Source organism: Leptidea sinapis, chromosome 11 (assembly GCF_905404315.1).
Source record: "Leptidea sinapis chromosome 11, ilLepSina1.1, whole genome shotgun sequence".
Lineage (NCBI taxonomy): Eukaryota > Metazoa > Arthropoda > Insecta > Lepidoptera > Pieridae > Leptidea > Leptidea sinapis.
In genome coordinates this window covers 2,094,810-2,383,167 of record NC_066275.1, presented here as the reverse complement: position 1 = coordinate 2,383,167, position 288,358 = coordinate 2,094,810, and the positions used below count along the sequence as shown (strand labels likewise).

The window sequence follows — 288,358 nt, the reverse complement described above, 5'->3', positions numbered from 1 at the left end:
CAGGAGGTGTCGAACTGCAATGTTTTACTATGCGCTAAGTACGAAAGTCACGAGAAGAACTAAAAGACAGTCATGGCACCATTTTATCATTTTCTTCGAACTCTCAAAGCGAACACTATCAGTTATATAAAAAAAAAAATCCAAGAGCTATTAGAAGTTGTTTAATGTTTTCAATTGTTTTAAGTGAAAGTTTTATTATGATTTCTATAAGACATTTCATTATTTTTTAGATAACATATTTCATTGTATTAGTTCCTTCAACTCGATTTTTATTCTTAGCTTTCGAGTAAGATGTGACCCTATGCGACTACTTGTGTGATTTTCTTAATGCGCCTTATTAAGGGTTAAATAAGATTGCTAGTACTCAGATCACAGATTATTCCTGCTACATTCTAAGTGCGAGGTTGAGTTACGCAGCCCCGTTTTAACTACTTAACCACCATAATATTTATGATAAAATATATAAATGGACGGGGTTCACTAAGGGCCTTGATAAGCAGTGATAATTTTTTCTGATAAAAAGTGACGAGTGAGGTTTACGTTCACTCATGATACGTCTTATTCAATACAATGCAGTACTGTTCTGCATTCTTTAAATATTCAAAATAACCGAGATCTCGGTATTGCGGGATTGGAAGCCCTACTCTCTATCCCAGTAAATTCACTAGCTACGACAGCCTTAAAGCCAAACATAATAATGCTTGCAGATTACTACATGACGACAGGAAAAACGGAAATTAAAAGGCATTTTCTCGAAATTGATTCCTTTTGAATTATTTTCGATGTCAATTCAAATAATACCCTTAAATAGGTAATTAATCGCATAATTAAGTAAGTAGGTGCTATACTTCATACTACGTAGTTAACTCATAATACACAAACAAAATTTGAAAAACAAAATTTTATGAACGACTAGCTGACCCGGCAAACGTTGTTTTGCCATATAAAGTATAATTCACGCGATAGTTTTATAAGTAATAAAATATTGCCTATATTATAGCCTGTACATCATTTTGTTCTATTGTCAATAGTTTTTGCAGCGCACGCAAAAATAGGTTTTCGATTTTACACCTTGTGTTACAAAATAGCAATTTTATTACGGATCCCTAATTTTGAAAAACAAAAAAACTTAGCCTATAGCCTTCCTCGATAAATGGACTACCCAACACTGAAAGAATCATTCAAATTGGACCAGTAGTACCAGAGATAAGCGCGTTCAAACAAATAAACAAACAAACACTGCAGCTTTATAATATTAGTATAGATGCGGGATTCGAACCCACGACCTCCGGCGTTCCGAGCCGGTGCTCTAACCAACTGAGCTGACCGTTCGAGTACCGCCTCGTTATAAAATTCTATTTGCTTTGTTCAACTCTCAGGTTGTGGCTTTGTTCGGTTAGCTTAGTTGGTTAGAGCAGCGGCACGGAACGCCGGAGCTCGTGGGTTCGAATCCCGCATCGTTCATAAAATTTTGTTTTTCAAATTTTATTTGTGTATTTATCCTAGAAGTGAGGGTTATCACTTTAATAAAACATAACATATTGTTTAATTCATAATAAAATAATACTCACTGTAATAGTTTTAGCATAAATAAATATCTCAACTCGACGTAAAAGAAAAAACGGCATGGGATTGTAATAAAATTAATAAAGTCTTTGCTGTTACGTGTAAGTATTTAGTTTCAAGTATAACTAAATGTATTGTTGTAACCATAAACCATAAAAACACCACATGACGGGTTGTTTCGATTCGATTTTAATTGGTTAACGAGTTGTTATATTCCATAAACGACATTTATAATTAATGTACTATGAAGATGCTACTCTTCATCGATTATGATTCGATAAATAGCGATCGATTTTATAATTTCAATAAGTACTTTGAATTTAGTCCCAAACTGAATGTATAAATGTAACTTAAATTATCATATATATTATTGTCTGACACAACCATGGTACATGTATGATCAATCTCTTTTATTTTGTATATTAATCAAATAATATATTAGACGTCTAACGGCCGTTTTCAATAACCTACCTATCCTTAGTTTAACTTACAAGTTTACTTACATTTCAATAACCTATCGACAGATAGTATTGGACTACAACTAATTATATAATTATATTGGACATAAATATGGATAGATTACATCTTGTCATCAACGGTGATAGCAATATATCCGTTACTAGAGATACGTTATTGAAAACGGCCGTAAATGGTTATAATACTGTTAACTTATGATAGTGGGTTAATGCTGTCCATGCATTATTGTATCAGGAAATAGAAACAATTTTCGCTAATGAAGTTCTTTTGTTTTTACAGTCGACCGCACGAGGTCCTTTCAGTGGTAATACTCTTGTACAGTAAATGCTAACAAAGGTTAATAGATCTTAGTTAATTAATCTAACGGTGACGTAATGAAGCGACTTGAACTCTTCACGGCTATAAATCTCTTGCAAGCTAACTGCAGCCACTTAATTAGATAGATCCGGAACTGGTATCAAGGATGAAGGCAAAGATTAACATATAGTAAAGCAAATATTTATTTTGTGCCTACAAAAAATCTAAATATTTAATTATCTATTCGAATTCAAATATTATACTATATTCAAGGTAGGGTTCAAATACTACCACCACTCATTCGAAAATATATGCTTCAGATCTGAAAGAACGGGTACAATAAACTCAGCAGGCTTCTTCGGATTTTAAAATAAAACTTCAGCACAATAAAATTTATTTATTAAATAGCCTGAGGGTAGTATTTTGTACATTCTCCGCACCTCTGGGCCCCACGGGCCAAGTGTCTCGACACCAAACGGCACAAAGATGTATGACTCACTGAGACCAACATATTTGCGAGGCTTGCTGTGTTCGGCAGTCGAAGCAGCAGCCCTAGCACAAATTGACGTAACTTGGACATGAGAAGGAGCCAGAGTGTCGATGGAGGTCGCGTCCCACACCAGCGCCCTTCCCCGTGCTCAAGCCACCAGCGTCATTTCATCAGGACGCTTGCCATCGCGGCGGGTAATAACATTTGGCTGTAAAACAGCTGGAAAAAAAAATTAAATGAGCGATATTATACAACATCGCCAGCAGTAGTGAGCAAGATTTATCAAAAATAAATACAATATTATGATATTGTAACAGAAAGGTTTATGCTATGTAAGCCCTGCGGTTTCAGTTTGTGCATCGAAGCTGAGACTAGTGTGGCGAACTTATATGCATACCAGTTACAAAAATATGCCGTTGGCGAGGAAATTGTTGTCACCTTGAACACTATATTATGTATTCAAATTGAATTTTAACCTGAAAAGAACCTTTTTTTAAATAGATATAGGTAAATAATATCACTTCATTGAAATAAGAATGTTAATTTTAAAAGAGTTGACAAAAATAACACGTCATTTGTATCGCGACATTATGATAATCCACGGGATCAAAGTGCCAGAAGTATTGGTACCAATAAAATTTGAATACACTTCATAAATTCCATGTAAATAGCATATTGCCGCAAATAAAATAAAAACGCGATTAAGTCTGCAGCAACAAATATTTACGATTTTAATTTTATCACATCCAACTAAAATCTCATCTCAGAACAAAATTATATCGAAATACTGCGCGGAACACGCAATTTAATACTTGAACAGTAAAAGTTTTAAATTTACTCGTTCAAAGTTTCATCCAACATTCCGTATTGGTATAATAAGTGAAAATTTATTTATGACATCTCCAGTTTTATGGTCGAGTCGAGGAAATTCAATTGCATCTTTATGTTATTGTGGCAACCGTTGTGGTTTTTATATTATTCCGTATCTCCTGTTTACTTTACGATGCCACTTGTTTGTATTTACATAAGAGTGTTTTTGTTTCTTTTATTATACTTTTTGTGAGCGTTTTCGTATTTATGACGTACTATCTTTTTGGCGAATGTCTTCTTTATGCGGCGGGATGTTCGTTTGACAGAATTCTGTCGCATTCCTAATTTGAATGACAACAAAAAACATTTGTTTCCTGACATATAAGATCCGGTATTTCAAATTTCTCTCTCTCCGTGTTACACTAAAATATTCCAAAATTTTGTCTAATTTGGATAAAGTTTTGAATCTAATAAAAAGGTTTCAATCGCACAAGCTTAATCAGATTTTATCTACTTTTATGATGTATATTTAGCGATTTATGTTGAAGAATGAAAAAAATCCTACCTACGTATACTTATAAAAAGGGAAAACTTCTAGAACCCAATCGATAGGTACTTAAAAATATGTACGGATATGGTGGTATTTTTTATTATGAATGAGCTGTATTATTATATACTAAATAGGTGATGGTTATACCTGACATGTTTCCAAGGGAATCTTTAAAAGTATACTTCAAGACGTCTGTGTAAACGTTTCAAGGATTAACCACAGTCCCATTGTTAATATATTTTAAATCTCAAATTATTCATATTAAAGAACTACTTAAAACGTTGTGCGCTCAAGACAACAACAAAATTTCAACGATTTAAAACGAACGAAATGATTTAAGAAAAAATCAATTCCTTGTAACTACGTCCGATGCCAATTCGAGACTAGTAAATGAAATAAAATAGATCGAAAGAGAAATCCTTAGAAATAATACATCTGCTATAATTTATAATCTTTGATGGCACACAGGAAGTCCTTGGGGCTATAATTTGCCTTAAGTAGGTAACAACGGACGATATCAGTAACGTCATTATTATGTTAATTACCTTAACATATAACACTCACCGGATGAGCACTATATATAGTGTAAGCCACATTCTTATTGTGATAGTGTGACAGGGTCGGGCAGAGCTTTTGTTAGTATAATTGTCTCAATTGGCTGTGGAAGTGTCTCTGAAGAATTGAAAAGACGTGTTTCTCGCCAATTCTTCACTTTTTTGAACTTTTGATATGTAATAAAGTTTAAATAAAAACTAATATGGGGTAGTTTAGTTTAAGAGTGAATGGTTTTTCAACTGAAAACCTCGTCTATACTCAAGAGCCTCTCCAGAGCGGGGGTCATATTGACCAAATATTTATAGCTCCCTGTCACAAGGTGTCTTCTAAAGAGACTTGAAACTAGGAACAACTATGCTAGGGTAAAAGGAAAGTGGATTGTTCAAAATCTAATCTGATAGTTCACTGGACTTTCGTTTTCGAGACTTCTTACTCACTGGCAAGGCGGTACCCTGTGGTATAGTATTTGTTTTTATGTAATTAAGTATGTTAGTGTGTGATGTTCTGTGAAAGATAGAATACTTCTAGACCATCACATGACGAGGGCTTTTTCGTCTGTGTTTGAACCAAATGGTTTGCCTTTATCTTATATATAAAATTCTCGTGTCACAATGTTCGTTCCCGTACTCCTCCGAAACGGCTTGACCGATTCTCATGAAATTTTGTGAGCATATTGAGTAGGTCTGAGAATCGGCCAACATCTATTTTTCATACCCCTAAATGTTAAGGTTTTTTTTGAAATTTTTTTAGCATTAAAAATACATACAACTTCAAATTTTCACCCATCTACCATCAACAGTTACTTTTGTATCGCGATTTTAATATCGGCAATACAACGTTTGCTGTGTCAAATAGTTTTATATATATTTAATACTACATTATAGCGCCCACAAATGTGTGAAGGTTTCACATGTGTTTCAACCCTTCTTAAGGTTCAATTTTTAATTTAATTTATTATCTTTAATTCATTACAATACCCATGAGACGTATTTATTTATTTATTTTTTATGGCAGAAGAGGACAAACGAGCGTACCCGTACGCACCGGAAATTAAGTGATCACCTTTACGTATATCTGAGGAAGCCTATCATTACGACATATATGTGTGAGACATTAGGAACGTAATTTTAAAGCGCTTGGAAATTACCAAAGGAAATTTAATGAATCGGTAAAAATATATAGATCTTTACAACATTTAGCTATGTTAATCAAAACTCAGCATACTAACATGTATGGTCTGTCCGAATTGGTTGAGTCGCCAACGCAGCACCCAGATGAGGATAGCCACATACTTATTAGATCTTTTGCTAATGTGTAGTCACACATCCCGATAGTTATCAGGTCGCTGTCAACGCCCCTCTCAGAACTTCCGAGCATTACCTGATCAGGAGTGTAGTGCGTAGAGACGTTGCTTCATTGTGTGTCTTCTATCACATTTATCACAGAGAGTGTTCCGATGTGCTGTTTCACCTGATTCATGCCGTCCAATTCAACCTTCGAACAACACGCCACAAATAAGAATATCATCCCCACCATCTGAATGTGTGGCGTTCCTCCACAGTGTGGTTTTCAAGGAACTTTCTTCCACGTGCAACAAAGCTGTGGAATGAGCTTCCTTGTGCGGTGATTCTGGGACGATATGACATGGGCAACTTCGAAAAAGCGTACCTTAAAGACACCAGCTCGTTTATCCAAATTTTCCATAAAAAAATTAAAGAATATATTACATGACTTTGAAAATGGTTAGACAGTGTCAGCTCGGGTGAAACTTTTGAAGTGAATACACTCCAATAACGAAAAGTTATAAATCGACTTGTACAAATTGACTTTTTCTAATTTATACAATTAATCAAAGTGCTCTATTTGAATAGATTAGCTAAGTAAATTATTCACGAAAGTATCGATGACTTTAAAAGTTATCCAATCTGTTTTAAGTTTGACTTTCAATCAAAAGTTTGGCACATTTAGAATTATATTAGTGTTTTGTGTACAATAGTGCGCGATATTTGCTTTCAAAATTTTGATTATTTTTGTTTTGATTAAGAAAGTTACTACCAGATAACTGACTAATAGTTAGAGAACTTATTATTTACTAGCATCTACCCACGGCCTCGCTTATATTGTCGTCCTTAAGAAAATGTTGTATATCATTGAAGTGACTGTAATGTATAAATAAAAATAAATAACATACTACAGTGTCTGAACTTCTGAAGACGAAGGTTTTCTACCAGTGTGTTGCTAACTATGTGCCTGATGAGAAAGCTAATGTTCGCTCAGAGTGCAATGGAGAAGGCTATGCTCGGAGTTTCCCTTTTTTAATGACAATAAGGGACGAGACGAGTAGAACGTTCAGCTGATTGTAATTAATATGCTTAGCCCATTACAATATGATGCCACTCAGGATTCTTGTAAAACCAAAATAATTCTAAGCGGCAATACAATTGCGCTCGTCACCTTGAGGCGCCCTTCCGAGCGAAGCAGAATGATGGTTACACATAATTGCTTCATGACAGAAAAAGACGCCGTTGTGGTACCTATAATTTAGCCGGCATCCTGTGAAAAGGAGCCTCCCATTGGTAAAATCCCTCCCTGTGAGATGGAATGAGAAATGAGGAGATCCGTACGAGAACCAAAACCACTGACATTGCCCAAATGATTGATGGCAGTGTGCAGGGGACGTAGTTTTTTATAATTTTCTTTAATATGCAATGTAATTTATAGCTTAAAATATAATAACACATACTTAGACTTTAAAAAGCTTATCTGTGTGTATAGCCGCTTAAAATTAAATTACATAATATTTAAAAAAAAAAAGAACAATCATTTTCAATTACAGTTTTTACAACAAAGATCTTATTTTAAACAAAGTAATGTAGAAATCAATAAGAAGCAAATAAAAAATAATTATCAACTAAACGTTAAAAATAACAAATTAGTTATTATATTAATGAAGGATTTTTTAGTTCGACGGACAGATGGCCTTTGGGGCAGTAAAGTCCTCGAATGGTGGCCACGTACCGGAAGACGCAGTGTTGGTAGAACGCCACAAGATGGATGAGGGTAGCGCAGGTGCGATCATTGTGAAGGTTTTTGGGGGAAGCCTTTGTTTAGGAGAGGACCTTTTCCGGCTGATGTGATGATGTTTATGATGAATATAATGTATTTTCATATTATAAAATATGAAAATGTTGCAGCAATTTCATTATGTTACTTGCTGTGTATGTAAATTGCTGCAACATTAACGAAACTAATATCGAAGAGAGCAATGTTTCAAATTTCAAATAAAATATATTTAAAATAGCTCTATACAACACCTTCTAATTTAACAAAGGCTTCGAATATTAAATTATTAAAGGAACCCGTCCTTATCTGGTCGCTTCAACGGAATTTTCAATAACTGTTTATTAATTCATTATGTCCGTAGGAGGTATCTGTTGTGAATACTTAATTGAACTGAGAATCGCAAATAATTTGCGTTTCTTGTTGCATATTAAGTTTAGAGCTGAATAATGATTCATCCGGTTGACTGGTAATTAATTACTTAGGTTTAGTCTATTGTATCTTTTCAAATTAAAAACTATAGTCATAAGTGCTTAGCAAAATCATTTAGATGCGATCCATTATATCAACTTAACACTTTACTAAAAAAATGTTAAAAGGAGCTATTTCTTTATTATATTTCTCCTTACTTTTATGGCACTTAATTGGTAAATCAAGCCGGCACACATTTAAGCGCTCTACAAAGCGCAGGTCTGGTCGGGCGCACCCCAGTATCAGCTCGAACCATTTGACCGAGTGCAACGCACAACTGCTCGAATTGTCTGGGATCAAGTGCTCTGTGAATGGCTACCGTTGGGTAGGGATGTCGCCTTGAGTGTCTTCAACCGCATTTTTCATGGGGAGTGTTCCGAAGAGCTGTTTGTCCTGATTCCTGCCGCTTAATTCTATCTACGCACGACACGCCACAAATTAGGATAATATCCCTACCATATAAATGTGTGGGGTTCCTCCACGGTGCAGCTTGTGCGGTGTTTCCAGGACGATACGACATTGGTCCCTTCAAAAAAAGCGCGTACACCTCACTTAAAGGCCGGCAACGCTCCTGTGATTCCTCTGGTGTTGCAAGAGAGTGTGGGCGGCGGTGATCACTTAACACCAGGTGACCCGTACGCTCGTTTGTCCTCCTATTCCATAAAAAAAAAAGTAAGGCCTATTTACATAAGTACATTTAATAATTTCTTACGAAAATTTTAAGTAATACCTTCTTCTAACTAAGCCTTTAATTAAATGTAGAAAAAGCAACTTTTAGAAAAATTTAATTTTAAAGAACTTTTAGTTACTATCAAAAATTTAAAGATATAAGTAAAATATATACCTACATATTATACATTACTTTAATATGTATACAGGATAACCACAAACTAGATTAAAATTAATTGAAACAGTATATTCAGAAAGTAGCACATTTCAAGTAAGCTGTTTCAATTAGTGAATTCCACGTAAGTTTTACAGCAAAGTCGGTGAGATTAGAAAAATCTATGTGATCCCAACTTGGATAGAAACGCTGGAAGTATTTGGAACGAACTTATCTCGTGACAAGCTGCAGTTGAATTTATTTGAGAATTTTATTACAATTCTCGTGTTAAATTAATTTTGTAATTTGTTTGAATAGAAAAGAAGACTATCTACCTACTGATTTGCTTTTATATTTTATTTCCGTCTTATTTTTTTTCAGATAACAAAGCATAATTGCTATGGATAGATGATTTTTCTTAGTTAATACTTTTTAAGTACCGTCAAACAAAAAGCTGACATATACTTATCAATATAAAAGGCATAAATAGGCATAAAATGCATAAAAGGCCTTTATTTTCTCAAAATTGATTCCTTTAGAATTCTTTTTGATGTCATTTATAATATACTAGATACTACTACCGCTTTGGAAACAAATGGCGCTCTGAGAGAGAAGAAGCGGCGCAAAAAACTCTCCCAGGATTCTTTTTTTGCGCTTTTTTTAACCTTTCCGCATCAGCGCGCTCCGGATCTCGCTGTACACTATAGATCGGCAAGCTTCCGGCATTTTCGCGGCATTTTCCCCGTGTGTATTATTTTACGTGTAGTTATAAAATGCTTATAACTAGGGTGATTTGAGTGACTGTCACTGAAAGCTATTGAAACAAGCTATAAGACCATGTATAAATTATTCATATTGTCTTTCTTTTTTATTTCACAAAGACTTTTCATTCGAAAAAAAGTGTAAAAATAGGTATATTTTAAAATAAATATTGTTATTATTGTTAATTACTTGTTTTATTTATTTCCTTTTATGTTTTTGTAATGAATAGTATATGTTAATTATAAAATTAAGCTTAAATCTCCACAAAGAACGATCTTCGTGTAAAGTCTTGATAACGACCGCTCGCTGCGCCGGCCGGGAACAAGTGGACACATAAGTGCTTTGTCCGTAAAGCTATGACGTCGAATATTGGTGGCCTTGAATCGTAACGGATCGAAATGTGTTTGGGAATTCACTCGTTCATAACTGCGTAGGCAAATAAACCATCTTGTACACCTAATAAGGGTGAAAACTGGATGAGGTAAAAGAGTGCCCCGCGGCACAGCCGCTCTCATTGTTTTTTGAATTACCAGTGCCCGCGGGCACGGCTGATGCGGAAAGGTTAATAAAAATATAGAATATTGTACTGTCATTGCTATTGCTATAAAATAATCATAATCTAGTCCCAGGCTGTCCGATTAGATATTCAGCTGTGGAGTAGTAGGATTTACGACAGAGCCATTTTCTAATAAAACATTTAAATTTATTTATAGATAATGCCTCAACAGTGGCTGGGACTTTATTTTAAAATTGTTAACATTTACTCTTAAAGCTATTATGTATCTTATGAAGCCTACTTGAATTAGTTACAAGCAATCCCTTATTTCTAGTGCTATAATATATAAAGTCACTCCTTCTGTTTACGTACTATAGTAGTTATTATTTTCAAAGATGTTTAATATATTTTGAGGCATTTTAGCGCATTCACACGTGAGCTGTGATTTGTCCCATACTACACTCAAAAAGGTTAAAATCAAATCTTTTATATGGCTTATTTCTAAAATTACCCTCTCTAATAAATGCTTTATTATATGCATTTGTTTTGTTGTTTTAATTTAGACCCAGATTTAACAAACGTAATATTTGCAATGGGTTTTTTTTATTTATGCTGTAGTTGCTTTGATGACTATAATTTTCTTCGGACATAAAACTTTTTGGACTATAATGACGAGTTGGTATGTCTTTTAGATCATGTCTATATCTTTTAGTTATTACGAATGTATGAAAATGGTATATACATTTCAACACTTACCAGTGGGAGGCTTCTTTGCACAGGAAGCCGGCTAGATTATGGGTACCACAACGGCGCCTTTTTTCTGCCGTGAAGCAGTAATGTGTAAAAATTACTGTGTTTCGGTCTGAAGGGCGTCGTAGCTAAATTACTGGGAAAATGTGACTCAAGGTGATGAGCGCAATTATAGTGCCACTCAGAATTATTTCAAGAACCCCCAGCGTCACTGCTATGTAGTGGGTAGGGCGTATCAATTACCATCAGTTAAACGTCCTGCTCGTCTTGTCCCTTAGTTTCAAAGAAAAAAAACTTTGACACAAGATATTCTTTAAATTTGGTATTGTCACCGATAAGTTAACGTTAGTAATATTAATAAGTAAATAATGCTTAACTTTTTGCAGAAGCTATTTATAAAAGGACTTTTATATTTAATTTAAATTTCGTAGTAACAGATTGAACACCCGATTAGAATTGTCATCAAAACAAATATGAGACGTTAAAAAATTATCGGCAGTGGATAAGTTCTTAGTTATTAGAACAAAAATATAAATGACTTTATCGCAATACTCGAGCAAATAAATTTCCCCAACGGCCTTAAGTACTCGCCGACGCAGGTCCTTGTAAAACCATATTATTGACTAATTACAGCGTCTAGGGATGGTGTCCTTGTTGGCAATTTTAAAACAGTTTAGTTTATAATATAGCAAACCACATCAAATTTAAAAGTATTTAAAGTTACGTTATTCTGAAATATCTATATGTCATCTCTGGTCTGGCGCAACCCCGTTATCAGCTCGATCCATTTGACCAAGTGCAACGTAGAGCAGCTTGAATTATCGGGGACCCAGTGCTCTGTGAACGGCTGGATCACTTGGCATTTTGGCGTTGCGTAGATATGTCGCTTCATTGTGTGTCTTCAATCGCATTTATCACGGGGAGTGTTCCGTAGGACTGTTTAACCTGATTCCTGCCGCCGAATTCCACTTTCGCACGACACGCCATAAGTTAGGATATCATCCCCACCATCTGGATGTGTGATCCTCCACAGTGCAGTTCAAGAAGCTTTCTTTCACGTACTACGAAGCTGAATGAGCTTCCTTATGCGGTGTTTCCGGTACGATACGACATGGGTACCTTAAAAAGCGCGTACACCTTCCTTAAAGGCCAGCAACGCTCCTGTGATTCCTCTGGTGTTGCAAGAGATTGTGGGCGGCGGTGATCACTTAACACCAGGTGACACGTACGCTCGTTTGTCTTCCTATTCCATTAAATATATATAGGTATCTATGTAATGAAATCAATGACATTACATTAATTTGAATTTGCTGATCTTCGCTTTTCTATGTTGTGTGTGGAAGATGGTAGAGGGCGCGTCGAAGAAACGTGTGAACTATGATTAAATGGTGAATGACGCTTAGATTATTTTGTGAATTTTATTGTTATAAAAACTTATCGAAGGATACGATTAAGGAAGCGATATTCGTGAAGCTTAAATGTAGTTTTTTTGTATTTTCAGGTGAGATAGAAGTGTAATTGTCTTAACTTGATAATTGTAGTAAAATTGTAAAGGCGTGTTAAACAAAGCAAAACTTTGTATTTTCTGAGAAACCATTTGTAGTTTATTTTGAAGTTCCTCAATAATATATATAACATATATATTATTGTTATTGAGTAGAATCCTTATTGATCAACTATGTACAATTTGCAATTGCAATTTCAGATTAAAATGAAGATAAAATATTATAAAGTTTCACTTAGCTGATTTAATAGCTTAATATCATCACACTCATTTAAATTGTAGTTCCAAATTCACTGTTTAAAAAATAAGCCAAAAAATGTCAAATTCAGCTTTTGTATCTAAATATTTCCGATTCATGATGTGAAACATCGTAATGTTAGTAAATATAAATGTTCTTCCGTCTTAGACAATTCCAACAACCAATGGGAGAGGCTAATGTTTTCGTTGTAATTAGAATATTTTAGCAACGTTAATCAAGACAAAATTCACGTCGAAATACAAAGTCTCGTCAAGTCTTTTAGCGCTTCGTGCCAATTTGCGAGTTTGTGGTAAAAAGTTTCAGTTACCGATGAAAACAATTACGTCGAGTAGTAACGACTTACAAAAGCTTAACCTTAAGTATTCTGCAGCGCTTGAAGTTTCAATTGGATATTAAGTTTAGACTCAGTGATAGTTAGGAGCGTGTTTAAAACTAAACAATGTGCTTAAACACCAACCATGTTAAGGTTGTGGATTAGCTTCCAATACTACATAATGTGCTAATAAATTTAATGACAGATCTAATAACTTCATAAAAATTTTTTCCCACATCGATGAAAAGCTGTCTTTTAGTCGTTGGTACGAGGGACAAACGTGGCCGATTCTCTCCCTGCAAGACGACTTTTTTTCCTCGTACCACGGTCTAAAAGCTCGCTTTTCATTCAGGTAGGGAAAAAATCGTATACGCACCACGTGAGATAAGTAGGACAATGCGACCCACGATTGTCACTCACGCCTACGGCTCGGGTGTCAATATTCCGCGGGTGATAATGACCAACTTTTCTCCCTCGATACGTAATTTATCTATTAATTTCAATAATCTCATACTATAAGTAAAATTAATTAACTGTGACCTCTCCTGAAAATATTTCTGTTTTCTTGTCGTGGATGGAATATTCGTTCAATTTTAGTCAGTTGCTAAGCCACATAAGCTTATGAAGTTTGTCATTTGTTTAGTGTGTCATTTGTTTCAGTCATGCTAGGAATTCGGTTCGTAGGAATACACAAGTATATGTAATGAACACATAACACATCGCACACGCTCTTGTGCATATTTACTCCCTCGAGATCTCATTAACGCTCACAATTGAAATTACAAAGCGACGGAGTGACCATAAACAAGAGGAAATTCATTCTGGTTTAAAAATTTTTAGTTTTATTTAACACATTACTCTTATGTGTTGTCTAAAATCTTGAAGAGGAGCGCACCTTGGGAGAAAATTAGGTGATTCTCATCCGCGGAATGTTACAATCGCAGGTCGCGGCAATGTCCTACTTATCTCACGTGGTGCGTATACGATTTTTTTCTCACTTTCCAATTCTCTCCCGGTAAGACGACTTTTGTCCCTCGTACCAGGGACTAAAAGCAAACTTTTCATCAAGGTTGGGAAAAAAGTATTTTGTCTGTTTAGACTAGCAAGCATAGGTTACATTAGCGTTGAAGAAGACATAGGGCTAGCAGTTCATTTTTGAAAAGAAAGTATCTTAATATTGTAAGATAATACTGACATATTGAGTGGAACAGAGCAGTAAATTTATTGGTTAAAGTATTGACCGGGAACTCTTTGAGTTCACAGTCTCATTTTTTGGGGCAGTCAGGCATATTAATATGTTATATAAGTTATTTTAAGGTAACCATAATGTATTGAAAAAGTATTGCCATGTTGTGACTTTTATTATTAATAGTGTTTCATTAGTTATTTTTATGTTGAAATAATAATAATATAATATCAACAAAGGTGAACATACGTGACGTGACGGAGGGGTACGTACTAACAAAATAACAAGATAATGCTATATAAAAGAAACAACCTGTTCATAATTATTTTGCTATAATAAATAAAATAAGCCTTTATTGCTTTTTCTAGCAATAACATTTTTATATATATCCTTAACTAATTCCTTACGATTTTTATAACAGCTTGTCCTTTGACGTAGGCCTCCTCCAAAGACTTCCATCTTTCTCTCTCCCTCGCCATTCTCTTGCATTCTGGGCCAGCCACTCTTTTTAGAAAAATGGACAAAAATCATAACAGTGGTTTTCACGAGAATGGAAAATAAGTAAAGGGGTAAATAAAACGATGGGAGGATGATCTTAAAGGAGTGGCTGGTCCAGATTGGATGGAGGACAAAAAGAAAAAAAACTGTTCAAACGTTTGAAAAGCGATACAAGTGCCAGACCGAAGGTTTCAAAAAAAGTAATAGAGTTCGGTAGAGATATCTTTATCTAACCTAAAACCAAACTATTTACAAAGGAACCAGAGTTATGAGAGAAGTTTACCGGAAGAGACGCCAAATGACTGGTGCACATCTAATATAACCCTCTAAATATATAAGACTGTAATGGGTAGTATTTTGTTCCAATTAACATAAACCACAGCGTATGCGCTTTAACAATTAACATTGGAAAGATGTATATAGAAAAAAAGAACGCTACACGTAACAACAAAGATGAAGAGTGACTAAGAAATCAAAAAAAAAGGCAAAGAACAAATAATAATCGATACACTAACTCACGACGAAATAGAAGGTAACCCAACTCAGATTGTGGTCAAGTACTTTGTTACATTTGAGTAAGGATAGTAAAAAAATGTCTTCATATCAAAAATTAAACTACGAATCACGCTACCAACTAGATAGTAACAGAAATACATAAGGAAATAACTCAGCAACTTTAACGTATCTACAAATTGATAATTATAAAAAGCACTTTATATTATAAAAATAAACAATAAAATACCAAAAGTATACTAGTTATGTTCCTGGTCGGCCACAATAATTGGGTTGAATGCTTTATAAAGCGTTGACATAGTCTGTTAATTAACTACATTAAAAAGCTTTTCCGGTCACAGTTACACGCTTAAAATTTTAATCAAATATATTAATTGTAATTGAAAAAGTCAGGAATATTATTTATCATTTCATTATAATTGTATTAATACGTCTTTTTTATATGAGAGGGCAAATGTGTAATTGGAACACCAGATGGATAATAAAAGAATATCCCACTGCCTATTCACATCTGTTAATTAATCTGTGTCCTAAAGTTACATTTATTTTTTTGACTTACGTGTATTGTGTGTGGCTTTGAGTTATTTTTGTTGAATCACTTTATTTTTTAATTAAAATAATTTGTATAACGATAAAAAGTTTTCTATAAAAAATGTGTTTTTTTTAACTACTATTTATTTAACTTATGGTTCGAGCTAACACTAGACAACTACAATAAATATATTTTCTCTACTGTAACTCCATTTAGCACCGCTGGAAGTCATTTGTGTCGGTTATTATTTATGGTATAGAAGCACAAATTGATTGTAGGTTACCGAACCATGCTCTCACGACCACAAAACACTGTTACAAGAACGCTGATGTTTTAGCATACATTTAAAGAGCTAACATTAATGGTGAAAATAATAAGAACAAGAAATATATTTATTTACCATAGTGAGTGCCAATAACATAGAACTTGGGTTCTCTCTGCATCTTCTACCGCATTTATCACGGTGAGTACTCAGAGGAGCTGTTCGAGTTGATTCCAGCGGCCGAATTCCACCACCGGACATTACATGCTAAGTACCACCCGCATCACGTTGACGTTTGGCATTCAACAAACGCGCGTTTTGCAAGAAATTTCTTGCCTCGCACAGCCACTTTGAGGAATCAATTACCGGCTGTGGTTTTCCTGAATCGATACGACTTATGGACCTTCAAGAAAAGAGCATTCCTTAAAGACCGGCAACGCATCTCTTGACACCTGAAGTTGTGGATGTTCATGGGCGGTGGCCTCACCTCTCCCCATCCCTTGAGCCTCTTACCCGTTTGCTCTCTCTTATGTAAAAAAAAACTTGATAAATGTCATGAAGCTACTATATTAGTTCGTAAATGTGCTTTGACATATGGAGCATAACTGATTAGAAACTCTCAGCCCAATTTTTAATGTCGTATCTTTTATATATAGTAATTACAAAAGATAAAATCAATTCATAATGATCTAAAGCTTTACAAAAGTAAATTAACAAGTTTGAGATGAAACAAAATACGCTATATTTCGTAGCAGTCTCGCGGGTATTAGCAGACATATTCCACCGAAATGCTCGGGTTACGTAAGAACATAAATTTATCACTCGAACGGGAAAAACAGCAAAACCACGGAAACACTCGAAAAGGTCGTAGATTTTGTGACCTACTTAATGTATACTAATATACTGTTGTGCTGACAATGTTGGATTTATTATATAGAGATTTGAGATGAGCATGAGGGTTCAGTAATATTTTTTATTTTCGAATAAAAGTACAAGGTTTTTAATTTTCTACCTGCATTCTTTAGAAAAAAATGTTAAGTTTTAGTTATTTAATCAGCAAATTGTATCTAAAATTATGTAAACAATTTTAATAAAAAAATTGAGCCTAAAATACCGTTGATGCTTTCATTGCGAGAAATTTCTTTTTATCATACATGTAGGCAATTCATCACCTATATCAACAATTACGCGCTGTTAATTTTTTAGCTGATTAATTCCTCAGGCTATTTTATTAATCAATTTTATTGTATCGTTATTTTATTAAACAAAGCAGCCCACTGAGTATCTTGGGACCTTTTTTATCTCATGAAATATGTTTTCACAAGCACGACGCATTGAGAAATTAGGGCTTCCCCCTTCAAATCGTTAGAAAAGAAGAGACCCGCGCAATGACACCGCCACAAGCAATGATATTTACATGACAACGACGCAGTCTGCCACAGAATCTAATAAAATGTATTTTTTTTATAAAAATAAGGGATGAGACGAGCAGGACGTTCAGCTGATGGTAATTAATACGCCATGTTCATTACAATGCAGTGCCGCTCAGTATTCTTGAAGAACCCAAAAATTCTATGGCACTATAATTGCGCTTAATAACTACTAGAAATAGAGTAAAGGGAATAGGAATTACAAGTAAAGCGAATTTGAAAATCTAATAAGCTTTATATTCAAGTAAACTACTAAATATAATATTTATTATGTGATGACGCTACATCGGTTCATAAAGGAGTTTTGACATGGGGAGAAGAACCGATAAGAAACTTCCAGCCCAACTTTTAAATCATATAACAAAATAATCTATGTACAACACACATCCAACAAGTTGAGAAATCTTTAATAAATTGTACTTATGTTAAAATACTAAAATAACACTTACTAGCCTCATTTAGTATACACAAGGGCTGACGCTATTAGATTATTAATAGATATTTGAAGGGATAATCTTCTAACACGCTCGTCACCTTGAGACATAAGATGTAATATAATAAATATAATAATAATATATAATAAACAATAACAAATTACAAGTTTCCTTAATTAGTTGTAACCTACTTACTTGTCTCAACTCATAGTTATGTCAATGGGAAGTATCTATAGGTTTGATTCAACTGAATGTTTAAATAAAATTATTGAAAAGTAATTATATTTATTTAATTTAAATAACCAACGAATTATTGCCCCTCAATCTACGCCTGCCAACTGTTAAACAGGATATTGTATGCCAGAACCTACAAAGAGCGCATCGAAAGACACCCAAACACTCTGGCTCGGCCACGTATGGAAAACCACAACAAAACGTGACGCCTAAAACGCAAAATACCCCAAGATTTAATACAATCAGTTTAATACGATCACTTTAATACAATCAGTTTAATACAATCAGTTTTAATACAATCAGTTTAATACGATCAGTTAAATACAATCAGTTTAACACGATCAGTTTAATACAAAGCTACTGTTTTAACATTGAGGATGTGACACAGGTCACATACCCAGAGCGCCATCAATAGCACCTACCAATATACTGCTGAATGTCCCACAAATGAGACAGATTGTAGTAAATATAAAAAAAATAAAGGCTTACCGCTTACTTAAAAAAAAAATTAAATAAAGGCTTACCGACAAGTCTAATTTCTTTTACTTATATTATGCTTTGTTCAAGGTCTCAGGTTGTCGCTTCAGCATAAAAGATTTTATGACAATACGTCACTCCAATACTCGAACGGTTTGCTCGGTTGGAAAGAGCGCTCGTACGGAACGCGAGAGGTCGCGGGTTCGAGTCCCGCAAAGTTCATAAAATTTTGTTTTCAGTTTTATTTGTGTAATTAATCCTAGAAGTGAGTGTATCACTTTAACACATAACAAATTGTTTAGATTTGCAAGAGCGACTCTCAAGTCAATTTCCTAACATGCGAATATTGGGGTTTAGCAGGTTATCAACTGTAAAGTAGATCCTGTAAATGAAGCCACAACCTGAGATTTGAATATTAATACTACTAGATAGATAGAATGATGATACGTCACTCAAACGGTTGGCTCAGTTGAAAAAGAGCGGTCGCACGAAAAACGAGAGGTCGGGGTTTCGAGTCGCGCATCGTTCATAATTTTTTTTTTCAGTTTTATTTCTTATATATAATTCTTATATTATATCCAACATATAGTTATGCAGACCGTTGCATGCACTTATTATTGTAAGTAAAAATATAAGGGCTCAAAAATATATTTCTGAAATTGACAATTGTATTAAAATTTATATCTATATAATATTGAATTTATATGTGAGATGGATGATTTTGAGCTATAGTTATTTCCGGAAAATCAAACAAGTAGATTGATTATAAAATCGAGCATCTATATGCAAAAAAAATTATGAAAGAATTATGAAATTTTATTTTTTAATTAAAAGTAGCACAGAGTAGGGGTGGATACTTGGTAGAGTCGAGACAAGTAAGACGTTTATTTGAGGAGAGGTGATTTGAATTGTCCATGACAAATCAGTTCCGTTCAGCACCGCGATTGCTATCTACGTTCATGGTGTCAAGCCTTAAGAAGCCCAGAAATTTCTATAGTTAAATGTATCTCCAAGGCGCAATAATGTAGCGCAGATATAGTTATCTATATATATAAAAATGAATTGCTGTTCGTTAGTCTCGCTAAAACTCGAGAACGGCTGGACCGATTTGGCTAATTTTGGTCTTGAATTATTTGTGGAAGTCCAGAGAAGGCTCAAAAGGTGAATAAATAGGAAAATGCTGCTAAATTAAATAAAAACAACAAATTTGTTTTTCCTTTGATGTGTCCATACATAATTTCTATGAGGGAATTTATTGACGCACGGTTTGACAGTTCTGCTGTGAAACAATTTTATTACGACAGCAGCGTGCATATTTTACGAAGTAATATTTTGATGTTATTATTATTGACGAATTTATATAAAAACATTATTTTATTTATTATATACAGAACAACGTCTGTCGGGTCAGCTAGTAACTAATAGTTTTAGGATATTATATAATTTTTTTTAATAAGGATAAATTTTAGAAAAGTTGAGCCTAGATAACATTATTTGTAGGTTTTCGAACATAAATATATTATTGGAAACGATAAAAATAATAGTACCCATCTTAGTAACAAAGAGTTGCGAACTCACAAAGCTTTGTAATAAGTTTTTCGTGCGCGCTGATTCAATTTCCATGTTAATCCGATACGGAACAGACTCGCGATCCTTTGTCCGGTTTGTACCAGTTTTTGTTTCGTTGTGAATTTAATAAGGATGCAACGGAAGGCTTTAAAACCAATTTAGCTGGCTGCCATTGCATTTCTGATTTGGGAGATTCCTTTGACATTCGGTTCATAATACTAATGGTTTTAGAAAAATAATTAGAATGTATTTAGATTTGTTATTAAAAAGAAAACATATAAACTTTTTAGTAATTTTTTTTAATTATATAAATTAAATAATAATTATATATTTATTTATTTTATATATTACCTAAATAATTATCACTACATAGTATAAAACAAAGTTGCTTTCCGTTATTTGTCCCTTAGGTCTTTAAAACTACGCAATGAATTTTGATGCGGTTTTTTTAGTAGATAGAGTATTTCAAGAGGAAGGTTTATACTTATAATGCATAACATAGTAAAGAAAAACTGATTATTTAAGAGGTTTCTAATATGATGTCGTCAAATAACACATTTTTGCGCTTATATTGCTATAGCTCAACCCTACGAGATAGATGAAAATAATGTACTAAAGTATTGTACACCTTAATAAAGACTACGAAAAAAGACAAGGGTGATCAATGTCCATCTCTTAGGGATAACCCACAATAACTACTAATTTACGAGAAATAATGGTTTAGTTACGAAGCGATTTTAAGTAATACAGCATTTATATAATACTAAGAATATAATATAATATTGACACACTTTTAGACAAATTATCTTGCCACAAACTAGGCATAGCCTGTACTATGGGTGCAAGACGACGATATATTTAATACAATATACTTAATTAAACATACATAAATACATACAAACAATCATGACTCGGAAATAAACATCCATATTCATCATATAAATGAATGCACCTACCGGGTTTCGAACTCGGGGCCTCTAGCTTAGTAGTCAGGGTCACTAACCATTCGGCTACATGGGTCGTCATTAATCCTTATCCAATTAAGTAACTTAAATATATTTTGCATTTTATAAAGATGGCCCTTCACAGCATGTAATTTTAATGAAATTTTTCGAAGATATTGCACATTTCAAATGCAGAGACTTAGCGGTTGCGGCGGTACCGGCCGGGTACGCATTACAATGAGTATCATATACAAAATATGATTTAAGTTTTCTTTAGTATTAATTCCGCCAATATTTGTTTTTAAAACAATTCGACACGCCAGATTTTGACGAGACAACACGTCCTGAGGATGCCTCGTGTAGAGGCGAAACACGTGTCGAATTGTTTTAAAAACAAATATTGGCGGAATTAACACTAAAGAAAACTTAAATCATTTGTATAATTATGGATTTCCGCAAAGTAACGCCTAATTCAATAAATTTTATGAGTATCATAAACTATATAAGGTATTGCAGTCTACGAAAATTATTTTTATATGTTATCGTCGTTTATTGTTGAGATATAAATAACGGGCTCACTAGGAAATTCCATTATATATTTTATTTATTTTTTACTTTCGTTTCGTTCTGTTAAAAGTGCAAAATAAGTTGTATGTATTATCAAAACAATTATTTCTAATACATAATACTATTTATTATGAACAGTGGACTTCTACAGGTTAGAATTTATCGAGCGTAAATGATATATATCAAAAACTGGCGGGTTTATGATACAGAAAGCTAGCGTTGTTAATTATTGTGTTTACTGATAAAATAAGTGCACAAAAAATTCTATTACTTAAAAAACTGCATTTGCAAATATTTGCTAAGCGCACAATATTTGCTATTTCTTTAATGATATAGGGAGTAGGCACGAAGAAACACCCAAGAGCTTTAATACAGTTAAATAAGGGAGATAAGGGAATTTGCTGTTTCACGGTTACGCAGTGGCAATTTCATCGGTTTTTGATAGCTTCTTCAAACTAATATGTTTTCAAGGATGTTACGTATTAACTTCATTTAATAAAAATCGTGTCACGTTGTTTGTGCGCAATGAACTATTGAACCGATATTAATCAAAATATCACACACTATATGCTTTTTTTGATCCAATTTGGGAGATTAAAATAAAACTATTCTATAGTTTTATTTTAAATTTCAAATTTTATTTCTGTCTAAATAATTCCATGAGATAACTTTGACGTTAAGTTTGACATCATCAGCATCAATTCTGGTGTGACATTATTTCATTAAATTATTTTATATTAGTACTAGCTGACCCAGCAAACGTTGTATTGCCGATATTAAAATCGCGATACAAAAGTAACTGTTGATCGCAGATGAGTGAAAATTTGAAGTTGTATGTATTTTTTAATGTTGACTCATAATCAAACAAATAAAAAATATGTCAAAAAAATTAAAAAAAGAATTCGTGTGGACCACCCTTAACATTTAGGGGGATGAAAAATAGATGTTGTCCGATTCTCAGACCTACCCAATATGCACTCAAAATTTCATGAGATTTCATGAGAGTCAGATGAGTTCAATGTTTAACACCTTGACACGAGAATTATATATATTAGATTAGATCTTATGTAACATAATTAAAATTCAAAAATTATGTAACATAAGAACGTACTAAACGTTATACTTGCATGTGGTCGTTGCCTGTAAGTGCAATTACACTTAGACCTATTTAGAATAATATTCACTGTAATTAGTTAGTGATTGTTGTGTTAGTGATGCTAATAAATAAATAAAAGAACAGGGAAAAATTAATTACTTATTGGAATGATTGAACTTCTACGAATTCTTTTAAAAACTTATATGAAGAAAAGGGCGCTTCTACTCCTTCTAACGAATTTTGCATATCCTGTTGTCTTCCTAAACTTGTTATCCTATCTATAAAGCTGTCATGCTCTATTATAATTATTGTTTTGTTACACAGTTTGTTTACGAACTCGATCTCCAATCAGTCCTCCTACCAGTGGGAGGCTCCATTGCACAGGAAGCGGGCTAGATTATCGGTAGCACAACGGCACCTATTTCTGCCGTGAAACAGTAATGTGTAAACATTACTGTGTTTCGGTCTGAAGGGCGCCATAGCTAGTGAAGTTAATCGGCAAATAACTTAACATTTTATGTCTCAAGGTGACGAGCGCTATTGTAGAGCCGCTCAGAATTTTTGGGCTTTTCAAGAATCCTGAGCGGCACTGCATTGACATGGATAGGGCGTATCAATTACCATCAGCTGAACGTCCTGCTCGTCTAGTCCCTTATTTTGATAAAAAAAAATAAGAAGCCTAATTCCATCATGCCCACCATCGTAGGAGCCTGGGAGCAATAGTCCTGTATTTCTCTTTCGTAGTGTAAAAAATGGTGACGATATGCTTCTTTCAAACATTAAATAATTACGGGTCATAAATAGAGTGAAGCAAAAAAGCATAAATAGAGCAGCGCAGGTCTGGTTTTATATACAATTGCACTTTTATCTGGTGCAATCCCGTATCAGCTGAAACCATTGGACCTCATGCAACGAAGAGCTCATCCAATATTTGGTAATCCAGTGCTATGCGAACGGCAGGCAATACCAAACACACCCTGTATTTAACTCATGTGACGACACGTACTTCTAACCAATTCTAATAACATCAAATACGATACACATTATACAGAAAGGACACCGCAACTTCTTCGACGGTGAGATTTCTACTTTCAACCGCCGGTACTCGTCTTAACTTACCAGTAAGGCTAGGGTTACTATGGATGCGAGTTCTGACGAAAATTTGTTGTGACGAGTTCTGACGGATTCGTCAAAAGAAACAAACGCCTGGTATCCAATGACAGTGTTTACACTGGCAACGACGAACCCGTCAGAACATGCACGACGTCGTCAGAACCACTCGAGCGTTCAAACGAGTTTGATTTTTTCGCACGACCTGCGTCTGCGAATTTCGAGTGATTTGGTTTCCACCTTGGATAACGATAAATTGATCAGTCTTGTGTACGAGAACAGGTGTTAGTGGGATATGAGAGACAAAAATTATCACAACAGAGATATTTCTCGGCAAGAGTGGGAGAAAGTTGCTACAGAACAAACACTCTACATTTGGAACGCTCCTTTGTCGTCTCTTAGAAAATAACTCGTTGACATGCTCTGTCTTTCCACCATTAAACAATAATATTTTAAATAATGGACTTTCAAGAAAATCAAATTCATCAAATTCGTCCATCTTCGCTGGACGGCAGAAACGAACTGACTATCAGAATAACAGCACAGTGTAAACGCCTTGTTCTGACGAGGATTTCGGACGTACTCGTCAGAACAAATTTTCGTCAGAACTCGCATCCATAGTAACCCTAGCCTAAGTAAACTTTTTGACTAGCTACTACTACTACTGATACTGTAACCATTTCATTTATTTCAACTTACAAATAGTAAGTCTGTCACTTATTGAAGTCATACGAAAGAGAGATTTCAGGGAGGAATCTGCCTATCAATCAGAGTGTGATAATCAAAAAGTCAAGTGGGGTTGTAAATTATTGAAAAACATATTGTTAATGTTAACTCCCATCTACAAGACGAAATGTCACGTATTTTTTAAGGTTTTAAGTAATGTGACTAACATATACACAGGGGATTAAATTAATTTTATTCGTTTCATAAATAAGTATATTTACCCTATAAAAATGAATTGTCTTTTTATACAAGTGAGTAAAATTTTCAAAAGTAATTTCGAAAGGTTTTTTCTATTTTTTAAATATAATAGTTATTTCTTACATTGGTTTCTTTGCACAAAATACCGTATGCCAATCGCCTAGTACCTATTGATGTGCAGTAAATAGTTTTGACTACTACCCCTACTAACTTCGGTGCGAGCAATGTTTGATTATTTGAGTGGGGACATGATATATTATCACTAACTGATCCAGCGAACGTTGTATTGCCATATAAAGTAATAAAAAAATTAATCATTAACATTTTTAGGATATAAAAAATAGATGACGACCGATTCTCAGACCTACCAAATATATCGTAAATAAAATGTACCGTACTACAATAATCATTATATTCGATTGCCATCTTGCAACTCTATTGCGTATCTTTGGATGAAATAGAATAATATTAAAATCGCGATACAAAAATAGGTGTTAATCGTAGACGGGTGAAAATTTGAAGTTGTATGTATTTTTTTATTCTGAATCATAAAAATAGGTGTATTTAAAATAGATATTAGCCGATTCTTAGACCTACCCGATATATACACAAATTTTCAAACAAATTGGTTTAGCCGTTTCGGAGGAGTTAGGTCACAAACACCGGGACACGAGAACCTTATATATAAGTTGACTCAAATTTAATACTTGAAATAAATGTCGATTAAAAAAATTAACACGAATGTGGACATTGAAAAATAGCGAAACAGTTATACCGTTACATTTTATTATATTTCCTAATTGGAACAATAACTCAAAAACCTTTTAGAACAATATAAATTTTCCCATCGGCATTGAGTTCTCATTAGCAGAGACCTTTTAAAACGATGTAATTAAGCGAATGCCGTGATTTTTGTTGGATTTTCTTTATCATGTTCTTTTGCTCTCCAACTTGCAGCTGGCTGCAATGACTTTTATGGTAACGTAAACGTAATTATGTTAGAGGTTACTTTCCTTTGTGATACGTACCCACTTTTGCTATGTAACACAATTTACTGTGTTACTTATTAGTATCAAAAAATTTGTTTGAAGATTTTATTGAATGCAGATTTGTATCAGTAGCAACATATCCCACGTAATGGGGAGTGAGCGTGGCTACTACTGACCACTTTTCTTATGTCACATATCTTTATATATATAAATCCTGTGTCATGATGTTTGTTCCCAGTTAACACAAAAACGAAACGAAAATACGGAATGCTTCATGTAGTGCAGTTTAGTCCAACTTGAGAGAGAGGATAGTTTTTATTTAATAATAATAATAATAAACTTTATTGGCAACATAATTACACTGCTAAAATAGGTCATAAATTATAATATAATAACTTTAACAAACAAGTAATTTTAACGTAATATATTAGACTCAAATTATACGTTAAGCAAACTAAACTTATACTATAAATACAACTTAAAAATAATTAAAACAGACCTAGTAAAATTAAAATAAATAAAACAATTAGATTGAGGAGCAGTGCAATCACTTTAGTATTGCTAATCAGAGGCCATATGAATGGACATATTTTCTATGAGAGAATTTATTGTAGTACGGTTTGACAGTTCAATTGTGAAACAATTTCATTATAACAACAGGGAGCATATTTTATGAAATAGTTTTTGATGTTATGAAATATTTTTGACAAATTCATTTCATTAAAACACAGGGTTTTAATTATTATCTACAGAGCAACTTCTGTTGGGTCAGCTGTTTGTCGGTGCAGATCTAAAATAGAAACTACAGGTGCATGGTAACTAAAATAAGAAATAAAAAAAATTTGGATTCAAATAATATACAATAATAATATATCTAAATTTTATTTATCTATTATCTATTCACGGTCTGCTATATGTACATGCATATTATTTGCACACACTATAGCTGCGTCTCGTAACGGTGTCGCGAGTCCAGAAATTTTATCTCATCTAAAAATATGCGTACCGCGCTAAAAGTTTTCACTTCTCGTATTGGTAATCAAATAACTAGCACCCTCTAAATCTATCCCATCTACCTGTATTTTTATGTGGGTGTCGTTTGTCCTAATATTCAGCTCTGAGGAGATTCACAAAACTCCAACCATAACGTGGAACTCGTTCTTTACAGCCTTTACATTTATTAACCGTATGTACAGTTGTAACAACGTATTCTTTGAAATATTTTTGAAGTGAAAACTTGTTTAGTGGCACTTTTCTTGGGATGGATATCAAAATATGTTAAAGTCGCGTCAGGACACGTGACCTGATCGATAATCCGTAAGACAGTCGTTGGAATTATGAATGGAAATATGATGATGAAGGTTGATTTTTCTGAGAGATAAATTATTTAATGTAAAATGATTGTAACAGTTCCTTTATTTTATGTTATATAAATTGTAATTTTTTGTGTACGAAAGCGCAACAAATTAATATTATATTTACTTACATAAATGCTAGTACTGTTATACTGATAAGTTAAGCAATTCTGCGAAATTCAATTTTTCATTTCTACCGGCACTCTTGGAGTGCAACCCGTATTTTTTTAAAGAGCTAAGTGAGGGAACAAGCAGGTAGTCCATAGAAAAGTTTTGTTACATGATTAATCATTATTCTACAAAACTAAAAGCTCTATAATAATTGATATTAAAATATTGATGCATATATAAAATGTTTCGTGAGCACGACGTGGACCAATAACAAATTCAATTACTTTAGCCAATGACGTACTTTAAAATACCCAAAACAAACCAATTTTGATACTGGTTGCCTCACATTAATTGGATTGAAGGCTTCATAAAACGTCAACATAGTCTTTTAATTAAGTTCGTTTATCAAAAGGTTTTCCGTAACAGCGATGCACTTGCAAATGTAATCAATTGTTTAACAAATTTAATTAATTTTAAATACTCGACTATGGAGCACGTAATCGATTTTTTTATTCCATTTGATTCAGGTTTTCTTTAAACACGACATGTGTGAACTAGCATAGTGATAAAATCATAAAATTTTAATATGCTTTTTGAAGTATTTAGTAACTTATATGATATTTGTAATAACGACATAGAAAGTTATCATAGTTCAAAAATGAAGCAAGGAAGCTTTCTGCTCACTGAATGAATTCTGCTTTTAACAGATGCTTAACATCAAAGGACTTACATCTGTTTCAGTAAACCTCAGTTAAAAACGTAATAAAAAGTCACTGAACTATGCGCTGTGAAATAATTTTTAAATGAAATAAGATTACATTAAAAAATATAATAGACCCAGGGCTCTGTGAACAGCTGGATCACTTGGCGTTGCGTATATAAGTAGATTCATTGTGTCTTCTACCGCATTTATCACGGGGAGTGTTCCGAAGAGCTGTTTCAGCTGATTTTTGGCATCGAATTCCACCTTCACACAACTTGCCACAAATTTGGATATCATACCCACAATCTGGATGTGTGGCGGTCCTCCACAGTACGATTTTCAAAGAGCTTTCATTTACGTACTACAAAGCTGTGGAATGAGCATCTTTGTGCGGTGTTATACGCGACGACCCGGACGATACGAAATGGGTAGCTGCAAAAAAAGCGCGTACACCTTCCTTAAAGGCTGGCAACGCTCTTGTGATTCCTCTGATATTGCAAGAGAATGTGGGCGGCCGTGAACACTTAACACCAGGTCGCCCGTACGCTCGTTCGTCCTCCATTTCAATAAAAAAAATATAATACAAAAACCAAACAATCTTGATCAAAACGTAATGATAAGAATTGGTGGCTTAACCATGGTTAAAGATATTTTATCTTATTGTTTCAGTCCTAAGCCGGTAAGACTTCTGCTACTGGTATATTCTTGAAATAAAGATTTAGGGTTCCCATTGTCAAATAAACAACGATACCTTATATGCCAATCTGCGATCTATGTGTCAAAAAAAATTTTCACAGAAACGGGAAGAGGTGTCAGTTATCATTAATACTAACAATGGCAGTTTCTTACGTATCAAGTTTTCAAATATCTACCCTATCAATATATTTCACATTTTAAGGCTTATATACTTTATACGTCTATAGAGCCTCTTGCTGTTAGGCACCGCATGATAACAGGTTAGGCTTATTACTGAAGTGTGCATGACAATTGACAGCTACATCTTACACTCGCAATACGTCAGTAACTTTGTTTTAGTGTGCGTGCATTGCTGAAAATAGAAGCTCGCAGTTCGGCGGTATTTTTTTCACAGCTGTCTCAGTATAAAGGTTCTAAGGTATAATAACACAATTTGTGGTAAATGAAAGCCAAAAGGGTTATTAGGGTTAATAACTTTAAATTATCCTAGTACTACATAGTTCCGCGAGTACACTGTCCAAGTAGCCATATAGGTACACGTCATGTAGTGGCAAAATCATTATAATCTTAAGTGTCTTTTTGTTAAGTATCACCAGTGAAAGGCTCCTTTGCACAGGATGCCGGCTAGGTTATGGGTACCACAACAGCGCTTTTTTCTGCCATGAAGCAGTAATCTATATGCAATATTGTGTTTCGGTCTGAAGAGCGTCGTAGCTAGTGAAATTACTGGACAAATATTATTATATTAAATTACATCTTATGTCTCAAGGTGACGAGCGCAATTGTAGTTCCGCTCAAATTTTAGGGTTAATAAAGAATCCTGATTGGCACTGCATTGTAATGAGCAGGGCGTATCAATTACCATAAACTGAACGTCCTGTTCGTCTCGTCCCTTATTTTCATAAAAAAAAGTGTTTTTTGTATTCATGAAATGGATGCACGATATTTTTAACAGTAAATAACTGATAAATTCATTACGCAGATCTTCTTTTATTCAATAACTTTGCTTTTTATAATAAACAAGCTTCGTAAAGTGCTTCCCCGGGGACTGTTGAAATTTTTGAGATAAGATAGATATATGTAAAATGTCATGACGTTCGGTAATATAGTATAGAAAGCGTAACAATCAAACAAGCTTACATCAAAAAATACAAATAATTTACAATATCAGATATGATAAGGATAATATAAATAAATATTGTATTATCGAGCAGGTATTATTAACTATTGGTTTATTAACTTGGAAAACATTTAAGTTTTAACACTGCTGACTAAAAAGATGCCCTGTTTTAACTGATTTTCGCTCTCACAATTTCATATTACTATATATATGGCTTTATTTTCGGCGATAACAAGAAATTTCATTTATATTTGTCACATCTAGTAAATCTTATGCAATGTTCTCTCCAAATAGCATGATTGTATGACAAACGGCATTTCGCGCCGCCGTAACCAGGATGTTACGTACCGGATGTATGTTGTATGTACACAAGCATAAATACTTCCCAAGATGTATTTATTCTGTTACAAACAGTATTTACTTTTCAGATATTTTCGGCAGAAATTTGGAGTATAGTGGCCGTTTCAACGAGCTTTTATTTAACTTGCCATGTTAAGTAGTTCTTTATTATGAGTGGTTCAAATCTTGTAACTGTATTTAGAATCAGTTATGTTTGACTTAGATCCAGGTTTATTACCGTATAAAGCAACTCTCCCTTCGTAAATAATATGAGGGAGAAATTTTATAACGCATCTAATTATGAGAGCCGGTAAAATTTATGAACATGACTAGGTGCTCAAAGTTGCTGCTCACTAAGGAAGTCCTTGAAAACACCACATACATTTTTCGAGAATTTCTTATAATTATGTTTATTAAATGAAAGATTATATATCATATTTTAAACTTCTAGGGCAAAGCTGAACCTTCCGTAATCAGCAAGTGCCCCGCGCAGGGGTATGCCATAAATCACGATTTTGGCGCGTATTATTTTAAGTGTAATTATAGATTGCTTAAAATTAGGATGATATAAGAGAATATATAAAAAATCTATTGAAATAAGCTTTAAGACCATCCAAATAAACTATCTTATAAACAAAATGAGGGTAAGAACTCGATCTAGTACCAAAGGGCACTTCCCGATAGTGGAAGGAAATCTTTATTAATATAGTTTTTTGGTTTTGTTGCATTCACTTATTGGATTAATTATTAGATGTAGATATCTATAACATTACATTCAAAAACCACCATTATTAATTACCAGTGGGAGGCTCCTTTGCACAGGAAGCCGGCTAGATTATGGGTGCCACAACGGTGCATATTTCTGCCGTGAAGCATTAATGTGTAAGCATTACTGTGTTTCGGTCTGAAGGACGCCGTAGCTAGTGAAATTACTTTGCAAATGAGGCCTAACATCTTATTTCTCAAGGTGACGAGCGCAATTGTAGTGCCGCTCAGAATTTTTGGGTTTTTGAGAATCCTGAGCGGTACAGCATTGTAATGGGCATGGCGTATCAATTACCATCAGCTGAACGTCCTGCTCGTCTCATAAAAAAAAAGACATCGATCCCTCCTTTCCATAAAGAAAGACAATGTAACAAAAAATATTTTATATCTACACTACTGCCATTATTAACTGCTAAGTATATCACAAAATTATTCCCATAGTAGCATATATTTCGCTTACATAGCGACGCGGACGCTTAAATATAAAATTACTGCTTCGATGCAAGAATAATATCGTAAATTTTGATATTGTATATTGAAGTTTTATAGTCAAACTGTTGTTAATACTGCAAACACATTAATGCACACTGTACTACGTAAAATAAATCACATTGAACATAAAATATTCTTAGCTAAATCTATCTATATATATAAAAATGAGTTGCTGTTCGTTAGTCTCGGTAAAACTCGAGAACGGCTGGACCGATTTGGCAAATTTAGGTCTGGTGAAAAATGCTGCTAAATTAAATAAATACAACAAATTTGTTTTTCCTTTGATGTGTCCATACATAATTTCTATGAGAGAATTTATTGACGCACGGTTTGACAGTTCTGCTGTGAAACAATTTACGACAGCAGGGTGCATATTTTACGAAGTAATTTTTGATGTTATGATAATAATATTATTGACAAATTCATATAAAAACATTATTTTATGTATTATAAACAGAACAACGTCTGTTGGGTCAGCCAGTATTTTATAAAATTCTTAATTTTTAAGGGGTTATTGAAACTTAAATTTTACATCCAAATTTTTAAGACAACAGTCTCCCATTTTTTTAGATTTTAAATTTTAATATATTTCAATAAGGCCCTTATCCGATTTATTAAGGCCTGATATCTTATCCTGTTATAAGGCGGTATAATTTATGTATGTTTTTAGGGTGGAGGGGATCCTCAGCTGTTGGTCTGAGTGTTGGATGTTTTGTTGAGCTTGAAGATTGTATACTAAAATATTTAAATGAACTGTAATTCGCACTATACTAAATTCTTTACTTCCAATCCAGTCAAACACCTTAAATGAAAATAAGAGCCAAAATTACACCGAAATATTACAGACAATGTATTTGCACATAGGATAAGACTATGTAACGTGAACGAATTCACGACGAACGAATTAAGAACGAAACTCAACAAAGAGGCTGTGAGTTTTGAAATACCTACATCTGAAGTAAATTGAGAATGAATTCTATATCAAATATAATATCGTTATATAATTTATGAGTCCAGATGGATAGCGGCAAACTGTTAGCTTCTATTTTCAGCATACGCACGCACACTAAAATAAAATGAATGACGTGTGGCGAGTGTAAAACGTAGTTGTCATGCACACTAAGGTCATAGACTTGGCCTGTTGTCATGTGTTGTCTAACAGCAAGCGCTTAACCAGTGGGAGGCTCCTTTGCACAGGATGTCGGCTAGGTAATGGGTACCACAACGGCGCCTATTTCTGCCGTGAAGCAGTAATATGTAAACATTCCTTTGTTTCGGTCTGAAGGGCACCGTAGCTGGTGAAATTACTGGGCAAGTGAGACTTAACATAATATTATATCTCAAGGTGACGAGTGCAATTGTAGTGCCGCTCAGAATTTTTGGGTTTTTCAAGAATCCCGAGTGGCACTACATTGTAATAGGCAGGGCGTAATCTATTACCATAAGCTGAACGTCATGCTCGTCTCGTCCCTTTTTTTCATAAATAAAATATATTATCTAAGATAATATCATTAAAGATCAACAGTGATGATTATAAAGGCAGGCTTACAGTTTGATACAAAAATATTCTTATACGAGGCGTAATATTCTTTACGGCGATAAAATTATACGTCTGCCTCCAAGTTCAGTATTTATATACAGAGTAAGGAATGATTTACAGCCATGACCCACTGAAGTGGCTCTTGGGAACGTTTAGGAGAAATATGGTAATATGCTACTTCATATTTTCGCTTAGCTTTCCTTTGATATTTTGAAATGGAACAAATCAATTGTGATCTGAATAACTATGGTCAAATTTATGCAGCAATAACGAAATAAGTTTAGCTTTTGTCATAACAATAACAGTATTTATTGATGAGATATTAAGTTTTTTTATATAATAACGTTTCAAACGTAAAAGTTGTGATTTCACTCCTTATCCAATGACAGGATGAATGACCTATTATACTTGACCGGATGAGCACTGATTCGCACAGAAAACCAGAATGTGGCTTAGAGCAGCTCTGTTTTGCATAGATAAGTGTCGTGATACAAATGTATATATTTTAACCTGGATTGCGGCAAAGGACAAAACCGACAAAGGAAGGATCAGAGGACTGTAGACCTACTATCTCGCCTCCAGATACCAAAATCGTTGTCAAAATACAATTGTATTTAGTGGATGGAATTAATTATTATTATTATTATTATTATTATTATTATTATTATTATTATTATTATTATTATTATTATTATTATTATTATTATTATTATTATTATTATTATTATTATTATTATTATTATTATTATTATTATTATTATTATTATTATTATTATTATTATTATTATTATTATTATTATTATTATTATTATTATTATTATTATTATTATTATTATTATTATTATTATTATTATTATTATTATTATTATTATTATTATTATTATTATTATTATTATTATTATTATTATTATTATTATTATTATTATTATTATTATTATTATTATTATTATTATTATTATTATTATTATTATTATTATTATTATTATTATTATTATTATTATTATTATTATTATTATTATTATTATTATTATTATTATTATTATTATTATTATTATTATTATTATTATTATTATTATTATTATTATTATTATTATTATTATTATTATTATTATTATTATTATTATTATTATTATTATTAAATGAATTGTGACAGTAATCACGCCCATCATGTACGCGAAGCATCCTTATACAAACAATGAATTCAAGCTCTAAAGGTTGATGCATACAATATACGATAATTTATTTTTATACAATTTATTATTTATTACTTTTTGCAGATGATAATTTTGATACTTGATTCAGTAGCACCTTACAAACTTATTTGTTATGTATATAACAGCCATTGTAAAATACTCTATTTGAATGAAAAGAGTGGCCGTTGAGTTTCTTGTATGTTCTTCTCACGAGCTTAACTTTTTACGAACATATGGTAAGTTCAGTAATTTTAAAAGGAATATTTGTAGTGACGATTCCAAGCATTTAGTTTAAGGCTTATTTAATAAAGTTTATATAAAATAGGCTCTTTTTTTGATAAAATACATTTTTTTGTTACTTAAGGCGAGGTTTTCCCAACACTTTAGGTAAAAATTGCGCGAACGTTAGATTCGATAGGTACGCATGGACACGGGCGTCGGGCATGGCTGAGAACGAACCGAGCGATGCTGGTCAACAACCGCCGACCCAGAAGGACCGCGTAATATTTTTTAAAACTTACAGTTGTGCTAGAGTACGGAATTACTGTGATAATATTTATTATGCATTTTTGAAGTAAATCTTTTTTATCGACGTATGAGAGAAATGTTATATTACGCCCAAAATGATAAATTCAACATTATGGATATCGTATCCGAGATTCTCGATGGTGCAGAGAACTAATTTGGGATCATTTTTGAAATCCAAAATGGCCGCTGCGCAAAATTATGATTTCAACAATATGGGTATCGTATCCGAGGTTCTCGAGGGTGCAGAGAACGAATTTGGGATCATTTTTGAAATCCAAGATGGCCGCCGCACAAAATAATGATTTCAGCAATATGGATATCGTGTCCGAGTGGTTGAGACTTCCCAGTAAGTTGTCTTAGGACACTTATATTGGAAATATCTCGCAACTTCCTTAGCTGATATTTAATTCTCGATATACAATACAGGAATAAACAAAAATGATTCAAAAACTCTTTTTACTATAACCGCACAATTAATACAAATCTGAAAACGGAGTGTATGTATGTGTGTATGTGAGTGAGTGAGTGTGTGTGTGCATGTGGGTTTCAGTTAGGACCCGTAATTGGGTTCCATCTTTAGACTGCGTGTTTTTGTCATGTCAGTCTGATTGGAACAGAAAGTTTCAAGCCTTTGGGAATTCATTCATTAATGAAATAAGGGACGAAAAGAGCAGAACGTTTAGCTGATGGTTATTGATACGCCCTGCCCATTACAAGGCAATACCGCTCAAGATGATTGAAAAACCCAAAAATTCTAAACGGCACTATATACGCGTTCGTCAATTTGAGACATAGTCAAATCTCATTTGACCAGTAATATCACTAGCTTCGGCGCCCTTCAGACCGAAGCCACCGTTGTGGTACTCATAATATAGCCAGCGTCCGGTGCAATGGAGCCTCCCACTGGTAAAGTCGAGTCACTTACAGTAAACATAGTGTGACTGTTGAACTGTGTGGTATTTAAGAAAAATACAATAATTAATACATTAATATATGATATTATGTTTACTCGTGCGTTCCTTACTTTCAAAGGATTTAATACTCTCACCTGAACCTGAATAAAATGATATCACATTTGTATGCGCGGTGCTTCTCTAAATAAAAGGATTGGAGTTTATTCGGAAGCGCTGGGCGTAATACATACATAAGAAATTTTCGTAAACGAATACGTCATGAATGTCAAAAACATTTTTATCTTTGAACAGCGTGATTGACATTATCCGGTAGCTCTGCCCGGAGGCAATCTGTAAATTGTGTCGCTTTCCATATCAACTTATACATGTAAGCGATTCTCAGATCTATAACCAAGACTTAAGATCTACGTTACCCTATAAAATTATTCTCATTTAATTTAAAATTCCTTATTGCAAACTTGGCTTTAACTGTGCTGAAAATAAGGATAATTTTGCATTACATTCGATAAGTTCTTCTTTAATGTTTATTGAAACATTGAGTTTGAGACAACTCTCCAAATCCTGAAACTTAACCAATGACAGATTTATCAAGAGGTTTATTTGTTTTATTATTTCGATCTTGTTTTTGTTGGCACTCTTGTTAGATTTCATGCTTTGCAACAACTTTTGACGATAGGTTTGTTTTGTTAACGTCAATCAAATTATATATATATTTTATATATATTTTATTACTGTTTTAATAAACATTTACAAATATTACGTTTTATTTGTGATAATGATTGAAAATAACTAAATTTCCAGACAACAAGAGAAATTTTGGTTAACAGTTCTCATTATATCATCCATACTTATGCAATTATTAAAATACAGTTCAAACCGTACAGCTATCGCCTTATTTTGTATCTTCTACCGCATTTATCACGGGGAGTGTTCTGAAGAGCTGTTTTACCTGATTCCTGCTCCCGAATTCCACCTTCATACGACACGCCACAAATTAGGATATCAGCCCCACCACTGCAGTCCAATTTAGTATGGTGGTACTCCATAGTGTGGTTTTCAAGGAACTTTCTTACACGTACGAGTTGTGGAATGGGAAGCTCATTGTGCGGTGTCTCCGGGAATATCCGACGTGGGTACCTTAAGAAAAGTGCGTTCACCTCCTTTAAAGGCCGACAACGCTCCTGTGATTCCGCTGGTGTTGCAAGAGAATGTGGGCGGCGGTGATCACCTAACACCAGGTGACCCGTACGTTCGCTTGGCCTCATTTTCTATAAAAAATGAAGATATTATCGAAAGCAATTGCAATATCATTTTTTTTCTTAAATTATAGTTTTAAGCTTCAAGAGTTTCGGGAACATCATACGATATAGAGAAACCTTTTGTTTTATTACCTCTTGAAATATTAAGAATTCAAAAATAATTTAAAATGAATATTATTCATCTAGACCTAATTTGACAGCAATGTAAAATTTCAACATTGGCTATTTTGGCTATACAAATAACATTTTAAAATAATTTATATCTGAAATAAAAGTTAATAGCGTGTTAAAAAACTGTATCATTTTAATTCAAAACACATTAATTTTCTTTATAAGGTCTACAGAAGCATAAAATTAATAAAACTAATTTGAAAACGCAATCTTGCGCTAAAGAAATTTCTTTTTTGCCCGGATCAATGAAAAGAAAACAGCAACAATAAATAAGTAAAACTTAAAAGTTTTTGAATATTATCAAGTGAAAATTTATTGAATTAGGCGTTACTTTGCGGAAATCCATAATTATACAAATCATTTAAGTTTTCTTTAGTGTCAATTCCGCCAATATTTGTCTTCAAAACAATTCGACACGTGTTTCGCCTCTACATGAGGCATCCTCAGGACGTGTTGTCTCGCCAAAATCTGGCACGAAATCTGATCTCTCGAATTGTTTTGAAGACAAATATTGGCGGAATTGACACGAAAGAAAACTTAAATCATTTGTATTTTTAATTTCACCATTTAAAAAAAATTTGAATATATTTCGTTGTTTGATTTTCTGACTCCGTCAGTTCTCATTATTCAAAGTTGCTTACAAAGAACAACATATTTTATGTTTTCATCAAAAATTTAATTACGACATCTAAAGGTTTATAAATCTACAACGTGATAAATATCTATAATGTGATCTGTGTGTACAGCAATGCTTGAGTAACGGTGACCAATATTGAATTCGTATTGTAGTGTTGCAAGCTGTAATTAATAATGACACCCACATACTTGATCTGCTTGATTGGATCAGATCGATGTCAGGCTACCTAGGGATCTGTTCTCGAAGCCAGTGTGGGGCCACGAAAGTAGCGCCAAATGTTTATTATGATCCAACTATATTATAGTTGACTATTTAAACATGTATTTGACGTAAAGTTAGATTTGATGTTCCTTAAAACCACTTCTTTTTAATAAAAACAGGCATTATCATTTTATGGTATCAAAAAGGTTCGACACTTCTGCTTACACAGAATGACACGTTATCCCTTGCAGTTTGGTTATAAATTCAACTCTTTTTTATGACAATAAGGGACAAAACGTGCAGGACGTTCAGCATGTAACGCCCTGCCTATTACAATGCAGTGCCGCTCAGGATTCTTGAAAAACCCAAAAATTCTGTAGGGCACTACAACTGCGCTCGACACCTTGAGACATAAGATGTTAACTCTCATTTGCCCAGTAACTCCACGGTGTGACGATCATATACATAAACTGAAGATTGAAGCTCTGTTTTCATTGGCAGCTCTAAGGATGAATAGATTGAATGGTATTTCTTTCGTCGTCCTTCAAACATGTGCTTTTGACTTATATGACAGAAAGATTAGGATGCATTAGCATTTATTAAGTACAAGACTTTCAACATACTTAAAGAATTGCAGTGCGTTGTTGCTTTGATTTAAAGAAGCTGAAAGGCATCTTATCGAAGGAAGACCTAGAAGAAAAGTAAACTATTAAGTAAACGTGTTTTTTTTCATGAATTAAATGTATATGTAAACTTCTCTGTAAAAGTTTATGAAATACTTACTAGAATCGTGATACAATATCGTTCAATAAATAAAAGCTGGTATAGTAATGCTACTGGAAATCACTTCACAATAACTTCCATATGAATTCAAATACAAAACAGACGGAGCCTATGAACCAAATACGTGGTAAGCACTTATAGACGCCATAATGGACTTTGAATGTTTTGATTCCCAGGTAAAGACAAAACTCTTAGCAAGAAGTAATTACCAGAAAAATCGCAAAGGGGTACGAGTTCTATTTCGATAGTTGAAATATATTCGCTCTTTGATTAGTCTATGCTGCTGTCTAAAGATTCTAATTGACCGCAATGACTGGAGCTCAGTTAATCTATAATTAACAGGCTTAATAATAACTAAAATGAGTGAAACAAAAAAATAATGAAATTGATAATAGAAGAATGATAATGAAATATATTTCTACAAATGATTTAGGTTTTCTTAAGTGTTAATTCCGCCAATATTTGTTTTTAAAACAATTCGACACGTGTTTCGCCTCTACACGAGGCATCCTCAGGACGTGTTGTCTCGCCAAAATCTGGCACGAGACTGAATCAATGAGCCGGAAGCCGCTCTTTTATACTCTCGTCCCATGAAATGACGCGCTGTGATTGGTCGGCTGTTGTGACGTATTACCCCTGGAAGAGACACGTAACAAAGGTGATGGGACTAAATTTGTTTGTTCATTCAACAATGTAAACATGTTATTTTTGTGTTTTATTATTTCTAATTGCTCTAACACATTTAAGTGAAATCCTTTTTCACATATATGTAAAATATTAAAATTATTATTGTTTCTGAGTGAGTGACCTGTATCAATTAAATGTTTCGCGATGTGTGATTTTTCGGGATGATTATTCCTAAATACGGCAATATGTTCCTTTAATCTAATTTCGAAATTTCGACCTGTTTGACCTATATATACCCCGTTACAAGTGTCACAACTTAGTTTATATACGCCGGATTTTTCGGAATTATTTAATCGATCTTTGCCATTACATATTCGACTGACATTGTGATTCGTTCGGAAGGACACATTAATATTGTTTTTCCTAAATATTTTAGCTATTTTATCCGATATTGGACCAACTTATTTCAAACTACCCACATATTTGGTATTTGATTGTGGTAGGACGGGATAAAGTTCTGAATTAATTAGATGTTTTTGTTTATTTTTAATTATGTTGTTCACTAACTGTTTGTATAGCCGTTGGAAACCGCGATTTGGTACATTATATTAAGTTCTTTCGCGAAGCTGTCACGGGACAGTGGGACTGACATTAATCTGTGAACATAGCAGCGGAAAGCCGCTAGTTTATGTATAATATATTTCATTAGAGTACAATATGTTATATACAATATGTTATGTTATACAGCTATCCTTTTTGTCTAACAGCCCAGTTTTATAGAACCTAGGGTAGTTGACATAAACGTATAAACGATAACAGTGAAAAATACAACTCGCAATATTATTTATAACATGAGTTTGTTTGTTTGTTATTCTTTTACTCCATAACTATTTTAAAGCCAATCATGAAATAAAACATGCACCTCTGATAGGAAAGGACATAGATTATATTTTATACTGAAATTTTTATATTTCCCAGAATGCATCCATAATGAAATTGATGCGAACGAATGAATGACGTCATGATTGTATAGTAATATTATTACACTCCAGCTTTCATCCAGATGCTTCAAGTTTTATTTGAGTCATAAAAGGACGTACAGTCGAATTTTCGGTAGAATTTGTTTCAGTGAGTCATATTTTCGACTAAATTTACATGAAAAAATGTAATGTTACATACAGAGCCTACAGAATAAGCAACAGGCGGTATAGATTTATATTTTTAATATTAAGTCGTCATGTAATTTAATATCATTAAAGTGTGGCGATTTACGGTGGAAGGTAATATTAATATAGGATCCGTCTAGTGAATGACATTGGTCTGTGGCTTAGAAAATAACGAAATGTGACGCGAATCCTCCATAGACACTATTGAATACTGTATGTAATAACTTCTTTTATCAAGGCGCTTACTGTACGGTTCAATATTTCATACATTTCGAGCAAACTTTTTCTTTCATACATTTTGAAATATGCAACGTAGCTTCGTACTACATGCGCATTAGTGAGTTTATTTATTCATAGTACTATTTTTTTTTAAGTAATTTGACATTCTTATTATAAAATCCTACGGATTTCGCTCCAGTTGTTAAAACTTCAGAATACTTGTAGTAAATGTAATATAAAATATAATTAGTTATAAGATTTCCACAATACTCCACCATTTTATTTAGCTGTAATGATAAATTCAAGCAGTCTGCAGTTTTTAACCGACTTCAAAAAAGGAGGAGGTTCTCAATTCAACTGTATTTTTTTTATGTTTGTTACCTCAGAACTTTCGACTGGCTGAACCTATTTTTACCATTTTTTTTATTGATAGCTATATATAGTACTTCCTGTGTGGTCCCATTCCAATGTCAGTGTCAGCCAAGGTAAGTTTGTTACTATATACAAAGTTATGTACATGAGGAGGCGAGAGGCGGTAGCAGGGCCGCGGCGGGAGGACACCGATTCCAAAAATAACAATTATTGTAACTACATTATATTGCAATAATTTGATTGACTTTTAGGTAGTCTCATAACAACCATTTCTTTTCACTTAGAAGAACTCTAAGTTGTAGAAGAATACGCAATTATTTTTTTACTTTTCAGTGCAACGACATATACAAACTTCACTTACTTTGTCATCGCAATAACTAAATAAACAAAAGGTTACAATTTTGTCATATCCTGAGTCTTGACTATAGCTTTTAACATGAATAGATTTCAAGCTAAGGTTTTGTATACAGTAAGCCCAAATGAGATGTTCAGTCCTATTATAGAGCTTACTATAATAAGCAAGCGATAGCAAAGAAATAGTAGCTATAGAAATAGCTGTATTTGCAGTATTAATTTCTGGCAGTAGGGTCATGAAATCAACTTTTATAGCAGCGTTGCATTTGTGGTATTGTGTTAGGGTTTGGATGGTGAGAGTGTCAGTATTTTAAAGGACATATGGTACGATACTGATCAAGAGCGAATGTGGATTAGAAACTATTAGTTTTGTTGCAAGAAACATTGTCTTATTTTGCGGTTTTATTTTTAGTTACTACCCACTCAGGGTGATATATGTATAACACCAACATGTATTTGTAACAAACTTCTTCAGAGGAGGAAAGGTCAAAATAATGGTATATAATTTTAAGTGTTACATTGATTTTAATTATTATTAATAAAATTATATACTCCATGTTTATATATGCACGTTATATTACGTGCATATATTTCCAAGAAATTCCCTTGATGAGTAGTTATTTACAAATTTGATTTTTATTAAGTAAAACTTCTTTACGCACACTTGACTTGTAACTGGTATGATGAGAGATGTACGAGAAGTATCATCGGGCGAGGCAATATTCAGCATAGTTAACAAAATAGTTTTGATATTTTTTTGAACTTATTTAATTAATATTTTGTTTTACTACAGTCGTGTGGTCTAAAACACACTAGATTTTCTAAAGAGGCATATAATTATGTCCTTACATCCCAGCGTATTATATCACCTACAACCATAAACTCTCCTCCTTACGGCGAGACTAAATTTAAAATGTTCATGTGTGCTAGTTTTAGATATATTATGTTAGTGAATTAGTGACAAATATGGGCAAACAGCATCAGATTCATTTATACATTTTTTTAATTATCTTACAACATATTTTTTAATGATTATAATCTTCAGAAAACAGAGTGTTTACTGCGTATATAAAATGTAATATTAAGTATTTTAGTGCATAATAATATGTTGTACAAAAATAAACATAACGAAAGCAGTATTCAAGAATCAATAATAACATGTGTAATGTTTCTTTAGTTGGATTGTTGCTATATATAACAACATAGTCTAATACAGAACACGACCATTATATTTTTTATAAATATCCGTTAAAATACAGAACAATAGCGATAAAAACAGTAAAAATAAAACGCAGTTCAATTTGTCAGGAGACTAATGGACACTAAATTGGTTTAAAATGGTTTCATGGCCTTCATCAATTCCGTCTCTGTATCACACCTAAGTGTTTATGTAAGGACAGTTATCTCACGCATAGGGTTCGTCTATTACAGTGGTATACTAAGTTTATGACTACTTGGCTTAATAACTAATGTAAAAATATTCGATTTTTTTACTTGGCAACCATATTAAATTAAATAAATATTGACACACTTTTTACACAAATTATCTAGCCCTAAATTAAGCACATATAGCCTGTGTTATGGGTTGCAAGACAACGATATATTTAATACAACATACTTACTTAAACACATGTAAACATATATAAATACATTTAAACATCCATGACTCGGAAATAAACATCCATTTTCATCATACAAATGCTTGCACCTACCGATATTCGAACCCGGGACCTCTAGCTTAGTAGGTAGGATCGCTAACCGCTCGGCTATACAGGTCGTCTTACCATACCATAGTCTTGAATATGATGTCCTCCCAGACGTATCCGTCGACGGCGACACCCTTAGCTCGTCTTCGTCTGGGCTCTTGCATGAGCGCGAGCATGACTCGCAAAACCAAATTTTGTTTTGAAGGTCCTATTGCAAGAAGCGCAGTAAAGAGACCCACTTGAATTACGAGTATAGTTGTAGGAGGGCTTGGGTCGAATTTTTCGGATCAGGCGTTTGGCATCAAGGTCTTCAAGACGGGAACGCTCAAAGTTTTGTATACCCGTGTTGACAGCAGTTCGCCACTCCGACCTCTGCGTTGCAAGCTCCTCCCATGACTCACTAGACATGCCAATAGCAGTCAAGTGGCGTTTTAAGAGATGCCTGTAACGCAGAAACTGTCCTCCAGGCTTTCGTTTACCTGAGCTAAGCTCAGAGTAAAATACCTTTTTTGGTAATCTGGAAGACTCCATGCGTACAAGGTGTCCACACCAGCGTAGTTGGCCTTTCATTATCATACACTCCATTCCAGCGAGCTTAGCTCGACGTAGAACCTCCAAGATTGTCACACGATCCTGCCATCTCACCCGAAGAATCGCCCGAAGACACTTCATGTGGAAGGTATCAAGGCGTTTGATAGAGTCTCTTGCTGTTAGGGATGACAACAGGCTAGGTTCATTACTTAAGTAACCGTGACAAGATACCTACGTCATACACTTGCGATTTATATGTCACTTTGTTTTAGATTGCAGAAAATAAAATCTGTCATAATATATCTAAGACCATAAATTATCTTACTTAATCGTAATTACAATATTGTCTTTATTTTATAATAACTTTTTTATGCAAATAAGAGATGAGACGAGCAGGACGTTCAGCTGATGGTAATACAATGCAGTGCTGCTCAGGATTCTTGAAAAACGCAAGAATTCTAAGCAACACTACAATAATTATTGCTCTCGTCACCTTGAGACATAAGGTGTTAAGTCTCATTTGCCCAATAATTTCATTGGCTACGGTGCCCTTCGGACCGAAACACAATAACGCTTACACATTACTGCTTCACGGCAGAAATAAGCGCCCAAAATCTAGCCGGCATCCTTTGCTACTTTGCCTCCCTGGTAAACATGGTATATGTTATATAAAAATTATTATTGATGTGAAAATCTTTAGATATATTATTATTAGATGATCAAAGTATAGAATATGTACAATTTATCGTATTTTTAGTGGCCTTGCTGTACGTTGATTCAATCTTATGTAAATTTGCTGACATTTGACACTGATAGTGGATGGTGGGTGTGTTTGAATTAGCGTGGCATGTTTAATGCTATAATAGTCTTGGACAGTTCAAAATAACATCAGTAACGCATTTATACGTTCTGAAATATTTCGCCCAAAGTGTACTTGTTTTAAATAAATAACTGAACTTGTTTAACAAGTAGCAATAGGATTTTAAAACAAGGAGTTTTAATCCGAACATAAGAACTCATTGTTTTGGTTGGCCGTAAAGCTCAATAATTTTATAGCTATATTATATAAAATTCTCGGGTCCCGGTGTTTGTTACCAAACATCTCCGAAACGGCTAAACCGATTTGTATGAAATTTTGTATGCATATCGGGTAGGTCTGGGAATCGGCCAACATCTATTTTTCATACACATAAATGACCCACTCCTAAATATTTTTTTAATTTTTTTGACGATTTTTTTTTCTATGATATACAACTATTTTTGTAGCACAATTATATTCTGTTCTATCCACGGATCCGTAATAAGGTTGCAAGATGGCAATCGAATACAATAATTATTGTAGTAGATCTGAGAATCGGTTGCATATTTTCTATAGGCCAAATATTTCAATTATTGAATTTTTTTGATTACTTTATTAAAATCTAGTAAAGTAAGCTAGTAATTTATTAAAATTCGAAAATTACACGAATGAGGAAATAATCGAATGGACAGATAGATCATGAAAGTGAAAGAATATTATATAACTTGAATATACAGGATGGTTTTTTGAGAAGGGCGGTGATGGCCAAGTCGGAAATTATGAGACTTAGAGAAAAGTCGTGAAAGGAATCATGCCCTCGATTTATAAGAAAACAATAACTGCGTATTTAGTTTTTTAAAATATCTTGAATTTTTGACAGAAATCGACCCGAATGATTTCTATTAATATAATGTTATATATATATAGTGATAACGTGTAAATCCATGTACATGATTTTACAACAAGATCCCAGAAATTTTTCAAAACAAATATATTACTTTATTCAAATTGATAAAAACGTTTGCGTGGTAAAGGTTACTTTAACTTTCCTAATGATACCACAGATTGAGAATGGAGAGTAATATTGTACGATATAACACTGTAACCATATTATTATGAAAAAAAAAAGAGAAACCCGCTGAGTTGCTTTCGCCAGTTCTGAGGCCTGCTTTTTCGAATGGGTGATAGTTTTTGACATTCAATAAGTGATATCATATCCTATTTGTAATAAAAATATTTGACTTTGGATTGAAAAATTCCTGTTGCCATCTTTCTTCATTTATACACCAGTATCATTTAGTACACCAAAATGATACTTATTGTATGCAACTACTACATTTGTTTTAAAAATACCATACTAGTAGATTTAATATTTTGTATTTGTAAAAATAATTTTAATAATCTTTTACATATTTACTCATTCATTACATCATATAGATTATCAGATTTAGTTTTTTTTTAGAAAATAAATTATAATTGCTCATAAGAAAATGATCATCTTAAACTAAAAAAAAAACAACACAAACTGTTAACGTTATTCTTTCTCGAGATCGAGATGAAATCTATTTTGCTTTGTAAAGAAATACTTTCGTTTTTCGCATGTTAAAATTAGTGCCATCTGGTTTGTAGAAGCGGAACGAGCAAGCCGTGATACAAACCATTTTTGATGGGACTCATTGATAACATAAATATTATTAATACAAACATTTTAACTGAGATGACTTAATAATAATATGGCAGGTACTATTTATATACCTCATCTAACGTATCCCGGCGATCTTGACCAGATCGTCGGTCCATCTTGTGGGGAGCCTACCAACACTGCATCTTCCAGTATAGTATATCGAATTTCCCAAGTGTATCATTGTTGACAAGTGCTTTGAGATGTATTCCAATTCAAACTAATTTTCATAAAATTAATTTTTGGTGGCAATCTGAATTTGATTTTAAACACAATGGGCATAGTGAGAGTACGAACGAATCAAAACTAAAAAAAATATAATATGGTATTAAAAAAAAATCCAACCTTTTTATAATTTTTGAGGTAAAAAATAAAAAAATATTCTATATCTATATATATAAAACTGCAATTCACCACGTTAAATAAATTATGAATGACGTCTCGTCTCATTACTGATTTTACTCATTCAACTGTTTTTACACGCGATTCAGAATTGATTGGTAAATATACAGTAATTTGCTTTACATCTTATTTTATTATTGAAATGAAGTTTTTTATACAAGATAGTAGATGTGTTACTAAAGAAGAATAATCCAAATCTGTGATCGCGATTATTGCATGGGCCTTATTGTTTTTAAACGGAACCTTACCCATTTTCATAAGTCAAGCCTTATTTCTATGTAACAAAAAAATATAATTATTTTTCAAGGTACATACAGTCGTTAACAATTGATATACATAATATACGAGTAGATAAAATTATTATCGTCAATGAGACCCATTCAAGTTAAACAAAAGAAAAAATATTAAAAATAAACTTCCAAAAATTATTTTACATCTTACAAGTTTTCTTTAATGCAAACCGATTACAATGCACTAAATATTACGACGAGCTTGTCACATAAAATTATTAATTTATGTGTCCAGAACCGCACTGACAAACACACAAAATATTGTAATAATAATCTTTCGAACACTTAAAAACATGTTTTTTATGTTACATTTTAATTAGTGTAAGAGCCACACATACGTTTTCATTATAATATTTTGTAGAGAATTTGAGCATAGAAATAATAAAAAGCATCACCTATTAGCAATATTCATCTCTATAAACAAAGCCCCATTTACATAATCTGTTGTTAAGTTTTGTGAGTAAGTGAAAATACAACAAACAGACTTATATCCGCATTTATAACAGAAGTAATTTACACTAGAAACAAGGATTGTTTGAATTAGGTTACGCTGTACCTATATTGCAATATTGGGCTGGCGGATGTTGTCTTAGCCTAAGCCGAGCGCGGTCACTCGGGACTCGATATGAGGTTAGCGACTTTGCTCTGAAACTAAAACCAAAGTTTCGTTTCGAACGTGATTGCATTTGATATAAATTGTACATGTGTTGGTATTAATAATCTTGAATATAATAAGCACAACTGGCATCATGGCAGTGTTAAGTAATATTAGTATCTTATAATTTCCTATGAATGAGTAATTTCTTCAAACAAAACAAATCTTATAACTATATTCACAATACTATGACTACATAAAATTATCATTACGTGGAAGCGTACCAAGAATACTGGCAGCATTTCCGCGTTGGATAGCTAGGCTGATCCGTTGAACGAAATATTTGCCAGCGCTTGGGTTTCCAGTAGCCTTATTGAGGCGCGAAGATAGTACTTTGACAATTCTTCTTCATTCTTCTAGGCCCCACAGGCCATGACGTGTCTTGACACCAAACGGCACAAAGATGAATAAAGGCACAATAACTTACTAGAAATATATTGAAAATTATACTAGCCACACATAAATACCGATATTAAATAATAAATGGTTACAAGAAAAAATAAACGGTGAATGGAATGTATTTGAAAAATAACTCAGCTGTGATAACTTAAGCATGAATGATGTAACAGCTCAATAACCATTACCGTAATGCTTGAAGTTTCGATTGTCATATTCCGTGTTATCATTGATTTATGAGGCGTGACGTCATAGTCTACTACCGTGACACTTACGAGCTTTACCCGCGTAATTCAAAGAAGATTGATAAAAGTACAGTAACATGCGTTACAACGTATTTTATTGCTGAAATAAAGTGATTTTTTTAAAGATACCTGTATCGACAATAAATTAGAAAAATCCAATATTTGTCATCATGCCTATTATGATTGTCTCACAGAAGTATACTCAGATCGGTCCTAAAGTAGTACCCTGGTCTATTCCAATTGAATTTTACTTTTTGTACAATTTAAATATACCCGATAAACTCACGTATATCTTGTTGTACGAGGTCAAATGTTTCGAGCTGATGTTAAGGTGCATCAGACCAGAGAAATAGTCTTTGAGTTGCTGAACCTGTGTCTTATCCTCTAGAATGCGCGCTAGCTTGAATCATTTATGGACTTGATGGGTCCCAATCTTTTCTATGCAATTTGTGTCTGCCTTCTTAGATTTCAAGACTCAGCATTCCAATATTAGGCGAGGCAATAAGTGAGCTCAATATTTCCAGATGACGATACTAAGTGGATATCTTTCAAAAAAAGCGTGCAACACTCCTGTGATTTTATCAGCTGGTATGTACAGTACTCTTATCTGTTCTCGTTTGCTCTACCATAAAACACAAAATAACCCCAAATATCTTTCTTTGAGTATTTCGTCTGAAATTATGAATACTTAAATTTTCGTTTACAGCAAAAAGTAATTGAAAAACTTATGTATCAGAGCTATGGTTATGGTTGATAAAGCGGCTTTAATAAAGCTCAGGGTATTTTTGTTTCACTGCGACCAATGCCAACTATTGTGATGTTATCACTGTTAACTATAGCTCACTGCAAAGATCGATTCTTTTCATGAATCTTTTTATAATTGCAGTGAGCCGACGTATCTCAAGTGGTTGAAGAATTGGACCATATTCACAAACAGAGAGGATATATAACGGGGTTTCATCTGTGAGAGGCAGAAGATTATTAAAATACCATAAAAAACATAACTTGTAAAAAAACTAAGTCTCGCAATGTTGTTCTTGTACCGTAAAATTTGTGAGATCCATGTAATACCAAGTGGGTATATTTATTTAGTACCTACTTAGGAGTGAAAATATTTTATTTTTAGGATATTAATTAGTTCAGGATTCTAATTTTATCCGCAACGAGGTTATAGGGGGTCTAAAATGGCCTGAACTACCCCGAGAAAAGGATGGTACGGTCGTGCCGCCTGTTTTAGCTCGACTTGAAGGTTGCACTACACACACGCCGTACCCCAGACTAGACTAACATTATTAACAAATATTTCATAAAATTAACAAACATTTTACCAGTGGGAGGCTCCTTTGTACCGGATTCCGGCTACATTATGGGTACCTTCAACAGCTTCTATTTATGCCGTGAAGCAGTAATGTATAAACATTACGGTGTTTCTGTCTGAAGGGCTCCGTAACTAGTGAAAGTACTGAGCATATGAGACTTAACATCTTATGTCTCAAGGTGACGAACGCAGTTGTAGTGCCCCACAGAATTTTTGGGTTTTTCAATAATCCTGAGCAGCACTGCATCGTAATGGACAGGTCGTATCAATTACCATCAGCTGAACGTCCTGCTTGTCTCGTCGGTTATTTTCATATATAAAAAAAATGAGTACTATGCTTATCCGTTACTAGCAGCGTTAAGAACGAGTGGCATTTATTTTTCTATAACGTAAGCAAGCAATATACTACTGGTAATATATTTTCCATTTAAAACTATAAACTGTTGTAAACAACTGAAACAAATAGCTAACACTTTCCTAATAATATCCAGTTACCCGCAAAAGTTGTTACTCTTAATTCGCAAAAGTCACACGAGCTTAAATTGTGTCGTTTGACGCAAGTTTTCTAAAGTTCTAAAGCGGTGGTGTTGGTTTTGAGCACGTATCAGAAATACTGGCTTTAATATTGTTCCGGGAAGTGAGTATGTACGTATTTATAATATTATAAAGATAGCTGTATTTCACGTGGTTTTAAACTAAAAGTTAACAAAAAATATGAATTACTAACTGCGGTATTGATCATAGGCACATGACCTTATGTGACTAGTTTCGGACCATTCAGAGGTCCTTCATCAGGGGTGAGTGTGGTGGGTTCGCGATAACGTCCCACCTCTTACTCTCTCTATGGTACCGACACCGACAAAAACGAAGTAAAGCCGTATTAATAAATAATTTCATAATGACTCACGAAAGTTTTAATAAATTAATGATCTTATCTGATTTAAACACAAACGGATTATTTTATTGTTTAATTTCTTCTTAGTAAATCTACCTTATTAAATTTTTTTAATGGCTGCAGCTAGATTTAGGCTCTATATGCACGTCCTTGTTTTGAAAGTTGATATTAAATTGTTCTCAATCCTGTTGGTTACTTGATCTTTTTACGGAAATTACAAGTTAGAGACGCTAAAATATCTAACTTATTTTATGATTAGTGATAAGATATTACGAACAATGTTATAGGGTTTTCTACCGGGTGTCAACATGGTGACCTATTCAGTAGGTACCGATAGGTTTCGTTATATAGTATGTTTGAGATGAACATAACTTTTTGTAAATATTTTTTAAATAAATTCTATTATCTTGGAATAATGGACGTATAAACATTTTTATGATTAAAATTCATTGAACTATAATTAATTTTACGGAAAAGTATGTCAATAAAAACCTCACCTCTCCACAACTTTGTTTGTTGCTGTGAACTATGACGTCATAGTACACGCGCAACAAGCACACTGAAACGGCAGCGTTTAAAATGTTAGTTTTAGTTGACTAATTTTAAAATATTTTCAAAAAAATATTAATTAAATTAACATTAAATACTGTGCAAGAGAGATTGCTCAAAACGTTTTCGAAATAGAGTACAAGAAGACATCGGCATTTGCGGTTTGATGTAAGAAATATTAACAAAATCTTTGTAAATTTTACAAGTCGGATTAAGATTAATCTCGTCAATGTTCCCTCTTACACAATAGAGCAAGCCGAGCGTAAATTATCTAATCTAAAGTGATATATAAAACCTTGAGTTAAATCAAAGCGTAAACAAAATTAGCTGTTATTAAAACATTTGCTTATCTTACTGTTTTCTTCTTTAATTTCATTTATTTCATGTAATGATGTCATGTTAATTGAGTTTACTCGACAAAATATGTAACTTAAAGTACACACATCAAAAAAGTCTAAGCAACATGCATGATATTACAAATTTACCATTTATATTAATTAATTTCTTAGTCTTTATTCACTCAAAGTGCATAGATGCAAATCTCAGGTATCTCGGCATTTTGGCATTCATAGAAGTGTTATTTGTCGTCTTTGACAGCACTACAATAATACAAGGCAATCTGCTGAACAGCATTCAGGCCGTAAAAGGAGTACAACCACTCGGTTAGACCGGTACATACAAATGACTGCAAGACGCCAGCCGATTTTAACCGCTCGCGAGATAAGTTTAACGCTAAAAATTCAAGTGGTGTTGATGTTAGTCCCCAAGCTGTGCGAAATCGACTGCATGAGTACGGCCTACTAGCTCAACGCCCAATAAGGTTCCCACCGATACGTCACGGGAATCGCGCTCGTCGAAATGAATGGTGTAGAGAACGCAGAACATGGACCCAGGTTGCGATTCGGGTTAAGCCTGATACAAGAAGGGTGCGAGTGTACCGTCAGCCCGGAAATATTGAAAGGCTCAGGTGCATTCAGGAAGTTCATCCATACAGCGGCTCAACTCTCTCAAGAAAATGCGTTTTAATAATGCTTAAGCTCTTGCGCAATTTTTAAAAAATTATTAAAAATTATATCAGATGTCACAAAAATTGTATAAAGTGGATGGACAGAGGTAAAACATTAATACAACCTTAATACAGCTACTCGAATCAATCAATTTTTCGCGGTTTTTCATAATATTTTGGTTTTCTTTTATAACTTTTATGAAATCCTGACTTCCGTGAATCCTTTTTATCTTAATGAAAGATTAATAAACACAGAGACATCTATTATTGTGATTATTTGCTTTATTTGTTTCTTAATTAGGTAATAATTACGACTACTCAAAAGTAATGTAAAATACTAAAATATAGTAAAACAATTAATTTCATAGTAAGTAATACCGACATAAGTTTTGTAGGGTGATTTAAAAAAAAAAGTCGCTGAGTCAATTTAGTGCAGTTCTTTTAAATTTGTCAATTTTCTATTTATTTACAATAAAAATGTCTTTGAGATTCTCATACATAAAATGTGTTTCAAAACGTGATTAGCTGATTATTTCGTTAGATTCAATGACATCATTGTTAGATTAGTTAAATTTGGCAGTTTCAGAAATATCTGAGCCGGGTGACGATCCGTCTAAAATAGCACGTTTAAAAAAATCTATAAATTGAGGGCCATATACCTAATATTAAAAATTAAAAATTTAAATACGTATACATAAATATTTGCTGTTCATAATAAAATGTATAAATTACTAAGCTAATTCGTATTTCAAATTCCAAACCATTATCGTTTCGTACAATTAGGTCCTAATCCTCATTACTGTTAATTAGTAATAAGCCTGGTTTAAATAATTGTTAAGTTACGATCTTAATTATTCTATTATTATTAGCCTATGAAAGTGTAAATCTCAAATATCTGTAAATTAATAATAATTGAATGAGCCTGGCTAATATAATTATAAAGTTATAATACCATTGAATTATTAAATCATAGTTATGCAACGATTGTGTAATAAGGCGTATTAAAACACGAATGCTGGTTTATCACGCGAAGCCGAGGGTATTAATAATAGTAGCACATGAGTGTATTAATACCTTATTATCAACACTTGAATACAGACCTTATCTACACCCAATATGAATCCTCTATAAAGCCTTTGAAACAGTTAGCTTACTGCTAACATTAAGAAAGCCAGTCATAGTAACCATCCTCCAAACGAGTGTTGTTGTGAAAACGGATGGTGTAATGTTGCACTGAATTTCATTGCAACACTCGTTTGGATGATTTAATGGTTATTAGGACATTGGGTGTTTTATAATTGTTGTCAATACGCTTACTGTTTTAGAAACTTTAATAGAGGAAATAAAGCATGGATTTAGATAAAATTAATTATTTTAGATTTAACTGAGTATTAAATAATTATTATTACCCTCGATACACAATTAGTCCAAAAAATTGTCGACATGAACCCTCGCAATTAGAAGGTTTTATTTTAATCCGCAATAGCCAGTACGTCATAAATGGCATATTCATACCTGAACCACAGTAAATACATGTACCCTGAACCCTCATTATTGTTAATTATTTACTAGAAAGCCAATTAGTTTTTGTACTTATAAACTGACAAGTTCGAGACTCACTCACTGCACTGAGAGATTCGTACGTAAGATATAATATAGAAATAATTAAATTAAACGATATACCATAAAAATTATTACTTTATACACGTACGTACGTACACTTTGGTTCAACACTCCCATCGTATTTTTTAGGTTTCGTAGCCAAATGGCAAAAAACGGAACCCTTGTGGAATCGTCATGTCTGTCCGTGTATGTCACAGCCACTTTTTTCCAAAACAATAAAAACAATACTGTTGAGACTTGGTTAGTAAATGTATTCTGTGAACCGCATTAACATTTTCACACAAAAATAGAAAAAGAAACAATGAATTTTAGGGGTTACCAGGGGAACTGAATGTCGCTCGATATATCGACGCCAAGTATGCCAATGCAGGCTTTAGCAGTTAGAGGAGTGTTCTCGAATCGAGGGGATACGACAAAGGGAACACTTTTTAGTGGTGAACGCACAAACTTGTGTCTTTTTGGGGTTGAATTGGACTAAATTTTGTCGGCCCATTCCGAGACTTTGCAAAGCATAGTCTCGATTTCAGACACAAGTTTGTTCCGATTCTCGTCGTCGCTATCCCGGGACATGTTGGCACGGCCGGTGTAAGAAGCATACCCTGTGCTGTCGTCCGCATAGCAATGAATATTGCTGATTTGCAGCATATCATTGATATGCAGAAGAAACAGCGTAGGGGATAGCACGCAGCCTTGCGGGACAACAGCTTTTATGGGTTTTAAGTCGGAGCATGCACTGTTGATAACAACCTTGATGCTTCGATCAGCCAAAAAGCTAGTGACCCATTTGCACAACTTCTCGGGAAGCCCATAGGATGGCAGTTTCGCTATAAGCGCTTTATGCCACACCCAATCGAAGGCCTTCGCTATGTCCAAACTCACCGCCAACGCCTCTTCCTTCGACTCAACCGCTTGCGCCCATTTATGGGTGAGGTATGCAAGAAGATCACCAGCTGTGCGGGGTCGCAGGGTCAGGGTTGACGGAAACCGTACTGGCAGTCGCTGATCAGCTGGTGCCCCTCTAGGTATCCCAAGAGCTGGCGGTTGATGATCGACTCCATTACTTTGGAGAAAATGGAGGTAATGGCAATGGAACGGTAGTTGGACGGATCTGAGCGTACACCTTTCTTAGGGATCGGGTGCACTAAAGCCGCCTTCCATAATTTCGGGACTACGCCTGATGAGTAGGAGAGCCGGAAAAGACGGGTTAGGACCGGCGCCAGTTCCGGAGCACATGTAGCAGCACTATCGGGGGAATGCCATCGGGCCCGCTCGATTTGTGAATGTCCAAGGTGAGAAGCGCTTTAAGCACGGCGCCGTGCCTGATTTTTACCACCAGCATGTTTGACTAGCACCGCTGAATATGCGGTGGTGGTACACCTTGGTCATCCATAGTCGTGTTGGACGCGAAGAGGGAGCCCAGGAGATCAGCTTTCTCTTTCGCGTCATGGGCCAGCGAGTCATCATCCCTGTGCAGTGGCGGAATGGCTGGCTGGCAGAAGTTTCCTTGGACAGCCTTGGCGAGCGACCAGAATGCACGAGTTCCCGAGGGAAGGCGTGCAAGTCCCTTGCCAATTCTGCCAAAGTGCTTCGACTTCGCGTCAGCAATAACTCTTTTGAAGGACCTAGAGGCATGATTGAAGTGTTTTTTAAGTTTGCTGGAATTCACATCCTTAGATACCACCGCATTGACCCAAGCCTGATAGCACTCCTGCTTTCGGCGAGAGGCCATTTTGCAGGAGCGGTCAAACCATGGTTGCGACCTGCCACCGATAGGCACAGAGGACGATGGAATGAAGAGTTCCATACCTGAACTGATTGTCTTTTGTTTTCGGGTTCGTAGCAATATATCCAGCTTTCATCACCTGTGCCGATGTCAAATTCAGCATTTAAATCATCGCCATTGAACTTATCTAACATTTGGCAACACCAGTGCATGCGAAGATGTTTCTAGTCGTCGGTTAAAGTATGGGGAATCTATCTGGAACTAAATAATCATGTCGCCAAAATGTTCGTGTAATATTTTTTGAACTTGACTCATACCAATGCCTAAGCTTGCCCGTATCTGCTGATAGGTCACTCTCTTATCTTCCTCAATCATGCGTCATCATCACAGATTTTATCTTCAGTAGTCGCTGTTAAAGGACGTCCCTCACGTGGATTATTATTTAGATTGATACGTCCACGCTTAAACTCGTGAAACCAATTGTAAATAGTGGCACGAAATGGGGCTTCATTAAGAAATGCTAATCGCAGCCTACCATACCTTTGTTGGTGAGTAAGCCCACAACGAAAGTCATAGCAAATCATTGACCAAAAATTTACTCGCGTTATGTTTATTTTCACGTGTAACGAGAGTTTTAGATTTGCCGCCAATTCACAAAAACAAATGACAAATGAATGCAATATTTTTCAGTGTTACCCACGTATATTTATCGAAATTTCTGATTACATGTGATAGCTAAGTACACTGTATGTAGTGATTTACCTGCGAGTAAAAATTTTTACCTAAAGTGAACGTAAATGCATAATTATTTCGTTTGGTAGTTTAATACTTAAATATGTTTTGGTCTTTACAAACAGACAGATGAAGAACCAAGTAATGGTACTGGAGTTTCTATTAAAAGTAATAAACCCTTATCACATAAATATATTACATTTGTTGGAAAAGCTAAAAGTAAATACACATGATTTAAAAAAGTGTCCTTAACGTTATAAGCATCTTTATGAAAGTCGAGAACAAAGTATAATAATATCTTTCGAGGCCTGTCTCGATATCTTATAAGACTCATAACTTATGAAGCCTGCAGTAATCCAAAGAATACAATTACGTTTAAAATAAAAGTTATGTATGAAAACAATTTTGATTGCGTTCTTCAATACAAAGGCGGGCTTTGTCTCCCCTTATTCGTGTATTATGCTAAGATTAAAATTGCCTTTGTCTCAAATATGTTGTACATTTTTAAGATTTCTCAAGTGGCACTTATACTGAGAGTAAAGCTGGGAAATTGTGGAGTATTGTGACGGTAAAATGCAACATCTTAGTATTTAGCTCAGTGTATCTAAATAACTTAAAATATAACTGACCTATTTAAATAAACTTTCTTACTTTGCATTCATTTAATGGCTCAAAAAACTTCTAGATGTATTATTTTGAATTACCCTTGCAATTATTTTTTTTGTACTTTTTATCCGTGTATCTATTTGAAAGCCCTTAATATAGTTATTTATTTTTTTATTGGTTTGCAAACAACATGCATGTATTAAACTTTACTTAATAACTCTTTAATTAAGGTAGATCATGATTAACACATACTTCAATTAAATTGAAACACAAATGTGGAATACTACATTGAAAAACCATGTTATGTTATGTTACTATCACGACTTAGGCAAAAGGCAAATACCTGCATGTTTTAACTAATAAAAAAATATACGAAACAAACATAAGAAGTAAGACTATATCATAAATATGTTGACATAAAATGAACCAAAACTGACACGTCATGGTTCATAATACATAAATTATAAGCATATAAAGATAAGCTAAATCTCTCGCAGAGTTAAAAATAAGCGTCGAAAACCACAAAGACTAGTAGTAGTAACAAAATATTTCAAAGTAATTTTTACCAACCTTGCTATCTCATTTATTTGATAAGTTCCACTCATATCTATGGCAATACAATATTTTCATAACTCAAGCCTTAAATACCATAACCATGACACAAGGATAATTTAACGAAATAAAGACATGCATAGTATATAAGAAGAAAAAAGTCTTTTAATGACATTTTAATGAGCCATGAGCTCTTTGCTACTTTGAGAAAAAAAACTAAATCTGTATTCATTTTCTTTATTAGTTCTGATCCTTAGAGCGTATATCAAACTTACAATAGTGCCCTTTCTAAACTCACTTGTGTAAGCTTAGTTTTTATTTACCTACGTATCAATGTAGGTAATGTAATGGAATATTTGATTTTCACCCACTTAAGAACGGCGAATAGAATTGTATCTTCAATCACCGATGGCAACAAATAATTTATAACATAGCCTGTCCAATTTTTAATATTTTTATGCATATTTGTTTGTTTCTAACGTAATATTTAAACGTCTCTTTAAAACGTCTGTCCTATTATCAGGGTCAGCAGGTTGTATCTTTGTGTCAAAGAGCAAGGCGCGGGGTAATACAATACAATTAATACGTTCACCAAAAAGTCGTTTAATCGTTGCTACGAAATTATCATAGTTTTAAGACTAAAAAACTAAAAACAAATTGTATTAATAAAACTAGAAAACATGCTTTTTTATAGTAACTAAATGTAGAACCTTGATAGTTGCCAATGAGATAGAATACAGATTTTCATATCAATGCATAATAATTTACATAGATAGATAGCTATTTCCTATTTTATTTATGTATCCATCTTAGATCATTTATACGTCTTGGTAGACTATGACTATGAAAAATTTAGTTTAGAACTAACCACTATTTTGAGCAATGCACGCACACTAGCACAAAGTGACATACAAATCGCGTTTGTAAAACGAAGCTTGTCACGCACACTAAACTAATATTCCTGGCCTGTTTTTATCGGCTTTCTAACAGCAAGAGACTCTGGCTTGACGTATAATTTATCTAAGGAATCCATTTATTTATTAATTACTTGTTAGTTTTAAATAGTATATTACGCACATAGGAAGAAATGTAGGTCATTCTCACCCACGGAATATTGACAATCGCGGGTGGCAATGTCCTACTTATCCCACGTGGTGCGTATACGATTTTTCCCCCCCTGGCTGAAAAGCTCGATTTTAGTCCCTAATAAAGGGGCAAAAGTCGTCTTAACCGGAGAGAATCGGCCACTTTTGTCCCTCGTACCAGGGACTAAATGACAGCTTTTCATCGAGGTGGTAAAAAAACTATTTTTCTTAAAATTGTGATCTATTTTACGTTTATTAAATAACAGTAAACAGTTGCAAACACGGCAAGCACAAACAAGTAAGTTAGTCAGTTCATAATAAAACTTTCGTAATAATAATTTTCCACTAATTTCTCTCGGGCTCCAAGCCCGAAAGGTGGAAACAATAAAATACCACTAATGATCTCATCTCGGCATGATGTCTTAAAATTTTCAGAAGTTATGCTATGCAGCAGGAGAGCATGCACTGTGCTAAACACAAAGGAATTCCAATTATAACAAGAACCTACGAAATGTGGATGCGGCAAAAGTATGATTTTTGTAATATTACACCCAGCACACACTAAAGTTTTAATATAAGTTCCTCAGCGAACGAGCCTTGCTCGGATTTTTAAGAAGGTAAAAAACTAATAGGACATCTTGTTTCGGATCGGGGTCTTCTGCTTTCCGGTTCACCCAATGTCCCATCTGAGCTATTATAGTCTTATAAACTACCTGTATACTAAATTTCATTAAAAACGTTGAAGCCGTTTCCGATATTCAGGTTATATATACATATATTCATTATGATAATTATCAACTAACTGACTTGTAACTGAGTTGTAAGCTTCTAGTTATTATTTATACTATTTATCTGCTATTATTTGCTGCCAATGCTGTACGATATATAGTATATATATATAGTGTATATGGAAAAGAAAAAAAAATACATGATATATGTTATTGAAAAAGAACTAGTAAAATATTTTTTTTCAGGCTAATTGTTTCGGAGAGGTGGATAATTAAATAGAAGGAAAATAGAGGTAGCAAAGGCAGGTAATACGTTGAATGAATAGCTAGTATTTGTAAAGACAGAAAAAGTGTTAAAGCAGTGTGAAAAGAGAAGGTCCTGATTGAAAGCGATTGACAAGTGTTATACTCAGTGCTGGTAAGTGTTCATTGCTAAAGCATCGATTCGTCACATCACATTGTTTATATTAACATTGGAAAGTAGGTAAAGTTTTGAAGCAGAAACGTTCCAATGAGCATTCAGATGTTCTTTCTTTGTCAACTATTTATTATTAGTTCACAAATTAAATACTCATGTGCAAGTATAATCAGTTCGGGCTGCTACTTTGACTGCCGAAGACAGCAAGCATCGCAAATATGTCGGTCTCAGTGAGTCTTACATCTTTGTGCCGTTTGGTGTCGAGACACTTGGCCCATGGGGCGCGGAGAATGAACAAGTTCTATCTACGCGCCTCAATAGGGTCACTGGAAACCCAAGTGCTGACAGCTATTTCGGTCAACGGATCCAACGCGGAAATGATGCCAGTATTCTGGTACACTTTCCCTAACGATTGTTTAAATTTAATGTAATCGTAGTATTGTAAATATAATTAAAATATTTGTTTTGTTTGAATAGATATAGTTAACAAATTTTGTAAAATACTTCAATTATAAAATAATAAATATTAAATTAATTATAGTCAGCAAACACGGGCATCCATTTTGAATAGATTCATGTTGGCGCATGCCAGAGGCTTAATACAGGCGTTTTGCATGAAAATGTTGACATCACAGAAGCATTGGGTGAGTAAGCGGTGTCTAATGAAACTGTAAACTGCCTACGAGCTTCCCAAATTACGTATATTGTAGTAACAAACTAGTTAGAGTTGTAACCGCGCTAAATAATGATCTGTCCATTCGGGTTTAGATTATTGTTTCCTTTCCATAAACCCGATTGTACGTAACAAACGTATGAGATTAATGAAAAAACCGTTTGAAAAATACTTCAGGAAAATAAAGCCAATTTTATGATCAAAAGGGATGTACGTGTCATTTCGTGTAATTATAATACACATGTTAGTACCTAGTAAATAGCTGGAAAATTCTGACAATCTAAATAATATTATTGTATTGATTTAAAAATTCTTATTTGAAAAAATAATTGAATCAAAAAATGATCTTCTTATTATGTTAAGCTTTGCGTTATATTTCAGCATTTTATGATTTTTAAGTTTGTTTTAATTTAAGATCTACAAAAGATGCTCAAGTTGTATTTTTTGTAGTTTATTCTAAGATATCTATGTATTACCTGATGAAAAGTGTTTACCATCGCATATGTTCTCTTTCAGAATCAGATTAATTACAGGAATATTGGCGATAAGTGAGACCTTAACGCTTTTTTAAAGATAGAATTGCCCATTACAAGTCACACTTTAATATTGTGTGATAAAAAAAAACGGTTCAAATCTTTGAACCGAACTGAAATTTTTTATGTTTTTAGAATATCTATTCTAAAAACATAAAAAATTGTTAATTTGTTATATTTTTAGAGTAATAACCATCACTTCTCGTGGTCGGTCGAGGTCGCGGGTTCGAGTCCCGCATAGTTCATAAAATTTTGTTTTCAAATATTATTTGTGTATTAATCCTAGAAGTGAGGGTTATCACTTTAATAACATAACAAATTGTTTAGATTTGCAAGAGCGACATCTCAAGTTAATTTCCTTAAATGAAAATATTGGGGTTGAACAGGTAATCAACTGTAAAGTAGATTCTGTAGATGAAGCCACAATTTTTTGACGATACGTCACACGAACAGTTAGCTCAGTTGGAAGAGCACTCGCACGGAATGCGAGAGGTGGTGGGTTCGAGTCCCACATCGTTCATAAAAATTTTCATTGTTCATAAAAAGTTTAAAGATTATTCTTGAGTGAAAATTTCAAATGATATCATTCAGCCCCATGCTCAATACTAATCAAAGTTCATAGAATAGCAAAAAAATAATGGTTTATTGAACTGCAGTTAAATACCTAACTATGATTATGAATAATTAATTTACTATCCTATGATACAGTTAATTAAACATAATATACGAAAAATAGAATATGGTTTTTATTCAAACCAAACCATGAGCAAATGAATAAATTTTCTTTCTTAATATATCGCAAATCAACTGAAAGATAATTATACCTCAAGAGGTATTTCAAGATATATTAACGTTGTTAGAAAAAGGAAAACAGCAAAAAATTAAGAAATATGACGAAAGTGGAATAAATTCTAAATTTCTATGGCAGCTCTCCGTAAGCAATTAGCGATGTTCGACCAGGATACAAACTTACTAGATATGTCTACAAATAAAAGAAAATAATATGATGAATATTTTATATGTTTCAGTCAAATTTGACAGAATTAATATTTTTAAAGCAGTTGTCAACGGGAGAGTTAAAAAAACATACTTTTATTTGAATCCACGTATAAAATATTAGTATTTGTGCAAATCTAGATACATAAGGAGTCACATAATATTTTTTACACGTTAAGAATGAAGTTTGCTAAAAAAATTATCACGTCCGAGGTGGATAAGAGAGCCGAGAATGTCATGATCAGTATTCCGCGTCTTAAATAAACTTGAAATATTATTCACCTTTATAAAGAAACCTTTTCGTACATTCACATAATTAAGGAGTCATAAATTTAATTTTGTATAACCTGAACTCCGAATCACCTATGGGTATGATCAGTATTATGCTGTGTCAGTATTAATGATAAGTCTACCAGTATTTAATATGCAGAATATTTTTTTTTCTTTCTTTCTCAATAATTTTTATTAAAATAAAGTGTTAAGGCGGACTTTTTGTTAATGTTTAAAAATAACTGTGTTAACCGAAAAATAATTATTCTTCTACATGCATGATGACTGCATGATGCATGCAATAGGACATTCAGCTGATGGTAATTGATACCTCCTGCCCATTACAATGCAGTGCCGCTCAGGGTTCTTGAAAAGCCCAAAAATTCTGAGCGGAACTACACTTGCGCTCGTCACCTTGAGACATAAGATGTTAAATCTCATTTGCCCAGTAATTTCACTAGCTACGGCTCCTTTCAGACCGATACACAGTAAAGTTTACATATTACTGCTTCACGGAGAAATAGGCGTCGTTGTGGTACCCATTATCTAGCCGGCATCCTGTGCAAAGGAGCCTACTGATAAATTTTTACTGTGTAAATTAAATAGGGAACTAAATATAGTTGAAGGAATTATATTTGGAGTAATATAAAACATTAATCACAGCACAAGTGCTCTTAAGTAAAGCAGGCGTGCTTAATATATTTTGCAATATGAGCGTAAGAGCAGTTAAATAAGAAGTATAAGAGACCGTGTGTTGAATATATAAAGATTACTAGCTAACCCGAAAGACGTTGTTCTGTACATAATTAATAAAAATACTGTTTTTTTAAGACTTCGTCAATAATATTTCATAACATCAAGAGTTTATTTCGTAAAATATGCTCCCTGTTGTTATAATCGTCTAAGAGCTAGCAACGTTTTTGAGACAGAATTTCAGGTAGGTCAGTTTTTAGATATCCTATCTCTCTCACTCGTCCGGACGTCATATGGACTATCTGGCTGGCGGAAGTGGTTGCGTTCATCAGTTCCTACCTGCACAGGTAAAATATCGATTGTTTAAATCTTTTTAAGAAGTTTTTTTTCCAGACGCTAATTTCGAATTAAAAAAAATATTTCAAAATAATTCAGTATGGCTGAAATTTTTTTGTAATATTATTTAAGTATCTAAAAACTTAAAATGATGAAGAATTGCTGAATGAGACATTTAAGATCTTAGAAAAGTTAATTTGTAATATTTACGGAGCTCGTGATTCTTGGAACGTCATTGAAGTTCGGTTCAATCTGTTTTCAAACACTTATCAAACACTTAACTTGATAGTTTTTATTTCCATTTGGGACCCATGCCCAAATGGAAATAAAAACTATCCTATATCTCAAGTTGAGATAAACTTCACTCCATGAAGTAATCCCCATTAAAATCCGTTCATTAGTTTAGGACATTGGATATATATATTAAATCTTAAGATTATATTAATTTAAAATGTTTAATGAATTCAATTTTATAAATTAAATAGAATTCAGTTTTATTGACATAGGAGGGCGGACAAAAACAATGATAATAAGGTGCAATGACACAATCTTTCTCAGTATGTTATTATAATTTTCCATACAAGTATGGAAAATTCTACTACAAAGATAGAGTTAATCATGGCGGTTATTGTCATAAAAATTGTTGTTGCTGTAAAAATGTACAAGTTTCGTCTTCTTTTGTGTAAAATTAATAATTATGTGACTAACGGAAACGTAAATGTGCAACTCTAGTTATTCTAAATTCAAAAGTGCAGCCTCCACGAGCGAAGCATTGCAACGAATAACGTCCACTTCAAAACTCCGCACGACTTTGTTTTTTTACTTTTATTGAGTTGGACAAACGAGTATAGGAGTCACCTGATGGTAAGTGATCACCGCAGCCCATACTCTATTGTAACACCAGGGGAATCACAAGAGCGTTGTCGATCTTATAAAGCGTCGAACAAACGAAAATCGAAAACTAATTGGTACGTGGCGGGAGAGGATTGAACCGGAGGCTCCGTGGTGAGAGTCAACGAACGCAATAAGTTGAATATTGCGTCTCCAACGCTTTTTATAAATATATATTGACCCAATTCACTATTGTTTTGTAAATATATGCGCCTATTTCTGCCGTGAAACAATAATGTGAAAACATTATTTTGTTTAAGTCAGAAGGGCGCTGTAGCTAGTGAAATTACTGGGCAAATGTGACTTAAAATCTTATGTTTGAAGGAAACGAGCGTAAATGTAGTGCCGCTCAGAATTTTCAAGGTTTTTCAAGATTCCTGAGCGGCACTGCATTATAAGGGACAGGGCGTATCCTCCCCTATCTTCATAATAAAAAAATTACACATTTGATTTTATCAGTCAAGAAACATAGGAGTGACACCTAAGTTTGATAGCGTACTGCCGCGTTCTTGCAGTGAGAACACCAGTCAACACATGATGATGTGTTTCAATCACATCTAGCCATTCGCTTCGTATCTTCACAATACATTATCTGCAAATATGCTTAGATGCAACGTGTACGGCGAAAGAACTGCCGATAACTTCATACCTCGCTTGCTAAATGAGCTTCATTGAGCGGAAAAATTTAACAATTCAAAACATTAATTATAGATTAAAGGATTACCTATTAAAAAAATATATCAGCTAAGACAAAAAAACCTGCTAAGTTATATTTATTCGTTTTAAGTCGTACAACATTTTCACTGTTGTTAATTTAATTTATATCTTAAGTATTATTTACTTATATCTTTATTGTAACCTATGTGGTTTTTTAGATGCTAAGTCGACCTAGCTTGTATATCAGTAATATGATAACTGAATTTAAAAAAAACATCGCTGTTTGGAGGCACATTCTATGAGAGTGTAAATAAATATGAATATTACTCGTGTTTGTCCACGAGGCACCAGCCTACGCTATATTTTGGTGGTGTCCGTAAGCTACCAAACTAGACACCATACAGACAACAGAGTCATGACATGTCCGCCCTTTAGACCGAAACAGTAATGTTTACACATTACTGCTTCACAGCAGAAATAGGGGCCGTTGTGGTACCCATAATCTAGCCGGCATGTGCAAAGGAGCCTCCCACTGGTAATCACCGTGTTATCCCAGTGAAATATAGCCCTTAGATAGTTATGAAGTGCTAAGAACTTGTATAAAAATAATAATAAAACCCTTGAAATTTTCAAGTTCTAGTGAATTAAAAATGCAATTCGCATTTGGCGATGGTTTTTAAACCCATTTATTATTATGAATTGTTACACGATTTTTATTTGCTTCAGCTATATGTATGTTTGTTTGTAACTGACTCATTTTAAACAGCCAGCGATCGTTCAAACTTCGTAGATTTATCGAGGACCGATGACAATACATTAATTTGATAAAATTATTCGATTTTTCAATTTGCAAAATAAGGTTTATGCCAATTTATATAATTTTTTTCATCTATCGTCGTTAAGGTAGGAATTTAAGCGTGTTTTTCGGATTTTTTTATTTTTGATTGTGTTAAGTACCGTTAAAATATTTCAACTTAAATGTTAAGCCCCTGTGGCCTAATGGATAAGGCATCGGCCTCCTAAGCCGGGGATTGTGGGTTCGAGTCCCACCAGGGGTATTAATATTTTTATTTTTTATTCTCTTCCAGATACTTAAGTGCGAGAAACCGAGCAGACTATAATTAGGAAATGTTATTTTACGCATAATTTGCTTAGGCTATCCTTCGACTTAAATTATTCTTAATTTTCCTTTCTCACCTAACACTTACTTTGTGCGTACAGTATATAATTTATTTATCTTAATTTCTTTAGCTATACAACAAAAAATATGTCAATAAAATTTTATGGATAAGCGTGGGGATCACTTAATGGTTGTTCTTTTTATGAAAGATTTTCATTTGTGTTTTTTTTTATTTACTTATTTATGTGTCAGCCAGTGACATCCTTAATATTTCATTGATGTCAAATTAATAGCCTTAAGTATTTTTTGAGAAAATAAAATTATATTTTAATAATAATTTCTTCGTTAGGTTAGTACTTATGCTTTATAGAATCTAGTATCACTCGGGGGAATGTGCGATTCTACTACTCAGGTGATGAATTCGCTCTGTGAGTAAGATTGTACAATATCCAACAGCAAACAGCCACAGTCTCCTTTGCACAGAAACCCGGATAGAAGGTTGGTATCACAACGGCAGCTATATATTACGTGAAGCAGTTATGTGTAAGGTTTACTATAGTTTCAGTCTGAAGGGCGCCGTAGCTAGTGAAATTACTGGGCAAATAAATCAAGGTGCTGAGCCCAATTATAGTGTCGCTCAGAATTTTAGAGTTTTTCAAGAATCCTGAGTGGCACTGCATTGTAATAGGCAAAGTGTATCAATAACCATCAGCTGAACATCCTGCTCGTCTCGTCCCTTATTGTCATAAAAAGAGGCCTTAAGGCCTTAATTATATCAAATGCCTTACATTGGTCAAATTTAATGTAGTAGTAATTATTGATTGTGTTAGGGTTTTAATATTGTGAACCACAAAAATATTTGCATGCTGTCAAGACGAAACATGTGCCTGCTCTTAAATGTGTAACAACTTTACTTGTGAATGTTTCTCACACATAAAGAACTTTGATTTTGACTTTGCTTGCATGTATAAGATGAACTGAATCAAGTTAGAAGTACATAAAACATACCAACTGTTATTAAACAAAAGTATTATAATATAAAGGTATATTGGATATAAATATTTGAAGTAAGTTATAAGTATAAGTTAGAAACAGTGAAACTTTCTATTACTAAGAAAATAAAGTTTGTGTTTACCCGTCACCTTAAGTAGTTCTTGTTCTCATGCATGAAACCATCCAAGTAAGCATAAACTTAGTATACTACCGTAATAGACAAACACTCTCCTCATTACGGCGAGACTAAATTTAAAATGTTCATGTGCGATAGTTTTACAGATGTGTTAGTAAGTTAGTGAAGTGTGTAGTATTTTGCTTTTGGTCAATCCCTATGATGAATATTGATAAACGGCGTCATATTATTCACGTATACAGAATATTATTTTCAAACACATATTTTGATAAATTCATATAATCTTTAGAAAATAAAGTGCTTACTGCGCATATAAAATGTAATATTTAGTATTTTAGCGCATATGTTCTACGATAATAGACATCACGAAAGTAGTATTGAAGAATCAGTATTTACCTGTGAAATGTTTCATAAATTGGATTGTTAATATATGTAACAACGCAATTTAATACTGAACACGACGCCATTATATTTTTTAATTAATACTTATTAATATCTATATGAAAACCTTAAATTTAAATCGCGATCCAATTGGACAGGAGACTAATGGACACTAAATTGTTTCAAAACGGTTTCATGGTCGTCTATTCCGTCCGTATTTTATTTACGGAGAGTTATATCACTTTCACACAGGGTTCGTCTATTACGCTTGTATGTTAAGTTTATGCAAGTAAGACATAATAATATAAATTATTATAGTCAAGGCCAAACATCAATTATCAGACAAGCATTTTCTATTTTAGAATTTGAACTGATTTTTTATTTTTATTATATATGATTGCCGGGGTGATGGTATTTGGATGAAGCAAACATCTGCTAAAATCCACGACACCAGGGATCAAGATATGTCAAATTCTATTGTTACTTGTCAACTTGATTTAAACCGCTTTTGTTGAGTTGTTCTTGCTGACCGCACTTCCTAAAACTGTCGTTCAAGCCAGTTCCCGAGTTAAGTTGACGGACTTATGCTTAATGGGCACCATTTTACACTGCAGTGAGGCTTAAAAAAAATATCAAGCATAGAGTTTTTGTTTTTCAACAATTACAATGAAGTGATCTTTACGGTTTTTTCTTTAACAGTTACGGAAGCTTTAAAACCCTCACAATATGCACGTCCACTTTCATGGTGAAATACGTAAAATCTTAATGGCATATAATCCAAATAAAGGTGACATGAACAAATCCCGGTTGACCCAAGAGTCAAGCGCCCGGTCGTAAAAAGGGTGCTTCGAGCAATATATGGGTGTCCTACGTGAAGTGAACTAGCAATGAGTTTACTTAACTATTACTTACTATGCTAACCCGAAAATGAACTTTGACCTCTGTGTTTATAGGTGTACGAGATTAATAGGAATAGCGACATTCTTAGAAAATAACCTATTTCAGATTTTAACAAATGTCGCATTTTCATTTTAAATATTTTTTCTCAACGTCATAACTTTTTTGATCTTTATTTACTTATAGAAAATGTATTAATAAATAATGTACAAAACCAATGTTAATAAATTCTAGAAGCACATTATTATTTACCAGTGGGAGGCGCCTTTGTACAGAATGCCGGCGAGATTATGGGTACCACAACGACGCCAATTTCTGCCGTGAAACAGTAATGTGTAAACATTACTAAGTTTCGATCTGAAGAGCGCCGTAGCTAGTGAAATTACTGGGCAAATGAGACTTGACATCCTATGTCTCAAGGTGACGAACGCGGTTGTAGTTCCGCTTAAAGTTTTTGGGTTTTTCAAGAATCCTGAGCGGCACTGCATTGTAATGGGCAGGGCGTATCAATTATCATCAGCTGAACGTCCTACTCGTCTCGTCCCTTATTTTCATAAAAAAAATCATCTTAAGTGGGTCAATATACAGTACAAAGTGGACACATTTTTTCTTTGAAAAGTGATAAGTTTAAATTATTTAAACATAATTAATTTTTTTTTACATAAAAAAAAAACGATTAAAACGTGTGTAAATGTAACTATTTTTGGTCTTACATATTTGCGTAAAAGTTACAAGTTGCGTAAAAGTTAAAAGTAACTTATAAAAACTAATTAAAATTTCCCTTATATTTTGCTACAAAAAAAGCGTTGATAAATTTTTTTCTATGATAAGATACATAGACAATTAATGATCAGTTTCACCAAAAGGCAACATATTTGTCAACAAAAGAAAGCGCAATTAATTCTGCAGAGTCTCTTAAAATTACATAAACTTCGACCGTTACGCTTGCTCACAATTAAGTCATTATTAACTTTCCTATTTAAGAAGTTAGAAACGATAGTCGAATATAAAAGCAATATTTGGGCAGCTTAATAAATTTTAAATAAGACAAGAACAACTTAACTTTTGTGCGCTCTTTGAATAAGCAGTAAACATTAAGACTTACAATTTGCATAATTAAATTTATGGAATTATAGCGACAAAGAAACTTCGTAGTATAGATAAATTAATAAAAATAAGTAATGAAGTTAAAAACGATAGAGAAATCTTCATAGGAAACGTAATAGTAAACGTGAAGCAGTAATGTGTAAACATTACTGTGTTACTATTGTAATGAGCTCGGCGTATCTATGACCTTCAACTGGACGTCCTGCTCGTCTAGTCCCTTATTTTCATAAAATAGACCATTATGTAAATAATTTTATATTGTAATGATAAAAATGTTTATAAAGTACAATAGTTCATGCATAAAAACTTTTTTTTTAGATTATAACACATACATATAGAAATATAGACTTATGTTATACGTTACCCAGCTTAATAATCATTCAATTGTTAACACGAATCGAGAAATAATTAATAATGTTTAATTTAAGTGCGTGAAAATCATAAATTTTAAATAGTATTGAGTATTTTATTCCATCTGAATATCAGTACTTACACTATTAATTTAAATATTCTTATTTAAAAAAGGATTCTAAATCACTTATTGAAAGTCAAAAACTACCACCCATTTGGTAATTAATGCCTCAGACCTAAAAGTAACGGGCGCAATAACGCGGGCTTCTTCTTTTTTTGACGTAATTTCGATACAACAAAATTTATTAATTAAAATAGCAAGACTATTGTCGCTCCAGTCTCAATCTGTGTTATCATTAAATAAAGTCATTTATGTAATAGTAACCTTTACGACACAAACGTCTCTTAACAATTTCTTTGAAATTCATAATACATTTGTTCTCAACATTTTCTGGGATCATGTTTCAAAAGCATAATATAGATCGCCCCACAAAAGACTTTCTAACTCGACTTAGCCGAGTAGTAAGTCTTTGTAACTGTAAAAGTAACAATGTTTATTTCATTAAACTTTTCTCTGAACGATTCTTTTACAACCTAGGTCTGGTTGTAAATAGCGCAAATATACCTATTTTGCAGCACAAAGATGGTATTGATAGCGGCTGCACTGCCCCTTAATAATATACCTACCATATGACAAAGTATTATTAAAATAACTAAACTAAACAAAGCCGCCGTATCTACATAGATAAATACCGCGTTATTTAATTGTCTAATCTTTTAAACCGAGTATACTGCAGAACTACTAACTACTAGTACTACATTATATATTTTTTCTATAGGGTTAGAAAGATTTTGGGTTTCTATAGGGTTAGGAAGAAATTGACGTAGATAAGGACGAGAAATGGATATTAGACCAATAATAGACCCTTGTGATAGTAACTGAGAGGAGTCCCATGAGATCTCCTGCTATTCACATCGTCCTTCTGAATTATATTGTTTAAATATGAAATCAGAAGATCGAGCGCAGTTTCTATAAGATATAGTGACATAGCTTTATGACTAGTGTTGAATGTTGAACACAATCAAAGCTTTAGGCCTTAAGATAAATCAGAGGTGAAGTCCCGTGGTAAAGCCAAACTGTTTCTGTTGTTAAAATTATTTTTTGGGTTGGCAACACTGACTCAGGATTGGTGAGAATTTTATCCCGTCATAAATTTTGCTGTAATATTACTATATTTTAAAAGATCAGGAAACACGTCACGTGTATTGTATTAAACAATTATTAAAAAAATATTGCAAGATATGGCGCGACGTCATCAATTACTGAACTAATTACTTTTACAGAAATACCCATACAACATCAGTTTTTTTGTCATGTCCATATCTAAAAGTTTAAAATTATTTCTCCAGGGCATACAAAACTGAATTTGAGTTATTATTCGTTGCCTAGTCCATATACTTTTTTTAAAAATCTTATTACCGGAAAGTAGTGGAAAATAAATAAACCCTATTTTTAGCTGAAATTAACACTATTAAACACAACGCTTTGTTGACAAGCTGACTTTAAAGTCAAGCATCACATTATGCGTGAAATTCCCCAAAAAAAAATTACCGATGTGAATGAATTTAACGCAATTAGAACGCTTAGAATATCATTTTTATAAGTTTTTAGAAATTCCTGTATCCCCTAGCTGGGGCAGAGGGCATACACAGTGCATCTCCATCGTGATTGGTCCTGAACATCTCTCTTAATTTCACTCCAGGTCTTTCCGATGTCTTTCGCTTCATCACCAGGTTTGCTTTGGACGGCCACGTTTGCGTTTTCCTTGAGGGTTCCAGTCCAGTGCTTGCCTTGGTATAATTATTTATTTATTTATTGGAAAACAAACAGCTTAAGTTATATACACATTGTAACACATAATTTATATTACACCAGCCAATAAAGTTTACACTTAAATATAAACAAAGTAGGAGTGAATATAATACAAAATATAACGATTTTATATACAATTAAACATAAGGCGAAAAAAGTACACAAAAATACAAATGAAACAAAATTTATCAAATTTATCGGTTGGACATATTTTAAGAATGTATAAGATATTCTTTAATTTTTTTAGTAAAAGTTGGATAGCTGCTATGAAAAATGTCTAAGTGACTATATTTATTATTATAAGTGTTGCATGCTCTTATAATAAAACAATTGCTAGTATAATTAGTTCTACGAATAGGGATAAAGAATGTATCTATAGAACGTGTATAATGTTTTGGACAGTTAAGTTTAATGTTACTTTAAAATACGATTGGAATCAATTAAGTCATGTAATATTTTGAAAAGGAAAACTTGATCTCTGTATTCTCTACGCTGTTGTAAAGATGGTAATTAAATTGAGGAGTATTACAATTTTGAAACTTATAATTTAATTTTTTAATAAATTTATTTTGTACACTTTCTATAGCATCTATATATTTTGTATAACTTGGGTTCCAAGCAGTCGAGGCATATTCTAAATATGGTCTGACATAAGCATTATATAAAAGATTAAAAGTGTGAATATTTTTGAAGTCATTTCCCTGTCTGAATATAAAACCAAGCATTTTATAAGCTTTTGCTGTCATATTGTCTATATGATTTTCAAATAAGAGAGCCGAATCTAGCGTTACCCCAAGGTCTTTTATTTCTGACACCCTTTTAAGGGCTTCATTGTTTATTTTATATTTGAATAAAATTGGCTTTTTTTTCCTCGAAAATGTTATCATACAGCATTTGTCAACAATGAGGTATAAGTCATTAGCGGAACAATAGTTTCCTAACTCAATTAAATCGCTTTGTAGTTCAACACAGTCATGTTTTTCTTTTATTATTTTAAATATTTTGGTGTCATCCGCATAAAGTAGAATATTAGAATTTTGAAAAGATTGCAAAACATCATTAATAAATATGTTAAACAACAATGGGCCAAGGTGAGAGCCCTGAGGAACGCCAGATGTAACAGGGACAAAACTAGAAATAAATCCTTTAACAGCTACCGCTTGTGTTCTGTTACGGAGATACGACTCCAGCCATCTTAGAAGGTCTCCTTGAATACCGATACGCTCAAGTTTAAATAATAGTCGGGCATGCGAAATTTTATCGAACGCCTTTGAATAGTCGGTATAAATTGTGTCTACCTGGAATCCATTGTTTAAGGCATCCAATACTTTATCTAGAAATTCGCAAAGGTTAGTTTTCGTCGAGCGTTTATTTACAAATCCATGTTGCTGTGGAACAATTAGTGGTCGTAATAAAGGAAATAAAGTGTCATAGATTATTTTTTCAAATAATTTTGGGATGACCGATATCTTTGAAATCCCACGATAGTTTTTAATATTATGTCTGTCACCACTTTTAAAAATGGGGACAGTTAAAGACATTTTCCATATTGATGGTAAACTACCTGAATGTAAAGATTTCCTAAAGAGTATATCTAAAGGTATTGAAATTTGTCTACTACAAGCCTTCAGTAAAATTGGGTGTAAATGATCGGGACCACTTACTTTGGATGGGTCAAGTTTTAACAAGTACTTTTCTACCTTTTCACGTGTAATGTATATTGTTCTCGCAAAAGTTTGAGTATAGCTTAATGGTAAGTTATCATGGCTAAATTTAGTATTAGAATCGGATGTAAAAACGGAGCTAAAGAATGTGTTAAACATATTAGCTATCATTTGACCGTCTGATCCAGTATCATCATCATAGTACATACAGTCTGGAATACAATTACTACTTCGCTTAGATTTTACAAATGCCCAGAATTTTGTAGAATTGTTATAAATATTATTTTCGGCCTTATCAATAAATAAATCATAGCATTCTGCTTCTAAACGTTTTGTTTCACGGCGTAATTCCGAGAACCTATCATAGTCACTAGATCTTCCGTATATTTTCAATGTTTTATGAGCTTTCAGTTTTTTCTTAATTAACTTTATTAAAGATCTAGAGTACCACGACGGAAACTTATCATTTTCATGCACTAGTTTTGTAGGGACAATTCGATCTATGATATGGTTAAGTATAAAATTAAATTTTCCTACGGCACATGTTATATCTTCTGATGAGAGCTCTTCAACCCAGTCAATTTTTGTTACCCAGTTAATTCATCATTAACTGCATTGTAGTCGGCGTTGTGATAACAACGAACAACACGTGTCGGTGCTCGTAAGTACATGTCATTTTTTCACTCTCAACCTTCACCACTAAGGATGGATGATGACCGTCTTCTGGCAATGCTAATGGTTTTGTTCAATTGACCACACAAACAGAATTAGATAAAACAAGATCTAATAGTCTATTATTATTGTTGTAAATATTATTATACTGATTAAATCCTGGAAATGTCATAAATGCGAATAGCTGATTAACTAAATTATTATAAGAAGTGTTTACAATGGTAATATGTCCTCCGGGAACATGCAGCCATGTTGCATCCTTAACATTGAAGTCTCCTAATACTATGAATTTATCATTTGGGAATTTAATTACTATATCAGATAAATAGTCAAAAAATGTAGCTTGAGAGTTACTTAGTTGTGTGTTTTGTGGAAAATAACAGCAGAAAACCCTTAACTTTTTTTGGGTTGTATACTTTTCCAAAAGTAGGTCCAGAGAAGTAATGTCCGCATCAGGCAAACATGGAGGCACGTAAGAGTGACGCATGTCTACAGTAACACAACCACGACGTACAGCAATCAGTGTACCCCCACCCATAGTCACTCCTAGACGCTTGTAATCACGATCATTTCGGTATACACTATATCGCGAGTCAAAAAATTCTTCATTGAAAAATCCTTCTGACAACCATGTTTCGTTCAAACAAACTATATCATAATTCATATTCAAAAGATTCAAATGAAATTGTTTTGTTTTGGTGCGTAATCCCCTAACGTTTTGGTAAAATATGGTTAGAGCCATACTAAGTTAGAAGAAGCATTAATAAATAGTAATCATGAGTAATAATTCGATCCAAAATTAGTTCAAGAAAAATAAAAAAAATAAATTTAAAAACATACACCACAAAATTGTATAGCTATAAATAAAAGCACTTATAATAAATAATAAAATAACTAGCTTATAGAAACATTCCCTCAGCAACTACAATTAAAACAATAATATCTATAAATACTTTTAAAAGTCATTAATATCAAAGCAAAGACAAACATGTATGAGTTTAGTATGGTAGCACTTATGTGATTTTCTTTAAACATTCACTAGAACTTATATGTATAACCGGTGAGCTGCTAGTTTTCCGAACCATGATCGCACAGTTACGGACCCAGCAGTACATATGGTTGGGATCCCTCCGGAGTGTGTGGCCTATCCAGTTCCATTTGCGGCGTTTTATCTGTTGGTCTTCATGACGGCGTTGCTAAAGATGATCGTTGGAAAATTTGTCGGGTCAGTGAATACCGAGGATATTTCGAAGGAATCGGTTAACGAAAACATGAAGTTGATGAGAGATGGGCTTGGTGACATCTCACGTCTCACACCCATACGTTTTTATGTATTCATGTATAAATAAAAAATCTTTCATATAAAATGTTGTGCAAAATGGTAGTATAGAAAATAATAGCAGCTATTACGTATATTTTCAGGTTTTACGTTACTTTTAACTCTCACATTCAATTGGAACAATGCTTGTCAATTTGAAGAGTGAATAGAACCATTTACATTTTACTTGCGTCAATGTGAATGCGTACAGTTATTTTTTTAATATCACTTTCCTCGATTACTTTTGTTTTAGTCATATTCTCTACTGAATTCGTCAAAGTTAAAGGTAACTTTTATCTACCTACAAGTACTCCTACCAACATCAGGTAGCATTACATATTACGCGAACACGCGCTCGTAAAAAGCACACTTATGAAAGTAAAGAAAGTTTATTGAAATATAAGAATATTGTCAAATATTCGAACTAGTGGGCATTCAATGAATAGTGAAGAAATTTGAAAACTCTCGGAAACAATAAAATTATTAAAATATACGATATTGTCAAATATTAATACTAGTGGGCGTTCAATTTATTGAACTTTTCAAAGAGTTTTTAACTTTTTCTCACTATTTATAGTGAGAAAGTTAAAAACTCTTTGAAACAAAAAAATAAATACTGTCTGGTAAAGCTTGAATATTTATTAAATTTAAAAATTAATTCTAATATCTTTTGTTTTTGGATTTCCATTTGGAAGTCTGTTGTTTCCAGTTTATCGGAGCGTGTTGTCTATAATGGATATAATTAAGTTGCGTTTGGTTATTTAGTATCTGTGCTAGAAAAATTTAGGACTGAACATGTAAATCAAGATTTTCAGGATTCCTTGAGTGTACATGCTCCATCATATACTTAAATACAACTAGGTGCTTCGAATTTAAACAAGGAAGAACATTCTCCAAAGATGAACCTCTCTAGTGAAGCCCAATAATGGTAGCGAACAAAAAGTAATAAAATTTAAAAAAAAGTGTAGCGGATTGCCATGTCACAGTATGTATTATGGCCGAAGAAACAAATATTTCAACTAGTAGTATTTAAAGCATTATACACTATTAGTCCAGTTATTTAAGCTTAAATTAGGTAAGAATCTCGGAAGTCGAGGTACCCAGCTGTGAGTCTGTAAATATTTGTATTTTGAAACCCTAAAAGTAGTCTCGAAACCTACATATGGTAGGGTGTACGCAACTATTAAATTTCAAGGTCAAATGTCACAAAAATCGGTTTTTTGCGCTTTTTTTGTAAATATCTCATTTCCTATGGGTTTTTTGCTATTTGTATTTATTATCAATATTGTAGAATACATAATTTTCTACAAATTTTGTTTAAAAAAAATTTTATACGGTGAACCGTTTTCGAGATAGAGGGCGGAGAGCGCGCGGTCACAGCATCACTTCAGGTCAACCGGTGCCTCCGGTCGAAAACGCGCCATATATAGTTGATGAACTATCGATAAATCAATAATTATAGATACATGTAAATCGTCATTCTTGTCTCGGCCCCCGCGCCGAGCAGACTACTACACGCGCCTGTGCTCACGCCTTGCTACGCCGCCACGCTACGCCCAGTGCTACGCTACGCAGCTCCGCTACGTGTGGTACGAGGTATACTACGCCAAGTTCGACTGGTTACGTCGAATTCGTTCCGGCCCGCAGCTTGTTTACAGCAATTTTTATTGTAGTAAGTGAGTTGCGTGTCATCGCGGTTGAGCTGAAGGATACCTAACGGTGACAACTAACTCGGCTTACGTTGACCCGGTGCGTTTCTCAGGCCTCCTGACCTGAGTGAAACCGGACGACCCGATCCCATTGCACTTGGGCTTTCCCAAGGGTGACGGTTCGCGGCTATAACCATTAGGGATAGCCGCATCACTTCCGACCCCCGTTGATCCCTGCCCTCAGCGGGGAGGCTCCCACAGCATGGCTCCATCAGCGGAGACCTTCAACGCCGTGATAGTCCAGATTGTGGCTTTGCTTAAAGCCGCAAATCTCACACCTGAGGAGACCCAAGGGGTCTTCAAAGGACTCACTTTCATGGCCTCCACCCCAAGTCAGCCCCTCGCTGACTCCCCCGCGTCCCCCGACGAGCCCAACGCTCATGCCCTAGTTCCTGCAGACATGGAGCTCTCAGACTCCGCCTCCTGCGGCCGCAAGCGGCAAGTCCATTCCTCCTCGGAGGAATCAGATAACGGAACACTCACTGGTTCCGTACTTGACACCGTACTTTCAACTGGTTCAGTCCAGAAAGAAGCGTCAGTCCAAGCGCATCGCGTCTGATAAGATTTCAACCTCCTCTTCCTTCCCAGTACCATTAATGTCCCTCGACATTAGTTTACCCCCGGACTCTGCCCCTCCTCTTGCCAACCGGTGACACGTTCTTTCACCCTAATAACAAGCCTCCACCGCCAATCTTTCTCCGAGATAAGGCAAAGTGGACATACGTAGCCCAACTTTGCATCGATCACAAGGTGCGATACACCCGTGCCTCAAACACAGGTGAGGCAATACGCATAGTCGTACCGACCACGGACGACTTTCGCAACCTCACTCTCCTCCTCTCGCGTAACAACGTGCCTTACCACACTTATGCGCTCCCGGAAGAGCGCAAGGTCAAGGCTGTCCTCCGAGGCCTCCCGTACGAGCTCTCTAATGAGCTCATACAGGAGGACCTTGTCAAGAAAAGCTTTCCGGTCGAGGCTGTACATAAAATGTACAGCCGTATCGGGAAGAAGTACCCGTTAGCATTAGTCATCCTAACTAACGTCCCTGAAGCCAGGGAACTTTTCAAAGGAGAGCTCACCGTATGTGGGCTCTCCAACATACATGTGGAAGCCCCACACAAGCGGGGGTTCCCCGGTCAATGTCACCGCTGCCAGATGTATGGTCACGCAGCGGCAAACTGCTCTGCCCCTCCCAGGTGCATAAAGTGCCTCGAACCCCACAGGCTGCGTTGGTATGCATAAGCATTCACCACCTCCCTCCCTTCGTAATCCCGGAGGGTAGCCCTTTCCCTTTGTCTGGGCGCAAAAAAAAAAAATATATATGTAAATTTTTATTAACTATTATATTATACAAGTATTTACAGACTAACAGCTGGGTATCTCGAATTCCGAGGTGAACTTGCTATAATGACTGGACTATATTGCTTAACTTAAGAACATTAAGAAAAAAGATTTTTAAACATGGATGTAACGAAGCTTCAATATTAATATCAGAAAAAAAAACAATAAATGATCTAGAAGAAACCATCATCTAGAATCCCTAGGAAAGTAAAGGAAGGTCGTTCGGTCGAAAATATCATGGACTCTCTTTCCTGGGATAGCAAGCCATCACGAATATCCCGACCATGGAGGGATGGTTGAGCAGGCCTTCTATATGTAAAACAAAAAACGAACTGACTAACGAAATTTGTGAGAAACGGTGAGGCTACCCAGCAAAAATCCTTTTGTTCCATCAAGATGATGCCCAGCTTCACCGTTATTGTGGATTTAATTTGAGATGCTTACTTCAAAGTATTTTAGCATTCTCCATATAAACTAAACCTAGCCCCCAGTGATTTTATCTGTTTCCAAGGTTAAAGTGTTATTTGAAAGACAGAGATGATAAGCCACTGTAATATAGAATTTTTAGGTGAACAGGATCAAGAGTTTTGTAAGAAAGGAATTGTGAATTCAGTAAAAATATTATACTAAAAGGCAACTTTATCAAAAATAAAATTAGATTGAATAAAAGTTACGGGAAACATACGTATACTCACTTTTAATTGAACGCACTACGTGCAATGTAACTCTAGTGAGGATCAATGGCAAACAAATATATAAACTACGTAAGTAAAAGTTATGTGTATTGTTTTAACGGTAATAATCATATTCAATAAAACACGGACTTACGTTAATAGAAATAAATTTCTCTAATGTTACCCTGTGTCGATAGTTTTTCTAAAACATTGGCGTGAAACTTTGCCGCATAAAAGACATTTATTTCCTCAAAAATTCTTAAGAAATCTTTTTTACGTCATTTCTGATACTACCACAGCTTCGGGCACAAATGGTGCTCTGAGAGAGAAGAAGCGGCGCAAGAAACACTCCCAGCATAATCTTTTTGCGCTCTTCTTAATCAAGTATACAATATTGTACTGTCATTGTTAGTGCTATAAAATAATCATAATCTAGTCCCAGGCTGTCCGATCCCTTACATATTCGTCTGTATAGGTTGGATTTACGACAGAGCCATTTTTTAATAAAACATTTCAATGAATATTATTTATTATTTAATTACTATTATGTATCTTATGAAGCCTACTAGAATTAGTTTCAAGCAATCCCTAACTTCTAGTGTTATAAAAATTAAAATCACTATTTAGAGCAATAATGGTGACGATTTTTGTGAACGTTTATTAAATTTTCATAAATGTACTGACAATGAACAGTCATAGTATTTATTTCTTTAAATTTTTCTTTGAGTGACTGTCTGTAACCAAGCTGATATATAGCATGAACAGCTCTTTTGCAGAGCAAACACCATAATATTATCAATGTCAGCAGCATTACCCCACAGCAAAAAATACCGTACATCTTGATGCTATGAAATTAACTGAAGTAGTAATCTAGCGGTACATACATTCGTGTACTCTGTAATCTTTCTAAAGGCGTATGCCGCAGAGCTGAGTTTATCTGCCAGATGGGCAATATGTGGATCCCACTAAAGCTTTTTATCTGTCGCGATACCCAAAAAGACCGTGCCCACAAGTACATACGGGTTAACTGATTGAATATGATCACCGTGACCTATTCACTCTTGTAACAACATAGCAATCACAACAGCGTTGCTAGCTCTGTATAACGACTAATCAACGAACATATTAATATCAATTCGCAAACCGAAAGCACATTGATACTAAACTGACGAATATTAATTATTATTACAAAAATATTTTATACTAGTGCAAAGTAAATGCAAGACCAACAACGTTATCTCAAGTATTGCTTGTAGTTGGAAGGTAATAACAGATAAACATAAGTTTAATGAAATAGTAGTAACGGTGTCAATTTAAATTTAGTGAGGTAGATGAATTAAATAGACCGAAATACTTTACTTATATTACTGCGAGGTATTTAAGGAACCCAAGAACTTTTTGCCGTCGTTGCAACTATCCGAGGAGAACAATCGAAGTGCAAGTAATCTATATATATTTTTTGTTTAAAATTTTTATAAGTTCCATTAAATTTTAAAATAAAATAAACTATATAAAATTAATTTATTTCAACATAATTCTTATAGCAATGCTTAATTATATTAGATACGAGGTACTTCGAACAGAACCTTCATCATGTTTTGAGATTCATGAGTAAAACTTTTTTCACATGGTACCTATGTAGTTCTTCTTCTAAAAATTTATTTGACCTTTTTTTTTAAGCTTAGACAAGAAAGATGTATACCTCAAAAAGTTAATTTAATTTCGCAGTGTAGATCTCATTTACCGATGATTGACAAGTCATTCACGAGGGCTATACCAATCTATAGGTCAATTAACGTTTAAATATTTAACTAAGTCAAATCGATCTCATCATCAAGAAATAAAGGAAGTCTTAAGCATAATAATAAGGTAAGCTGACATTCAAAGCAATATTATTGCTACGAAGACCGTGGTAATAGGCGTGTGTTTGTGGTCCAAGATATTGACATATTTTTTTGTTACGTGAAAGTATCTATAATAGAGTTAATACCAAGCTGTTGATTAACATATTTGTCAAATTTTCCTGTGTATATATGCCTTTTATGCTTGCACAAACTCCGTAAAATTGCGTTTAAGCTATGTTTTTTTTTTATGGTATAGGAGGACAAACGAGCGTACGGGTCACCTGGTGTTAAGTGATCACCGTCGCACATTCTCAAGAATAGAATAGAATAGAATCACAAGAGCGTTGCCGGCCTTTATGGAAGGTGTACGCGCTTTTTTTGAAGGTACCCATGTCGTATCGTCCCGGAAACGCCGCACAAGGAAGCTTATTCCACAGCTTTGTAGTACGCTGAAGAAAGCTCCTTGAAAACCGCACTGTGGAGGATCGCCACACATCCAGATGGTGGGAATGATATCCTAACTTGTGGCGTGTCGTGCGAAGGTGGAATTCGGCGGCAGAAATCAGGTTAAACAGCTCTTCGGAACATTCCCCGTGAGAAATGCGGTAGAAGACACACAATGAAGCGACGTCTCTACGCAACGCCAAGTGATCCAGCCGTTCACAGAGCACTGGGTCCCCATCAATTCGAGCTGCTCTACGTTGCACGCAGTCAAATGGATCGAGCTGTTACTGGCGTGCGCCAACTAAGTTGCCATAAATTGATATTTAAAGCTGATTTTTTATGGAAAAGGAAGACAAAATAGCATACATACGCCAGATGAACAAGAGTAAAAGAAAAATCGAAAATCAGAAAAGTATCTTTTTTAATGTCTTAAAATGATAAAAAAAATATCGAAAACAAGAAAATTTCCTTGCTGTAATATCTTAAAATAGTATCTTATCTTTTCATATTCTTATCGTACTATTAAAAGGCAGGGAATGTTACGAGCACACGCAAGTATTTAATATTAATTCCTAATTAGCCTCTCATTCAATCGCTAATGATAAGAGTTTCGATCATTCAAGTTCCTTGAGAATTTTCTGCTTTTTCCAATACCTCATTTAAATACTGGATATTAAATTTAGTTCCAAGTATTAGACCAAGCCTTGAGTACCACAAATATGTTTGAGTAAATAAGATCTGAGTATAAAAAGCCCTTCTCGCTATAGTAACATAAAACAATAACAGTAAAATGCTAAAACATTTGACTTATTCCAAACAAAACCAACATTTTTACGATGTATTCAAATGAAAATCTGTGACCTCAAGACTGGGTCGTCATTAGTGTAAAATGAAACGCTGAAAGGGGTGGCGGCAAAAGTTACAATTTTATTCTAATGAAAATTTTGTTATTTTGACCGTTTTTATTATTTGAATTCTATTTCTCTAGATAAGTTCTTATTAATTAATATTCACAGTATAGTCCCCAGATTTGAACTGTGCTAATTTAGTGCCAATATTATAACCAGGTAAATTTTGTGTAATCACAAATAAAATTTCAAAAATAAATACATGAACGATGTCAAACGGAACGGGACTCAAAGCCGGAAACTCCCGCGTTCCGTGCGAGCGCTCTTTCCACTGACCCAACCGTTGAATCCAATGAAACCACAACCTGAGAGTTGAACAAGACATACCAGATTTATCAACGATACGTCACTCGAAGGCTTGGCTCAGTGGAGAAAGTAATTGCATGGAACGTGAGACGTCGCGGGTTTGAGTCCCGCATCATTCATAAATTTTGTTTACAAATTTTCTTTGTGTATTTTGTCCCAGAAGTGAGGTTATCACTTTAAAAATAATAAAATATTGTTTAGTGTAGTTAATATTATTTCTCTATATATGCCACTCCACCAATCCCCATTACTCATTGGTCAATATAAAAATTAAGACTTTAGATTGTGTCTTACGAAATTAAAAATAATTATTAAAAAACGTTTATGTGAAAATTATAACTTTCTTAATTGTAACCTTGGAATGTAGCGACCGATCTCGGGCTATTTAGATAAAAAAATAATTAGTTGAGTTTCTTGCGCCCGTTCTTCTCATGTCTGTGGCATATATTATTTTCGAATGGGTGGCAGCTTAAAATCCAATTTAGAATAAAATATTTGGATTGAAAAAAAAAGACAGAATATTATAATTGATATCGCAAACGATCTATGTTGACTTTGCATGGTTCAGATATTGTGTTATTGCAAAGGCTTTTTTAATCAAAATAGTAATTTTATATAAAATATAATTAATGAACCACATTGTTATCTTCAATTTGGGAACGCTATTGTGGTTGATACAGCCTGAAATGAATATTATTTATACTACTCGTTTGATAAATATTTACATGTTAAATTACTTTTTGAAATTGAAATGTTTATCCTGTGTTATATTTCTTATGTATTATATTAAACTTTCCGATCGAAAGTGAGCGAGATACATGTGGCATACTAAAAGTTTTGCATTTCTAGCAAATCGGAACTATTTCAATTTGGAATGTGATTTTATTTTGAAACGTTGCAAACTTCTTAGTAATAAAAAAACAAATGGAGGGAAATCATTTGACAGTTGTTTTATAACACATCAATGTTATATGTACGCAACAAAAATAGAATTAAGTCGAAAATATTTTTGGGCGATGATTTTTATGATTTTAAAAGTTTTCTCTCTCCGCAATCTGTGCCGCTCAACTTCCAAATGCTTTTGAGAGAGAATCACCCTGTTTAAGCACCGTGAGTTGATGGTTTGCTGAATCTGAGAGAGGTAGGTTTTCTTTACATGACAAAATTCGTGAAGAGCGGCCTTCAACTGCCGTCAACGAAAATAATGTGGCTACTGTTAAGCGGCTAATTGAAGAAAACCCGCAGATTACCTATGAGACAATTCGAGGACTATTGGGGATTGGTATGAGCTAAATTCATAAAATTTTACACGAATAATTGAAAGTTCGAACACTTTGTTGTCGTTGGATCCCTCATGAACTGACATCGTAGCAGAAGCAGGCTCGCGTGGAATGGTTTTCACAGATGATAATAAAGTACGAACACGGACATTCCAATGCTGTTTATGACATTGATACAGGAGGCGAATTGTGGATTTATTGTTTAAGCCCCAAAAAAAACAGCAATCTTGTGAATGGGTGTTTGAAAATGAGAACAGGCCAACAAAAGTGCGGCAGGCGAGAAACATTGGTAAAAATATGATCGCATTTTTTTTCTCAGCTACGGGTCCCATCTACACAATTCTACTTGAAGATCAAAAGAGTGTTAATGCCGAGTAGTATTCTACCATTTGTTTACCCAGGGTGTTATAAAAAAGTTCGCGAAAGACGACCAAAAAGCCGCGTTCTCCTACGTCATGACAACGCTTCTTCACAGACGGCCAACAGAACTGTCATTTTAAGCTTCCGAAAAAGTACAACTTATAACAAATCCTACACATACCTATCACCCTGTGATTTCTGTATTTTTCCCAAAATCAAAGATTTCATGAGAGGTTCCACTTTTACCAATTCCGAAGAGGCAGTGGTAGCGTTCAATCAGCACGTAGAAAAAATACCTTCAGATCTGTCGTCCTCCTGATTTAAAAAATGGTTCGATCGCATGAAATAATGTATAAATGTAAAGGAGAGCATTTTGAAAATGAATTAACATAATATATTGGCCATGACATGTTGTTTTTTTAAGTTACGCAAAATATATTAAAGAAAGGCTTACTAAAGTTTAGTGGATTATATAGAGGATAATGATGCATAGTTCTTGTATGGGTCTGCGCAAGCCACCTAAAATTGCATAATATAATATTATGTAGGCTGATTTTTTATATGATTTAAAAGTTAGGCTGGGAGTTTCTTATTAGTTCTTCTCCCCATGTCAAAGCCCCTTTACGAACTGATGTAGCTGCATGACGCTCAAAAAATATTGTAGACATGATTATTTTATATATTAGATAACAATCTAATATATAAAATAATCATGTCCGGGTGTTTGTTACCAAATACCTCCGAAACGGCTGAACCGATTTGGATGAAATTTTGTGTGCATATCGGGTAGGTCTGAGAATCGGCCATCATCTATTTTTTATACCCCTAAATGATAAGGGTCATCATTCATTTATTAAATTCATGTATCCCTTAGGGGCAGAGGGCATCCACAGTGCATCTCCATCTCGATCGATCCTGAGCATCTCTCTTCATTTCACTCCAGGTCTTTCGCTTCGTCAATGACAGTCCGCCGCCAGGTTTGCTTTGGACTGGCACGCTTACGTTTTCCTCGAGGTTTCCAATCCCTAGATTGGCAAGCCCTAGCTTGCCTTGGTATATAGTTGGGATCCCTCTGGAGTGTCTGGCCTATCCAGCTCCATTTGCGACGTTTTATCTGTTGGTCGATTGGTACTTCATGACAGCGTTGCCAAAGATGATCGTTGGAAATTTTGTCGGGTCAGTGAATACCGAGGATATTTCGAAGGCATAGGTTAACGAAAACCTGAAGTTGATGACAGATGGGCTTGGTGACCTTCCTCGTCTCACATCCATACATCAATACGGTCTTCACGTTGGACCGGAATATTTTGAGTTTAACTCTCCGTGTCAGTTTCCGTGATTGCCATACGGATCGGAGCTGTGCGAAGGTAGCTCTACAAACGGTAAGGGTGCCACACCCCTAAATATTTTTTTTTATCTTTTTGTCAAATACAACTATTTTATCGGGATCTTTATGTTTGTCAATTTTTGTGGGCATTTAACACGACAGTTTCACTTCACAGCTATAAGAGATAGCGTAATAAGAACGTGTTGTTCCCGGAATGTGCATGCGAAACAACCTCCACACTCGATAGTACTTAACTGACTGACGGCTCCACGCTGGCGCGGTGGCTGATCTCGACTGCACTCACACCGCACGCAATTTACACCCGAGCCAAGACGAGTACCGAAACATCTTCTTACTCGCTCGCGGCTCGACGTTTTTGACTACGACATGTACATATTTAATAGAAGGAGGAAATGGGCGACTCACATATAATATATTATGCACAAAAATACAAAATATTCTCAACGTCATAAAATTTAAATCAAAACCTTACTGCTATCTGTTAGTTTAATTTCGGTTGCTCCGTAATGTACATATTCCCGGTTTCTCTACGATACTGACATAAAAGTATTTTAATAAGAGTCCACCGCATTGCACGTTTTGTTACAACTAGTGCCTAGTTAAAAAAGAACATAATCATATCGTGTGCAATTATTGAGTAATGACGAAAAATTTATTTTTAAATATATATATATTTTTGTCTTATACTTTATTATCATTTGTTGATATTTATAACAACGAGAGTCACAATATTTGTAAATTGTAAAATTATTAAGACATCTTTCGCTCTCAACACAACATTCGATCTTTGCGATGTGATCTGCGTTCTCAATCATAGGTAAGTCCAATATATAATACACTAGCGTATACACAAACGACAAACAAAGTGTGCGAGAGAGAAACAGAGAATTTTACGGAGATACAACAAGGATAGGAAATTAATACTGTAACCAATTTCGATTGACAAGTCGTAAAAAGTCAGCCACGCTTACCATAAGCTCCTTAGTATTTTGGATACAAATCCACAAGCACACAGACGGTCTAAGGTTCGAGTCTCCTTAGTAGACGCACCGCGACTGTTTTTGCGTAGTCTTTGCGGCCTCCACGGCCCCGTCCTATGTCGCTGTAAAAGCCTTCACGGCTGACAGCATACAGGAGGTTTTTAGTCGGTGATTTGATTTAAAAGTTAATTATTTTGATGTTAGCTTGATTGTGAATCTTTAGTAGGTGTGTATCAAAATATGTTAGATAAAAACCCTTCTAATCTTATTTCGTAGACTATTATAATTGAGTATATCACAACTTCATCACTTCGATTACTTATCATGATTTAATTTATAAAATACAGGTTATTTTATTGTAATATTTATCCCAATTAGAGGAAATTAATTGTTTTACAAATTATTTTGCGGGCAATTATACTGATAAGCAACTGTATACACAAAATTGCATTTAAGTACAGCACTTGGAATATTAAAATAATTTTAAAATGAAACTGGCAAATTTTGTTAAAAGTTCATAAAAAATTTCATCAATGCGGCCGATATTGGGCTCCGCAAACGCCATAAATACGTAAGTTGGAAAACTTGTTACTGAAATCGATTAAGAGATTGGAGTGGAAAAATGCTTAAATTAATAGAGGTCGGGCCGAACCACGGCTCTAAACGAAAACCAAGGCTTAATTAATTAAAGCCTCTATTGGTTTTACTTGTGTAGATTCGAATTTTTATGTAGGAAAACCTTTTTATAATGTTTCGACTTTCGATTATTTTTACGTCTAGATAGAGCTTCTTGCAGCTAGACAACCAATGAAAACAGGCCAGGTTTATTTATCCACTGTGCGTGGTACACTTGCTTTTTGTTTGTCACTTTATATTACTTTTTTATGACAATATTTGACGAGAGGAGCAGGACGTAGCTGATGGTAATTGCCACGCCCTGCCCGTCACAATGCAGTGCTGCTCAGGACTCTTGAAAAACCCAAAAATTATACGTGGCACTACAACTGCGCTCGTGATCTTGGGACATAAGATGTTAAGTCTGATGTAACGAGAAATATCTACTAGCTACGGCGCCTTTCAGACTGAAACACAGTAATGATTACACATTACTACTTCACGGCAGAAATAAGCGCCATTGTGGTACCCATAATCTACCCGTTATCTTGTACGAAGGAACCTTCCACTAGTGTGCGCATATTTCTTAAAATAGAGGTTAACTGTCAACCTCGGTTTTCACAGCTTTCAGAGGGTGTCTACACGTATAAATGATCTAAGTTTTCGACTACCTCGTATCATATACATAGATATAGCAGCTAAATAGATTTTCCCTAAAATGAAGACTATTTGTTTTATTTAATACACAAATAATTATTCATAAGTTAATTGTTATTACTGCTAGTTCAATACATAATGATATTACAAAAAGTTATATATTAAAATTTTATAAGATTTAGTATTTATTGACGTTATATTTTTGCGCGTTAGAATTTAATTGTGGAAAAACGATGCGTGCGCACATCGTCACGCAAATTCGACACCCTGACGTTAACTGATCAACTACACCATTTGTATCATACGTCAGCTAGGAAGCCTCATGTAACTGAACCACAACCAATGGACGAGAGTTAAAGAAATTTCAATAATATATGATTTAGATTAAATACCAGTTTAAAAAAATAATATAATAACAATTTATCTCCAATTGTATAACTTTAATTTAATGATATTTAATTACACGTTATTTAACTCAATTACGCGGTATAGTAATATTGTAATTGTTTGTATTTTATACCTTCTTTATTAAAATATTGTTTTTTTTACAAACGTAAAATAGCACGAGGAATAAAAAATTAAGAATTATTGTTTTATTACGCCAAAGGATAATAACGTCTTGCGTGTGTACAAAAGTATCCACACACTTTTTTTTTAAATAATATGCAAATAATTATAAGAAATAGGCAGAATAATTACAGACACTTAATGTAGTGGATTTCGGGAATGCTCTGTAAAACCACAGGAAAGCAAGTTCCTAATTTGTGTGTCAGCAAAATTATCGCCTTTTGAACCCGACTCTCCATTTAACAAACGATAGCTGACTAATATTCCTCGTAGCGTTAAAGTTAACTCGCATGAACTCTACAAATACCTTTGAACTTTCCTATTTATATCAGTCGTGTGAAACTTAAGCTTCTGTTTAGCGTTTGAAGCTTTAAAGCTTACATAGATTATGTTTTGTAAAGAGAAATATTACGTTATAAAGCATATTACAAACTGTTTAAAAACATTTTTACCGTGCCAAGCGTTTTTAATAATGAAAGGGCCCGAGGTTTTCGCGTTCTTCATATAGATATTGATTGAAAAAAAAAATATAAGCATGTGTGCAATGCAATTCACACGTGGTAGAAGTTTTGACTTCAAGATGGTTAGCACTTATATAATTTTAAGATGTGCATTGTACATGAACCTCTTACCTGCAAATGAAGTCCTGGTACATGTTGCTAGGATGACACATGATTTCAACCGCTATGAAAGACATTACTACCGCTACCATATTTGTATTCTCCTGGTATCGACACCCAATTGCAAGAGGCCTGATAAAACGAAAAAAGCATAGGAAATATGTTTCACTCGGGTGAAGACGATGCGTAATGTGGGTCCGTAAGCAAAAAATATTGTTACTACTACTAAGATCGGTTATACAAAGAGGTAATTTGCCAGATTCATGGGCATCTTACGTGCGCAGTGCGTTTGATAATTACGCTACAACACAAGATACACAGCCCTATTAGGTAAAATATACTAATGCAATAATATTACAATGAGAGAGTAGAAGAACATAATAAGGGGTGTTAGGTAAAGTGATCCATTATCACAAAAAATATTCACAGCTGTCTTTTATTTATTTATTTATTAATTTCATAAAATCTACAACAGCACATAACATCACTTATTTGCTAAAGTATTGTATAACAAAACCTGGGCCAACAGAGATTTTATATTATTTAGGCAAGACAAAATTCTTAAATAGCTTCCTAAAGATAAACTGAAACAAGAAAAACAAAGTGAGTACGTTTAACATTCAGTTTACTTACGTGTGTGTGTGTGAGGTATGTGTGGGTATGTGGGGTATGTGTAGTTATGTGGGGTATGTGTATATCTTATGTGGGGCATTTGGGTATTATGATGGATGTCTTGGAAAACATATTTAGAAAATGAAATTGGAAAGAAACGGGATCGAGAGTAAGTTACTTAACTACTACGGGGAAAAAAGGAGATCGAGAGTTAGGAGTTACTACCAAATGAAGTAGTTAAGAGACCGGACACTACGTCAAAATCCAAAATACCACCCGCACTACGTTGACATCTGGCATTCTACAACTATACGTTTTGCAAGAAATTTCCTGCGACTTTGTGGAATTAACTACCGGCTGCTGTTTTCCCGAACCGATACGACTTAGGAACGTTCAAGAATGGATGTCCATGGCCCCTCTTATACAAAAAAGTGGAGAATATCGTCATGCTCGTTTAAATGTTGCAATATTGGTTGCTTGCAAAATACACTTTTATTGACAGTGTGTGAGGCGTGATGCATCTGCACTAAATAACTTTTGTGGTTTTTATATGACTTTACATCTATTTTTTAACTTACTCGTATAATTAAGATATTTGAGTATTTTTATTGGATCACTTTACATAGATTGTAACTAAAATAATCTATAAAAAGATGAAGCTGTAAATGTTGATTTACGAGAGAAACTATTAGTTCGCCACTAATTCTCATTAAACCTTTTTCAAAGTGCTGGAAAATGTTACAATGCATGATGTTTATAACATATGACGTTCATAAATGTCATTTCTTTGTACTAATTGAAAAAATTGTTTAAATATTCGTTTTGCGGACGATATAAAAATTTTCGCCAAATAAGCAACCATGTTAAATGAATTGACAGAAGAGAGTTAAAACACATAATCCACATCATGATGTGGGAATAAAATGTGGACAAAGATCAACAATAAGTTTTATTTTACTTTAAATTCTTGGCAAACACCTTTCGATTTTTTTATTTTAAAACTGTATTTTCATGGAAGATCATTTCCATCTGTAGAGCAGCTTTATAACTTCCGTAAATATTTTCTGGTTTATTGCTTCATTCACCGTTGGGCTTTTCAGAGTAAATGTAACTGAGAAATTCTACAACATTCTTAATTATTCACTTAAGTCTGCGATTCTGTTTTCGATTTTCGATTTAAATTCATTAACGAGTCGACCTCAACGTCTTCTTCAAATTTTTAAATTAGGATAGTGTAAGAAGTCATTATCAATATCGTTTTTCATATGATCAAATTTTCGTGAAAATATTTTTATCAGTAGATCATCGTCTTTAAATTTGATATCAAGCAGAAGTGATATCAGTTGGATGTGTAAGTAAATGCTGATCCCACGAGTTGAGTTTTTATCCGGTGAGCGGCAGAGACAAGTCAAAGCGTGGGCATATGTTTATACTGATATATACAGCTTCTCCTGGGTAAACGATCCGGACCACGGTCAATCTTTCTTGATCCGTAATTGCCCGCGACGAATGTATGAATGAACGATGAAGTCATGTAGGGGGCACCGCTCATTTTAAACCAGCTACTTTAGAGGCATGTTATTTACCACGAACTAAAGTATTAAAACACTTAATAGGGTTTACCATTCGTATATTCATCGTCTTGTTCTTCTCTCGCCGTGCCCACATGGGCGCGGTGGGGGAATGCTGATCAGGACTTTTCGTCCCCTGCAGCAGGGATCACTCGCCGCCCGTTGAAATGGGCGGATCAATGGGGGTGGGAGTCGTTGCTCTCTGCGGTCGTCTTCATTAATTTATGGTATATATGTTGGGGGAGTGGATGCCCCCCTTTATGGTCATCTTTTAGGAGCTGAGGGAGCGCCTGTTCCCTCAGCTCAGATCCGGTGATTGTTGCCGATTTGCGCGGGCCTTGACGATCAGCCCCGAAGAAGAGGGAGGGCGATCATCCGAGCCGCGCGCAAACACGTCACTCTTCATCCTCGTCCCGCACGAGATCACGCGGGTAGCGGCGGCTGTCAGGTGGCCGCGCGTGCCAGGGGGCCAGATCTCGCAGAAGATGGAGATCGGACGAGTCGGCACGCGCGAACATGTTGACGGCGAGACGACGAGTGAAGTCGTGCAAGCCCTCGACTCATAGGTCCCTCTGGATTGTTTGGTTCCTCACGTACCATGGTGCGCCCGTGATGCGGCGGAGGATCTTGTTCTGCACGGTTTGCAACCTTTTCCGGTTAGTTAGATTCACGAGCGCGTACCATGCAGGCGCGGCGTACGTGAGTCGACTGCGCAGGTGGGTCTTATACATCAAGACATTCACCCTCAGAGGGAGGCTTGAGGAGAGCACTGGATGAAGTAAGGCCATCGCGACGTTTGTCAACGCGATGGTCTTCATGACGTGCCCGTTCATGTTGAGCCGGCGGTCGATGGTGACCCCGAGGTACTTTACCGTCGGGGACCACGAAATGTCCTGTCCGTTTAGCTGCAACCTATGCCAGTGTGCACACTCCCAGTCGCGAGCGCCTGTATTTTGCCCACGTTCACCGATAGCCGCCACTTCTTGAGCCATTCTGGCAGGGTATCCAGCCGGCACTGCATCTTCACGGCGGCGTGCGTCAGGTTGAGTGACGGTATAATATACGTCGCGTCATCTGCATACAGTCGCCAACGGTTCGAGCGGGATGTCATTTGTGTATTTTGCGTACAGCAGGGGAGACAGGCAGCTCCCCTGCGGTACGCTAGCAGAGATAATCTTGGAAGCTGAAATGACATCGTCTACCCTTACTGGAAACCGACGGTTTTCAAGGAAGTTGGCGACTATCCTCACCAGGCGGGGAGGTGTCGAGGTTGCAGCTAACTTCTGCACGAGTCCAGTATGCTAAACTTCGTCGAACGCCTTCTCTATGTCCAGGAATACTACCACAGCTTTCTCTCTTTTGTTGAGAGACGCGGTGACGGTGTGGAGTACCCTGGACAGCTGGAGCGTGGTGCTGTGTTCAGCGCGGAATCCAAACAGTTCTTCCCTAAGCTATATGTAGGGTCTTAGGAGTGACAGCAGGAGAGATTCGAATATCTTCGACTGGGTCGCCAGAAGAGTGATGGGCCAGTAGTTTGGACTACCAAAGACAGCAAATTTCATAAATTCTTCGGTCTCTTTCAAAGTCTAGGTAGGGTTATTTCGCGATGAGACACTTTGCTCGTTAGGGCCAGAGGCTTTAAAACAAGTTTGTAGTACATAAGTATCAACGCATCTCAATTAAGATACTGGAAAACCAATTATTATTTTATGATAATCACTTTGAAAAAGTTAAACTATAGCCAAAATACTTTATAAATTTACATGTACAACGTTATTTTGTTATCATCGAACTGTGGATAAATGTTTGTCAGTATGCGCGTGTTATTATTGTATGTGTTTTTACGTCATGGCATAGAATGGAGTTTGAGCATATTTTGTTCTTACATTCATTATAGAAAACTAAAATACATTGATTTCCTGACTAGCTCACTCATTGATGATTATTAAACCCTCGAAGGTTACTGAAGTCTTACGAAAATCATTTTGTAATTGACTTTTTATTACACAGAAAGGTCGAGGTATTGATGTCTATGGGAGGCTGGTTTTTTAATTTCCATTTCATTTCATATTCATGTAAACGACTTACCCGAATGACTCATGTGATATAAAAAAAAAACAATTATTTTTGATTAGCAAAAGTATCATCAAAATCGCTCAACGCGCTTGACCACCAAGTAAAAACAAAACAAACATAGATACGTAAACTTGTATTTTTATGATAATGAGGGACGAGATGAGCAGCTGATGGTAATTGATACGGCCTGCCCATGAAAATGCAGTGCCGCTCAAGATTCTTGAAAAACCCGAAAATACTGAGCAGCACTACAACTGCGCTCGTCACCTTGAGACATAAGATCTCATTTGATTCAGACCGAAACACAATAATGCTTACACATTTCTGCTTCACGGCAGAAATAGGCACCGTTGTGGTACCATAATCTAGCTGGAATAGGAGCCTCCCACTAGTAAACCCAGAGGAAACTGACAAATATATTATTATGCACCCAACTTGGCTTAATCTATTAAAGTCTAATTATTCTCATCATTATTCCACCCAATGTGGCTCACACTTGTCTTAAACTATTAAAGACATATTACTTTACTCATTCTTTTAAAATAAGTACAAATTTTATAGCATGAAATTTCCTTACTTTTCCTCTAAAGGCATCAGGTTACAAGGATATTTTGCTTATTAATTCCTTCCTCGCGGCTACGTGATCAAAGATAAAACAAATGTATCAAATGTCTAAATATTTCCCGCCTCGAAAAGTATCCATATACGGAAAAATGTTTAACAATATAATTTTTAAATGGTGTTTCATTTAAAAAAAAAAATAGTATAATTAGTAAGGATAACTGAAAAAATGGGCGAATAAGTGATGAATCAATTGAGTTGTAGTTGACTCTTCAAAGCAGTTTACGGCGTAAATATTATGTTTAACTAGCTGACCCAGCAAACGTCGCAAAAAATCAATTATTAAAATTTTGATGCAACAGATACTTCAATTATTGTATTCGATTGCCATCTTGCAACCCTATATCGGTTTGGTGGATGAAACAGAATACTAACTATATCGTGATACAAAAATAGTTGTAGATCGTAGAAGGGCGAAAATTTAAATTTGTATGTATTTTTTAAAGCTGAATCATAATACAATATAAATAAAAAAAATTGTCAAAAATAAAAAATAAAATCTGGCAAAAAATTTTTAAGGTTTAATATTTAGGGGCATGAAAAATAATAGATAGTAGCCGATTGTCAGACCTACTGTATATGCATATAAAATTTGGTTAAATTCAGTGAAGCCATTTCGGAGAAGTAAGGTAACTGACATTGTGACACGATTTTTATGTATAAGATTATATAAAGTTAGATATGAATAATGAAACGCTATTTAAAATTTAACAGTTTTAACTAAATAATTGCTTATTATTCTTTAGGTTGGGTTGCTGAAAAAATAGGTATTCAGTAAATGACGATATTGTTGTCGTATAATTGGTAAAACATTTTTCAACACAATTAATAATTTTAAAACAGAGGAATGTATTTAAATTTTCTATAATATTGAATTTAGAAATGACTAGTGAACGATATCCAAAGATTTTATAAATTAAATATAAATAATTACAATTAAATAAACTATACATTTATTGAAACAAAACAAAACTTATAACTATATTTACAATAGTATGATTAAATAAAATAAAAACTATCGTTACGGGAAAGCGTACCAAGAATACTGGCAGCTTTTCCACGTTGGATATCTAGGCTGACCCGTTGACTGAAATAGCTGCTAGCGCTTGGGTTGCCAGTAGCCCTATTGAGGCTAGAAGATAGTACTTTGTACATTCTCCGCGCCTCTGGGCCCCACTAGCCCCACCACAAGTGTCTCGACACCAAACGCCACAAAGATTTATGATGTAGTCACTGAGACCAACATATTTGCAACGCTTGCTGTCATGGGCAGTCGCAGCAGCGGCCCCAGCACCAACTGACGTAACTTGAACATGAGAAGGAACCAGAGTGTCGTCGCAAGTCATTTAAATTGACTTTGTTCATATATTTGGAATTCCGTAATATTACTACGACACGCCAAGACAGCTGTAACTGATATTATAAAATAAATTTGGAAACAGAAAATAGGTTTGAGCGACGTATTATAAGGCCTCGTTATGAATAGAAAAGTTTATTACGCAAAACGTATAAGTGTCATAAATCATTGAGACGCATTTAGAACGAACGACGGGGAGATAAAAAGCCCGATTTCCGATGTACAAAACAGAGTGCCTGTCAATATTATCTTATAATGATTAAGCTGTTTTGAAGTGGCATTTGGATTATACTGGTTGCTAATCGCGGCTTTGCCATGATATAAGGTTTTTATTTGCATCGATAAGCACGATATTTCTACGATCGATATTTCTAGTTCTTTACATGTCAAAGTCAAATAAACTTTATTCAATTAGGCTTAAACTAAGTGCTTTTGAGTCGTCACTATAAATATTTCTTTTAAATTATTGAATTTACTACAAATTCGGAAAAAGTAGTGCTCGTGAGAAGAACATACAAGAAACTCAACGGCCACTCTTTTTCAATCAATAGAGTATTTTACAATAGGTGTAATATACAATAGATATAAGTTTGTAAGGTGGTGTATCCTTTTCACCTCTAGTTTGTAATCATCCTTCTGATGTGACTAGTCCCAATTAGATAGCACCTTCTGTGCTATATCTCAGTGGATACTCCATAGGGAGTGCCGTTTGCGCCTCTCTCTCCAAAAGAGAAGGTCACCTTCGATGAAGTCTAAGAGGTCACTTGCCCAAAGCCAACGCAGACTTAGGCTGCGTTGGTATGCATGAGCATTCACCACCTCCCTCCCGTCGTTATCCAAGAGGGTAGCCCTTTCCCTTTGTGTGGGCGCAAAAAAAAGGTGCTGTATCCAATATATGAATCGTGTTCAAAGTGAAAAGCGTTTTAAACATGAAATATTTCATAAAAGCAATAACGAATAAACTGTATGAATTTAAAAAAAAATGTCGTTTAATGGATGCATCAACCTTTAGAGCTTGAATTCATTGTTTGTGAAAGGATGATGAACATGATGGTCGTGATTACAGTTATAATTTGTAATTCAGCATATTTTCGACTATAACAGATCAACCCGACACCACAGGCAGCAGCCGGCCACGAATTGACGCATGGACTAGCCATCGGTCTCTTCTTTTTGACTTAACTTTTTAATTATATAGTGAGCTTATTATGAATACAACTATTGATTCTTATGGACTTACACTTACATCCTTTTCAAAAAAATATATATATTTCTAGTGAAAATAAAACTAAAACCATTTGTGTACAGCATTATTACAATTTTCTTAAAATCTGCAAAATACTTCAGTGTTGTTTTTTAGTTTAGAACGCTTCAAAAACATATTAATATACTAATTTTAAAGTTTGGCAGGAATCTTTTTTCAAATTAGACATTTGTCAAGCAAATGTGGGCTTTTATAATGATGATATCTTAATCTTCTAATATATAAAATTCTCGTATCACGGTGTGGGGGACCGAACTCCTCCGAAACGGCTTGACCGATTCCCATGAAATTTTGAGTGCATATTGGGTAGGTCTGAGAATCGGATAACATCTATTTTTCATCCCCCTAAATGGGTGGTCCACACGATTTTTTTTTTTACATTTTTTTTTTAATTTGTTTGATTATGAGTCAGCATTAAAAAATACATACAACTTCAAATTTTCACCCATCTACGATCAACAGTTACTTTTGTATCGAGATTTTAATATCGGCAATACAACGTTTGCTGGGTCAGCTAGTATTATATATAAATTACGTGTCACTTTGTTTGTCCGCCATGGACTCCTAAACTTATTTAAATTTGGGACCCATAATTATTTTTATTTCCAATATTTGTTTTGTGTGGACATATTTTCTATGAGAGAATTAAGTGACGCACGGTTTGACACTGTGAAACAATTTCATTATTCGTATAACAACAGGCAGCATTTTATACGAAATAATAATAATTCTTGGTGTTATGAAATATGATTGACAAATTCAAAAAAAACTAACTAACTCTGTTGGGGCGTACAAATTTGTAAACATAATATATTTGCAACAAAATCTAGAATTTTATAAGCCCCATTCATAGAACAAACAGCTTATTGCACCTTAGTTGAACAAACTTGTAACACAGCGCCAACTCTGTTTATTTTCCTTAGTTCTGATTTGTTTACTTATGAACGTAAGCGACTTTGTTGAAACTCCTTTGAGTATATTATTTATACTTCTAAACTTAAGTACTACATCTTAAATATGATAGACTAAGTAGAAGGTCTGCTTACAATATATTTTCAGTATTATTATTCAGTAGTATTTAATTTTGGTAAGGTTAAGATTATTCTATTAATTACCTTGCAATTACGATACACTTTAATTCAAATATTTATCTTCAAAATAGGATTCAAAATCACTTATTGAACGTCAAAACTACCATCCGTTCAAAATAGACTGCCTCAGATCAGAAACTCAATATATTATAAAAACAGTTTGTATAGATATTTATTGTATGGTAGCATCAAAAACAAATTATTATTTTTATATAATGAACTTCTTCTATAATTAGAAGAGGTTGAAAAGGTTGAGTTTTAATAAACTCAACCTTTTCCAAGTGGTCGAAAATGGTAATATGTATACTTTTTAATATTCATAATGTTATTTGATCTGATAATAAATCCATAAGGATTAAATTTGGTTAACAACCAATACGTTTAAGTTGTACATAAGCCAACACAGTGATTATTGTACACACAGCTTTCCTAAGTAACATGTTGTTACAAACCGAAAGTAATCAATGCCTATATATATAATTAATGCTCTAGCTAGTATAACCAAATATGTCACGGATAAATAATTTACGCGTATGCTCCGAGTGTTATAGCATAACTCGAAGACAAAGTAAATTGTATAGACGCAATAAATTCGTAACTCGAGCTAACGCACCTGCTACGCCAGCCAAATTAACACACCTAACGCTTCAATTAATGTGTATCTCGGTATGAATAATTCGCGAAAACACAATCTTATTAAGCCCGTGTTAATTGTAGGAGTTGTACGATTTCCAAAATGAAAGGTACTTTTAAATGCTGGTGTTTATGAATATAATATGTGTGAAACGTTATAGGATTTTTTAAACAGCAAAAAAAAATTTAATTGCAAATATTTAAGTATCTAAACTAACTAAAAATTTACGTTTTGATGCTTATAGTGATAAGTAGCAAAAATTATGGGATCTATCGTGGACTGCTTATATGCGATCGGAGCTAATTGATTCGCTAGTTAGGGATATGAAAATTACCAACTGAAATGATTGATATAGATAATTAATAATAGTCATAAAAGGCATTTACTTTCTCAAAATTGATTCCTTTAGAATTCTTTTTGGTGCCATTTCTAATATACTGGATACTACTACCACTTCGGAATCAAATGGCGCTCTAAGAGAGAAGAAGCGGCGCAAGAAACTCTCCTAGCATTCTTTTTTTGCGCGCTTTTCAATAAAAATATACAATATTGTAGTCATGAAATCGCTATGAAATAATCATAATCTAGTACCAGGCTGTCCGATCACTTAGATATTCAGCTGTGGAGTAATTGGTGATTGTGGGATGTGGTGGTGATTTACAACAGAGTCATTTTTTTAGAAAACATTTAAATTTATTTATAGATAATGCCTGAACAGTGGCTGGGACTTTAATAAAGATATTGAAATGCTCGTCTCAGTCGATCTAACTAGCACCAACACGTGTCATGTCGAAGTCGTGTTGCACTTAGGTTATCTTAATTATCCATGTGTCCATCTCGGTATTAATAATTGGAAGTAGTTCCTGAAAAACGTTTCAAGCCACAAATATCACATTTTAAGGAATTCGTGTTTAAAGTTTAATAAATATTGTGTATTCCATATATGTATTGTGGGCTACTAAGTCAGATGTCATTTAAAGAGTGACAGTAGGGCTGCAATCTTTTGTCAGTTGTTTAATATGAATCACGTGACCATTTTTGTGTTCTTAACTCAAATTCAACATGATTGTGGTTTGCAACGTTTTTCTGGAATTACGTCCAATTCGCGAAAACACAATCTTCTTAAGCCCGTGTTGACTGTAGGAGTTATACCATTCACAAGATGAAAGGTACTTTTTAATGCTGGCGTTTTTAATATATGTGTGAAACGCGAATCAATCTCTTTGTACTGGGAGCAATGTAATTTTTTATAACAAAAGGTTAAAACCACTGAACTTGTCAAGCACAAAAATCCAAGGTATTCATCTCATACGGATTGTCAAATCATTTCATAAATTTGAGAATAATTAGTTTCCTACTTGACAGAAAAGATCTCAAAGCTTCTTGAATTCATTACTCGTGAATGGCGATCATTGTATTAAGCTCAACTGTATTAAGAGATTTCATTACATTATTGTATTTCGTCTACAAAAACAATCACAAGAAGTGTTTCGGAGAGCTGCGTTGCCGCTTTTCTCCAACTAACATCCAAATGATCACAATCAAGCAATGCGAAGTCAAAATTCAGTACCACCTTTTAAAAGAGTTTTCTTTGTAACTGATAGCTAACGAAAACCAAACATCCTGTGGCTACTTTGCACAGGATACCGGCTAGATTATGGGTACCACATCGGCGCCTATTTCTGCCGTGAAACAGTAATATGTTAGCATTATTGTGTTTTGGTCTGAAGGGCGCCATAGCTAGTGAAATTACTGGGCAAATGAGACTAACATTTTATGTCTCAAGGTGACGAGCGCAGTTGTTATGCTACTCAGAATTTTGGTCTTGTCCCTTATTGTCATAAAAATACCTGTCGCAGTGTCCACACCAATTTGACGCTGTCTGTCAAAAATAATTATATACGCTTTAAAAAATATTTAAGTATAAACTTCATTATATAGCGATATTAAAAGTGAGAATTTTTTAATTATAATATTGACCCACTAGACTTTTTCTTATAAATAAAATTCGGTATTAATCTCCCGAGAACATATTACATCTGTTTTTTAATTATTTTCTGCATCACAAAGCCAATGATTTGTGTTTAATTTTTTTTAATATTCATGTTTTATTCTCAGGTATAAATTTTTACCAAGTTTAATTTAATTGTAAGGCCGTTAATGTTTGCCTATAAATTATATGGAATTCTGTCCATTCTTAATATATTATATCCTCAGGTCCGAATTTTTTTACAAAATTTTTTTTAAATTCAGTCGCTACACAGCAGAAATAATTATGACGTCACGAACCAAAAAAGAAAATACTTAAATTTAGAACCTCCTCATGTTATTGAAGTCGGTTACAATGCTAGTTAAATCTTAGAGTTTAATCTAGATTGTAAGTTCTGTTTTCACCAGGAATCCAAAGTTATCTCGTAGCTCAAAGTAATATTGTTTGAGGAATACTTATAGATGGCCAGCACAGAGTAAGGGTTCTTTGTGACATAAAGACAAGTTGTCTCCTTGATCTATTATTGCTTGTGCTCTTAGAAGTTATAACCTTTGTAAGCTGTCACATTAAGGAAGCTTCAAACTTGTATCACTTGTAAAGTTATACTGCTTTCGTATTTATTTTAACACGTATTGTATAATGTATCTTAAAGTGAGATTAAAATAACTGTAGTAAAATGTAGAGCTGTTAATTCACAGGCAGATAGAATCGATTTGTTGAAATATTTGACCTACATCACTAAAAATAAAATAAAAAATTTAAAACTCCTTACATTAAACGCTACACTAAAAAAATCTTTCATAGTGTTTTATGTGGTCAAAAACAAAAGAACACCTGACTTACTTATTGTACCAGTAAGCTTAGGTTATCGCCACATACTACTGCTGGGTCGAGTGGCGGAAATACCTGCCATCAGGTGTTTGGCGAGTCAAACGATAAAAGCGGGGAAAGCACATGTCCACTGTCTTTGTAAAAAAAGTGCCACCAATGCGAGAGTGGGAAATGAAAATTATTGCTTTATGCTTACTCTGTCATAGCAACTCCGCCAACTCGCTTATTTATCAGACGTGCAAATTTTGGGCTCGCGTCAATCGTGTGATTTTCGCCGTTGATCGAAAGTTTCAGTGCGATAAGTTTGCTCATGTGCATAGGACACTGTGATTATAACTACGGCGCAGCTCGCAGTGAATCCGAAAAACTTCCATTCGGTCTGGAGTTGCTATCGCGCAATGATTTTCGGCGACACAGGCCAGCTGTGGTTGCCAGACAGCTTGGAGAAGGATGTGCTGGAATTGTTCTCCGATGACACGAGCAGAACGAATTACTTACTGGCTGTTGGATGAGTTGATTCTCGCTTTTTTTTAAGCAAATGATTCCAACATGTTGGAATAGTACCACGTTTATTGCGCGTCGTTCGAGATTATTTCCAGAAGGAGTACGGCACTTGTTGAATCAGGCGAGGTGGTCACTTGTCCTGTCACTTGGCTGCCGCAGTTTGCTTACCTCATGGCGCATGATTTATCGTTTGAGGACACACAAAAGTTGTGACAGTGTGAGGAGGGACTGATAGCCTGGATTGTTACACTTTTTAATACCATTAAGCCCGACTGCGATGCTGCAACGGGTCCCAGCAAATCTCGTGAAACTTGTCACGTCGAGTACAACCTGCTGTTGAGAGACGGTCAATGTTATTTAGTACAAAATATATGTTGTTGAAAATTAATTCGTTAATTAGTTAAGTATATCTTTAGTTTTGTTTTTGTGCTTATTAATTGTTATAAATTTAACTAACTCTAACTAGCTTTAATTTATAACATTATTTATTTATCTTTAATTTTAATAAGTATTGTATTAACACTTTTTAATGTACCTAGCATTGAATACCTCAAAGTTTTACATAGTAAGATGTAGATAGCGTATCTGACTACAATTTTATTAGTCATATAAATATTATTTCTTTATGTACCTACTGTGTATGTTGTAGTTGTTTGCTCTTCCTAATAAAAAAAAAGAAAACGTCAAAGTGCAAACTATGTGCACCGCCCGCCCGCTGCCACTCGCTTCGCAGGCAACATGAATGAAATGAAATGTGAGAGGGGAGAAACAATATGTCCGCAGGTATAATATAAAATAGTACTTTTACAATTGAGTACGTTTATGCCTTTTTTTATTTTTTAATGTGCTTACTTCCTGATAATTAATATGTATATGTTCTCAATACTTGATAAACTCTTTTTTAAAATTCTGTATATTTCATGACAAAATCTGTTTTCTCGCCAATAAATAAAATTTAAGTTACAACTATTAAAAATATCAAGTTTGTGTACAAGTTTTACATATGACTTTGTACTTTAACGATTTGACGAGCTAAGAGTTTTCTGATAAAAATATTTTTTTCAAAATATTTTAAATTACTCTATTTCATTCTAGATTTCCTTACAGCTATAGATAATACAGATACACTCGTAAATGCAACTATGTCGTGTCAAACAACACTAAAGATAGTAGAATGAAATCCTCAGTTTATGGTTCCTACAAATTCACTCAACATCGCTCCTGAACCAGGAAAATAATTAATTAAAACAATTATTGCAGTTAATTTTTTAAGCCTTATATTATATTATGTATACTCTTCATTATGTTATGTTACTCAATACTTGATAAACTCTTTTTTAAAATTCTATATATTTCATGACGAAATCTGTTTTCTCGCCAATAAATAAAATTTAAGTTACAACTATTAAAAATATCAAGTTTGTGTACAAGTTTTACAAATGACTTTGTACTTTAACGATTTGACGAGCTAAGAGTTTTCTCATAATTTTTTTTTTTTTAATATTTTAAATTACTCTATTTCATTCTAGATTTCCTCACAGATATAGGTAATACAGATACACTCGTAAATGCATCTATGTCGTGTCAAACAACACTAAAGATAGTAGAATGATATCCTCAGTTTATGGTTCCTACAAATTCTCTCAACATCTCTCCTGAATCAGGGAAATAATTAATTAAAAAAATTCTTGTAGTTAATTTTTTAAGCCTTATATAATATTATGTATACTCTTCATTATGTTATGTTAGATTGATAACCATAAAATACCTTATTTGTTTTTAATGAAGACAAAAATGATAATTTACTAGTATTGATAGAATTTGTGAAAAAAAAAATGTTATATGAAATATAGGATACAATTGAAATGTTTGTTACTAACAAGACTAAAAACATGCAAAAACTAAAGTTCTCAAATATAATATCAAAAATATATACACAAACTAAACAACTTGAGGCAAAAAATAAATAGATAAATTTAATGCCAACTTTTTAATTGAACCAAAATATATATTAATAGTTCCTAAGACTGTCGCCCTAACCACCGGCGGAATTGTCGCGGAAGCAACGCTAGACTCTATTTTTTATATTTATATACGTAATATTGTTTTTTATAAATATGTTATATGTATAAATGTAGAAAATAAGATGAAATTGTAATAAAGAGAATAATAATAATAATAAATGATTTATTTTCAGGCATTACCCATAGATATACAAACAATCTTAAATTAAATTACATAACACTGTTGAGTTTAATTTGATATTAATTAAATTACAGATAAAAATACAGTTACAATTTAAGATATGTCATAATCACAATGAAAAAGAAAATAATTAAAAATATTAATAAAATGTATAAAAAATAAAATGTCCTAAATTGTGTTAGTATAATTATAACTAAACAGGCACATGAAGCCGCATAAATGCCTAATATATCATAATGACTAGCAACTAATTACCTATATAAAAATATTAACATACTTTTAAACAAAGTATATTTTCCAAATTAGGTATTGGCTGTATTTTAGGGTGCATTATATAAATACATAATGACTCAGAAACAAACCTCCACATTAAATATATAATAGATGATTCGAATCCGGGAACTCTCAGCACTAACCATTGGGCTACGTGGTTCCTTAAATTTACATAGTTATATTATATTACGATTAAGTGTCTTCGTTTATTTGGATATTGAGATTCTACGAACAAAACTACTTGTGCCACACTCTGGGAATGCATTCTGTTTAATCAACCGACTATAATTTAAATATCCCAATAAAAAACCTTTACTCCTTATAAACGACCCTTAACAAGTCACTTCGTAAAAAGTTACCTTAATTAAATATCGCTTATCTCAATTTATAGCTACGAGCTACGAACTACGGTGCTACGAGTGAGCTACGGCTTACGTGCTACAGGACCGCGTAACCAACGGATTCTGCGCGAGTTGTCAGTTTATCAGAACCTTTCAGTGAGAGTGAATGTCTTTTGTAGGAATTCATAATAGTTTCAATTCTCGACAGGTAGCTGCCGAAAGTTTGGATGTGAAAACAGTGTGTGTGGTGATAAACATATATTAATGAGATTACTGTTTTGTGTCTAATAAGGCAAGTATTTAGTTTATATTAAAATATGAATAGATTAGATAAAAACAAAAATATTTTTATAATACTTATGTATTCTTTTTACAATGATTATAATATTATGTTAACATAAATTATAATATTATTTATTCATTCAATAGTAAATTAAAATCTTATGATACCAACTTTGAATTTATGGTCGGCTTTTCTGTTTTAATTATTTATATTTAATTATTATATATTTCTTATAATTTTCTGTGTTATTACATTTTTTTATTATCTTAACTATCGAATGTCTAACTTAATAGAATTTTATTAATTTAAATGATAACGCTAATTCCGTTTTATTCATAATATATTTGATAGAAGCGAATTTATTTATAAACATACTTTGGATCTTTACAGTGGGTTATATTGTAATTTTAGGTATATTATTATTATCTATATGTTACTTAAACGTATCTACTTCTAACAATTTATTTTTAAGATAAAATGATTTTTTATTTATTTATCAGGAATATGGAATAGGAATAAGCAATTCGGAATTAATTTAATAAATTATATATCTGAAATAATATAAATTGACTTCGTCTTCGATAAAGAGATTCTCGAGTGGGAAAAATTTAATTCATTTTCAAGTTTTTTCTTTATGACAGAAACTTCAATGGAATACAGTACATTCATAATAACACTTTGGATAGGATAACAGAGTCTCTTGCACACGTCGTTCTCAGGTTGTGACATACATTTTCGAATGGGTGGTATATTTGACGTTCAATAATGATTTCTTTGATTTTAATGGTATTTAAAAAAAAATCAATTCAAATAAGCATAGTGAGTACAGCTTTAAAAATATTGCTATCGTATAAGAACTAATCTTTTTATAATATAAATTAAATGTATTTGATTAGAAAGAGATGGCCTGATGACCAGATATTCAGGTTTTTGTTTCTCTATATAATTTAATTTAAAATAATAATAGTATTCAGAAAATGTCTTATATCCATAACATTAGTTTAAAATGTATTCAAATTATGCATTTCAAGGATACTTTGTTAGTAGTACGTAGATGTACAAACTTGGTCTGTTGGAGAATATCATTATAGAGCTTCAGGTAAATTTTTGGAAAAATGGGAAAAACATTTAAAGAGGAGCCATATTATCAAATAAGTTTTAAAGATCTTACTAAGAAACTTGTTACGATGTACTTTGTAAAATTTTAATTGCATGTTAAACCAAATACCTTCATAACTATAATAACCAAGACTAGCTCTAAGCTAACATTCGGAAATATTAATTTTAGGTTAAGTATTAATATTAGATGTAAACTTTTTTTTAAACTGTCGGTAGTTGAGGTCATGGCATACTGTAAACCAAACGGTGACATTAAATATCTGGTTATAAAGCTAGCCAGGAAAACTAATTGGCGTATCCTATCCTATTTCTTATGAGTTATCATGTGAGTCTTACGTCTTGCCGTTTGGTGTGTGTGTGTTGGTGGTGGTGTTGGCCCGTGGGGCCCAGAGACACGGAGAATGTTCAAAGTACTATCTTTGCGTCTCAATAGGGCTACTGGTAACCTAAGTGCTGGCAGCTATTTCGGACAACGGATCAGCCTAGCTATCCAACGCTGCCAGTATTCTTGGTACACTTCCCCGTAAAGATAGTTTAGTTTAGTTAATATAATTATAAATTCAAATTCAAATATTTTTAATCAAAAAAGGATATAATATCATAATATCACTACTTATTGAAAGGCAAAAACTATCATCCATTCCAAAAGGGATACCTGAGGGATACCTCAGACCTGAGAAGAACGGGCGCAACAAACTCAGCGGGCTTCTTTTTTTTTATGAAAAATTACCACACATACGTTTCTTAACAATTCTTTTGAGTTTCATAGTACATTTCTTTTGAACATTTTCTGGGATCTTGTTCTAAAATCATATACAACGCCCTACAAAAGACTCACTAACTCGATTAGCCGAGTAGTAGGCATAATAAGTTTATGTTTATTCCTGGTGTTAACATTATGGTTATGACAGTTTCTAGCAAATTCACTTATGTGCTTATGTACATACATAACATTGTCAAGAATAATATTTGTTTCTTATGAAACTTATCATAACTAACCATTACGTGAGAAATAAAAATATGACTGGTATATTCATTGATAACATTCCCATATACAAACAAAAAAAAAAGAAAATCTCCTTAGCGTTGTAACAGAGCAAAAAAGGCTACTAATTTTTCACTACCATTTTTTTACTTTTTGAAAATCGAATCAACGATCAATTGATTGCTAAAGATAACTTGCTCGTAGATTGAGTTCACTTTGGAATTCTATCTAACTGTATCTAAATACTTTTATTGGTTTCAAATGTCTTTCATTAGTTCAAATCTATAAAGTTTTATGAGTTATTTCGAATGTCAAGTTTTTATTAATACTTTAGAATAAATAAATATTCAGTGAAGTATTTTTTTTATCTATATGATATACCTCATATTATAATAAAATGCTCGCAAATACCTTTATTTATTTACGGTTTGTGAGGATTGATGCATCTACTGTGCTCTTGTTTTTACATATACTTTTTTTTATTTACTTATTGTAAGGCATTGACTATTTGACGTTTGAGTATTTTTGCTGCAATACTTTACATATATTGTAACTGAAATGATTTGAAAAAGATAAAGATGTAAATGTTGGCAACGAGTTTCTTGCCAATTATTTTCATTAAAGAAGTGGCAAGAAAGGGTTGAGCCCTTTCTGAAGTGGCGGTAAATATAAAAAAAAGAAAACTTTTGACATTCATAAGTGTCATTTCCTTAAGCAACTCGAATAAAGTGATTTTTATTTAAGCTTCAACAAAAGTTCCCAATGCCAACCAAAAATAGAAATTTCCAGACACCAATAATTTATTGCGGTGATTAAAGTGATAAAATAAAGCTGTGTTTCAATTGTGTAGCCTTCCAGAGCTTAAACTGCAGAATAATAGTCAGCCAAGCCAAGCGATTAAAATAAATTCATTTATTATTATTTAAAACAATATAATAGTTAAGTTACCCGCTAAGCCCGCGTCCTCATCAGCGTGGAAGCTAAAATACAACAAAACTATGCATCCTAGTGCGATAATAATATGTACCACATATATAACCGACATCTTGTTTATAAAAGGCATAAAAGGCATTTATTTTCTCAAAATTGATTCCTTTAGAATTCTTTTTGATGTCATTTCTAATAAACTACATACTACTACCGCTTCGGAAACAAATGGCGCTCTGAGAGAGAAGAAGCGGCGCAAGAAACTCTCCCAGTATTCTTTTTTTGCGCTCTTTTCAATAATAAAATACAATATTGTACAGTCATTTCTATTGCTATTCTTCTAATTCTAGTGGGCTTCATAAGACATATAATAGCTTTAAGGGTAAATGTATACACTTTTATAATAAAGTGCCAGCCACTGTTCAGGAATTACCTATAATTTTTTTTTTTTATAAATGGCTGTGTCGTAAATTCTATTATTCCACTGCTGAATATCTAAGTGATCCGACAGCCTGGGACTAAATTATGATTATTTTATAGCAATAGCAATGACAGTACGATATTGTTTATTTTTATTAAAAAAGCGCAAAAAAAGAATGCTGGGAGAGATTCTTGCGCCGCTTCTCCTCTCAGAGTGCCATTAGTTTCCGAAGCGGTAGTAGTATCTAGTATATTAGAAATGACATCAAAAAGAATTCTAAAGGAATCAATTTTGAGAAAATAAATGCCTTTAATGCCTTTAATAAAATTATCATGAAACATAATCAAAATTAAAACCATATAATATATTATAACAAGAAGTTATCTAGCGGTAGAGGCGAAGGTAAAGTAAGCCCTCCTTTCTGATGCAAATAGTAACATCAAAGTGAGTGGTAGACATGAAGTAGCTTGGGTATTCAAATAGAGCCCAAATAATATTATGTTTAACATTTACAATGTTAGTGAATCACTTGAAAAGGAAGTTTTGAATTAAACTTTCTATGAGCTCTAATTTGTCATTTATATTTGAAGGTTTTGCTGTGAAGCCTTACGGATCCCGAAGTCTTATTTGCAATTGTATAATCAAGAGCCAAGTTTTAAGCAAACAAACCCTGGTAGGTATAATTGTTTTTATATTTTACGTGGAACAATGAGATTTTGAGATACTCAAGTTGAGATTTTGTTCGTTTGAAAGTTTTTCATCGGCTCACATTTATTCTAATAATAAACCTATCATTGAGTCATTGACAATACCCGTTTGTGCCGTTTGGTGTCGAGACACTTGGCTCGTGTGAACTCAAAGGCGAGTCTGCAAAGTAATTACTATCAACGCGCCTTATAAAGGTTATTGGAAACCCAAACTAACTTAGCAACATCTTAAAGTGACCATATCAATATGAAAAATAATTTTGTTTCAAATAAAAATATTACCTTGGCCCTCGCATGACACAATGTATCTTTTTTTTAATTAAAATACAATCTCTCAATGAAAAATACACGTCATTATATTAAATAAGATTATGTGTGATGATTGCTACAGATTGCGATGACCAAGTCCATCTATTTATTCAAAATTTAAAATATTTTTGATATTGGTATGGTTACTATAAGATGTTGCTAACTCAGCTAATTACGTAATAACTTAAGAGAAAAGGACCGTTAAGTTGGGACTCAGTTAATTGAAATTCCGACTTGGTATGGATGATGGATTGGATTACTTGGATGACATGGATTACAACTTTTTACGGTAGAAGAACTCTGTTGTGAGACTTGGTTTTTTTCTACAAGTAATGTTTTTGATGGCATCTCATTTCTTTTTGTACATAGTCCTACTGTTTTTCCTTTCCGGTATCTTCTACTTCTTGAATACCAACAACGAATTTTCTCAAAGCCTACTTTTTGTCATACGATCTTTTCTATGTAGTCTTGCTCTTTTCCTTTTTTTGTACTATTATTTGAGCTTCAGCTACATATTGTTTTTCTCAAAGCCTTAATTTCTCTGTGTTTTTTTTGTTACAATTTTTGACAAGTTTAGAAACATATACTTCTTAGTCTATTGTATTCACATATTGAGGGTTCCTGCGCCTTAATACTTCTAAAGTCAACATTTTTTACATGTAAGCTGCCCAGACTTGTAACTCTCGAAATTGCCACGTAAGCCTGCCAAACAACTGCATAAATAACTTTGTAATCCCATATATTTTATTGCGAATTACAAAGTTATTTATGCAGTTGATCTTTCTAGATGTCTTGACCGAAATTGCAAAATATTTTGGTTTTCTCGTGATCTATACATTAAACACTAATTGTATTCTAAATTTAAACTTTCTATGTCTGCTAAAAGTGCCTTAGAATTATGATGGTCGGTCAGTCAGTCAGTGAGTGACAAAATTAAGGAACTTTGACTAGTTATTATTCTTAAAATACCAGCCACTGAAAAACTGAACGAAATTTGAAACATAATCTTTCAAAATTCAGGTTTTTCTAATTATTTCTCGAAGATGATATAATAAATTATATAAGAATTTCTATAAGAATTTCTCGAATTAGGGTCGAAAATGGCCTGAACTGCTTTGAGAAATGGTTGGTACAACCGTGCCGCATGTTTTTGCTCGCCTCCAGATCATTGAGCAGCTGGCTAGGTAAAGAATACAGCTACTGAAAATTTCGGGTTATTAATAATCTTGAGCGTAATTACGCTGTAATGCGCAGGGCGTATCACGTACCACCAAGCGAATTACGACCACTGTTTAAAAAAATCAAATGTTTGTCAGAAATTTCAGTAATATGCATAATACGAGGTGGCGAAGTTTGTCGTCAGAATGTACGAAATGAATATTTCATCACATAAGAAGATAGAGCACTACGTTCGTAGCAATTTTACAGGGTATGAGAACATTACTGGTACTTGCAAGTATATTTGAAAAACATATTTGCGAATATAAAATCTTTGTACATCTAGAAACCATAATAGCTATTTTAATTTACTTAAACATGATTTTTTATAACATTTCCTTGTTTTATTTTTAGTATTAATATTTTCTATTGCTAAGCAATTAATTTAATACGTATACATAATAATATACGTATTTATTTATTATTTCCTTATTTTTTAGAAAATACTTAATAGCAGCTATGATTATGACTTTGTCTGCTGTCCTCAGTACTTTGCCGTACCGCAGCTGTGCTAACGCGTCACCACCGCTCAACCTCATGAGACAAAATAGCCCTCACCGGTATGAAATTTCAAATTACATGAATAAATAAATATTGACACACTTTTACACAAATTACATTGCCCCAAGCTAGGCATAGCTTGTACTATGGGTACAAGACAACGGTATATTTAATACAATATACTTACATACAACAAACTTAAATACTTATAAACATCCATGACTTGGAAACAAATATTCATATTCATCATAAAAATGATTGAGCCTACCGGAATTCGAGCCCGGGACTTCTAGCTCAGTAGACAGGGTTACTAACCACTGGGTTATAGGGGTCGTCGGTGAAAAAATCTTACTTGCGACCCGCCCTAGATTAGCACGGGTTAAATAGAAGTGACAATTGTAATGCTTTTTTGTTTGCATCTGACTTGTCTTGACATAATACCTTAGTTTGGAAGTGACGCGCGAAAGGGTTACTAGGTCAGCTGTCCATGAAAAAAATACTCTAAGCCCGCGTCGTTGAAAGTGTCTTTTAGATATTATCTAAAGTTTAGCTAGTGGAATACACTGTAAGAGGCAATAATTATAATCTAAATTTGATGTCCATGATTTCTATCAAATTTATTTGTAAATAGCAATTTACATGTGATTATCTTTAGACTTATGTGTCACCCTCGGCCATGTTACGCTCGTTGGCATAAAGTTGGCTCGATCCGAAAAACGAAGAATCGAGGGGAAACCAATTCCACCTATTATAATGGTACGTCGACGATCTAATTAATTGAAGTGAAAACATCTTGACGAGTCCTCAGTGATTTTTAGTAAACTGACCGCGTGTCGACACTGGGCTAACAATTTACGCACATATTTTGGATACATATTTTAAAAACTAAAAATATAATATTTTCTTTGATTAAAGCGAGTCTTACACATTTATATAAAACAATTTTAAGGGATTATAAAATTACTATTATTTTTTTAGGATTTTGTAGCCAAATGGCAAAAAACGGAACCCTTATAGATTCGTTATGTTTGTCTGTCTGTCCGTATGTCACAGCCACTTTTTTCCGAAACTAAAAGAACTATTCCGTTGCAACTTGGTGAGTAGATGTATTCTGTGAACCGCTTAGAAACACAAAAATAGAAAAAAATTTTTTGGGGGATCCCCATTCGTAGAACTGAAAATTTTGTCATGAAACCCATACTTTTTATATTTCTTAATTCTAGCTATCACTTTAATATTTTGATGAATAAATAGTTATTGTCACTGCGACAGACACAAATACTTATCTTTAGTATTTTAGACGAGCTTGATATGAAATGAAATTTATCTTAATTTTTCTGTCGTTTCTAAGCATTAATGAATAAGTATGTTTTCACTTTATAACTTACGCTTCGACTTTTGTTTATCAAGGGTTTAACAAGAAGGTTTTTAAAAAAGCACGTTTGTCAATTTTTAAAATACATTCTTTTTTACGAATCTGAAATTCTTAGTCAATAACGTGGGTAAATATTAACCATGTGACAGTGTCATTGATATTTATTTCATTCTTAGCTTACACATTATAAAATCTCCTTAAAAGCGTGGAGAAAATTCCAGTCTGTGATGATTATAAATTTCAACGAGGCAACCGACTGTTGTGAATGATAGATATCAGAGCCGTTAGATACAGATTGTGAGGTTGCTGCCTGTGAATCATTAGTAATGCTTCAACTAAATATAAAACGAAAAAGGAAGGCGTTGCATCTCTTTCGTAAAAATCTTTTGTTTCATTTGCTCTTTAGATACATTAAAATTTTGTGTTACATTTCGTTGAAACAGAATGGCTAAGAAGCCTCATTGGTTTGCTATGAAATTATGAACTGGGAATTTGAAAAACTTTTGACGTATCATAGTATCATATTAGTACCCCTCCCCTACTTTGAACTTCCCCTATAAAGTGTGATAGGGATTGCAGCTCTCACCAATTGAAACTACAGAAGCTAGACCAGACTGACGTTTCATATTTTTCCATATTTTCTCCTCCATAAATTATTTAATTATTTTTAGTATTGAAACTTAGCAAGAAGCAGTAGATTTTTGCTACAATTATTATAATTAAAGATAAAAAAGGGGTTGGTTTTTCTTTACCTTTCGGGTACGTTTTATTTTCCTTACATTGAGAAATTTCAAAATTATGTTACTTAACTAAGCAAAAGTGGACTTAAAAACTTGGAAAATAGATTCAATATTACTATTGGAAAAGAAATCCAGTTGATTATAAGAGCCTAAGGCTTTGTGAGGAAATAATAGTAAAATTTGTGTATTTTGTTTATATTATATCATAGTACTTGCAACCGGTAGGAGGCTCCTTTGCACAGGAAGCCGGCTTGATTATGGGTACCACAACGGCGCCTATTTCTGCCGTAAAGCAGTAATGTGTAAACATTACTGTGTTTCAGTCTGAAGGGCGCCGTAGCTAGTAAAATTACTGGGCTAATGAGACTGAACATCTTTTGTCTCAAGGTGATGAGCGCAATCGTAGTGCCGCTCAGAATTTTTGTGTTTTTCAAGACTCCTGAACGGTACTGCAATGTTATGGGTAGGGCGTATAATTTACCGACTGCTGAACGTCCTGCTCATATTATTATAAGTATTCATCTCGACAATTTTCTGAAGAATGTTATAATCTTATTCATAATATTAAAATATTCACAATGAGACAGAAGACAATTATTTATTAAACTAAATCATTAAGTAACTTCAATTTCTTTAACAATGGCCAAAAAAATTCAATTACCAGTGAAAAGGTTGAATGCATCAGAATTTTGATAGTTTTACTTACATTTTCCTTATTTTCCCGTTATTACACACATTCTTGTGAAGTATTGAATTGTTGTGTCTGAAATTGTTTTCGACCTTTCCTGGTATTGTGTTTATGGATATGTTATACACAAATGTAATCATGTCTACCTAGAAGAATAACATTGGGCGTACTTTTTTTTTATTCTAACTTTACTCAACGGCTATACTTCGTAGTTATTACGTCCTTAAAAGGCATAAGAGGCATTTATTTTCTTAAAATTGATTCCTTTAGAATTCTTTTCTACGACATTTCTAATACTACCACTTCGGAAACAAATGGCGCTCTGAGAGAGAAGAAGCGGAGCAAGAAACTTTCCCAGCATTCTTTTTTTGCGCTGTTTTTAATTCAATAAACAATATTGTACTGTCATAGTTATTACTATAAAATAATCATAATCGTGTCCCAGGCTATCCGATCACTTAGATATTTAGCTGTGGAGTAGTAGGATTTACTACGGAGAGAGTTTTTAATAAAACATCTAAATTTATTAATGGTTACATTTAAACCATAAACATAGAATATGAGTACTGTAAATGTATGATTTAAATAGTAATATAATATTTCAAAATTATAAATTAAAAATTTTGCGGCATCATAAATGTATACAAATCGAATATTTCTTAAATATTTCTTTAAAGTTATTTCATTAAGTTATCTAGAAAATATCATCCATATTGTGTATTTTATGTTTGAAGGTTTTTAAATTTAACCTACCACTAAACTTGCAGAAGTCGTATCATGGCTCTTCGACAACACTTTCCATAAAGCCTTACCTAGTATCGGAATACTGAGTCTCGAAATCTCTAGCGATTGCCAATTCCGCGGTCATCTGGAATGTAAGGCCGAATTTACTTCGACGAAACTGGGCGTCATAAATAGAGCACGGCAATACTTCAAGCCGGCTATATTCTAGCGCTCTACAAATCGCTTTTCCGGCCATATATTATGGAGTATTGCTGTCATCCCTGGTCTGGCGCACTCCAGTATCAGCTCGAAACGTTTGACCACGTGCAACGCAGACCTGCTCGAATTGTCAAGGATCCAGTGCTCTGTGAACTGCTAGATCTGTTAACGTTGAGTAGAGACGTCGCTTTTTGAGTGTCTTCTACTGCATATATCATGGAGAGTGTTCTGAAAAGCTGTTTGACCTGATTACTGCTGCCACAAATTAGAATATCATCCCCATCATTTGAAGGTGTAGCGTTTTTCCACGTACTACTAAGGTGTGGAACAAACTTCCTTGTGTGGTGTTTCCCGGACGATACGACATGGGTACCATTAAAAACGCGAGAGCACCGTCCTTAACCGGCAACGCTTCTGTGATTTCTCTGGTGTTGCAAGAGCATGTAGCCAGCGGTGATCATTTAACGTCAAGTGACATAAGCTCGTTTCTCTTTTCAGTACAAAAATTGTGCTTAAGTGATTTTTCCTAAAAAATCATAAAGTTTAAGTTTAAGGTTTAATTTATAAAATATTGAGTAATAATAAAATAAAATACTTCAATGAGCTTTGAAAGTTGGTAGCATTCGAGTCTATTTTAAGCATAACATGTCTGTAGTAGCTCTTCATAGAACGCCGAGGAGATGGTACTTATATGTATGATGAAAACTTTGAAGTGCTACAGAATGTTGTGTTGTGGAAGACTGTTGAATTACTATTATAGAAGTTGTTGAGGATGTTGGAATACGAGTATCGACTAGATCATGACGCTCAATACTTTCAATATTTTAGACATGAAACGTGTATCAGCCTGGGGTTTTGCAGAAATTGACATAATATTTTAAACATACCAATTACATGGATATTGTTTTTTTTATTGGAAAAGTAGGACAAACGAGCGTACGGGTCATCAGGTGTTAATTGATACCCGCCGCCCACATTCTCTTGCAACATCAGAGGAATCACAGGAGCGTTGCCAACCCTTAAAGAAGGTGTACGCACTTTGAAAGTCGTATTACCCCGAAAACACCGCATAAAGTTCCTTGAAAACATCAATATAGATGATCGAAACACATCCAGATGGTGGAAATGATATCCGAACGCGCGATGGTGAAATTCGGCGGCAGGAATCAGGTTAAACAGCTGGAAACATAAGGAAAAATAATAATTCATTGTTGAGGAGTTATTAAACGAAGTCATTAAAAATTCATATTTGAAAAAGGCTTGTACTGGTGTCTGTTAATGGTTATATGAATATGAGTTTGTGGCCCAAAAGTAAGTTCAATCTTGCCAATGGAAGATCCACAAGAGCAAATATTGTGGTAAACCGTAAATTCTAACCAAACGCTAAATACAGAATAGCTTCAAAGGATTAATTCAGAATAATATTAATATAAACTTACGCTCTGCTTCATCAATACATAGTAAGCTCCTGGATTGGTAGATGAATATTTTTATTTACATTAATTGTATCAAAGGTTAGGATTGGTCTCCGCTGTGCTCCAAATAGATACCGCACTACCTAGGAACAATAGCTTTTTTACGGCAAATTTATACTGTAGTGTGTATTGGCTATTTATAAAGATGCTTGTGTGCGTGCCATATTGACACTCAATGGCATTTTTAAGATTTTTTACCTTATATACGCTTCATGTTATTATATATTTAACTTGATAAAATACAAAATACTTACTAATGATATCTGATCCCAGTCTTTCTTGTTTTCCTACGCCAACCGGCATTTAACTTTCAATTATCAGCAAATTTTAACAGAACATGTGGCACGTCAACGTCACAAAAATTGTTCGAGACTGGCTCGAGTAAGCCCACTTGAGGGTAGTATTAGTCACCACTTTGCAACGACGCCTGCAGTGTCTAGATGGAGCGCAGCAGAGACCAATCCTAAATCTAAGTGTGTCGTACCTGCTCTAAATAAATTTAAATCGTCTTATTTATTCCCTATCGCCTTTCTCTTATTCAGAAATAAAAAAAATCATGGAAACATGGAGATTTGCGATGATTGAGGAGATTAAGACCGCATCGCTTAAAGAGAATTATGCCCGGTTTACACAAATAATATTTTAATTCAACAATTTAAATCGTCGCTAGGACTTGCGTGTTGTTAAGAAAAGTGCGGTTCTTCCACTTATAACCCAAATCTGGAATGAACTTAACAATTTAACTTAACTTATTTAATTTTTACCAATATTTATGGATTTTAAAATTATGAGTTTCGTTGGCAGTTCAGCTTTTTTATGAGTAATTCACAAGTGTTCAACTCTCAGGCTTTGGCTCTATCTACAGGATCTACTTTACAGTTGATATAAAGACATACCAAGATTTACGATCTATGCGTCCCTCGAATGGATGGCTAAGTTGGTAAGAATAAGTTTGATTCATCACTTCACGTACATTATATAAACTACATACATCAAAAAAGTGTAAGCAACATGTACTAATTTAAATTTTAGGATAGTTTTACACATTATAACGTGGTATTTTATTTTTAACATAATATTTTTAGGGACCTATGATTGTAGTCCTGTTGTCTTTAGAAGTTCTTTTAATAACAGAAATTAACAATATTAGAATATACTGCAAAAACTAAGGTACATAAGCAACTAAACATTTTTTCAACTAAATCAAATTTCTAAGAAAATGAATTTATTGTGAAATAATGTCATCTTGCGGTATTCGCTCCCAATGGAATTGTAGCAAGTCCTTCAGCTGTTGGGTTGTTGTCACTCCGTCCAAGTCTTTCAAAACACGTCTCTGGAGCATATCAAATGCATGCTCGAGGTCTGGCAGGCTAGGGCAATACCCGGACGTTCTCCGTTGCTAAGTATTGACTGGTTCGCCGAGCTGTATGTGAACGCGCATTGTCATGCATTAACGTAAAATTGGAGCCAAGGGTTTGTGCAATTGATGGACATAAGGTCTGAGAAAATCCTCAACATAATTGTCAGCGTGCATGTTTCTGTTTACAGAAACGAGCTCAGTTCGCCTGTTCTTCATAATACCCGCCCATACCATAACTGATGAGCCGCTGTATGGATGAACTTCCTGAATGCACCTGAACCTTTCAGTATTTCCGGGCCGACGGTACACTCGCCCCTTCTTGAATCAGGCCTTAAACCGAATCGCGACTCATCCGAAAACATAATTTTATACCATTGTTCCTGGGTCCATGTTCTACGTTCTCTACACCATTCATTTCGACGAGTGCGATTCTCGTGACATATCGGTGGGCACCTGATTGGGCGTCGAGCTTGTAGGCCGTACTCATGATTTCGCACAGTTTGGGGACTTACATCAACACCAATTGAATTTTGTAGCCTCAAACTTTGGTCCCCTGTATTATTGTAGCGCTGCCAAGGACGACAAATAACACTTCTATGAATGCCAAAATGCCGAGATTCCTGAGATTGATTACTTCCCGCTTGCAACATCCCTACAGCTCTTTGCATTTCATTTGCCGTCAAATGACGTTGCTCCATGACGTTCAGAATATCTAACAATTAAATTTTGTCGCTAACTTTATTTAAATGGTTGGTAAAATTATAAAATCAAGTCTCTTTTAATATCATTGACTAAACGTAGCAATAAAAACGCACTTCAATTCAAACAAATTCCCTTTCATTTTATTTTATGAAAAAAAAAACAAAACATAATCGATTTTTTTTTTACAACCACCCAGTAATTAAGTCATCAATAACAAAAAAAAATACATACCTATGCACTTTGAGTGAATAAAGACTAAGAAATTAATAAATATAAATGGTAAATTTGTAATATCATTCATGTTGTATAGATATTTATGATGTGTTTATGATGAAAAATTCTGATACTGTAAATATGTAATTGAAAGGGTGGCAATGAGTTTCTTGCCACTTCTTCTCATTAAAGCTCGTTTTCTCCAAAGTAATGGTAAAATCGTTGACATTCATTAGAGTAACTTGACCTAAGGGAATAAATGATTTTTCTTTTTTCTTTCATTCTGTGGTGAAATATGTATAAATTTGATAAATAAATTATTTGTGACGCAAGAAGATAACTTGTTTCGCGTTGTGAAACAATAATCATTATTTTGAATTCCTTAAAAATACAAGCAATGAAAATAATATAATAACTGCGCATTATTTAGGTAACCTAAAAATCAAAAATTGTTTTTATACAATTACGAAGAAATGAATTTCATTTTAATTTTACAACTTATACATAATATTGAAATTTATTTAACTCTTGGTAGTGGTTCAGTAGACATGAGTTAAAGTAGGCTTGTGATAGCTGAAGAGTGATACAATTAATGGTCTAGTTTAACCCACTTACGTCAGGGTGTCAAATTTGGGAGTCGATGTGCGCGCACATCGTAAGAACTCACTCTGAAAATTAAATTAATTATTAATTCAATAATTGTCCAAATTAAATAACAAAAACAAAATTTATGAACAATGCGGGACACGATCCCATTACCTCTCGCATTCCCAGACAGCGCTCTTTTCACTGAGCCAAACGTTCGAGTGACGCGAATTGATCTACTTTTCATTTGATAACCTGCTCATCCCCAATGCAAATATGAGGAAATTTACTTGAAATGTCGCCTTTTCAAATCTAAACATTTTGTTTTTATTTTTAAAGTGATAACCCTCACTTCTGGGATAAATTACAGGAATTTAATTTGAAAACAGTTGCACATCGTTCATAAATTTTGTTTACATTTTAATTTGTGTAATTAATCCCAGAATCAGAAGAAGGGTTATCACTTTATAAAAAATAACAAGTTATACAATAATTATATCTCCAATTAATTAGCAGACTGGAATACGAATGGTCAGGTAATATAGTAAATAAAACTACTTTGTTCTGACTGGTAGTGCTGAATAAATTCAATCCAATCACGTCTACTTACAAAGTATCTGAAACTAAATCTCAAATTAATCCCCTCTTCCTGATAAGTTTGCTGGAATTAAAGTAACTTAAACCAGGACTTGTACAAATCCACGCTAAATAAATGAAGTTTTTTACTTTCTAAAAAAACTGAAAGCTTGATAAATTCCGACTAAGTATTGAAGTCGGTTAATTAACTTCAAAGTGATTACTATTTTATTCCATCGTAATTAGGTTCAGTTTTCTTATTCGGTGACGAATAATTTCTTGTATTTATGGCTATTATCTTACAGGTCTCAGACTTAAGAAGCTTTGTAATATATCTTTTATTACAAGGAAACTAGTTAAAGTTATTAATTTATTTGTTTTTACACGCTTTTTATTAGCTTCACCTGTAGTTTGTGACCGACTCATTTGGGTGAGATTTTGACCCACTTTTAACGGCCAGATTTGGTTCAATCATCGTAGATTTATCGAGAGCCGGTGACAATACATTAATTTGATAGAATTATTTCATTTTTTAATTTGCAAAATAAGCATTTTGTTAATTTATATAATTTTCATCTATCGTCAGGAATTATAAAGTCGGCAGGAATTATATTATGTCAATAATAAGCTAATAATAAATATGATAATTTTCAACTTCTTTCTTTTTTCAGTTCGGTTTTGTATGAAAAGATTGTTTTTTATTTTATTTTTTACCATCTATATATATTATATCGTAGATTTTAAAAATTTCTTTTTATTATTATATTATGAAACTATAACTCAGTATATTATGTTAATCACTTTCAAAAGGAGATATTCTATTTTTTGTTCTATGTTATTAAGTTAATTTATAATAAGACAAAAACCTCCTAGTTTCTAAGAGGTTTTGTTTAAGACTTCATTGGCATATACCACCATGCTGAGCGACCCCGCAGTATGGAACTGTCCAATTCAGCTTTGCTCTACCACTGTCTGTAACATATCGTTGGTACCACCAACACGAAAAATGATAATTTATTTAAACAAATTGTTGTTTTTAAAGTGATAACCCTCACTTCTGGGATTAATAACACAAATAAAATTTGAAAACACAATTAATATTATTAAGGCACGTTGGCTCAGTTGGAAGAGCACGAGCACGGAACACGAGAGGTCGGGTTCGAGTTCCGCATCGTTCATAAAATTTTGTTTTCAAATTTTATTTGTGGAGATAGCTTATTTTCAAGGTTATATTTATAAGTATAATAAGATACGTTCAAAGACTAATTTGTTACTTGCAGTAATATTTTTCACAGTATTTAAGAAATTCCCTACTTTGAAGGTGTCGATGGTGTAATAAGTATGAACCGTTGTGACAGTCAACGGAGAATTTCGATAATTGTCCACAGAAACAGAAATGTGTAAGCATCATTGCACCATAGCTAGTGTAATTACTGGGCAAATGAGACTTGACAACTTATGTCTCAAGGTGACAAACGCAGTTGTAGTGCCGCTCAGGATTTTTGGGTTTTTCAATAATCCTGAGCGGCACTACATTGTAATGGGCGTATCGTTAACCATCAGCTGAACGTCCTCATCGTCTCGTGCATTATATTCATAAAAAAAATATGAGAAAAAAAAACTGTAAGCTGCAAGCTATAAGTTTAAGCTCCCTTTCAATACACTGCAAACGATTGGGCAAACACTTTTTAAAGGATATCATTTATCAACGTCTGCTCCGTAGGAGTGTAAAAGATTTTTACAATCGCCCTGACCGGCAACTCTGCTCCATCCATTAAAATGTATTAGACAGAAATTGAAAAGCTTTTAGATAACAATTAGGTCAATGTTTTGTAATAAGTTGATCGGATGGAGCTTTTCGCGTGAAATCATATGAGATTTTGTATCATGTTGAAGGACTTGTTATTTACGGCCGTTCCTAATATACTATCTACAGATAGAGATAAATTATTACCTTCTACTGTCAGTAATTAGCTGCCAATAATCTGAAGCTGTCAAAATATAACCGATAGGTTAGTCTTATCGCCTTATATTGGGGTGACTTGAAATTTACATACAAACTTCTATCGCTGGTAAGCTTTATGTCATCCCATTGGCAGACAGCGTGTATGGATAAGGTGAGTTACCGTCGATAAGTTTATTGGGACAGAAAAGTCAACGATAGGTACGATTTTTATCTCAAGTAAGAGATAGACTGAATATTGGGAACGGCCGTTAGGGATTGAGCTTTGGCAGATGATGTTTGACACAATGACATAGATTAATATTACATACGTTAAATTATCACATTTCATTTGATGCTCCTTGAAACTTATAAGCTTACTCTTGGAGTATTTTATATAATTGCTATTATTTTATAATTATAAATATAAATAAAGCTAGTATTCAATAAATACATTGTGTCTCAAATGGTCCAGTGAAATTGTGATACCACATTTTGGTTTCAATCCAGACCCCTGATCGGCAATGCGTTCTAATGGGCAGGGCTTACTATTTATGTTTGTATGGAAATTTCAATTCACGCGTCCCAATATAAGGCGAAAAGAATGACTTAACGGGTATATTGGGACAGCTTCAGATTATTAACAGCTAATTACTAACAGTAGTGGGTTGTAATATAGCTCAATCTGTAGATAGTATATTGGGAATGGCCTTTAAAGAATGTAAAAAAACATTCAAAGTTTAGTTTCAAGGCACTCCGTTTCATCTACAAACAAACTTTGTAACGAACTAACTTGCTCATTGCGTCTAGGACGATACAATGGTATATAAAGACAGACAATGAATTTCACTTTTCTAAAGGGCTGGCAACCTCCTGTGATTTATCTGGTGTTGCAAGAGAATGTGATCGGCGGTGTTCACTTAAGATCAGGTAAAAAGGCATAAAAGGCATTTATTTCAGCAAAATTGATTCGTTTAGAATTATTTTTGATGTCAGTTCAAATATGAGAGAGAAGAAATTGTAGCAGCAGCCCTGTTATTCTCTTTTATCGTCTCTTCCATTAAATGAGAAAAAAGACAACTCCCCTTTAGAGTTACAAGAGAGTATGGCTGAGGGTGACCACTTATATTCAGATGATTTTAAGCTAAACAAAATGTAAAATTTCATGACAATCGGTGAAGAAATAAATAATTAGTGTTAACATATCAAACATTCTAAAATTTTATGTTATGTACATACTTCAAGCTGTAAAACAAAAAATATTTTTTCCAATCTACCTCTTTTCAATTCTAATTTATAATATAATTATACTCAAAACTTTGATTCATAATTTTAACAAATGTATCTAGAAGTCTCTTTTGGTAAAAATAAATATAAAATGTCGTTACCGCCTTGATAACCTCTACAGTATGTCCAACCCTTAATATTGTATTCAAAGTTAAAGTTCTTATAACTGCAGCGTATAAAAATAATTATGCCGTATTGCGCTGTTAATGATTGTAAAACTTGGTGACATTTCTTATTTTATTTCACTCTTTCGCATTTCTTTATGACTTCACTTTATATCAACTTATAAGTTTTATGCTGGCTATCAAAAGACCAGGGTAGTGAAAAATTATTGCTGGGGAGCATTATGATTTTGACCGAATTTTGATTATTACTTCGTTATACAAAGAGAATCCCAAATTTAATCCAGAACATGCATAATTATAAATATTTTGTTGAAGGTTGTTCATTGCGTTGTTTGAATTCCAACCGATAACGCGCTAGATGAAAAAAGTCGATATTGTGTAAACTTTTTAAACGTGAACTCAGAATAATGTTTAAGGTGAGGATTATTACTTTACCTACAACTCAGCTGTACTCAGCGGAAGGTAGTAGAGAGAGATGGTATATAGAAGTTTATTATTTAAAATGAAATTTAAAAAAGGGTTTCAGTGAAATTTATCTTAAAAATAATGATCTTGTAAAATGTCAGTAGGGACAAAGTTTATCAGGTTTTAAGGTTGCTTCGAATTGAAACGCGGTTAAAAATAAAAAGTAATTACTTGCTTGGGACCTTACCGACTTACCGACTATAGATCTAATATTATGTCAATAAAGGAAAATACTAAAGATATGTGCCAACCAGGCGCGTGTTTTCCCGAGTTGGTATAAATTAAGCTAACTACAAAAACAGAAAGCTTTTGTGTTCAGCGAGGGCACACAATTAAAGATAGTTAAGATAATGTATTAATTTACTGTAGTCATTTTAAACGTTATAAATATAATTTTGTTAAAACTAAATCACTATTCGCCTTTACACGAGGCATTTTCAGGAGCTGTTAGCTCGCCAAATACTGCAACGGCAGTAGCTTTTGTATTTTTTTTCGAGAGAAAATGCAATTATGTTTTATGACGTGCTCATAAACGGCCCATATGTCGGGCTCAGATCATAATTTACTTCTGACTGAAAATCTCCTCTGTGCGACTCAATACTAAGGAGTCAGTCATCTATTTCTGTAGGGATGTTTCGTAAATGACCCGAAATTTCTTATCCTCCCGGAAAGCACTTACACCGCGCTTTCATCGTTTGAGTTGACCCGTTGCGATTGGTTAGCGTTTGAGCTGGTCCACTGAAATACGTAACAACGGCGAAGAAACTAAAGCTGTTCATTCATTCAACAGCATACACTTCATGTTGTTTTTATTTTTTATTATTTCTAATTTCAAAACAAAAGATTTTATTACATTTAAAATAGTTTTTTGTAATTGCATTCATGTTTATTATTTTTTTTATTTTCATTATATCACAATATATTATAACACAAATGAACATGTGTTGCTATCTAAGTTTAAGTGAAAATTATAAGTTGTCACAGTGCGAACACGAGGTGTTGATTAGAACTTTGCTAACTTGCACCGCAAGTTGCTACAGAGTAATGCGAGCCTCTGGGCTCTTGCGGATTAAACAACAAACTCCATAAATAATGCTTTTAGTAATGATGACTTGATGACTTTACCAGTGGGAGGCTCCTTTGCACAGGATGCCAGCTAGATTATGAATACCACAACGGCTCCTTTTTTGTGCCGTGAAACAGTAATGTGTTAACATTACTGTATTTAGGTCTGAAGGGCGCCGTACCTAGTAAAATTACTGGGCAATTAAGACTTAACATCAGCACTGTAAGTGGCACTGCATTATAATGGGCAAGGCGTATCACTTACCATCAAGGGAACGTCCTGCTCGTCTCGTCCCTTATTGTCATAAAAAGGACAGTGTGTCACCAATCTTCCGGCGTTCTAAGTAATACCTCCCACGTTTTTGATACATTAAAAAAAACCATGAATATAATGAAATTTTCGAATAAAATCGTTCAGAATGTAGACGTAGGCGGAAGGCAGCAAAAATGGCTCTTCTAGTTTCATTTACAATGCAAAAGCTATCACAATGGATAATGACGCAGTGGTTCGCCGCTTTGATATGGCAGCGTGTATTGGTGCGACCCACACTCGAGCCTTCTGTCGCGGCGTTCATTGTGACGAGAGCCTTCAATTAGATGTATTTATAGCCTAATACGAGTGTTGGTTAGTACTTCAACATATGTGTTCGAAAAGATAAATTTGATGAGAGGAGAAAGTGAGCGATTTGTATTCTCATTGAGGCTATTTTTATACACAAAATATTCAGATGTAGGAAAGAGTGAATGTGTACAAATTCAATTAAATAATATTTTAAGTGATAACAGAATTTATTATTAAGTAATACTATAAACATAGATTGAGGATAAGTGTCCGCTGCGCTCCAACTAGATGCCTCACTACCTAAGAACAATAACTTTTTTATTACAGAAACTATTAGATGCTTGTATGCGTGGCATTTTGACAATCAATTGCATCTTTCTAATTTTGTTACATACGCTTCGTGTATTTTACATTGAAATAATTAATAGAATACAAAATACTTACTGATGATTTGTGATCCCAGTGTCTTTCTTATTTCTTGTTGTTTTATTTTTACAAAGTTTTACTACACAACCCGGCATTTAAGTTTTAATTATAAGCAAAGTTTAACAGAACATATAGCACGTCATCGTCACACACTGTTCGAGACTGGCTTAAGTACGACCACTTGGGCGTAGTATTAGTTGCCGCACTTTGCGCCTACGCCTTACGGTTTCTTAACTTTCTTCTTTCTGAAAATTTCTTAACATCAAAAACGTAAAATTCGATTTAACATTGGAAGCAAATGAATTGAATCTGTATTTTATTGTTTCAGATCGCACTATTTAGTATTTTGTTGTCATGCAATAAATTTTATTTAACAGAGATATTTGAAGTATTAACATTAAACTCTTAAAACTGTTGCACACCAAACAAGAAAAAAAAAAGTATATATATATTGAGTTGATTATTTTATTTTGATGTAATGTGAAGTGAAGAAATAGCGACAAGTTACAATTTTAGTCTCAAAAAATATTATTTAACATAACTTTGCCATACTTTATCCACATTTAATTTATATTTTTATTAATTTCTACATCATAATATCAGATATACTTATCTGAAAGTCTTTTTAATTAACTTATAAGATAAGAATTAGTACTTGTAAGTTTTCTTATGTATTAACTTACATGAACAATTACTTTGTTTGCATCTAAGCCTTAAAGACTAACATAAGCTCTTGCTTATAAGAGCAGCAAAGGATAAAGTCAACTGTAGAATATACCATATATTGGATAATTACGGTGCGACATTTTATTTACTAGCTGACCCGACAGACGCTGTTCTGTAAAAGGAAAGAAAATTATAATATATATAGTATGTTATGCTTAATAGATAGACATATGCAATCGCGGACTTTTCTGTAGACCTATATAAGATACACAATGCCACCAGATATTATTTTGTTATATCTGAAATGGTTTCGACAGCGTTTTCGTAGAAAGCTCCCAGACGGATTATCTTTTTCCGACACCTCCAGCAAAATCGTTCATATATGGAAAAACATATCCAAAAACCTAACAAATAATATACTAAGACCTTCCTCGAGAACCATTCCATATCCATTGGTGAAAGCACTATGAAATTCAGTAGTTTTTAATTTGCGAACAGACGGACAGACAGACGCGGTGGAAGACTTTGTTACATAATATTATGTAGTGATGATATAGATTGAATTTTACATGCACGGCTTTAATCGTGTAGTAATCCCTTTTACTGCAATACTAGTTAAAACGGACAGTAAATCCGCTAGTGCATCAATATATAAATCAATTAAACAAAATCCTTGTCTAGATAAGTTTCTGTTTTAATATTGCTACTATAGTGTTTTATTTCTATTGATCTCTTTGACCGTGTTTTGGTCTTAATAATACTTAAGACAATAATTGCTACAATTGTTATAAGGGAAGTTCATCATTATCATAAACAAAAAATCCAAAAAGCTCGTAAGGTGAGCCTTATGACATCGTTCCTAGGGGTATAGACTGAACTATAATACACACGTACACATTAGTGCGTAATACAATAATCCGTACAAAGTTAAGTGAGTACCTAACTGCAAAATATATGATTACTCTCATATAATTCTCCCTTTCATATAATTTCATTTAACAGAGCATTTTGAATATAACCGGGTAGTACAGTTTTTTTGTTACAACAAAGAGGTTTAAGCCGCTGAAAAACTATTTTTTTTAGATTAAATTAATGTGGCCCTAGTTGAAACGAAAAATTATTAATATCTTAATTTATGTATAATTATCAAATTATTTATATAATTCACAAAAATTTGTTATAAAATAAATGAATTTTATCACTTAAAATTATAATTATTAAGAAAGCTGTATGGCTATAGTAATTATTCAACATACGAGTACATTTGGCGCGTGCAAAAACAAAAACTTGCGCGCCATTCCCATAATTTTCATATTTTGTTTGTATAGCGTTTGTTGCTGTGTAGTGAATAATAATTGTAAAAATGCCAAGATTTCAGAACAGAAGACGAACAATTATTAAGAGATTTAGCCCAGGAAGAAATACTAAATGCAGGATAAATGCAAACGAAAGCCATGCACACAAGCATCTAATAGTTGCCGTAATAAAAAAGCTATTGTTATTAACTAGTACGGTATTTAGTCGCAGAGTAGCGATCCTTAATCTAAAGTGTCAGTGTTAAATTATCTTGCAACCTTTAATATCTTTAACTACACCCATAGGTATAGGTATAGGGCTCCTGTTTCCGCAATTAAACCACTAGCATGGGTCCATTTTGCGTGCAGTAATGGCCGGTTACTCCAACCAGCCCAGCTCCTTCCAGAAGTTCAGAACATTCCTGGGGTGTTCACAGACTTCTTGGAGCGACCTTGTATTGGTTAAGGTTTTTGCCCGTTGGTTGGCCACCCCCGCGCATTCCAGGATTACGTGAGCGACCGTTTCGTCTTCGGTCAGACAACCTCTGCACTTAGGGCTGTCCGTTACGCCGATTGTGAAAAGGTGTTTGTTTAGTGATGTGTGACCCGTTAGGGTGCCCACCATTATACGGATGTCATGTCTGTTGAGGCTCATAAGTCTACGTGTCAGTTTGGGCGATAGTGCAGGTATCGCCACCTTCGACTGTCTACAGCTTGAGACATTCATCCATCGGGTGTTGTGTAGGTCGTTGGTGAGAGAGCGTATCCATGAGCGCATTTGGCTGAAGGGCAGTGGCAGAAGTGGCAATGGACCAGACACTGTATATGCCGATGCCCGCCTTGCAAGCTCATCCGCTGCATCATTACCCAACGAACCACTATGTCCGTGTATTAGTGCTGAGTTGTGTGTGGTACCCTTCAGCGCTGTTAGTACCGCCATACTGTCAGAAAGAAATCTGATGTTGTGGCCATGTACCTTTCTTCTTAATATAGCGCTGGCGGCTTCCTTGATGGCTACGCACTCACATTGGAAGATGGAGCTGTGTGTGCCCAAGGGTATGGAAATGTGTATGTTTAGTTCCTGTGAGAATATGCCGGCACCAGTTCCAGTAGCCATTTTCGAGCCGTCTGTGTAAATTCTTAGTTCGTTTCTCATATAGCTGTATGTGATAGTTTTTATGGAAGGTATTTGTTTTAGTTATCTTATCACATGGTGCCTCACAGAGTGGATAATCCTTTGTTACCCTATTCCAGAGCTTATCTGTTAGGCCGTCTTCATTCTTCCATACACCCAACAGCTTTAGAAGTAGAGTCGCCATTGTCGCTTCTTGTTGAAAGTGTATGTCGAGTGGTGTTAGCCCTAGAATAGTTTCAAGGGCCGAGGAAGGCGTGGTGCGCATGCATCCTGTTATGGCTGTGCAGGCAAGCCGCTGGAAACGCTGCAGCTTGGTTTGCACTGTCACAAGCTCTGTCCTGGGCCACCACGCTATTGCTCCGTAGGAGATAATTGGTCTGATGACTGCTGTATAGAGCCATCTGCTTATCTTTGGAGCAAGACCCCAGGTTCTGCCTATGAGTCTTCTGCACTGCCAAAAGATGATGCATGCTTTTTCCAGCTTGTTTTCAAGGTGTTTGTTCCAAAGCAACTTACTATCCAGTATAACCCCCAGGTATTTAACTTCTTTAGTAAGGCTTAGTTCGGTGTTGAACAGCTTTGGTAATGTTAGATTACCAAGGCTGCGTTTGTTAGTGAATAGTATTAGTTCCGTCTTTGACGGATTAGCTGTGAGTTTGTGTTGCGCGCACCATTCTTCAAAAATCTTAAAAGCAGATCTCATGAGGCTGCATAAGACGTTCTCGACTGGTCCTGTTATTAGAATGGCGAGGTCGTCAGCATAGCCCACTGTGTACAGTTTCTTTTTGTTTAGCCTTGTGATGAGCTCATCTACCACAAGGTTCCAGAGTAGCGGCGAGAGTACCCCTCCTTGTGGGCAGCCCGTTGCCACCACACATCTAGTACTGGTGTTCACAGTAAATCGTATCGCCCTATGCCTCAACATGCTGTCTATCCACCCGGCAATTGTAGGATCTACATCATGAGCGGCTAGCGCTCGGCCTATGCTAGTGAAAGGGGTTTTGTCGAAGGCGCCTTCGATATCAATAAAAGCACCTAAGGTTGATTGTTTACGTGATAATCCTTTCATTGCGAGAGATGTTACGCAATAGAGTGCGGATTCGGTTGATCTGCCCTGAGTATAGGCGTGTTGGTTGTCATGTAGCGGTTTTTGTATGAGGGCATTTTCCCTAATATCCCTATCGCAGAGTCTCTCTAGAGTCTTCAACAAAAATGATGTGAGACTGATTGGCCTGTACGATTTGGGATTTGTGTAATCACTTTTGCCGGGCTTAGGGATAAATACCACTTTTACCTCCCTCCACTGGAGCGGTATGTATTTGTAGGCCAGGCACACCATACTTTAAATCCTCTATTAAAGATTCATTCTATTAAATAGCCAGTCCTTGTAACCATTACTTCATCCCAAAGACTGTTGTAATGAAAACGGATGATGTAATGTTGTACTGAATTTCAATACAACACTCGTTTGGATGATGTAATGGTTATTAGGACATTGGGTGTTTTAATATTAGCAATAAGCTAACTGTTTCAGAATTTTTTATTGAGGATTCATATTATGGGTGTAGATAGTCTTATATGCAACTGTTGATAATTAGGTACTAACACTAAAATAATAACAATAAAATTAATAATTAACTATAGGTTAAAACAATAGCAGTTCCGTAGAGATAAAAAAGTTATATTTTACTTTCATACTTTAAAACTAACTGAATGCTGAAAAGCAATCTAGGAAAGTATCTGCATACTTTTATCAAATGGCTTTATTTAGAATTTTTCAGACTTTTAAACTCTAACTTGCTTTGCGAGCGGTTCCGTTTTAAAACAATTATTGAAGTTAATATCAGATTCAGAGTGCTAGAGCACTTTTTATAATACACTTTATGTAAATCCCTAGTAAATGTGAGTTAATATTAATAACTTCTTATCAAACACAATTGCTCTCTCATTCGGTACATTTTAAAATATTATAAAACTTCCCAGAAAATGTTCAAAAAAATATTTCGTTATTCAAAAGAATTGTTTAAAACGTTTGTGTGGCAAAGGTTACTATAACATAAATGACTTTATTATTGATACCATAGATTGGGAATGGAGCAACCACCCTCAGGCTAATAAATAAAAAGTTTAATTATACGACATTACTTTTTAAATTTTTTTATGAAAAATAATAGCCCGTTGAGTTTGTTGCGCCCGTTCTTCTCAGGTCTGAGGCATTCTTTTTGGAATGGGTGGTAGTTTTTGACTTTCAATAAGTGATGTCACATTCTATTTTGTATAAAAATATTTGAATTTGAAAATGATTATCTTATTCTTTAAAATACTTAGCAACCTCAATTTTATGAATAAAACATTTGAAAATAATTCTGCTAGATATAAACAAGAGCTCACAGAAAAATGTTATGGTTATAACCATTTCCAAACTCTTATTTTCCCAATACAGACTTAAAAAGCCTACGGCGTAACAGTTTTAGTCCATTTATAAAGATCCATCCATCGTTCAATTAACAATTTTTATCCATCGCTTTAGAGAAAACAAAATTATACCATGCGGTCGATACAGTGTTATCCTAAAATATGAATTGAATTAGTCATGTCATACTATTCCAAAAGCCTATAAAGATTTTATTTTTTTGCAGCGTAGATATTTTCATGTATCAGTTTTATTCACTAGTTCGAATAGAGTTTTCAATACATTACTCATCACTCGCGTTGGAGTGCTATGAATAAAATAAATTGCAAATTATTGGCATTTTAAATAAAATATTGAAAGCCTCTCGGTAGCTTTATGTTTTAACTGACTTCAATTCGGACAGGTAATAATTATTGGACGTATAAAATATAAGACTGTAGTCACATAAAATAATCAAGAGACTTTAAGCACAACGCTGTGGTCTTAGATTAAGGATTGGTCTCCGCTGCGCTCCAACTAGATACCGCAGGTGTAGTCGCAAAGTGCGGCAACGTGTGATGATAATTAATTTAAATGTAAAATAACACGAAATTTTAAAGATGCCATTGAGCGTCTAGACGCCACGCACACAAACATCTAATAGTTGCCGAAATAAAAAAGCTTTTGTTCCTAGGTAGTGCTGTATCTAGTTGGAGCGCAGCTGAGCATATCCTTAATCTAACGCTGTGGTCTATCGATATACAAGTAAGAGAAATTATTTTTTTATTCCTAAGCCTTGACCCACATTAAATCTTGGACGTACCCCGGAACAGCATATAATTTTGAAAAAAGGTATAAAAATAATCATTTTCAAACTAAATCTAAATTAACATTACTCAGTTTAACTTTTTTTTGTTTCGGTCTTTAAAACAAATTGTTTAAAAAAGTTATTGTCCTATTAATTAATACCGCCGGAAAAATGTGTCGGAAGACAGGCAATGAGTTACTTGCCACATATTTCCATTAAAGTTAACTTTTTTTAAATAGTATTTAGTGGTAAATTATAACTATATTATATACTAGACAAAACAACATAAGGGCCACCACGTTTTTACAGTATTCTCATGAATTCTTGAGGTTTAAGGGTTGATTAATGATTCGATTGGATTAATTACTTGATTTTTATTGTAAACAGCATAAAATTATGATGAAAACAATAAAAATAATATATTTTCATAAATATTTCTAAAAATATGGCCAAAAAAAACTGAAAAGGAAAACAAAAAATGTTGGTTGATTTGTGACTTTCCTCAATACCTAGTAAGCCCTCCTCGTTTTCTAATGCACTCTTGAAGCCTAGAAGGTACACCGGGTCTCCACCGGGTGTACCACTGTTTCTTGAGGAATTTGTTCCCAGTTTGATTTCAGAACGATTATTAGCTGTTTTTCATTGTGTACGGGTTGGTTGGCGCTTCGAACACTGCGTTTCAGTAAATCGCACACGTGTTCAATGGGATTGAGAGCCAGAGTATTTGCAGGACAGGGCAACACCTGTATATCAGCCGCCTCTAGGGCTTCTCTGATGGCCCTACACGATGGTGGAGACCACATGGGGTCTTATGACGTCCTCGATGTAACGTTGAGCTGTTTGTTTGTTGTGCCTTCGTTTAGAATTACCAGCTCGATTCCGGCTGACATAGAGATTCCTCCCCATACCATTACCATACATTGGGGCCTCCGAAATCTGTCACTTTCATGGATACAAGCATCCGCAAATCGCTCACTAATCGCTCACGGGTAGAATCAAGTGGTTCCAATAAATTATCAAAAACTACCCACTTTAAGAAATGGAATGCAGGTGGAATACTCCAAAAAATGTGTATTAACAAATAAGGTAACATCACAATAAATAACCAGCTACTTCGGAATGCATAAAAAATGAACTATCGCTAATGAGGTTAATAAAATCAAGTACCCCTTATTTATTTTGACTAGTATATTAACTACCTCTTACAATTAAGTAATATCATAATTCTGCCATGTCATTAAAATAATAATATATTCAGCAATGTATGACATACATCTTATCAGCATTGCTCCATTAAGACTCAACCTTAATACATCAATGTATGAAATATTATAAGCTCTTCTAAGTACTCTCGTGCAGTACATAAATAATACGGTGACAGTTACCAGGCGGGAAATCTTTGTTGAAGTATCTATTTGGGAAAAGCGTGTCGCATCCTGTAGGCACATCAAACTTGCGTTGTCATAACCGGGAATGGGGATTTATATCAAACAAGCTACACCGTGACATTGTGCCGATCATTTCTATTTGTCTGAAATTTTCCTGTTCCAGTCAATTGTTATTTTAGCGACAAAACAAAACTTGGTTTTATTGCAAATAAATTTAAGATCATATTATCAAAAGACCATTTATCGGATATAAATAAATTTGTTCAAAATTGATAGGGGTGTTTAAAAATAGGAACTCTTAGTTGAATTGTTCTAGTTAGCCTTAAAAATATGATTATGGTTTTTAGAACCATTCTATCATTTTTATGGAAGAGGAGGGCAAACGAGCATGCATACTGGTCACCTAATTTGCTCACCTCTCTTGTACCATCAGAGAAATCACAAGAGCGTTACCAACCTTAAAAAGCATTGAATAAACTAACATGTTCATCTGGAGTGCGGCGCTTATACTCCGTTCAGTTGGAAGAGCGCTCGAACGGAACTCGACAGGTCGAGAAATCGATTCCCGCATCGATTCGAAGATTTGATCAGACTATCTGCACCGTTAAGGACTACGGACTCTCGGCCTTTGACCCTCTATTTTCCCCATCACCATCAAACGTTCAAGGTTGTCGTGTCCTCGGCGTGCAACATGGCCAAAGTATCACACTATGCACAGTCAGCAGACCGTGTACAGACGCTGAGCATCCTCCTATCTTGAGTTGCTTTAAGATGCAGATGTTGGACCATCCATGGTATTCGGAGCAAACGACGCCACCAACACAAGGGCTTGATTCTCTGTCTATCTTGAAAGTCCATGTCTCTGCGCCGTAAAGAGCGATGAGGATGAAAAGTGTGCGAACCAGATGTATTTTAATCCGATTGTTAATATTTATGTCTCTCTACACCTTGTTCAGTTGAGTCATTTCCGTTTTGGCCATGCCTATTCGTCTACGTCTGGCTGGCCTGAGTAAACGTGCGTAATAAAAATTCAAAAACCGAAAACATATTGGTATATGTCGTGCGAGGAGCAAACTTTGGGAACCGTGGTGAGGATGAACTGTTCTATTTATTGCATCACCGATTCCTTTGCCTATACTTTAGGATAGTTAAATTAAAAAAAGCTTTTATTGCTGTACTAATTTTATATACTAGTTACTAATAAAATCAAGTAAAAAAAGTGCCTCTATATAATATCGGCAAACGGTCTTTACTGTGGTGCAGCTTGTCTTCCGACAAAGGCCTCCTCCAAAGATTTCCATTCTGTCCTGTCTTTTGCTGTACAAGTCGATAGTTGCCCCGCTATTTTCTTGATGTCGTCTTCACATCTCAAAGGCTGTCTTCCTCTTTTTCTTTTGCTATCTAGTGGTTGCTATTCAGTTATTAGTCTTGCTCATTTCTCTGTCTTCTCTCTTATCATATGACTTCAGGATAGTTAAACTTATATATAAAACGGTTTTTGGTTTATAATTTCGGAATTGATTTTCCTATTAATGGTTGTGATTGTGTGATGAATAGGTCATTTATATTAGTTTGTATTTTGTTAATTTAGCAGAGCCAACTAGTTAAACCGATCCCATGCAATGTGATTGATTGCACTCGACACAGGGACTTTATAATGAGTTTGTTTAGTTTCCGTTTAATACCTAAACATTGGTAGTAACATCCAATCCGTCCTTCTTTGTGTTTGTAATTTATTACTAATGACTCTCGAATGCAATGAAAACAGCTACAGAATTCCATCAGAATACTAGACGAGAGATATTCCATTATAATTCTGTAAACATTTCCAGTTAATTAAGTAAGCTATATCAGCAGTTTATAATCAAACGCTAGAACTCATTTTCATTTACATTGTCAGAAACACAGTTAAAATGAGTATTACCTGTCATTGATTTTGAGTTGAAAAGAATATTATATTATAAAAACTAGCTGACCCAGCAAACGATGTATTGCTACAATAAAGTTATAAAAGAAATTCAATTAGGTATTTAAATTTTTGGGGTATAAAAAATAGATGACTACCGATTTTCAGACCTACTAAATATATCGTACATAAAATGTTTCATAGTACAATAATCATTATATTCGAGAGCCATCTTGTAACACTGTTGCGTATCTGGGGAAGGAATAGAATGATATTAAAATCGCGATACAAAAATAGTTGCTGATCGTAGACGGGTAAAAATTTGTAGTTGTATGTATTTTTTAATGCTTAATCATAATAAAATTAAAATAAAAAAAATGTCAAAAAAATTAAAAAAATATTTAGGGGTGGCCCTTATCATTTAGGGGTATTAAAAATAGATGTTGGCCGATTTACCCGTTTCGGAGGAGTTCGGTAACAACCACCGCGACACATGAAGTTTATATTATATTTGATTTACAATACTATGATTACATAAAATTAAAACTATCATTACGGGGAAGCGTACCAAGAATACTGGCAGCATTTCCGCGTGGAAAGCTAGGCTGATCCAATGACCGAAAAAGCCTTATTATATCAATGTTTGTTTCAACACCGGGACACGAGAATTTTATATATAAGATGTGTCTAACAGATTTTACTCAAGAAAGGCTGGACCAATTTTTATGATATTTGATTTTTGTATTTCTCTCAATCCGGAACAGGATAAGTATTAAAATATTAAAAAAATATTATTATGAACAGTATTAATTTCCTTATATATTGTGTAAGTATTAAAATTTTGAAGACATCTCGAGAAAATATTTCAAATAATTTTTATCTTAGTTTCACGCCTTAGTTACAGCCACCTTAGTAACAAAACACTACTGACAGTACATGTCATTTTATTAACAGACGTTAACATAATATATCACGAAATAGAAAAAAAATTCATTTAACAGCTCGTCAATAAGTGTTTAAACGGTAATGTAGCTTCCTTTCAATACTATGCATTATTATATATGCGTTGAATTTAATGAATGTTTGAAATTTTGTTATTGTATGTAAAAAAATAACGGGTTGCATACACGGACGAATAAAAAAAGAAGGACTCCCCGAAGTGATATTAGCAAATGAAGCACCGTTATGCTAGTGTGTGTGCGGTTACGGGGGATACTAGTAACTTAATTTTTTCTGCATTTTGGATGGTCAGGGAATAATTTTGGACGAATTGGTTTATTTATCAGTATAACAATACTAGCATTTATGTAGTTAAATACAATATTCATTTATTGCCTTCGTACACAAAAATGACATTTTATATTACAAAAAAAAAGTTTGACACCTCAGAACTATTCCAATTATTTTACATTAAAAAGTTTATCAGTCACAAAAATCACCTTTCATCTATAATTTCAACGACTGTCTTACGAATTTTCAATCAGGCCACGTGTACTGACGTCAGTTTAACATTTTATACCCATCCCAAGAAAAGTGCGCAATTTCGCTAAAGAAGTTTTCACTTTAAACATAGTAACAACTTCTATGCTGTGCTGCTATGGTAGCCATTAGGCGACCTTATCGACCTTCAGCGATCCCATAAAGGATGATATGATGAGGCAATAAGTGTAGGACACTCGTTTAATATAAACATAGACACATAAGAGGAGAAAAACATTAAATAATAAGATAAAGTTCAAATAAGAGTTTTACAATTCATTTTCACTATAAAATACGTGTTCAATTGAGTTAAAATTTGATACCAATTAAATCAAAACGTATAAACAAGATTATCTTTTTTATACATATTAATATATAAGTTGATATGAATTTCACTAAATAGCTATTTTCGACAGTTACTACCATGTCAGAATTATCAAACTTTGTTCATGAAAATAAATTAACATCTAAACTTGGACGAGCTTGTAGCCTAGACTTGTTTACATTCGTTTTTCTGTCGACATTTTGTTAGCTGTATATTCGAATTGCCTTTCAGTCATCGAACAAACAATATCTTTATTTTGTTGCCAAATTGACGTGAGGTGAACTCAACTCTTTTGACTAAATCTTTGAGAAAGTTGTAATATGTATTTACGTATTTAGGTCAATAGATATTATTGAACATCTTATAATTAATTATACGTCTAGATAGTGCCTCTTGCTGCTAGACATCTGGTAAAAACAGGCCAGGAATATTAGTTTGGTATGCGTGACGTCACGTGTTTCACTCGCGATGTATGTCACTTTGTGTTAGTGTTTTGCTCATTGCTTAAAATATAGATTAACTGTGAATCACCAACGTCTCCATTCTCCAAGAACTTGGCATAAAAGAACGCATTTCGGTGTTAATACAGAGTCGCTTTCTTAAGTTCTTCGGACACGTGTCCCGGCGCGAGAGTGAGTGCATTGACCGCCTTGTCGTACAGGGCAAAGTGGAGGGCACCAGAGGGCGGGGACGGTCGCCCAGGCGATGGACCGACCAAATTAAGTCCACTGTGGGCGGTCCATTGAATGAGTGCACCAGACTGTCGGCCAGCAGGGAAAAGTGGCGAAGTCTCGTTGGGGAATCACATCTTCCCCAAAAAATTTCACTTCGTGATGACCACGACCGCTCTGTCAAGAGTGTAACGACGAAGAAGAAGAAGTGAAAGCCATTTTTTTCACTGCTGTCACTATGAACATTGTATTTACACCAGTAAAGACGCTCTTCAGACCTAAACACAAAACACACAGCTCACACATTACTGCTTCACGGCAGAAAAAGGCGCCGTTGTGGTACCCATAGTCTAGCCGACATCCCCTGCAAAGGATATATAAAGAAGAATAATTCAAGAAGTACCGATAGTAAATTGGCTAATAATTTAACATCAATCTTTCATTTAATTAAGGAGCATTTCCGTCAAAAATTCAACATCTGTCGGCATCTATTTACAGCATTATAAGATTTGGAGCGTCCCGAATCTATTTTCATCACAGCCACGAATTTCTTTGTAATTTTACTTTTCACAATTGGCGTGTAAAGTGATCTGACATTCAAAGAAACCTTTATTTCTAAATGAATAATGTAAAGCTGGGGCATCGATAATTGTTGGGGAGGCAAGTTTCGGTATAACTCTCTCGTTCCGAAAGATTAGGTTTTCCCGTCCAATTTCATACGTTACAAGAAGTGTCTAAGTTCTGATATTTGGACGTTATCTGCAGGAAACGCACCAACTTTTTCTAATGCTGTTAAATTTCCACATGGGCTCCTCTGAATATATTGTTTTCCTTCTTACAGTTAAGAAAGTTTTTTATATGCATGATATTTGTAATACCTAAAATATCAATCGATCGCAATTTGAGATTTGAAACTAAACCTTATTGTTAATCAAAGAATACTTAATCATCGATCGATCGAATCTTAGCATCTGAATTGTAGTTTTTTTACATTTTTTTAAAATCTGTACCTTTTAAACCTTCATGTAGGTTCTAAATTCATCTTTACTTTTTGTATGTATGTTACTTTTTTATATGTTTCTGCTTTGCTTTGAATGTATGTTTTTGCTTTGAAAAATGTGATATGATAATGGAAATTATGTACCTATGTTTACAATTTACAATGTGTGGGAAAGGTTACTATAGCATAAACGATTTTCTTAATGACACTACGGACTGGGAATAAAGCGAACACCCTCAGGCTCTTTAATTATAAATGTTTATTGTACGATATCATATTGTAATCCATATTTTATATTTAAAAAAAGGCCGCTGAGTTTCTTGCGCCCATTCTTCTCAGGTCTGAGGCAGTCTCTTTTGAATGGGTGGTAGTTTTTGACGTTCAATAAGTGATTTAAAATCCTTTTTTGAATAAAAATATTTGAATTTGAATTTAAATTGGTATAATATTTTGGTTTTTCCAAAATTAATCCATAAGTTTTGAGACATATTTAATTAGAAATACCTATTTTAAATAATAATAGGTAAGTTATAACCTATAACTTTTTATATGTCAGCATCAATCTTAAATAAAATAATTCAAGCATGTTGCAATTTTTAATAATACTAGCTGACTCGACAGACCATGTTCTGTCCATGTCCATAATAAATATAATACAGTTTTTTATGAATTTGTCAATAAAATTTCATAATATCGAGAATTGTTTCGTAAAAAATGCTCCCTGCTGTTTTATTGATGTTGTATCACAGTAGAACTGTCGAACCGTGCGGGTAAAATCTTTCATAGAAAATATGTCCATACAAAACAAATATTGAAAATTAAAATAATTATGGGTCCCAAATCGAACTAAGAACTATCCTATCTCTCAAGTTGGACTAAACTAAAAACATTCCATGAAGTAATCCCTATTAAAATCCGTTCATTCGTTTAGGAGTTCACTGGGAACAGAGACCAGGACACTGGTCTTATATATAATTAAGGCAATAGCGTATCTACTAAGAAAAACTCTAGTGCTTATATTAAATTCCGTGAGTTGAGCTTCGTAATATGAAATGTTATTCTCTATTCTTTCCTATCTCAAGGGAGCCATCAAAATTAATTATTTCTAAAAGTTAAATGGAGTTTTTTCAACAAACATTACTTCGAAGAACAAGTTCTAAAGTCCTATCTTATAGTAGACTCTTGAGTACTACAAGACTAAGAGAAACTCACTCGCTGATAATTAATTTATTTACAATCACTTACTTTACACAAAAATATAAAAATTTGAACTAAAAACTAGAATTCTAATGTTGTGATTACATACAAATAAACACAGCATGCACAGAAATAATTAAATTTAAGTATTAAATAGAATAAGATAAGAATTAAACAGTTTTTTTTAAATTAATAAATGATTAGGTTACATAGTTATACACAGTTACATTAATTTTCCAATTATAACATTTTTAAAGATTACCAATGTTGGTGGAAATGATCTTGCGGAATTTAGCTAAGGAATCAGCAAATATGTCAATATCAGCTACGCTATAAGAATTTAAAATTTTACATAACCGTTGGACTGGCTAATTAGGACCCTTTGACGAAGTGGAGTAATAGGCTAACGTGGAATTCTTACTGGTAATCTTAGACTTAATTTATTTAGCAATTTGGGGAAGTCGATAAAGCCTTTCAGTAGTTTATGAGTAAATATAAGATCCAGAAATTTGCTACGTTCAGCCAACGTGGTCATTTTGAAGAAGGCCAGCGTTTCTTTGTAAGAAGAAATATTCTTGGCTTTACCGGCACTAAAAACCACTTGCCACAGAAATCGCTTCTGAATACTTTCCAGTCTTAGGATATGCGTAGCATAGTGAGGACGCCAGACAACTGAACTATACTCCAAGATACTCTTAACCAGACTAAAATAAAGGAGCTTTATTATTTGTAAGCTTTTAAAAATTTTTGTGTTACTTATAACAAACTAACATAATGATATTATATTACATCATATGTTGTAGATATATATGCGAACATACTTGAATTCGTAACGCAATTACTGTTTTATGTTTAAGTTACAAATTATAATACACTTTGTACACAACTTACACTTAAACTTATACATTTGTGGACAAACTCAGAAATGTCAATGTGTACTTTATGATTTAATCTTGTTATATTACCCTTGTCTCTGCTTATTTTATCCCAACAGAAAGATACAAGGATCAAGATGATTCTTAATTAAATTTGAATTTCTTAATATATATTGTATTAACACAAAGTACTTACACTTAAAATCCGAATGGCTAGTCTATATTTTATTGGTGATAAATTCTTCTTAACTCAGGCTTCTGTAAAACTGTTGTACTATAGAAAATAGTATAAGTGCTTATTTTTAATATTACATATTCAGTTTCATTTATAAAACATATTGTTTGTAAAAAAACTATTGATTCAAACTTTTTTATTCTGCTAGTTTTTACTAATTTACTAGAGAGAATCTGGGTTCGCTTCTCCTTACCAAAATAATGCGCCCACCTGTCTCTTTTTAAATTATCATGCGATGCACTAATTAACACAACTTTAAGGCTAAAGTAAAGACTTTTTACAGTGAAATACAGACTTATAATTACTTTTTTCTCATATATATATAACTTGAAAATGTTTTTTTAGCTATTTCGATTCATATATTTTTGTTCGCTATTAAGGGGTGTATCATAGCTTATATAAAAATTCGTCAATTAAGATACTTTCACCTCGATAACCTTTAGACGAATAATCACAATCTAGGTCAAAAGATATTTATTTATTATTAAAAACATAACATCACTTACATGAGAAAATAATAAGATAAAAACAGTAATAATCTAAAGTAATATATATCACTATCGGCCGTTTTCAATAACGTATCTCTAGTTACGGATACATTGCCGTCACCGTTTAATGGCAAGATCTTATCTATCCATAGTCATGTCCAATATAGTTATAGTCCAATGCTATCTGTCGATAGGTTATTAAAATGTAAGTAAGCGTAAAAGGATAGATTTTTCTACCTATAGTAAGTTCAAATAAGGATAGATAGGTTATTGAAAACGGCTGTTTATCTATCATTCCTAATACTGCAATACCATCTATTAAGCATTCTAGACATCTATCATTTCGATCTAGAAATTACATAAAGCGTGTTTTACTATCGTGACGTCACAGCTCAATATTTTATCTTTTTGTTTATCAAGCTTTACAATGTAAGTTAGTATGTTCATGTTGTGTTTGTAGTGATTCTTATACAGCATATTTTACGTTGCGAAAACATAAATCTGATGATATCAGCAGTACCGTGACTGAGTCGAGCGGTAATAAATCAGAATTGCACGTGTCAACATTGCGCTGATAATAATCTACAAGTGATAAATTGATACAGTGGACATACGGATTATGCCTAAATATTGAGGCAGGTGATATTCTGTTCAAATCACCTGAGACTACATTTTCTACTAAAAAATTAAGCTTACAATGGAAGTTAAAAAATAATATAATCATTGTATAATATACAATAATAATATAATACATTTGTTTACAGTGATCTATTTGCCACTATTGACAAAGGCCTCTTTATTTCCTTTTAAAGGAGGACAAAAGAGAGTACGGGTCACCGGGTGTTAAGTGATCACCACCGCCCACAATCTCTTCCAACACCAGAGGAATCACAGGAGCGTTGCCGGCCTTTCAGGAAGAAAAAAAAAATTTTTCAAATTTTTTTTTATTTGATAGTAAAATATATATACAAAATTACTTATAATCTACTTATTAAAACAATTTACAATTAAGCCTTATATATGTAGGTATCAGAAAACTTATTTCTACAACCCTATCTACGTGTTGAGGGATAAAACTTTATTATGCTTAAAAAACTAATACATAAGGTTTGTGGGGGAAAATCCAGGAAACTGGGAAAACCTGGCTATTTGCTATCAACCTTTAAATAAGGTGTACGCGCTTTAATTTTATAACGTTTTACTACCTTGGAAAATGCAACACGATTAAAATTAAATGATAATCTGTTAGGTTTCATGGCATACTCTGTTCATATAAACACGATAATCTGAACTTTAATCGGAAAGGCCGAGAGTTACAAATTTAAAATTTTAAGAAATGACGAAAAAATGTCCGTCCAGAATTGAAAATAGTACTCTATGCCGAATTGGCGCCTTATATATTTAGAGTCGGAGACTTGTAGTAAAGTACTGTTTCACCCTATTGAGTACACCAAGGTTTTAGAGGCCAATTTCTCCGATTTTTCCGATTGACCATGGCACTGAATATCGACGCTGAGTATGCCGATACAAGCTGTGGCAATTAGAGGAGTTATCTCAATTCGAGGGGATACAAAAAAGAGAGACATTGAAGCGGTGAGTGCACAAACTTGGGTTGGACTAATGGCCGGCCCCACTCCGTGACTTTGCAATGCATAGTTTCGATGTCAGACACAAGCTTAGTTTGTTATTAAGGTCATACGAGATTTTTTAGTCTATGGCTTCAATTTCAATACCTTGTTTTCCGCGTACATACATAAAGAAGATCATATTTATTTAATCAAACCGCTTTTCATAAAATTTAAAATGAAGTAGCCAATCACGCGACAGAAGTGAAAGCTTTATCACGGTAATGTAAATGATGGGAAGAATAAAAACCGTCCAAAGGCAAGTATCGTATCCCATAATCAACTCGCGCCGACTCTACTCAAACGAGCCTTATATAGCCGAGCGTGATTACTCAGTTTCATTCACTTCTCAAATAACAAAGTGCTCAGCACATCTAAAGATCAACCAGCGGGAGGATCCTTTGCACAGGATGCCGGCTAGGTTATGGGTACCACAACGGCACCTGTTTATGCCGTCTTGTCCCTTATTGTCATAAAAAAACAACAAAAGTACAACTTGCGCTGTCTAGTACTATAAATCAATAATTACATATTACGTATTAATTATACATATTATAGACCAATTAAAACAGTAATTAATTGATAATTACTTCATTTAGTTGTTGCCACCGACCAAACGTTTCATTAATTAGTTTGACAAAGTGTCGACGCAAATAGAACGAACGTTAAAAGCGTTAGCTATCTTTAATTATCCTCAGTTCCACAATGACATGTGTTGTAAGGCAAATATTATGTGTAAACATCTCATAGTGTAAATATTATATTTTCCTTAGATGAAAGAAGATATGATTCTTTATCCCTGAGGATATTATTCCTTATTTTGTTTTAATTATATATTAATTACAAGCTTATCCGTCTAGTTCTATATTCACATAACAAAATAATCCTGCTAAATAACCATTAAACATTTTTATGTTACCTTGGCTAAGAAAATAATAGTATAGTTTTATTTAGTGTGTGTATGAGTTGCATGTTAGCATGAGATTAGTCTCAGACAGGGTTTAATTATTTTGAATGATCGTTGAGCGATTTCACATTTATGGCAAACACTTGCTAATATTTAGTGTTTGGTTAGTTACAATCGATATTCTTCGGCTTTTTTTTTAATTCGAAGAATATCTCGTTGTTTAAGTAGTTATTATAAGGAACGTTAAGTTTGAATAATTGGTAGAGTGCAACGATGTATTAGAACTACACATGTATTCAAATTCAAATATTTTTATTCAAAATCACTTATTGAACATCGAAAACTACCACCCATTGAAAAGAGACTGCCTCAGACCTGAGGAGAATGGGCACAAGAAACTCAGCGGGCTTTTTTTATATAAAAATATGGATTACAATGTGATATCGCACAATAAACATTTATAATTAAAGAACCTGAGCCTGAAATCCGTTTATGCTATAGTAACCTTTCCCTTACAAACATTTTTAACAGTTCTTTTAAATTTCGTAACACATTTGTTTTATACATTTACTGGGATCATATTGTAGAAGCATATACATGGACTTACTAACCCGACCCAACCGAGAAGTAGGCATAACAAGTTCATGTTTGTTCCTCGTGTTAACATTATGATTGTCACAGTTTCTAGAACATTCCTCAATGTGCTTATGAACATACAGGAATACATATAATGTACGAAATCCGATTTTCTTTTCTACCATGATTTGTTGTAAATCGTTTATCTCAGATTGCTTTAAAAGTGGCTAGTCTCATGATACTCACTCATATAGACTATTTGACAAGATTGAAATAAAGAGTTATTCAAGGACAAGAAGGTAAATGTAAGACGATAAAAAAATGAATTTTCATCTTTATTGTTTGATATAAGATTTGAAAGAAATACTTTTAAGTAACAAAGTTAATACTAAAACAAATAAATGGCCTATAAATGCCTTCATTAAAACACATAATTAACCCCAATAATGCTGATACTCAAGGCACGTAACTAGGTTTTGATAAGATCTTAGGAACACAAAAGTATCTTTAGGTTAAGTGAGTTTCTAAGTTAAAAGGGAATTCTCCACATTAATGGTAAAGTAAATTTATCATTGAATAATTTCTGATCTAGATATGCATAACATAGATAAATCTATCTCAACATGTTTATAAACGATTATACGAAATATATTGGTCTCCTTTTTCCGTTTGTCGACAATAATTTAGACAATTTGTTTTGGTATTTGTTATTTTTGGCACATTGTAAATTATAATATCGTAAATTATTGACAAATCTTAGTTTTGAAGTGAAAAGCTGAGCACTTTTTTCTTTAGCGGCGCTGAGCACTTTCTTTAGATGGGTATAAAATGTTAAACTCGCGTCAGCACAAGTGGCCTGATCAAAAATTCGTGACATTGTCGTTGAAAAAATGCATTAAAGATTTATATTTATAACTAATTATATTTCGGCTTTTAAGGATAGGCGCTTTAAGGATCATAAGTTTATTGGACCTGTGGTTCAATCATTGTGATTGCGAAGCCGAAAGAAAACGAGGTCGAGGGATCGAACCTCAGCCGCGAAATATTTTTACAGTTAAGTGTGGATGAGTTGATTTTTCTGACAGATAAACTTTTTAATGTAAAATAATTGTAATAGTTCGGAAGTGTTCAATTTTTTATGTAATATAAATTGGCATTTTTGTGTACGATAGCGCAATAAATGAATATTATATGTTACCACATAAATGCTAGTATTTTTATTCTGATAAATAAAGCAATTCGTGCGAAATTATTCTCTTACCATTCCAAAATATTCAAAAATACACAACGTTAATGTTCAAGTTTTCACTTCTACCGGCACTCCCGGAGTGCAATCTATAGTTTTTTGATCGTTGATAGATTCATATTTTTTATGATAAATTAGCTGAAGTATATTCACATCTTTAATTTTCGATGATATTATGCTGTAACCGAAAACTTTTCCTGAATTTATACGCAATTAATTTATAATTAAAGGTTCTTGAATATTCTTGTTTACAATTTGATGATTGTTTAAGCTTTCAAGGGTTTTCTTGTAACTGAACTTTAACATTAGGTACTATTAAGGTTTATTTATTGTTTTGTTTGGAATGAATAAATTCAAGTTACGTCAACACGAATTTTGTTTTTATTAACTATTCTGCTTCATGAAGGGTATTGACAATTATCTTATCTATACCAGTATATGCGTCTGTACCTTCTGTCTGCAATAAAGTATTTTTTATGATTAATAAAAAAATTATGACACACACTGAAATCTATAATGCGTACTTCAAGCCGCTGAAGACCCCATACACATCCTTCTGGAACGCGAAGCCATTGCCAGAATCAGACTGGGGTGTCTTAAAATACCTTCACTTAAAGTAGAGGACGTGCCCTGCCTGCCTTTTAAAAGTAAAAGATTTCGAGGATATAATTTAAATGACCGCACAGTAACACGTATCCTAGTTAGTAGCCTCGATTCTCTTCCTTAACTTTTGAATTGAGGGTAGGTGCGCTAGCACAAGCAGGGGGCACAATAGATCCTAGGATTTAAGTGCACTTTAATCCCCAAATCATAATAATATAATGCGTAGTTAGACTTTGCTCAGACTTTACTTAGTAAAACTTACCGGAGTGTGATAGTGAGTCTTTAAGGTCTGTGTGATTTCAGCTGCCAAATAACTGTAAGAACGAAATCAAAGATAAATAACTAAAACTAAGTAACACTCAGCTAAGTTTACGCACGTTTCTTTACTTTGACAAATTTTTAATGAGTATTTTATGAAAGACCAAAGTACACGTAAAAAATTGTGTAAAAAAGAAGATAATTGGAGGGTTGCACTAAATTAGATTATATATTTTTACTAATTATATTATACAGATTAAAACGCGTGTAATTGTAACAGTGTTTTTACATTAGATTTTTATGTAAAAGTTACATTTTTATTTTTATTTTAGTTACCCCGATGTTTCAAGACCTTTCCACCTTTTGAACTGTGGATGAAATGAGTAAAAGATATTTGTCATAGTTGTCATTATGAAGTTTAGCGCCATTGGTATTTGCTTTAGAAAGATACAATGACACGCGTTTTAATCCTTTAAAAGTGTTTTATTTAAATGTGTAACACTCGCGTCAATGAAAGAAAATACTACACTAAATTTGTTCCTTGAAATGTGTATTTTCTGCTCCGAAAGAAACCTAGATACTATGCACATAATACCCATCAGACATCTTCTTTTCTGATTAATTGTAACTTTGATGCCTTGAAACGTATAGTAAGGTCCGAATGCTAGGAGGTGTCTCAATTCATTATCCAAGATCGCTTTAAGCGCAGTACTGAAAAGAGAGGCAATAATTATACATGGTGTTATACCATGTATAATGGCTACGTATAGCAAAATATAGAGACAAGTGGAAAGCCTTAGAGGAGGCCTTTGTCGAAAGACAAGCTGTTACAAGGAGAGAACAACCGAATGCCAACGATAGATTGATAGTTTAAGTTAATGATATTTTGTTACCTCTATTAAACTTTTAATGTTATGTTAATTAAGTTCAAAATAACAGCAATAAAGGCTTATTTTATTTTATTTTTTATACCATGTACAATTATTGTCCCTCTTAATACAGAATTGGTACTAGGCAGGAGAACTTCTGTCCTTTACTTATAATTTTTTTTATTTAAATTACTAATTTTAATTTTTTTTTATTGTTAGATTTTATACTCAGTGTCTTTTCTTTTAATGTGTACTTGTGCGATTTCTATTATTCAACTATGCCTGATTAGCTAACTCCAAACTTTTAAAATACATGCACAATTATTAATATTTTAAATCAACAAGGCGTACTCCAAAAGAGAAATAGCGTGAAATTTATAATCATAAATCCAGACATGGTAGTCATCTTTAATAATATGATTCATTTTAGCAAAACGAGTTCAGCCTTTGGCTACAGTCAGCGGAAAAATGCCAGCTTCATGATGTATGAAAAATGTTAACTTTAGATTGTTTCAGTTTTATAACTAAGGAATTAAGTGATATTTAACTCACAGAGAACGACTGTTTAGTGTTTAAAAATGCAACCTTGCCAATTTACCAGTGGGGGGCTCCTTTAAACAGGATGCCGGCTAGATTATGGGGACCACAACGACGCCTATTTCTACCGTGAAACAGCAATGTCTAAGCATTACTGTGTTTCGGTCTAAAGGGCGCCGTAGCTAGTGAAATTACTGGGCAAATGAGACTCAACATCTTATGTCTCAGGGTGACGAGCGCAATTTCTAGTGGCACTCAGAATTTTTGGGCTTTTCAATAATCCTGAACGGCACTGCATTGTAATGGGCAGGGCGTATCAATTACTATCAGCTGAACGTCATGCTCGTCTCGTCCCGTATTTTCACTAAAAAAAATTAGTATTGAGCCTGAGGAAGAAAATCCTTCAATAATTTCTTATGGCACGCTGTGGCAAAAGGAAGTTTACCAGTACAAAGCGTATTTGCGAAAAAGTATTTGTCGCTAATTAACATAATGTGTGTGAAAGTCAGAGAAATTATTTATTGTATTACTCATGCGGGAAAAGAAATATCTTGGCGCTCGCTGTTGCGGTTAAAAAGAGCCGTTTGCCCATTTTAAAATTACGCGTGAATGCTATTATAACTTTTGTACTTCATCCTGACTTGCATTAAATCTTATATCTTTAAACGAGCAATTCTTGTGTATATATAATCTGAATCTCGTAAACGGCTCCAACGGTTTTCATAAAATTTAGTTTACAGTGGATTTTGGGGTCGATAAATCGATAAAGCTAGGTTTCAATTAAAAAAAATGTAGTTTTATCCGTATTTTAATAAGAAACAGCTACAATAACATAAGAATACAAAGCTAAATTTCGCCACTATATACAGGACTATAATGGCTCAGATGGGAGAGATTGGTTTTTTTTTTTTTTTATGGAATAGGAGGACAAACGAGCGTACGGGTCACCTGTTGTTAAGTGATCACCGCCGCCCACAGTCTCTTGCAACACCAGAGGAATCACAGGAGCGTTGCTGGCCTTTAAGGAAGGTGTCCGCGCTTTTTTTGAAGGTACCCATGTCGTATCGTCCCGGAAACACCGCACAAGGAAGCTCATTCCACTGCTTTATAGTACGTGGAAGAAAGCTCCTTGAAAACCGCACTGTGGAAGACTGCCACACATCCAGATGGTGAGGATGATATTCTAACTTGTGGCGTGTCGTGCGAAGGTGGAATTCGGCGGCAGAAATTAGGTTACACACACAGCTCTTCGGAACACTCCCCGTGATAAATGCGGTAGAAGACACACAATGAAGCGACGTCTCTACGCAACGCCAAGTGATCCCGCCGTTCACAGAGCACTCGGTCCCCGAATATTCGAGCTGCTCTGCGTTGCACGCGGTCAAATGGATCGAGCTGATACTGAGGTGCGCCAGACCATAGATGACAGCAATACTCCATGTGTGGTCGGACCTGCGCTTTGCTTTCAATAGCCGCAGCCCATCTATGTGTCAGGTATACCAGAAGATCACCTGCCGACCGACCATGGCGAAACCCGTATTGTCGGTCCTTGATCAACTGGTGACCAAGAGCTGACGGCTAATTATGCTCTCCATGATTTTGGAGAGCAGGGAGGTAATAGCAATAGGCCTGTAGGTTGCCGGATCCGAACTGTCTCCTTTTTTTTGGATCGGATGGACAAGGGCTGACTTCCATGAGTCAGGGACTACGCCTTTAGAATAAGAGTGCCGGAATAAACGCGTTAGCACCGGCGTCAACTCAGGGGCACACGTTCTAAGCACGATTGGAGAAATGCCATCCGGCCCGCTCGACTTCCTGACGTCCAACGAAAACAGAGCTCGCCTAACAGTTTTCTGTCTGAACTGTACTTCAGGCATAGAGCTCTGACACCGCGGGATGGTCGGCGGTGTTTTTCCGTTGTCGTCAAGAGTCGAGTTAGAGGCGAAAAGAGTGCACACGAGATCGGCTTTCACTTTTGCCGTATGGGCCAGGGTGTCATTCCTCATGTGCAACGGCGGCATGGACGGCTGGCTGAAGTTACCAAGAGCAGCTTTCGACAACGACCAGAACTTGCGTGTTCCGGTCGGGTAACTGGAAAGCTGCTCGCCGATTTTGATTACGTGTTTTGATTTTGCACGGGCGATTTGCCGCTTAAGAAATCTGGAGGCACGGTTGTATTTCCTCTTAAGAACTATGCAGTTCGGATCCTTTGTGCCCAGCGCCGTAACCCAAGCTCGATACGCCTGTTTTTTGCCGTCAGATGCTGCTTTAACTGACGCATCGAACCAGGGCTGTGATCTGCCACCGATGGGTACTACAGAGTTTGGTATAAAAATATCCATACCCTGTAGTATCACATCGGCTACTGCAACGGCGCAGTCACTAGGACCATCCGAAGGGAAACAAACCCTGCTCCAAGGGTAGGATGCAAAAAAGGAACGCATCCTATCCCAATCTGCTGACTTGTAGTGCCAAACGCGGCGGGTCGCTGGTGGTCTGCGACGTTGGCGTCGGATAGGCACTACACTCCTGACCAAGCAATGGTCGGACGTTCCGAGAGGGGCGTCGACAAAGACCTGGTAACCATCGGGATGTGTAGTCAGCAGAAGATCCAATAAGGACGGCATGTGGCTATCCACATCCGGGAGCCGCGTTGGCGACTCAACCAATTGGGACAGACCATACGCCAATGCAAAATTATGCACAGATCGCCCTACGTAGTCTGTGGTACGTGATCCAAGCCATTCGGCATTGTGCCCGTTGAAATCACCCAAGACTACGATTTCAGCGGAGGGGATCTGTGCAAGGACGACGTCAATTGCCGCTTGAACGCAGCCCATGAGATGATCGGTTTCTGCGTTACCACTATGGGACCTGTAGACACACGCATAGATGCGGACGCGGTCCTCTAAATCTACGCGGAGCCAGAGAGTGGACAGGTCCCTACCCTCAAAATTGCCGAGACGGCGACAGCAGATATCCTTCCTAACGTACACACATACCCCGGCATGAGGCAAAAAATTGTGCTCAATTTGTACCCGGGGTACGTTAAATATGACGTATCGCTAGGTCGAGATATCTGCGTCTCAGTAAGGAAACACAAGGCCGGCTGCGCCGTCTCAAGGTAGTGGTGGACGGCGTTTAAATTGGAGTGAATTCCCCTGATATTGCAAAAGTCCCCTCCTGGGGTAAAATCTTTTTTAGTACCGCTGTCATATTCGGGTGGAGGGGAGGGGGGATGGCCACCGGTCCTCGACACTAACCTATGCGAAACATAGCGGCACTAGGCCGCTACTTCACGCTGGTATTCTGTACGAGTGTGGTAATTAACGCGGACGAGTCTGGCCCGATTGTGCTGACGTCAAAAGACGGCAGCGTGACTCTCCCACTTCTAAAAAGCCCTTAGTCGCTTCTTACGACACCCATGGGCCTGGGACTCCCCTATTCTTTTTACGCCCCGGGAAAAGTACAGGGCATGGGTGATCCGGAAAGAAGAAGACCCCGGTTTGAATCCAGATGTCCTATTTTTTTTTGTTCAAGATTTGTACATTCTTAAAAATCCGAGCAAGTCTCGGTCGTCCGGATATTAAATTATAAAGTTTTACAGTGAATAAAGATTTCTTTGAATTATTATTTGAATTTGCACAAAATACGACATAGTCACGGACACATTACTCAAGTATTCATACGTAAGTAGGAACGTGATGATCTTTCGGTGTCGGAGCAACGAATATGAAATGGACGCAGGTTGAGTGATGTCCATTTGTGAGCGACGCACGTTTTAGACGGGTCTCAAGGATATCAGTATTGTGGCACTTTGACGTATTAGCCTATATTTATTTTATTACACTTTTTTGACACCACAATAACAAAATATAGCTTAACTACTAACATCCTTTATATGCCGTGAAGCATTAATGTGTAAACATTACTGTGTTTCGGTCTGAAGGGCGCCGTAGCTAGTGAAATTACTGGGCAAATGAGACTTAAAATCTTATGTCTCAGGGTAATGAGCGCAATTGTGGTGTTGCTTAGAATTTTTGGGTTTTTCAAGATTCCTGAGCAGCACTGCATTGCTATGAGTACAGCGTATCAATTAACATCAGCTGAACGTCCTGCTCGTCTCGTCCCTTATTTTTATAAAGAAAAAAAATACTAACATAATATGGTACAAATGGCGACCTCATCACTATATAGTGATCTCTTCCAGGCAACCACTTGTAATACAATAAAAGATAAAGACAGTACATTAAAAGGGTAAGAAAAGTGTCAAAAATATACACACACATTATATATACTAAATTAAAATATAGATAAATATATAAGAAAGTAATATAAATAAAAAGTGGAAACAATAATTAACATATTATCTGAATTGTTGAATTATGTTGATCGATATAATTACATACAGATACTATGAAATAGAGGACAGAAAATGTTTCTTAGTTGATTTTTAAAGGCGGCTAATGGCTTTTTTATTCCGTGTTTCAGATTTATACTCTTTAAATACACCATTTTTTCATCTGTCACGTAAATGTTTGTGTTCAAATGAGCCCCTACTTGCGCTTAAAGTGTACATAACTGTACTGTACTGTGAAAATGAGATCCAAGTTAATTCTTAAGAATACTGGTGGTTGTCAAAGAACTTAATTCTTTAATATCGAAATTGGGTGCAAAGTTCCAAAGAACATCTTTGCAAGAACATTCAAAGTTTTAAAAACAAATTAAAAATCTATATGCAGATCTATCTTTTAATTTAACTCAAGATTTGACTGAGTTTCTTACAATTTTTTTTTTTTGGAACAGTAAGAATTTATTGAACTTTCAGTTTAAAAAAATAATAGATATTGGGTGAGGTATTATTTTGGGTTTGTTTTCCACTCTACGTCTTACGGTACGCCATTTTGGAGTGATGATTTGTTGGCTTTACTCTTCAGCCGCCACCCCAATTCATCCAGGAAGCTCGGCAGACCCATGACGCTGCCAATGACTTTTGGTGGTGACTTTGGCCTTCCGAGGTACTTTGCCCTGTATTTAGCCATCTCTGGACATTCGGGTATGACGTGGAGGGCTGTTTCTTCTACCGCCATACTGGTTCTGTCGATAACACTTAAAGTAAACAACCTTTTGGAACGAAGTTCCTTATGGGACGATGCGGAGGGGAAGCCTAACCGGAAAAAAATGCATAACGTAAGACATGAAGTCTGACAAATCTATTCTCGAAATAATTGTAAATGAATTATCCACATACAACCACAAAAATAAAACACGTGATCATGTAATAATAAAGCTAATACATATAACCAAACAAAAAACACATGTTGCTTGCATGTGAAATGCTTTTATTATTCATATAAATAGCTGTTTCTTTATATATATTTTTTATAAATCAATGTAACTTTGTAAAGTACTTTTTTTTTATCAATAAAAAATCATAATAAAATGTAAAGCCGAATAATTATTTTCTTTATACCTCGAATAGAACTTAAAATTAATATTTTTATATTATGTAACTTCGTTCCGATCCGGTGTCCCACGTCACCACACGGTTTTTTTTTCAATAGTATTTCATCACCTGATAAAACCCCGGTTAGTCACCGAAGTTTCTGTCTCCCAAACCACTGCAGTTTTCGTTACAATCCACGATAGATTTTCAAAAAGCTTCTCTAGTTCGCCTGATCATAAGGTGACCGAGAAGAAGACCAGTGTTCCAGCTGTTCCACCTGAGTATATTGTTGCAGTGAGCTCTGGACCCAAGTGACTGATAAGAGAGAAAGGGTTCAGGACCCACAACATTCATCTTCGAGCCCCTTTTTGCCAATTCATCTGTCGCATAATTGCCGCGCGAGCCGTTGTGACCCTTAATCCATTGTATTGTTACATCATTCTTGTTGCATACCCTTGAAAGGGCATGATGAATTGTTTTCCTCGCAAGTGTGTTGAAAAACGTCGTATGAAACGCGTGTGAGTTCAACATGACATTCTCGGTTCCCTTGACACCCCCGTCTCGTCGACGTCCCGTCTGGGCCACGCCTAATACGATCTAGAGCATAATGATCTGATGATAGCGCATTGTATTAATGATGTTCTATTTAATGTAAATTCCCAACGAGTAGGTCTCTTAGTGAACATGGACAAGACGAAGATCATGTCTAATGCCCACCCATGTCGCACCTACTTCCATAACAGTTGAGAGCTGTACTTTCAAAATTCTTGACGGGTCTCTCGGACAAAGTCTTGGCACGGCCAATTTTGGGAAGGAGGTCACTCCTCGAATCCAACTCGGAGTGGCAGCGTTGGGGAATCTCCGTAAAATGTTCTCGTCCAAAATACCACAGTGTTTGAAGACGAAGGTTTTTAACCAGTGTATTTTGCCAGAGATAACATACGGAACTCAGACGTGGTAGCTAACTATGGGCCTTATGAGGAAGCTCATTGTCTATCAGAGGGCAATGCTCGGAGTTTCCCTGTGACATCGAATAAGCAGAGACAGACACAGCCCAGATGGTTGAGAATCTGAAGTGGCAGTGGGCAGGGTACATAGCACGACGGACATATAGTCGTTGGGTATGATGAGTATAGTCCTCGAATAGCGACCACGTACCGGAACACTTAGAATTGGTAGGTTCCCCACAAGATGGACCGACGATATGGTCAAGATCGCCTTAATAGGTTGGATGAGTGCAGCGCAGGACTAATCGTCATGGTGATCTTTGGGGGAGGCCTTTGTTCAGAAATGGACGTGTTCCTCCTGTAATGTTGATGTTGATGATGATTTAAGACAAAATATCTCATTTTATAAGGATAATGGTAAATAAAGCTTCTCCGTTTATTAGGTATGTGCTACGAGTATTATTGTTTTCAAGGGCTTGGGGCGTTCAGGCTTCCAAAGGCGAATGTTGATCATCGTTGTTTCTGAATATTATACCATTAGTTAATTGTATTTGAGAGTTTTCTGTAAATAACGCGTGATACGAGTGAAATACATTTTCTCCTATCTTTATTTTTAAATTTTTTATTGGAATTATTATTTACTATAAGTAATAAAATGTCAGTCAATCACATTTTTGAAAAGTAAAACGTATGAGTAGCACCGCTATAATACTACTAACTAACCTAACCTAACCTAACGATAAATTTATCATGACTTATTAGTTCAAAAGCGCTACTAATACCTCCTCGTAAACGTTATCTCGTTGTCTCATCATGCGTTGAGTCTTACTCTTGTATCAAAGTGTAGGTATTACAATATAGTATATAATTGTATTATTAGAGCATTCTATTGAAATTTATAAGTCAAGTCAGTTTTATTTTTATTTTAGTCAACGTTGATTGGCTTAGATGTTTGTATAGTTATTTAGTTTCGAACGGGATCGAATGCGAAATTCGTTGGATATTTAAAGCAAATTAAATTCATTGCTTGGTCTAGAAATACTGATATACCACTGTCTATGAAAAACAATGTACAATGCAATTACCTCGTTGATATTTTACTACACATTATAAGACCTATTTGACCTTATTCCTTGTGCCGAAATCGAACTTCAATCATGCCATTAATAAAAATATCATACTCAATATTAAAACGAGTGGCTTTCCACCAGAGTGTTGTTTTTATGGTACTTTCTTTACTCACCTTAAGAGATGGCAGGGCTCATGCGATTCCTTTCACATTGCAACAGAGTATAAGCGTCGGTGATAACTTATCATTTGGTTCACCGTACCCTTGTTTATCATCCTATTCCTTAAAATAAAATAAAAAAGCGGCCAAGTGTGGGTCGGACTCGCCCATGAAGGGTTCCATACTAGCAAGTAACAGAATATAAAAGTTCTTTTAGTTCGTTGTAACTTTGATCGATGTTTTAATAATAGTGTATTTTTTTCAATTTAGTTATAATACGATTGATAATTCGAATTATGACGTATAAAAAAACTACTAACTAGTTTCAGTTCTAAGTATGGGGAACCCCCAAAATTCATTGTTTTTTTTTTCTATTTTTGTGTGAAAATCTTAATATGGTTCCCGGAATACATCTACTTACCATCTTTCAACAGTATAGTTCTTATAGTTTCGGAAAAAAAAATGGTTATGACATACGGACGGACAGACGGACAGACATGACGAATCTATAAGGGTTCCGTTTTTTGGCCATTTGGCCCTAAAACATAAGGATAGATATTTTCTTGATACACTTTTCATTTCACAACATATTATATAATGTGAAACGCATCATAACCTAAGGCGTAGTGTTCCGCAAGATAACCCCGATGACATCTATAAGCTTTTAGACAAACAAACTATTATATTGATGCATATCGCTTACTCAAATTTTTTTTTGAGTAAAATATATATTATTTGACACCAGATAATTTATACTGTTAGTTAAATTTCGAAATTGGATATTTAGATTAGCAATAAATTTGTGTAAATTGAATTTTCTTAAAGAATATTGGAAGGGTTTCGGGCGCTGGTTCTCCTCTCTCTCTGAGCGCTATTTTTCCGATCTATTATATAATATAAATAACTTTATTGCGATTTATATTATAATAATACTCATTTAATGTATCTTTTTTATGAAAATAAGGGTCGAGACGAGCAGGACGTTCAGCTGATGGTAATTGAGACATAAGATGTTAAGTCTTAATAGCCCAGTAATTCCATTAGCTACGGCGCCCTTCAGACCGAAATACAGTCATGTTTACACATTACTGCTTCACGGCAGAAATAGCCGTTGTGGTACCCATAATCTAGCCTGCTTCCTGTGCAAAGGAGCCTCCCACTGGTAAATTATTATTTATTACTCTTATTAATATTATCGCAAGTAAACAAAACAATGTGAGTGGTCAAATTCATGCCTATTGCGAAATCCACGCTATTCAGTAGAATCAACTGTAATTAATACGTCTATCACATTCGATACCTCACAAATCTAATTACTGTATGGTTGTAATTCTATATTCTGAGTTCCACAAATAACTTATAAATATATATAAACCAACAGTGAAAAGCTATCTGTGTTTTCCATGATATAGAGTGTCATATTAATTAATTTGCAGATTCAAAATTCATGTTTAAAACGAGGTGTCTGTATAAAATATAACAAGCATACAATCACTTTTATTACTAACTTTCCGGTGAAAAGCCAAATTGATGGTATTATAATCATACAAATGATTTAAGTTTTCTTTAGTGTTAATTCCGCCAATATTTGTTTTTAAAACAATACGACACGTGTTTCGCCTTTACACGAGGCATCCTCAGGACGTGTTGTCTCGCCAAAATGTGGCACGAGACTCACGAGTCTCTCTCACGAATTGTTTTAAAAACAAATATTGGCGGAATTAACACTAAAGAAAACTTAAATCATTTGTATAATTATGGATTTCCGCAAAGTAACGCCTAATTCATTTTTTTTTTGGTATTACAATTAGTAAATATAACTCTTATTATGACACGTATCACAAAAATAATAACTGGTTTGGAAACATTAGAATGCATATAGGTGAAAAGCTAAGGTAAAGTAATATTTGAACTTGCATTTTTAATAAATCCTCCCATTTACAGCTGATTTTTCTCTTGTAAAAATCATAATTTACAGAAATACAAAAAAGAAACTGCAACTCAACAGTTTGTTATTTTTAAGTGACCTCACTTCTGGAATTAAGTACAAAAATAATTCACAAACCGAGACTTGAACAGACATATCGAGATTTTCGAATCATGCGTCATGCGCTTGGCTTAGTTTGTTAGAGCGCTGGAGCGGAACCCGAGAGACACAGGTTTGAATCCAGCAGTGACCACAATTATTATTATTATTATTTGAAGAGGGTGGCTGTGTGCCTAATCCTAATGATTCCTAGTAACACCGCGTTCAGAATTAAATTGTGTTCGCCAGTCATACTTATAGCTCGTCGTCTAGCCCTGCCGTCTTTCCGAACCGCAGTATCTTCTTGACCCGAGTATTACAAACAGCATCTGAGTGCAAGGTGTAGTCACCAAGGATGGTGTTACGCTTATGTATTAGTGGGCCTCAATCGCAGAATATGAAGAGGCGTTTCATCAGCCTCAAGGCAAAATCTGCAAGTTATATCGTTTTTGATATCGACCACACAGGTGCTTGTTTAGGCGACAGTGCCCAGTTATCATCCTGGTAAGCATAGACCACTATTTTTGATACATATTTAATTTCTTTCCATATCAGTTCTCAATGCAAATATTGTTTGTTTCTTATACTGAAATTGTGGTCTAAATTCATCTTGGGAGTGCTCCTTTGACTATTTTAAATAATTTAATTCAAGCTGAACAGCACAAACTTGGCTACGCTTTTGGATCAGAACGACCACACTGAACTTCAGTTAGCGCTGCTTTCAAACTTGACTGCTACAGTAAGTTACACCGCATTCACTAACTCAGTCTGACCAATACCTTTATTAAATACTAGATGATTATACCGACTTACAATTTTCACTTGATAAACAGTTAATATGCTTACTACTGCTGCATCATTTTCATCATCATCGTCATTTTGTTACTACATTTGCATGACTTCACTTAAAACGGATTCTATTTTTAACCGACTTCAAAAAAGGAGCAGGTTCTCAATTCATCGGTTTTTTATGTTTGTTACCTCAAAACTTTCGACTGGGTGAACCGATTTCGATAATTATTTTTTTATTTGAAAGCTGGTGCTTCCCGTGTGGTTCCATTTTAATTTGGTCCAGATCTGACAATAGCATCCATGAGATAACCATAAAAGTCTTAAAATTGCTATACATACGTATAGCAAAGTGGATGATAAATTTACGAATAACTCAATATCTTGCCAACCGATTTCGATGATTCTTTTTTTATTGGGTCGTGAGGAGGCGAGGGGCGAGAGCGGGTCGCGGCAGAAAGACACCGATTTCGGAAATAACAATAATCGTAACTAAAATTAGATTAATTAATTATATTGTATAAATATACGCAATTATTTTTATACTTTTTAGTGCACATTATATCTATGATATATGACAAAAAATTACAGTATCAAATAATGTGTAATCCAAATAAGTGATATTGAAAATGGTTTTTCATCTATGTATTTAAAAAAATTATAATGGATAAATTATTTATTTATTTATGACTCGTTACAGTTAAAAAAATGTAAAGAGTATATTAAAAATAATACAGAATAGATTCAATAGTATGTGTCAAAATTTGTAGTTTAAGACAAAAAAGAAAAATACTATATAAAACTTAAGAAAAACTTACAAGAAAAAATGTAATAGAAAGAAAAGAAGAAATCGTATCCATATTTTTTTTATTGAATAGGAGGACAAACGAGAGTACGGTCACCTGGTGTTAAGTGATCACCGCCGCCCACATTCTCTTGCAACACCAGAGGAATCACAAGAGCGTTGCGTTATATTTCCTATATGCGTTATATTTCCTATATCTATCTACTCATCTTCATGTCTTCTATTGGTAAAGCAATAGTTGACTGATTATTTTTCAATCTGTACATAAAACCTGATAATTCCCTTTTCAATATACCCGGCATCATATCATAATTAATTCTAAAATGTTGAATGAATAATTATATTTACGCACTGCCGCATATTTTGTTAACAAGAAGTTCTTTAATTAAACTCTTATATTAATATTTTAGATATGAATATCATTATATCACACGACAAAGAACTAATTCGTAAAATGGTAAGCGGAAAACTGAAAACAATTAGAAATACGAGTTCTCTTGTCATAGAACAACCAAAACAAGTCGACGAGTTTCTCAAGACCCATTCGTCACGCGAACCATTCCTCAAATTACTTGCGTTACATACAACGTTTTTCGGCTTGATTTTAAGAGTTTTCCTGTTTGCCTCACAATAATTTATCTAACATTCAATATCTTAAGTAGAGTGTGGGAGTGGCACAAACAATATTAAAGTGATATTTAGTCTATAAACATTCAGGGCACGTATGCCTATGAATAATGAAATTGTTTTATCAGTACGTTGATATGTCCTTTGTAGTTTACATCGAGGTTAGTTGCTACAAATGTGAAATATTATTTTTACTTATAAATTCTAGTATTTGCTATCACGGTTGATTTAAAGCATATTTGCAACATAAAATTCCAATTGCAGTTGGAAAAGATTTCATACATTTGTCTTAAATGGTTTTGTTTAAACTTATTTCTATAAAATTGACTCATGAATTAATTTCAGGGCCCCAATCAAGTCATGGGTCCCGGGTTCAAATTCCGGTAACTCTGGTGTGCCGAAAGGCGGCGTGCTATTTGACTATAAACAATTTTAGTCCATATTTTTCAACACAGCTGAAACAAACTAAATTAAAATAGTTTTAAAAGGAATGTCACTCATTTAATAAAGTCACATTTTATAACGATGAATAAAGCAATTAAGTTATACTCGTATACTGATACTGCCGTGCATGAGACACGGTTCCGCTTTTAGTATCGCTGTTACTTGAACGTCTTGCCGGTAATTTGTTAAATTTATGTATCCAAAGACCATTATTTTGTAGACTACAGGACTAGAAATATAATATAAATTCTCATTTGTATACAAACACTACTATGCTACGGTGGGCTTAGCGGTAACATGTCCACATTACCTTTGGGAGGCTCTCTTGCAGAGGATGCTGGCTAATTATGGGTGCAGCAATAATGTGTAGACATTATTGTGTTTCGGTCTGATGGGCGCCGTAGCTAATGAAATTACTGGGCAAATGAGACTTGACATCTTATTTCTCAAGGTGACGAGTTTTTTAAGAATCCTCAGTGGCACTGCATTGTAATGGGCAGGGCGTATCAATTACCATCAGCTGAACGTCCTGCTCGTCTCGTCCCTTATTTTCATAAAAAAAAATTATAGCTTTATCTCCGGAGGCATCGGTTCAAACCCAGCATCGAATGCGCATCGTTCAAATATATTATTGAAACTCGTATTTATAATATAACATTGAAATGGAAAATTCGTGAATTAATCATATTTTAAGGCTTAGATATAAAATACAAAATAATTGAAAAAAATCCAGATATTATTTAAATTAATTTTCTACAGACAAATCTAATTTCTTCTAAGGTATTTTTTTGCAACTATTTTAATATAGATGAATATATTTTGTGAAACGTCTCTGTCTTAAAACGTAATAATAAGTATTTTTAAAATAACTTACGACACATTTTGTTATAAATATTGTATCATAAAACAGAATCACTTGCAAATATATACCTATTCAAAGAACTATCAGTATATTTTTATTGATAAAGATGATACGTTTGTTTTAAAATTACTTCAGTATCTCATTTACGTATGCATATATTTTATTTTAGAATTTGAAGCACTTGAAAAGAGCCCCTATTAAAATATCTATATATTATGTTTTATAAATAATAATTGTTACCGCCTGTGATTCATATTTTATAGTTCACTCTACGAAATGATACGATCCATGAGCCGCGGAACCAGTTCTTCGGCTCTCGAAGTTCGAGCATTCGTTCATTCCGTATCAAACCTTCAAGCACGCCATACTAGTTATTACACATAATATTGTATTTAATAATGTGTCAGAGTTTGTAATATATCATTTAAATTCACAAATCTTTTATTTATGTTCAAGTACTGAACAATAATCTCTTTCATATTGTACTGGAATATGCTGAAAACCTTGCTAACGCAGTAAATTTTACATACGCCGCCGTTAAATTATTATTAGGGAAGTAACCCTGTAAGATTAATATTATGTATGAAATTTACGTAAAAGGCGCTCGAGCCTGGTGATAAATTGTGTAAAGAAAACTCATCTTTAATGTTTATATTTACTTTTTTTTTGTTATTTAACGTTTAATCTTATTCAAGACCGCTTAAGTGGTTGTTATGTTATATAAGCTGTGGATCGTTATATTATTAAGATTTAATATTTTTTTTAAATATTTACTACGCTCCATAGTTTTCTAAAATAATACTTTGTTTTGAAATAAAGTGAACGCGTGGTTCAGTACATAATGCTGCGTTTACAGTTCTTATCTTTGATATGTGTTTGTTAGTAGTAACCTATTGAAGAGATTTCGTCGAATATACCGTTGATATATTTTTAAGATCTACATACTGTCGCGGAACAGTTTAAAGAGATGTATTTTATGTGTGATGAACTATTTAGGAAGCCCAAGCAAAAAATACACAGGTTACTTGTATGTTCGTACAGCTTTATAATAATATCAAAATCAAACATTTATTTATTTTGCATTTTAGTAAATATACTGTGAAGGATTTTACTTTTAAGATCACAGAACCTGTGTTAGGGAATACCGCTCTTTCCAACGGATAAGAATGCTTACATATTTAACAAAAACATAAATACTTAAATAATCTAATCTTATGCATAAAATAAACAAACTATAAATGGTTTCAATATTGAAGGTAGTTTAATATTTGCAAGGCTCACACTAAAATTGTAAATAATATATCTACATTAAAAGTAATATGTAATGCTGTTAGGCCTTTTGTATTCTTTACATTTACCCTTTTGTCTTATTTCCATTTTGCCAAATTCCCCCTATTAAAAAATAAAACTAAACTCTTTTTTTCTCCGTACATAAGTGACCCACCCTAATACTCTTGTCATTATAACTTGGAAACACCATAAGGTTATTTCAGCATTAGGTAGGTATGTGGAAGAAATAATACCAAAATTACATATATTTAACAGTATATAGAATGTTAAAATAGTCTTAGGTTAGTTTACATAATATTAGCTGTAATAATTAAGGTTTTAGTCAAATTTAATGTTAACAGTAACGCTGACTTTAACATAGAAGTGTTGCACCATAGTATTTTCTTGGCATAGTTAAAGTTAAAATTAAATAGTGAAATATCAAGTCAATTTCGATTATTTATTTGAAACTTTTGTTAGGTCGCTATTTAGCTAACGTTAACAATAGCTTTGACTGGCAAATATTGGACGGTTACAGTTAAAGTTATGATGTCATCTTGAAATTGTGAAATGGTGCCATACATTTTATGCTTGACATGTTTTTTATTGCTAAAGTTAGTTGATCCAACCCAGACTTAGAATAGCATTCTTGGTATTGAATATCCATCTTTACAATACACTATCTTAAAAACTGTTATCAATGGATTCAAAACGGTCAATGCATTTATCATATCAAATATTTTGATTCATTCGATTTTAGAAACTACATTGGACTCACCAATTACCGCACCAATGTCCATCAACTTTGTTTTAACTTTTATAGAATAGGATAGAAATATGTTTATTTACCATACGGAGTAACAAAAATCGACTTGAATTAAAACTAATAATAATAAATAAAAATAATTATACTGTATACTTAAATAATTTATACTTCTAGATAGAGTCTCTTGCTGTTAGACAACCGATAAAAACAGACCAGGAATATTAGTTTAGTGTGTGTGACAAGCTACGTCTTACATGAGCGATTTGTATGACACTTTCTGTTACAGTGCATGAATTGCTCAAAATAGAGGTTAATTCTAAAGTAATTTTTTTTTCACGTACTGACTAGTGGACACTGATCAAACATGATCAAACACAACATGTAAAGCCGGATTAATAAATAATTTAATAATGACTCACAAAAGTTTTAATAATCTATACTAATACTATAAAGCTGCAGTGTTTGTTTGTTTGTTTGAACGCGCTAATCTCTGGTACTACTGGTCCTATTTGAATGATTCTTTCAGTGTTGGGTATTCCATTTATCGAGGAAGGCTATAGGCTATTTTTTTTTTCAAAATTAGGGATCCGTAATAAAATTGCTATTTTGTAACACAAGGTGTAAAATCGAAAACCTATTTTTGCGTGCGCTGCAAAAACTATTCACAATAGAACAAAATGATGTAGAGGCTATAATATAGGCAATATTTTATTACTTATAAAACTATCGCGTGAATTATACTTTATATGGCAAAACAACGTTTGCCGGGTCAGCTAGTTTGATATAAGACTGTATATTAGATTCTCCCTACTGAGCATTTAGTTGTGAGTTCCTCTAGGTATTTGTAATATGTAATAAAGAGGTACGTTCCTTGCTTTAATAAATATGGACATGCAATATGATACTAAATGTAAAAAGTCATAAAGTGTGTTTCACCCATAAATTTAGTATACTAGCGTAATAGAAAAAAACCCTCCTCACTACTGAAACCGAGTGTGAGTTACTGAAGTGTGTAGTATTTTGCTTTTGGTCAATCCCTATAAGAAATATTGATAAACGGCATCATAATATTCACGTATACAATTGTTTTTTTTCTAACACATATTTTTTATTAATATAAACTTTAGAAAATAGAAAGTTTACTTCGTAATAAAATGTACCTAATACAAAATATTTTATTGAATATATTTTACGAAAATAATCACCATGATTTACATTTTAAACCTTTATTTACCTGTGAAATGTTTCCATAATACGATTGTTGATAACAACACAATCTCAGACAGAACACGACTCCATTATACTTTTTAATTAATTATCCTTTAAAACACAGAACAATTACGATAAGAACAATAAAATTAAAATACGGTACAATTTGACAGGAGACTAATGGACACTAAATTGTTTCAAAACACCTATGTTTTTGTGTAATCTTCATCTATATATTGTGCTATCTCACTCTTATACAGGGTTCGTCTATTACGCTAGTAAGTATACCAAGTTTATGGTTTCACCTTTGTGCGTCTACCCAATGGTCAAACATTTTCGAGACTTCTTCTATAATTTATAGGTGAGGATTTTGAACGTCAACAAAATGGATATTATGCACAGCTATACTCTCTGGCATACATACAAATGCTTTACAATACTGTTTAGGATAATGGACAGTTTCGAGAAAGTTGTCTAATATCCTTCAGAACATTTATACATCCTTACAACTACTGTTTTGTTTAACAGAACTCAATTAATTTCATCCTCACTGAATTAGTTTTCCCATTTACATAATTTGTCAGTACGTTTGCCCTATATATTATCAACTTGGGCAATTATAATCAAATAAGCTTAACTTTATGTACTTATTAATTTGAGTATCTTGATATTCTACTAAATTTTCAATATTGAACTTAATAAAATGATTATTAGCTATACAAATAAGTATTTATCACAAGAAAATTCGAAAGATACGTTTTATAATAAGCATTTTACAATTTTGTAATGATTAATAGTAAAATTTAATACATTATTTGTTCAATAATTTGTAAAAAATACACTTTACAGGAATTTTAAGACTCGCCTCTGATGAGCTATAGCAAGCTGAAATTCTTAATTTTAAAGTATACTATGAATAAATGAATTACTTGAAGAAAATAGAACCTTTAACCAAAGGGCATAACAAAAAATAGCTTTTCATAAATGGCAAACGGTCTTCGGGTAAAACTGTGGGAATAGGTGTTCCACAGAGTTCTATTCTCGGTCCTTTCTTGTTTCTTATATATATTAACGATCTACCGTTTGTGGTAGATGATAGCCATGAGATTGTATTGTTTGCTGATGATATTTCACTTATTTTTAAAGTGAAGCGACGTGCGGATATTGATGACGAGGTAAGCAATGCACTCTCAAAGATAGTGCGTTGGTTTGAGAGAGATTGGAACTTGTGGACACTACGGTCTTCTTGGGTATCACGTTAGATAAAAAGCTTCAGTGGGATCCACATATTACCCATCTAGCAGATAGACTCAGCTCTGCGGCATATGCAGTTAGAAAGATTAGAGAGTACACGAATGTTGCGACCGCTAGATTAGTGTACTTTAGTTATTTTCACAGCATCATGACGTACGGTATATTACTATGGGGTCATGCTGCTGACATTGATATAGTGTTTGCACTGCAAAAGAGAGCTGTTCGTGATATATATCAGCTTGGTTATAGACAGTCCCTCAAAGAAAAATTTAAAGAAATAAATATTATGACTGTTTATTGTCAGTACATTTATGAAAATTTAATATATGTTCACAAAAATCGTCACCTTTTTGCTCTTAATAGTGATTTTCATTATTATAACACTAGAAATAAGGGATTGCTTGTAACTAATTCTAGTAGGCTTCATAAGATACATAATAGCTTTAAGGGTAAATGTATACACATCTACAATAAAGTCCCAGCCACTGTTCAGGCATTATCTATAAATAAATTTAAATGTTTTATAAAAAAAATGGCTCTGTCGTAAATCCTATTACTCCACTGCTGAATATCTAAATGGTCGGACAGCCTGGGACTAGATTGTGATTATTTTATAGCGACTGTACAATATTGTATATTTTTATTGAAAAGAGCGCAAAAAAAAAGAATGCTGGGAGAGTTTCTTGCGCCGCTTCTTCTCTCTCAGAGCGCCATTTGTTTCCGAAGCGGTAGTAGTATCTAGTAGTATAAGAAATGACACCAAAAAGAATTCTAAAGGAATCAATTTTGAAAAAAAAAATGCCTTTTATGCCTTTACGATGATGAAATATTTCAATAACAAAGTATACTAAATATTTCAATATTACATATACAAAATTATCTGGAAACCTCGTTGCATAAGTCAGGTTGCGTTACCTTCTTATCTTATGTTATTTAGTTTCCAGAAAACTTATATATCATCTCTGGCCTTGCAAAATGAATAGAAAATAACTCATTAACGGAGGAGCATATATTTCCACTAGTTAGGACTCACATCTCTTTGTTCCATCCATTTCATTAGAACTCAACGTGGTCGTCCATTCAGTTACTCTAAAGCTACATTTGCTTTTCTGCATCCAATAATGAAATGTATAAGTCTCTTATGTACTAAAACGGATCAGTATCTTATTTTCAACAACAGATTGTAAGTTTAACTTTTGCTATTTTCATATATTCAACTGTTATCTAAATTCTAACGCAAATACACTGTGGTGGAAAATAAATTTATTTTACCTTCAATTAATTTTGGAATTTACTCTTAGACATTCCTTGCTTTATGCTATAAATATAATATAAAGTAAAAACCTGTGTCGATATAAAATTTCCGAGATCCAAAATCAAAAACACAAAATTACTCATGTTTTCAATTCATAATGAATGATTCGCTACGAAAAAATCTTATTTTATTAATTGACAACATTGCAAAATTGTAATTTTTATTTGAATCCAAAAAAGATAACAACCAAAACAGAATAAAATTCCAGAGTTTTGGGCTTTTTTATAATCGGTTATTAAGAATTTTTCGATGTAGCATTTGTAAGCTTGAAGTTTTTTTAAATCTAAGTTTGAGAAATCTCTCAAATGAGTCTTATTTAAAAAAAAGTGATAAAAATTACTACTGATTGGTTTATAGTAACATTTAGGTGGTATCCTGTATTGAGACGGCACATATGCGGGGGTTTTTCAGTCGATTACTCTAAGCAGCAGCGGAATTGTCTTCTAACTACGTTCGAGGATGGCTAATATGTTAAAAATATTTAAATTAATCAGTAAGACAATAAAGTATTCCTCTAGCAAAGTAAATATAAAATAATATATAGTTACAAGTACTGGTAAATATGATAAACATAAAATCATAAAGTTTATGTACCAAAACATGCAAGGATTGTTAGGTAAAGAACTTGAACTGGAGTTACTTCTCAATAATGAATATTTTCATATTTTATGTCAAACAGAATACTGAATGCTTAGAAAATATGAACTCATTTTTAACTCTAAGGCCTGCGGCATGTGCGTTTAGCAAAGAAAGTGCTACACGTGGCGGCTCTCTTATACTTATAAGTAAATTATTTAAATTCAAAGAACGAAGATATTATGTACCATTGAAATATCCCATCCAAAGCTTTAACGTGCCAATGTAGTAAGTATATAGAGACCCCCAGATGCATTATATGAGTTATTTGAGTGTCTTTCTCATCGGAGTCTAAGAAGTATAAATTATGATTTGTGGTGACTTTAATATTAATTTATTAGATAAAACCACAATTGGTATATTCAGAACTTTCATTTTTGTTAATATGCTAATTATAAGCCTATTTCTCAATCATTAATTAGTAAACTGAGAAAAACCCACTTCGGTCAATTTGCCATTTTTAAAATAAGGTAATAAAAATTTACTTCAATTGTGACGTTTATGTTACTTAAGGTCGCGAATTGAGAAAATAAACTCTTTTGCATTAAAAACGGGCATCTTAGTAAATAATTTGTTTCACTGGCATCTTCAGATTATTTCATAATTCTAATAGCTTGTATCATCATAATACCTTAAATAAATAAGCAAAAAGTAGTTTCTATCAATTTCGTCATTCAATTTCAATGGAATCAATGAAAAACGATCCCAGAGTCTAAAGAGCTAGTTGCGTATCTGTTTATTAAATAAAAAGCAGCCTAAAACTTACGTTTTTTTAACATAAAAATAAAAAGTAATAATTCATAATCGAGTGTCCCTCTTGCTAAGATGACAGCTTGTATTAGTCCGGGCATGCTATCGATGCTATTCTTAAATGTTTCTTGAGGAATACGCCCCCACTCCGCAGCATTTACATTCCTTAGGTCCCTGGTGTTATGCGGAGCGGTATCCCGAATGTGCTCTATGGGATCGAGGTCGGGACTACGAGCTGGCCAATCCAAACGACGAATCCCTCTTGAATATACGCTTTCATACCAGTGGGAGGCTCCTTTGCACAGGAAGCCGGCTAGATTATGGGTTCCACAACGGCGCCTATTTCTGCTCCAGTGGGAGGCTTCTTTGCACAGTAAGCCGACTAGAACTAAGCATTACTGTGTTTCGGTCTGAAGGTCGCCGTAGCTAGTGAAATTACTGGGCAAATGAGGCTTAACATCTTATGTCTCAAGGTGACGAGCGCAATTGTAGTGCCGCTCAGAATTTTTGGGTTTTTTGAGAATCCTGAGCGGCACTGCATTGAAATGGGCATGGCGTATCAATTACCATCAGCTGAACGTCCTGCTGGTCTCATCCCTTATTATCAAAAAAAAAATGCTGCCAGAACAGTGAGCGCGAGCGTTATCGTCCATAAAAATCAAATCTTCTCAAAAAACCGTTAATGTGGGATATACGAGGGGAGGTCAAAAAGTTCGCGGAATGACTGGGAAAAAAGATGAAATGATACATTATGTTATTTTTCCTTTTCAATATATTCCCCCTTAACACGAATACATTTTTGGGATCTGGCATATAACTTATTAATACCGTCGAAAAAATAGGTTTTGTCTTGGGCGTCAAAATACGCCGAAATCGCCGACTTGACTTCATCATCGTCTCTAAATTTTTTTCCACGCAGCTCTTTCTTCATCTTTGGGAATAAATAAAAATCGCTAGGGGCCAGGTCTGGACTGTAGGGTGGATGGCGTAGTTGTTCAAAACCGCATCGATGAATGGCAGCCGTCGCAACATGACTCGTGTGAACGGGCGCGTTGTCGTGCAAAAGGAGTACACCTTTTGTCAGTTTTCCTCTTCTTTTTTCTTTAATAGCTTCTTTTAATCGGTCCAATAGGGAAGCGTAGTACTCTCCCGTTATAGAAACACCACGTTCTTTATAATCGATCAAAAGAATACCTTCAGTATCCCAAAAAATAGTCGCCATGATCTTTCCGGCCGATTGCGACACTTTAAATTTTTTTGGGGGTGGTGTGCCTTTTTTGTGCCACTGCATCGACTCCTGCTTTGACTCAGGCTCATAGTGGTGAACCCAAGTTTCATCACCGGTTACAATTCGGGCCATAATTTCTTCCCTAACTTCTCCACAGCGGTCCAAATACTCGCGGGAACAGTTGACGCGCTCACGTTTTTGCAGCGGCGTGAGCATTCTCGGGACCCACCTTGAACACACTTTACTCATGCCAAGATGTTGATGAAGAATATTTAAAATTGTGGTTTCTGATACTCCAACTGATGCTGCAAGTTGTTTCTTCTTCAACCTTCCGTCTTCCAATACAAGTTTTTCAACTTTTTCAATGATTTCCGGCGTAGTGGCCTCAATGGGCCGTCCAGGTCGAGGATCATCTTCAATTGACTCCCTTCCTTGCTTGAAAAGGCCGTGCCATTTGTAAATCATGGTTTTACCAGGAGCAGAGTCTCCGTAAACAGCTAACATCTCTTGCAAAATAGTTTGAGGCGTTTTTCCTTGTTTGGTGAGGAACTTTACGACGGCGCGATGTTCAATTTTCTCCATAGTGGCTAGTTTGTTCCCGATTTACTTGTTCACTCGTTTGTAACTCGAAAGCTAATGACCCAATTAGGCTAGAAATTGGCATATATAGTAATTATGAGTTACTCAAGTAGCGGCTACCTGGAGGAGCGACCTCACCCCCGCCAACCCCGCCATTCCGCGAACTTTTTGACCGCCCCTCGTACGTAAGGAATTAGGACTTCAGATATGTATACCAGTGTGCATTCAAAGTGCCATTTTCTATAAAGACTAATTCAGTACGGTCCAATAAATTATGACAGTTCATTCTCAATACATTTATGAAAATTTAATATACGTTCACAATAATCGTCACCTTTTTGCTCTTAATAGTGATTTTCATTATTATAACACAAGAAATAAGGGATTGCTTGTAACTAATTCTAGTAGGCTTCATAAGATACATAATAGCTTTAAGGGTAAATGTATACACTTCTACAATAAAGTCCCAGCCACTGTTCAGGCATTATCTATAAATAAATTTAAATGTTTTATAAAAAATGGCTCTGTCGTAAATCCTATTACTCCAATGCTGAATATCTAAATGATCGGACAGCCTGGGACTAGATTGTGATTATTTTATAGCGATAGAAATGATTGTACAATATTGTTTATTTTTATTGAAAAGAGCGCAAAAAAAGAATCCTGGGAGAGGTTCTTGCGCCGCTTCTTCTCTCCCAGAGCGCCATTTGTATCCGAAGCGGTAGTAGTATCTATTAGTTATTATAAATGACACCAATTTTGAGAAAATAAATGCCTTTTATGCCTTTTAATCGCTGCCCAAAACATAACTCAGCCTCCACAATAAGCGGTGATTTTTTCAAAGCAAACTCTGCAAAAAGTTCACTTTACACTTTAAACTTTCACATTTAATTTAATTATAAGTTCATCTGTCGTAAGAGAACATCTATTCATATATTCAATATGTTTATATTATATTTCTTGACACCATAGTTATGGTATTAAGTTAAGTTAATTATCATCTAATCGAGAGCTTCGCTGAAACTTCAGGAACTAGTTAAACAGAACTTTGGTGCTTTGGAGCTTTGGTATATTACATCTTATAACTTACGGTGAGTAAAACAACAATATTATATAACAGTGATGATAAGAATTTAGGACAAATTAAATTAAATTAAAAGTTATATCTATGAACGAACGGAACGCGAGAGGTCGCGGGTTCGAGTCCCAAATCGTTAATAAATTTTGTTTTCAAATTTAATTTGTGTATGTAAACCCAGAAGTAAGTTTTAGCACTTAAAAAAATAACAAATCGTTAATAACTTAGGATCAAGGTTTTTTTTTCAAGAAAATAAGGGACGAGACGAGCAGGGCGTTCAGCTGATGGTAATTGATACGCCATACCCATTACAATGCAGTCCTGCTAAATATTCTTGAAAAACCCAAAAATTCTGGGTGGTACAACAAATGCGCTCGTCACCTTAAGACATAAGATGTTAAGTCTCATTTGACTAGTAATTTCACTAGTTACGACGCCCTTCAGACCAAAATACAGTACTGTTTACACATTACTGCTTCACGGCAGAAAAAGACGCCGTTGTGGTACCCATAATCTAGTCGGCATCCTGTGCAAAGGATCCTCCCACTGGTTGGAATAAAAGTGGACTGTACCGAACACATTATTACTAAAAAATTGAAAAAACATTTATGAAAAGTATCTAAAAAGCAACGAGCCTTAAATTATGTTTTCTCTGGTTCGCTGTTAAAATATAAAAAGGTTTACTATTTCGTTGTTTTTCCACGAGATTACTCACCTTGAGTACTTGAAAGACTAAAGCTAATATTGCCAAAACTATGAAAGCTTTATGTTAAAAGAAAATATATTATCTTAAATAAAATTGTCTACGTCAGGTTGTGTCTAAATCATAGTTTTTCAACCTTATTTTGCTCACCGCCCACTTTGAGAATATGTTTATTTCTAGAGTATTTTAGTGTATTTTTTTGCCTTTTTAGAGTATATTTTTTAATGTACCCACGCCCTATCTGCGCCCTATCCGCGCCATCTCAATGCCCCCTAATTTTCTCGTGGTCTTCTACTGCCCCCCCCCCCCCCCCCAAAGTCTCAAACGCCCACAAGGGGGCGTTATCGCCCACTTTGAGAACCTATGGTTTAGACCATACTTGCTTTTTATTGATTTAGATCAATAAAAAGTAAGCAACGCACTAAAAAAAAATATTTTATTTTATTTTGCATGCATTAATGCAGTCATCATGGTTTTTTGCTACATCACACTCTTCCTGTCATAAATAAGACTCGGTTACTTAGATTAAGAATATTGTGTCCGCTGCGCTCCAATTAAATACCACACTACCTAAGAACAATAACTTCTTTAGTACGGCAACTATTAGATAAAAGGCATAAAAGGCATTTATTTTCTCAAAATTGATTCCTTTAGAATTCTTTTTCATGTCATTTCTGATAACTACTAGATACTACTACCGCTTCGGAAACAAATGGCGCTTGCTTGCTTGGATGCTTTTGTGCGTGGCCTATTGACACTCATCTTTCAAATTTTGTAACAAAGGCTTCGTGTTATTTTACATTGAATTTGATAAAATACAAAATACTTACTGATAATATGTGATCCCAGTGTCTTTCTTATTTCTTGTAGTATTATTTTTACAAAGTTATAGGTATTACGCAAACCGGCATTTTAGTTTTGAACTGATATGACCTATTAGCAAAGCTTAACAGAACATGTGGCACGTCATACATTGTTGTATCTAGTTGGAGCGCATCGAAGACCAATACTTAATCCAAGCTCGGCTATTAATTATTAATTGTTATGAAAAGTCACAATGTTTTCAACAGATATTTTTTATTTTTGATCTACCTTCATCGTGTGTTGATTCTCAATTAGGCATTTCAATCAATCATTATAGCCCTTTTTATTATTGTATTTCTTGGTAATATTCCAATTATAAAAAAAAAAAAAACATTAAACTTGTAACACCAACACTCATAACGTGGTTCCCTTTGAATACATTTTCGATACCAAAAAATTCTCGTAGTCAACTACGTTGGGATGATATGGGTCAAAATATAATAAACCAAAGACCAAAAATATGTCAATTACTTTATCAGCGAAGTTTTGAAGATCAACTTTATAGGGCTCTTAACATTTTAAGGATTGTCAATTTATCATATGCATAATATTATAATGTAGATACATTATATGTAGAAATATGTGTTAGTAAAAGATTATAAATCCAGCAACAATAAAAACCTGCTCACATATCACTTTGATCCAGTTATAAAAGATAAAAATAGTATTTTTCTGCATAAAACAGAACTCACGACCTGAACGGAATAATTACTATGAATGCTGACATATCGCGATGGTTTTAATATTCTCGTTGGACGAGAAAATATGAAAGAAAAAGATATTAATGACGAGATAAAAAAATAAACAGTTATCACTTATCTAGATAAGTAATCTTTTATGTACTTTTCCAAGCCATGTATGTAATTTTGTAAATAGCTGATAATAAACTTAATGCATTTATGATGCATTTTATAGAATAAAGTTTACATTTCGAAACAAAGTCACAAAGACCTCCACTACGTCTGTGTGTTTGCGATAAACTCATGAAATACTGAGCTTATTTTTACACGGTTTTCACTAAAGGTACAGTGATTTATGAGGTCTTAGGCTTTACGTACAAATATGTTAATGTTTTGTTTATAATCAACTTCAATTTTAACTTTAGATTAATATAATTTTATAATTTTTGGAATGAAGTTCCTTATCGCGCGTTGCGGAAGGGGGCTAGACGGAAAAAATTAAGACTAAAAGTTGTAACGGCACTTTTTTTATATAAATAATTGATAAGTTACAATTATTGACTGACGACATTTGACACATTTCTGACAAATAACAATGATTGTTAATTTTATTTATTTACCACCTTATTCATTATAGTCTGCTTACTTAAAGCATTGCTAATTCTCACTCTGTCTTCTTCTATTGACATAAGTCAGAATGAGAAAAAACACTCCTTAGAGGCTGTTTTAAGTTAGCGGACCATTATGAATAAGGGGGTTAGAGTGTTGGTAACAAGGCCAAATAAAACCAAAATACAATAAACAAATATTAAATCTCATTTAATTTAAATAAATTTAAATAGGTATATAACTGCAAAATTACATTGACATGAAGGCAAAACATAATGACGTTTACCTTTAGTGCGCACAACGACATCTAAACATAAAAGTTTTCAGAAATTTTCTGACTTTTGCGATATTAATTAATTTTTTCTTCGCCCATTATTAGAATAGGCAAAGGGTTCAAGCCAATACAGCCGTATTCCTTAATATTCAGTAATTTATTTCACGATTTTTATAATATACACTGGCCTGCAAAAGTAAGTATCACACTTTTCAAATTAAATTTTTTTCATAACTATAGAAGGTAGAGATTTAAGATTAAAAACTTTTTATTGCAAATTTTATAGGCTTTAATTCTTAGAAACTAAAATTATACATTAGTAACATTTTTAACTTAAAAAGAAAAAATCAATGAAAATAGACATTTTTAGTTTAGTGTAAAAAATTCAACTAAAATGTATTACATGTTATTTAATTTTTAATAACTGGTATTGCCTCCTCGAGCTCTGATTACAGCTTCGAGCCGGTTTGGCATACTGAACACTAGGTTTCGGAGCCGATGTTGGGGAATATTCTCCCATTCTTCTACCAGGGCCTGCTTTAGTGCCCTGAGGGTAGTAGGTGGTGGAATGCGATTTCTGACTAGCCTCCCAAGCTCATCCAAGGCGTGTTCAATCGCGTTGAGATCAGGACTTCTTGATGGCCAAGCCATCACGCTGATACCGACCTCCTGAATATACTCTTGTACGATATGAGCTGTGTGTGGCCGGGCATTATCATGCATCAGCATCGATCCATCACCCATATTTGCTAAATACGGCCCTGCATACTCATTGAGAATCTCTTGAGCATATCTTTGCCCAGTGAGGGTGCCATTTTCTATGGCTACTAGCTCTGTGCGACCTTCTGAAGATATGCCAGCCCATACATGTGCACTGCCTCCACCGTATTGGACTCTTTCTGAGATGCAGGCTTGAAGGTATCGCTCACCAGGTCGCCTGTAAACACTTCGCCTTCCATCAGAAGTGTAAAGGGAGAATCGAGACTCATCTGCAAACAAAATTCTTGACCATTCTTCTTCATCCCACTGCATGTGTTCACGGGCGTATCGCAGTCTCGCTACTCGATGCTGTCTCTCGAGTTTTGGGCCACTCGCTGGTCTTCGGGGTTTCAAATTTGCTTCAGCAAGTCTTCTTCTCACTGTACTGTCACTAATGTAGTCCCTCCGGGTCTGAAGTAGCTGTTGCTGGACTTCAACTGCATTTTGGTGGCGATTTCTTAACACAGTGGAAATAATATAACGATCTTCTCGGGCACTGGTACACCTGGGTCTGCCATTACAAGTCTCCTCAGATGGTGTCCAGTCTCTTCGTACCTTCGCTTTACCTTCTGGACCGTTCGTATCGTCACACCCACCATTCTTGCAGTGCGACGCATACTGATGCCTAGTTCCAGAAAAGCCATGATCCTAGCACATTCTTCAACTGAAAGAGGCATGATAAATAAATGTTATGTGCTTTTTAGCATAAATTTTTAAAACATAACCCATCGATCTTGAAAAAAATTTAAAACAGAAAGAAAAACTTGAATGGTAAAATTGTAATTCGGAAACGTCCACTTTGAAAAAGAAATGGTTTTGTTTTTTTCAGCCAATTCTTAAAAGTAGGTTACCGACTATAAAGTTTTTATGTACAAAATTCAATTCTCTTTGAAGTCCTTATTATTTAGAAAGTATATTTTGTGAACTTAAAACGTTATCCTAATTTTAAAAGTGTGATACTTACTTTTGAAGGCCAGTGTAGTTCTTTTTACAAATGTAGAATAGCACGACGAATAAATAATTTTAACGATTTGTTTTGCTACGCCAAAGAAGTTTATCTTATAGCGTGCATACACACACTTTTATTTCTATTGTAGACGGTGGAATTTAGTGTAAACCGCCCATTTCTTTTAAGAAAATCAGTAAAATTAATATTTTTAATAAGGAAATTCGTTTCTATCCGGTGTCCCACGACACCATGCGGTTATTTTTCTTTTAGTTAGGATATAAATTTGTAAAATTATACGAAATAATTATAGTTAATTGTAGCACCTATGTTTTGTATCTACCTTATGGTATATACTTATTTACATCAATCCTTGTAACCAGTTGTACAAGTACCAGTGGGAGGCTCTTTTGCACATGATGTCGGCTAGATTATGGGTACCACAATGGCGCCTATTTCTGCCGTGAAGCAGTAATGTGTTAACATTACTGTGTTTCGGTCTAAAGGGCGCCGTAGCAAGTGAAATTACTGGGCAAATTAGACTTATCATCTTATGTCTCAAGATGACAGGCGCAATTGCAGTACCGCTCAGAATTCTTGGGTTTTTCAATAATCCTGAGCGGCACTGCATTGTAATGGGCAGGGTGTATCAATTAAAAAAAGCTGAACGTGCTCCTTGTCTCGTCCCTTATTTTCATAATAAAACCGTGATCCTTCTAGTTTGACCTTTGATTTGTACATTTTCTGGAATCATATTGTAGATGCATACATCGCCCAATAAAAGACTTAGTAACAAGACTTAACCGAGAAGTAGACATAACAAGTTTATGTTTATGTTTGATCCTCGTGTTAACGCTCCTGTTATTCCTCTGGTGTAAAATTCAAAAACAAACATTCCTTTATCCCCCTCTTGATAAAATATCTTTATGATCATGGCAGCTGCTTGTTACTAATAATAACATGATAGAACCTGATAATGTTCTATTACTTCCACGGGACTATTTGGCGATATGATACCATAACGTATATCAAAACCTTATCAAAACACACACTATTTAAACTGCACTCATAAAACAGTCGTTACATAACGACCATCAACAAACAATTATTCCACCTATTTTTACAAAATACACGAAATTCAAATAGCAGTTTGTTTGCTTAAATTATCGGTTTCTACAATTTCATGCCCCTCAAAAAACAATAAACCAACACGCGAATAACATTTTTCATTCAATTCACGGGTGATATATCATGGGACAATTATATTTTGTTTTAGACTAGTCGAAAGTGAAAAATCACGTGCACATTCTTCTTGACGCGAATAGGAGTCAATATTGCAATACAATTTAAGCAAACAAAATTTTATATTTTTCGTGCGACAGCTGTTTCTGTCGGGCCACTACTATCTTAAGTTATCTATTATCTTTTTAATTATCTTTCTGTTCAATAACTAATGAAATTGTTGTTAGATTTTAACTTCACTTTGTTTTGCGCTATACATAGCGTAAGCGTAAAGTGGCTTCCCGCATAGATCTTTAAAAGTACGCAATGGATTTTGATGCGATTTTTTTTAATAGATAATGATTCAAGAGAAAAGCTTATAGTCAAAGTCATCGTCAAAAAATCTTTATTCACTGTAAAACTTTATAAGTTATTTAGTGCAAGTCAGGATGAAGTACAAAAGTTACAATAGCATTCAAATGACCATAACAATATTCATTAACAAAATTGAGAACATTAATTCCAACTTTCTTTATCATTCAAATAATCTTTCACATTATAATAGGCCTTAGATATTAATTTATTTTTTACAATTCATTTAAATTTTACAAAAGGTAATATTTTAATATAATTTGGGAGTTTATTTTAAAAAATAACACAATCCACTTTAAAAGATTTAGTAATTTTACGGAGCCTTGTAGATGGAATTGCGAGTTTTTGTTTGTCTCTTTTAAATTGGCTAATATGTTTATGAGCGTATAGGAGGTTCTTATATGTACTGGTAGTGTAGTGTATAATTTGTATAAAGCATGGATAATATAGTTGAGAAACACTGATAACTGTAAAGGTTTCTATTATAATGTCGTTAATAAACACATTTTTTACGTCTATTATTGTTGAGATATTAATATCAAGATCTCTCGAAAATCACATTATATTCATTTATTTAATTTTTACTATTAACTTATGACAGAACGAAGACTGTTAAGGCAACTAGTATTTTATTAAAGAAGGAGATTACTGTATATTATATGTATTTTAAACATACTTCCACATCTGTTATTCAAGTATAAGAAGTTCAGATCAATCAAGTAAATTTACAACCTATGAGAAATTACTTGAAACTTATATGCTGAGTTGCACTAAAAATACTATTATAATTCAAGTAAAATACATTTAAATTTAGAACAATCTGTCTTTCTTATATTATGTTTTTTTTTTTCGTTTTATTTATAATTGCGCTTACTAATTCTACGGAAAATCTGCAAATTCACTATTATTATGTTTTTAAACGTAGTGGGGTAAAGATAATCGAATTGCTGTTATAGCATTAGATAAATTTTTGAAACTTTTCACCTGCTTCTTATTATTTGAATATTTGTGTACTGAACATTCATTGTATTGTACTTTCTCAGCCTGCGACCGAAAACTATCGGGCAAACAGCGAAGTATTCGTACTGAAATAGCGATCAAAGTAGAGACGAAAAGAATTCGAAGAAATCCTGTTCGAAAGCTGAAGATGTTATCTCGGGAAAAGAATTTGTAGCACCTGGATCTGAATGTGTCACGTATTTTAAAAGATTACTTAGGATTTGAAGCCTGTAAGAGGTGCAATGTTCATTATTTATCCGATAACTTAAAAAGGAATACATTATTTTAAATCAAAACAACATCTTAAACAATCAGCAAGAAATGTTTACTATTTTTCAATTTAACTGACGAGATATTTTTTACCATCGAGCCACATTTTAACAACCAAATTTTGCCCTGTACTTTCCCCGGGGCGTAACAAGAATAGGGGAGTCCCAGGCCCATGGGTGTCGTAAGAGGCGACTAAGGGCTTTTTAGAAGTGGGAGAGTCACGCTGCCGTCTTATGACGTCAGCACAATCGGGCCAGACTCGTCCAGGTTAATTACCACACTCGCACAGAATACCGGCGTGAAGTAGCGGCCTAGTGCCGCTATGTTTCGCATAGGTTAGTGTCGAGGACCGGTGGCCATCACTTACCCCCCAAAATATGAGAGCGGTCCATAAATAGATATTACCCCAGGAGGGTACCGGCTCTACCAGAGCCGGAGAATCCCTCCCCGAGCACTCTCGCTCGGGCTGCCCTTCGTATTCTGGGGTGGGCACAGAACCGCGCATGACCGAGGACAAACGAGGCAAAAACACCACGGCACCCCGCTCCACGCTCAACGTGGACTTTTGCAATATCAGGGGAATTCACTCCACTTTAAACGCCGTCCACCACCACCTTGAGACGGCACAGCCGGCCTTGTGTTTCCTTACGGAGACGCAGATATCTCGACCTAGCGATACCTCATATTTAACGTACCCCGGGTACAAAATTGAGCACAATTTTTTGCCTCATGCCGGGGTATGTGTGTACGTTAGGGAGGATACCTGCTGTCGCCGTCTCGGCAATTTTGAGGTTAGGGACCTGTCTACTCTCTGGCTCCACGAAGATTTAGAGGACCGCGTCCGTATCTATGCGTGTCTCTACAGGTCCCATAGTGGTAACGCAGAAACCGACATCTCATGGGCTGCGTTCAAGCGGCAATTGACGACGTGCTTGCACAGAACCCCTCCGCTGAAATCGTAGTCTTGGGTGATTTCAACGGGCACAATGCCGAATGGCTTGGATCACGTACCACAGACTACGCAGGGCGATCTGTGCATAATTTTGCATTGGCGTAGGGTCTGTCCCAATTGGTTGAGTCGCCAACGCGGCTCTCGGATGTGGATAGCCACATACCGTCCTTATTAGATCTTCTGCTGACTACACATCCCGATGGCTACCAGGTCTTTGTCGACGCCCCTCTCGAAACGTCCGACCATTGCCTGGTCAGGAGTGTAGTACCTATCCGACGCCAACGTCGCAGACCACCAGCGACCCGCCGCGTTTGGCACTACAAGTCAGCAGATTGGGATAGGATGCGTTCCTTTTTTGCATCCTACCCTTGGGGCAAGGTTTGTTTCCCTTCGGATGATCCTAGTGCCTGCGCCGTTGCAGTAGCCGATGTGATACTGCAGGGCATGGATATTTTTATACCAAGCTCTGTAGTACCGATCGGTGGCAGATCACAGCCCTGGTTCGATGCGTCAGTTAAAGCAGCACCTGACTGCAAAAAACAGGCGTATCGAACTTGGGTTGCGGCGCTGGGCACAAAGGAACCGAACTGCAAAGTTCTTAAGAGGAAATATAACCGTGCCTCCAGATTTTTTAAGCGGCAAATCGCCCGTGCGAAGTCTAAGCACGTCGTCAAAATCGGCGAGCAGCTTTCCAGTTACCCGACTGGAACACGTAAGTTCTGGTCGTTGTCGAAAGCTGCTCTTGGTAACTTCAACCAGCCGTCCATGCCGCCGTTGCACATGAGGAATGACACCCTGGCCCATACGGAAAAAGAGAAAGCCGAGCTCCTGTGCGCTCTTTTCGCCTCCAACTCGACTCTTGACGACAACGGAAAAACACCGCCGACCATCCCGCGGTGTCAGAGCTCTATGCCTGAAGTACAGTTCAGACAGAAAACTGTTAGGCGAGCTCTGTTTTCGTTGGACGTCAGGAAGTCGAGCGGGCCGGATGGCATTTCTCCAATCGTGATTAGAACGTGTGCCCCTGAGTTGACGCCGGTGCTAACGCGTTTATTCCGGCACTCTTATTCCAAAGGCGTAGTCCCTGACTCATGGAAGTCAGCCCTTGTCCATCCGATCCAAAAAAAAGGAGACAGCTCGGATCCGGCGAACTACAGGCCTATTGCTATCACCTCCCTGCTCTCTAAAATCATGGAGAGCATAATTAGCCGCCAGCTTTTAGTATACCTAGAGGGTCACCAGTTGATCAACGACCGACAGTACGGCTTTCGCCATGGACGGTCGGCAGGTGATCTTCTGGTATACCTAACACATAGATGGGCGGCGGCTATTGAAAGCAAGGGGGAAGGCCTGACAGTTAGCCTGGATATAGCGAAGGCCTTTGATCGTGTATGGCACAAGGCGCTCCTCGCAAAACTTCCATCATTTGGGCTTCCCGAGAGCTAGTGCAAGTGGACCTCCAGCTTCCTCACTGGGCGTAGCAGACAGGTCGATGTCGACGGATATTGCTCGAACCCGAAGCCCGTGAATGCTGGAGTGCCCCAAGGCTGTGTGCTATCTCCTACGCTGTTTCTTCTGCATATCAATGATATGTTGGACACCTCCAACATGCATTGCTATGCAGATGACAGCACTGGTGATGCCGTATACACGGGCCATGCAGGTCTCTCTCGGGAAATCGTCGACCAGTGCCGGGAGAAACTTGTGTCTTCTATCGAGTCCTCTCTCGAGAAGGTCGCGGAATGGGGTAAATTGAACCTTGTCCAATATAAACTCCAGAAGACTCAAGTTTGCGCGTTTACCACTAAAAAACCCCATTTGTCGTATCACCGCTCTTCGAGAACACTTCTCTTAAAGCCGCACCTAGTATCGGATTACTGGGTCTCGAAATCTCGAGCGATTGCCAATTCCGTGGCCATCTGGAGGGCAAAGCCAAATTGGCTTCGAAGAAGCTGGGCGTCATCAATAGAGCACGGCAATACTTCAAGCCGGCCCACATTCTAGCGCTCTACAAAGCGCAGGTCCGGCCACACATGGAGTATCGCTGTCATCTCTGGTCTGGCGCACCCCAGTATCTGCTCGATCCATTTGACCGCGTGCAACGTAGAGCAGCTCGAATTGTCGGGGACTCAGTGCTCTGTGAACGGCTGGATCTCTTGGCATTGCGTAGAGACGTTGCTTCATTGTGTGTCTTCTACCGCATCTATCACGGGGAGTGTTCCGAAGAGCTGTTTAACCTGATTCCTGCCGCCGAATTCCACCTTCGCACGACACGCCACAAGTTAGGATTTCATCCCCACCACCTGGATGTGTGGCGGTCCTCTACAGTGCGGTTTTCAAGGAGCTTTCTCCCTCGTACTACAAATCTATGGAATGAGCTTCCATGTGCGGTGTTTCCGGGACAATACGACATGGGTACCTTCAAAAAAAGCGCGTACACCTTCCTTAAAGGCCGGCAACGCTCTTGTGATTCCTCTGGTGTTGCAAGAGAATGTGGGCGGCGGTGATCACTTAACACCAGGTGACCCGTACGCTCGATTGTCCTCCTATTCCATAAAAAAAAAAAAACAAAGGGACCGAGTTCATGCTCAAAGCGAAAGAATCTACTCAATTAGCAGAGTTCAACATAGGAGTAATCTGATGGAATGTAGTTTGTACTGGTTTGGTAGGCTGTTAGCTATCAAGGTGTAACTGGAACATATTTTGTGCTAGATTCGGTAGTGTCAGTGATTCATAAAACGTGCATTTACATCAGAATTTAACAATAAATATGGTAGACAGAGCCTACATATATGTAGTGCTATAGATAACTCATATTATCTCATCATATGAGTATATCAATTAAATAATTTCAAATTTAATTATAATAGCACCAATCTAGTTTGATTCTAATTAAATAATAATAATAATAAAAAATTAAATTTGTAACCGAAATTTATGAACGATGCGAGACTCGATCCCGCGACCTCTCGGGTTCCGTCCGTGCGCTCATATCTCTAACCACATGTTATACTTCTATTCCAAAAAAATAACCAGTCAGCAACATAATATTATGGGTGTAGCCCTACTAATAAGACAGCACGTTTGCCTTTTAAAGGTTAAAAAAATCATAATAACATAACTATAAGGATATTAGAATCAATAGTAGTACCTAAAAATATCTTACTGCCCAACCCGTTGCATTACCGACAATGGGTATTTACGTCCAATAAGATTTACGTTACTGCATTGCGACGATACCAATAAATTACTTAGAAGTTTAATTCTGCTTGAGGTTGTTTGCTATTTTATCTCATAATATAAATAATAAGCCAGGTTATAATTAGTAAGATCATTTTGCAATATGCTAATAACATATACATTTTGATGAACATGACAATTCTTTGTTTTTAACAGATTTATTTCTTTTGTAATAATGAAGTCACTTTTTTTAGCATACTTCCAATACATGTTAGTTGTAGTTTATAGCTTATGTTGATGCAATCATCGGACATATAAAAAATCGGCAAAGTGCGAGTCGGACTCGCCTACGAAGTGCTCCATACTATTATCGAGAAAACTGATCGAGAAAATCATGTTTTTTGTATGGGATAGTCCCCTGGAATATTTATTTAATTCTGTTATTTAGTATTTGTTGTTAGAGCGATAACAGAAGTACACTATCTGTGAATTTTAACTGTCTAACTATAACGGTTCATGAGATACGGCCTGGTGTCAAACGGACAGACAGACAGGCACTGTCCAGCAGTAGTAATAGGGTTCTGCTTTTATCTTTTGTGTATGACACTCTAAAAATGTCAGTGATTACCATAATTTAATTAGAATAGCAATATTAGAAGTTTTATACAAAAGCGTTCTATAGATCGTCATTGGTTTTATATTACGTTTAGCGCATATTGGCTTTATGTCTTTCTTAAACTACCTAAATAATCGAATTGTCGGGGACCAAGTGCTCTGTGATCGGCTCGATCACCTGGCGTTGCGCAGCGACATCGCTTTATTGTGTGTCTTCTACCGCATTTATCACGGGGAGTGTTCCTAAGAGCTGGTCCACCTGATTCCAACCGCCAAATTCCACCTTCGCACGACACGCCATATCATCCCCTCAATATGAATGGGTCCTCCTCAGTGCAGTTTTCAAGGAGCTTTCTTCCACGAACTACAAAGCTGTAGAATAAACTTCCGTGTGCGGTGTTTCCGGGACGATACCACATGGGTACCTTCAAAAAAAAAATGCTTACACCTTCCCTAAAGGCCGGCAACACTCCTGTGAGTCCTCTGGTGTTGCAAGAGAATATGGGCGGCGGTGATCACCCACCATAATAACACCAGGTAACCCGTACCCGTTTGTCCTCCTTTTCCATAAAAAAAATCAATTCATTGAATGACACTAATTTGGGCAAGGATTTTGAGTTGTCTTATAAAAGTAACCACGAGGGCTAAGGTTGGTTCAACCTTCTAACCTTAAAGTCACCCTTATTATAATTTAATTACGGCGTATGTGTTGAAATTCTATTATCATTGAAAGCACTTGATATTCTAATATAACTTGAAATGTAGTCATGTCTAAATAGCCTATTCTTTTTTTATGAAGATAAGGTGATGATTGATGAGCAGCACGTACAGCTGATGGTAATTGATACGCCCTGCCGATTACAATGCAGTGCCGCTCCCGATTCTTGAAAAACCCAAAAATTCTGAACGGCACTACAATTGCGCTCGTCACCTTGAGACATTTGTCCTATAATTTTAATAGCTACGGCGACCTTCAGACCGAAACACCGTAATGCTTACACATTACTGCTTCACGGCAGAAATAGGCGCCATTGTGGTGCCAATAATCTAGCCGGCTCCCTGTGCAAAGGAGCCTACCACTGGTAATACTAAGCAAGAACCATTTTAACATTAGCCATCCTTTTTTGATATAAGTTTTGTTTTTTGACGGTTATTATATTTTTAAGGGAAGGTAGTTTTAGACCTAGTGTTGCTCATTATATCGAAGACCGCAAAAATCACCGCAGCTTTAATTATATCAGGAAACTGGGCAGTGAGCTTTTTCACAAAGGCGTCAGCAAACGAAACTTTTCAAAGCTCACAGTTGTAATTGGAATCGTTATCATCTAAAAGATAAAATAATTTTTGCTATAATTTTTTCTATGATTGTTTTTATTCAAGTCCAATTTAAAAAATAAGAATATTTTGATTCAAAAATAAATTTAATAAATTAACACTCGTATGTGAATTAATTATCTAGATATTTTTTTAATTACACACCTATCAATATGGGACTTTGACGAAAAATGGCGCAAACGACTCGTTAGTTACATAAAAATAATATTTTTGTTAAAAGTTTTCATATAAAACTGCCTGTTGCAAAATTGCAACTATATTTTTTATTGACTTTACCGATTTAATAAAGAGGAGTTTCACAATTCGTCCATACATTTCCTTGTCATTATCCGATTTGCCCGCCAATTATTGTGAACCGATTAATGACTCCTTTTTTGATGAGAATATCAGCTCAATGATTTTGATTTTATTAAAGGGTGAAAACCTGTACCATGTTTTTTTAGTACGTTTTAGTATATATATTAAGTTTGATTTTTGACGCAATAATTCATCATAGGTATGGAATATTCACATAATATATGTAATATATTTATACACAAAGTCCTCCGCCGCGTCTGTCTGTCTGTCTGTTCGCGATAAACTCAAAAACTATTGCACCGATTCTCATTCTGTTTTCACCAATGGATAGCGTGTTTCTCAAGGAAGGTTTAAGTATATAATTAATCAAGTTTTGTATACGTCTCTTTATACATTAATGATATTTGTTTGAGGAGTCAAAAAAAACAACCACCTGGGAGCTTTCAACGAAAACGCTGTCCAAACCCTTTGATATATAACAAAATTATGTATTGTGGAATTGCGTATCTAATGCAGTTTTACATTAAATTATGGGATTGCATTTGTCTATCTCTTAAGGATTACAAACTATATCCATTTTAATTCTTTGAAAATTGCCAATTATAAATCATTTATTTCCGCTGGCTTTAGACTACATTATTCCCGATAAGTTAGGTACATCATTGTTTTTCTATTGACAGAACAGGTTCTGTTGGGTCAGCTAGTCAAGCATGAAAATTGCAATAAAGAAAATCATATTGCTATTAATATAATTGCAACATAACTTCTGAAAAGGCATTATTGTAACTTAATCCACAGCAGTGACAATAATGCTGCCTATTTAATTGTTTATTAGGAAGGTTTAACTTCCGGAAGCTCGACAGCACAACTTCTGAAATGGGCCCGGAATGTTGAACGACAGATATTATTTCACATATTACGTGATATTACTCTGGAGACTATTATGTTGGCGTGAGGATCGTTAATCGTTTAAGGATATGTAGTATATTGTTGTGCCGATCATTAATGTACCGCAAGCCACATCTTACCAGCATAAATTAACTTGTACCCATTAGATTTATTCTCTTATTAATATTATTCCTCTATGAGAATTTCTAATATGCTTTTATATAATCGGCGTACAGTCCTAAGTGCGTCATCTACGCCTGGTCAAAGATGAAAGAGAGATTTGTGTGATCCTGGAATGTACAGGAGTGGCAAACTAACAGACAAAAACTCTCGAAATTATGGAGTCTAATTGTAAAACAGAAGAAGATATCCGAACGTGAAATAGGTGGTGAAATGTCAAAGATAATTTTGATCTTTCTGATATTTAACCATCTATCATAACTTAACATTGTGTCCCTTATACAAATCTGACACTTTAAATTTATATCCGCATGAAATGAGTTACGCACAAAAGCCGATTTCTCTACTCAATCGCAATCTCCATTGCCGATCCGGAATTGATATTTTTACCCATTTCACACTTTTTCATTTCAATAACCGATCTGTGTAACGTTTTTTTTTATTTAAAATCTATTCTCTTAGGTGACGTATTAATATTTTTCAATTGTTTTTTTTGCATTTATGATAGGTAGGCGTTTTATACTTAATTGATTTGTAAATTATGATTAACATATTGAAATACATATTAAAGATCAATTGATCAATATAATAATCTAATATATAAATCTAAATAATAATAAAGTGTATATGTATATATTGACACATTTACACAAATTATCTTGCCCCAAACTAGGCATAGCCTGTGCCATGGGTTGCAGGACAACGATATATTCAATCAACTTACTTAAATAAACATATATTTTTTTATGAAAATAAGGGTCGAGACGAGCAGGACGTTCAGCTGATGGCAATTAATACGCCTTGTCCTGAGTAGCACTACAACTGTGCTCGTCACCTTGAGACATAAGATGTCAAGTCTCATTTGCCCAGTAATGTCACTTGCTGCGGCGCCCTTCGGATCGAAACACATTACTGCTTCAAGGCAGAAATAGGCGCCATTGTGTACCTATAATCTAGTCGGCATCCTGTGCAAGGATCCTCCCACTGGTAAATACAATATAAACACAAATAAACATCAATGAGTCGGAATCAAACATCATGTAAATATTAGCTTCGATCGGGATTTAAGCCCGGGACTTCTAGCACAGTATGCAGGATAACAAACCACTGGACTATAAGGGTCGTAAAGAGATCGAACACTGAAAGCGACCGTCAGAAAATTCCTCCTGTTTTAGTGTAAAAGACGTTAGATCTATCTTTTTCTTTATCAAACCACAATTCTTCTGAGTTGTTAGGGTTATAACTCTCTGGGAGTTAGGACGTGGTCTTGATCAGATTGTGACTGTTTGAAGAATTGAGTGTGAACACATCATTACGTCGGATCTTCACAGCTAGCTGTTACGTTTATAAATGTACCTGACAACTATGTCCGCAATCGTGATTCCGATTCCTTTGTAGTTCATTTGCCAAGTAAAGAAAAATAAACTGTTACTTGTGTCAAATTGTATTCAACATCAAACTATGCCACTAGCTTAGCTTAAGGATTGGTCTCCAACTAGATACCGTACTACCTAAGAATAACAGCATTTTTATTACGGCCACTATTGGATGCTGGACACTCAATGGCTTCTTTCAAATTTTGTAACAAGTTTGTTATTTTACATTGAAATTAATAAAATATAAAATAATTACTCATGATATGTGATCCCTAATGTCTTTCTCCTTCTTGTAGTATTATTTTTACAAAGTTTTATTGACTTACGCAACCCGGCATTTTAGTTTCAATTATTAGCAAAGTTTATCAGAACATGTGGCACGTCAACGTCACACATTGGTCAAGACTGGCTCGAGTACGCCCACTTGGGCATAGTATTAGTTACCGCACTTTGCAACTACGCCTGCTATCTAGTTGGAGTGCAGCGGAGACCAATCTTTAATCTAAGGCCACTAGTATTTTCTTTGATTAACGCGAGTGTTACACATTTAAATAAAACACTTTTAAAGGATTAAAACGCGTGTTATTGTAACGGTTTTACTTTAGGTGTTTGCGTAAAAGTTACATTTTTATTTTAGTTAACGCGACGTTTCAATACCTTTCCAGATCTCGTTTTCAGGGGGACGGGTTAACTAAAGTAAAAAAGTGACTTTTACGCAAACATCTAATGTAAATCCGTTACAATTACACGCGTTTTAATCCTTTAAAAGTGTTTTATGATTGTAAGCTTCTATAATATACTTAAGCAAAGAGGCGGGCCTGCCTAGGTAAGAATTGAAATTTAGTTTACTATGAGGTATTAAGTACGTGCAGTTAATTGACAAAAATTTGAAATAGAAATAAATACATCATCGCGATTAGCCACGAAATATAGTCCGGCTAAGTTTGAAAACGAACAGTTGCTTAAAATGTTGTGGATTTTGGCTCTTTGGATCTTCATTTTTTACAAGATTATTGCCGTCATCTGTCAATCTGTCAATGACTGCACGTTTCATAAAATCGAGTGAATTGCTTTTTACTTAGAGAGTTTCGCTAGCTTGACTTAAGGTTTATTTTTATCCGACTTCAAAAAAGGAGCTTCTCCATTCGTCGGTTTGTTGTTTTTTTATGTTTGTTACCTCAAAACTTTCGACTGTGTGAACCAATTTGGATGATTCTTTTTTATTTGAAAGCTGGTGCTTCCCGTGTTAAGTTGGTCCAGATCTGACAGTCGCAAAAATTAAAACAATCGTTACTAGAATAAGATTAATTAATTAGATTATATAAAAATACGCAATTATTCTTATTCTTTTCAGTGCATGTTATAGTTCAGTTTCTACTGTATCTTGAGCAAAGATGTAATCGTTTGATTTCATCCAAATATGCATGTAAGTTAAATTCATATACTTAATATATATAAATTACGTGACACGTTGTTTGTCCGCTTTGGACTCCTAACCTAATGAACGGATTTAAATGGGGAGGGATTACTTCATGGAATGCAGTTTAGTCCAACTTGAGATAGGATAGTTTTTATATCGATTTGGGACCCATAATTATTTTTATTTTCAACATTTGTTTTGTATGGATATATTTTCTGTGAGAGAAATTAGTGATGCACGGTTTGACAGTTCCACTGTGAAACAATTTCATTATAACAACAGGGAGCATTTATTACAAAATAATTTTTGATATTTCGAAATATTATTGGCAAATTCCTATAAAACAGTATTTTTTTTTATTATCTAGAGAACAATGTCTGTTGGGTCAGCTAGTTATTTTATAATCCCAACTACATATTTCAATAAAGTTTACAAAGTAGAGCACAACCTTGTTTAGCTCACTTAAATTTGTTTACGTATAAATAAGAACTCATAAATTGCATTTAAAAGCAAAAAATTATATTCTATTTAGTTACCTTACATGTTACCGTCATTAATTTAAACACAAAACTACATAATATGAACACAACAGTGGTTTTCTATTCATCGTACTTATAAAATAATATTTTAAACTTTATACTCAACGATCTAAGTTCAAAATAGAATGCACCAACTCATTTTATATTGAGGTAAGCACTCGCCGTTAATACTAACATTTTTGTCTTAATAAAGGTCGGATATGTTGTAAATTTCCTCGAATGAAAGGGATATACAAGTTTATACAGCGTTTCACTTTAGTCTTTGAAATGTGAAATAGTTCCTGGTTACAAATAGGTTTATAGTTTAAGTGTTTTTTTTTTATTGGAGAACCCAACTATTGGTTTTAAGTCCCAAAAACTCTTAGCATTCTTGTTATTCCGTACACCTGTCATCTAACACTATCACGTGATGAACATATAAGTTGGATACGTGGTCTTATCCTTCCACTCCATATAAGTTGGTAAAAGGGGTAACTAACACTAACATACTTATTATCCTGAAAAAAATTCAGTGCTCCCGTGGGGTGAGCAAGCAATCCTACAATTATCCATCCATCCATTTCAACCGGAAGACGTCCACTGCTGGACAAAGATCGCCATGGCGTTCGATCCTGCGCTGCCCTCTTTTATTCCGGCAAAGTTGAACAGTTCATCGGTAGATCTTGTGGGGGGCCTACCAATACAACGTCTTTCGGTACGTGGTCGCCATTCGAGGACTTTGTCTGAGTCGGTTTCTAGTTTTCATATATTTAATTGAAATAACAATGTAATTACGTATGGTATTCAATATTTAAAAAAATATAATAGTTGCAATCATTCTTCGCATTCGAAATTTTATCATTCCAAAAAGGGCCTTAGAAAGGCCAAGATAACAAAAATAAAGATAAAACTTTCTTAATCATTATAAATAACGGATATTAGTAATCCGAATAAAATAATACTACAAATGCACTCGCATATGCTTAATTAAGCCGCGTGTTATCTCAAAACACACTATCACATTAAATCTACTAATATTAAGAAAACATATTTACCGAAGTACCAACACTTGAAAATTTCACAAGCCATTCCCAACAGATGTTTCAGCTTATTAAAACTTTTGCAGCATAAAAATAACACGTGACTGCATCGTTCTACCCACGTACGTCAGCGAGCAGAAGTTTCGGAGTGTTTACTTGGATCCTGTCGTAGCGATTCTGTCTCGTAAGTTGCTACATACAAGTATAAGTGCTCAAGCAATGTTGCCGATTGAATTAACTTATGCTCAGCGCTACAAAGTTGTATCTGGAGTGGTTCTACGTTAAACTAGATTTAATGTATGCTTGATTCGTTTATTGTTGGGATAAAATCGAGTCTTGGATTACGTAAATCTTTTGAAAAAATCAATCATCTGTAGATCTAGTCAAGTGCTTGTTTCTTTGCTCAACCTTTAAGTGCAGACCTGCAGTTTCACAGGCCACGTTTATGATAAAATTGTAGAAAAACATACCATTTTCTATGGCACAGGATTGTGTTGACAATGTCTCACATGGGCACGTCGTCAAATGCCAATTGAGCATACTCCAGGGGTCCATCCATTCACAACAACACTGTCGTAGGCGCAGCAATAAATTGACTTACCCTCAACATTTATGACAGCGGCAGGCAGTATTATTAGCTTTGATGTAAAAATATGCACAATTATGTACACGGGTAACAAATTTATAATAATATTAATATCTTTTAATTCAAACAGGATGTTTAAATCATAAAATCTTCGAAAAGAAAATTCCCCAGGCATAAACTGAACTTGTGCAGAAAACTCGTTGTTTGGAGCACTAAAGAAAACTAGTAAATTACGATAACGAATTGCAATGACAGTTAATTTTATTTCTCATATGCAGTATGCTAAGATTAAATATTGGTCTTCGCTGCGTTCCAACTAGATACCGCGTAGTCGCAAAGCGCGGCAGTTAATACTAGGCCCAAGTCCCTACTCTAGCCAGTCTCAAACAATGTGTGACGTTGACATGCCACACGTTGTGTTAAACTTTGCTAATTATTGAAATTAAAATGCCGGGTTGCATAGTAAAATTGTATAAAAATAATAATTTGAAAGACACTGGGATCAGTCATATCATCAGCAAGTAATTTTTTCTATTTTATTAATTTCAATGTAAAATGACACGAAGCGTATGTTACAAAATTTGAAAGATGCCATTGAGTGCCAAGATGCCACGCACACAAGCGTCTAATAGTTGAAGTAATAAAAACGCTATTGTTCTTAGCTAGTGCGGTATCTAGTTGGAGCGCAGCGGAGACCAATTCTTAATCTAAGGCAGAATGAATATTATTTGAGACTATAAATGGAATATCATATCCAAAATTATTCAATACTCCCGGTGGAATAAGGGAACTAGAGATAGATGAAAAGAAAGTGCCGAGGTTTTAGTAATATGATAATATCGTATATCCATATTTCATGTTCAAACTATTCATGCAGCATTTTTATTATTTACCACCAAAGATTTAAGCGAACTCAGCGGTGTTCTTTGTTCTAGAAACTTCTAACGTCAATACCAGGCATTTCATAAGCTACGTGTTTTAGATTAAGTGAACATTTTGTGCTTTGGATTCAGCTAAGTTTTCATGCAATTCTAATGTTCTTAAGTATATGGTGAGCGTCAGTAAACTTTAATACACTTATCTGTTGTATACCTGATGGAAATCTACATTGAATAATGATACCACAGATTAGGAATGGAGCGAACGCCCTCAGCCTATTAAATAATAAGTTTAATTGTACAATATTACTTTGTAAACATATTTTTTTATGAAAATAAAGCCCACTGAGTTTGTTGCGCTTATTCTTCTCAGGTCTGAGGCATTCGTTTTGTTTTCATACATCCTTTTTAGAAGAAAAATGTTTGAATTTGAATTTGAATGTCTAATGACTGGCTTTATGACTTCTTAATTTCTAAGAGCAACTATATGTATAATTTAACTACTTACTATAACCGTTCTATAATAAAACTTACTATAACCGTTCTATTGAAGTAGGCGTTAAATGCGGAAATTCATAATTATACAAATGATTTGAGTTTTCTTTAGTGTTAATTCCGCCAATATTTGTCTTTAAACAATTCGACACGTGTTTCGTCTCTACACAAGGCATCCTCAGGACGTGTTGTCTCGCCAAAATCTGGCTCGTGTAGAGGCGAAACACGTGTCGAATTGATTAAAGACAAATATTGGCGGAATTAACACTAAAGAAAACTCAAATCATTTGTATATAACCGTTCTATTAAAATTCAGCAGATTTTTTGAACATTTACAGTAAGTACTTAAAGTATTCTAGAAATAAGAAAATGATTCATTTAAATTGATGTAAAATAGTGTTATAATAAATATATGTTCTTATTAGTTTCTGCTGGATTTTATCATTTATTTGGAAAGCCCAAAACAAACTGTTTACCAAATTATTAATTAACGATATAAAACTCTTATTAGCTTAGGCCTACAATAACAATGTTTGATTTGAATTTGTTGACATAGTATCGACGACGTATTATGAAAGGTATAAAATTTATCTCATTCGAACTTTAAATATATATTCAGAATTTGGCAATTCCCAACATCATTCTACTATATCGAAACGATATTATACACACTTAGAATTATGAAAACAAGTGACTTAGCACTATGAGTGCAATCCCAAGAAATCGATTCAAAATTTATCACTTACCACTTTCTATACCAATATCAATATTATCATAGCTTCTCATTTACTCAATCACGAATTCTGTGTTTAATTCTCACCTGTTTTCATGAAAATCGGTCAAGCTATTCTTCAATTTAAATTGAAAAAAGATTAGAAAAGAAAAAAAGAAGAAGAAGATGAAGAGAAGAGAAGAAGAGAACAACTTAATGTCAGCTACATATAAAAATATCTTAGAGTTAGACCCACACATTCCGTTCTTTTAGTCTTTTACGTGGCACTTACTTCTTAATGGTGTAGAAAATTTATAAAACATAATAAATATTTATTTAAAAGGGCCCTTGAATTAAATCCTCGTTCCACCCAATTACCGGATAAACTAGTTTAAGTCCCAGACGAGACGAGCAGGACGTTCAGCTGATGGTAATTGAAACGCTCTGCTAATAACAATGGATTGCCGCTCAGGATTATTAAAAAACCCAAAAATTCTAAGCGGCACTACAACTGCGCTCGTCGCCTTGATACATAAGATGTCAAGTGTCAGAGATGTCAAGAGTCATTTGCCCAGTAATTTCACTAGCTTTGGCGCCCTTCAGACCGAAACACAGTAATGCTTACACATTACTGCTTCACAGCAGAAATAGGCGTCGTTGTGGTAGCTATAATCTAGCCGCCAGCCGGTGCAAAGGAGCCTCCCACTGGTAAATTATATTTAATACCTAAATAGTAGCTACGTAATGTGTATAAAATTATTCAAAAGGCCAACCTCTAGAAATAAAAAACTTACCACAGAAACGTTTTACTGGACACCACTTTAAATGGTTAATCGACAAAAAAAAAGTAAAGTTTAAATTTTAAGTAAATAAATTTCATTTCAATGTATTTTTAGTGAAAGAACCAACAAAATGAACAATATAATTTACATGGAGCCTGTTTATATTTAGTTTCTTGCCAAAAAAATAAGCTAAAGATTAATTGAAAATTTCTTAAGAAAATTACATGACATTATCTTGAAGCCGTATAATTAATACTCGGACATTTTTTCCTTTTGCAAATTCATCGAGAGTAAAGTAGCAATTATAAAGATGAAAGTAACGTTTACGGTTTAATTTATACAAATTCCAATTTTCTCGGTTTCTTTAAATTTTCCCTTTTACTTTTTTGAGCTGAAATATCTTAAGAATATATTTTAATGAAACTATCTCCTTGAGCGTTGAAATAAGAGGATCCGAGAAAAAGACTAATATCAAACTCCTCCGACTTGCAGAACTTTTATGACATTTCAATTGCCTCAACTTAAGTAAGGGCGTGGCTTATCTCCAGCATGAAAAGTGTAAGTTAAAACTTTTTAAATAATGCCTTCGAAACTTTGAATATAACATTCTTCGATATTTTTATGGCTCTAGGAAAGTAAAGGCTGCATTAAAAGTCCTCTCTATTGAGTAATGAATTTACCAATGTGGTCGAAATCGATCGATTATACAGAGTAATTGAAGATTGGATATATTCTCGATAGGAGGTGATAGGGTTTTATTTCGATTTGCTTTAATGCATTATGTAAAAGTGAATTTTTGAGTGATCATGTTCTTTAGCTTTTTACAAAATAAGGCAAAATCTAGTGTATAAATCAAAAAAAAATGAGATTGAATTTTTTTTTTTTTTTTTAATTTTTTTATAATGCATTTTGACTTAGTTCGAAAAAGCTTAAAACCATGATAGCTCAAAAGTGATTCAATTTTTCTTATGGGGTTAAAATTGTCACCCTTAAGCTAAGTTCATATGGCCGCGCGGCACCGCGCGCCGACGCGCGATGTGAGAGTTCACATGACAGGGTATATACGAGCGCCAGTCTGGCATTAACATTGATATACAATGGACGTGGAGGAGGCAATTTGCTTGTGGATTTTATATAGAAGACTGAGACGTCGCAGAAGACGACAAAGGCGATACTGGGTGCATCCAATATTAAGTGACAGACTTTCTTCAAGCCTGTTTGTCACCTTATACCCTAAGTTGAGGTTACATGAAGAAATTTTTTTTAATTATTTCCGTATGTCAGTTGCAACCTTTGATTTTTTATACGATTTCATTGAAAATGATTTAAAATCCAGTGAAAATGCTGTAAGATATTGCATATCACCAAAAGAAAAACTCATTGTAACATTGCGGTAAGTTAACTGTTTATTAATCATAATCACAGTAAAAATTATAAAAAATAAGAAATTATGAGCGAGGCTTCTTGGCAAATTAACTTTTAGTTTAATTGAACAGATCTAATTCTTGAGAATCTTCGTATGACGGGTCACAAGTAACATCACCCGGGGGTGATGTTGCTTGCGATGAACTTGTGGGAGGTGAAGTGTATGAACTAGTTGTATAGCCATATTGTGTTGATTCTATATCAGAGTACTGCATTGGGTTGCTATATTGAGAACTTTGAAATGAAGCATGATAGTTTCTGGGTGGTCGTTGTGAGCTATATGAAGTAGACGGGTAGTTAAAATCTTCAAGTGGCTGTGCTCGTGTAGCTTGGTATCGTTCTAATAAATTATAAATTTCAATTTTCAGTTTTAAACGCCGGTTTTCAGGAACTTTTTTTATTTCCCTAACCAATGAAAGACAAAATAATTTATCTTCATCGTCATCTTTCTTTTCTGCTGCATTATTATTTCGAGTATTTATGCTTTGTTGTAAAAGATTTGCAAAATGTTCATCGGCAGGGTGAAGTTTGAATTTTTTCCGGGGCACATTTTCTGTTGAAGCTTGAACGCCGCTGCTGTTAACTGCACTATCCAAATCAGGATTCTCTGTAACTTCCGCAACATCAAGGCTGTTGTCAGTTTTTCGTTTCTGGACAACTTGTTTAAGAAATGACAATCTTTGGAAATACGAAAATGAAGATGGTGTTGATGCTGAGGAACCAGACTTCAAATGTTTTGTTTTCTTAAGTTCTTTTACATAGGCATCTCGTAAATTTTTCCATTTTTTTTGCAAAATCGATCCTAGAAAGTAAATAATTAATTATTAGTTTTCATTGCAAAACTATTGAAAAATGTTGTACGATACGGGTGCATAAAGAGTCCTTATGACCTACTCGTACTTTATGCAAATTGTACTTTGTGCACTTTAGGCTCACGTGCCACACTGTAAACACTCGCTATGAATGTGTTTTCTTTGTAGCACTTATTCAGTAAAGATTTCCTTAAAAGAAATAGACATAGACATAGAATTAGGAATAGGAATAGGAGTAGGAATAGGAGTAAGTAGGGGTAGGAATAGGTATGGGAATAGGAATTTGACGAGGAATAGGAGTAGGAATAGAAATGGAATATTTATCGTGGCACGTGAGCATATGCACTTTATGCTCGCGTGCCACACTGTAAACACTCGCTATGCTTGTGTTTTCACTGTAGCACTTATTCGGTAAAGATCTACTTTATGCACGTGTATCTTAAATAACTATTATGTTACAGGTACCTAGCAACTGGTTCTTCATTTGCAGAGTTACAATATGGTTATAAAATTGGCAAGTCTACGATATCGGGTATAATTAAGCAAGTGTGCCAAGTTTTTTGGAGAAATTTAAAAACTTTGGTCATGAGTCCACCAACAAAAGAAATCTGGACACAAATATCTATACAATTTGAAAATAAAGCATATTTTCCAAATTGTGTTGGAGCGTTGGACGGCAAACACGTTCGTTTAATACAGCCACCAGAATCAGGATCAATGTATTACAATTATAAACACTTTTTCTCATTAGTTTTAATGGCTTTATGTGATGCTAACTATTGCTTCATATGGATAGACGTTGGAGCTTACGGAAAAGACAGTGATTCGGGTGTTTTCAAGGAAACGTCATTATTCAAAAAACTCTCAGAAAATTCGTTGAACTTACCAGAGCCTAGATCTATCACAAATAATGAGAGCGATGCATTTAAACTACCATACGTAATTGTAGCTGACGAGGCTTTCGCTATGACTAAAAATTTGATGAGACCCTATGGTGGTAAAATGTTGTCAAAAGAAAAAAAAATATTTAACTACCGCCTTTCTTTAGCACGAAGGTATGTCGAATGTACATTTGGCATAATGTGTAACAAGTGGCGTATCTTACACCGGCCAATAGACGTGAAGATAGATTTTGCTGTTGATATCGTCAAAGCTATTTGTGTTTTACATAACTTGGTAAGGATGAGAGATGGTATAAATCAGGATGATATGATCAATCCAGCGCCATTACCTAATGTGAATCCAACTAACAGTGGACGAGCAATCCATGAAGTAGATAATATTCGAACTAAATTCACAAATTATTTTGTTACTGAAGGTAAATTAGATTGGCAAGATAAAATGGTGTAATAGGTGATGATTTTATAAAACTTATTTTAAATAAATAAAACTAATTAAAAAACAACTTACCCAAATTTTTCTTTTTTTCTTCGGAATCATCATTTTTGCAAAAAATTAAAACTAGTTCTTCCCAAGACCTTCTTTTTAATATTTTATTTGAATAATCCTTAGAGTTAAGATTCCAAATCGCATCTCTTTTTTCGATTTCGTCGATAAGCAAATCGATAGGCACAATGTCATCTTCGGTACTCATTGCATCGATCTATGTGTCTTTCCGTCTCAAGGCGCGCGGATCAACTGAACAGGTCGATACAGGTTTGAAATACTTGGGCCGCGCGGCAGCGCGCGGTTCTAGATCTTGCGCGCGGGTCAGAGCGCGCCGCGCGTTGGCGTGCGGTACCGCGCGGTAATGTAGACGATAATTATCGTTTATATTGATCTTGTGCCGCGCGGTTCGTAGTTCCGCGCGGTACCGCGCGGCCATATGAACTTAGCCTTACCCTGTAATATGAAGTATTATTATTAAAAAATATATTGCAGATTCTCGTTAGTCCTCTGTGAACGGCTCGATGTCTTGAGGGTTCATAAAGACTTCGTATTGTGTTTCTTCTGCCACATTTATCACAGGAGAGTTTCAATGTGCTGTTTGACCTGTTAACTGACCTGGTAACTTAAATATATCTTCGTCGTCCGGATGTGTGCACATTCACAGTGCTTTTTTTTTTGTGTTTCTTCCCGGGTCAATAATATATGAATACCGTCAAAAACGCCTTGTTGTTGGAAGGGATGATGGGCAGATGTGATCTTTATTATAAGGCTTGCTTTTATTATTGATTCTGTGTTTTACTTTGTAATTTGTGTGTACATGTGTGATTACCTTGTCCAATGTATTCCGGCAACAATCTTGACCATACGAGGATAAGGGCAGCGCAGTCGTCGTGGAGATATTTGGGGGAGGCCTTTGCCCACCAGTAGATAGTCCAGATGATGGTGATGATGGTGATGATGGATAATTACATGTTTGGACTGTCAGTGGCAGCTGTGAATTTCATATTATATTCATGCTTTTGATTTTCTATTCCACTCTCTTATTTATTTCCGATTTAGCTCATTATTAGCCTGGTAGATATTAGCGATACAAATCTGATGGGTAATTTTTTAAAGTTTGACCAGCAATACCATAGTAGAGTCAATGTGAAAACTATATTTGACAAGCTAATGCATATTTTCACATCAAAAACCCCTTATAAAAGAGACAATTCTTAAGTTTTCAATTCATGATCTTATATACAGAATAACTTACATAATATAGTTTAAGGTAACTACAACTTACGTAATAAACTCTTACTGAAACACAATATAGCTGAAGTTTGAGAAGTAGACAATTATAACTTTGATTTATAACTAGAATTCATATCTTGAACTAAGTTTTTGATGTCACCACATTTAATGATGTGGTCGGGCTTACTGTATAGAGTGTCTTGTTATGAACACAATTAATTAAAATATCTCAAGGAGTATCTGTTGCTCTTTCATATTTTAATCAACTATATATTGTAATATTAGTCGTAACAAGGCTATAGGTAAATGATGAATATATACAACAGACACATTTTGTATAATTTGTGTGAAAGTTGGTCAATATTATTATTCTATTATACAAATGATTTAAGTTTTCTTTAGTGATAATTCCGCCAATATTTGTCTTAAAAACAATTCGACACGTATTTCGCCTCTACACGAGGCATCCTCAGGACGTGTTGTCTCGCCAAAATCTGGCACGAATCAGCGTGTATGGATTTCCGCAAAGTAACGCCTAATTCAATAAATTTTATTATTCTATTTACTATAATCTCTATACACTATATTGAACATAACTATGGATTGATAAGATCTTGTCATTAAACAGTGATAGCAATGTATCCGTAACTAGAGATACGTTATTGAAAACGGCCGTAAGTAACTTCTGCACGATGCGTGTCGTTCCCAAAACAGCTACTTTCTGTAACTGACCCTTTATCCATTTAATTCATACTCTGACAGACATTAAGTATATATATATATATTTTTAATACCTACAAAAAATAAACACAATAATTTCTACAAAATTTTGAACTTGTTTCCAAATTAAATATTGGAAATACAACATTCAATATTACCACACACTGACTACATTTCCGAAAGTCTCAGGTTTTATGAGGAGACAAACAAAATTTATCAAACACCCCCGATGTGTCAAAGATACTACTTAACTGATACATTCCTAATCTTTTACAGTATTGCAGTCCGGTATGTTGCCCTTCTTACAAAGTTTATATTAACAGGTTAGATTCAAATTCAAATATTTTTATTCAAAATAGGATGTGAAATCACTTATTGAAAGTCAAAAAAACTACCACCCATTCCAAAATGAATGCCTCAGGCCTGAGAAGAATCGGCGCAACAAACTCAGCGGGCTTTTTTTTTCATCAAAAATATGTTTTACAATTAAAGTAACATTTACAAAGTAATAAAGTAACATTGTACAATTAAACTTATTATTTAATAGCCTGAGGGCGGTCGCTCCATTCCCAATCTGTGGTATCATTAAGAAAGTCATTTATGTTATAGTAACCATTTATGTTATAGTTACCACACAAACGTTTTTTAACAATTCTTTTGAATAACGTAATACTTTTGTTTTGAACATTTTCTGGGATCTTGTTGTAAAAGCAGATACATCGCCCCACAAAAGACTTACTAACTCGACTTAGCCGAGTAGTAGGCATCATCAGTTTATGTCTGTTCCTGGTGTCAACATTATGGTTATGACAGTTTCTGGCAAATTCACTTATAAGCTACAGTCCAAAATTTTTATATCATCTCTCAAATTCAAGTAATCTTTGTCGTCAGTTAGACTGCTATGAATCTAGACAGCGTCTTGAACAGCGTAGGAAAGTATCAAACATTATATTTTTCATGAACTCATTCATGGCCTCATAGACAGTCCTCTATTATTAAGTTAAATTAACTTGACTGTCCCACGGCATTGCAGCCGTATTATTAATAGGAAAAAGTTCAATGTACTTTAAAACACACAACGTATGGTCAACATTCACTAGAATATTAACTATTACTAGAGTATGAACTATCTCTTCTCTCTTCTTCGTTCTCCGGATACTGTTCGATAGGATAATTCCACGGAAATATAGATCATTTTGTTTAAATATACATTAATAACATTCAGCCAATAATTTTCTTATTATTTTTTAATTAAAAAATTAATCTCTTGCACTACCGTTCTGTCCTTCTATAATAACTGTTAGGTTGTATAAAATCTTTTCACGACCAATACTATGATGATGGTCACTATAACAAACAGGTACTAAAATTAATTAATTTACTTTTATTGTAAGGATACCTAGTTTAGAATACATAATATAACTACTATTCCGTATGTAACATATTTTAAAACGAAGTGTTATTGCAAATATTATCAAAGTAATAATTGAAATTCAAAGAAATCATAACATAATTTGAGAAAACAATGAAAATTTCAAAGCTTTCTAACAAGATAAGACCACTTAAAAGTGTAAACGAAACAATAATACGAAACAAACAACCCAATTGTGACTTATAATTTTTTGTTTCAGCGTTCTAAGACAATCACTGTTATCAGAGGGAACCGCAATCGAGTATTATTGCTGCCGTAGTTCTAGGGTTGACACTTGTTCAATTTATTGAAAACTGCATATTGTTTAAAACGCCAGTTATAGAAAGGGACTTTGATCATATTCACGCAGAGGTTAACAGTTTTGCTTTAGCTTTTTTGACAAATGATGATATTTTCAAGTAAATAATATACTCATACCCACAGAATATGTCTTAAAACCGGAAACCCATACAACCGTTAAAGGATATATATATGTACTAGCTGACTCGACAGACGTTGTTCTGTTGATAATAAAAAAATACTGTTTTATAGGAATTCGCCAATAATATTTCAAAACACAAAGAATTATTTCGTAAAATATTCTCCCTGTTGTTAAAATGAAATTGTTTCACAGCGGAACTGTCAAACCGTGCCTCATTAAATTCTCTCATAGAATGTCCATACAAAACAAATATTGAAATTAAAAATAATTATGGGCCCCAAATCGAAATAAAAACTATCCTATCTCTCAAGTTGGACCAAACTGCACTCGATGAAGTAATCCCCATCAAAATCTGTTCATTAGTTTAGGAGTTCATCGCGGACAAACAACGTGTCACGTAATTTATATATATTAAGATTATTAGGGTAAGCTTATAGCTTTATTGTTCAATGTTACTTATCAACCTTTCTTAGATTATACAATGATTTATGCTGTGATTTCACACCCACATACTTTAAACCGAAATACAACAGTAAGATTACATTGCTATTTTGCGGTATAAAAAGGTGTGGTTGCAATACTGCCCCGATGAATAATAATTTATGAAATTTTTTCTACTGCTACGAGATCACCTTCACAATTGCGAAGCTGAATACTTTGTGTAAAACAAGTTACATTCCCTGTTCAAAGGCCGACCAGCATCTCTTAATTGCAGATATTAATGAGCGGATAGCTTTAACTTTCCTTTCGCTAGCCTTTTACTTAAAACTTAAATGTTAATATATATTGTTGAGTAAGCTTAACAAAGTTTATTTATAATTTTATATTTTAATTTTTATAATCTACTTACACTTTCTATACGACAAAATATGATTAAAGTTAATTCCAAGATATTATAATCGCTTTAGATCGTTGGTACAGGAAATTGTTTAAAATTTTAAATAATTAAAATACACAAAATACAGAAAAACCACCTGATCGGATGATGAGATATTGAATGGAAATTAAAAATCTGTGAAGTAAGTTTTATAATAATATACATTTGAAATCATTAAGATACAAATTTAAAGCAATAAACATTTTGACTATTGCTTCTTAATATATTTTTAATAATGTTCTATATGTTCGTAAGCACATTGAGGAATTTGCTAGAAACTGTAATAATCATTGTGTTATCACGAGGAATAAACATAAAATTGTTATGCCTAGTAGTCAGTTAAGTCGAGTTATTAAGTCTTTATTTTGTCTATGTGTATGCTTCTATAATATGATCACAGATAATGTACAAAACAAGTGTGTTACTAAATTTAAAAGAATTGTTAAAAAACGTTTGTGTGGGAAACGTTACTACGTTACGTTGTGCATAAACGGTTTTCTTAATGATACCACAGACTTAAAAATTCATATTTTAATAATAAAAAGAATCCCGCTAAGTTTATTGCGCCCGTTATTCTCAAATCTGAGGCAGTCTATTTTGAATGAGTGGTAGTTCTTTACGTTCAATAAGTGATTTTGAATCCTATTTTGATTAAATATATTTGAATTTGAAATGTGAGTGGTAGCCCTGATTTGCTCCATAAAAGCTTCTATTGTTTGTCTTTGCTATATAATGAAGTATCTTAGTAATATCGTAGGGAGATCACGTGCTACCATTGTGCTCGCTGCGAATTATTATCATTACGAACTCCATTTTTAATGCTCATATGAGCGTATCATTAGAGAGAATGGGGTAAATAGGTAAACGTCATTAGTAATGAAAAGAAATGGAGCCGTTTCTCATTGTGTTTTTGTACAGCTCACTGTTAATATAATAGTCTATTCTAATTAGAAAATGACAATATATAGGACAATGTCATCTATTATCTTTATAAAATACCATGCACTTACTAAAAATGCTAAGCATGACCTTAATATTTTTCATTCAAACATTCCATGAAAATTTAATATTCTCACGTTGAAAAATTCAGTTTACTTGCACTGTTTTAATATCGCATTATTAATTGAACTAAAACTACTGTCTACTTCAAATGCCACGAGGGGCTGCTGAAAACCAGTGTTGTGTTGATGTCTTCTGCACTGTTGTAACTTCTTGTATAACAATGAGTCAGCTCTTTTTAGCAGGGATTCAAGCTTACACTGTAAGTGTTTTTTTATTGCTAATAAAATGTTTCTATTCAATTCTATCCTAATTGCAATATTTATAAAATGATGTACGCGGTTGTCGTAGTTAATAGGGAGGAAATAACTATCTAATAATATATAGGGGATTTCAATACGAGTACAAATTGAATTCTTCAAATATTTAGAATACAAAATATGTAATGTTTACCTCATTGATTACAACAAGACTTCAAGATATCATAACGTCGCTATCAATAGGCGCACATATTTAAAAGAGATATTTGTAAAATAATTAAGTAGGTATCACATCGTGTCTGACATACAGACATTCCGTTGCGTTCTGATAAAACAAAGACATTGGAACGATGGCTGTTCCATGCGTCAACTCGTGAACGGATGCTGCTTGGGTTGCCAGATCGATCTGTTATAGTTAATGAATCGCAATTGTATTTGTTAGATACAATTACTAATTGTGACAGTAATCACGACCATCATGTTCACGATGCATCCTTACACAAACAATGAGTTCAAGCTCTAAAGGTTGATACGTACAATATACAATCATTTATATTTATACAGTTAAATCTTAATTCATGAAAAAATTTAATATTAGCTGCAGCACCTTAAAAAACTAATTTGTTATGTATATTACAGCCATTGTAAAATACTCTATTTGATTCAAAAGAGTGGTTTCTAATACGTTCTTCTCACGAGCTCAACTTTTAACGAACATCACCTATATGTTCGTAAAAAATTGAGTAATTTAAGTTAAGTAATTTAAAACAAATATTTACAATGACGATTCAGAAGAGCTTAGCTTAAGCATATTGGAATAAAGTTTATTCAACTTTGACTTTTCGTGAAGCTTCTACAAACACACATTATGCCAAACACCTCTGGCACTGCAACTATTCAATTACTTTCATATATTTTATTTATAACCTACTTATTTTGAAAAAGAATAAGACAAAACATCTTGCTCTAGTATAACTTGCCACAACTAAACCCATTTTACCAGTGGGAGGCTCCTTTGCACCGGATGCCGGCTAGATTATGGGTACCTCAACGGCGCCTATTTCTGCCGTGAAGCAGTGATGTGTAAGTATTACTGTGTTTCGGTCTGAAGGGCACCGCAGCTAGTGAAATTACTAGGCAAATGAGACTTGACATCTTATGTCTCAAGGTGACGAGCACAGTTGTAGTGCCGCTCAGAATTTTTGGGTTTTTCAATAATCCTGAGCGGCACTGTATTGTCATTACAATACTGCCAACTGATACGCCCTGCCGATGCAGGGCGTATCAATTACAATCAGCTGAACGTCCTGCTCGTCTCTTCCCTTATTTTCATAAAACAAAAATAGAATACGGTACTTATTATCTAAGAATTAATCAATTCATTACAAAAACATGTGTTAACTTTTATTTCTAATAATATGTATAAATAGAAATAAAATTATTAAAACTTTCGTGAGACATTATAAACTTTATTTGTCTAAAACACTTTTACTCACGGATTGTCGGAGTTGATACCGACAGTTTAAGACGGGACTTTACCGCGAACCCACTACACCCAACCTGATGGATGACCTCCGAATGGTCCGAACACCCTGATGAATGACCTCCGAATGGTCTGAAACTAGTCGGTACCAACTCCGATAAACTCTCAGTAAAGCCGTTTTAGACAACTATTTATAAAACAATAGAACTCAAGGCCTGCTTGTTACTAAGATAACTGATTCTTAATCTACCTATGATTTAGGCAGATAAAAAGACGGGCGCTGCTCCTGAGATTTCTCTAGTGTTACAGGAGGATGTTGACGTGGGTGATCACTTCACATCAGGTTACCCGACGCTGGTTTGTCCTCTTCTCCCATTGAAAAGTAATTAGTAAAGTAAAAAAATATGGAATTGTTCACATCAAAAATACTTTGCCCCTGTAGAACATATTATTATGATTTTCGGGAATACAGTAAAAAGATTCTTATTTACAATAAAAACAATGTTTAGTCAATGAGTTGTCGACGAAAGGTAAAACATAAAATATAAAGGGGTTTACTTGAGATACTGTTTCTTAGTAACACCTACCCTGATTATCATCAATAATGACACGTAATGTCTTAAAAAATAAATCACGGTTGATCTTTTCTCAAATAATTTGACAAGGTTTCAAACAATTAATGGAATGTAACATAAACTGCCAGTAATTATCTTGAAATTTCTTTGGTATGGGATGTAACCGGGTGATAGTTTTTTTAAGGAAAATGACGAAAAATTACCATTCATTCATCCCGTATGTGTTCTTGTATCTGTTGGTGTGTAATCACCGCGGCCCGTACTATCTTATAACACCAGAGACATCACAAGACTGTTTCCAATCTAATAAAGTGTCGAACAAACATTCATATTTTAAAAAAGCGAAAACACATTGGTAAGTTGCGAGCTAGTATCAAACGTGGACGCGGTTGTGACAATCAACCGTTCGTCCTATTGCGCCACAAACAAATGATGGTTATCCCCCATCAGATAATTTTAAATTTTTCCTCGGTTTCTAATTAAAACCCGTTAAAATTTTACAGAATTTTCGTTATTAGCACCCGTTGGGTCGCAGCCCATGTATGTATTTAATCGCCATGTTTGAACAAGTTTACGCACAAATCAGCAAGATTAGCATTTTTATATTATCTCAACTGAAGTCATATTCAAGTGCTATTTTGCGGCTTACTTACAAAATAAACTTTTGCATTTTGAAATTATAAATGATATACAATTCACAAATAAAATTTGAAAACAAAATTTTATGAACGATGCAGGGCTCGAACCCACGACCTCTGGCGTTCCATGCCAGTTCTCCCAACTGAGCTAACTGTTTGATCAACGTATCGTCATAAAATCTTGTATGCTTTGTTCAACTCTCAGGTTGTGGCTTCATCTACAGGATCTACTTTACAGTTGATAACCTGCTCAACCCCAATATTTGCATATTAGGAAATTGACTAGAGATGTCGCTCTTGTAAATCTAAGCAATTTGTTATGTTTTTAAAGTGATAACCTTCATTTCTAGGATTAATACACAATTATAATTTGAAAACAATTATGTTTTTAAAATTTGGCACGGAACGCCAGAGGTCGTGGGTTCGAGCCCCGCATCGTTCATAAAATTTTGTTTTAAAATTTTATTTGTGTATTAATCCTAGAAGTGAGGGTTATCACATTAAAAACATAATTCATTGTTGTAAAATTACTGTTGTTGTAAAATGGTATTTCAACTTATTACAACGTCAATTTTCGGAATAAGATAACATTAAGTTGGCTTTCTTTATAAAATGGAAGCAATTATTTTTATTGTAATAAAATGCTTTTATGGGATTAAAACAGGTATAAATTTAAATGTTTTTTTAGACTTAATATTTAATTAAACCGATCGTTCCCTTTCTTTTCAAAACCACGTAATTAAATAAGAAAATATTAAAGTGTTAATGTCCTTTCATTAAATATCATGATTGTACTGTTTACTTAATTTCATATTTTTTAACTTTTGATTAAAATTATTTACAATTTTGTTTTTGTGACAAAACCGAATATTTTAAAAGACCCGTACTTTTTTATACAACAACCATCTATACGGAAAGAAATAACAAACAAATGTGCAAAAATTTAATCAGTTGAGGACCACATGTCGACATAAAACATTTTCAACTTCACACAAAAGAGACAAGGGAAAGATGGCGAGCGTCCGAGCAAAAGAAAAGAAAATTGCGGGCAAAGGCATGAGAAATTAAACAACGGCATTTCAGTTTGTCATACCCACTGTGGTATTGTCCCCTTTCTACTCCGCGAGCTTTGCTTCGTATAATTTCAAAGAAAAGAAATGTTCTTTAATAGTATAATTAATCTTATAAGTGAACGTTGCTTGTGTGTAACCATGTTATATATGTTTCTGTGAGCCTTATTATCTGCGTATCGTGCAATTACCTTCAATTTGTTTTGCAAAAAAATCTTCAAACTCTTGGGAACCAGAATTTAAAACTGGTGCTGTAGACTACTTGGCAAACTTAACTTGAAAGCAATAGCTGAAATTAATAATTCAACTTTATACTTACACCGTGGCCGATTGTAATTCAACATGCAATATATGGACGAAACAATTAGCAGTGATGGAATAAAAGTTCCACTTTTATAAACAATGATTAAAAAATGTTCAAATTTGCAATGTTAAAGTTTTCGTATATTATTTTGATATTAATACATTTAAATCATAGGCTGCTATCGTTAAATATACATTAGAAACAACTGCAAAATATAAGTTCCCTTTCGCTTTAAATTCAAATCAAATTTACATTATGCGAAATATAGCGTGCTCAAATGATGCCAAATGTGTTGCAAGCAAACTCAAATACACTGTCAAATTCGAAGCTTTCAAAGCCTCCAGTTAGTGCGTGCTTTTGAATAAACTTTGTTGTCTGTAATTTCTAATATTAGTGTTTTGTGATGGAAGATATTCCATGGATCCAAAATACAAGAAAGAAGGGAAGAATACAGAACCTCGAAAATGAAAAAAGATTGAATTCCTACATACACGAGAGCAAGAGTCTCACATTATGCAAATCAAACATGGATCAACGCTGAACAAGTTATGAATAAAATATTGTCTTTCCAACGTACTATGGAGAGAAGCGTATTGAAACCCATAAAAATACAAAAACCAATAAACACAGAAATTCAAGAGAGAACAAAGTTAAAAGATTCAAGATCTTGTTGTAAAAATTTATAGAAACAGACATAGTGATGTTGTGGGGCAAAAAATAATATAGTGGAGATAGCGGGAAGCAATTACCTGACAATTGTTACAGTAAGGTAAAAGAGAAAGAGATGGAGAAGGCTTTTACTCTACGGGGACCACATCATACATATGTGCATGTATACAAGTTAGTCATGATAAAATTTTAAAAATTAAAATATGTGGTAAGATTAGCTTAATAAGAAAAATATTTAAAGAAAATTAACAGGTACTCTATAACCAAGGCTTATCTTTTCAGTGCGTCTGTCTGTTTAAGCGATCCCATAATAATAACACTAATAAAACAAATAATAAAAAACCACAAAGGATATTCTCAAAATCACTACCATGTAAATTAATAAATTAACTGAAGTATTAAAGTCAAAGTCAAATATTCTTTATTTAATTAGGCTTAAACTAAGAGCTATTGAATCGTCCCAATAAATATTTGTTTTAAAATACTGAAGCTACCATATGTTGGGAAAACTTAGAGCTCATGAGAAGAACATACAAGAAACTCAAAACTCACTATTTTCAATGAATAGAGTATTATACAATTGCTGTAATATACAAAACAAATTAGTTTGTAAGGTGCTACATCTAATAAATGAATCTTAACAATATGTTATGTTTTTAAAGTGATAACCCTCACTTCTAGGATTAATACACAAATAAAATTTGAAAAACAAAATTTTCGAACGATGCGGGATTCGAATCCACGACCTCAGGCGTTCTGTGCCTATTATATTAATCCTAGAAGTGAGGGTTATCACTTTAAAAACAATACATATTGTTTAGATTTACAAGAGCGACATCTCAAGTCAATTTCCTAATATGCAAATATTGGGGTTGAGCAGGTTATCAACTGTAAAGTAGATCCTGTAGATGAAGCCACAACCTGAGAGTTGAACAAAGCAAACAGAATTTTATAACGAGGCGGTACTCGAACGATTAGCTCAGTTGGTTAGAGCACCGGCACGGAACGCCGGAGATCGTGGGTTCGAATCCCGTATCGTTCATAAAATTTTGTTTTTCAAATTTTATTTGTATATGAATCTTGTACAGTTAAAAGCGTTTTAAATATCACGTATTACATAAAAATAATAAAGAATAAATTGTACAATAACGCAGAAAAACCTTTATCTGTAATCTAAATCACAAAGATTATAAAAAAATTAATTCCACGTCAATTCTAAACATCATAAACTAATTATTACACTAACACACACGCTGCACTTACGGTTTCAGGTTTCAGGATCAAGCTCTTAAAATACAAGCATGATATACCAAAAAGTTCTTATCACATATTTTAATATTTCCTTTTAATTTGGTTATTCATCAAACGACATTATTAATGTGTTTTTTTTAATAATATTCCTAATCATGAACTTTTAAAAATATTATATTATTTTAGCAATTTAAATGAAACTGTATAATTTTATTGCAAAATCGAGGTAATTCCGTGTCCAATGTAAAAATATTCACCAAATTGTGTAAATAAAATCACTTGAAATTAAAATTGAATACATATTATATTCCTTACATTACTCGCGTGTGGAATAAATTATTCCCATAAATTGTAAAGCAATATTCAGTTCATTTCTACAGAATAAGCAAAACAATCGAGTGTGATCGTTACGGCAATGAACTTAAGAGTCAATTTACGATCGAAGCAAGTACATATACAATCGAACATAAAATGAAGGTATTTGGTCCTCGGCTATTCAACAATGCGGCTGTTCACGCCTTCCTTTGAAATGGTACACGACTATGCTTTTGACGTGGCCTTACAAATACTCACTTAGCTCCTTATGACATACACCGTATGGGCTCTTACATAAATTAGGTTGTGCCTTAATAAATTGTTGCTGTGTAATATTACATTATATACAGCCCATGCTATACGCTGAGGCGTTCTCATACAAAAACAACATAAATTAAAATTATTTTTTTTTAAATTTCTTCTAATACGTATAAATGCTGTTTATCACGAAACTTTTACTGTGAGTTATTTGGTGATGATTTTAATAATTTGTGCAAACCGTATCGCATGTAGGCAGGTATTTCTATCAAAGACTGAGCCTAGCTAAAAATGCTGACAGAGTCTTAATATATTTCATCAAACTAATATTTCTAATTTTATTTTTAATTATACTAATTTCTATAACAGTAAAATATATTATAATATTTATTCTGTAAGTGCTGAGTTCTAATTCTTTTAAATATAATTTCAGTATTTTTTTATAACGTAGCTGATATTGACATATTTGTTGATTCCGCAAAACCATTTGCAACATTGGTAATCTTTAATAATGTTACAACTTTTACAATAAATGTAACTATGTAACTTACTCATTTAGTCTATAAAAATACTAACTTTAATTTAATATTATTACTTACTTAAAATTTGTTATTTCTGTGTATGCTGTGTTTATTTTTTATTTAATTATTACATTTAGTTCCTACTTTTTAGTTCTACTTTTTATATTTTTGTGTATTATTGTAAGTGATTGTAAATAAACCTAATAAATAAATGAATTGCATACCTGAGAATCAGCTCAACGATTAGGGTAAAACTTACTAACATCTCAAAGGTTACTTACACGGGGTCCCTTTACCGTCTGATCTAGCTAACTCTAATTTATTTCTAGGCAGCTTGACTTTAACTCACTCCTAAATCCATTAAAAGATCCTTAAATCAAGATAACTGTGAAGAAAGAACCGTCGTCGTAAGTCGTTTTCAACAACCTATCTACCATTAGTTTAACTTACTAAAGGTAGACAAATCCATCCTTTTACGCTTAATAACATTTCAATAACCTATCGAAAGATAGCATTGGACTATAACTATATTAGACATAACTATGGATAGATAAGATATTGTCACTAAACGGTAACAGCACTGTATCCGTCACTAGAGATACGTTATTGAAAACGGCCGTAAAAGAATCAACTGCTCGTCTCGTCCCTTATTTTCATTAAAAAAAAAATACCAGTATGTAAGCTTGTTTATCCTTCAAAAAGAAATCTGTACGCGTTATGTCACTAAATTCCTATGTCATTAAATGCTATTTTCATATGAATGTTAAATTACAATTTATGAGCGTGAGATATCTTCAAATGTGATCGTAAAACAAACAAGATCACACGACAAAATATGTGCTTAAAAGCACTAAGAGCTATATATATTTCAATTCAGAACTTTCAGCTAACCCTTTCAACTGAGCGCATATTTTCTCGAATAATAAACTGAGTGAAATTTTAAACTGTTAGCAAAGAGCTTCTACGTTTAGCATCTGTCTCTCAATATGTTTCTCCTTGAAGTAAAGGAGTTTGCACATTGAGTTTATAATGGAAATTTTAATCAAAACTTAAATCCGATTGAGAATCTGCTTGTGAACTGGGAGCTATAATGCTTTAGTTGTTATGGAGTAGCTATTTTTTAATCGTTGTGCTTACAAATAAAACTACAATAATAAGATAATTCATTCAAAAACGAGTGTAATGAAAGATACCTATTATGGCTTGTATAAAATAAATAATAATTTAGTATCAAGGACTTTTTCAGAGGTATTAGGGATATATATATTTGTAGAACATAATACATACGTATCAAGAACCATAATGATATCACACACGGATGAAATAGTTTAATAAAGATTTTCTTTCTACTTACTCCACAATCGTCCATATCCAAAGCTAGCCCAGAGGCTTAGCCTTATGCGATCCGATAATTATGGTAAAATAGCATAAAAAGCTCTATAAATCTGGCTACCATATACAAAAAGACATATTTACACCCGATTGCTATTTCAAGAGCTAAGCGCGTTCAAAGAAAGGCGATATATTAAATAAAAAATAAACTTTTACTAATAAAAACTTTTAAACGAAGTTATTAAGAATGTTTTTTTATTGTTGTCAATCAATAATTTAATTTCAAAAATTTTTTCCATTTTCATAAGATCTCAATCTCAAAATTATGATGATAAAATGAGGATATGGAAAATATTAGGGGTTAAAGTATGAAATTGCCGATTTGTACTGAAAAATTGAAATTAGTTTTTCTTTTAATTTGACATATTTATTTAAACAAAACAATAACCATTATTATCTATACATTGCTGGTATCTAATAGGAAAGTCTATTACACATTTGCAATATATATTGATAATCGAATGATGCACATTTTTTAAAAGAAGAACTACATAGGTACCATGTTAAAAAAGTTTCAATCAAAAATCTCAAAAATGAAAATTCTGTGTTAATTCGAAGTACCTATCACAATAAAACGGCAATTTTATACTTTAACTTTTATTACACGTGTCTCATAGCTGACTTGTTACCTTTGTTAGTTCTAGTGACATAGTATAATTTTTTGATAGGAAGAAATATAATATAACATAAGATTTGTTATTATATTCTCGTAATTATTTTAATATGAACTCTTTAACTCTAAACTCTTATTACAAAAACTGTTTCATTTCTGTGTTGTAAAATTATCACATACAAAATTATAATTAGCAGCATAACACTGAGAAGATACCTTTCGGAGAAGCTAGGCGCATACTATGAACGTAATTAACAAAAATGATATCACAAATAGGACCCCTGGCTTTATATTTATAAGATAATTGCCTTGAATGCGAGGGCTCCCATTTAACGGCGTCTCTAGTTCCATACGATGACATTATTGTTGTTTATTACAAGCATTAATTATCTCAAGATACTTAGTTTTGGAAGGTATAACTTAATATTATATCACTTTCACCTGGTATATAAAATTACCTAAGATAATTCAAGGAATTTTACTTATATTATCTTATTGAAATGAAAACGTATTTAGCAGCTTTGAGCATTTTTCTTGGGATGGGTATAAATTAATGTTAAACTTGCGTCAGGACACGTGACCTGTAATTAATTTTAAACAGTATTTTGGTACCACGCGATAATAATTGAAGAAGAGATTGTCTTATGTATGACGCGAGTATACCTCAATAATATATTCTGACGTCATTCGCATGACGTATTACTACATAGATATCAGGAGAACATAAATATAATAGCGGTGATAGTAATGTCTATCAAAGTGGTTGAAATCGTGTATCATGCTAGCAACATGTACTTCTGTTTTTTCATACTCTAAGATCAAATGGTCATAATATTCTAAATAGTAATAGGCACCGATAGTGTATTTACACAACCAAAAATAAATAAAAACGATTTTTTTTTATATATTGGATGTATATATTATTATGTCGGAATTGACGCATTTTCAGAAAACCAGCCCAACGAGGATACCACTTCGAGTATCCACTCGATGGGAGTTAGTAACGCTTTAAGACTTATCGATTCTCTTGCACGTTATGAATACATTTATAGAGTCTAAGTTGTTGTAGCATTAATTATTTATAGCAATCTAGACTCGTTTTCGATCATAGAACTGTACGATATCATTGACAAACAGGGACATCTTTTGTCGTAACTTTTGCTTTAGAAGAGAAAAAGTAAGAATAAATAATTTATTTTTCTGCTAACGGTGTATGCAATATTAAAATTACTTTTCAAATACATGTCTCATAGAAATTCTACTGCAAAACTTACGTTTTTACATAAAGCTGTTAATTTTAATAAATTTCGCATAACAACGTTCGCTTACACATCTGTTTTTATATACAGACAACATTCAATGCATCGGACCTTAACTATTTTTGTAAATCATCTGATGTTAGATAATTGTTAATTGGCAGTGATCATATACCATTCTTTATTCCAAAAGCTATCAATAATTCTACAGTAAAGTATATTCTTAAATCACCAAATATTTACCTTCCTTAAGAAGTTTTATAACTTTTCTCGACTTCAGAAATACATCTACTGATATTTTATTCTTAAAGAAGATACGTAGATGGATAAAGTGCATTTGATGCAGTTTTTTATTTTCAATTTTTGTTATTTTCTTAAATAAGTTTATAGAGATTTAATATATTGTTAGGACTCTATAAATTTTCTTGTAAATGTTTTTATAAAATTAAATATATTATCTGAGCTTTCGTAATTATTATTGGGTTAGATGATGGTAGATGATGGTCTGCCTAACCATCTTTATTTCTTTTGTCTGCTGAAATTTTATTAGTTTGTACTATTATAATAAATAATTAATGGTAGTGTAGCAATATATTTTATTCGTATAAAAGAGCTCTTTGTTACACTTCACTGCAAATACTTTGTTTAATTTAAATTTAAAACTTAGCTGAGGCGAAGGGCAACAAGACAGAGTGGATAGAATGAATTGGGTTTATTCTAGGGTAATAAGAAACTTTCCTTGAATTATACGCATCTGATGTGTATTTAAAATCTGTTTTATGTAAAATGTGTATATGACAGCCCTTACATTTGTGGACGACTCATTGGCCGTTTAAATTCATATTAATATTATAAATGCTTTTGTTGTACCTTCTTCATGCTTTAACTGTCATTATTTGTTATATATAATATATTATTTTCTTTGATTTACGCTAATGTTACAAATTTAAATAAAACACTTTTAAAGGATTAAAACGCGTGTAGTTGTAAAGTTTTACATTATATGTTTGCGTAAAAGTTACATTTTTATTTTAGTTAACCCGACGTTTCAAGACCTTTCCAGATCTCGTTTTCAGGGGGACTGCAGATGAAGTGCGTCAAAGATAGTATTTGTCATAGTTGTCATTATGAAGTTTAGCGCCATTTATTCCCTCGGAGGTGATATTTGCTGTACACAGATGGTTTTTGGCAAAATTTACTGACAGTGTCCTCTTCTTGTTTGGTATGTGTAGTTATGGGTTTTAATTTAGAGATTATTGGATCCCAGGTGTTAGATAATGAAAGGTCTTGAAACGTCGGGTTAACTAAAATAAAAATGTAACTTTTACGCAAACATTTTATGTAAAACCGTTACAATTACACGTCTTTTAATCCTTTAAAAGTGTTTTATCTAAATTTTTAATAAAATTAATTCGTTGGTGCAGTAGGCAGGTCCGTTGTCTCTCACCACGGAGCCCCCGGTTTGATCTTCGCCCGCCACGTACCATTGTGTTTTTCATTTTAGAATTCATATGTACGTATATTCGACGCTTTTTTATGTCGGCAACGCTCTTGTTGATAGAGTAAGAGCTACGGAGATCACATACCATCGTGACCTGTCTGTGTCCCCTCTTTCCATTAAAAATAAATTGGCTAGTCGGAATCCGAATCCTTAGTAAATTGGCTATTATTTACTTGATAATTTCCTGTTGCACCCCACTTAATTTTTTATATTTATTTTTAAACCTTTTGAAGTGAATCTTCTTTATCGACGCATGAGAGAAATTTTATAGCAAATTGTTACGATTTTCGGTTACACGCTGTTTTGTTTTTATTTTAAGTGTCACGTACAAGTATGTCATTTAAAGTTTATTAATATTAAATACATTGTCTATTTTGAAGAGAAACTTCTATATGAACGTATGGGAGAATTAAAAAATAGACATTTTTGGTACGCTCAATGTCTTAGAATAGTCAATATCGTAAGCTAATGATTATGATTATTATGATAGATCATTTATACGTCTAGATAGACTAGTCTGGCTGTGAAAACGTTGAAAAAAATTGAATTTAGTGTTAGCCTCAATTTTGAGCAAGGAACACACACTAACAGAAACTCATACAAATCGTGAGTGTAGGACGTAGCTTGTCACGCACACTAAAGTATTAAGCCTGGCCTGCTTTTATCGGTTATCTAATAGCAAGAGACATATAAATTATCTAAGTTTTTTATGATGATTAAAATCTTAATAAAAATTTGTACTTGCTTAAATTTTTTCAATGGATTTATACTTTTACTGCAGATACTTAGTGATTGCAAGCTTCACTTCTTTCGTGTGTACACTATTACACATCTTTTTACTATGATTATAAGCAAACACCTAGACATATATAATGGCCATGCTCAGTGATTTTCCTGTTAGACATAAAAAAAAAATACACAAAAAAACAGACTTCACAAAAACACTATTCAACAATAGATATATTTGATTCCTGTGATTCCTCAGGTTGAGATTGTAGGCGGCGGTGATCACTTAACACCAGGTGACCCGTACTCTCGTTTGTCGTCCTATTCCAAATATATTAAAAATAATTGCGTATTTTTATACAATCTAATTCTAGTTACGATTATTGTTATTTTTGGAATCGGTGTCAACCTTTAACTCATACATAGTTGGGGCCACACGGGAAGCAATAACTTTCAAATAAAAAAAATATCAAAATCGGTTCACCCAGTCGAAAGTTCTCAGATAACCATCATAAAAAAGACATACCGACGAATTGACAGCCTCCTCCATTTTTGAAGTCAGTAAAGAAGTAAGAAATAAGCGTTACGGTTTACCTGATAGTAAGTGATTACCGCCTCCCAAACATCTTACAACACCAGAGGGATAACCCCATAGTTGCCATCGATGATGTCATATCATCCTGGGAACACCATGCAAGGATGTTCATTCCCCAGTTTGGGGCATGGAGGAATATTCCTTGAAAACCGCACTGCTGAGGAACGTCAGATAACCAAATTATAAGGATATATAAGTTAGTAGCGTCTAGTGCAATGGTGAAATTCGGCCTTAATAAACGGGTTTAATCTTTCAATTCATAAACCAAGTACTGAAACGAAATTGTAAAATTGATACAATCTAAATCATTGTTTAACATTTAATGTTTAATACCCCGCAGCTATACGGTATAAGCTTTTGGTTCGGGTTTAACACGTATTATTTTAATCATGAATTTTGTAATACTTCGTACATATATTATTTTAAGCTCACTTAAAAGATATATAGATAGGCTATTGTGTATATAATGTATGTTTTTCTACTCCTCTATTTTCATCTGTCACTTATTAAGCCACGATCAGTAATATAAGTAAATACTATATGAAGTCTTTGAAAAAGTCTATACTCTATGGCCTTAAAAAGAATTATTTACATTTCTATAATGTCTCAAAAGAGCACAGTTATTTTGGTGCCCCAGACAACTAAATCTAGATTAAGTATGGTAGTTTCGTAGAAACATTAGGTAGATAGTACATACTTTATATGAGAAATTTTTTCATGTTTAAATCGTTAGACTAAATATTTTAATGTCAACTTAAGATAAAAAAAAATTAACAAAAAAAAACAACCGCCTTCAAAAACACTATTCCGAAACAATAGATATAATGTGCACTAAAAAGTATTAAAATAATTGCGTATTTTTATAAAATCTATTATTGCTATACGTATGTATAGCAAAATTTAAGACTTTTATGGTTTTCTCATAGATTCCACTGTCAGATCTGGACCAAATTACAATGGGACCACTCGGGAAGCACCAGCTTTCAAATAAAAAAAAGAATTATCAAAATCGGTTCACCCAGTCGAAAATTTTGAGGTAACAAACATAAAAAAAAATATCGACGAATTGAGAACCTCCTCCTTTTTTGAAGTAGGTCAAAAATAAGTTGTTAATATAATTAACCAAGATGCAAAAATTTGCCATCTCTGAATTATAAATGGTACTGTCCCATCAATCCTACATTACTATTACCATTTATTCGCTCAAATTTTAAATCTTTAGTTAGTCTATTATATTATTTACACTAGGAATAAGGGATTACTTGTAACTAATTCTAGTAGGCTTCATAAGATACATAATAGCTTTAAGGGTAAATGTATACACTTTTATAATAAAGTGCAGCCACTGTTCAGTCATTATCTATAAATAAGTTTAAATAACTTTATTAAAAAATGGCTCAGTCGTAAATCCTACTAATCCACAGCTGAATATCTAAGTGTTCGGACAGCCTGGGACAAGACAATGATTATTTTATAGCAATAAGAATGCCAATACAGAATTGTTCATTTGATTAAAAAGAGCGTAAAAAAATATGCTGGGAGAGTTCCTTGCTTGCCTCTTCTCTCTTCAGAGCGCCATTTGTGTCCGAAGCGAGTTGTATTAGAAATGACATCAAAAAGAATTCTAAAGGAATCAATTTTGAGAAAATAAATGACTTTTATGCCTTTACTAATTCATATTTACGAGTCTGTACTGCCGTTTTTTAATAATTATCACAATATATCAATTCCAATTGGTGTCTTTGTATTATATTTATCGAGCAAGAATCGAACCAGGGCTATGTGGTAAGAGTCACCTATTGGGACACCGACTTTTAATCTTTATCCTTCGATCAACGTACTTAAAGATTTTTTAGAACATTATGCAGTGAGTTAAAACTAGTATCAAAACAAGCTAGCAAGTCAAATAAGTTAAATTATGACAGTTTCAAACGTCATGTTGCATAAGCTCACAAAAGATGGCCCTAACTTTAATACTTTTTCATGCGACGTCTGTGTTCTTTGTGTTTGATAAATAGTTTTAAAGTTTTAAAATAGCACATAGAACTCTTATGTTTATATATAATGCTTATATGTTTGATTTGTAAGCGTGAAACACATTAAATGAACTTATGGAAAGAACTATTTAATCGTAATCATAATAAAATAAAAAAATACATTTTTGTCCAAATTAAACAAATCTTATAACTATATTTACAACACTATGATTACATTATATTAAAACGTGATAGTTTTTAGTTTTTACGGGGAATTGTACCAAGAATACTGGCAGCATTTCCACGTTGGATAGCTAGGCTGATACGTTAACCGAAATAGCTGCCAATGCTTGGGTTGCCAGTAACTCTGTTGAGGTGAGAAGATAGTACTTTGTATCTTTGTACGTCTCCGCGCCTCTGGGCCCCACGGGCAAGGCACCAAATTAAATTCATTGCCCAAATAAAATTAATTTTAACATTATTTCTGGACAAACTGTAACTAGTCTTGCAGATACGCAAGTAGCGTAAGTACTGTCACCTACTTGTCACACGCCAAGCTATAGCAGTCCTAAACTCACACGCCCAGGTAAGGATGATTAACATTTTGTTTATAAAAAAAAAATCGTTTGTTTGGAAATTATAAAATTTTGATTACTTTAATTTTATTTACAGTTACATACTACCCGTGTGTTCATTAATTATTAAGCTTCAAATTTCTCTAATGTTGCAAGAGAATGTGAACAGCGGTGCTCAATTAATATTCTAGTATCTTCCTCTTCTTTTTTTATTACAATAAGGGACGAGAGGAGCCTAGGGGGCCTAAGGGACGAGAGACATTACAATGCAGTGCCGCTCAGAATTCTTTTGAAATATATATATATGACATTCCATAATAAAATAAAAAAAATGGACACACTTGGTATAATTGTAAGCGTGCTTTGTCACATTAAATATTAAAAAAAAAAACAATTTAAGCACGACTTATGCAATTGAGTTCAATAAAATTCTTTGTCTATTTGTCAGTTTATTTGTGTGGGCTAATCTCAAAAATTGTTAAATTGTTAGTTAAAATGTGATTATTGCTAAAGTCTTGCAGCAAGATCCCCGTTATATTTAGGTCCAATACATTCTGTGATCTGATGTTTTCTGTCACAGTCTTCTGTGCGTTAAAAAGATCAAATACACTTGATAGCGGATAACGTTTGAGATGCCTTCTAGAACATGTGAGTGGTTTCCAAACAAAAAATAAAAGTTGTTTGTAATAATGTGCCGATTCTTAGCAAAAGATGTGATGCTATGAACGATAAAACCTTCCAAATAGACCGGATGATTTATTTAAAAAATGTGGCATGTGTTTAAAATAAAATCATGTACTATTTTTAAATCACTGAATTATGTAAAGAAAACTACTAAACTACGCTTATAAAAAAAAATATTAATAGTAAAATTATTGAATGAAACTACATTTCACTACAAAAATATACAATACGAATATTTTCACTCGGCATTGTGTAGTTATGAAATCAGGGCTTAGCAACATGTGCGTGAGCCACATTTTTGTAAATAAAAACCTCAGGACAAAGCTATCCTCAGCCGTAACTGTCTCATTATTTCCCAAGGGTTAAAAAGGTCAGATGCTAATCGGCTTACCCGGATAAGATACTTGTGATTATTTAGAGAATTAAATTTTTTACCACACGCAGGGGCTGGATTTGGTTTTGTCGCCTTATACGTAATTAAATAGGGATAAAAAGTTAAAGGTTCGTTGGATATGCCAGTAATTTATAAATTGGATACATACATACAATCACTCCGCTCTCCCACAGGTGTAGGAAGAAATTACGGACTCCTGTCTGCCAAGGTCCTGACCTATTGTCTGACTTCTTCCACAACTTCCTTGCTTGCATCACACCTTCTATACATAATCTATTTATTTTTGTACTTTTAACCAGTCCCTTGTTACAACATCTTCAACCAGATTGTAGAATGTACGCCTTGGTCAACCTTATTATATTTATATATAATGTCAATATCACCATAATAACGCAGACAACGTATGTTGAAGAATTGTGGTTAGAAATACCGAAGTCAAAAGATCGCGCGGTTGTTCTCTAACACGATGGACTGACCAAATTAAAGACAACATTCAAATTATCCTCGCAAGCAGATCATCCGCTCAAGATGCAATTCTAATGCTGACCACGATCCTCAGACATCAGGGACCGAACCCAGAGAGTGAGAGAGAGTTACCAAAAGTTGCAAAAAATCTCATCCAGCAACTGGGTCACTCTGCAATGAATTACTGACCCAGCGGTCAAGCTTGTAGGGAGTGATCAAAACCTGTAATAGCTCTACCAATCTCTTTCAAACAGATCAGGTCTTGAATACGTATGATCACATAAGCAAAACAATTAATAAGTTTACCAGTGGGAGGCTCCTTTGCACAGGGTGCCGGCTAGATTATGGCGACCACAACGGCGCCTTATTCTGCCGTGAAGCAGTTGTGTATAAACATTAGTGTGTATCGATCTGAAGAGCGTCGTAGCTAGTGAAATTACTGGGCAAAAGAGACTTGACATCTTATGTCTCAAGGTGGCGAGTTGTAGTGCCGCTCAGAATGTTTGAGGTTTTTCATGAATCTTGCGCGGCACTGCATTGTAATGGGCAGGTCGTATCTATAACCATCAGCTGAAAGTTCTGCTGGTCTCGTCACTTATTTTCATAAAAAAAGAAAATGCCTCATGGAAAATTGGAAGACGCCCACTGCCGGGCAAAGGCCTGGAAAAATGTAGTATCATTTATAAGGAACTGATATAAAAAGAGGCTGTTTGTTTCGCTTTCCATTCCAGTTGTCATTTCATCGGCTTAAGAGGTCATTGGACCAATAAGTATAGACCATAATATTTATTTCTTTAAAGTTTTCTTTGAGAGACTGTCTATAACTACGCTGTTATATAGCATAAACGGCTCTCTTTTGAAGAGCAAACACTATATCAATCTCAGCAGCATGACCCCGCAGGAAAATACCGTAATTTATGATGCTGTGAAAGTAACTAAAGTACCAACATTAATTCGTGTACTCTCTTATCTTTCTAACGGCGTATGCCGCAGAGCTGAGTCTGTCTGCTAATTGGACAATATGTGGACTTCACTGAAGCTTTTATATCCCAGCTATATTTATATATATAAAAATGAATTGCTGGACCGATTTGTCATGAATTATTTGTGGAAGTCCAGAGAAGGTTTAAAAGGTTGAATAAATATGAAAATACTCGGAATTAAATAAAAACATCTATTTTGATTTTCCTATGATGTGTCCCCCGTCGTTCAAATAAAAGTAGTAAGATTAAAATGAAAAACTAATTAGAATTTTTATATCTTTCTAACTTTCTCAGGAGGTAAAAAATAAACTTCCTTAAAACACGGTTAATAACACTTTTAAGTTTATTTTATACAAAAATTTAGGTCTTTTATTTATCGATTGAAGCAGTACTAATTCTGCCGGGTCAGCTAGTAAGTATATATTTATTTAGGTGAAGCGGACCTCACCGGCTAGTAGTGTATAGATATAAAATTAGTCCTTATCAATATTAGCCATTAGTACAGATGTAATCAGAATAGTCTTGTTTTATTGTAATATGTTGAATATTGCAGAGGTAAAAATATAAAAGAAGCGAATATGCTTCGTAATAATATTTACACAAACGGTTGCCTACATTTGTTACAATATTTAAAAGTTATAGCCACATTCTACATGGGTACAGAAGCCGTTTCGTCTCGCCAATTGCGTATGAGATGTAGTATAATAATTATTATTTATTCCACTCGTATCTACAAGCACAGTTATTACCGCAATTGTCTGCGTTTTCTAGAAAAACGTTTCTGTCACAATCCTCTGAGTAATCTTTGAAATTACCTTTGTGTATGTCTTGTATTTTTTGTCCTAATTTATATTTCAGAATATCTTTTCGTTTTTTGTAGTTCTTTACTTTATTTTTTTTTTCTATTTTAGTTTTTTTGATGTAAGATTAAGGTAAAATAGACGGTACGTATAAATTCTCGCTTCACGTACAATGTTCTATCGTTTTTAGAGTTTATAATATTATGTACGTTAATTCGACGCTGGTACAATGAGAGAGTATGATTCCATACTATCAGATGTTACGTGTACTCTATACTCGTAAATCCATCCTTCTCTTTTTTTAAATAAAACACAAATCATTCTGTTTCTTTACCAGTACCTCAGTTTTGTTAGCTGCCCAAACAATGTAGTAAGACATTCTACTATTTTTGACATTGACTTTACTTTCGAACATAATAACAAACGAAAAGGTGCCGTAAAGTTTCCACACTTCATTTATATACAGACATTTGTTCAAAAATCTTTTCTTAAATCTTAAGACTTCATTTTATTGCTTTATTAAAACGAGGATCGAGTACCAAGTTTTCAACTAAAATCTCATTTGCGTCTCACCAGTCTAGGCAACATAGATAGATAAACTTATATTTTGTATGATTTTACAAACTTATGTATTTATTGTTTAAATAACTTGAGTAATGAAAATATCCAAGGAAATATTTCTAAGCCAAATATAAAAAGAAAGAAAAAACATAATAAATAAAAATGATTTTATAACCTGTAATAACGCCCAAAGAAAAACCTTCAAAAAATCATCTACAAATAAGTAATCTTTTCCATATACTCCAACAAAAAATACTCAGAATTCAGTAAAGTCACCCTTTTCATTAGTGTAACCATTACTCTAAATCTTCCAAATCTTTCCCAGACTTACATTGAACGAAATCCTAGAAACTTATATCTGTTTTACAAATCTAGAACGAAATTCGATATCGATTCTCTGAGACCGTACAGTCGTTTGGGTTCTACGATTTATAAATTCGAGCTCAATGGGAAAACGTAACACTTGAGTTTTGAAGATAAAAATTCATAGTTAGTTTATGCAATAAAAATAGATATAGAACTATGTTTACTAAAACTCTGCTCTACAAGGATCATACAAATTCAATTCGACGATAACAAACAAGAATTAATAGACATTCAGCAAACTATACATTTTCCTAAATTAATATTTCAAAGCAAGTGTCTTTTAAAAGCAAAGCATACCAAATTAATATCATTGTTTTTATACGTGTTTTTTTTTAGTAAAAAGTTCTGTTTATTAAATTGAGTATTGTCTGCTGGTTAATCACGGGTTCTATTAAAAAAAGTCGCATTAAAATGATAACAACGTATTCATTGTTAGAAATTTTTTAGAAATTTTGCGACTATCACTTTAATTCGCTTGACATTTATAGGAATCAAACCAATAGATTCGCTCCAACCAATAAAAATTAAAACAGGAGACAAGATTCTCACTGATACTTTCTTCTCTATAATATCATTAAATAAACTCTCTTATTAGGAAGCTATTGCCTTGCATTTACTGTATTCAATTGGGGCGGCAGAGCAAATACAGATTGAAAATTTATTGAATTAGTCTTTATTTTGTAGAAATCTATAATTAATTATCATAAATTAATATTATACAATCCCTAACTTGAAACGCACAGTCTGTGCACAGCTCGGTAGTGGACTAACACATTATAGACGTATTAGCTCTTTAAGATAGATAATATTTAGATAAACATAAGTTGTTCAAAAGTATCAAGCTTTGTTTGGAACAAAGATATAAGAAATGATAGTCTCTAGGTACAGCTCTACTCTGAGCTTCGACAATTCTGAATACAGGAGTAGTAGGACACATTATAATAAAACATGATTAATTTGAAAGTTAGAAATTTTGCGTTAATCACTCTAATTCGCTTGGCATTTATAGGAATCAAGACAATAGATTTCATCCAACCAATATAAAATAAAACAGGAGAGAAGATTCTTGCTGCTACTTTTCGCAGTGTCTCTCTATAATATCATTAAAGAATCTCTCTTGTTAGGAACCTATTGCCTTGCATTTACTCTATTTACCTACTACTCAATTGAAAATTTACAGCACAGATTGAAAATTTATTGAATTAAGCTTTACTTTGTGGAAATCCATAATTAATAAACAAAATTAATATAAAGTTCATAACTTGAGACGCGCGGTCTGTGCACTGCACGATTATGGACTAACTAACTTAAGATTTTTATTCATAACATTCAGATAAACACAAGTTGTTCCAAAGTATCAAGCTTCGTTTGGAGTAGTGATATAATGATAGTCAGCTTATGTACGGCTTGACTCTAAAATTTGACAATTCTGAATAGAGGAGTCGTGTACCCTGAACACGTGATTGAGGTCCACGCTTCTAAGAACAACTAATAATACAATCTGCCGTCTGAGTCTTTGTTCGATGATTTACATAACTTTACAAATTATCGATTCAGATGATTTATTTTTCTGCAATTTTTTAGTAGACTGTAGACGTAGAGATTTGTATTCAACGAGATACAGCGATTACACACGAGATCGCAATTGATTCAAAAATAGAAATGATAGAGACTACATGATAGAGACACACTTACACATTCTCACTGTTATTTTAGAAAAATATAAAATTGCTATTTCTTATCTAGGACGAAAATACGACATCAGCACCTATTTCTGCCGTGAACCAGTAATGTGTAAGCATTATTGTTTTTCGGTCTGAAAACCGCCGTAGCTAGTGATAATACTGGGCAAATAAGACTAACATCTTATGTCTCAGAGACTAGGAGCATATTATGTTTCTAGATGTGATTATATCTGCTTGATAGACAAAGAACTTTAAATCTAGAACGGGCTTGTCAAGTTTAGTCAATATCGAAATTATTTTAAATTGTTTAGCATTTTTATCATATGCATCATTAGCATTATTTATGGCACTGGGACTGGGCTCGTCAGTTTGAGACATAATCTAATATATTATAAAATTCTCGTGTCGCGGTGTACGTAATTAAACTCCTCCGAAGCGGCTCGAACGATTTTTGTGAATCTTAGCGTGCATATCGGCTAGGGTGGAGAATCGGACAACATCAAATTTTCATCCCTCTCAATGTTAAGGGTTATCCCAAAAATGTGTTTTTTGACAATTACTTTTAATTTAATTTTATTATGATGCAGCATTAAGAATAGATACAACTCCCACTTGTTCCATCCACAAATCCGCTATAGGGTTGGAAGATGGTGATCGAATACAATAATTGTACTTAATTACTTTATATGGCAATACAACGTTTGCTGGGTCAGCTAGTAGGTATTATGTAAAGTCTAACCAGCCTAAAAAATTCACTAGCAACGCCGCCCTTCCAAGTAAAACACAAATACCGCTTGAAGAGTAGTTACCGCTTAGCCGAAAAAAAATTCACATCTGTTATATCTGGCATCCTGTGCAAATACATGAGTCCCTCTGGAATTATCTCAATAAAGAATAGAAAAAATACAAATCTTAGCATACAATTATTTTTTCTGTAAATAAATAATTCTTCTTTTCAGATCAAATTTTTGGGAAAAATTGTTTTCACTCTTATAACGAATATTTCTTCCCCTTGGAATCGATATCAATTCTTTCCATAATTGCTCTTATGAGTACGTTCATTGTTTGTCGTCCCACTGCCATAGAATACTGCGCTTCTTTTTCCCGTTCTTATACTTATTTATTTAAAAATAATTGAGTATGAGACCTCAATAAACAAAATGAAAAATAAATCTCATCCTTATAACTTACCTTACCGCAGAAACTTAGAATTTTCGCTTCACATTACCAATGACGACTTATATAATAAAATTTGTCAAGACGTCATTTTCGTTACAAGTGCTTATTGAAACCGCTTATCCATAAAAAATAGGCATATGGTATAATTTTAAGAAGAAATAAAACCAATAATAAAGTTTTATTTATTTGCTACATGGCTTGCAGTATCTACTCATAAATTTAGTTAATCTTCATATAATAAATAATACAATCCAACTAGGTAGATCTAAAGGTTTCATACACACAAACAAAAAAATTACTTCTTTAAGTTGTCTTTATATATTAGTATAGATAATTATAAAATAATTTTACAATTCTACATACAGTTAAGTATAAATATGTATTCTAGGAAATTTGTTAGGATAGATATTAAAATATTGGCCGAAATACGAACAGGCGACAATGTAAAATAGTACATGTCACTACATGACTACATCAATTTAAATAATAATTTTTAATAACTCAACATTTTGTTTATATTTCTCGTTCCACAACCTTTACATTTGTTGTTAGATAAATGTGGAAGTGGAATGCTACTGATAAACACTCGTTGATCGCAACCACAGTCAGAGTAGGCCTATTCTCGTAACAAAACGAGAACAGGAGCCCTATTACCACAATCGGAATACATGTACGAAATTTCGGTTGACGCATCGTACATTTTCCTATTACGAAAGTGTTTCGGATCCGAAGATCGATACGAAGTTCGCGATTAGACATTTTTTCTTTGGTTTACCTTATTCCCAAATTCACTTCACATGTACTTTTTCGTTGTTTGATGTTATTATGATCGTAACTACAACCTGAACGAAACGAAATCCATTCGCACTATTCGGATCCGAAGTACTTTGGTTATAGGATTTCATTCGAAGTTCGTCGTTCTTTCGTTTCGTACCGAAATTTCGACTTTCGATTTTGGTAATAGACCTACAGAATCGGAACGACCTTATGTCAAAAAAATGAAATTTCTTATCCTCGTAACACGATTTCTTTCAACCGACAACCGTAGAAAAATTTCTACGACTACCCCGGACCGTGTTTTCACGGGTACGGATCGGACTCTGATCGGACGTAGTGAGATAGCGCTCTGATGGTAACATCAAGCGAGCTTGTCATTCAAATGAAGTTGACTCGCAACTCCGATTCAGTTAACGTTCTATGGAAATGATAGGAGAATACCATTTTACCAGTGGGAGGCTCCTTTGCACAGGATGCCGGCTAGATTATAGGTACAGAATAGCGCCTATTTCTGCCGTGAAACAGTAATGTGTAAGCATTACTGTGTTTCGGTCTGAAGGGCGCCGTAGCTAGTGAAATTACTGGGCAAACGAGACTTACCTTAACATCTTATGTCTCAAGGTGACGAGCGCAGTTGTAGTGCTGCTCAGAATTTTTGGGGTTTTTCAAGAATCCTGAGCGGCACTGCATTGTAATGAGCAGGGCGCATCAATTACCAACAGCTGACCGTCCTGCTCGTCTCGTCCTTTATTTTCATAAAAAATAAACTTAAACGCAACTTGGATAGGGTTGCAACATAACGTCAACGATTTTGTATTTAAGTGAATAGCATCCCAGTGCTTCAACTATCAACGCGATCGCCCCCGATATATAGTATGCAAAAAGTAATACTTCATAGCCTTCGCTTATAATACTAATAATAATTAGGTAACTTATAATAATACTTATACTGACAACTCCATGAACACCAACAGCCTTTCGGTTGTAGCTCCCTTTACCTCGCCGGTCGACACCAGACTTATAACTCCCGTAACAAGCTACTAGTCATTGCAGTCTGACAAACGTCATAAAACAGGTCGGGATGAATCAAACAACGAATTCATCTCAATAGACATCGCTGTTTTCACTAGTGACACCCTACAATATATACATATTTATTTATTTATTTGGATCATCAACATTACATATATTACACATTTATATAAACTTATGCTAGGTACAATTCTGATATATGTAACAATTAAAGATGAACACATCATTCAATGGTAAAAGTGAACAGTGTGATTTATACAGTCAAACATGTCTAAGTACTAAAATTTATATAAAGTAAGGATATAATTTATATGGTTTTATTATGAAGAGGATATAGGTAAATACTACTTGGAAAAAAAACGTCACAGGTTAGCTTGATGTGCGAGAATTTTTACAAACTTTTTTGAATTATCGTTGAAAATATCGATTTCTGAATTTTTTGAGTTAACTTCGCTGTATAATCTACAAAGCCTGACGATGGGGGCGTTGAGTCCAATGTTTGTTCTGCAGTAAGGAATGTGAAAGATCTTGGATATCGTCTGTCTTGGGTATTTAAAGGGTACTGAGAGGGATATGCATTCTTGAAGGTCAGAATTATTTATTTTATTATTAACTATTTTGTGCAGAAATAATAAATCTAGGTAATACATATAACAGTGATACGCTATAACTTTGTACCGGTATGTTTTTCAATGTTTCTTTAATGTAGAGTTGGAATAGAACTTTGATAATCGGCGAGATTATTTAAGTATCATTCATTGCTTCTGGCGGCGTCCTCAGGCCGTCGATGCCATCCTTGAAAAATGATGAAGAAGCGGTTTTTGTTAGAAATAAATTTTTAACTTACATATTTATTAAGAATTTCATTGTTCAATAATATGTCCGCATAATTCATCTGCTGTATTCGTAACTTTACTCGTTATTAATTCGGATTATTATTATTATTAGAAACACACCATGAGTTTTTTGCCACTCCTTCACATTGAATGTCAAAATTTTCGAATGTTTTGACATGTATAATGTATGAGTTATACAGTCCCATGTAACTCATTCATTTTTATGTATAAGTGTATTTTCCAATGTTAATAATTAATTGTTGTTTTTTGCTGCTATAAATTAATTCAATTTTGAGTGGCATATCTTAATAAACATAAATCCAGTGTCCTGATGTTTTTTTCTAGTAAACTCCTAAGCTAATGAACTTAAGTCCAACTTGAGAGATAGGATAGATTTTATTTCGATTTGGGACCCATAATAATTTTTGTTTCCAAATTTTATTTTGTGTGGACATATTTTTTGCTATGAGAGAATTTAGTGACGCACGGTTTGACAGATCTGCTGTAAAATAATTTCATCAAAACAACATGGAGCTCATTTTACGAAATAATTCTTGAAGGTTAAATTTCATTGACTTTATAAAAAACCGTATTTTATTTATTATGTACGGATCAACGTCTATCGTGTCAGCTAGTTTAAATATAATTAATATAAAATATAATAAATAAATACATTGCAAATATCATATATAAAATACTAGCTGAATCGGCAGACGGTGTTCTGTTCATAATAAAAAAACTATAATTAATTTCGTAAATCTAAGCTGACCTCTACTCGGCGAAAGGAATATTCCTACCAAATTTCAAGTTTCTACGCCTTATGGTTCCAGAGATATCATGACGAGTCAATATTTAGGTAGAAATCTTTCATATATAAAAAGAAGATTGCTTTTCATTAAATATAAAACTATTTGAATTTGACAAAGTGAAATTGAAAATTCACGGTTATTTTCTCATTCATAATTTTGCTCCCAAATAACTTTTCTCTTCGGAATATTCTGTTATAAAATTACGCCACGACCGCGGCGGTTAATTTATGACGTCATAAGCTAAAACACTCTCAATTCTTAATTAGAAAAACTCCGGAAACTCTAGTTAACTGTCTCATTCTGTTACTTTTTGCCGCAAAACTCCAAACATTCCTCATACTCTTAACATTTAATTTAATAAAGTCAAGAGCACGCGATGCTCAAGTTTTTCCTGACTCATTAATGTAAATAACGTGACTTTTAGAAATTATAATCGTTGCTGAGAGACTTGGTGGAAATATTTCGTGTTTCTTGAATGCAGAGCGAAGCACTTAAGACTAAATGCTCAACTTCACGTAAAAGTATTTGTGTAATGAACACTATTCTCCGGAATGTGAGTTTTCTTAGCTTTCCTCTTAACAATCGTATCCAGTATTCACTCTCAAAGTAAAAAACATTATTATATCAAACCGAATAGAAGTATCTATCTTTAATTGTTATTTAAACATTCAATATTGAAGCAGAGCTGTAAAAAATTTTTAAAGCTTAAATCATTTAGACGTCTAGATAGAGTATGACAGCTGTGAGAACGTCGAAGAAAATTGAGTTTAGAACTAATCTCTATTTTGAGCACACTAAGGCAAAGTGTTATACAAATCGCGAGTGTAAGACGTAGCTTGTCACGCACACTAAACTAATATTCCTGGCCTGTTTTTATCGGTTGTCTAACAGCAAGAGACTCTATCTAGACTTATAATTAAATATCTTAGTTTTAAGACTACGATACACTGGTTTCATTTTAATGTTATTTTAATTACGATATTGTGTTTTTCTAAGTATTATATTCTATAAGTATGATAATGTATTCATATTCTAATTTAATTATATAGAGGAATGACCAAAATACCTTTAAAATGACCTACAAAATAATATAAATTGTGATGAATTACTTATATTTAGTGTTAATTCTGCTAAGTTCTGTAAGTCTTATACATAGGATGCACCAACCGTTCTCCAAAGAATCGGCTTCCGCTAAACTCTGGACCGCGTTAATGTTTTGCCTCTATTCGAGGAATCCACATTTATTGTTAATTTGCAGAAAGCGTAAGCGAGATCGATATACATAATAAATTACATTCTAGCAAATCTATCAGGATAGATGTTAAGACCGAAGTAAAAGGAAAAATAGAAATCACTTTATGGCCAAATCGATTCAAAGAACAATTCGTTATAACTCAACACTTCGTATATATGTTCTACAATCATTTTAACTGTTAAAATTCTCACGAAACTTTTAATAATTACTGCAAAATAACGCTTTATTGAATAAGTAAGTTGACCACGTACTCAAAACACCATAAATTTAAGTGTAGTAGTTTGTTATGTAAAATAATTTTCGTGTCCTAAAGAATATCCACGATATGAGATTTCACGTTATTATAAAATATTGACAGTTTTGAAGTTGGTTAGAAACTGAGTCAAATATAGGTAAAATACAGCATTTATTTGTAAGCGCATTGATTACTCAATGTTAAATTGATGACGATGCGGTATGTTCGGTGGTAACCGTACAAATCTATACTAATTTTATAAGCAAGGTTTGTGAGGTTGGAGGGAGTACATCTGCTGAAGTGATTTCGATTATTCTGTTGCCAATCGAAAGCCACATTACTTATGAGTGGTCATATATATATCAACCCTTTCGTAAAACTTCTTCATTGTAGTCGGACTTGCGAAGTAAGTCGAAGATAAAACGGACGAGCAAAAACGTTTCCGACGAATGATGCCTTAGCGATGAGAGATCGTCTCTCCTTTACACAGGATGCCGGCTAGATTATGGGTAGCACAACGACGCCTTGCTGCCGTGATGCAGAAATGTGTAAACATTTCTGTGTTTCAGTCTACAGGGCGCCGTAGCTAGTGAAATTACTGGGCAAATGAGACTTACATGTTACGTCTCAAGGTGACGAGAGCAATTATTGTAGTGCCACTCAAATTTTTTGGGTTGTAATGTACAGGGCGTATCAATTACCATCAGCTGAACGTCCGGCTCGTCTCGTCCTTTATTTTCATTAAAAACAAGTTATGTATATCTGCATGCGGCAGCATTGGGACAACAACTTATATGGTTAAACTGGTAAATGCGAGCACAGATGCGGCCAACAGCTAGTATATTATAATTCTAATAAATCCCTGCGATATAAGAATTCACACCTCTGATTAAATACCCTTTGAAATAAATCTTGCCATTAATAATTAATCTATAAATAAAATTGGAGTGTCTGTTTGTAATATTGAAATAACCGTTTTTTACTACATGTATATGAATATATATACGGTACATTCACTAAAATAACATTTTTTACAATTTATGTCTGCCTATCTCTCTGTTTGTTCCGGCTATTCTCTGAAATGGCTGGACTGATTGTGACGGGACTTTTATTGGCAGGTACCTGATATTATAAGGAACTTAGGCTACTTTTATTTTAAAAAAATAAAGTAATGTTGCAATGTCCAAGAAACAGAGTCTAACTCAAAAAAATTAGTTATATGGCAAGACAATGTTTGTCAGGTCATCTAGTAAGCCAATATAGAGAAAAGCGAAAGTCCATTCCTCTCAGTGACAACCACAATACATAAACTATCCGGAGCATTTTGCTTCTGTAGCTACAGAGAGAGCGGCATATATCTTGCAAGTAATGTATTTGGCACTCAGGTTACATTTGCCATTTCCCGCTACTTTGTATTGTAATCCCCGGAGGCATGCTGCTCGCCTCATATTTTACATTTCCCGTACTGTACAAGTTGATATTTCTTCGAGACAAACCACGTATCAGATACATATGCTTTCCGTTTGTCACAGCCACTTTTTTCCGAAACTATGAGAACTATACTGTTGAAACGAAACTTGGTTTATTCATCAATAATTTACACAAAAATAGTAATAAAATGCAATAAAAATTGGGGCATCCCCATACTTAGAACTGAAACTCATAATTTTTTTTTTCATGAAGTCCTTACTTATCTCTGGAAAGGTCCTTTAAAATGATATTTTGGTTTCTAATATCATTTTTTGTGTGTGCCCCCCTGTAACTTCTAAAATAAGAGAATGATAAAGTAAAAAAAAATATGTGATGTACATAATTACCATGCAAACTTCCACCGAAAATTGATTTCAACGAGATCTAGTAAGTAGTTTTTTTAAAACGTCTTAAATAACTTAATTACGAAGAACTCTTATATTATGTTACTTGCTGCTACGGGACCTGCCATGGGCGAGTCCGACTCGCACTTGGCCGCTTTTTAACAATTTCCGATGATACAATTTGTTATTTTTAATTGATCTACCCTCATTTTTTATTAATTCAATCTTGGTATGTTTGTTCAAGTCTAGGGTTAGCTTAGCAAGAGCGCTGGTGCGTACCCTGAAACGCTTTTCAGTATACGAGTCCCGCATCGTCCATAAATTATGGCACAAATTAAATTTGTATGTTCCTTAGAATTTCAAGATATCTATTTCTATGCGGATAAGATTTTTTTTATTTGCAAATTTCTTAAAACGCGTTTGAGAGAGAAAACACATTCAAGGCCACCATCATGATAATATAGAAGTATATCTGCAACTATGAGTATTAAGCGAATATGAAATGTGTGATTGACATTATAAATATTAAATTTCCTTACATGATTTTTTATTTATAATGTGCTATGTTTACATTAAGGATTGGTCTCCACTGCGATCCAACTATGCAGATACCGCACTACCTAGCTTTTTATTACGGCAACAATTAGATGCTTGTGTGCGTAGCATCTTTCAAATTTTGTACCATTCGCTTTGTGCTATATTACATTGAACTTAATACATTAAAATACATAAATTACAAAATACTTACTGATTCCATATACCAGTGTCTTTCTTATTTCTTACAGTATTTATTTTTACAAAGTTTTACAACACAACCCGTTATTTTAGTGTCAATTATTTGAAAAAAATTTACCAGAACATTTGGGACGTCGACGTCACACATTCTTCAAGACTGGCTCGAGTACCACTTGGGCTAGTATTAGTTGCTGCACATTGCGACTACGCCTGCGGTATCTAGTTGGAGCGCAGCGGAGACCAATCCTTTATCTAAGGTGCTATGATTACGTCTAAATTACTTTTTATAAGTCATTTTGGCGTAACTTTGCATGTTTGGTAGTCATCGAACGTGTAGCAGTTTCTTATAATTACTTGAAATATTGGAGGAGTATTTTTCTTCAATATCAAATAATTTATAACAAATCTATCATTAACTCAATCATGTTCACTGTACACTTCTTTACCAGTGGGAGGTATTTCTGCCGTGAGTGTAAACATTACTGTGTTGTGTTCTGATAGGCGCTGTAGCTAGTGAAATTACTGGGCAAATGAGACTTAACATCATACATCTGAAGGTGACAAGCGCAATTGTAGTGCCGCTCAGAATTTTTGTTTTATTTTCAAGAATCCGGAGCGCCACTGCTTTGTAATGGGCAGGGCGTATCAATTACCATCAGCTGAACGTCCTATTCGTCTCGTCCCTTATTTTCATTGAAAAAAACTCACCTGTTTCTAATATTCTAATATATTGATGCTTATTTTGGTCTTTTCGTATCCGTTTGTAGTGGACACATATTTTTTTTGTTGACTCTGGGTGGTTGATAGTAATAATCCAAAACTGAACTGAAAACATTTAATATAAATTATTTGCGCTTGTTTGTCTGTTATACTTATACGATTTACTATACAGCCAATCATGAAATTTTCTGTCCTTTTTCCTTTAATTTAAATGTTTCCAAGGATGATCGGTAAGAATTTAATGCAGATGAAGTATGTATTGGCCGAAGCAAGTGAAAGTTATTTATAGCTCATCAAGCTCTTTCAAGCCATATTTGGGTTATAAAAGAACAAACAGACAGACAGAAAACAATTAAAATTCTTAATAACAGTGTAAGTCAGTCGTAAAACGATTACTTATAACTACAATATACAGATTTGTAATATTTTTTTTTTATAGTTCAAGAAACTATGTTAATGTTATGTTTATCAATCAAACTTATACGGACTCAGTTGTATTTTGTAAGCAATGAAGATGAGCTTAACTATAAAAAATTATGTGGCCAGTAAAACAATCCTTGTTGTTAATAAAAACATGTTCCTTATAAAATATAAATAAAAAGAAAAAACTTGATGTAAGGAATCGTAACAAAGCCGCCAAAAGTTCACATTGCTAGGTGTCTTAAATCAAATCAAATCACGTCATGGAGATGACACTTATGAATGTCAAAAAAAATTTTTTTTTTATTGAATCTACCGCTAATTCGAAAAGCGTTGAGCTAATGAGAATAAGTAGCAAGAAACTCATTGCCACTCTTTATAAATAAAGATTTACGTTTTCATTGTTTTACAAAGCATTTCAATTACAATATAATATGTACAGTCAGTGGACGTCTTCCGGCTGATGATGATGATGTAAAGTGATGCTCAAACATACTCAATCTAGCATGTTTTACCAAGTGCATTTCCGTTGATACTGTTATAACATTATAGTAAATATAAACCAAGCAGACAGAAGTTGTGAAGGTCACCGCGTTCAGATCGAGTAACAAGAAAATGGTAAGAAAACTTCTAATATGGAGTCGACATATTTCTGCCGTGAAGCAGTAATGTGTAAACAATACTCTTTTCGGTCTAAAGGGCGCCGTAGCTAGTGAAATTACTAGGCAAATGTGACTTAACATCAATACTCAACAGCCGCTCAGAATTTTTGGGCTTTTCAAGAATCCTGAGCGGCACTGCATTGTAATGGGCAAGGTATACCAATTACCATCAGCTGCACGTCCTGCTCGTCTCGTCCCGTATTTCCATAAAAAAAACATCATAATAATATGTAATCTTAATCATTATCTACAATCTAAGTCGCACTGTCTGTCTCCAGTTTGAAAGAGGCAGAGTATATAATAGTATAAAATATATCATATTTGATACTTAATACATAAGTGAATAAATACTTGATGGTTTTCCTTTTAAATTACTGAAATAGATTTGCATTGAAAAGATTTTGATTAAAATTCGACGCACATGAAGCTGTCGGTTTACCAAATATCCATTCGGGCTTTCAATCACACGCGACACAAACAAGTTTTTAAACCAATAAAAATTTTCATTAAATCGCTCTTCGTACGTTGTTGTAATAATTGAAACCGCAGCGATACGCTTAACTGTTGTACTTATTTCCTGCATCAAAACTGTGGTTTATTGATTGTTAGCTATCATTATATTTGACAATAAACATCATTTTGTCACTGAGGAAAAATAAATATTGTCAAAGTATGGCAAAAATTATTGCGAAACTAAAGTGGCAGTGGGCAGAGCACATAGATCGACGTACAGATGGCTGGTTGGGCAGAAAATCCTCAAATGAGACCACACACCGAAAGACGCAGTGTTGGTTGGCACAAGAACAACGATCTGGTCAATATCAAAATCAAATATTTTTATTCAAAATAGGATTCAAAATCTTATAACTTTACTTTATTTTATACTTATTACTTATTGAACGTCAAAAACTACCACCAATTCAAATTAGATGGCCTCAGACCTGAGAAGAACGAGCGCAAGAAACTCAGCGAGCTTTTTTTTAAACAAAATGTATTATACTATGTATTACATGTATTGTATGTATATGTATTACAATGTGATATCGTACAATATATATTTATAATTTAAGAGCCTGAGGGTGTTCGCTTCATTCCCAGTCTGTGGTGTCATTAAGAAAATCGTTTATGCTATACTAACCTTTCCCACATAAACGTTTTTTAACAATTATTTGGCGGAGGCCTTTGTCTAGCAGTGAACGTCTTCCGGCTGATGATGATTATGTCAAAAATGAATACAAATTTTTGTAGTATCTTATGAGAGATATTATTCGAGTAAGTGATGGAACCCAACAATTAATAAATGGTACCTATGATCTATTGAAAGCCTGTAATCACGAAACGATCAGGACGTCGTTACTTCCTTTATGTTGGTTCAGTTCTCAGGTTACGTGAGCGGCCAATCTGAGGATATTTTTCATAAAAACTTTTTTTTAAAAAGAAGCTACTAATATATACGTTGTGCATTGTGTGCATCTAGGTTTCTATTGAAGCAGAAAATACAAATTTTAACAAATAAATTGATTATAACCCTATATATGCTTTTTTGCACAAATTTTGAACCTGAACTTTGACCGTTCAGAATGTAGTCATAAATTTTAAAGGTAAAGCATTTATAGCACAAAGCTATATTGAAGTACAAAAATAGTGTACTGCACAAAAAATAAAGGAAAGCACTTGATCCTCCAGTACAATCAAAACAAGATCTGAAAATTCCATGAAACTCAACGTATCATGAAAAATGTCAGAATCTCAACATCGGTAGCAGTTAAATCTAATTATATTCCTGAAAGCCCGAAATCCAATTAAAGACTTTCATCCGCTTTGTTTGCTCACAAAGCTATTTTCAATATTTCGCGATCATGTCAGCTTATAGTGAATCAAATTGTTCCGACCTCGAAACAACCTATTGGTTTCCACTTCCAATATTCGCAGTCTTTTCCGAGTATTCGGAGCCGCGAGAAGGTAATTTTGACAACATTTTATGTTACTATTACAGTGAGGTGGAGTAAGCCTTTGTGAAACTGAGAGAATGTATTATTAGGAAGCTTCAATAAAATAACATTTTATCTGCAATTCTAACAGAATCGATCTATCGTATTGTGCTGTTTTAAATGAAAATGCACGTTCAATTGAAATTCTTTTTCACGAAATGTTTTTTGATTACATTTTTGTATACTGTTTCAATTCGTGAATCTTTGTTTCAAAATTGATATTTCTGTGAATAACTTAATGGTTTAAATAATACACTTTTTAAATGTTTAAAACGTGTGTAATTGTAACTTTGTTTTAACATTAGATTTTTGTACTCTCTGCAGTTGCCCCCTGAAAATTATATCTGGAAAGATCTTGAAACGTCGTGTAAACTAAAACAATAAGAAAAATGTTACTTTTATGCAAAAATTTAATGTTAAAACTAAATTATAATTACACGCGTTTTAATCCTTTAAAAAGTGTTTTATTTAATTGTGTAACACTCGCGTTAATCAAAGAAAATTGTAATGGTGTATTTGAGAGTACCTACTTCAGTTGTAAAACTTTAGTTCTGCCAAGCGAATAATATCAAGTACAAATTTAAATAGACACGTGTAATAAGTGTATGAATAAGCGAAACATAAATATAAGATTTTCAACAAAGATTTAACAATGGGATGGTATGAAACGAGTACATAGTTGTACAGCTCGTTTTAAAAGATTATAAAATAATGATATTGATTCAGTACTTGGGTACTTACATACATTTGCACTTGTCAACTTCAAATCTATATGAAATTACTTAAATGTCTAATCATCTCTAATGCGTATTGTCACAATGACCTGCGCTTAGCAAAACAACCACGCGTTCTTTTCATTCAGGCAATTCACAGTGTAATGAGCCTTTTTTTTAAATAATCATGATTACTGATTTAAATCTATTAAAGTGCAATTATACTTGCAGGTAAATTGGTATTTTATTATCAATGCGAACACCCATTCCCACAAAAAAAGAATTTACTTTTCACAACACATGCTTATATTTTCAAAAAGTTTCCATATCAATATTTTTAATATTGCAGTTCCTAGTTGGCTTAAAGTGCTAATATAATACCTTTATCCTAAATATCTGTTGTAATTTTTTGTCAATCTCACACACAAATGAAAATATAGGGGAAAGCTCCAATGTTTCTAAGTATCACTTAAAAATTCCTACTCAATAAGAAGTAGCCAGACAGTTTGCCTGTGGAGTCATATCACTAGCATGTGTCTAATCTGCCAGGGTTGAATATAAAAATTGCTATCCCGCTATTAAAGTATAACTTTTTGTACTAAAGCAACCCTCGCCGTGACATCTCTTCATACACATGTTCATGTTCATGTCATTTTAGGTTAAAACCAAATTGTGAATAATTGTGAGAAAACAAAGTTATTCTGTTTTTTGTATCGAAATAACAGATTATAACACTACGATAGTATGCTTTTGTTTATTAAAATAAAACGTAAAATGTCTGTATGCTTTTGCCTGTTTTGGGTGTTTCTAAAGTAAATCTGCACATTCGTACAACCCAACGAAAAATGTAGTTAGATTTTTGTATCAGACAAACATAGGTAAGTTACTCGCGGATAGGTGGCGCTGGTGACAATGATTTTTATCTTTTGGACCTTAAATGATTTATACGTCTAGAAAGACTATGACAGCGGTGAATAACAGAGGTTAGCCTCTATTTTAAGAAATGCATTCACACTAACACAAAGTGACATACATATCGCGAGTGTAAGACGTTGTTTGTCACGCACACTAAAGTGTTAGCGTAAGGAGTGTTCCTTGCGCCGCTTCTTCTCTCTTAGAGCGCCATTTGTTTCCGAGCGGTAGTAGTATCTAGTATATTAGAAATGACATCAAAAGGAATTCTATAGGAATAAATTTTGAGGAAATAAATGCCTTTTATGCCTTGTTAATTAAACTTGGCCTATTTTTATCGGTTGTCTAACAACAAGAGACTATCTCATGGGAGCCCACCCAGTGCGCACGCCCCAGATTCAAGGGGGCGCGGCGGCTTCAGCTGTATATAAGATTTTCTTGAAATGGAAAGCATTGAAAGATGCAAAGTCAGCGACTCGTCACAACACGACATCCGCTTCTCAGTAATGGCCGTTTTCAATAACCTATCTAGCCTTAGTTTAACTTACGGATATATTGCTGTCACCGTTTAATGACAAGATCTTATCTATCCAAGAATTATCCGATATAGTTATAGTCCAATGCTATCTGTCAATAATTATATGTTATTGAAATGTAAGTAAGTAAGAGGATAGATTTGTCTACATCTTGTAAGTTAAACTTAGGATAGATTGGTTATTGAAAACGGCCGTAAATGTATTGTCAATTTAATCAAAACATACTCATTTATATCTTCATTGTTTATTTAATTTTCTTATGTCGATTTCCCATTTATATATTTAGGGGGGGCATAGTATTTTACATAACGTTGAGTGGGGCATATAGGGTAAAAGGTTGGGAAACTCTGCTCTATCTAGACGTAAAAAGTATCTAAGTTTTGGAGCATGGGTCAAATTTGTATGAAATTTTGTTTTGATGCATGTGGTTGAATTGGAACACTTGCTCTTATTATAGTTATACTGATAAACGTAGATTAAATTACACTGGTAAAAACACATGTAGACCCAGATAATAAGCTAGTCATACATATTGTATCACCGAGAGATCCTAATACCACAGAATAATAATAATATATTTTATATTGGGCTAATACTCCAATATCACAGCTAACGTAAATATTTACCGAGCAAATATATTATTTTGTGAGTAAACGACACAAGGGTGACCTTAAACCCTTATGTGAAATATTACTCTTGCTAAAGTTATGAATATTCGAATATTCTGTTGTTATTGGTAAATCAAAGATTGTGCTAGACGTTTTGATATACTTACTTAATACTTATTTGATAAGCAAATGATAAACTATGTGACCATTGAGCTAACTTAATTCATATTCTAAAAATAAACTGCTTTATCCGAGTGAGATGGCGTGAAACCCTCACGCCAATGTGTTATAGGAAAAAAAGTCATACTTGGATGATATAACTGACAAAAGTTCCGGATAACGTGTACTGTTGTGTACTGAAGCAAAAATATGTATTTTAACATATAACATCAAAATAAAAAATAAAAACAAACCAGAAGGAGTGTTCAATCACATTTCTACGCTGTTCTTTGTGTTATAAAATTCCCCTCCTCCTCCCGCACCGCACAGTGCTACCAACGCTCCATACATTACCGCTTTTAGAGTACTAATTTTATTACATTCAATATTTTAATATTATGAGTTGAAAATGTGAAATATGTAACTTAAAAATGAGAACGACACACGACGGCGTAAAGCCACAGTAGACATAATATGTACGTCTACTGTGCTAAAGCTATTTAAAAACTATATGTGAGATATACATTGTCTTTACGAGATTTATGTTGTAATGTTTGTTAAAACTTTAATAGGCGTTCCTTCTTTTTCCTAGCCTCAAAGTTGTGTACCCATTCTCATGTTTAATATTCAATCGATAATCGCTGCACATTTTTGTTGTATTAATCATTTATTAATTAAAAAATTTTAAGTGAATGAATGAATGAATTTAAAAACTGTCAACTGAAACTTTTTGTAACCAGTACGTGCAGTTTTTTTACGGACGAACTACGTGGGCGTAGAGTTTACACTACCTCAATATAGAGCGCATTGACGGTTTCTGATTTGTTCTGTATTCTAAGTATATAACATAAATGAATTACTAAATCATATCAAATTTATCAATAATTTTATATTGTACCGAAATTTTATTAAAAAAAGAGGCTTGTTCAGTATCTTTCGTCACCTCTTATCAGGTCTGAGGCATACCTTTTCAAATGGCTAGTAGGTTTAAACGGTCAGTAAGCGATTTTAAATCCTATTTTGGATAAAACTATTTGAATATAATAAAAAAGCTTTAGTAGTAGTATAAAAAGTTTAACTTACATAATTTAAGAGGCAAACACAACTTACCAACATATGGCAAAAATTTTTACAAGTTCGTAATTTCACCAACGATTTAACTAATGTCTCTCTCAACAGAGTACGTGCTTAGAATAGAGATCAGCGAATCTGACGAGAACGATTCGCTCTATTTCACTATTCGTTGCTGCAAATACAGAATGGACGTGTATTTGTGAAGAAATTTCTCTTGTATTGATATTGAGAGTTTATATGTACTTCGAATATAGATTATAGCTCTTGGGATTAAAATTTGTGATTTTATCTACCATGTCACGATTACTGTTGAATATATTATGCTCTAAATTCCGACATATTCATTGACACCTATTCACATAAACTATATATGATTTTCTGCTTCATCGTCATCATCTTTTTAGACGGAAGACATTCACTGCTGGACAAAAGCCTCCCCTAAAGATCGCCATGACGATCAGTCCTGCGCTGCCCTTGAATAGATCGTCGGTCTATCTTGTGGGGGGCCTACCAACACTATATCTTCCGGTACGTGGTCGCAATTCGAGGACTTTACTGCCCCAACGGCCATCTGTCCGTCAAGCCATGTGTCACGGATCTTCTCATTTCTCATTCGATCTCCCAGGGAAATGAGCTACCTCATAAATATTTTCTGCTTATATAGTAGAAATGAGAGGAAAAAACCTCGTATTTAAAGTATACAATTATTAATATACAAAATTTGTACGTAATATGGTATTAAACTGTGATCGCCTGGTATCAAAACACTGTATTCCTTTATATATATATACTACTATCTGTATACTTCCTATCTCTTTTTCTCCCACGTTAAATCTTATGAATTAATGTGTCTGTCTGTTTTTACTGTCGCGCTTTTTCGTTTCATAGCCTTTCAAATCACAACGATGCTAAAGAAGTTTTCACTTTAAAATCTCGATTTATTGGTCAGATTGCCATATACATCTACGCGGGTTAAGTTCCGTTCATACGTTTTTTCCGCTTAAATATATTGCTATTAGATTTTATGTTAGTACATATGCTCTGAATATTTCCAGTGCTTTCTAATAATATAGCATATAAACAAAACCTGAGCTTTGGTGCATTCGTAAACGCGACAAATAAATATTGGCTTGACTGTCCTGACTACCGATCCCACTGTATCTATACAATCAAACGATAAGTTATACGTTGTTCAATTTCAAGATGTCCGCTCATCTCACCTGGGCTTTATCCGAACAATGTTTGACAAATTGGAAGCAGGCTAACGAATAAATTCAGAAGTTTTAGGATATTTTGTGAATTCTCTCTTTTCTCATACACATATTTTTTAATATGGGCACAGACAAACGCAAGATCAACGTGAACTCTTAAGACTTGCTTCAAGTTTTTATGTCGAAAACTAGTTTATTTTTTATGATAATAAGGGACGAGACGAGCAGGACTTTCAGCTGATGGTAATTGATACGTTCTGCCCATTACAATGCAGTGCCACTCAGAATTCTTGAAAAACCAAAAAAATCTGAACGGCACAACAATAATTGCGCTCGTCAGACCAAAAGATAATAATGTTTACACATTACTGCATCACGGCAGAAATATGCGCCGTTATGGTGCCCATAATCTAGTCAGTATCCTGTGCAATGGAGCCTCCTATTCATTATTACCATCAACTGATCGTCCTGCAGCAAGTCTCGTCCCTTATTTAAAAAAATATAGATTTCCTTTGCGTTAGATGTACTCATTTTTTTCATAAGCATAGTTAGCAATTTACTATCTAGGTAGATCTAAAATATAGGACGAAAAATGTTACTTTACTTATTACTGGGTATTATTATCTAGACTACGTTTATTTCTTTGCTGCAGATCTAGTGTTTCAAACTATATACTGTATTCATTTATGCATATGCACTCCAACAGACAAGACAGTTATAAAGGTAAGCTCGCTGTTACCACTACCAGGCTCCATAAAGTTGAAAAATCATTTAAAGGGCAAGGTATACGCTTTTATAATAAACTCCCAAGTGATATGCTTAATCCGGCAGTAAATAAATTTAAAAATTCAATCAAACGAAAACTTTAAAAGAGCTTACTTTAAAATAACGGATAACTTAGATGATAATAATGCTTGGGAATGAACTTACTCTAACGCTGTTTTAATATAACAAAATGTTATAATTTTTTAGAGTAATATATTATTTTTACAAACTACATCATGTAGTTCTTATTATTATAAGTAACCAAAAATTGACAATTCAAAATGATCAAATATGATTTCAATGAACTAAGATATTTTGATTTTGACATACTTAATATGAAATCTTAGGTGGGTATTTATTTACGAAAAAATTGTAACCAAAAAGCAATGTATAATTATGATGTAAATCAAAATGAGCTTACAACAAACAAGCCTAAAATATTACTAAAATGATTAGCTTCAAGAACAATGTTGATAAGTCCAACCATTTTTGTTAGTCTAGACGAACACAGAACAGCTGTTTTACTGCTAGAAATATGGGGAGCGCTTAGTTTTTTATGCACAATGCTTCATTTTATGTTTTCGGAAGTTTTGCAGAATTTAAAAGTCTTAATCTGTAATGCATGTCTATAATATAAAAACTTCTCGTGTCCCGGTGTTTGTTACTCCTCCGAAAGGGCTAAGCCAATATGTTTGAAAAATTGTGTGAATATAGGGTGAGTCTGAGAATCAGCCAACATCTATTTTTCATACCCCTAAATGACCACTCACAGGGTCACCCACCCCTAAAGTTTTTTTTTTGACAATTTATTTTATTTCAATTTTGTTATTATTCAACATTAAAAATACAAACAACTTCAAATTTTCACCAGCCTACGATAAACACCAATTTTTGTATAGTGATTTTAATATTATTCTATTCCATCCACAGATACGCAATATAGTTGCACGATGGCAATCGAATAAAATTATTATTGTAGTACGATAAATTTTATGTACGATATATTTGGTAGGTCTGAGAATCGGTCGTCATCTATTTTTTATACCGAAAAAATTTTAATTAATGATTTTTTTACTAATTTAAACGCCGGTACAACGTTAGCTGAGTCAGCTAGTAGTTAATAAAATTGACGCACATCGATACAATTTATTTGTCCCCTAATAAGGCCTTGGTTAATAGCCGTTCCTATACTTACCTTACATACGGATACAAATAGATATCCATAACTCAGAAACAAACCTTTATAGTAATAATACAAATGATTACAAAATTCAAACCCTTAGTTTTATTTAAATTTCCAGGTTACTAATAAGGTAACAATCAACTAAAAGGCTTATAAAATCTTTCATTGCGTGAATCTTGATTAACGTGTGTTTATTATTTCGGCTTTACTTTTGTAATTGCTAAATACATTTCTTGGATTATTTTTACATCAAAATAATAATATTATATTAAACTGTAATCACAAAACAACATAAGCATAGCGTAAGCGGCTTTACTTAAACTTAACATCAATATTATTCCGACAGATTGTTTTAACTTAAGACTGGTGTACCAAGTTATAAATTATTCAGGTCAGTCTAGCATTTCTGACTTAGATGGGTCGTGCCGAAAGTTTGCTAAGGCAAATTACACACAAGATATTATATTCCATCCTATTTTCATTTATTGGTTTGCAGTATGTCACTGAATACTTCTATACTAATATTGCAAGAATATTGAATTAAAACCAACGTTAAGACTATTTAAAATGAAGAAATAAGTAAATTAATATCAATACTCAATTATCCAAATGTTTTAAGTGTTCTTGAGTGTTAATTCCGCCAATATTTGTCTTTAAATTTTAAATTCAAATTAAAATATTTTTATTCAAAATAGGATTTAAAATCACTTATTGAACGTCAAAAACTACCACCTATTCAAAAGAGACTGCCTCAGACCTGAGAAGAATGGGCGCAAGAAACTCAGCGGGCTTTTTTTTTAAATATAAAATATGGATTACAATGTAATATCGTACAATAAACATTTATAATTAAAGAGCATAATTTTTATAATTAAACAATTTAATATTTATAATTAAACAATTCGACACGTGTTTCGCCTCTACACGAGGCATCCTCAGGGGATTGATTCGCCAAAATCTGGCACGATCCTCATGCCAGAGTCAAGAAAACTCAAAACATTTGGATGATTATGAATATCCGCAAAAATAACGCCTACTGCAATAAATTTCATCAACACTCAACTCCTGACCCGTTCTGTATAACAGACAAAACAACACTTTAATATCTAATCTTCTTCTGTTTCCTTGCCTATCTCATTTTAGTTGAGGTCGGCTCTCCTAATCAATCTTCGCCAGGATGTTCTGTCCGTCCGTTCTGGTCGTCTGCGGATCTATTTGGACTGTTTTTAGATCTTTGTAGGTACACACAAAAAATATCAAGGTCGAGTCTGTCTCCCACAAAGCATAGGGAGCACAATAAGCAGAATCTTTAACAAGCTGTCCCCAGTGGATCCTCAATTCGTATCAATTCCAATTTTTATTCAAAATAGGATGTGACATCACGTATTGAAAGTAAAAAAATACCACCCATTCCAAAAAGAGTGCCTCAGACCTGAGAAGAATGTGCGCAACAAACTCAGCGGGTGTTTTTTTTCCATCAAATAATATGTTTACAAAGTAATATTGTATACAATTAAACTAGCTACTACACTTTAATAGCCTGAGGGCGGTCGGTGCATTCCCAATCTGTGGAATCATTAAAAAAGATATTTATCTTTTAGCAGCCAGTACCACACAAACGGTTTTAAACAATTCTTTTGAATATCGTTATACTTTTGTTTTGAAAATTTTCTGGGATATTGTTGTAAAAGCATATACATCGCCCCACAAAAGACTTACTAACTCGACGTAGCCGTGTAGTGGGCATTAAAAGTTTATGTTTGTTCCTCGAGCTAACATTATGGTTGTCATAATGGGTTTATGTATTCATATCTGCGCTTATTCGGCTCTTTATAAGGTCTGCAACGCTCCTGTGATTCCTCTGGTGTTATAAGAGAGTTTGGTCTGCGGTGATCACATACCGTCAGGTAACTCATATGCATACTCGTTTATCCTCCTGTTATAAATAAAATCATAGTATAAACACTAGGTTTCGGTGTGATCGAATAAAATAATTCTAAGACTTTTTTACGAAACATAACATGGCGGCCATTTTGGAATCCTCCATCTTGGTTTATATTATTTGTTGTAAAAGCGAAACAACAAATAATATAAACCAAGTGTTTTTTTTATGAAAATGACGAGACGAATAAGACGTTCAGCTGATGGTATTTGATACTAATTAATTTGTGTAAATTTATAGTCATTGTGACAGTATATCATCAAATTAATGTGTTGATTTTATTTCAGCGGCTTTATACAAAGTTCAGCTTACAATTAATGAGTTTTAGGCATTGATATAAACATGCTATATGAGCGATCATGTGTAATGCACCTTAATCCGACTGCATGTCCAATCTCACAACGTATAATAAAACAAAACTTTGCAAATTCCAACTGAATTCTACGGTCATTTCAGATAGTATTATGATAATTTTAGCGTCTATTGAGTATATTTTGTTTAACTTTACTTTCGCTACTTTTTACGATACAGTGCCACAGCCTTTTATGATGTATATTCAAAGGGTCGGCTTGCAAATTAGATTATAAATCACACCACCGTCGTACGAAGAATTTACGAGCGATTGTGTATGTTATAAGGTTATTTTAAAATATGTTTGTATTGAAAAACCCTTGAGTCTATTCGAGGGTAGGTGTGAAAAAAGTTAACACTGTTTTTAAAGAGCTCTGTATTTTTAATAATCTTAAAATTAAAAAAACAATTGTTTTTGTAGAATTAGTGAACTATGGAAAGTTACTTTTAACGTCACCAGTCATCATGGATGCACTTAAAGATTCCTTCAATGTTATGGCTGAAATGTTCCAGCAGAAAATGAGTGAGTTCCAGAAGGGCCTCGAATTATCCTCGCCTAAAAAAGTGGGTCATTAGCAGCCACTTTTTTGAAGACAAAACTTCTTTAGTCATGTTGTCATTATGCAAGAGCGATTAAATTATAATATTATCTTATGTGGCATGAGCGTACGAGAAAAAAAATATTGTATGTTATATTCCAATGATCGCTATGTGCTTAAATCTCCTTGCCGTCACGAAATCACAGTAGACATAATATATAAGTCTAGTGTGACGAAATAGATGTTTGATTGGTAATGCCTTATTTTTTACTATACATAAAAAATACATAAAAACAACTGACTTGAAAAAATCTATTCCAAACCAATAGGTATTATGTGCACTAAAAAGTGAAAATTGCGTATTTTTGTACAACATAATTTATTAATCTAATTCTAGTTACAATTATTGCTATTATTGCCGCGGCCCCGCCCTCGCCTCTCGTTTTGTCACGTTCGCATCCGACACAAGCACATCTCACTTACAACTATATAATATATAGTTACAAGACTGAATTAACTGCCACCGACTCCAAAAATTACAATAATTGTAACTAGAATTAGATTAAATAGATCAAATTTATAAATTTTACTATATCAAATTTATAAATTTTATTTATACTCTAACAATTTGCCGTACATGAATATTGGTACAAGGGCTCCTGTTTCCGCAATTAAACAATTTCCATTTCACCTGCAGTGTTATTGGCCAGTAATTCCGATCAGCCCAGCTCTTTCCAGAGGTTCAGAACATTTCTGGGGTGTTTACTCGGAGCGACTCAAATTTACTAAGATTTTCGCCCGTTGGTTGGCCACTCCTGTACATACCAGGACTACATGAGTGACCGTTTCATCCTCAGCCAGACATCCTCTGCACTTATGGGTGACCGTTAACTTACAAAGTTGAAACAAAACTTAATTAGTCAGTAGTAGAAAGTAATCAGATTAAATTAACTGAATCAAGTTCTTTCTCATGTCGCGGTTCCATGTCTACATATTAATTTATGTGGAGATTTTCTGTGCAATGTAAATTTTAGCATCACTACTTCCAATAACTGTAATGTTCAGGAATAATGTCTGGGACTGTATTAAGGTTTCCTAAAGGGTCGCTGGTTTTTGGCTCGTTTAATGAATGTATTTATATAGGCACTTATAATCAACCAAGAATCATGAGGAAAGAAGTAAAATGAACTCCACTAACCTTTGAACACTCCCACGCCACTCAGGTGGTGGCGGTGCAGCAGCTCCAACGGTCCTAATTTTGGTATTCCAAAGTGAACGTCACACTGGCGATCGCAAGCTTGCAAAGTTTGTACGAACGATGTACATAATATAAAGACACTATTATTGAACATCAACTGCACTGGTGGAGAGTCATGAAGTTTGTGGTAGACTTGATGACCACATATCACTCGGGGTAAACAAGGCTTAGGCTGGTCCTACATTGAAAGCGGAGTCGGTCTGGCCAGCTGGCCTGACCCGGCCAATCTAGACCAGTCCAGACTCAGCGCTCCCACACTGCAGCTAGACAGGGGTGGATCAGTGAGAGTCCAGAGTCAGTACAGTGTGAACTCTCGACGAGGCAAGGTATATTGTAAGGTATATTGTGGAAAGTGCAAATTCTGTGAGTTCCTATACATACATTTGACCTCTTGAAAGATGGATGACGAACTTATTGATTTCATCAGAAACATATTAATAAATCCACGTAAAAGAATATAGGTCCATGAGTTCAATTAAGACCACCGTAAAAATGAATTTTACTCAACCTGCCTACCTCTGCGCAATCACCCTGATAAATTCAAAAAGTATCATAGAATGTCCGTCGAAAGGTTTATTACATTCTAAAAGCTACCAAAGCTTCCATGCAACTGGAGCCTGGACTAGACGAAAAACAAACCTGTTTGGTTGTTATCAGACCAGTTCAGACTTGTTCCGCCTCCTCGGAGCGAGGCTCCAGTGTAGGAGGGGACACGGCCCGTCAATGTTTGTTTTGTTCAGTCCCGACCAGGCACAGACCGTCTGGTCGGGAGAAATAACCCTTCCAATGTAGGAGCGTCCTTACAGATGTAGTGTCAGCGACTACGCGGGTCAACCCAAGCGGAGTTTGTGTCATCAGCTAGCGGAGCACGTACAACTACCGTACCGTACATGCAATATGCCATCTCGTTTTGTTTGTCTTTGTCATTGGCTTATCACATAATATACCGGGTGATTATGCGTAAATTTAAATGCACTACATAAACACAGCATTGGAGTGCAGCCAAATTAATGATTATAATAATATTTGAATATTACGGCGTGTTGGGTATAATATCACTCTTTGCTCTGTGGTTTATAGTTTTGTATAACGTGCTTATTATATTACTAGCTGATCCGGCAAACGTTGTTTTGCCATATAAATTATTTTTAGAGTTAGACCGTTTCTTGGTTATTGCAACATTACTTTATTTTTCTAAGATAAAATAATTTTTGTGAAATAAACCAATAGATTAATTGAAATAAACTAATAGAGATAGCCTAAGTTACTCCTTATTACATCAGCTGCAGACGGAGAGACGGAAAAAATTAAAAAAAAAACTATATTCATATACATGTAGTACAAACAGAGACTCAAATTTTTATTTGAGAATTAAAATGATGTAATGAATTATATTGCGGTTTTCCTGATCAGTTGGAATCTTATGTGAAGAACAGGCCAGCAATTTTGAACAAATGGTTGAAATTTTCAAGTCTTATACTTCCTAGTTTAAACTGTCACCACTTACGGCCGTTCCCAATATTCAGTCTATATCCGGTTGTGGCCTACTTGACATAATAATCGTAACTATCGCTGACTTTTCTGTCCCAATAAACTTATCGACAGTAACTCACCTTATCCATACACGATGTCTGTCAATAAGAGGACGACGTATAGCTGTCCAGCGAGAGAAAGAAGTTTGTATGGAAATTGCAATTCACGCGTCCCAATATAAGGCGATAAAAATGACTTATCGGGTATATTGGGACAGCTTCAGATTATTGACAGCTAATTACTGACAGTAGAAGGTAGTAATTTATCTCTTTCTATAGACAGTATATTGGGAACGGCCGTTAGAAGGTTTGGTTTATTTAAATATTTTACAGACTTTCTTCGCATCCAACTATTTCACACAAAGTTTTGATCGAAATTGACAATTACAATAAATTGAAATAAAATAAACTACAATACAACTATACGCACCGTTAGTAAGTGACAATAAGGTGGAGTTGCACCTACAAACTTTAGCATTAACAAACGATAAAGAACCGGTTAGGCAAAAAAATTGTTGAACCATTTGACAACGTTTAGATGATATTATTACTTTAACTGTTAACCGTAAGCGACCAATCTTCGCCGGTTAAAGCGATTGTAAATGTTAAATAGCTAAATACCGACTTGTCAGAAGTTTCAAATAAATATTGGATTTTGACTCGACCCTTTTTTTAACTTTAACCTTAACTATGCTAAGGAATACGATGGTGCAACTCATTCCGCACTGTTATAGTCAGTGTTAATGCCTTATGCGGAATATGACATCTACATACATATACGGAATATAGAACGTCAGTTGCAACTTGCAACCAAATAAGTAAAAGTTTTTTTTTAATGAAAATAAATGACGATACGAGCAGGACGTTCAGCCGATGGTAATTGATACGCCCTGCCCATTACAATGTAGAGTCGCTCAGGATTCTTGAAGAACCGAAAAATCTGGAGCGGCACTACCATTGCGCTCGTCACCTTAAGACATAGATGTTAAGTCTCATTTGCCCAGTAATTTCACTAGCTATTTCACTGTTTACACATTCCTGCTTCAGGGCAGAAAAAGGCGCCACTGTGGTACCCATTGGGCAATCTTGCCGGCATCCTGTGCAAAGGAGCCTCCCACTGGTAGAAATATACTAGTATAAATGACAATCAGATAGACTCAAGATAATAGAAAATTAATTTACACATTGACGATGTTCATAAGAAACCCAAGAGATTTGTGAAGACAAGTTAAATAAAAATTTGTAAGGAAAGGCATGAAATAGAAAGGCATAAAAAGCATTTATTTTCTCAAAATTAATTCCTTAAGAATTCTTTTTGATGTCATCCATATGTATCTAAGAGATTTCCTTGTATATAGTCACTCATCACGATATCTCCAGAGATATTATGTCATATATTCAAGTCTCTACGCCTTATGGTTCCAGAACCATAAGGCGTAGAGACTTGAAATTTAGAAGTAGTAGAAATATTCCTTTCGCCGAGTAGAGAGCAGCTAAGAACGGATTTAAAGAAATTCCATCCTCAAGAGTTTTTTTTTATAACAGAACAACGTCTGTCGGGTCCGCTAGTTTCTAATATACTAGATACTACTGGATCGGAAACAAATGGCGCTGTGAGAGAGAAGAAGAGGCACAAGCAAGTCTCCCAGTATTATTTTATTTCGCAATTTTTAATAAAAATATACAATATTGTACAGTCATTTCTATCGCTATAAAATAACCACAATCTAGTCCCAGGCTGTCCGATCATTTATATATTCAGCTGAGGATTAATAGGATTTACGACAGAGCCTTTTTTTATAAATGATTTAAATTTATTTATAGATAATGCCTGAACAGTCGCTGGGACTTTATTATAGAAGTTTATACATTTTTTTTTTATGGAATAGGAGGACAAACGAGCGTACCTGTTGGTAAGTGATCACCGCCGCCCACAATCTCTTGCAACACCAGAGGAATCACAGGAGCGTTGCCGGCCTTTAAGGAAGGTGTACGCGCTTTTTATGAAGGTACCCCTTTACCCTTAAAGCTATTCTGTATCTTATGAATCCTGATATAATTAATCGACATCACCTTGTTCCAAGTGCTCGTTGTAGATAGTTAGAATTAATAAACGGCCCATTCTCAAAGTTAAATAGTTAGCTGATTCACAAATTGGCTGGATTTCATAATAAATTGAGCCGAAGCGTTCCGCTACGTAATTTTATTTTATGCTGGGGAAGTATTTTGTTCAATATTAAAATTAGAGGATAATTTATTGTGTAAGAAATAGAGCGTACAAAATTAGCTATTAAATTCGAATTACAATCTACAGGAAACATAATTAATTATACATTAAAATGTTTTTATTTTGTTTTAAAAATGCATTATTAAATTTCTTTGGCATGTTAATGCTATTTTAGATGCTTCAAACATACATTATTATCATCTATACATATAAATAAAATTGGAGTGTCTATTTGTAATAATCGTTTTTACTACATGTTTATGAATATATTGTATATACCAAAATATTTTTTTTACAATTTTTATCTACCTGTATGTCTGTTTGTTCCGGCTAATCTCTGAAATGGCTGGACCGATTTTGACGATTTTATCGGCAGGTAGCTGATGTAATAAGAAGTAAGTTAAGCTACGTTTATTTTGGATTTTTTTTTATTTTATAAAAATAAAGTAATGTAGCAATGTCCAAGAAACGGTCTAACTCTAAAAATAGTTTATATGGCAAAACAACGTTTGTCGGGTCAGCTAGTCATAATTATTTTAATTTGATTTATTTTCTTACTGATTCTTGTCAGCAAAGGCAGCTTTATGAATCGATGGTAGTTTTTATAAGAGTTTGTTATAAGAGTGTTATTGACGATTTAAAAGGTTTTTTGGGACCTATTGAATTTGACTTTGACTTAGACTTTATTCCGTCAATATTTTTTAATGTAAGAAGAGGACAAACACGGGTAACCGAATTATAAGTGATCACAAAAACTCAAAATAAGTCAAGAAAAATCTTACTGTCAAAGCCCAAATATGTTTTTTTTTTAGTACCCTTTATTTACTACAATCTGTCTCCTTTGTGGGACATTCGGCAGTATGTTGGTTGGTGCTATTGCTAGCGCGCTCGGTATATGACCTGTGTCACATCCTCAATGCTAAAACAGTAGCTGTGTTTACTGTGTATGAGGTGATCGTATTAAATCTTGGGGTATTTTGCATTTTAGGCGTCGCGCTTTGTTGTGGTTTTCCATAAGTGGCCAAGCCAGAGAGTTGGGTGTATTTCGATGCGCTCTTTGTAAATTCTGGTATGGCGTACAATTTCCTCTCTTACGGTTAGCAGGCGTAGGTCGCGGTGTAATAATTCGTTGGGTACGAACCAGGGGGCATTGGTTATCATGCGGAGTACTTTATTTTGAAACCTTTGTATAATTTCAATATTTGAATGGGAAGCAGTACCCCACAGTTGGATTCCGTACGTCTAGACGGGCTTCAGTATTGCCTTGTATATGAGTATTTTGTTTTGCAGAGACAATTGAGACTTTCGTCCAATGAGCCAGTAAAGTTTTCGCGTTTGAATACCAAGTTGCTTTCGCTTAGTGAAAATATGTTTTTGCCAGTTATGTCTTTATCTAAGTGCAATCCAAGGTATCTCACATGATCTGCCTGTGGGACTACAATGTTGTTAACTATAACTGGAGGACAAGAGTCTCTTCTTAAAGTGAACGTTACGCTAACAGATTTTGTTTCATTTGCTTTTATCTGCCACTTTTTGAGCCATAGGGATATGTCATTTAATCCTTGTTGAAGTATTTGTGAGGCTATTTTTGGGTCGCTGTGTGTAGCTAGTATAGCGGTATTGTCAGCAAAGGTTCCCGTTATTGAGGATTCACATGTCGGCAGGTCCGCACTGAAGAGGAAGTAGAGTATGGGACCCAGTACGCTCCCCTGTGGAACTCCTGCTTTTATAGGGCAGAGATTAGACAGTATTTCCCCTTGTTGTACTATGAAATGACGCTGCTGGAGAAATGATTTTAATATTCCGTAAAGGTAATCTGGTAGCGCATTTTTCAATTTAAATAACAATCCTTCATGCCACACTCGGTCACACGCTTGAGATATGTCCAGGAAAGCACTGTTGCAGTAAAATTTACCTTCCAGTGCTTCCATGATATGTTTTGTTAGTCTGTGCACTTGTTCGATAGTGGCATGCTTGCTGCGAAATCCAAACTGGTGATCAGGAATTAGCTTCTTCTCTTTGAGTATAGGCAAGATTCGTTGTAGCAGTAGATATTCGTATATTTTAGATGGAATAGGTAAAAGACTGATGGGTCTATACAATTTCGTTTTTCAGATTGTTTCTCTGGCTTCAACAGCATTGCAATTTGTGCGACCTTCCACTCCAGAGGAAAGAACTGCAGTTTGGTCATCGCATTAAAGAGTTATAGTTAAGTTATAGTTATAGTTAAGTTATACCAGATTCAGGTAGTTCGTGTAATATACGGTTTGCAATAAGATCGTATCCTGGAGCTTTTTTTGGGTCAGATTTTTTTATAATTCGGGCAACTTCTGTTTTTGTAAATTTAAGAGGCGTCTCCTGCGTATCTTTAGGACTGTATAAGTGGTTAGTAATTTCTGCTGCATCTTCTGGTGAGCCGTCGTATGGATGATTAGTAAAGACATTTGAGAGGTGCTCTGAGAAGATTCTGGCTTTCTCTTGGTCTGTCCGTGCCCAGGTACCATCAGAATTTCTTTTTTACCGTTTTAATCTTCTAGTGGCTTTCCATAAAGAATAATCTGAGGAAGCAGTAGCATCCAAGCTGGTGAGATAATTATGAAATCCGTCATTACGATCTTTCTCTAGAGTGCGCTTTAGCTGTCTGTTGGCGTAGTTAAGTTGTTTTTCGCAACAGGGTCTCTGGTTGTTTGCCAGCGTTTCCGTATTCTCCTCTTTTTGATTATTAAATCGAATATGTGTTTCGCTACGTGGGTATCGTGGTTTATAGATGATAGTGGTGGGGTTGACGACCAAGCTGCATCTTGCACACTCTTGTTGAAATATAGTACCGCTTCTGTTATTTCGTCTTTTGATTTGAGACTAACTGATTCTTGGAATGCGTTTTCTGTAAGCTCACGAAATAGGGACCAGTTAGTTCTTTTGTTATGCAGAACGCATTTTCTGATGCTTTCTAGGGGGTAGTGTGTAGTTCTACTATGATTGGAGAGTGGTCTGAGGATAAGTCCCAGCAACTCTGACGCGATATGATGTTCTTTGCGATTCCTTTGCTGACACAAAAATCTATAATATCTGGGATTTTTCTTTTGTCTGTTGACTAGTAAGTCGGTTGACCAGATGATACCCCGTTCATATTACTTTTTTGTATGCATTTAAGAAGTTCTCGTCCTCTAGGTAGGATAAGCCTGGAACCCCAAAACGAATGCTTGGTATTAAAATCACCTCCTGCAATAAACCTATGTTCAAGTAATTGAAAGAAATTACTGAACTCCGTTTCTTTTATAGTAAATCTAGGTGGACAATAGAGGGCCGATATAGTGATGTCACTAATGCAGTCCGTTATCACAATGTTTGTAGCCTGAATGTAGTTTTTGCAGTAGTGTTCTATTAAATGGTGCTTGATGTTTGACCTGATAAGAACGGCCGATCCTCCATGTGCTTTGTTGTTTGGGTGATTAGTATGGTACATGTTGTATCCTGGTAGACTAAAGTGGCTTTTAGATGTGAAGTGGGTTTCCGAGATTAGTAAAACATCTATGTGGTGTATTTTGATGAATATTTTTAACTCTTCCGAGTGGTATGGCAAGCATTGGCATTTTTAGTGCTGTGAAAGTGCTGGCATTTTTGAGATTAGATCGGTTAGGGTCTGGGTCATAACTAGCATTTGGTTGATCAGGGCAACAAGTGATTCCGTAATTGTTTTGAGTTTATTCAGGGACTCTTCTGTAGCTCGAGCATACGATTATCCATTACTTGTTAATTTGTTTGCAGGTTCTTGTTCCTTTCTAGGGTATCCATGGCCTTTTCTCGCTTTGGTGATTGGAGCGAGATATCGGACTTTCGACAGCTCTTTGTAGACTGTGCAACCTTTGTAGTTAGCTGGGTGGTTTCCCTCGCAAAGGACACATTTAACTTCTTTTGATCTGTCTTTCCGTAAGCAAGCTGAAGTGTGATGAGAACCTGCACATTTGACGCATCTGGGCTTTCTTTTGCAAAACCTTTGTGTGTGGTTGTAATCTTGGCAATTAGTGCATTGAGGAATCACTCGCTTTGGTCTGGGTGCTTCAAATGGTATGCGACAGTGTAGAAGATATTTAACGCTATAAATGTCTTTATTATTTTCACGAAGATCTAATTCGATGTTCCACATTGAAAGCGCCTGTTTTGTTCTAGAGTTTTGAATGTTCCAGATATTTATAACTTTATGGTGAAGCGCCTCAATAGCTATTTTTATATCGTCTTTGTCTGTAGATGGGTGTAGATTTTTTAGGACAACTCTAAAACTGCGGTCTTGTTTTGGCTGGTAGCTAAAGAATTCCGTATCTTTAACCTTCAGTTCTTTGTAAATAGTGGAGTATGATTCGTCTGTTTTCGATTGTATCTTAACTCTGTCGCCTCGTAATACCTTTATTTCATATTCTCCTTTTGCTATGGCTTCTAATAATTTCACTAAGGGTTGTATGTTCTTCACTCCATCAATAAATAGTGGAGGAGGTCTTGTGGGTTTTTATGTTTGTATTTCTGGTTTATCGGGTTGCTCTATATAGTCGAGCCCTTTGAAGTTGTTGGATGTTGGTACTACTGGTGTAGCAAGCCAGTAATTCAATTTTGTCTGTTTTTGATTGCGGTTCACTGCGTCTGGACTGGATCTTAGCCTTTTGCCATAATGCACTTTTGTGAACAGCTGTTCTTCTGTTTCTTCAGCTGTTTTATCTATCAGTTCAATGTTCCCTTGATTAGTTGTACCACTAAAAGAGCTTGATCTTGGGCGGTTTATGAACATTCCTTTGTGTAAAAGTTGTTGGGTCATAATTTTTGGGTCATTCTTATCTAAATTTTGTTTATAATTGCTCATTCTGGTTTTTTCCCACGAGTAGGGTCGATTTAATACGTCACAAGAGGGGTGACGCCCATTCCCTCAAGAGGGCAAAATACAACGGCGTTTGCCGGTTCCGCCGAGGTTGGCGCTTAGAACTTGCCTCCTGCAAGCCATGCATCCCATCGGCACGTAGTCCCACCTTAGGGTTAGGGTAACTTTTTAAAGAGCTATTCTACCTCGTGGCCCGGGCGACTAAGCCAAGGCCCTCGATTCTGTGGATGAACAGAGTTGCGAGTTGTGGGGGTCATTTCCTACCTCCAGCAGGTTCTGGCTTGTTAGGCCAGGGTTTCTTCGGGTTAATTACCGTCGCCCGATGCTCGACGTTGATCTTTTGCGGCTGGTTAGATCTTCACTCAGCCAACCCTCCTCTTTTTTCATACGGGCTTGGGACCGTCAAAGGCAGAGCTATGTGGCCTTTCACTTTTCATGATGGCATACATCTAAGAAACTGGAAATGATCCTATGATATCTTTATGTGTTTCAAGAAAGGCTTAGAACTAAAAAAAGAAATCAAAATCGAACCGGTTAACGTTTAAGAACATAATAAACTTTTTATTCGGATTTTTTTGTTCTTTCCATTGCTCAGTTAACTATCAGAGCACACTTTCAATTTGTGCTCGTCTATTTTCGCCTCTTGCAGAATTAATTGGTTGGTAAGCGTTAAGCAAATCCCATAATATTCATCCTCCGAACAAATTAATAGATAAAGATATTTTAACCAGTAATACCTTTACCAATAATTTGTTTCTTAGTATTAATGGCCGTGGTGTCCTTACCAATTTCTTATAACGTACTTTTCCCCTATAGCCTATTCCATTAAAATATCTATAATATTGCCGTTTCATGGTGAAATATTTTCCAAACTCAAGTTCGAAACAATATGTTATATTTTTAAAGTGATAACCCTCACTTCTAGGATTAATATACAAATAAAATTTGAAAAACAAAATTTTATGAACGATGCGGGATTCGAACCCACGACAAAGCAAACAGAATTTTATAACGATGTGGTACTCGAACGGTTAGCTCAGTTGTTTAGAGCTTCGGCACGGAACGCTGGAGGTCGTGGGTTCGAATCTAAAGTTTTTAAAATTTTATTTATCTAGTTCGAAAGTTAACCCAAAACAAATCAAAAAATTAGTGTAACTAAACGAACATGAGTTTTAATGAACCCTGTATAGCACTTTTATATAGATAACACGCCAAAGCATTATATGTTTCTACTGTTGTATGAATAAAATATTGCATGTTTTACTTTGTAAAAATATACCTCAATTAGGTTACAAAAAATCTTGCCCATTTCACTCGGAACATTGAACATTCAATCACAGTCATTTATTTTGAATATTTCAATGTAATGGGTTTCAATAATTATTACAAAATAGAAATCATTTAGATAAATGTGTCACGGCATCGAAGTAATTAATTAATGCAGTTAGTTCAAAGCCAAAACTTTTATAATCTGAAAGCATTCGAATAGAACTGAAAAGAGAATTGCCTGTTTATTTTTAATAAAAATAAAAATGGCAGAAAAACTTAATAGTCAAACCACATAGAATGGAGAAATTTCCGAGCTTATTGCCAACTAATGGTTCTATGGGTCTTTAGAAATAATGATTGACCCGTCCATTCACCATTTTCAAGCCCTTTTTCGTACTATACGTTGGTATATTATGTTGATAATATAAATAATATCATTTACCATATCTTCATATAACATCGTTGTATATCGCAAAATTAATTTATGTATGCAATTTAAGGTAGAATTACTACTTATATTATAACATTGTTATTTTAAACATGCGGTCTCACATAAAATGGTTACACCACAAATTCTGTCCCTTTATTCACAGTCCACTGTCCATTTCGTTGCACTCGGCTACCCTGAAAGGCCAATAGAGCGAAAAGCAACAGTCTGTGAAAAAACAGTCTGGTAAAGACTTGAAGCAATATTATGCTTTCATGTTTTAAATATTCAAATTAAGAATGAGCTAGTATATAAAAAATATAAATGAAGGTTGCGACAAATAGTGTATACTCATTTGATTTCTTGTGCCTGTCATATGTAGAAGGGTTGGTAATTTAAACGCACATAATAAAACTATTACATCTGTATTTTAAAGTTTCTACACTTAGAATTACAATATACACTTATCATTAAAAATTAAAGGACAATTAGGGCAGTGTTACCCCTTGGAATTCACAATCAGTAATGTTGCCCCAACTGAGCGCTCTGGCTTATACAGGGCACGACCGTCTACCGTAATGATAGCTGTTAGTTGGCACAGTAGTAGTGCCAACTAACTTACACGAATCAAGTTAACTAAAGATCTGAATATAATATGCTATTATAGTTATTTCTAATTATAGTGATAATTATATTAAATAGTATTTAAATATTAACAGTAGTTAAATGAATGTAATTATTAATTGGGATATCTTATGACAGTTCACGACGTTGGTAGCACTTGTTAACACACTAAGCTGACACATATGAATGAAATTTGATTATGAGCATTCAAAAGTATCAACTTGGTTTACAATTTAATATATATTTTTTCTTGAGATACTGTCTCTTCAAAATTTTGTTAGAAGTTGTAAAAAATCTTAAGCGTAAGTCGTGCCTGATCTCGTGGTTCACGCCGAATTCATTACATAACTTCGAGGGCTTTCTCCACTTCTATAAAATCTTAATAAGGCCTTTTAATAAATATAAAGCTACGCGTAAATCTTGTGCAACCTTTTTTTAATTAAAATTCAGGGCGTTTTATTACCCTCATTTGTAATCCCTATTAAAGGGTCACCTATCTTTAACTGAATTGAGTTTATATCGTGTAAACTTAATTAAAATTGTTTACACACTACGAACCTTTATAATATAAACATCTTATATTAAATTAATTTGTAAGATGTTTGACATACAGTCTGTCGCAACAGCAATATTTAATAGCATTCAATGATATGTAATAATGATAGATATGATGTATACTTATATATTTTACTAGCTGACCCTACAGACGTTGTTCTATTCATATTTAAAAAAAACTCTTGCGGGTGGAATTTCGTAAAATCCGTTCATAGCGGAACTCCTCTACTCGGCGAAAGGAATATTCCTACCAAATTTCAAGTCTCTACGCCTAATGGCTCCAGAGATATCGTAATGAGTGACTATATACGTGGAAATCTCTTATATATATAAATAAAATTATCTTTTTGATACAGTCCTTCTCATATTATAAATGCGAAAGTTTTTGAATGCGTTCTTCTTCCTTAATGATGACTTCTATTTTAATGATACTTCTTAAATAATGACTTCTATTTTAATGAAACTACTAATTTGGCGACCATAACGATTCAATATAGATTCGATATGAAAAGTACTTTTCTATGGTCTTAAAACTGATAACCCAGTAATTGCTAGCATCTAGTCCAAGTTACCGGATTGTTTTTTTTTTAAAGAGGAGCAAAATACATTTACGTATTGAAGACCCCGAAACAGGACCCATATGTCAGGCTAGTGTTTAAAAACCGACTAAAAACCGTCTTTGTGCTGATAGTCCTAAAGGCACTTACAGCGAATCTGGACGGGGTCCTTGTAGGCCGAAAATGTAGCTCACAAGCGCGGGGCGTCTCGGAAGGTGACTCGAAACTCGGACCGCCTGCTCGCTAGGCTGGTTGGAGAGAAGAACACTAACGATCTAATATATCTGTTAGTCCAATGGACTTTAGATTTGAAGAGACTTCGCACGACGTCGAGTGCGGTTATATAAATGTGTGAATGTATGTATGTATGATTTGTGATGTGAGTGTGAATGGTGCTAAGCGATAACAGAACAAGGACTATCTCTTCGGGCTTCTAGCAAAATGTATGTGATTTGTATTATATTATTAACTTGCGGGACGCTGGCCATCGTCAGTGACGAGTGCCAGCGGTTTAAGTGAATTATCTAAAACGATAACAACTTGATCCTTATGCCAAAATATATACCTTTATCGAATCTGTAATTCAAAGTATATAATCTTTGTGACTTATACTACATTATTTGAACAAATATTTGAATAGCTATGACGATGGCGATAAACTACCGAGTGCGGGATATTGTGGTGCGGTCCGGTGGCGGTCGAATGGGACGGGCGCGTGGGAGATCAGACGACTACGGCCCGAGAAAGTTATAAATTTTAAACGCCTGCAGTTCCAATTAAAAGTTGCATTTTCAATTCCTATCAATAAATCACAGGGCAAACAATAACCTTAAAAGAAGCAGGCATGCATTTGGGCATGCGATGTTTTTCCTACGGCTTGCTCAAGCGTTTCTAAATCGAAAAATCTGCAGTTATAAGCTGACTGAAATAAATCGTTTAACACAGTTCATAGGAGTATAATATGGTATTTAGTAGCTACCTTTAACTTTTGCATTACCATCAATCATCATATACATACATCTGTACCTACTAAAACGATAGTGTTTATAATACCTATTAATGAGATCGTCGTAAAGATATTTCTTAGTTATTTGTACTTAATATAGTTGTTCGAACACTTACGAGTATATCTTGAGAATGACTGGACGGATTTTCATGATTTTTAATTTGTTGCATTTGTCAGGAAATTTATTTAAGATGTCACTCTTTAAACTATAAAGAGTTGTTTTATCCTATTAATCAAGTATTGGGGTGAGCAGGTTATCAACGGTAAAGTAAATCCTGTAGATGAAGCTACGACCCGAGAGTTGAACAACATATATCAAAATTTATGAGCCTTACGTCATTCGAACACTTGACTCAGTGGAAGAGCGCTGGCACGGTACGCGAGAGGTCGCTAATTCAACATCATACATAAATTTTGTTTACAAATTTAATTAGTGTAGTTTTAGTTTTTACTATTGTATTTCAAATTCTATTATAGTTTTAGTATAAACTGATATTAGCTAATAACAACTATTAAATAATATTATCAATTGATATTAAATTTCGCCAAATAAGTTAAAGTAATATAGAATAATCGTTTCATGGTAAAAGTTTAATTTACTAAAACATAAATTGGTATATAAATGAGATTTTTTTTTGTTTCAGGTGGGAGGTATGCGGGCCCTAAAGGTACCCGCTGCCTTGCTACTATTGCTAATTGCAATAGACTCCCTTGATGCTAATCGGAGAAAACAAAAAGACAAGATCGTACAAACTACCGTCAATATTTGTGAAATCGGCAACAGAGATTCAAAAGTTTATTGCTATTGTGAGAACAGCCAAGAAATAAACGAAGCAATCAAAACAGAATGCTGGGTATTCAATGGGGGCATCGACAAAGCAGACCCACTTTGGTCCAGTTTTACGTCTCAAATGAATTTAGAAACACTAGCATTCAATGTAAGATCTGATGGTGGCCTTAGTTTTGTACCAAACAAAATATTGAGGTATCTGAGAAAATTAAAAAACTTTAGTATAAAATTTAGTTCAATAAACAAGATCGAGAGTTATACTTTCGTCAATATATCTTCGGTTCAAGAAATGACGCTAACTAAAAATCAAATAACTACATTGAATAAGCACGCATTTTACAATTTATCCAATCTCACGATTCTTACTTTAGATGCAAATAAAATTAAAAAAATTGAGACAGAAACTTTCTACGACCTACCAGCACTACAGAAATTATTTTTGACGAGTAATAATGTAACTATTATTGAAGATGGTGCATTCAGACACCTTGTTAATTTATTAGAATTAGAATTGGATAAAAATAATATCAGTACATTGAATAAAGAGTGTTTTGATGGTCTAGCTAATTTGAAGAGGTTGGATTTAAGGAAAAATAAAATAGCAGTACTTAATTCATTTACATTTATCGAGTTATGGAATTTGCAAGAACTTTTGCTGGATTATAACGAAATTTACATACTGGCCCAGAGAACATTTGACGGTCTCTCACAATTACGAAAATTGAGCTTAAGTCACAATAAATTGATTAATTTGGCAGACGGCTTGTTTGAAGGAGTAAGAGGTCTTTCAGCTTTAGATTTGCGAAACAACAAATTGAAAAGGTTTACAATTGAAAACCTGCGACCAATATACGATAACTTGAAATTGCAGAAAAGCTACATATATCTAGAAGGTAAGTAAAGTAACGGAGAAATATATTTTATTTTAATCTTATGTAATTTTTATTGGCGATTAAAAATTGCTTTATCTGTACATCTTTGAACATTCTAATATTTATCAATTATAAATCAGTATGTAATAATAATAATTGTATCATTGAATGTAGAAATGTTTATGAAAAGATTGGAATGAAAATATTCAATGCAGATGGAATATTTCTCGTTTAATTAATTTTCAATAAGAAGTTAAGACGGCAATCTTTGCAGGAAATGACTTCGACTGCGATTGCCATCTGGCGTGGATGCACAAACTACGGCACGAAGCAAAGAGCATTAAAGTGAGAACGTCTTTAGAGAATTTTCTTTGTAAATTTAGCCATTCATCGAATACGCAATTTACTTACTATGAAAAGATTGACTCAAAAATCAATATCAACGGCGACAAATTGAGCGATGATGCTGATAATATAGAAGAATTTCATGACGAAAACGAGGAAAGTTTCATAGATGAACCCAAGAAAGTGAGAGGTGATAACGATAGAACGTTATTACAAATTCCCGTAGAGTTATTGCCTTGCCCCACGGAAGTTAAGAGCGTAACTGATAGGACTTATACTTACCCATCTCAGAACGAAGCTAAGGATTATAGGAATCTCATAATAACATCGTCTATTTCGCCGATCGGTATAAATATTTCAGTTCTCCTTCTATCATTACTTTTATTGTTAGGGTAAGGATAAATAATAATAAAATTTTTGCGAAATAACGTTTTCAGGACTCGATTGAGTTTTATTGTACATACATTTGATTTTATTTGGAGGGTTTGTAATTTGTTTAGGATAATATCGATATGGATTTGTCTCCCATAAAATATTTATGAATTCCTATTTGAAATGTTTTAAAAGTCTGAACGTTATGCTTTGTATAAAAAAGCCGTCATTGCCATTAACCGCATGAAATTGCATGTTTAAAAATATAATGAGTTTTCAATGTTTATTTATTAAGTTTCATATTGGTTAGCTACTTAAGTCTAAGAAAGACAATGTTTCGTTAATAATCTTATGACATCTTAATGTATAAATATTATTTAAGATTGTAAAAACATGTGATATAACTATAAGGTAAATTCTTATAAAATTTCTCATTACTAACGTTTTGTAAAGAACTTTGTCATTGTCTTTTATTTTTAATATATTTTCAAAACTCATTTTATCAAATATATATGTATCATATTCTATTTTCTGTACATACGAGACTGTAAATAAATCTTCTCATCTGTACCTTATCAAGTAGTACAACAAACCTCTAAAAATAACATTTATAATTTTCGTTCAACTATCAGCGATGAGATAATTGCGTCGAAATATTGTAGATACAAAATTATAATAAGTACCTTTAAGAGTGTAATAAGGAATGATTGCTCTTAAGTACTACCTATTTTTAGTTTAATTTTATTATATTTCGAACTTATGCGACTTCTTTTATATTATATAAGTGAAACATGAAGAATTACAAAATATAGAATGTTAATAAGTGACGATAAAAATTATATAATATTTGTGTAAAAACTCACTGTAAGAACTCAAAATTATGACTCAGTGTTTCTACAATATTTCAACATTTTTGTCAAAAGTTTATCCAATAATATTTACCTAATAACAGTTTGCAGAATTAAGTGATATGATATAATGCCTTCTACTCGGCTAAGTCGAGTTAGTAAGTCTTTTGTGGGGATTGATGTATATGCTTTAACAACAAGATCCCAGAAAATGTTCAAAACAAAAGTATCACGTAGGTAATTCAAAAGAATTGTTAAAAAACGTTTGTGTGATAAAGGTTACTATAACATAAATTACTTTCTTAATGATATCACAGATTGGGAATGGAGTGACCGCCCTCAGACTATAAATAATAATTTTAATTGTACAATATTACTTTGTAAACATATTTTTTCTATGAAAAAAAAAGCCCACTGAGTTTGTTGCGCCCGTTCTTTTCAGGTCTGAGGCATTTTATTTTGGAATGGGTGGTAGTTTTTGACTTTCAATAAGTGATTTCACATCCTATTTTGAATAAAAATATTTGAATTTGTATCTAACCTGTATATATAAACTTTGTAAGAAGGGCAACATACCTGACTGCAATACTGTAAAAGATTAGGAATGTATCAGTTAAGTAGTATCTTTGACGGAAAATAGGATGTGTCACCTATTTTGAATAAAAATATTTTATATATAATGATATTTAATTTATTAAATTTAATGAAATTTCAAAAATATGATTGCTTCTTCTTATAAAATTCTATTAATAGAATCTGTTGTCTAATAGATTTCAATCTAACATTACTAGGGTCAAAAGCTGATAGGAACGCGTCCTAAGTAATTAGTGAACTCAATATTAAAGGTTTCAAAACTGTAAGTGACAATAATGAGGGACATGTCGACCTTGTTCAGAGCAAACAAATTTAACTAAAGGGATGACACTAGAGATGAGATCTCAAGTAACAAAATATTTTGGCAACGACAACGTAGCTGCTATAACCTTCCTGATTTTACGTCGTTTGACCTCATAATTCGTAAAAACAAAAGTTTTATATATTGAAGCATACCTATGGGTATTTGTTCTCATTTATAAGTTATTAGTGTAGTTTATTTAATATGTCAGTTTATATTTAACAACAGAATGATTTTCGGATGGAGTGCTACTGCGGAAATCTCGGAAAATTGATTCAACTATAGCATCTGATTTTTTAGATGTGCACTTTACCATCATGTATTTGCAAACTAAAACATTTTATCAATAATATAACGTATTTACAAATAAGCATAATCATACAAAAACTCAAAAATTTTGAAATAATTGACTTCAGTTTATGGAAATTTTTAAATCTTATTCGAGGACTCAGATCTACTTATAGCTATTCGATATCGATATAAAAGGTTAAGGTTCGATACACGCCGGGATCAGACGCTATAATCTGATCTTTCAAGTCTAGAACTAAGTATAGTTATGAGTACTTGAGTGTTTTCAAGTTACTGCAATGCACATCCATAGTTCTCCATCCATCCATCCATTTTTGTGTATTAATATCACCAAAACAAAGATACATATTACTATATATTACGAGCTGCCCCGACAGACGTTGTTCTGTAGATAATAAAAAAATACTGTTTATAGGAATTTGCCAATAATATTTTCAAAACATCAAGAATTATTCCGTAAAAAATGCCCCCTGTTGTTATAATGAAATTGTTTCACAGCGGAAAATATGTTTATACAAAACAATTATTGAAAATAAAAATAATTATGGGTCCCAGATCGACATAAAAACTATCCTATCTCTCAAGTTGGACCAAACTGCACTCCATCAAGTAATCCACATTAAAATCCGTTCAATAGTTTAGGAGTCTATCTCAGACAAACAACGTGTCACGTAATTTATATAAATTAAGATTAACCAATGTCAACAAGAAGCACTTAAACGCTGGAACAACTCAACAGGCTTAAACCATTCCAAAGCACTGATAATGGCATTCAACAGTATATACGCAAATGATAGGGTATAATTGAACAAGAAAATGTATGCATACTCACCAGGCTGCTAACTGGGCACTGTCGCCTCAACAAGCACCTCAGTGTGGTCGGCGTAAATGCCGATAAACTTGCAGATCTTGCCTTGAGGCTGATGAAACGCCTCTTCATCTTCTCTGTGATTGCAGCCCACTAATGCATAAGCATAACCACCATCCGTGGTGACTATACCCTGCTACCAGGTGCTGTTTGTAATACTCGCATCAAGAAGATACTGTGTAAAGACGGCAGGGCTTGACGACGAGCTATAAGTATGAGTGGCGAACACAATAGTTCAATTCTGGACGCGGTGTTATTAGGACCCATTGGGACGGGCCAAAAAGCCACCCTCTTCAAATAATTATATTATATAACTGAGACGTAATTACACATAGTAGCTATAGTATATAATGCATCACATTTAGTTTTAATATATGTTTAAATATATAATTTATTATTAAATTAATTCATAAATGAGTTTGATTAACCGTATGTTTTAATTAATGATGAAGCTATATTTTGTTATTTCTAGTGCTTAGTGCAAATGTAAGATATTGATGTTGGTCTTAACGATAGCTTAAATAATATATGTAATTTTTTGATCTAATTGGATCATGTTTTGATTAGTTTCTCGTGTTCATAAAAAAGAGTCTTCAAATTCTTATGAACAGGTGGACGGGCGACATCCGCTGACAAACTGATTGTATAAAGGTAGAATTTATGTTTATAAAGTATAGAACAATCAATACTCAGAGACCAGTAGGTATTAAGACTATTGTGAATGTATTTATATATTCCGATTCCTACGACGATGCAATTTATAAGCATGAGACGATGTTGAGGGCCTCAAAAGACCCAATTGAATCACACTTTCAAATAGTGCTTTATGCAAGAACCTTAAAAAAACAATTATTATTGTTTGGTAATAAGTGTCAGATAATTTAAAGGCGAACTTGCATTATTTGTCAAACTTTTTATATAATACAAACTCTTAGCTACTTTCCCATATATCTGGGCCTATTTTTGTCCATCAACACGATGTATAGTAATATGTAGAAAACCTGATATGAATGACATCCACAGTAAAATGTTACTGGATTTTGATATCCAGAGCTAGGACTAAGAATTGGTGTCTTCTTTACTATAAGTAATGTTTTATCAAAGGTACAGATGAAATAATGTATATATCATTATCATAATTAATTTCAATAAAAGTTGATGTTAAGTAAAAACGTATTTTATTTTTTAACTTAAGTTTTAGTCACATATATTTAATAATAATAATACTGACACACTCTTACTCAAATTGTCTTGCCCCAAACTAGGTATTTCCTGTACTATAAATGCAAGACAACGATATATTTAATACAATATACTTACGTAAGCATACATAAATACATATAAACATCCATGACTCGGAAACAAACATTCATATTCATCATATAAATTATTGCACCTACCGGGATTCGAACCCGGGACCTCCAGTAAGTAGGCAGGGTCACTAACCACTGGGCTATCCGATTTAGGTAATTCTTTTATACTTCGATGCGGAATAGATGCTATTAGGTCCCACAAAAAAATTACATAGTTTGTCCTACCAGTTTTCATTTTATGAACATATTTTAAGAAAATTTTTGTTTACATGGATGATATAACTGTTGTTTTTGTACAGTTTTTTTGGGAGTTTTCATTCAGGTTAATTATTTATTATTATTTACTGTCACAAAAAAAACTACGTTTAAAAAAACCGACTACAAAAACTAATAAGTATTTAATAACTTAATAAAAATTTATATTTTGTTTTGTATAGGGCTTGGTAACAACTTAAAACCTATCAATATGTAGCACACTGAGACATAAGTCTTTTATTAATACTAAGAAGGTCGTTAAAATTTCATACGATGTGTATGAAATTAATTTTTTATTAAGTTTTATCATACTTTTTAGATTGAAGTCGGTATTATAAACGTAGTTTTTAATTGTTAATGTTTAATTTCTAAATATTATAAGATATAATAATAAAATAACGTCGAACATCCAGAAAGTATTTTCTGTTTAAAGTATATTTAAAAAAAAATATATTATTTTCTAATAGTATTTGGATTTAGTACACTCAAGTGGTAGCTGCATCATTTGGTTTTAATCAACACAACCATTATTCATCTAGTGGATCAATCATAAAGTTTTCGGGATGTTTGCATCATAGACAAAAGAGTGCAATAGTGTTTATTCACTTTGTTTGCTCTCCTCTGTACCACAGGTTGTAAACACAAAACCGTAAGTAAAAATTCGGCTGAAGCAAATAGAATGAGTTTAGTTATATTTTAAATTAAGATTCAGTAAAATTATCAATTAATTATGATATATTATATTACAATGAAATACATATACAATGTATAATATAAACAAGTTGTACTAACATAAATACTATGTATATAGGAGACCAAAATGTTGTTATTGGGACTTTTATCTCTTTGTTTGTGCACACTCAAAAACAGCTCAATAATTGGAATGAGATTTTTACTTATATAACTAATAGTATTCAAATGCAAGAAAAATGTAAAACTATTGAATAGGTAGCCAGTAACAATAATACCATGTTAGTGATATTCAACTTTTTATTTTCTTTTTTCAAAACTTAAAATGTCCTTCTTAAAAACACATACTGATAAGTTCTGTACTGCAGTGACACAGCTTCAACGTCTTCAAATAACAGGCCAGGAGAGAAAATATTGGTAAGTATTTAAGTAACGGTCTTGTGATTCCTCTGGTGTCGTACAAGAGTATGGGCCGCGGTGATCACTTACCATCAGGTGACAATATAGCTCATTTGTCTTCCTCTTCCAAAAAGCGGCAAGCATCTCGAATTTAAGCGACGGTAGATCTATGAGCCGGGGGAATAATCTGGATGTTACAAATGTTTCCTAGTTTGTCTTACCGTTTCTTACAAATTTAAGTATGCAGTTTTTTAATTGCATATAAAAGACCAGCAACAGTAACTCCACGTCCAATATGTTCAATAATATCTATCTCTTTGCTATCCTAGAAAAGAGAGCCAGTCGAATGATTCTCCTAAAGTTTCTTAACGGTTGGAGATAATGGTGTGTTCCAGGTACTATTGGAACATCAAATGTGTATGAAGACTGTAATTATACTTTTCTGAATCATAATGTTGAGGCCCCATTTCATCTATGGTTATTAATCAAGCTTATAAATTGCCTCGCCGGTTTCACAAATTTCGTACGTAATTACTTCGGCATATAAAATGCCAGTAGACTCCTTGGTCAAGATATTCAATTATATTTAAATATCTTTAACATCCTAGAAGAGCTCTGGATTTTTCTAACGAGTAAGCTAAGAAGTTATTTTTTACTGTCCTAACCACTAATTTGTTAAGCCACTACCATTGTTCGGCGATCCTTGATAGAAGTTCTTCTAAGTTCAAAATCTGCACGAACTTGCAGCAATAGAATACGGTGCAGCTTTTCCACTATAAGTATCCTGTAATTCTTGAATAACTTGTTCCATGCTGAATTTTCAAACGATAGATATTTAATAATCGCAAGTAATTCAATTTATTTCCATTTTTGATACTGCTCTCCGACAAACTAAGAACAAAAGACTTTCATTTCTAAAAAAAACGTACAAAGTCTGAACCGGATCCTAGCAGCTTGCAATGATTTATTAGCAAAGCGAATATCGCGGCCATTCATTTGATTTCGTGCCGCAGAATTTCAATTAATCAGATCAATGTTAGAATGCATTCACAAGCGAGGTGAATGATGCACCGGCAATATTCCACCAGGCGTTTATCAAAGATTACAAACTCTAATTACAACACGTGAAATATATTCTGACTCTGATTATATTCTGATATTATAATCACGGACGAGTAAAAAAAGAAGGACTCCGCCCCGTGATATTACCAAGTGAAGCACCGTTATGCTAGTGTGTGTGCGGCTACGGGGGATAATAGTTACACAATTTATTGTCCATTAAATAATCATATATGCCCACAAATACTTATATAGTATTGTTTTTACACTTTTTCACAACGCACGACGGCATTTTTAAAATATTTTATTGCGACGCACGCTGATCTGTCACAGACGATGACAATTCTCATAATGGCCGCCTATCGGCCTGTAGTAGTGTAGGTGTATGCGTTGGGCTATGTATTTACACGTTAAATCTGCTTATTTTGGTACTACACTGTTATGTAAGGTGACACGGAATTCTTATTTTTTTTACTAGCCCGTGATTATAATGTGATGTTTCCAAGTTCGAAGTTAAGAAGTTTGAAGAAAAAAAGAAAACACATGATATCGTGAAAAGCATCAAACTTCTGAAATCATAATATAAGTAAGTTAATTATTCATTCAGTATTTTGCTTATATAAAAGGTAAGTATCATTTTATGAGAATTTGCGAGCACGGTAGGATATTTTTTAATTATAGCATATCAATACTGAAATAAATAAATAAACAGGTAAGTTATAAGTTATGCACAAAGATTCTTTTTATCTCGGATACCCCAAATGCTAATAAAAGCGATCGGGGTTGCCAGATACAATCACTATGAAAATTTCATATCCTGAGAACCAGATAACAAGACCCCATCTCTATTGAGAAATGGTTGAAGTGAAGTTTAATAAGCATCTTATGAGAAACGGCGAAATAACAGTTTTAACGGGTTGTATCTTTAATTTCTTCAGTAGTTATTGAAGTTTGGTTCTCCGAATAGTTGGCTCGGTTGACCTAAACGTGCGCAGTAATGACTTAATTAAATTTAACCAACATAATATTCTTTCCAAAACAAGATTTTAGTTAGGAAACAATATTCTGCAGGCGTAGAAAGTAATAAAATTTCGTAAGATCTTCGATTCATACATTTTCTGAGATATTGTTGTAAAAGAATATACATCGCCAAACAAAATAATCCTTAATTCAACTTAACCGAGTAGCAGGCACAACAAGTTTATGTTTGTTCCTGGTGTTCCTAAGACAGTTTGTAAAAATTTGGTTTCAGCTTGTGACTTCCACTAAGTTTTGTAAGTTTATAGTCAGAATACACCATGCGCTCACTAGCACGGCATAGAGACCAGAACTACGTCCAGACTACGGCGAGTCAACAACTCCGGAGGATACCTCGTATAGTGGCGAAACAGGTGTGAAATTGATTTCAGCGGAGATTCCTATTAAAAGCTAAGTCGGTCGTTCAGAAGAGAGTTCAGGGGAAACTGATTCTTCGGTAGAATTTGAGATTGACCTGAGAAGTAAGCCTCCAAAATACTACTTGTTATATTTATAACGCGGGACAATATCATCACAATTTAAAAAAAAGTAAGTCACGTTTATATAAAAAGCATCGTGGATGCGCAGCAATTATCTATTCTCTTTTCTAATTTTTTGTTATGGCAAACTATAGTGCAGACGGTTCCTGTGGAAAAAGAGAGAGCTCCACTCATAGACAACAGACGCATTGGTATCTGAGTGGCTACTCTAAGGACAGTTGTCTCTTGCGCCGGTTAAGAAAAAAGTTGTCACCGGGCACCTGCTTAGTTTGCACGCAATACGTAATATTTTTAATACTTCATCAGTGATCAACGAGCTAATCGCATCGCAACAAGTTCTCTGTGTAACGTAACTCATAATTCATTTTACACCCACTTTAGCACCAGGAGTTCCTAGAGAATTAGCAGGAGCCCCCAGCTGCTAACCATTTGGCCTCGGAATCTCAGGTATATCTTGCTATTGTTTAGCTATAAATTTTTATTAAGGAGTTCCGACACCCACCGGTGTCATCACCAGATCACTTCAATTTACCCTTTAATTTAAACTGTACATAAAAACCTTAATAAAAAATATAACACTGTAAAGTTCCATATGTGGTCTTCCATAACAGTTCCAATTCACCAAATAATTCTGCATACCAAAACAGATTAAAATTCGACAGAGATTGATAATACCCTAACATTTTGTATATTTTACTATTACTTGATCTTGCTTTTTGTTGACTACAACAGTACTGAATATTTCTCAAATAAGTGTCATGTGTTTGCGTGTCTTCGTACCATCAACATGACAATTTAATTCGTAATATCAATCTACGAGTAGGTACACTGCAATCCCGAAGCAGAGAGATAAACAGGTAGTTTAATTAATTATTATGATTGTGTGATATTATATAGCTTTGACTGTATGTCTCATAATTAAATACTCAATATCACACGTATTTGCGAACGAATATGCATATATAATTTACAACTAAATATGTTGAGTTGTAATCAATGTCGAAAATAAACTTCTTTGTATGAATACAGTCTCTGTTCAATCCGTAAGTAATCCGTCTTCTTAATAATTATAGTCTTGTTAAAATTTAGTTTTTTTAATAATAATAATATTATAATAGAAATGATATTAAGTGACTGCAGGCCAGGGTATATAACACCACCATATAAATCATTTAAAAGAAGTTTATTCCACAGTAATTACATAAAAGAAAGGAGAATGTTGATAATAAATGTAAGCAGTTTTAATTTTACATTTTTCATTTGGATAGTGTGTCTCATGATACCTTGATTACATCTAAGTACGCCCGGGATCTACTCTAAAGCTTCATCACCCGTCATTTCAAACGTTTCGTCAATCTAAAATTTTTGAAGAGAAACTTGACTACCATGTAGTAAGTTGTAGGTAAATTTTATACGGATGAGACGCAATAAAGTAACACCAAAATGTCGGATATTTTTGTCACCTTGGACACAAATCCTCGAGAGCGATTAAGACCAATTGAGAGAGAGTGAAAAAGGGGGAACGTAGCATGAAGCACATAGCGCCGCTAGTAAGTAGAACATGTTCCCTACTATCGTTGTATCGTGCAGGCTTAGCGCGCGGCCGTGAGTAAGTAGAACATCTTTCTTCTACCGTTGTATCGTGCAGGTTTAGCGCAAGGCCGCGAAAAATGTAGATCATCTTCCCTGCTAGCGTAGTATCGTGCAGGCTTATTATAGTAACAAGGCATTTGGCTCGTGGGGCCAGAGACACTAAAATGCACAAAGTACTATCTACTCGCCTCAATAGGACTACTGGAAGCCCAACCGATTATTTATGACAGTAAGAGACGAGACGATCAGGACGTTCAGCTGATGGTTATTGGTACGCCCTGCCCATTAAAATGCAGTGCTGCTTGAAAAACCGAAGAATTCTGATTAGCACTAAAATTGCGCTCGTTGCCTTGAGAAGGATTTTGTCTTATTTGCCCAGTAATTTCACTAGCTATTGCGCCTTTCAGACCGAAACACAATAATGCTTTCACAGTACTGCTTCACGGCAGATATAGGCGCCGTTTTGGTACCCATAATCTAGCCGGCATCCTGTGCAAACTGGTAAAATCTTACTGGTAAAAAAAGTGGTTGTAGTTTTTTCGATCAACGCAAACGCAGGTAGCATTACCGCATTATTCTTGGTACACCTCCCTTAACGATAGTTTTAATTAAATGTTATCATAGTATTCTCAATATATTTATTACCATTGTTATGTTTCAATAATTACCTATATACTAAATTCGATGATGTATTTTTTTTAACTTTTTAGTAACTTTGTTTAAAATTACGATTTCAAGTTTTTTTTTTAAAGGAAGTATTTATATAAATAAATTGAAAAGATTCTTTATTTTAAGCATAACATATCTAATAACAATTTTTACAATTTTTTGATTATACCATATGTACAATTCCCATATAATTTGCAATTGCAATTGCACTCACATTTAAAAACAACTGTTCACTGACCGAAGACATTTATTCCTTTTTTTTTTTTTTGCGCCCAAGCATGGGAATGGGCTACCCTCCGGGATATCGACGGGAGGGAGGTGGTGAATGTTCATGCATACCAACGCAGCCTAAGTCTGCGTTGGTTATGTGGGACTCACGTGAAAACCTAGGTGCCTATACCCACTAAACACCACCTGCAGTTGGCTTTGGGCTTGTGCCCTCTAAGCCTACATCGAAGGCGACCTTCTCATGGGGAGATAGAGGCGCAAGCGGCACTCCCTATGGAGTTTCCGCTGGGATAACATTTATTCCAAAAAATACAACTAACCTATGTAACGGCTAAAAATATTTAAAGCGTGTTTAGAAAATACCGTCTTAATAATACAGCGCCATCTAGTTTCACACTCATGGTAACTCACTGTGTAGTTCTCGCAGTGAAGTTTACATAATACTTAACATTCCGCCCACCATGGACATCCAACTATGTCCATTATACATAAGTATCACTGTATTTACACAATTTCTAAGTCACAATACAAATATTATAGTTTAGCCGCCCACCCTAGCAAATGTGAAAGTACAATTAAATATAACATACAGCAATATTGATAGCTACAATAAACACTCCTTAGAACAAATATTATAATAATACATAAGTTAAAATTATACACAGTAACCTTCTTTGATGTAACACAACATACTTAACGAAAATATTTTAAATCTTTAAGGTTTTTCTACAGGCAGCACTATAAGTTTAGATACTGGTCGTTTTATAACAGAATTTTTACATCGTAACGAAACTACTCTTGTTAAACTGTCCGAGCCAGGATGTTTCTCGGTGATAATACCGTACTGGCTGGTGGGAGGTCATTTTCCTTAACTAAGACTATATCACCCACGTTTGGCTCTGGTGTTGTTGAAGACCATTTATATCTATGGTGAAACTGCGTCAAATACTCATGTGACCATCTACGCCAAAATTCTTGTGCTAACCGCTGAGAAAGATGCCATCTTTTTAAACTACCAATATTAGAATTTTCATAGTTACTGTCAGGAAGTAGCACTAAGGGTTCTCCAACCAAAAAATGTCCCGGTGTGAATGGAAACGGATCGTCCGGATTAGTGCTGATTTGAGAAAGGGACCGAGAATTAAGGCAAGCCTCAATCTGCGCGAGGACAGTGGTCATCTCCTCGAAGGTCAGTGTATGATAACCGATAACCCGTTTGAGGTGGTGTTTGGTAGACTTCACTCCCGCCTCCCACAATCCTCCAAAATTTGGAGAATGAGGAGGTATGAAATGCCAGTTGGTACCATTGTTGCTTAACCAGTTAGCTATTTCTGAAGCTATGCTTGACCTTTCTTGGGTGAATAAGCCCTTTAACTCTCTGTCAGCTCCGACAAAAGTGGTACCGTTATCGCTCCATAGATCGGTACAGTGTCCTCGCCTGGCCGTAAAGCGCTTGAAAGCTGCCAGAAACGCTTCTGAAGTCATGTCACTGACAACCTCCAAGTGAATAGCTCTTGTGGCCATACAGACGAAAACGCAAATATAACCTTTGGTAGAGCGATAACCACGGCCCTTTGTAGGTCTGACAGCAATCGGACCAGCGTAATCAACTCCATTTCTAGCAAAAGGTCGGCAAGCATTTGCTCTGGCCTCCGGCAATTGACCCATTAATTGTTGATTGGTTTGCGCAGAATGACGGACACAAGTTATGCATTTTCTAACAAATAACCTCACTAGACCTTTTGCGTTGATAACCCAATATTTAGTTCTTAAATAATTAAGCATCAATTGTGCCCCCCTTGAAGTGTGCGAGCGTGGGCATGAGCTATTAAAAGGTCTGTGAAATGGGATTTGTGAGGAATTAAAATAGGATTCTTCATGTCATCAGATATGTTAGCATGCCGCAGACGACCACCTACTCTAAGGATTCCATCCTCGTCGAGATAGTGATTTAAAGAGGTAAGATTGCTTTTCCTCTTTACTTTCCCAAACATCTTTAATGAATCAATATCGTCATGAAAACACTTACGTTGGCAGAGTTTGATGCATGCAATTAATGCTTCATTTATTTCCCATGAACTTAACCAACTAGTTTTGATTTTCTTTTCAGACTTCAATCTCAGAAATCTCCTACAGTAAGCAACGACTCTAGTAAGTCTAGTTAGAGAGGAAAATTTTGCAAGGATTTCCTCGTAATTGCAGGTAAGTATATAACTTTTAATTTTTTGTTCTTCCAAATTTGTTTGCTTTATTTTGCCTTTACTGTAATTTATTTCCTTTTTCTTTAACAGCTCATTACTATTACTAGACAACTCCTGAAGGTCAGCGATAGTTTCGGAATCATCATACTTACACTGGGGATCCTCCGATTTAAAAGGTAACTTTACTATATATCGCCCGGAAGAGTACCTAGTTGTAGTGTTCGAGACTATTTTTTCGCATCGCTCCTCATCGTCAGTTAAATATTTCCGACGCTGCGAGGAGTCGCATTCCATTTCGCAGAACCCTTTTAGGAATTGATTATCGTCGTCATGATTGATTTGAACATGCAAACTAACAATCGCATTATGACATTTCTCTGTTACCGTGTGATAAGGTCCGTGTATGCTTCCAGATAGGATCCACCCGAGTGTCGTTTGCTGTGCAACGAGCGTTCCCTGAGGACCCTTGATTAACCCTTCTAATAAAATCTGGCTATACACGGCAGTCCCTAAAATCATATCAATTTTATTTGGCACACCATACGCAGGATCTGCCAATTCGGTAGCTGAGAGTGTAAATGGAACGCAAACAACTTTTCTTTCAGGAAGCAGTGTCGTAAGTTTGCGTAAAACATACGCATTGGTAGATACCGCAACTGAATGGTCTAGACGTGAGTGAATTTTGACTGTAACCATTGCCTTAGAGGGTAAAGTACCACTCTCCTCATCGCCTAACCTTGATATATCTGCCTTTATTGGAACCTTTCTCAAACCTAGCAACTGTACGGCTGACTCCGTTATAAAAGAAGCCTGAGAACCCTGATCAAGTAGGGCTCTTAAAACTATAACTGCCCCAGATGTAGCTTCGACCTTAATTAAGGCCGTGGCCAATAAAGACTGACTTTGGATATCCGAAAAGCATGATACAACCTTAGCGGTCTCGCTCTGTGCATTTGACGTCGCCGTTGTGACGACATCGGCGGTCTGTTTGTGACTATCGACCGATTTATGAGTACATATTTTGGGATGCAAAAGACTGTGATGTTTTTTGTTACAAATACGGCATCTCGTAGACTGGCGACACGAATATACGGCGTGGTTCTCACCTAAACAATTATAACAAAGTTTATTTGCGTTTACAAAGTTACGGCGCGTATCAACATCTTGGTTCGCAAATGTCTTACAATTACATAGCTTGTGAGATTCAGAACAAAATACACAAGATGGTGTAGCAACGTGAAGCGTTTTTACATTTTTAGTAGTGGAGTTTACTGCTTTGGTATCTAGGAATTCGAGGGATCTAAAACGGTGTTCTAAAAATTCACGAAAATCTCCTAAATTAGGTAGAACATCCAAAAGTTCACTAACCTTAACTTCCCACAACTTCCTAGATTCCGTATCTAATTTTAAAGTTACAATATAAATTACAATTATATCCCAATTACTAATATCAACACCTAAATTTTCCAAAGCATGCAAACATTCATTTGTATTATCTAAAAGTTCCTTTAAACCTGCTGAAGTTTCAGTTTTCAGGGATTGCTGACTAAATAAGCGTTTCAATATACAGTTACAAAGATGTCTTTTATTATTGAACCTTTTTTCAATCTGATTCCAACACTGTTTATAATTAGCTGATGTTATAGGCATTTGTTGTATCAATTGCTCCGCTTCGCCGGTTAAATACCCCTTTAAATAATGTAATTTCTGCACATCATCCAACGAGTCATTTGAATGCACAAGGGACACAAATAAATCTCTAAATGTGGGCCATTCATTGTAGTTCCCTGAGAAAGTGGGTATTGTTATTTTCGGCAATTTAATAGACGAATGAGAACCTGGTTTACTGACGACATTTACTTGTGCCTTTGAAGATGTTATTTTGTTTATATGTGATTTTAATTCAGCCTTATAGTCAGTATATTTTCCTTCAGCTTTATCATAATCACCATCACGAATATATGACGATTTGTTTAGCTCTTCTTCCGCCATATTACTGATAATACATTCGTGATTATTAGTAAATTTATCCCAAAATTGTTCTAAAGTCTCCGATCTCGTCTCTAAATAAGAAATAGTGATACGGTCCTTTGGAGACTTTTTGAAATTTGTAAATGAATTTGCAATGCTTAATAGTAAATCTCTTTGCACCTTAAATTTCGCTTCCATATTGCCAATATTTTTCCAAACTTAAGTTGAAGTTAGATACTTCACAACTAATGTTCAACAAATTGAACTGAGAAAATTACAAGTCCAAAACAGTTTCAAAATATTCTAAGTCCAAGAAATTTTCTAAGTGTTTTAAAATGCAGGAATTTCTACATACAATTGGGCATGGATTCCCCGTCTTTGCACTTTTTCGCAAATTATTCTAAGTCTTTTAACACTTCACAATTATTCTAAGTTGTAAGGAACTTTAACGTTTCACTGAACTAACACATCGAATTTTTTCTAAGTCTTTTTACTTCAAATAACTTGTACAATTACTCACAGTTTGTCCAGTTCAACACTTATACTTGCGTAACACGTGCCCGCTGTTGCTCCACCGAAGACTCAGGATAGACCACCCGACACCGCATAAACTTGGACTCGTAATTTCTTTCGATTCCTTCCGGCAACGATAGGACCATGTACAATTCCCAACTAATGCACTCACATATAAAAACAACTGTTCACTGAGCGATGACATTATTCCAAAAAATACAACTAACCTATGTAACGGCTAAAAATATTTAAAGCGTGTTTAGAAAATGGCGCCGTCTTAATAATACAGCGCCATCTAGTTTCACACTCATGGTAACTCACTGTGTAGTTCACGCAGTGAAGTTTACATAATACTTAACACCATATTAAAACTATCATAACGGGGAAGCGTACCAAGAATATTGGCACCATTTCCGCGTTGGATAGCTAAGCTGATCCGTTGACTGAAATAGCTGCCAGCGATTTGGTTTCCAGTAGCCCTGTTGAGGCGCGAAGATAGTGCTTTGTACATTCTCCACGCTTCTGGGCCCCATGGGCCAAGTGTCTCGACACCAAATGGCACAAAGATGTGACTCACTGAGACTGTTATAATATTTGCCACGCTTACTGTCTTCGGCAGTCGAAGCAGTAGCCCTAGCACAAACTGACGTTACTTGGACATGAGCAGAAGCCGGAAGTCGCGTTCCACACCAGCGCCCTCCCCCGTGCTCAAGCCACCAGCGTCATTCCTGATGGAAAGCGTCCTGGTAGACGCTTACCATCACGGCGGGTAATACCATTAGGCTCTAAAACAGCTGGTATATTAAGAGCAGCAAATGCCCTGCGGATGACTTCATTAATGCTGGCGTGACGACTAATACAGCCTGCCAATTTTACTCAGGATAGCCCGTGACGCAAAGTGCATTTACCTGAACGTCACATCTACTTTGATGTGGTCCATTCAGTTTATCCATTATAGTCCATTATTATTTATTGAAAAGACCTTTAAACTAAATTGTACTAAGGTAGCCTAAATGTCTGCTATAATATTAAAGCTACCATCTTTATTTATGGAACGATAAAAGAAGTTTTATTTTTACTGCAGCTCGTACAATATTAGAATACCAAATTAACGTTTATTACACCTGCCACAAACAACGCTAAAAGCAATATGTTATTACAAATTTATTTCTATAATTCCACGTTCCACATAAATCTATTCACATGTTATTTCTATAAATAATGTATTCGCACACAAAATTCATAATATTTTACGGTTCAATATTTCATATTGTGCTACAGTTTTTTAATTCACGTGCTAATAATTATCAAACAGATGTTTTACGGCTCAGAAAAAGTTTGGACTTGCTATGATTAAATGCTTTCTTTGGGCAGATGTTTGGGATATCATAAATCAGGTTGTAGTCTTAAACTTGGAAAGCATTTTAATATTATGTTATTAGTTTCTGACTTACATACTTTACATTCTCAAACATAGAAACAGGGAGTGTAGAATCATATAAATGTTCTTTTTTAACTGTATGATATAAATGCTATTCTTTCTCGCAGTATACAAAAGTAGGATATGAGGTATGAGTAAAAATATTTTGTAATTTTTAGTAACTCTTTTTAATTATTAATGGCTGTTATTCTTATTCATTTTACAACAAATTTTTAACATATTAAGATTTTAATAATTGTTGACTTAAAATTAGTGAAATAGTTATTTTTTTTATGAAAATAAGGGACGAGACGAACAAGACGCTGATGGTAATTGATACACGCTGCCCATTACAATGCAGTGCCGCTCAGGATTCTTGAAAAACCCCAAAAATTTCTGAGCGGCACAACAACTGCGCTCGTCACCTTGAGACTTAAGATATTAAGTCTTATTTGCCCAGTAATTTCACTAGCTACGGCGCCCTTCAAACCGAAACACACTTACTCCACAGCAGAAATAGGCGCCGTTGTGGTACCCATAATCTAGCCGGCCTCCTGTGCAAAGGAGCCTCCTACTGAATGCTGTTTTTAATAAAAAAGTGTTTAAAAATTATCCACATATAAAATGCAAAATCAAGAATAATATGAAGACAATGTAAGTCACTGAGATGATAACATAACATTATGTAGGTCTTAATGTTCAAATGAGTCTACCAAAACTTCTCCGTGTATGAAGCTACATCCATTAGGTTGTAAAGTGTAATACAGAGTAGAAATGGCTATTTTGAGGCAGAAATGATGCTGGCTGATTAAGGTGGTGTTAAAGTAGGGCCCTCGGGTGTCGTAAAAACTTTGACTCGGGTACAATGCTTAGTTTAAAGTTTAAAGGGTGCGAGGCGAGAACTTGTCGCTGATTTACATTGCAACATAATTTTGACCCGTATTATAATATATAGCGTAATAATACTGAATAATATACCTATGTAAGATTGAAGTGATAATGAATAATGCCGTGAAGCAGTAATGTGTAAGCATTACTGTTTCGGTCTGAAGGGCGCCGTAGCTAGTGAAATTACTTGGCAAATGAGACTTGGCAACTTATGTCTCAAGGTGACGAACGCAGTTGTAGTGCCGCTCAGAATTTTTGGGTTTTTCAATAATCCTAAGCAGCACTGCATTGTAATGGGCAATATCAATTACCATCAGCTGAATGTCCTGCTCGTCTCATCCCTTATTTTCATTAAAAAAAAAGTCTGTATCGTATACGCCTGCAGTATCTAGGAGCACAGTAGAGACCAATCCTTAATCTAAGTTTCGGCCTATCATAATATTTTTAACAACTAATTTGCAAATACAAGTATATTATTAAATCTAATCTAAGACAGTCTTGCTGAAAGCTGAGGTTTTCAAACTCGAACTTCCGACATCGGAAAAACCAATAAGTCTAATTATGGTTTCATTACTAGCGAAATATGTCAAAATAAAAACTAGCTTTTCATTTCCACGAGAATCCAGCGTTTCATCTATCATTACTGCAACGATATCGGTTGCTAATTTGAATTTTAATATTCCGTAACATTAAGCGTGGAAATCTAAGAATTCAATTTATTTTGTATTATATTTGAATGACAAGTGAATGCATTCCAATAATTATGAAGATGATTTTCTAAAAACCCGTCGTATTTAGTAAAATATTTCAAATTTCGATCAAATTACCTTTTATTCAGAGAAGATTCTGTTTCTTTATGTGCTCTAAAGGCTTATAAAAACAATTAAATGAAAAAAGCAATTTCTTTTGTTAAATTATTTGTATCACTGTAACCAGTATCAAACCAGACAGACTTGTGAGCAAAAACATTAAGTTCGGATGGCGGTAATCAGCAAGCCAACTGTCGTAATATTTCATATTGAAATATCTAATGTTATACGTAATTACGGGCTAATATCCACAATTCGACGACTACGGCGCGCCTATTTTGCGTGGCGGGTAATCCTGTCATTCCTAACACCTCAAGATATTTTATATTTGTCGAGTTAAACTAGTATTTAGTATTTGTCTATTGAATGTAACAAATATTATTTAATCTGCGAATGAAAATTAACTTTTTTACTAGTGGTATAATTATTAAGGTTCCTAATGAGATAGGCTCTAATTGCCAATATGGTGTGCACGCCCTGGTGTCAGATTATATGCTAAAGCAAAGTGTACTTATTTTCGTTCGTACGTAACCCCAATCAGTCGGCCTGTTGTGCATTCAAATTGCCTAGAATCACGATCCCTGCGGTGGGGATCTACTGTAATATGGAACCTGGATTTGGATGTGCTCAAGGAGCCAGATAGCTCTACCGCTATTAAACCTATACAGGCATGCAAATATTCGCAGATGTCTACGTGCAGCCAGAGAATGGCGAGGTCTTTTCCTCAAAGCTACTCAGGCAGCAGATATCTCCCATATAAGTAAGTAAACGCATATACTAGCCCCTGGTATTAAAGAGTTCTCTATGTTATTCCCAAGATAGAAGGAGTGAGATGTATCAGCAGGAGATGGAAAAGAGTTATATTTCTTTCCTGTTCAAAAAGACCAATCTCCAGGTGAAAGTGAATAACCAAAGTACACGGCAAACATGAAAGAGGTTTGCTTGAGCTTCTTTCACTATTTGCCCCGAGTCAGTTAGTACAGTAACAGTTATCCTCCAGAGTACGAAAGGCAGCCCAGGAATCCACAATAAGGTATTTGTGACGCGTGATGGATAATGAGCTATTTGGGGAGAGAATAGAGGCTAATAAATAGCCACTATTTTATTCGACTTACTTTTATTTCAAATTGCTCTTTTTCTCCACTGTTTCTAAGGTTATATTTAAAAAAAAACACTCCCACCGGTGGGAGGCTCCTTTGCACAGGAAGCGGGCTAGATAATGGGTACCACATCGGTGCCTATTTCTCCCGTGAAGCAGTAATGCAGCAGTGTATTACTGTGTTTCAATGAGACTTGACAACTTATGTCTCAATGTGACGAGAGAATGTTTCGGTTTTTCAATAATTCTGAGCGACTCTGCATTGTAATGGGCAGGGCGTATCAATTACATAAAATAATAAAAAAAATGTGACGCGTGATGGACAGTGAGCTAGTTGGGAAGAGATTATAGGCTAATAGATAGCCACTATTTTATTAAAAAAAATCAAATTGCTCAACTGTTTAAAGATAAAATATAGTAGTTTGGTGCTAAAAATCTAATTGCGATTGAATTGTCATTATGTTATTTAACTACTGGCCTAACGATTCGTAACAATGATGGGCAAAAAATAATTTATTAATGTTGAACACATTTAGATAGATAGATACCTACTGCAAATGTTATAAGCATGATCATATTATCATCAAATATTTAGCGTTTTAAGTACCTTTCACATCTTAAGTATTTTTTTTAATCTTTGCGAATCACAAATCAATATCAAGATATATCTGCAATTGTTGACGCATATTACTTCTACTCTTGTAATGAAAACAATATTTTTAGCGGTAAAATAGGTTCTCCATACTATCCAAATTCAAAATAAACGTTCCTCCAAAATTAATAAGAAAAAGTGCCAATTCGTTGTTTGTAGTACCACAATCTAGGACTAATCTGGGTCAAAACGCAACTATTTCTAGGCTCAGTAGGTTTATAACTCACTGGCCAAATCGCAGAACATTGATTTATTCATTCTGCTTGCTCAATATAAAAAGATAATACTTAATTTACACATGTGACTTAGAAACCTTGTTTTTATATTTTCATTTTTATTATAAATTATATATTACAATATTTTTAGATTTTAGTTTATAAATTGTTAAAATTACTGTCCTATAAGCGTAGTAAAAATTATGAATGCTGTGGCTTATAAGTGAATTAACTCTTATCCATATTATTATTATATTTTAAGTTTAAGCATGTAAAGAGTGTAATTTGTTAGTTGCCCAAATATATAAATAAATAAAAACAATATGCAAAATGTGGTTGAATTCCTGTCATTGATTTTTACGTGGTTCATAGTTTATTAAATGAGTAAGTTTTTGAGTGCACCATATTTATTTACAGCAACGTTTTTTATTTCAAATATTTTGTGTCTATAAGTTATAGAGGTTATATTAAGGTTTTGAATATAACCACTAAGGCAAAGGTATCCTACAAGATTATGAAAAGAAAAATCTAATACAATTGACGATACACTGACATTTTCTTACTTACCTTATTAATAGGTTGATGTAATAATTATTAAAAACTCTTAACAAGTAAACTTTAATCTTACAAACAAGAACCAAGGGCATCACTGAATTGTTGTCATAAACAATAAAAAGCAAATTAAAGTGAGCTAGGAGCTCCATCCTACATAATATTACTTAACCCTTTTCAAATGCCAACTATATTAAACGTACGAAATACTTTGAGCTGGCTGTAACTTTAGTAAACTAAAGACGACAGCGTGATATTATCAAAATTTCTAAAGAGCAAACTTAATACGGGCTTGATTTTGTAAAATGAATATTTAGAAGTAAAATATTTGAATTTAAATATTGGTCCTTAAATTAATTAAAAAGTTTGTCGAACTCACATACATTGTTGGATAAAATTATCTAAAACATTTCGCAATATTTGTTACTCTATAGAGTTCATCTGTTCATTTAAAAGATCAATGAATATTTATTGTAAGTTTCAAAGTCGAAATATAAGTAATTTATAAGTTAATAATGAATTACAAAGTTACGCATTTAACTATTTACCAACAGTAAAATTTAGATGTAGTTAGAAATACGGAACAAAAAGCTCTTGTAAAATGAATATTATAAATAAATATTTACACCTTTTTTTACTAAATTTTTATCTGATCTATGCAAAGTTGGCAATTACAATGTTAGAATAGCAAATAAATCATTAAAAAAAACTCAAAAGTCATGAGACGTCATGAGGATATCAACTAGAATAGAGAGATGACATAGCTTAGTAAAAAATGTCAAAAACTTTATATAAATTAAAGGAATATTCGCAAATACTCTAGATACAAGTTACCCCAAGGTTGATGTGCATGACCCTAGGAATAACAGTCATCGCTGTCTCATCATCATATATATCCATATCTCAGGTACAGAATCAAGCTGCCTCAAGACGTTTTTGGATTTGATATCCATATTATATTATGGAGAATTTTATTTATGAAAATAAGGGACGAGACCATCAGGACGGTCAGCTGTTGGTAATTGATGCGCCCTGCCCATTATAATCCAGTGCCGCTAAGGATTCTTAAAAAACCCAAAAATTCTGAGCGTCACTACAATTGCGCTCGTCACCTTGAGACATAAGATGTTAAGCCTCATTTGCCCAGTAATTTCACTAGCTACGGCGCCCTTCAGACCGAAACACAGTTAGACATAACTGCTTCACGGAAAAAATAGGCGCCGTTGTGGTACCCATAACCTAGCAGGCATCCTGTGCAAAGTATTACGATTAAATAAATTTATTTTCTCAGTAGCCTATCACTCATCAAAAATAATTACGTTTTCAAACTAACAGTGTTCCGAATGCAATTTTCAGGCCGGAAATTGTAGTTTCATATATAGAACTATGATATGATAATAATAAAAATAATAGTTAACTTCAGAAAAAATCCATAATAATTGTTAGTAAAAAGCCCTTAGTAAATTATGTTAGTATAATTATAGCTAAACAGGCACACGAAGCCGCATAAATGCCTATATAATCGACGCATCGTACTGACTAGCAATGGCTTGCAGAATTATGTTAGAGGGCTACCCCGAAACCTCTTCAGCAATGACGCGGTTCTTTTGCGTTGAATGGTATGGAAACCGTCTACCTTGGCATCAATGAAAATTGCCGAGGCACTGCAAAAGCGGGGAAGCCCCAACATAACCCTGGAACCATTGTTGTACTGAACGCGAATCGCACTAAGCATTCGTTGAGTATATCTGACCCACATGCTGTATAGATACATTTTACCGGGAACACTGATAACTAAATACTCGCTTTTTTGGCAATTATATTTTAGTCCATGTTGCATCGCACACCTTTCAAAAATAGCTAACAGCCTTCTTATAGAGCCTACACTTGGACCTAGCAGCACCATGTCATCCGCGTGTTGTTCATGCAAACACCATTAACCGAGCAGCCGACACGCTCGCCATGTAGGAAACATATTATCTTCTATAAAACAGTCGAAAAAGTAAAATAGAACAGTAAAATCAAAATATAATATTACTCTTTGGCTTCCTAGCAAGTACACCAAAGCTTCCTCAATTATGCATGGACTAACAGATTACGATTGGCCATGGAAAGGCTTAGTGCGAAATCCGATGTTACTTCGAGGCAGGTCAAACGAAAATGTTGTCCATACTGAGACATTCACAAGCTGAATATTCAAGTTTGTAAACGTTAGTTTTAGGACGGATTTTCTGTTTGATGTACATTCATAAGCAAATAAGTACTCATTTTTGTTTTGGGAATGACACGTATTAATTGAAAGTTTCTCATTTGGGATCATTCAAATCAAATCAAATCAAAATCAGTTTATTCATGTAGGTCACGGAAATAACACTTATGAATGTCAAAAAAAATATTTTTATTATTGAATCTACCGCTACTTCGTAAAGGGTTGAGCTAATGAGAAGAAGTAGCAAGAAACTCATTGCCTCTCTTTTATATCAAGATTTAAAATTTTGCGTGATATTAGATCAAATTGTTATAAAGGTTGTAAATATTATATAGTACTTATGGAAGTCTTTATTAACAATCGATTCTCCTGCATCTAATCTCTTAAATTAATTACAACTATAATTATTATCTTTATTTTTTTATTAGCATCCTCTATACTTTCACGAGGTGAGAAATGGACCGCTAATTTGAATATTTTGTTTTGATATATTATATATATATATATGATTTTATTTTTTTTCTTAATCTTCCTAATCTCAATATTATACTAGCAGGTTTCTAACCACCTACTAGTTATTTTGTTAATTTCCATGTCTGACTGCCGTAAGTACCGTAAGTTTAAATTTAATCTTTCTACTTTGCCACTGCTGCCTTTCTATAGCTTTAAACATACACTAAACTACATTTTATGTCGCATCTCATTCACTCAAAATTGAAACATAAATAGATCGGATACATAACAAACAGAGCCTAGTAGTTGTGAGCGATATAAGAATTAATTCAATATTTACCAAAAAAATATAAAAAGTTACAAGCTTTTATTTTACTGATTCTGCGAGTATAAACTATACTTATTACAAAAAAATAATCGTTCCATAAATATCAAGTCAAGCGCGATATTAAGAAATTACTCTTACCTATAACGACGATTTTGATGAAAGAATAACTGATATTGGAAAACTTTGTAGCAAAATAGGCGTTATTAATGTATGTAATAACGCTTGATATACTAAGTTACTTTTACACTCCTTAAGTATGTTGAATGAGTTTTAGAGAAAAGAATTGCCATTTTTATGCCAGGACACGCTAAGTG

The 288,358-nt window shown here is 34.2% G+C and overlaps 3 protein-coding genes and 1 non-coding gene across 5 annotated transcripts; 3 read left to right on the top strand and 1 right to left on the bottom strand.

The window, feature by feature from the left end:
- The first annotated feature begins 65,467 nt into the window (after window positions 1-65,467).
- On the top strand, window positions 65,468-65,540 carry Trnar-ccu (transfer RNA arginine (anticodon CCU)). The gene has a single exon. It is a non-coding gene; the product is annotated as a tRNA-Arg (tRNA).
- A 38,635-nt stretch (window positions 65,541-104,175) lies between these two features.
- Window positions 104,176-264,404, top strand: LOC126966712 (connectin-like). 2 transcript variants are annotated; one of them, XM_050810922.1, is made up of 3 exons: window positions 104,176-104,312; window positions 262,357-263,395; window positions 263,649-264,404. In XM_050810922.1, exons 2-3 carry the CDS (start codon window positions 262,366-262,368, stop codon window positions 264,113-264,115), a joined length of 1,497 nt encoding a protein of 498 aa, XP_050666879.1. In that variant the 5' UTR covers window positions 104,176-104,312; window positions 262,357-262,365; the 3' UTR covers window positions 264,116-264,404. The 2 variants fall into 2 exon arrangements, with proteins under 2 accessions (XP_050666879.1, XP_050666878.1); XM_050810921.1 differs by lacking the exon at window positions 104,176-104,312 and adding an exon at window positions 252,092-252,189.
- LOC126966730 (uncharacterized) lies at window positions 194,699-197,350 on the top strand. Its single transcript, XM_050810996.1, has 2 exons — window positions 194,699-195,101; window positions 196,407-197,350. Exons 1-2 carry the CDS (start codon window positions 194,806-194,808, stop codon window positions 197,293-197,295), a joined length of 1,185 nt encoding a protein of 394 aa, XP_050666953.1. The 5' UTR covers window positions 194,699-194,805; the 3' UTR covers window positions 197,296-197,350.
- On the bottom strand, window positions 195,089-197,775 carry LOC126966741 (uncharacterized). Its single transcript, XM_050811011.1, has 2 exons — window positions 197,356-197,775; window positions 195,089-195,935 (listed from the first exon to the last, which is right to left on the bottom strand). The coding sequence occupies exons 1-2, from the start codon at window positions 197,537-197,539 to the stop codon at window positions 195,193-195,195; spliced, it is 927 nt and encodes a 308-aa protein (XP_050666968.1). The 5' UTR covers window positions 197,540-197,775; the 3' UTR covers window positions 195,089-195,192.
- Window positions 264,405-288,358: the final 23,954 nt, after the last annotated feature.

Coding starts and splice junctions, on each gene's coding strand:
- LOC126966730 (XM_050810996.1), top strand. CDS start 194,806: ATGGACGTGGAGGAGGCAATTTGCTTGTGGATTTTATATAGAAGACTG. Junction 195,102..196,406: donor AAACTCATTGTAACATTGCG/GTAAGTTAACTG, acceptor ATTATGTTACAG/GTACCTAGCAACTGGTTCTT.
- LOC126966741 (XM_050811011.1), bottom strand. CDS start 197,539: ATGAGTACCGAAGATGACATTGTGCCTATCGATTTGCTTATCGACGAA. Junction 195,936..197,355: donor AGAAAAAAAGAAAAATTTGG/GTAAGTTGTTTT, acceptor TTTACTTTCTAG/GATCGATTTTGCAAAAAAAA.
- LOC126966712 (XM_050810921.1), top strand. Junction 263,396..263,648: donor AAGCTACATATATCTAGAAG/GTAAGTAAAGTA, acceptor CAATCTTTGCAG/GAAATGACTTCGACTGCGAT.